The sequence below is a fragment of the Mobula birostris genome, chromosome 23 (assembly GCF_030028105.1).
Source record: "Mobula birostris isolate sMobBir1 chromosome 23, sMobBir1.hap1, whole genome shotgun sequence".
In the NCBI taxonomy this organism is placed as follows: domain Eukaryota; kingdom Metazoa; phylum Chordata; class Chondrichthyes; order Myliobatiformes; family Myliobatidae; genus Mobula; species Mobula birostris.
The window spans coordinates 5,310,886-5,566,316 of NC_092392.1; the positions used below are offsets into that span (position 1 = coordinate 5,310,886).

At 41.5% G+C, this 255,431-nt stretch overlaps 4 protein-coding genes across 10 annotated transcripts; 2 read left to right on the top strand and 2 right to left on the bottom strand.

Moving 5' to 3' along the window:
- Nucleotides 1-81,974: 81,974 nt before the first annotated feature.
- On the bottom strand, nt 81,975-113,192 carry mest (mesoderm specific transcript). 3 transcript variants are annotated; one of them, XM_072241819.1, is made up of 12 exons: nt 113,111-113,192; nt 112,320-112,474; nt 105,314-105,393; nt 104,742-104,819; nt 103,650-103,786; nt 102,388-102,446; nt 102,250-102,290; nt 99,597-99,667; nt 98,546-98,647; nt 89,418-89,494; nt 88,105-88,168; nt 81,975-84,741 (listed from the first exon to the last, which is right to left on the bottom strand). In XM_072241819.1, exons 2-12 carry the CDS (start codon nt 112,471-112,473, stop codon nt 84,624-84,626), a joined length of 981 nt encoding a protein of 326 aa, XP_072097920.1. In that variant the 5' UTR covers nt 112,474; nt 113,111-113,192; the 3' UTR covers nt 81,975-84,623. The 3 variants fall into 3 exon arrangements, with proteins under 3 accessions (XP_072097920.1, XP_072097919.1, XP_072097922.1); XM_072241818.1 differs by lacking the exon at nt 113,111-113,192 and adding an exon at nt 113,038-113,093; XM_072241821.1 differs by lacking the exon at nt 113,111-113,192 and adding an exon at nt 112,970-113,050.
- A 62-nt stretch (nt 113,193-113,254) lies between these two features.
- cep41 (centrosomal protein 41) lies at nt 113,255-182,884 on the top strand. Of its 5 annotated transcripts, none has more exons than XM_072241399.1 (12): nt 113,255-113,510; nt 123,311-123,374; nt 147,667-147,714; nt 152,993-153,054; nt 159,960-160,026; nt 160,761-160,920; nt 163,944-164,110; nt 166,647-166,714; nt 173,910-174,024; nt 176,549-176,764; nt 179,557-179,601; nt 180,034-182,884. In XM_072241399.1, the coding sequence occupies exons 1-12, from the start codon at nt 113,505-113,507 to the stop codon at nt 180,159-180,161; spliced, it is 1,146 nt and encodes a 381-aa protein (XP_072097500.1). In that variant the 5' UTR covers nt 113,255-113,504; the 3' UTR covers nt 180,162-182,884. The 5 variants fall into 5 exon arrangements, with proteins under 5 accessions (XP_072097500.1, XP_072097498.1, XP_072097499.1 ...); XM_072241397.1 differs by lacking the exon at nt 113,255-113,510 and adding an exon at nt 114,679-114,846; XM_072241398.1 differs by lacking the exon at nt 113,255-113,510 and adding an exon at nt 114,679-114,846 and having other exon boundaries at nt 176,549-176,755.
- A 3,022-nt stretch (nt 182,885-185,906) lies between these two features.
- LOC140186975 (carboxypeptidase A1-like) lies at nt 185,907-232,768 on the bottom strand. Its single transcript, XM_072241839.1, has 11 exons — nt 232,704-232,768; nt 217,108-217,189; nt 213,492-213,626; nt 213,269-213,367; nt 203,780-203,881; nt 194,435-194,536; nt 193,262-193,372; nt 192,111-192,201; nt 189,477-189,676; nt 187,163-187,247; nt 185,907-186,159 (listed from the first exon to the last, which is right to left on the bottom strand). Exons 1-11 carry the CDS (start codon nt 232,766-232,768, stop codon nt 185,972-185,974), a joined length of 1,260 nt encoding a protein of 419 aa, XP_072097940.1. The 3' UTR covers nt 185,907-185,971.
- A 21,761-nt stretch (nt 232,769-254,529) lies between these two features.
- Nucleotides 254,530-255,378, top strand: LOC140186786 (galactoside alpha-(1,2)-fucosyltransferase 2-like). Its single transcript, XM_072241358.1, has one exon. The coding sequence runs from the start codon at nt 254,530-254,532 to the stop codon at nt 255,376-255,378; it is 849 nt and encodes a 282-aa protein (XP_072097459.1).
- Nucleotides 255,379-255,431: the final 53 nt, after the last annotated feature.

The window sequence follows — 255,431 nt, forward strand, 5'->3', positions numbered from 1 at the left end:
CCCCAATCTCCTGCCTTCTGCCCTTATCCCTTCATGTTCTGACTGATCAAGAATCTATCAACCTCTGCCTTGAATACACCCAATGACCTGACCTCCATTGCCATCTGTGGCAATGAATCCACGGATTAACCACTCTCTGGCTAAAGAAGTTCCTCCTCATCTCTGTTCTAAATGGACATCCCTCTATTCTGAAGCCGTATCCTCTGGTTTTGGAAATCCCCAACATAGGAAGACCGTGTAAGGAACCTGGAGCAGCAGCTGGATGACCTTCGACTCATAAGGGAGAATGAGGCAGTCATAGATGAGAGCTACAGGGAGGTAGTCACACCTAGGCTGTCGGAAGCAGGTCGTTCGGTGACAGTCGGGGGGAGAAAGCGAAGGTGAGCAGACAGGTAGTCCAGAGCACCCCTGTAGCCATTCCCCTGAATAATAAGTTTACTGTCCTGGATACTGTTGCTGGGGACAACTGACCAGGTGTGAGCCACGGTGGCAGGGCCTCCAGCAATGAGTCTGAACCTGTGGTGCAGAAGGGTGGGACGGAGAAGAGGAGAGCTGTCGTCATTGGAGACTCTATAGTCAGGGGAGCAGACAGGAGATTTTGTGGATGTGAGAAGGACACCCGCATGTTTTGTTGCCTCCCGGGTGCCAGGGTCCGGGATGTCTCTGACCGGGTGCACGACATCCTGGTACGAGAGGGAAAGCAACCAGAAGTCGTGATACATGTTGGGACCAACGACATAGGCAGGAAGAGGGATGAGGTCCTGAAGTGTGAGATTCAGGAACTAGACAGAAGGCTGAAGAACAGGACCTCAAGGGTGGCGTTCTCAGGATTGCTGCCAGTGTTATGTGACAGAGATGGTAAGAATTGGAGGAGATGGCAGTTGAATGCGTGGCTGAGGAGTTGGTGCAGGGAGCAGGGTTTTAGATTTTTAGATCATTGGGATCTCTTCTGGGGAAGGTGGGACCTGTACAGATTGGATGGGTTGCACCTGAACTCGAGGGGGAGCAATATCCTTGCAGGTAGGTTTGCTAGCATGGTTCGGGAGGGTTTAAACTAATTTGCAAGGGGGATGGGACCCAGAGCGATAGAGCAGTGAAAGAAGTGCATGGAGTAAAGCCAGATCTAACATACAGAGAGGCTTTGAGGAAAGAGAAGCAGAATAAACGGTCTAAAGGTAGTAAGGCAGAAGGGCTGAAGTGTGCGTACCTCAATGCAAGAAGCATCAGGAACAAAGGTGATGAACTGAGAACTTGGATACATACATGGAATTATGATGTAGTGGCCATTACAGATATTTGGCTGGCACTAGGGCAGGAATGGATTCTCAATATTCCTGGATTTCAGTGCTTTAAAAGGGATAGAAAGGGCGGAAAAAGGGGAGGAGGGGTGGCATTACTGGTCAGGGATACTATTACAGCTACAGAAAGGGTGGGTAATGTAGCAGGATCCTCTCTTGAGTCAATATGGGTGGAAGTCAGAAACAAGAAGGGAGCAGTTAGTCTATTGGGGGTATTCTATAGGCCCCCTGGTAGCAGCAGAGATACAGAGGAGCAGATTGGGAGGCAGATTTTGGAAAGGTGCAAAAATAACAGGGTTGTTATCATGGGTGACTTTAACTTCCCTAATATTGATTGGCACCTGATTAGTTCCAAGGGTTTAGATGGGGCGGAGTTTGTTAAGTGTGTCCAGGATGGATTCCTGTCACAGTATGTGGACAGGTCGACCAGGGGAAATGCCATACTAGATCTAGTACTAGGTAATGAACTGGGTCAGGTCACAGATCTCTCAGTGGGTGAGCATCTGGGGGACAGTGACCACCGTTCCCTGGCCTTTAGCATTATCATGGAAAAGGATAGAATCAGAGAGGACAGGAAAATTTTTAATTGGGGAAAGGCAAATTATGAGGCTATAAGGCTAGAACTTGCGGGTGTGAATTGGGATGATGTTTTTGCAGAGAAATGTACTATGGACATGTGGTCGATGTTTAGAGATCTCTTGCAAGATGTTAGGGATAAATTTGTCCCGGTGAGGAAGATAAAGAATGGTAGGGTGAAGGAACCATGGGTGACAAGTGAGGTGGAAAATCTAGTCAGGCGGAAGAAGGCAGCATACATGAGGTTTAGGAAGCAAGTATCAGATGGGTCCATTGAGGAATATAGGGAAGCAAGAAAGGAGCTTAAGAAAGGGCTGAGAAGAGCAAGAAGGGGGCATGAGAAGGCCTTGGCGAGTAGGGTAAAGGAAAACCCCAAGGCATTCTTCAATTATGTGAAGAGAAAAAGGATGACAGGAGTGAAGGTAGGACCGATTGGAGATAAAGGTGGGAAGATGTGCCTGGAGGCTGTGGAAGTGAGCGAGGTCCTCAATGAATACTTCTCTTCGGTATTCACCAATGAGAGGGAACTTGATGATGGTGAGGACAATATGAGTGAGGTTGATGTTCTGGAGCATATTGATATTAAGGGAGAGGAGGTGTTGGAGTTGTTAAAATACATTAGGACAGATAAGTCCCCGGGGCCTGACGGAATATTCCCCAGGCTGCTCCTAGAGGCGAGGGAAGAGATTGCTGAGCCTCTGGCTAGGATCTTTATGTCCTCGTTGTCCACGGGAATGGTACCGAAGGATTGGAGGGAGGTGAATGTTGTCCCCTTGTTCAAAAAAGGTAGTAGGGATAGTCCGGGTAATCATAGACCAGTGAGCCTTACGTCTGTGGTGGGAAAGCTGTTGGAAAAGATTCTGAGAGATAGGATCTATAGGCATTTAGAGAATCATGGTCTGATCAGGAACAGTCAGCATGGCTTTATGAAGGGCAGATCGTGTCTAACAAGCCTGATAGAGTTCGTTGAGGAGGTGACCAGGCATATAGATGAGGGTAGTGCAGTGGATGTGATCTATATGGATTTTAGTAAGGCATTTGACAAAATTCCACACGGTAGGCTTATTCAGAAAGTTAGAAGGCATGGGATCCAGGGAAGTTTGGCCAGGTGGATTCAGAATTGGCTTGCCTGCAGAAGGAAGAGGGTGGTGGTGGAGGGAGTACATTCAGATTGGAGGATTGTGACTAGCGGTGTCCCACAAGGATCTGTTCTGGGACCTCTACTTTTCGTGATTTTTATTAATGACCTGGATGTGGGAGTAGAAGGGTGGGTTGGCAAGTTTGCAGATGACACAAAGGTTGGTGGTGTTGTAGATAGTGTAGAGGATTGTCAAAGATTGCAGAGAGACATTGATAGGATGCAGAAGTGGGCTGAGAAGTGGCAGATGGCGTTCAACGTGGAGAAGTGTGAGGTGGTACACTTTGGAAGGACAAACTCCAAGGCAGAGTACAAAGTAAATGGCAGGATACTTGGTAGTGTGGAGGAGCAGAGGGATCTTGGGGTACATGTCCACAGATCCCTGAAAGTTGCCTCACAGGTGGATAGGGTAGTTAAGAAAGCTTATGGGGTGTTAGCTTTCATAAGTCGAGGGATAGAGTTTAAGAGTCGCGATGTAATGATGCAGCTCTATAAAACTCTGGTTAGGCCACACTTGGAGTACTGTGTCCAGTTCTGGTCACCTCACTATAGGAAGGATGTGGAAGCATTGGAAAGGGTACAGAAGAGATTACCAGGATGCTGCCTGGTTTAGAGAGTATGCATTATGATCAGAGATTAAGGGAGCTAGGGCTTTACTCTTTGGAGAGAAGGAGGATGAGAGGAGACATGATAGAGGTGTACAAGATAATAAGAGGAATAGATAGAGTGGATAGCCAGCGCCTCTTCCCCAGGGCACCACTGCTCAATACAAGAGGACATGGCTTTAAGGTAAGGGGTGGGAAGTTCAAGGGGAATATTAGCGGAAGGTTTTTTACTCAGAGAGTGGTTGGTGCGTGGAATACACTGCCTGAGTCAGTGGTGGGGGCAGATACACTAGTGAAGTTTAAGAGACTACTAGACAGGTATATGGAGGAACTTAAGGTGGGGGTTTATATGGGAGGCAGGGTTTGAGGGTCGGCACAACATTGTGGGCCGAAGGGCCTGTACTGTGCTGTACAAAAAAAAGAAAAAAAAGTGTCCTCTCCACATATACTCTACCAAAGCCTTTCAACATTCGAAAGGTTTCAATGAGATCCCCCCCCACATACTTCTCAGTACCAGTGAGTACATGCTCAAAACCAACAAAAGCTACTTGTATGATACAGCTTTTGATCCCAAAATCATTTTTGTGAACCTCCTTTGAACCCTCTCCAATGTCAGCACATTCTTTCTAAGATAAGGAGCCCAAAGCTGCTTACAATACTCTGTGAGATCTCACCAGTGCTTTATAAAGCCTGAACATTACATACTTGCTTTTGTATTCTTGTCCTCTTGGAATGAATGCTAACATTGCATTTGCCTTCCACACCACTGGCTCAACCTGCAAAATAACCTTTAGAATTCTGCATGAGGACCCCCAAGACCCTTTACACCTCAGATTTTTGAATTTTCTGTCCATTTAGAAAATGGTCTGTGCTTTTATTTCTCCTGCTAAAGTGTATTACCATACATTTTCCACACTGTATTCCACCTGCCACTTCTTTGCCATTCTCCTGATCTGTCTAAGTATTTCTGTAGCCTCTCTGCTTCCATAAAACTATGCCCCCTCACCTATCTTAGTATCGTCCACAAACTTGGCCACAAAGCTGACAATTCCGTCATCCAAGTTATTGACATGTAGCATAAAAAGAAGCAGTCCCAACACAGACCCCACAGAACAGCACTAGCCACCAACAGGCAGCAAAAAATGGCTCATTTTATTCCCACTCTTTACCTCTTGCCGATCTATCCATGCTAGTATCTTTCCTGTACAGTAATACCATTTTGTTAAGCAGCCTTGTGTGTGGCACTTTGTTAAAGAGTGTTCTGTAAACTCAAGTACACAACATCCGCCAGTCTCCTTTGTCTATCCTGCTTGTTATTTCTTCAAACAATTCCAACAGATTTCTCTGGCAAGGTTTTCCCTTAAGGAATGAATGCTGACTAAGGCCTCCAAGTAACCTGAAACCACATCCTTAACAGTGACTCCGATATCTTCCCAATCACTGAGGTCAGATTAACTGGCCTATGATTTCCTTTCCTCTGTCTCTCTCCCTTCATGAAGAGTAGAGTGACATTTGCAATTTTCCAGTCCTCTGGAATCATGCCATACTCTAGTGATTCTTGAAAGATCATTACTAATGCCTCCACAATCTCTTCAGCCACTTTCAGAACCCTGTGGTGTATAGACCATCTGGTCCAGGTGACTTACCTACCTTCAAACCGTTCAGTTTCCCAAGCACTTTCTCCCTAGTAAATGGGCCACTACACTCACTTCCGCCCCCGACACATTTGAACTTCTGGCGTACTGCTAGTGTCTTCCACAGTGAAGACCGAGACAAAATACTTATTCAGTTTGACTGCCGTTTCCTTCTCCCCGATTACTACTGCAGATGCAGTAGAAGTGTTCCCACACAATTCTGGCGATGAGCTTTAGAAAACCCTGTCTCCATAAAAGAGGAGTATTGTCTAGCAGAGCAATCTCCATGGAAGTGGTCATCGTTGGAGTGATCTGAGTCAACAGCCTTTGGTGAGAACAGGTGGAGGCAAGGTAAGTAGGTAAGTTCATTCCTTATTTATATTTTTCTTATTTAACTCTTGAGAGAATGGGGGTGTATACACAGGGCCACTGTCTATTCTGGGTACCAGATAAGAGATTTCCGGGAGACTACCAGACTCCCAGATGGCCACATCTACACCAGTTCGATGATCTTCGGCTTGTTAGGGAAAGTGAAGAGGTGATAGACAGGAAATACAGGGAGGTAGTCACCCCAAGGCTGCAGGAGACAGATAAATGGCTGACTGTCAGGAGAGGGAAGGGAGAATATCAGATAGTGGAGAGCACCTCTGTGGCCATCCCCCTCAACAATAAGCACTCCATTTTGAGCACTGTTGGGGGAACAACCTACCTGGGGGGAAAGCAACAGTGGTCATGCCTCTGGCACTGAGCCTGGCCCTGTGGTTCAGAAGGATAGGGAACTGAAGAGAATGGCAGCAGTAATAAGGGACTCTATAGTTATGGGGACATCTTCTGGGGCAGGTGTGACTTGTACAAAAGCGACAGGTTGCACTTGAATCCGAGGGGAAGCAATATCCTTGTGGGCAGGTTTACCAGAGCTGTTGGGAGTGGTTTAAACTAATATGGCAGGGGGATAGGAACCAAGAAGATAGAGCTGAGGATGAGCCAGCAGTTTTACAAGTAGGTAGTGGGTGTAACATAAATGAAAGGAAGGACATGCCAATAATTGGGTACAAACCCAGACAGAGCAAACAGTTAAATTGTACCACAGAGGCAAAATTCAAAAGAGCGAAGAATGCAGGACTGAAGGTTTTGTATTTAAATGCTGAATAAAGTGGACCAACTCATGGTGCAATTAGAGATTGGTTGGAATGATGTGGACATCACTAAGACATGGCTGAAAGAAGGCCATAGTTGGGAGCTTAACATCCATGGATACACTTTGTATCGAAAGGACAGGCAGGAAGGCATAGGCGGTGGTGTGGCTCTGTTGCTATTAGATGGAATTCCATCTTTAGAAAGAGATGGCTGAAGTTTCTGGGTTAGTTCACAAGGTGCAGGATAGGTATGCCCACAGAAGAAGTTGTTCTCAAATGGCAGGGCTAGGTAACCATGGCTGACAAGGGAAGTTAAGGACTGCATAAAAGCAAAGAAAAGGGCATATAAAGTAACAAAACTGAGTGGGAAGTTGGATGATTGGGAAGCTTTTAAAATCCGACAAAAGGCAACTAAAACATCTATAAAGATGGAACAGATGAAATATGAGGGCAAACTAGCTAATAATATAAAGCAGCATACTATTTCAAACAGTTTTTCAGTTATATATAGACTAAATGGGAAGTGAGAGTTGATATTGGACCACTGGAAAGTGATGCTGGTGAGGTAGTAATTGGGGACAAAGAAATGGCAGATGAACTTAATGAGTACTTTGCATCAGTCTTCACTGTGCAAGACACTAGCAGTGTACTAGTTGAATGTGAGTGTCAGGAAGCAGGAGAGAGTGCTATTGCTATTACAAAGGAAAAAGTGCAAGGCAAACTCAAAGGTCTTAAGGTGGATAAGTCACCTGGACCAGATGGACTACATCCCAGAGTCCTAAGAGATGTTGCTGAAGAGCTAGCTAATGGATGCATTCGTCATGATCTTTCAAGAATCACTTGATTCTGTCATGATCCCAGAGGACAGGAAGATAGAAAATGTCGTTCCACTCTTTAAGAAAGGAGGAAAGGAAACAAAAGGAAATTATCGGCCAGTTAGCCTAACTCAGTGGTTGTGAAAGTGTTGGAGTCTATTATCAAGGATGAAGTTTCGGGGTACTTGGAGACTAATGATAAAATAAGCCAAAGCACGTAAAGGGAAACCTTGCCTGATAAATGAGATAGAGTTTTTCAAAGAAGTAATAAGCAGGGTGGACAAAGGAGAGGCAGTGAATGTCATTTACTTGGATTTTCAGAAGGCATTTGATAAGGTGCCTACATGAGGCTGCTTAACAAGATAAAATCCTATGGTGTTACAGGATAGATACTGGTATGGATAGAGGAATGGCTGACAGGCAGGAGGCAGCGAGTGGGAGTAAAGGAGGCCTTTTCTAGTTGGCTGCCAGTGACGAGTGGTGTTCCTCAGGGGTCAGTATTGGGACTGCTTTTCACGTTGTTTATCAATGATTTAAGTAATGAAATTGATGGCTTTGTGGCAAAGTTTGCAGATGATACGAAGGTGGGTGGAGGGCTAGGTGATGCTGAGGAAGCAATGGAATTGCTGCAGGACTTGAACAAATTCGAAAAATGGGCAAAAGAGTGGCAGATGGAATACAGTGTTGGGAAATGTAGATAATGCTTTATGATAAAAGGAACAATCGTGCAGACTATAAACGAAATGGGGAGAAAATTCAAACATCAGGGATGCAGAGGGACTTGGGAGTTCTTGTGCAAAACCCTCGGAAGGTTAATTTACAGATTGAGTTTGTGGTAAAGAAGGCAAATGCAATGTTGGCATCTATTTCAAGGGTAATGGAATATAAAAGCAAGAAGGTAATGCTGAGCCTTTATAAGACACTAGTCAGGCCACTCTTGGAATACTGTCAACAGTTTTGGGCCCAATATCTCAGAAAGGACGTGTTGCCATTGGAGAGCGTCCAGAGCTTGTTCACGAGGATGATTCTAGGAATGAAGGGGTTAACATATTAGGAGTGTTTAGCAGCTAGAAGAATTTAGAAGAATTCGGAGGAGATCTCATTAAAACCTACCAAACGTTGAAAGGACTAGATAAGGTGAATGTGGAAAGGTTGTTTCCTGTGGTGGGGGTATCCAGAACTAGAGGGCACAGCCCCCAAATTGAGGGACGAACTTTTAGAACGTAAGTATTTATTTTAGCCAGAGAGTATTGGAGGCCAAGTGGGTATATTAAAGCAGAAGCTGATAGTTTCCTAATTGGTCAGGGTATCAAAGGATATGGCAAGAAGACAGGTGTATGTGGTTGAGTGGGATCTGGGATCAGCCATGATGGAATGGCGGAGCAGGTTCAATGGGCTGAATGGCCTATTTCTGCTCCTATGTCTTATGGTCTTATTACTACCTCTCCAGCCTCATTTTCCAGCAGTCCAATATCTACTCTCCCCTTTTTCACACTTTATATCTGAAGAAACTTATTGTATCATCTTTACAATTATTAGCTAGCTTACCTTCGTATTCTATCTTCTTTCTTTATGACATTTTAGTTGCCTTCTGCTGGTTTTTAAAAGCAACCCAGCATTCCTGCATTTCACACACAGAACAAAGTACAGCCGCTGGAGCCTACCTCCCTGCATGAACTGTGCCCTAACAGGACAAGGAATGAAAAATAAGGAGAAAGAAACTTACCTCATCCAAGTCTGACCTCACCACAGACTAGTGAGCCAAAGCCACTCCACCACTGGCCTACTCAGACAATGGCTGCTTTGCGTGTCCCTGCCTTTTATTTATTTCCGCTTTCTGCTGCCATGAAGCACTGTCTTTTTTAAACTTCAGCCATGGATCTAAATGAAATCACTGTTCTTTCTCGTGCTCCTGCTCACTGATTGGGCATAATCCAACTCTGGAAAATTCCGTGAAGCAACGACTGGCAGGAGACTACATATTAACATTCTTGTGTACTTTCACAACAAGATCTGCAGCAGTTCAGGAAGACAGGTCATCATCTTCTTAGTAGCTGTTAGGGACTGGAGTTTAAATACTGACCATGCCAGTGATAGCAGCATCCTGAGTGAAAATAGATTCACAAGGCTTTGGGACTTCCCTTGGAGGACAATAGATATGTTAAACGAGTTGTGGTTAGGTAGTTTATCAGCAATGTGGTTAGGTGTCAGCGCAACATTGAGATTGTGTCATATTGATTATGATCTTATTAAGTGCCAGAGCAGACTGAAGGGGCTGGCTGGTGTACTTTTGCTCTTAATTTACAGCATATGTTCATAAAAATATCACTCCTATCTATTTTCCATCCATTGATATCACCTTAACATCTGCTTTGATCATAATTATTAATTATAATACCAGGTCAGGTCAACATTCCAATTTCTACGCATACCTTTGTAGCAAAGACATTGGAAATATCTACTAATCGGTATTCCCTTGCACCTGTCGTCTGCATGTGTTTGCCTACACTATTGCTCTTACAGGGTTTGTTTCAACTGACTACCGAGTGTTTGCTGAGAATATAGGGAGCTAGGAAGGGAGTTGAGAAAAAGGTAGTAATCTCAGGATTACTGCCTGTGCCACGCGACAGTGAGAGTAGGAATGCGATGAGGTGGAGGATAAATGCGTGGCTGAGGGATTGGAGCAGGGGGCAGGGATTCAAGTTTTTGGATCATTGGGACCTCTTTTGGCGCAGGCGTGACCTGTACAAAAAGGACGGGTTACACTTGAATCCTAGGAGGACCAATATCCTGGCAGGGAGATTAGCGAGGGCTACTGAGGTGACTTTAAACTAGAATGGTTAGGGGATGGGAATCAAATTAAAGAGGCTAGGCGAGAGGAGGTTAGTTCACAACAGGGGGATGGGAACAAGTGCAGAGAGACAGAGGGGTGTAAAGTGAGGGTGGAAGCAAAAAGTACTAAGGAGAAAAGTAAAAGTGGCAGGCCAACAAATCCAGGGCAAGCATTAAAAAGGGCCACTTTTCAACATAGTTGTATAAGGGCTAAGAGAGTTGTAAAAGAGCGCCTGAAGGCTTTGTGTGTCAATGCAAGGAGCATTCATAATAAGGTGAATGAATTGAAAGTGCAGATTGTTATTAATGATTATGATATAGTTGGGATCACAGAGACATGGCTCCAGGGTGACCAAGGATGGGAGCTCAACATTCAGGGATATTCAATATTCAGGAGGGATAGACATGAAAGAAAAGGAGGTGGGGTGGCGTTGCTGGTTAAAGATGAGATTAACGCAATAGAAAGGAAGGACATAAGCCGGGAAGATGTGGAATCGATATGGGTAGAGCTGCGTAACACTAAGGGGCAGAAAACGCTGGTGGGAGTTGTGTACAGACCACCTAACAGTAGTAGTGAGGTCGGAGATGGTATTAAACAGGAAATTAGAAATGTGTGCAATAAAGGAACAGCAGTTATAATGGGTGACTTCAATCTACATGTAGATTGGGTGAACCAAATGGGTAAAGGTGCTGAGGAAGAGGATTTCTTGGAACGTATGCGGGATGGTTTTTTGAACCAACATGTCGAGGAACCAACTAGAGAGCAGGCTATTCTGGACTGGGTTTTGAGCAATGAGGAAGAGTTAATTAGCAATCTTGTCATGAGAGGCCCCTTGGGTAAGAGTGACCATAATATGGTGGAATTCTTCATTAAGATGGAGAGTGACATAGTTAATTCAGAAACAGAGGGGTAACTTTGAAGGTATGAGACGTGAATTAGCTAAGATAGACTGGCAAATGACACTTAAAGGATTGACGGTGGATATGCAATGGCAAGCATTTAAAGGTTGCATGGATGAACTACAACAATTGTTCATCCCAGTTTGGCAAAAGAATAAATCAAGGAAGGTAGTGCACCCGTGGCTGACAAGAGAAATTAGGGATAGTATCAATTCCAAAGAAGAAGCATACAAATTAGCCAGAAAAAGTGGCTCACCTGAGGACTGGGAGAAATTCAGAGTTCAGCAGAGGAGGACAAAGGGCTTAATTAGGAAGGGGAAAAAAGATTATGAGAGAAAACTGGCAGGGAACATAAAAACTGACTGTAAAAGCTTTTATAGATATGTAAAAAGGAAAAGACTGGTAAAGACAAATGTAGGTCCCCTACAGACAGAGACAGGTGAATTGATTATGGGGAGCAAGGACATGGCAGACCAATTGAATAATTACTTTGGTTCTGTCTTCACTAAGGAGGACATAAATAATCTTCCAGAAATAGTAGGGGACAGAGGGTCCAGTGAGATGGAGGAACTGAGCGAAATACATGTTAGTAGGGAAGTGGTGTTAGGTAAATTGAAGGGATTGAAGGCAGATAAATCCCCAGGGCCAGATGGTCTGCATCCCAGAGTGCTTAAGGAAGTAGCCCAAGAAATAGTGGATGCATTAGTGATAATTTTTCAAAACTCGTTAGATTCTGGACTAGTTCCTGAGGATTGGAGGGTGGCTAATGTAACCCCACTTTTTAAAAAAGGAGGGAGAGAGAAACTGGGGAATTATAGACCGGTTAGCCTAACGTCGGTGGCGGGGAAACTGCTGGAGTCAGTTATCAAAGATGTGATAACAGCACATTTGGAAAGCGGTGAAATCATCGGACAAAGTCAGCATGGATTTGTGAAAGGAAAATCATGTCTGACGAATCTCATAGAATTTTTTGATGATGTAACTAGTAGAGTGGATAGGGGAGAGCCAGTGGATGTGATATATTTGGATTTTCAAAAGGCCTTTGACAAGGTCCCACACAGGAGATTAGTGTGCAAACTTAAAGCACACGGTATTGGGGGTAAGGTATTGAGGTGGATAGAGAATGGGTTAGCAGACAGGAAGCAAAGAGTGGGAATAAACGGGACCTTTTCAGAATGGCAGGCGGTGACTAGTGGGGTACCGCAAGGCTCAGTGCTGGGACCCCAGTTGTTTACAATATATATTAATGACTTGGATGAGGGGATTAAATGCAGCATCTCCAAGTTTGCGGATGACACGAAGCTGGGTGGCAGTGTTAGCTGTGAGGAGGATGCTAAGAGGATGCAGAGTGACTTGGATAGGTTGGGTGAGTGGGCAAATTCATGGCAGATGCAATTTAATGTGGATAAATGTGAAGTTATCCACTTTGGTGGCAAAAATAGGAAAACAGATTATTATCTGAATGGTGGCCGATTAGGAAAAGGGGAGGTGCAACGAGACCTGGGTGTCATTATACACCAGTCATTGAAAGTGGGCATGCAGGTACAGCAGGCGGTGAAAAAGGCGAATGGTATGCTGGCATTTATAGCGAAAGGATTTGAGTACAGGAGCAGGGAGGTACTACTGCAGTTGTACAAGGCCTTGGTGAGACCACACCTGGAGTATTGTGTGCAGTTTTGGTCCCCTAATCTGAGGAAAGACATCCTTGCCATAGAGAGAGTACAAAGAAGGTTCACCAGATTGATTCCTGGGATGGCAGGACTTTCATACTTTCATATGAAGAAAGACTGGATGAACTGAGCTTGTACTCGTTGGAATTTAGAAGATTGAGGGGGGATCTTATTGAAACGTATAAAATCCTAAAGGGATTGGACAGGCTAGATGCAGGAAGATTGTTCCAGATGTTGGGGAAGTCCAGAATGAGGGGTCACAGTTTGAGGATAAAGGGGAAGCCTTTTAGGACCGAGATTAGGAAAAACTTCTTCACACAGAGAGTGGTGAATCTGTGGAATTCTCTGCCACAGGAAACAGTTGAGGCCAGTTCATTGGCTATATTTAAGAGGGAGTTAGATATGGCCCTTGTGGCTACGGGGATCAGGGGGTATGGGGGGAAGGCTGGGGCAGGGTTCTGAGTTGGATGATCAGCCATGATCATAATAAGTGGCGGTGCAGGCTCGAAGGGCCGAATGGCCTACTCCTGCACCTATTTTCTATGTTTCTATGTTTCAAGTGGAGATGGATATATAGAAATTTGACTCCAAGTATCTTTGCGGGAATTTCATACTAGCTTGCTTGCCATAAGCAGCAGCTAGCAGTCTGGAAGGGCTAGGTGGCAAGAAGGAGTAAGTACATCACTAAATTAGCAGAAATGGGATTGTTAATGTAGTTTTCCTCCTAAGGAGAGGGGAAATTTTGTCCTCTATAATCACTACTGCTCACCTGAGGCAGTGCCTTACAAATCCTAGATTACTGGAGTGCCAGTTTCTGTGAACATACTTAAGAGCATATATTTAGAATGATAATGGCACATTTCTAGGCTTCCACTGCGGAACTCGCGCATTGCTATTATATGTTGCTGCCAAAGTTAAACAAGCTATCAGCTATTTTTGTAATGGTCAAAGTATCTGACAGAGCTGGATTTATATTTCCACACTGAAACGGATGAATCCCAGCCTCCACACAAAGATTTCTACAAAGTTAAATTTGGACCCTGACCCCATATTGTTAGTCATGCAGTCAGGAGGAGCCTAAAGCTACTGAATATTTCTTTGTGCATACCCAGCTTTCTACAGAATGTTTCATTAAAGTTCACATCTGATTTTCCAGGAACAAAATTCATTTGTAAGCTCTCTGGTCTGTCTTATCTGCAGGATATGCTTGCCTAGTGATTCACCTAATGCAAATCATGCATTAACTAAAATGTACAATACTAATCAATATTTGAGATAATGGTAGCAAGTATAAGATAACTGACCAAGATGCCTTTTTATTTAGTGCACGTCACTCAGCCATGTTTTAGATCTCAGTTTACAAGAGAAAGGCAGAAATATAGGGTTTAAAATGAAATAACTAGACAGGGAAAGATGCATGCCTGCACTATCTGCAACTTTTAAACCAACAGATTGTAAAATAAAGAGAATTAGGGTGTGAAAATAATGATTAGGGAGGGCTAAGGACAAAGAAGACTATATTATACACCATCACTTAATAATAATTAATGATGTGGAAAATATAACCAAGTTCTAAGAATAATAAAATATATTAATAGAATACAGAAAAGTAAGCACAGGAACGGGCCCTTCAGCCCACAGTGTTGCACTGAGCCAATTAAATTGGTAATCAAATGGCTAACAAATCTCTTCTGTCTACACGGTGTCCATATCTTTGCTTTTATCTCACATCCATGCGCCTATCTTAATGTCTCTTAATGTTTCTGCCATACCACCAGCCCAGATGGTACATTCCAGTCATGCACCACTCTCTTTTTTTAAACCTTGTCCCTCACATCTCCTTTGAAATTACCCCCTCTCACCTTAAATACCTACCCTCTGGTATTAGACATATCACCCCTTGAAGAAAGATATTGTCTGTCTGCTCTATCTATGCCTCTCATAAGCTTTTAAACCTCAATTAGATCCTCTCTCAGCCTCTGTCACTCCAGAGAAAACAACCCAAGTCTGACAATCCAATAAGAGAAATGTTTAATATAGAAAACCTACAGCATAATACAGGCCCTTCGGCCTACAATGCTGTGCAAAACATGTACTTAACGTAATTTTTTCCTAAATATTCTAAAACCTATTAAAGGTATAACTTCCAAAAGTATTTTTCAGCTTACAAAATTAGTACAGGGTATTTATAATAGTAACATTAAAAACACTTGCCTTTTAACAATTGCTGAAAATATTTTTCAACAAAACAAAGCAGAAAATAATCAATAATTACTTCGAGATGCAAGTTTAAACAATAAATCTACTAATTTTAAACTGCCAGCTTCAGTGGTGCTGTTCTAAAAAACTAAATTCTGAAACATGAAATATCGGAGTAGCAGAAAACTGAAGGGTGGCTAATGTTTTGCTTTTATTTATGAAAAGCTGCAAGAACAAGCTAGAAAACTACAGGCTGGTGAGTCGAACATCAATTGTGAGAAATTTACTGGAGGGGATTCTGACAAACATTATCTTCCCATTTTGAAACACAAGGGATGATTAGGGATAGTTAGCGTGGGAAACTGGGTCTCGTGAATTTGAATTGCGTTTTTGATGAGATGACCAAGAGGATTAATGAGGGATTTGTCCTCACGGACTTTAGCATGGCCTTTGACATGATCTCATAGGGTGGACTGGTCCAGAAGGTTAGGTCATATAGATACAGGGTGAACTAACAAATCTAATACAAAATTGGCTTGATGAAAGTTAGGAGTGATAGTGGAGGGTTGTTTCTCATTTTGGAGACCTGTGAGTAATGGGTCTGGCAAGATTCAGTGCTGAGTCCACTATGAAAGGTGGAAGATTTAAACAAGGCTGTAACATTTTTTTTTCCACAAAGATTGGTGAGTATGTGGAACAAGCTACCAGAAAATGTAATAGATGCAAGTACAATAACAGTGTTTAAAAGACATTTGAACAAGTGAACAGATAGCACAGATTTAGAGGAACGCAGGCAAGTGGGATTCACTCGGTTAAGCAGCTTGATCGGCATGGACAAATTGGGCTAAAGAACCCGTTTCTGTTCGGAACTCTAATGTGCACTATATATTGGTACTGCTGGGGTTTTTTTAAACCTTCATGATCTCCTCCACGACTGAAGCTTTTAAAACACCAGATCTCAGTGGGAACCACTATTTCAAGCAATGGATCCAATCAAAATAATCATTTGAGGTGTTGTGCGATACATGGGAACAGAAACATTTGACAAGAAATTTGGTGTTGTGGAGCGAGGGTTAGCTGCTGGAGTATCTGAGCAGCATCTGTCACCTGGTTCAGACATGGCCCAAGTGTGGAGTGAGAGGCACTGAAGCAGGTCGATATTTCACAGACTTTAATGAGAACAATGTTAAAGGAAAAAAGAAAACAATAAACGTTAGGCCAAACAGGGCTGTTGACTAAAACTGTCAAATGGAAAACGAAGCCTACACTATGGCTGAAAGGAACAACTAAGAATAAAACGAGTACCGCTAGTCTTCAGAGTCAGTTGACTCGACAGTCCAATTTCCTCAGGCAAGACCAAATGCAAACAGACAGTGAAACATTGGCTCTGTCCTGCGTTCAAGTCTGCACAAATACTACGACAGAATGAATATGGAGTTAAATACTATCACAATGAAATAATAATTAGCTGACACGCATAATCACAAGTGCAATTGCCGCATCTACTGCACTGCCAAATCTGTGGTTATAACAGCATCTTCCTGCCCAATCTCATCTGGACCATCAGGGAAAATTCTACGGTCATTTTCTGTGCCAAGCTACCTAAAAGCAGCTCCACTTTAACTTTAACTTGCACTGAAGCACCCTTTCCCCTGCTGTAAGGCCTTGTTTTACAGGAGCACCATTGAGAGTGTCCTGACAAGTTGCATCTCCATCTTGTATGGGAGCAACCGAGCTCTGGACTAGAAGTCCTTACAAAGGGCTGTGAGAATGGCTGAGAGGATCATAGGGGACACTATCCATCGGGGACTTTTATTAGGAGTACTGCATACGTAGGGCCCTTGGTATTGTCAAGGATCCCACCCATCCATGCAGCATCATCTTTAACTTTCTACCATCAGCCAAGAGTCTGATGCATAAAAACTAAAAACTAGAAAAGTCAGGATTGGAAACAATTTCTTCCCTCAAGCCTTTGGGCTTCTGAACTCTATGTCGCATCACATTCAACTGTCACCAATTCTGTATCTGAGAGTATTTAATTTATGCACTTTACATTGTTCATGTGTAACTCAACTGTAGATTTTTATCCTCACTTTCCTAAGTTGTGTGTTATGTGTACTACTGTGCTTTACACCCTGGTCTGGAAAAACATTGTCTCATTTGACAGTATACATGTACTGTATATACAAGTAGTTAAATGTCAATAAACTTGACTTGTTTCTCACATTCATCCCTCACTGTATGTGGGCACACCCAGTTTTGCAACTACAATACAAATGTGTGTTGCTTTCTTACTAATATTACTATAGAGTGCCTTGCAGCTTTGCTTTGCTGTGAAGGTCTTTCAAACCTGATAGAGACTAGAAGCTGAATTGTCCACAATGAACTTTGTGACCATGGAAATGCCAAACTTATTGATTCATTTTTGCACTTCCATTAAGTTGTGCAGCATTTTAAAGAAAATGTGGTAAGCATGATCATGCACACAATAAAACTACCTGATAAATCTACACAGACACATCCCATTCACACAGTGCATCCTGGTTACATGAGCAACATATCAGGAAAACAGTCAACTATACTTCAAAGTTTGTATCTGTGCACTTTCCTGAAGCATTGTTCATTTTGCCATCTCAGTTTATTAATTGATTCCAAGTAAGGCAGTTGCAAACCAGAGCACATAATGTCAACAAAGGTCCTTCTTGGTAGGAGAAGAATTAAGAGCTTGTGACATAACCAATTTTGAAGATGAGGCAAGAGAATGTACTAATAAAATATTATTGAATCATTCATGAAACATAGTGAATTCCAGTTAATTTGCACACATCAGGACCAGTACATTTTTGCTCAATTAGCCAAAGTTTCATGGAAATAGTTTAAAAGGTATAAAAAAAGACAAGCTACCATGTAACTGAGCAACAAATTATGTATTTAAATGAAATGCAGAACAAAATAAAACCCTACCAATACTACTACAGTACTATAAACTGTATTAGTTCCTAATATTTATTAAAACAAAAAAAAACATAGAAAACCTGCAGCACAATACAGGCCCTTCGGCCCACAATGCTGTGTCAAACATGTACCTACTTTAGAAATTACCTAGGGTTACCCATAGCCCTCTTTTTTTTGTAGTAAGTAATGAAACTCAAACTAATTGATGGCATTATTTGATACCTCAAATTTCAACAGCTGTTATATGTGATATCATACATATAGAAACATATTCTCTAACAATATCAGAATCTTATAATAAGGAAATAAATAAATTTCAGACAGGAGACAATCGTCAAAGGTGATTTTGAATGATGTACAGATATACCTACGGAGGATATTGACAGAGGATTTCATCCTACACTATGTTCTTTTGATTGTAAATGAACAAAATCAGCGCAGACACCTAGTGCAGATTATGCACTACCTTCATACAATGCTGTTGACGATTGCATCCTCCAAATCTTCATTTTCACTGTAAGATTCAAGATAATTGTCGATGCCTTCAAATTCTTCATCGTTCCTAACTTGTTGAAGTAGTGAAAATGTTATTTTTACTCCCGGCCATTTCTGGCATCTCCAAACCTGAATACTAGAAACCGCAGAGAGCGAAACAATTCAGAATTGTCTTACTGGTTATTTGCCACTGACTATCAGTGATAAAAATCACTGCTTTTTGAAGATAAACACATATAACTAACAGTATTTTAAAACTTCTCTTGTAGTACAGTGTAGTGTCTAATGGCCACGCAAGTGCACATGACTGACACTAGTTAGAAACTGTTTGTCAACAGTTTCCTGCCCAAATTAAGTGGCATAGTGTCCCAAATAAATGAAGGGAATCCTGGCTATTTCTCAATAGTTTTTGTTCTTTAAGAGTTGTCCCAAATAAGTGCCTGCCCCGATTAACCAATGGTCCAATTAAGTGGAATCCACTGTATTTCAGTTCATTGTTTTGTCACAGCAACTGACTTCTCTGAAGTCAAAATTAAGATTAAAGAAACTAAAATGAAGCATGAGTTTCATATAGCCTGTTTGTTTTCTTTGGTAGATGTACTATATAGCTATATAAATTTGATAAAGCTTTTTAAAATGGAGGTCTCAGCCTGTCTCGAGTGCAAAAGCTGCAAAAGGATCTTTCTTCCATAGGATTAAAAGAAATTAACACCATTAGAACATTCTGAATAATCCTGCATTTACTAGAAAGGCAAAAGATCTGAATGGCTGGCACCAATAGAAATTGGAATCGGCTTGTTGGACTACAAACACTCTGGAATTTTGTGAGGGAAAGATAAGCTGGTTTCAAGGATTTGGATCAATAATGAAGAAAAAATACTTCAAGGTTGTGGCAGGGTATTTTATCAGAGTATAATAAGTGATAAAGAAAACATAAAACACTAAGTTTAAAATAATGCATAATATAATAATAGAATAATTTCTGCACCTTTCTACTAAGTGATGCAAAGAATTAGCAAAAAAATTTTCAAATAAATTACAGAATAACTGATACAGTAGCAAGTTTTACACCCTTCGGATTGTTGGACTCCGATTTATGATGGCTGGCTTGGAGGTCCTGGTACCAATTCCAATTCCATTCCGAGTACAGAATTATGCTCACATTTGCATAATTAAAAAAGCCTGCACTCCATTTCTAATCTACCTGTTAGCTAAAATTCTGAAACTAACTATTTCTTAATTATGGTTGTATAGCGGGTATTTAACATTTCCACTGTACTAGACTTGCTTGCTTCCAAAAATCTTAGTAGTTAAGACTTTACTTTGCCGACCAAACCTGTTTCAATCATCCTTAGAGAAACAAGTTATCGCGTTCCTTAATGGCTTACATCTGTGTACTTAAAGGCCTCATTAAATTCATGAATCAAGATCTTATGTGTTTCACTCATCATTCCAACTAACAGGCTTACTCATTATGAATACTGTGAATGGACAATATCATTCCAAGTAAAAAGATCTGTTTTTAACCCTTTCATTGCAGATATACTCTCAAAAGGCTTACTACTGAGAATTGCAGGTTTCCCACAGCTTAAAGCTCATCACCACCTTCAAAAGGGCAACTAGGGATGGGCAATAAATGCTGTATTAGCTGGTGGTGCCCACAACCTGTAAATGAATAAATTTTTTTAAAATGCAGTGGATTAAGAAACTTCTCAAAAGGCAACAAAAGAAGGTATATGTATATTTTCAGAAATTTCAATTTAGATTCCTTGAGGAAATTAGGGGAAAAGTAGTTGGTCTTTTGGAACACAAGAACTCAGAAAAATTATTGTCCAAACAGTAACCACCACCTCAAGCCATCTTGTAAATAGCCAAATTATATTGTAAATAGTATAATGATTTTCAGAATTTGAATGTGATATATGAAATCACACGTTAAAAGACTGTTGGGAGCATGATTTATCCATTTCTAGAATACCTGTCAAAACTGTTGAGATTTTGTTTACAAAATACGTTTATTTTCTCAGACATTCCTTTCTCACTGTTCCCTTGTTCCTCGTTCTGATACCTGAGACAAATATTGGAAGTGTTTGAATAGAGAACTTTATGTCTGCACCAAAAAGCATTCAAACAGTGCAGTACTCCTGGTAAAATGGAATGCATTTCTGATTGTATTGTTTTATTTTAAGAAAGGGAACCTGCTTATTGATGCACTTAATGATCATTTGTATATACTCTCAGTTTTGAAATATGAAAAAGATGAAAAAATTGGGATTCACCTAGCTGAATTTCTGATAAAAAGTAGAAATGTGTACAGTGCAGGAAGTTATTGTAATCTCCAGACGTCCATCTTAATTGTATCTCCTGCCCTTGTTCAGTTGGTAATCTAAAGTTGCATAGAACTAATTCTCATAAGTACTTTCCTTTTATTATACATATGGGTGACGATTAGCCTGGCATATTCACTTCAAGTACTCATACCTAAGGCTCATCTCCAGTTGGTAAATTATAGAGATTGAAAAATGATGTTCAGAGGAACCTGTGTTCTTACACATGAATTCCTCAGTAAACATGCAGTTACAATAAGCATTTGGAAGGTAACTGTGTATTGGCCATTACAAGAGGACTTTATACAAGAGTAAAAACATTCCTGAAATTGCATAAGGACCTAGTGAGACTACAACAGGAATATTGTATACATGATTAGCTTCAAGCCAAGGAGGTTAGATGTATTTGTGCTAGAGGGAGTGTAAGAAAAGTGCTCCAGAAGGAGGAGAATAGCTTCATACTCCACTGAATTTAGAAAAATGTGAAATGACCTCATTGAAGGGTACAGAATTTCACTGGGCTTGACAATGGACTCTGCTTTTTCTATGCCTTCAGCATGGTGATTCTATGGATGTGTTTTATCTTAGACCTCCAGACAAAATGATCAATACCTTCATAACAATACTGTGAAAATTGAATGAGACTTAGGACCCATGGAGCAACAGCAAATGTATTTTGCAGTTTATCACCCGGTCTCCCACGGTAAAGGCAAGGCAGTATCACAAATCCATCTAGCCTTGGCAAAATTATTCCTTCTGTCTCTTTATTTTAACAAAAAAACTGCCCAAGAACATGACTTGGCCCCTGTTCTGATTCACTTTAGGTCCAAGATCATCTTAAAGTAATTGTAGATGTTCACAAACGTGTAACCTGACTGTTGTCAGAACAAAAGACAAAGACGTAACCCATGTTTCGGTAAACTCTATTTCTACTTGCTGATGTACACATTAATGAAACTCTGTTCATCTTTGTGGCTACTGGAAATCATTTGCATAATGTGTGCTGTAGAGTTTTATCTAGTTTTATTATAGTTCATTCTCTTCACTAAACTTTAATGCCAGTGTGCATAATCATTAGTAGGGCTGATTTGTAAGAAAAAAAGGAATAGGATAGGTTTTCTGGAGGTGATAAATCTTGTATATCATGATCAGTTGTTGATTCCCTGGCCTATCGTTTCACCCTGGGTAATGCTGTCATCACTGTCATGTTCTAGGATTATCTTCAAATACTTCCTTCTCTAATGTTTACAGTGTTTAATAACTCACTGGAATATCATAAGCAATTTTAATGCTGAAACCACTGACCTCTCCCCGTACTAATAATGTAATCCCACACCTTTTGTAGAATGAGGGTAATACCAAAAGAAAATATCCAGGAGATCAGGGCCATACCTATCTATTTACAGGTGAGGCTCAACCGTTCAACTGCGGTGCCTGTCAGATGGAAATACAAAAATTCTCAATTGTACTGAGGGAATTTAGTTAGAAAACTTCTTATATTCATGCTGTTCCTGTACATCCTGAAGTTGTTATATTTCAGGGCAGAAATTTCAGTGCATGAAGCTTGCATAATTTTCTAACATAGATCAGTAGGTTTTCCTATTTTATATTAAAAAAATTCTGCAGCTCTGCAAGATGCGGCAGTTAATACAACAGTTAGGAAGCATACAGAAGTTTGAACTGCCCATTGACACTAAATAAAGACGATCCAATCTATAAATACTTCAAGTTCTTCAACATAGAAAAAAGGTAACTCGTGCAGTTCTGGTCACCACATTATAGAAAGAATGTGGGGACTTCAGAGAGGATGAAGAAGAAATTCACCAGGATGTTGCCTGAATTGGAGAGTGTTACCTATAAAAAGAAGTTGGACAAACTTGGATTCTCTAAAACACTGAAGGCTAAGGGGCAGTCTGATAAAAGTAGATAGATTTATGAGAAGCATATATAGGGTAGATAGTCCTTTTTCCCAGATTGAAAATGTCAAATTCTTGGGGCATAGATTTAAGGTGAGTGGGGTAAGTTTTTAAAGGAGGTTTTTCGAGGCAAATTCCTTTTGTTTTCCACGTGGTATGTAAATACTCAGAGCACTCTGCCAAGGAACTGGGGGAAATGGATCCAATGGCAAAATTCGAGAGACGTTTGGATATAAACATATTAGGCAGGGAATGGAGACAAATCGACCACATGTAAGCAGATCAGATTTATTTAAATTGGCATTTTGGTCAGCGTAGATGGGTATCAGAAGAAGAAGGATCTCTGGATGTGCTATGCTATTCCACATTAAGCTATTTTCCTTTGAGATTTTGCAGTTGGTTTTTATTTGGAGTTCGAGAAAAAAAATTAATGCTTAATGAAGGTTCCATGTTTGAGGAGTTAACCGATGTTAATTTTCTTTTCACAGTATTAACAGCTGATTAATGATCTACCTTCCATCAAATGGTCATTAATGGCGATGTTCCATGATGAAATCTATTCCCCAGCTCCTCAAAACAAAAGTGATTCATGCTTTTCTGCAACAAGATCTAGACAAGATTCAAGCATGAGTTGATAAATGTCGAGTATTGTTGATGGTACTCTCCAACAATAAAGAATCTAATGACCAACACTTGACATTCCTTTGCATTAAAATTGAATACAAATTCTTAGCAGTCACTATTCACCTGAGTCAGCCAAATAAATGGTAACTACAGCAAGGGGTGAGAGGCTTGATATCGTGTAGCCTTTTCACCGTCAACAAAGTACTAGATGTGGGCTTGATGGAATAAGCTCCAGATTGCCTGAATGAGTGGTGCTGCAGAAACACTCATGAAGCTTGGCACGATCCAAAACAAAACATCCCACTTGACTGGCATGCCAACCTCCTGAAACTGCAATCTCCATCACTAAGAAATCCAAGCAGCAGGTCCGTGAGAATACCACTACCTGCAGATTCCCTTCCAAGTCACTTTTCATCCTGACTTTGTTGTTTATCATCATTGGGTCTGAATCCTTGAACTCCTTACCCAACAATCCTACTGAGTATCTTCCACTACAAGGACACATTCTCAATGTTACCTAGAGATGGGTAAGAAATATGACAAGAAAATAAAAGTCTCATAAGAATGGATTGTTTTACTCAATGGAATAATTGAAGAGACTCTCAGATTATTTTTCAAAAATTTATAAAATCATAGGTGGAAGATTAATCTGAATTTGCTCTTGACTACTGCAAATGGAAATTGCATAGAGATTCTCATTTTGATTTCAAATGCACTTTATAAATATCATCTTTAGACAACAAAATAATTTTGGTTTATCTTTGTTTGCTCCCCATCTCTAGTAGCACTCTTCCGATGGTCAGGGGCACTCCCAGTGATCTTGGAAATTACCTAGTTATTTAGAACCCCTCCATGTAGTAATTCTTAATCTGGCCTACATTCCAGGGTTTTCCTTCATTTTTTTTCAGAAACATTGAGAAGGGTTATAAAATCATTGTTCAATTTTTGATAGTTGAAAGAACCTCCGACAGAGATATCAGTGATTCTGACATAGTTGAGTTAAAGTAAATTTTTTGATATCTAGGTGCATGTGAGCAATTGAAGAGATTTTAGAAAAAACAATTTTTCTTTAACAGACTCTCACAAAATAATGCTGTGTATAAGAACAGAGAAGCAGTTTCTTTTATTATTTTTGTGTATGTATGTTTAAAGCTCTGATTGAATTGAATAAACACACTGACCTAATGAAAAAATTGCTCGTCTTTAAAAATGTGCATTTTTAAAAATCAATTTTCAAATACTAAGTTAGCTTTCTTTAATGTAGCCTAAATGTTTCAAATTGTCAATGATAACATCCACCCACACCGTGAAAGTGGAAATATTTTTACGGTATTTAATAAAAGTCCATGATAATATGATTAATGTCCCATGTTCAGGATCCTCCCACCCCAGTTCTCAATCTTCCTTTCAATGTTAGGAAACCCCAAAAATTTCAAAACTACTAACTGGCAGCCTGCCTGCATTTCAGATATCTTCAACCTGGTCTGTGCTGTTTTAAGATAATTATCATACCAGACTGAAAGCAGAAGCAATCTTTTGACATAGATTTGTGGTTTTTATTGAAGGTACTGACATGTTCGAGTAATTTGAACCTGAAAACAATAATACTTAAATAAAATCCATTTTGATAATAGTGAGATATTGTGGTTTTAAAATATAAATATATAGCCTGATAACTTTCAACATCTACAATATTGAATGGCATATCTTGTGAATTAGTGCAGGCAGTACCATGTAACATCCATTAACAAACTTGCATTTAATATGCATATGTTATACATCAGATGATATACTTAAAATGGTAAATACAAATCAGGAATTGTTGATAAGAATAATGATAAAATTATTAGCATATACAGCCGAGACCCTTGACTTATGAAGGATCTTGGCCCAAAATATCAACTGTTCATTTCCCTCCATAGATGCTGCCTGACCTGCTGAGTTCCTCCAGCATTTTGTGTGCGTTGTTAATAACACTGAAAATGGTATTTCAGGTGTATTAAGGGTAAGCAAAAATTTTTATTATGGTAAGCTAAGCCATAATTACTACTTAAACTTACTGGTCCTAAAAACTAAATTGCATATTTGTGATTTGTCATTCCCTCAAATAATTATTTACATAAATATGGAAACAGCAATGTTTTGTGACTTTTGAGAATTTATGCAGCTTTTCAAAATATTTCAGTGATTTTGCTAAAAATTTCCAATAGGAGAATCCAATGGAAATTCACACAAATTGATTTTCATTGCACAAAATAAAACTCCTGCAGCCCAGCACGCTTGAGACTTTAGTAACAGATTGCCAAATTTACTGGACCATTGGATGTCATATCTTTTTATAGACAAACACAATTTATATTGACTTTTTAGATTTTGCACAGTTTAATAACACTGTGTAAATTTAATGGTGTGCAGAAACCAGAGCCCTGGTAAGTGGAAAGCAAGCAAGATAAATATTACAGAGCCATATCCAAACCCATGGTATTTTGTAATCGTCAGATAGCAAATTATCAATTTTACAGTAGTCTTTAGATGAAGAAATGCTATTAAAGGGCAGATGAAGAATTATACCAGAGTGTGCAGACTTTACTCACTTCTCAATTTTATATTCTGTATTTCTATTTATAATTCTGTTATAAATTACAATTGTTTGTTTGGAATGGAAATTTCTTATGTGCATTTGTCACATTGTAATTAAAGCCTTCCACTAGTCATGGCATCTAAGTGCATCAATTGGAAAGAGGGTGCAATTAATGTGTAATACATGTACATAGGTAGTTGCCATTATGGAAATCAAAATAGGAATTTGTATTAAATAGTTGAAATACGATGTAAATGGAAAATGGAAAAATAAGCAAGTGATAGATAGGAGTTAAGGGAGGCAGTCAGTCCGAATTTGCAAGAGGCAGGTAACTGGGTGTCTGTCAGGAGAGAGAAAGGGAATATGCAAGTATACATACTGCTTTGGATATTGTTGGGGGCTGGGGCTGGGGGCGGCGGGGGTGTGGAATGACCTGCCAAGGGGAAGCCGCGGTGACTTGATCTCTGGCTCTGTGGCTCAGAAGGGAAGAGGGAGAAGAGGAGTGCAGTAGTGATAGAGGACTCCACAACTAGTGCAGCAGACAGCAGATTCTGTGAACGTTAAAGAGACACCCGGGTGGTGTGTTGCCTCCCAAGTGCCAGAATCAGGGATGTCTCAGATCAGACCCACAGCATTCTAAAGGGGGAGGGTGAACAGCCGGAAGTCATGGAACATATTTGTACCAACCGCATAGGTAGGAAAATGGAAGAGGTCCTGAAGAGAGAATGTAGGGAGTTGGGTAGGAAACCAAAAAGCAGGACCTCGGAGGTAGTAATCTCTGGTCTGCTGCCTGTGCCATGCACCTACACAGGTAAAAATAGGATGATTTGGCAGATGAATGCGTGGCTGAACAACTTATGCAGTGGGTAGAGTTTCAGATTTCTGGATCATTGGAGGAGGTATGAACAGTACAAAAAAGACAGGTTAGACCTGCAGGCAGGTTTGCTGTCGCTATTGGGGAGGGTGGGAACCAGAGTGATTGGGCAGAGGATGGGGTAGTTGGTATACAACTTGATGTAGTGAGAAAGGACAGGCTGATGACAGGACAAAATTGCAGTCAGTAGGATGAGTTAAAGTGTAACAGGGGCCAAAATCGAAAAGGGTGAGGCTATAGGACTAGAAGTGTTATATTTGAATGCACACAGTATACCAAATAAGGTAGATAATCTTGTAGCGTAGCTAGGAATTGGCAGGGTTAATGTGGTAGCTCAACATCCAAGGATGTACATTGTACTGAGCAGGGAGGCAGAGAGATGAAGTAGCTCTGTTGTTAAAAAAAAATAAAACAAATCCTTAGAAAGAGGTGACCTAGGATCGGAAGATTTGGAATCTTTATGGGTAGAGTTAAGAATCTACAAGGGTAAAAAAGATCCTGATAAGAGTTATATACTGTACAGGACTCTGAATAGTAGCCAGGATGTGGTCTACAAATCACAACAAGAAGTAGAAAAGGCATGTGAAAAGGCAATGGTGCAATAGTCATAGGGGATTTCAATATGCAGATATGTTTGGAAAATCAGGTTGGTGCTGGAACCCAAGAGGTAGAATACCTATATTATGGCTTTTTAGAGCGGCTTGTGATTGAGCCCACTAGGGTAATAACAATTCTGGATTGGGTGTTATGTTATCATCCATATTTTGTTAGGGAGCTTAAGGAACCCTTAGGAGAGGTGATCATAACAGGATATAATTCACCCTGCAGTTTGAGAAGGAGAAGCTAAAATTGAATGTACCCATTTTAGAGTGGAATAAAGGGAATTACAAAGGCATGAGAGAGGAGCTGGCCAAAGTTGATTGGAAGGGAACACTTTGAGGGATGATGGCAGTACAGCAATGGCTGGAGTGTCTGGGAGCAATTTGGAAGGCATCCCAAAGATGAAAAAGTATTCTAAAGGCAGGATGATGCAACTGTGGCTGACAAGGGAAGTCAAAGATAGCATAAAAGCAAAAGAAAGGGAATATCATACAGCAAAAATTAGTGGGATGGTAGAGGACTTTTAAAACCAACAGAAGGTAACTAAAAAGCCATAAAAAGAAAAAAGATGAAATATGAAGGTAAGCTAGTCAACAATATAAAAGAGGATACAAACAGTTTTTTCAAATATATAAAGAGTAAAAGAAAAATGTGAGTGGATATCGAACTGCTGGAAAATGACACTGGAGAAGTAGTAATGAAGGACAAAGAAAAGGCGGACAAGTTAAGTATTTTGCACCAGTCTTCACTGTGAAAGACACCAGCAGAATACCAGAAATGCGAGGATGTCAGGGAGCAGAAATGAGAATCGTTCCTATTTGATGACTCTTCGCCTGTACTTTCTGGAGTTTAGAAGAATAAGGAGGATCTCATTGAAACCTATCCAATATTGAAAAGCTTAGAAAGAGTGGATGTGGAGGGGATGTTTTCTATAGTGGGGGAGTCCAGGACTAGAGAACACAGCCTCTGAATAGAGGAACATCCATTTAGAACAGAGATGAGGGAAGTTTCTTTAGCCAGAGGGTGTTGAATCTGTAAATTTACTGCCACAGACAGCTGTGCAGGCCAAGTCATTGAGTAAATTTAAGGCAGAGGTTGATGGGTTCTTGATTAATCAGGACATCAAAGGTTACAGAGAGAATAAATCAACCATTAAAGAGAGATCAGTTATGGACACTTGCAACAGAATTATAGATTTTGCATTGCCATGAATAATATTCCCTTCATTAAAACAAATCAGTAATTTAGCACTGAAAATCTAAGTGTTCTCGTAAAAATACAGGAGACTATGAGAGGAGGGGAAAATTAACTCTTGAGGCACAGACTCTGCATTATGCACTAGCTGCCTTTGTGACTTGGGCATTTTAACCCTTTGTGTCAGGATTGCACCCGCTTGATTTTAACAGCAACAAATCATCATATTTCACATTATTCTTTCTGTTCATGCAACATTAAAATCTTCAATTTCCTTCACATTTCTACCTTTAGCGATCAAATTACAGGTGCTTTATTGAAAAGCAAATCAATGCAATAGCTGGAGATATAACATAAAACTCTTCGGAAATACTCAAGAAATGGAAAAGACTATAAATATTCTGTAGATCAGGCATCATCAACTTTGAACTGAAATGTGAACCACTTTGTCTGACCTGCTGAGTGTGTCCAATATTGTTCAGTTTTTGTTAAATATTTCCAGCCTCTAGTTTTATTGATTTAAATTTACTGATAATATTCAACAAGTCTGGCAGCATTTGTGGAGAAAAAAACAGTTAACATTTGAAATGGATGATTCTCCAGCAGAATGTGTCAGTTCAATTCAGTTGAGCAGGCAATGGAAATTTGATTTTTAGTTTTTAAATCTTCTTCATAATCATGATACTGAATGTTTGCACTGATTTTGAGTATCAGCTATGATAGTTTGTTCTTTTTAATTGCATCTTAAATAACTAACAAACCGGATTAGCTTGTGCCAGTAAAAGGACATTTGACTCTGACGTTGAAGAAACCAGCTCACTTAATCTAGGAGCTCTTTCACGTCAACTTCTCCATTCGTGTGTGTCTTTTAATCTGGCATTATCTGTACATAGGTTTTGACAGCCAAGATCAGCAAAGTTGTCAAACAAACTAAACAGCCAACCAGATTAAAGAATACTTGCAAACTGCAAAGCAAATCATAAAATGATTAACAAGTTACTTTATAAAAACCAAATCAAAATTTGTATCTTAAAAGAGAAACTAAGTCAGAAGTTGAAACATCATCAACTTAAATCCCTAAATTTTTTAAATAATTATTTTAAAACTTGGTTGGAGAAAACTTATTTATGTTCAGTGGTAATAGGGACTTAGTATGCCATTTTAAAAACTCAGAACTCATCCAGAAAATTTAATATTTTCATTAATTGTACTGTAAAAAGTTTTAAAAGAAGCAACACACACAAAATGTTGGAGGAACTCAGCAGGCCAGGCAATATCTAGGAAAAGAGTACAGTCAACGTTTCTGGCTGAAACCCTTCGGCAGGAACTGGAGAAAATAACTGAGGAGTAGATTTAAAAGATAGAGGGAGGTGGGAGAGAAACACAAGGTGACAGGTGAAACCTGGAAGGGGACGGATGAAGTAAAGAGCTAGGAAGTTGATTGGTGAAAGGGATGGACAGCCATGGAAGAAAGAAAAGGGGGAAGGAACAACAGAGGGAGGCGATGGGCGGGCAAGGAGATAAGGTGAGAGGGAAAAGGGGATGGGGAATGGTGAAGGAGGAGGGGTAGGGGCATTACCAGAAGTTAGAGAAATTGATATTCATGCCATCAGGTTGGAGGCTTCCCAAACTGAATAGAAGGTGTTGTTCCTCCAACCTATATGTGGCCACATCATGACAGTGGAGGAGGCCATGGATCAACATATCGGAATGAGAATGGAAAGTGGAATTAAAACAGGTGGCCACTGGGAGGTCCCGCTCTTTCTGGTGGACAGAGCATAGGTGCTTGGCGAAGCGGTCTCCCAATTTACATCGGGTCTCACCGATATACAGGATGCCAAACCAGGAGCACCGAACAGAGTATATGACCCCAAAAGACCCATGGGTGAAGTGTCACCTCACCTAGAAGAACTGTTTAGGGCTTTGGATGGTAGTGAAGGTGGAGGTGTAGGGACAGGTTTGCACTTGTTCTGCTTGCAAGGATAAGTGCTAGGAGGGAGATCAGTGGGGAGGGATGAATAGACAAAAGAGTTGTGTAGGTAGCAGTCCCTCTGGAAAGTTGGGGGGGGGAGTGAAAGATGTGCTTGGTAGTGGGATCCTTTTGGAGGTGGTGGAAGTTTCAGGGAATTATGTGCTGGATGCCGAGGCTGGTGGGTGGTAGGTGAGGACGAGAGGAACCCTATCCCTGATAGGGTGGCAGGAAGATGGGGTAAGAGCAAATGTGCGTGAAATTGAAAAGATGTGGTTGAGGGCGGTGTCGATGGTGGAGGAAGGGAAGCCCCTTTCTTTGAAAAATTAGGATATCTCATTCATTCTAGAATGAAAAGCCTCATCCTGAGAGCAGATGCAGCGGAGACGGAGGAATTGAGAGAAGGGGATGGCATTTTTTACAAATGACAGGAAGATTGTTTCTGTGAATACTGCAACACCACACCTGAAGAGAATATCATTCAGCAACATCTGGAATACTGCATTAAGTTTTACATGTGCAAACACCAGCAATTTATGCCAACTTCAATGGCCCTTTGTACTTGCTTTGCTATTCAATAGGATTATGGTTGAACTTTTACCTAGTACCACTTTTCTCCGCTAATCTTCTATTCCGTGATTGCTTCATTATCAAAATATTTACAACTCAATCCTGAATTCTTGGTAACTAGGCCACCACAGCCACTTTATGTATTCAGTTGCAAAGATTCACTACCCTCTGGGGAAGAAATTTGTTAACACCACAATCCTGAAGGGCTAGTACAAAGTAAATTCAGAAAACTTCTATTTGCCTCTTCTATTTGCCTCTTCTATATTGAAGTTATTTTCATTGTCCTTACAATCTTTTTCTTACTCTTAACCAGGGTCAACTGTATTAATATATTTTCATATAGACACAGTACATAGAACATAGAACTCTACAGCACATTACAGGCCCTTCGGCCCACAATATTGTGCCGACCATATAACCTACTCTAGAAACTGCTCAGAATTTCCCTACACATAGCCTTCTATTTTCCTAAGCTCCATGTACCTACCTAAGAGTCTCTTAAAAGACCCTATTGTATCCGCCTCTACCACCTTCGCTGGCAGTGCATTCCACACACCCACCACTCTCTGTGTGAAAAAATTACCTCTTACATCTCCCTTGTACCTTCTTTCAAGTACCTTAAATCTATCTTGTATTAGCCATTTCAACCCAGTGAAAAAGCCTCTGGTTATCCACGTGATCAATGCCTCTCATCATCTTATACACCTCTATCAGGTCACCTCTCATCCTCCGTTGCTCCAAGGAGAAAAGGCCAGGTTCACTCAACCTATTCTCATAAGGCATGCTCCCCAATCCAGGCAACATCCTTGTAAATCTCCTCTGCACCCTCTCTATAGTATCCACATCCTTCCAGTAGTGAGGTGACCAGAACTGAACACAGTACTCCAAGTGGGGTCTAACCGAGGTCCTATATAGCTGTAACATTACCTCACAGCTCTTGAACTTAATCCCACAGCTGATGAAGGCCAACACACCATACGCCTTCTTAACAAGACTGTCAACCTGCATAGCAGCTTTGAGTGTCCTATGGACATGGACCCCAAGATCTCGCTGATCCTCCACACTGCCATGAGCCTTACCATTAATATTCTGTCTTCAAATTTGACCTCCCAAAATGAACCACTTCACACTTATCTGGTTGAACTCCATCTGCCACTTCTCAGCCCAGTTCTGCATCTTATCAATGCCACACTGTAACCTCTGACAGCCCTCCAGACTTTCCACAACACCCCCAACTTTTGTGTCATCAGCAAACATACTAACCCACCCTTCTACTTCCTCATCCAGGTCATTTATAAAAGTCACAAAGAGGAGGGTCCCAGAACAGATTCCTGTGGAACACCACTGGTCTCCAGCCTCCATGCAGAATACAAACCATCTACCACCACCCTTTGCCTTCTGTGGGCAAACCAATTCTGGATCCACAAAGCAAGGTCTCCTTGGATCCCATGCCTCATTACTTTCTGAATGAGCCTCGCATGAGGAACTTAACAAATGCCTTACTGAAATCCATATACACTACATCCACAGCTCTACCTTCATCAATGTGTTTTGTTATATCCTCAAAAAATTTAATCAGATTCATAAGGCATGACCTTCCCTTGACAACACAAGCTGATTATTCCTAATTGATTATGTCTCTCCAAATGCTCATAAATCTTGTCTCTCAAGATCTTCTCCAACAACTTGCCCACCACTGAAGTAAGACTCACTGGTCTATAATTTCCTGGGTTATCTGTACTCCCTTTCATGAACAAGGGAACAACATTTGCAACCTTCTAATCCTCTGGTACTTCTCCCGTCCCTATTGATTTTCCATCGTAACCACTGGTATCAAATGCTTTGTCAGAAAAGCCCAACCAGAGCTGTGCATCCTCTTTTGCAGCATGGCAATTTTGTCTGTGACATTAACCTTAGTGAAATATTTACCCTTAATATAGGAATTTGCCTCTTGTCATATCACCATGACTTTTTTAAGGATTTCCACAGCCTAGCATATTTAATTCCTACCCATGCTTCAGTTGTTACTTGAACTTAGTGATGACTGCTGAAATCTATCATTCTTACGTTGATTTTGCTCGTGTAATACATATTTATTTCTCGTTATACGTATACATGTACAGAACAGATTTCAGCAATTGTTTCCAGCCAGCTTAGATATTGTACAAGATCTATTCTTACAGATTTTGACAATGCTCGTTTTATTCCTTCCATCTCAACTTCCTCTCCTATCCCACTCCTACAGCCTAACTATTCTGAAATTATGACCAAGAACATGTTACTGTAGCCACAATCCCAACAATGGGCCATCTCAAGTGTTATCCAAAACATACAATATTAAATATTCCAAAACTATTTTGAGCAGTATTATCATTGACATTTTCACAATGCTTGTCCTGTGGACTGTACAGTACTCTCATGCCCAGTGGTGTGTGGTTCCTCTCGTTATCCACTATTCAGCATTTTTACTCTTCAAAGGATTTCCAGTGGTAAAGCAAGCTTCATGCTTTTAATAAAAGTTTCAAGTGGGCTACGCCTACCAAAAACAGGTAGCAGATAGCTTGCACTTTATCTATAGAGTAAGTGGGAAACTCGTATTTCCAATCAACTTAAGTTATTTACAACTTATTTTTCTAACCGCAAACTAAAATATTTACTGTTGTTCCTGAGTTGCAATTTATCTCAGATTTTTTTTTAACAAAGAAAATGCCAGAAATACTCAGCAGGTTAGGCAGCATTTGTGGAGAGAGAAACAAAAGTAATGTTTCCTGATAACTTTTCATTAGAACTGATCTAAATGACTTGATTTTGTTTTTGAACAGGATAAAATGATGTCTTTCACCAAACTTGTGTTGCTGCTAATTGTATGTTGCACTGCAAGAACAGGCTTTGGCTACGACATGTACAAATTAAACAAAAGCTATTTGTGCAACAACGAGCTGCTTTCTGAAGCAATGAAGGAAGAATCTTCTGAAGACTCCTCAATGAAGGACAGGGACATGATCTACCTACCAAATGACAGGTCTCCGTTGGTTGAAGAAAAAGAGAAAAGGACATTGCCATTTTCTCGATATAAATATCTCACCCGAACACAATTAAAAAGGAAAATGTATCAGAATACGGCAAGGAGCAATCGTCGAACCAAATTCACCTTGTCTCTTGATGTACCGACGAACATTCTCAATATTCTTTTAAACATTGCGAAAGCTAAAAACATGAGGGCAAAGGCAGCAGCTAATGCTCGTCTGATGGCAAAAATTGGTCGAAGAAAGTAGATTTGTACTTATTTAAGTATTAAGATATTTCCTTGTCCGCATGAAACTGCAGCTGCATGCTTATGGCTAAAATCTGTTAGCACTAAAAATAATCTAATTGAAAGATGAGATGAAATTGTGTAAATCAACAGAAAGTGGGAAATCGTCAAGTCATTAAAGAGGTTGAGTGAGGGATGTTGACAATATTTGGACCCAATAAGTCCTTGGTTATGGACATTGTTAGTAATCCTTTGATAAATTGCATTAGAAAATTAGATGATTTCTAAGGAGATTATTGATTTTATAGGGACAAGCATTAATTTTTAAAATTACAATATCTAAAAAGACATTTATTTGGCAGTAATGAGTAGTAAAATGGTGTAGTTCATGACGTTCTAGCATGGTACAACTTTGAGACATACAATGAATTCCTATGCAAAAGAGCAAAGGTCCACCCAGTCATTTGCTACACCTCTTGGAGGCACATGGTTCAAAGATGGGAAGTTTTTAAAATCGTAGTATTCAATCTCAATTAATCTACAACAGACTCAGCGGTAACACGAGGAAAAGACCAGTGGTGGAGGTCATTAGGAAGTAAGATCTCTGAATTAGCATTGTCTTCACAAGCATTTAACATTATACATTCCGGTCAGTCAGCTACATTTCATAAGAATCTGTCTAGGGAGAAAGTGTATGGAAGTAAATCTGCCAGCAGAATATTGGAGTTTCTTGCTAATTGACATCCTAAATTTATTGATTTATCCAGATTGTACGTGCTTGTGGCATGCATTTCATCTGCTATTTAGAAGCATGCAAAATGTAAAAAGGGTTAAATGCAACATTTATTGGTGGCAAATCCTGTGCAATATTCCTATCAAATATTTTAAAGGAAAGCAAAAATATTTAACTATAGTGAGACTGCCATTCCTACATGCATGTCAAACCATTATTCGCCCTTAAGAAGGAAAACGGTATAATGTTATCAAGAATATTTCAGACCTGATTTCTCTTCTCTATCTCAGCTCGATCTTAGTATATTTTACCTCTCCTTTCCATATGTCTCCCAGGAAAACCAGTGGCAAGATCTGTGAAAATAGATTGATGGTTTTTTGATGAGCATTCAGAATAATGAGTCACAATGGTCTCTATAAGTAAAAATACTTAGAATATAATGTCACCAGTGCATTTTTAAACTTTTATTTCTAGATTGAGAATTTGGTAATGGATTTTAGTATATTGCATGCTGCTGCTGCTGTTGTTTAATATTAAGTATTGTTTCATGTGTTTGAAGATGAAGACAAGACAGTTAAGAGATCTGTACCTGCTGATTGTAGACTACATTTCTGAAATCTGTCTGATAGCCATTTCACCTGTTTCTTCTAAGCTGTGAATAAGCGAGTTTATTGTATGTATTCAGCAGACTTTGCCTATGTAAAATGTTGATCATCTGTTTACCTGCAGTAATAGAAAGTGACTTGCTTTTGACATTCCAACTTCTTTATAGATGTCATAATAAAAGAATAGTTGTAGATTTAAAATCAAATAAATGTGGAATTAGGCATAGCAATAACTATGTTGCAAACAAAAATGGTCTAATTTCAAGTTCTTTTTTACACACGGAATGCATTGTTATTCCCTAGTACTGTATGTAATAAAATTCCAGACAATATATGGGATGTTGTATTCATAGCTAAAGAGAATTCATTGGCAAATATTGTAACTAATACATAAAAAATACCCACTTGGATATTCTCCAACAGAACAAGGATGCAATCACTGCCTAAAAGTTGTTTGGAAATAGAGTAAAACGAAGGATAAAGTTGACGGGATTTAGTTTACTTCAACGTATTCAGTGATTTATAAAGTGTTACTAGTTTGTGAAAGCAAATTAGCAAGATCATATGATTTTAAAGGCAAGCCACGCCTCTTAAAATGACAGTGATTTTTGGCAATGGAAATTTTCCAGTTAATAAGGAAAATGCCTTTTTCTTTGGATAACTTTGAAGATACTTATTGAATGCATAACCAAAAAGCAGGAAGGTGCTCCACACAACCAAAGAATGTCTCAATATAAAGCTGAGAGACCTGGAGCAAAAATATTAGAGAAAGAAAAGGAAGAAACTTAGTAACTAACCAGAATTACCAAAGTGGAATTTTTATTCAACTACACTTGTTCCCCTCATCCAGTGACAGTAACACTAATGTAAATATCCCATACTGGGTTGCCCATGGAAAACAGGATCGTGGTCAATGGGACTTATTCAGGCTGGAGGTCTGTGTCTAGTTAGTAGGAATATCAAAATAGTTAGGGATGAATATGTAGCTTGAGAAGTGATGCAGGAAGGAGGGTTTCAGAATCTGGGGACATTGGGACAGGTTCTGGGGGAAACTCGGCAGCCTACGAGTGGGCAGGACTGGGATCAATTTCCTCGGGGAATTGTATGCTGGTGCTGTTGAGGGTTTAAGTTAATGTGGCTGGGAGATGGGAATCCATGCAAAAAGACTGAGGGAAACAATGTTGAAACTAAGGGAAACCTCAGAAGAGAGTGAAAGACAGAAAAGTCAAATGTAAAGGCGACAAAGATTACCAGATTCTAAAATGATGATGTATCTAAAGGTACTTTATGTAAGTGTCCATTAAATCTAAAACAAGGTCAGTGAATTTGTGGCACAAATCGGTACAAAGTGGTATGATTTAGTGACCATTACAGAAATATGGGTTCAGGGTGGTGAAGAATTTTTAAAAATCACTGGAGGGAATTTTCTATAGACCACCAAATAATAATGTTACAGTAACACAGGCAATAAACCAAGAAATAGCTGATGCATGTAAGGATGCAACAACATTTGTCATGTAGGATTTGAACTTGCACATAGATTGGGCTAATCAATTGGTAAAGGAAGTTTTATGCAGCATTTCATAGATGCATTTGTGATAACTTTCCTGAACAGCATGTTACTGAACCTACTAGGGAAAATATTACCTTAGATCTGACCCTGTGTAATAAATCAGGTAAAATAATGATCTTGTAGTTAAGGAAAGAGTAATGACAATATGATTGGAATTCTCATAATAATGGAGGGAGCAATAATTCATTTTAAATTTAATGTATTATGCTGAAACAAGGGAGACTACAATGGGATGAGGGAGGAGTTGACTAGTGTAGACGAGGAATACAGACTATGTGGTGGGACAGGTGAGGAACAATGGAAAACCTTAAAAAAGATTTTTCATAGTGCTCAACAAAAGTATATTCCAGTTAAAAGGAAGGGTGGGGACAGCTAGCCTTGGATAACTAGAGGAAATAAAGGAAGGCATCAAACTAAAAGCTCATGTATATAATGCCTCTGTGACTCAGAAGGGAAGGGGGAAAGAGGCATACTGTGATATAGGAATTCATTAGTTAGGGGAATGGGCAGCAGGTACTGTGGGTGAGAACAAGATTCCCAGATGGTATGTTGCCTCCCGGGTGCCAGGGTCCAGAATATCTCAGATCGAGTCCGTGGTATTCTTAAATGGGAGGGTGAACAGCCAGAAGTCATGGTCCATGTAGGTATCAATGTCATGGGTAGGATAAGTGACAAGGTTCTGCGTAGGGAGTTCAGGGAGTTAGGAGCTAAGATAAAGGGCATGACCTCCAAGGTTGTGATCTCAGGATTGCTACCCATGCCACGTTCTAGTGAGGCCAGAACTCGTAAGATTATACAGTTTAAAAATATGGCTAAGGAGGGAGGGCATAAGATTTTTGGATCATTGGGTTCTTTTTCTGGAAAAGTGGACCTGAACAGAAGGGACGGTTTGCATCTGAACTGGAGGGGGACTAATATCCTAGCAGGAAGATTTGTTAATGCTGCACGGTGGGGTTTAAACTAGAGTTACAAGGGGATGGGAACCAGAGGGCCAGAATAGTTAGTGGAAAGGTTGAGAAGTCAAATGTTGGTGTCCTGAGCTGCATATGTTTCAATGCAAGAAGTAAGGTAGGGAAGATGGATGATAGAGCTGAAGATGAGGTAGCTGATCTACAAATAAAGGCAATGTGTAGTGAGAAGAGGCTGTTGATAGGGCAAAATTGCAGTCAACAGGTTGAGCTGCAATGTAAAAGGTGGACTGAAGATATTGTGGTTGAATGTGTGCAGTATACGGAATAAGGTAGATGAATTTGCAGCACAATTGCAGATTGGCAAGTATGATGTTGTAAGCATTGCTGGATCATGGCTGAAAGTAGGTTATAGCTGGGAGCTTAATGTCCGAGGGTACATATTGTATCAAAAGGTCAGGGGGGTAGTATAGCTCTGTTAGTAAAAAAAATGGAATCATTAGAAAAGGGTGGCATAGGGTCCAATGGTGTTAAATCATTGTGGATAGAGCTAAGGAACTGCAAAAGTGAAAAGACCCTGATAAGAGTTTAAAAGGATTTTAAAAGAGTTTAAAACCTGCTCGTGGATGTCAGAGAATTAGTCATAGTCATAGTCATAGTCATAGTCATAGTCATACTTTATTGATCCCAGGGGGAATTTGGTTTTTGTTACAGTTGCACCATAAACAATAAATAGTAATAGAACCATAAATAGTTAAATAGTTTAAAAAGTTTAAAAGTAAGAAATTACGGAGCAACTGTAACAGGCTGCATGCACAACCGGCGCATGCGCACACATACCAGCGGGAATTAGACCAGCGGGAAGAGTTTAAAAGGAGATCGTTTTTTCTTCAGCGGTTTGATCGAGGCACGACTGCGCAAGCATGCAGACGTCAGTGAGTTACACCAGCAGGAACAGTTTAAAAGAGTCAGCTTTCTAGAGCAGGTGTTGGAGGAGCGGGCATTGGAGTAGCGGTAGACAGAGTAGGAGGGCTTTGGCTCAACGGGGCTTTGGTGGCAACGGTTCGAGGCGAGGTACGTTACTTGTGCAGAATAGATACAGGAAGTATGTCTGTGAGGCCAATGTTCTGTACTGGGTATCGGATGTGGGATGTCCAGGAGACTCTCAGCCTCTCAAACGGCCACATCTGCGACAGATGCATTGAACTGCAGCTCCTTAGGGACCGGGTTAGGGAACTAGTGATGCAGCTCAATGAGATTCATCTGGTCAGGGAGAGTGAGGAGGTGATAGAGAGGAGCTGTAGGCAAGTAGTCACACCAGGGCTTCGGGAGACAGATAAGTGTGTAACAGTCAGGAGAGGGAAGGGCAAGAGTCAGATACTAGAGCGTACCCCTGTGGCTGTTCCCCTTAACAATAAGTACTCCTGTTTGAGTACTGTTGGGGGAGATGGCCTACCTGGAGGAAGCAGGTAGGAAGAGTCTGGCCCTGTGGCTCAGAATGGTAGGGAAAGGAAGAAGGCAACAGTAATAGGGTACTCTACAGTTAGGGGGTCAGACAGGTGATTAGTTTGCCTCCCAGGTGCCAGGGTCCGGGATGTTTCTGATCGCGTCCACGATATCCTGAAGTAGGAGGGTAAACAGCCAGAGGTCGTGGTACATATTGGTACCAACGACATAAGTAGGAAAAGGGAGGAGGTCCTGAAAACAGACTACAGGGAGTTAGGAAGGAAGTTGAGAAGCAGGACCTCAAAGGTAGTAATCTCGGGATCACTGCCTGTGCCATGTGACAGTGAGAGTAGGAATGCAATGAGGTGGAGGATAAATGTGTGGCTGAGGGATTGGAGCAGAGGGCAGGATTCAGATTTTTGGATCATTAGGACCTCTTTTGGGGCAGGCATGATCTGTACAAAAAGGACGGGTTGCACTTGAATCCGAGGGGGACCAATATCCTGGCAGGGAGATTTGCTCAGGCTATTGGGGAAAGTTTAAACTAGAATTGCAGGGGGGGGGGGTGGGAACTGAACTGAAGGGACAGAGGAAGGGGTGGTTGGCTCACAAACAGAGAAAGCTTGGAGACAGTGTGAGAGGGTGGATAGGCAGGTGATAGAGAAGGGATACACCCAGACCGATGGTTTGAGATATGTCTATTTTAATGCAAGAAGCATCATGAACAAAGTGGATGAGCAAAGAGCATGGATCAGTACTTGGAGCTGTGATGTTATGGCCATTACAGAGACTTGGATGGCTCAGGGGCAGGAATGGTTACTTAGACTGCCAGGCTTTAGATGTTTCAGAAAGGACAGGGAGGGAAACAAAAGAGGTGGGGGCGTGGCACTGCTGATCAGAGATAGTATCATGGCTGCAGAAAAGGAGGAAGTCGTGGAGTCTCTGTGGGTGGAAGTTAGAAACAGGAAGGGGTCAATAACTCTACTGAGTGTTTTTTATAGACTACCCAATAGTAACAAGGACATCGAGGAGCCAGGAAAGGTACAATAATAACAGGGCTGTCGTGGTGGGAGATTTGAATTTCCCAAATATTGATTGGCATCTCCCTAGAGCAAGGGGTTTAGATGGGGTGGAGTTTGTTAGATGTATTCAGGAAGGTTTCCTGACACAGTATGCAGATAAGCCTACAAGAGGAGAGGTTATACTTGATCTGGTATTGGGAAATGAACCTGGTCATGTGTCAGGTCTCTCAGTGGGAGAGCATTTTGGAGATAGTGATCACGTCTATCTCCTTTACCATAGCATTGGAGAGGGATAGGAACAGACAAGTTAGGAAAGCATTTAATTGGAGTAAGGGGAAATAGGAAGCTATCAGGCAGGAACTTGGAAGCATAAATTGGGAACAGATGTTCTCAGGGAAATGTAAGGCAGAAATGTGGCAAATGTTTAGGGGATATTTGTGTGGTGTTCTGCATAGGTACGTCCCAATGAGACAGGGAAAAGATGGTAGGGTACTGCAACCATGGTGTACAAAGGCTGTTGAAAATCTAGTCAAGAAGAAAAGCTTACGAAAGGTTCAAAAAACTAGCTAATGATAGAGATCTAGAAAATTATAAGGCTAGCAGGAAAGAACTTAAGAATGAAATTAGGGGAGCCAGAAGGGGCTATGAGAAGGCCTTGGTGAGCAGGATTAAGGAAAACCCCAAGGCATTCTACAAGTATGTGAAGAGCAAGAGGATAAGACGTGAGAGAATAGGACCAATCAAGTGTGACAGTGGAAAAGTGAGTATGGATCTGGAGGAAATAGCAGAGGTACTTAATAAATACTTTGCTTCAGTGTTCACTATGGAAAAGGATCTTGGCGATTGTAGTGATGACTTGCAGCAGACTGAAAAGTTTGAGCATATAGACATTAAAAAAGAGGATGTGTTGGTGCTTTTAGAAAGCATCAAGTTGGATAAGTCTCCAGGACCGGCCTCTGGCAATGATCTTTGCATCATCAATGGGGATGGGAGAGGTCCCAGAGGATTGGAGAGTTGCAGATGAATTTCCCTTATTCAAGAAAGGGAGTAGAGATAGCCCAGGAAACTATAGACCTGTGAGTCTTAGTTCAGTGGTTGGTAAGTTGATGGAAAAGATCCTGAGAGGCAGGAGTTATGAACATTTGGAGAGGCATAATATGATTAGGAATAGTCAGCATGGTTTTGTTAAAGGCAGGTCATGGCTTACGAGCCTGATTGGATTTTTTGAGGATGTGACTAAACACATTGATGAAGGTAGAGCAGTAAGATGTAGCGTATATGGATTTCAGCAAGGCATTTGATAAGGTACCCCATGCAAGGCTTATTGAGAAAGTAAGGAGGCATGGGATCCAAGGGGACATTGCTTTGTGGATCCAGAACTGGCTTGCCCACAGAAGGCAAAGAGTGGTTGTAGATGGGTCATATTCTGCATGGAGATCAGTGACCAGTGATGTGCCTCAGGGATCTGTTCTGGGACCCCTTCTCTTCATGATTTTTATAAATGACCTGGATGAGGAAATGGAGGGATGAGTTAGTAAACTTGTTGATGACACAAAGGTTGGGGTTGTTGTGGATAGTATTTTGCATGGGTCTTCACTGTGGAAGACACTAGCAGTATGGTGGATGTTCCAGGCATCAGGGGTCATTAGCTGCTGTTTTTAAAGCCATATTTAACCTTGATGACTTTTCACCATAATACAGATATTGCCTTTGTTGTCTCCAACCCTCCCTCTCTCTGTAACTTAAAGCACAATTTTCTTACTTTTCCAACGATGACTCTCTTACCCCACAGATTCTACTTATAGATAGAATGTTTCTAACATTTATTATTTTTGTATCCAGTATCTTTTTTTTGCTCCAATACGTAAATAAAACCTTGAAGAGTTTTCCGGTGAAAAGAATATAATGAACAGTGGATAATGGTTTAAAGTAAGCTACTGGATGTGGTTGATTTCCTGAGACAAAAAAAAAGCTGCTGGAACCACTCAGTGGATTGGGCAGCAATCCATTATCTGTAGAGGTAAGAGGGAACGTTTCAGGCTGCGACCCTGCATTGGAGTTGAGAGTGTAAAGGGAAAATTGCTGGAGTATGGCCTGGCTGATTACCTACTGTTTCACCCTCTCTAGTTGTTCTCTGCTGCCCCCTAGTGTACAACTGAATCACTGAGCTCTGCCTTGCTTTTTCCACACCAAGAGATACCCAATTTTGATACGACTGCCCAAGGTAAATCCATGGGAATGGATACCTTCCTTGAATTGGAGAAAAAATATTTAGCAGGACTTGAAATAGTCAAGAGAAAACATGCTGTAAAGTTTGCATAGAACACAGAACAGTACTGCACAGCAACATCCCCTTCGGCCCACAATGTTGTGCCAAACCAGCCCAAAATTAAATCAAAAAAACCCAAAAACTAATCCCTCCTGCCTAGAGTATGTCCATATCCCTCCATCTTCCTCATATTCATGTACCTATCTAAATATCTCTTAAAAGCCACTAATGTATTTGTCTCTGCCACCATGCCAGGCAGTGCATTCCAGGCATCCACTCACTCTGAGTAAAAACTTAGCCCTCATATCCCCCCTCTCCCCTTCAGTGCATGCCCTCTGGTGTCGACATTTCAACCCTGGGAAGAAGATAATCCCTGTCTACACTATCTCTGCTTCTCATGATCTTATAAAGCTATTCCAGATCGCCCCTCAGCACTCTAAGCCAGGCAACATCCTGGTAAACCTCTTCTGCATCTTCTCAAAGCTTCAACATCCTGCCTATAGTGGGGAAACCAGAACTGTGTGTAATACTGCAGATGTGGCTTAACCAGAGTTCTGTAAGATTGCACCATAATCTCTTGACTTTTGAACTCAATGCTTTGACAAATAAAAACAAGCACTCCATAAGCCTTCTTAACCACCCTATCTACCTGTGGTAGCCACTTTCAAGGAGCTGTGTACTTGGACTCCAAGTTCTCTCTGTTCCCTTAACAGTGTACTGTCTCCTTGCAATTGCTCTACCAAGATGTAATACATTTATCTGTGTTGAACTCCATCTACCATTTCTCAATCCATATCTATATTATGCTGTATTCTTTGCCGGTCTTCAACACTATCCACAACTCCACCAATCTTGGTATCATCCACAAACTCACTAAACCACCTATCTACATTTTCATTCAGCAGCAAATTTCAGTAGCGGAGACATGGAGTCTGAGAAAAACAGTACAATACATCCTCTGTTCATGTACAGCTCCGACTCCTAATGATATGAGATGGCCCTTTAAATTTCACTTCGCATAGGTCTCTTGAGTAGTGTTTTCCAACCTTTTTTAGCCTAACACCCCACCTAAAGCACCTTCATACTTGCCAACGTCCCTCTTAGGCACAATATACTTTCCAGAACCCCAATAGTGTAAGAATATGTCCATCATATGCTGACATGAGAAAAATGATTCTGCTTTATATCTTTAAGTATCCTTAAACCTGGCGTACACAGTACCTGTGTGCTGTAGAGCAGCTTTAATATCAATGTGATCCTTGAGCTTAATGGTTTTTAGCAAGAGTTCAGATATCTGAGTCAAGTTGTGACAGCAAAACTCTTAAGTCCTCATGCGTAACAATGTTGAAGAGGTTTCTGTTTTTTTTTTGCGAGCATGTGGTCCACTACAGTGAAGTGCTTTCAACAAGGTAGGAAGCACTTAAATCTTCAACAAGAAGACTGTTGTTGAAGCCTTTCAACAAGGTAGGAGGATGGAAATGCAATCAACAGCAGTTTGGCTCTTCTCCAAAGGCCAGGAAACTTTGTATGACAGAATAGCCACATACCATAAAAGCCAATATTTTTAAAAAGCATTTTTACTTTTCCAGAATTCTGAATGTTGATAATTTCTTCTTGTAAGCTCTCTTCCTGTTCTTCCACCTTGTAAAGAAATGAGTCAATTACCCAGTCCAGAATTTCAAGATTGTTCAAATCCTTGAATTGATTCTGAAAACCCTTCTTCAATGACTGCAGGTGTAAGCAGTACTCTTGTAAATCACTATCTGTGAAAGAGAGTGCCATACTTTTCATGTGGGAAAACCAAGAACATTCTTCGCCAAATGTTTTGCTCTTATATTTCCAATTTTCCAATAAAGGTGAACACTGCATTTTTTGCCTGGATTAAATTGAAACTTTCACCCTGCAGTTTCATATTTAAAATTTTCATTTTGTCATACAGATTGGCTAGATATGCCATATGTCCAAGTAGAAGTGGATCTTGTCGACCTTGAGCAAAAGCTCAACTACAGAGTCGAAAAGATCAAAGAAATGTTTTAAGCAGCAGTCTTTTGACAGCCAATGCACTTCAGTGTGAAGAAGCAAGCATTCAAACTCTTCATCATCATCTTGGCATAACTAGTGAAATATTCTGCTATTTAACAGATCAGCCTTAATTTTGTTGATAATAGATACTCCAAGGGTCATGCTTGAAAAATACTGCTAGCTGAGGTCTTTGGCTGCAAAATGTTGACAATGAATTACACAATGGATTGCAAACAGACTTGGAATTTCTTTTTCCATAAATGCTACTAAACCAGCATGGCAACCTGTCATACATGGTTCTCCATCTGTTGCACAAGGAAGCATGTTCCTAATAGGAATACAGTACTTTTATCCTCAATATACATCTTGAGCTTGTTGTAGATTGAATCCGCATTGGTATTTGTTTTTAACATTTTACAAAAGAGAATTTCTTTATAAACTCTTCCATTTTTGATAAACAGTACATATTCCATAAGCAACACCTTGTTTTCCTGCACTGTTGACTCATCCAGTTGTATCCCAAATTCTGATTTTTGTAGCTGTGTGCATAGTTGATACTCAATGTCTTCACCCATTTTGTCAATATGATGAGCCACAGAATTATTGCTCAGGGGAATTGGTATCCATTTTGAGAACAGTGGTGAGTGCTTCTGATACACCAGGCATTATTAGTCTTTCACCAATTGTAGGAGATTTGCCATACTTTCTATCATTTTGGAAAAGTTATAAGAAGCAATGAGACCACCAGTACAGTACTACAAATAAGACACAGGGGGCATTGCTGATCTGATGGGAACACAATAAAACCATACTCCAGCTGTGTAACGTTGTATTGACGCATGTTCTATAGTTTCTGTTTCTTAGCAGGATTAGGATTCACCACTTTCAGACTCATAGAGATTGTGTTGTATGTATTTATCCTTCATTAACAGGGATGAATTAAAATTTAAAATTAACACAAACTGGGCATGCCTATCGGATGTTGACGACAGCAGCAAGTTGACATAGTGGGTCAGGTCTCGTGCCTCAAGTTAGGGTGCTGGTTACTGTCCCCCCCCCCCCCCCCGCACAAGAATCTTGAATGCCCCATGACAACTTCTATTTGCCCTAACATCCCCTTAGGGACCATGGGGAGCGGTACTGCCCGCATTGGGAATCACTGCTCTAGAGTAACCATTTGCAATCCATTAATGATTTGGTGATCATTCAATAGAGATGAGCCAAAATACTCTCTTTATAAGTTGGAAGAGCAAAACAACAGGCCAGTAAGCATACTGTTCACAATCTGCGGTTATTTGGATCGAAAGTGATATTGTTATCAATTATCTCACATCGTGGCTGTCGAACAGTTGACTTTGGCAAAAATAACAATTCATCTGTCAGCTACGTTTGCTTGAATAATTGCAAAGTATATTATTAGCTCAAATTTATCCAGTAATATTCTGGAATTGGACAACAGGAAGGTGGTAAGGATATTCATATACAAAACCCCTCCCATCCCATGTGAAATAAAATCACACAAACGGCAATAAGAACATCAAGCCCCCTTCCAACACAGAAAGACTGAGAGTCCAGTCCAATCTATAAATCACACAGCTTCAGTAACTTCCTCCGACAGCATCGAGAGAGAGAGAGAGAGAGACCACTTGAACACAGTGGCAGAGCAACAAAGCGATAGGACTAAGCTGAAAGTTTTGTATTCAACTTGAGCCAACCTGATACATTTTCTTCATTCCATTGAACCAAAAGGTTTACATAACAGCATCATATAATCTTCTGGTTTAAGATGGTGTTGGTGAGGCCCAGCGGGTATCTATCAGTGGTAAAAAACAAAACAAAGGAAACTACTAAGTACCTTATTAATAACACTTTATTAATAATGATCAATGGTAATTTAGTTAGGAGTAAATTGGGGGTTTGCTGGGTGGTGCACTTCAATGACCTGGAAGGACCTACTCCGCACTGCATGTCAATAAATAAATAAACAGATAGAGAGATGGATAAATGGAGAAGTGAGCGGTGGCAGTGGTGGAGGCACAAGGAAGGCGGAGGTGGGTTCAAGCATCGTCAAGGCAGAGTCATGGCGTCCCTGTGAGTGAGGGAAATCCCAATGTCTGACTGACTTAAGTGCGGGCCAAATTGGAAAGATGGGTACAGGCCAAATCGTGGCAGCAGGTTTCAGGCCCCAGAACTGTCCGAGATGATAAATGATCTGCTGCTTGGACAATTTCAGTGCCAAGCCAAATTGAAAAGGTCAGGGTGTTGGGACCAGAGGCAAGGGAAGGGCTGGTTCTACCTGGTTCTACTTGTTTCTGGTTTCTGCTCCACAACATTTACTCAGTTCCACACTGAACTGAGGCAGTGGTCTGCTCCAACTGCAGTGATGCCTGGCTTCGTGTCTATGGTCCCGCAATGTTTACTCAGCTCTGTGATGAACTGAGGCAGTGGTCTGCTCCAGCTGCAGTGATGCCTGGCTTCATGTATTTCATAAAACTTCAGATCTGAAGCTATTTGCTACCTTACAGATTTGTTTTACTTCTCTCTCTGCTCAGTGGGTGTTAGACAGCCTTTCTTTAATGGGTTCTTTTGAGGTCTCTTTGTGTTGTGAATGCCTGTAGGGAGGAGAATCACAAGGTTGCATAATGTGTACATACTTTGATAATAAATATACTTTGAACTTTGAATTTTAATCTTTCTTTTCTTCTGTACATGAAGATGCCCATTTGGAACTAAGGTAGCACAGCACAATACAGTAAATAGTGTATTATTGACCTTGAATGGCCTAGTGAGCTACATTCTATGTACTTTTCACTATTCCATCATTTATTCCTCTTCGTTACTTTCTATTAATAATATTTATCTTATCCCAATCGCCAAATGAGGCACCAGGTTTGCACTGCAGTGCGTTAGTGGTAGTGATCACAGATTTAGAAGAAGCTGTCAAATTTCTGACGCAGGACCTGTGTCTGACCTCAGCACATAACATAACCTTCTTATTATAGTTTTATCATACCTCATCATGTAGGGACTCTGGATTCGGCAGTGCACCCTTTTGCTTTGTGGAAACGTAGTTTTATTTATTTCTTTAGAGATACAACACATTTGCCCCAACTACGTTTTTTTTGGTTCTCTTAAACGATACTGTGTCTAAATTTGGAAAAAATCAGAAGTAATCTTTATGATACTTCAGTTAAATTTGAACAAACCTGGAGATCTTTAATTCAATATTTTCATTTAATGTAACAATTTTTTTGTCTCTGATCACATATACACTCCCTTCATGGATTGTATCTGCTATTAGTGGAGGTCGGGTTTGAGGACGTGATTGTTTAAGCTGTTTAAGTCTACTATGTACCTAGTTAGCCCATTGCTTGCTTTGTAGGTTAGTTGCACGGTAGGTTTTTTGGGGGGTTTTTTTCTCCTTTATCAATATATATGGAAAATTAGTATACAACATTCTTACCTTGTTATTTTATAACTAACCTACGTTGTTTGCATTGGTTTTTTTGTATTAATATTACTTGTATATTTATATCGTAACAATGTATTGGTTGCTATATGTTTTACCTTTTATGTACTAATTCAATAAAAAGATTTAAAAAGAAAAGAGATACAACACATTAACAGTCTCTTCCAGCCCAATGGGCCCATACTGCCCTCAAACATCGATATGACCAATTAACCTACTAACCTATACGCCTTTGAAATGTGCCTCAAACCCCATAAGTCTCCTTTTCCATGCTTCCATTTCTTTGAAGATTAATTTACCTTCAACTAGTTATTTCCAATCCACCATTTTGAAATCACTTCTCAAACTATTGAAGGTACCTTACCCCAAAACAGAACACTCATTCTATTTCAAAGATAAAGATTAACTTTATTTGTCAAATGTACATCGAAACATACCGTGAAATGTGCCATTCGTGTCAACAACCAACTCAATCCAAGGACGTGCTGGGGACAGTCCGCAAGTGTTGTCATGATTCTGGCACCAACATAGCATACCCACAACTTACTAACCCTAACCCGATGTCCTTGAAGTGTGGGAGGATACCAGTGCACCAGAGGAAACGTACGGTCACTGAGTACAAGCTGACGACAGACAGAGCGGCAGGAATTGAACCCCGATTGCTGGTTATTGCTGGCATAAAACACCTCACTAACCACCATGTTACGGCAGTACCCAATACAATGCTAAGTTTAGCAGAATCATGGTAAATTAAAAAGTGGTTTCCCACTGATACTTCTTCCAAATCCTCAACTTTGACGTCTAAAACTGAATCAAGATTTGGAACACCATAAACCCCAATCTTACAGGCATGCTACATCTGGCTAAGAATGTTCTTCTTGATACATATTCTTTCTGAATTCTATGCTCCCTATTTCTTTAAACTGATTATATCATTAATATATCAGGGCAATGGAAATACCATAGTGTTTTATGCATTTCAGAAATTTGCCCACATGTCTGCACTTCTTTGTTCTTTCGAAGTTTATTATCCTCTTCCAAATACAATTATCCCTGGTTATGTACTTTACTTCAACCTATACAGACTCTCGATTATCCTTCTAAAACACCTACACTTTCAATGGTAATGATTGTCTCCTACACTCATATTGCCAAACTCGCTTATTTTTACATTGATCTCTGTCTCAGCTGAAAATATTTAGCTGCCATACTGACTGCACTTTAAGTTGTTTTAGTAAATCAAACTTTGGCATGTCTACTGGTGCTTTCAGCCCATCTGCGAAACTCATTGTCTGCCTTGCATTCTGCTATCTGTCACTAACCTCAGCCAGACACGTCTTTTGTTTATTTTACAATTGTTTGCCTTTCAGATTCCCTCAATAATTTTCCTTTTTTTAATTTCTGCTTCTCTCCCTCATACGTTCATCACACCCATTCCCCTACCAAGCTAGTTGAAGCAGCCCTGGAAAAAGGCACAGCAAAATTTGTCAACAATGATATTGGTCACCGTCCTATTATCGTTTACAGCTCCTACCGTTTTCGTACTACTTGGAGCCAAAACGTCACAGCTGAGCGAGCTAAGAGTTGTGTTTGAGCAGCCAAAATAAAATCACTTGTCATTCTGGATATTACACTGATGAAGATTTAAATATAGAGGTCCATTTTCCAAAACAGACAGCTTGAGGCAAGCTTGTCAAGATCTAATTATATTGTAAATGCAAATCTTAACTGAAGCAAAGCACCATAATTCATGACAGGCCATTGGTTGATGTAATCAGTCAGTGAGATAAATCAATAAAAATAAAATGTCTGATACTTATTTAATTTAAAATAATCTGCTGTGACTTTGTATGCAGTAGGAAAGATATCTGCTTAAAGTGGAATTAATTTTCCAGAGCTGACAAAAAATAACATTTACTAGTTTGTTTCCCCTTCTAGAACTGTGCTTCAGTGGGACAATGTTCCTTCCTCAAAGTAGGTTTACTGTATTTATTTTCTATTCAAAATCCAACATACAGAAGGTATGAGGAGAAGGGGGAATCATATATTAAGGGCTTATTCAAAGGCCTTTGCAAAATTCAGGGTAAAAATTCCCCTTTAAGAGCAGTATCTTCATGCTGTGTAATTAATATTTCAGTAGTATTTTAAATATATTGTTTGATTAAGCATTCTTGTTCATTTAAATAATTTATTATGGGTTATGTGTATAAGTACGTCAATTGCATACATCATCACACTGCCATGTGATACTTGGCGCCTCGCTTAAAGTAAACTCGAAATTAGACCCGCACTTTCGGACTCCCATGCCATCCTTTGAATTAGTTTAATGTTCTGAAGTTACAAAACATAACATCTTCTGTGGAATGAAGTATCAAATTTTTCAAAGAGACTGGAAAAAACTGCAGTCTTTGGCAACTCACCCATGTGTTCAGTAGAAAACATGAATCATAAGAATATAAATATGGACAGTAATCAGGCACATTGCTAATCCACCTGCATTAATGCTGTGCCAGTCTGGCTAGAACATCATATGAAGCTTTGGCTAATGTGTTGCTGAGGGGTTGCTTTTATAAAGGAAACATATAAATAAATATAAAGATTATCATAGTTAGATGATTGTGGTTATGTGGGGTTTTTTCTGAACGTGTCCAAATTCGAATACAGGGGCATGCTTATCAATTACAGAAACGATAGTTTTACCTGCTTGGACACTTCCACTTACCCCTGTTATTAAGCCAGTGGGGACGTTGTGCACCTCAGATCTGACAGCTCAGCTGTTCCACTTTTCAATGTGTTGGGCTTTTGAGCAAGTGTGAAAACAAAGTGTTAAGCTATCAGCAGGTCAGGCAATGTCTGGGCGACCAGGTTTCGGCTTCATGCCAGATACTGACATACTAAATAGTTCCAAAGTGTTCTGTTTTATTTTAGAGTCCTAGAATGTGCGTTTTTTAAAAATCACTCATTGAGCAGAAGTGTCTGAGAATGAAGTCCACAAATGTAACTGGTGGTGTTAGGGTAGGTGATGTGTAGCCTTGGGATTGGGAAGTGGAGCTAGAGGTGTCAATCAGAATCAGGTTTATTGTCACTGACACATGCCGTGAAACTTATTCCTTTGTTGCAGCAGTACAATGCAATGCATAAAAATTAATGTAAGTTACAATAAACAGTGCAAAAGAAAAATAGCGAGGTAGTGTTCATGGACTGTCCAGAAATCCGATGGCAGAAGGAAAGAAACTGTTTTGAAAATGATGCGCGTTAATCTTCATGTTTCCATACCCCCATCCCCCTCCTTGGTGGTAGTAATGAGTGCGTGTCCTGGGTGGTGAGGGTCTTCAATCAGACTACCTTTTGAAGATATCCTTGACAGTGAGAAGACATGTCTATAATGAAGTCTACAATGCTCTATAGTCTCTTTCGCTTCTGTGCATTGGAGTTTCCATACCAGTCAGAAAGGTCTCCACAGTCCATCTGTAGAAGTTTGCTGGAGTCCTTGGTGGCATTCCAAATCTCATCAAACTCCTAATGAAGTACCACCACTGACTGACTGCATCAATGTGTTGTCCCAGGACGGATCGTCCGAGATGTTGATGCCCAGCATTTGAAGCAGTTCACCTGTTCCACTGTGGACCTCGCAAAGAGATTTGGTGTGAGCTCTCATGACTTCCCCTCCCTGAAGTCCACAATCAATTCCTTGATCCTGCCGATGCTGAGCGAAAGGCCACTGTTGCGGCACCACTCAATAGCATTTCAGGCAATAGTTTAGGTTCTCAAAGACCTACTCCATTACCCTCCAGTTAAGCACTGGATGAACACATGCCATGCTCACCACAAACCCTGTTTCCTTACCACTGATAGTATGACCCCAGTCACTGTCTGATGCCAAACAATGCTCAGCCTCAGCATCCTATTTAATCCTGCATGATTTTCTGCCCCTACGTCCTCTTCATAACCAAATGTGATCACTTCCATTTCTGTAATATCACCCTTAAAACCATAAGATATGGGAGCAGAAATAGGCCATTTGGCCCATCGAGTCAGCTCCACCATTTCATCATGTCTGATCCTATTCTCTCTCAACACCACTCTCCTGCCTTCTCCCCGTAACCCTTCATGCCCTGACTAATCAAGAAACTGTCAACGTCTACCTTAAATATACATGAAGACTTGGCCTCCACAGCCACCTGTGGCAAAGAATTCCACATGAGAATTCCCAAGTCCCTTTGCACCTCAGATTTTTGAACTTTCTCTTCATTTAAAAAATAGTCTGTGCTTTATTTATTCTACAAAAATGCATGACCATACACTTCCCGTCACCGTATTCCATCTGCCACTTCTTTGCCCATCCTCCTAATCCGTCACCCTTCTGCAGCCTCTCTACTTCCTTAACACTACCTGCTCCTCCACCTATTATCATATCGTCCACAAAGTTACCAATTCCATCATGCAAATCATTGACATATAATGTAAAAAGAAGCTGCCCCAACTCAGACCCCTGTGGAGCACCGCTAGTCTCTGGCAGCCATCCAGAAAAGGCTCCCTTTATTCCCATTTTTTCCCTTCTGCCAATCAGCCACTGCTTTATCCATGCTAGAATCTTTCCTGTAATACCATGGGCTCATAGCCTGTTAAGCAGCCTCATGTGGGGCACTTTGTCAAAGGCTTTCTGAAAATTCAAGTACACAACATCCAACTATTCTCCTTTGTATAGTCTGTTTGTTATTTTGTTAAAGAATTCCGATAGATTTGTTAGGCAAGATTTTCCCTTGGGGTAACAATACTGACTTCAGCATATTTTCAGCCAAGTACCCCAAGACCTTATCCTTAATAATCGAATCCAATGTCTTCCCAGCCACTGAGATCAAACTAACTGGCCAATAGTTTCCTTTCTTCTGCTTCTCTCCCTTCTTGAAAAATGGAGTGACATTTGCAATTTTCCAGTCCTCCAGAAACACGACAGAATCTAATGATTCTTGAAAGATCATTACTAATGACCCAACAATCTTTTTAGCCACCTCTTTCAGAACCCTGGGATGTACACCGTCTGGTCCAGGTGACTTACCTTCAGACTTTTCAGTTTCCCAAACTTCTTCTCCCTAGTAATAGCAACTTCACTCACTTCTACCCCCTGATATTCTAGCCACTGCCTCTCTGCCGTCATTCCTTCTAGTGTCCCCTTCCAATCAACTTTAGCCAGCTCCTCTCTCATGCCTCTGTAATTCCCTTTACTCCACTGTAATATGGATGCATCTGACCTCTCAAATTGCAGGGTGAATTCTATTATAATATGATCACTCCCCTAAGGGTTCCTATACCTTAAGCTCTCTAATCAATTCTGGTTCATTGCACAACACCCAATCTAGGATAGCTGATCTCCTAGTGGGCTCAACCATGAGCTGCTCTAAAAAGCCACCTTGTAGGCATTCTACAAATTCTGAATCTTGGGATCCAGCACCAACCTGATTTTCCCATTCTACCCAGAAATCCCCCATTACTGTTGTAACATTGCCCTTTTTACTTGCATTTTCTATCTCCCATTGTAACTTTTAAGCCATATCTTTGTTACTGTTCGGAGGGCTGTATATAACTCCCATCAAGGTCTTTTTACCCTTGCAGTATCTTACCTCTACCCATAAAGATTATACTCCTTCCAATCCAATGTCACCCCTTTCTAATGATTTGATTTCATTTTTAACCAGCAGACACCTCCCCCACCCCCATCCCCTCTGCTACCTTTCTGTCCTTTTGATACAATGTGTATCCTGGATGTTAAGGTCCCAGCTATAATCTTCTTTCAACCACAATTCAACGATGCAATTCAACATATGGCAATCGGTAACTGTGCTACAAGTTCATCTACCTTATTCTGTATGTTGTGTGCATTCAAATACAACACCTTCAGTCCTGTATTCATCCTTTTTGATTTTGTCCCCTTTTTTCATTGCAGCTCGTCCCATTGACTGCAGTTTTGCCCTGTCATCAGCCTGTCCTCGCTGGCAGTCTCACTACAGCCTCAGTTTGTAAACCAACTACCTCATCCTCTGCCCTATCACTCTGATTCCCATTCCCCTGCCAGATCAGCTTAAACCCTCCCATTTCCATCTTGGTGACATTTTCTCGATTTTTGAGTCTTCATTAAAGCTTTTTTTTATTTGGACATACAAGGTCTAAATATAAGTTTGTGGTCTACAGTAGAAGGAGTCAATTTTAGAAAACCTAGCACATTTATTTTTCAACATAGTCCCCTCCTACATTTACACACTTAGTCCAGTGGTTGTGGAGCATACGGATCTTGGACCTCCAGAAAGCGTCCACAGCAGGGGTGATTGATAAGTTTGTGGCCTAAGGTAAGAGGAGATGAGTTATACAGCTCTCGTTACATGCACATGCAGTTCAACTCTTTGAGAGATTATGCAGAAAGTTTAGAGTTAATAACTCATCAGGGGTGATTGATAAGTTTGTGGCCTAAGGTAGAAGGAGATGAGTTATTAACTTCAAACTTTCTGCATAATCACTCAAAGTGTTGAACTGCATGTCCATATGACGAGAGCTGTATAACTCATCCCATTCTATCTTAGGCCACGAACCTATCAATCACCCATGCTGTGGATGCTTTCTGGAGGTCGAAGATCCGTATGCTCCACAACTGCTGGACTAAGTGTGTAACTGTAGGAGGGGACTATGTTGAAAAATAAATGTGCTAGGTTTTCTAAAATTGAATCCTTCTACCTTAGGCCACGAACTTATCAATCATCCCTCGTACAGCATGGTAACAGGTCCTTCCGGCCCAACCAGTTATACCCATGTGACCAATTAACCTACCAACCATACAGCTTTGGAATGTGAGAGGAAACCCACACAGTCATAGACAGCAATGGGAAAGAATCTGGGCTGTTGGCACGGTAATAGCATTATGCTAACATGCCACCCGCCGCTACCTTGGGACTTGATAACTCCAGTTCTGTAGCGGTTGGGAAGGAGACACTGTTAAGGTTGGAAACAAGTATGACAATGATAACGTGGAGACATTGATGGAGAGTGAACCGGTAGGGATTCCTTACTCTGAACTCTTTCTGAGTGGATATTCACATCACGTTTAATGCTCCTGCATAAAGGGAGGAAATTTCAGAGCATATTGGGATGAATGCTTGCTGAGCTATAATTACATGGCTATCCGCCATGAACTATTTTTTGGCTTGCTTTGACATGATGGTACAAATTTCTGTGCTGTAAATGTGGATAATTGGACGGTATTGAAATCCAACGTACTTAACCAGCAATGATGAGGGAGCGATAACATATGCCATGTCACAACTGGAAGTAAAATGTGGAGATGATAACTGACATCCATTTGTTCCCAATTCATCAAGTCCTCCACTTTATCATTTAGTCTCCATACCTTGACCTCTTCCACTCGTAAAACTTGATGAGATCTCTTCAATGTTTCCAATTCTAGTCTAATTTCTACTGCTTAATTAAACATTGTCTTCGATTAGAGTTCAAAATCTGGAAAATTGCATCCCAAATCCCTTTGTTTCTCTACATCCCTTTTTGCCAGTTTACCCACTCTTAGGCAGGTGTCCTAATATTTTAGCACAAAGACTGGATGCTAAAGGTTGCTATAGCCGGTGCTGGGGGGCAGTAACAGGGACAAGCTCACACTACCTATTAAATGCTCCCAATGGCATGCATGTCAAATAGCCTCTGACAACCTGGCCTTCACCTGTGACTTAGCTACTAAGCCCCGTGGAACCGTTTCTACTGAAAGGAGAAGGGGCAAAGGTGGCTTACTGGTGCCTTAAAACCAGTCGCTTTGGGCAGATAGGGTTCGTCAGCCATAGTTGGCAGCTCATCTAGGAGAAGGAAAACTCTGATCTCAAACCTCTGCTGCCTTGCAGCTATACCCACTCATGGGGAAGGCTTCGGAAGTAAACCCCAAGGAAAGATGCGGACCTTGAGTCCATAAGGCAGGCTTATGTTGAGCTCAACATTGGCTAGCAACTCTTGTGACATCACTGGTGCCAAACTGTATCGGCCTCTGAAGTTCCTTTGGATCTATCAGTTATGTGGCGGGGGGAGCCTGCTACCTACGATCAGCTTTCTCTCCATATCTTATGTAGCTTATCGACAACTGAGACCCAGACCAATGGAGGGCCTCTGAAACCCTATGGTCAGAATGAATCAGCTTTACAAACCTCTGCTTTCTAAGCTTAATTACTTGCTTGTGGGAAAATGTCAATTGGCTGTTTATGCTTGGGTCGAGTTTATCCTGACTCAAACTAACCTGTTTTGCTTGAATTTCCAGCATCTGCAGAATTCCTGTTGTTTCTGTTTTCAGTCTGTTTGTATTTCTAAGAATAAAGAACATTGATCGATGATCAAAAGCTATTTCTGTCCTAAGGCATTTGTATCCTTTAGCCTATTTTGTCAGGCAGCAGTCAAAAACCTAAATCTGCTTATTTTGCTCTCACTAACCAGTCTGGCTGAGATTTGCATGGACTTGGATTAAACCTGAGAATTTGTTGGATGAGGAAGCCAGGTTTGAGTGGGGATCTGCACGGGTTAGTGACCAAGAGAGAGTGCTGGAAGTTTTAAAATAGACTATACTAATCAATTACATTGCTTGTAATTAACTGTCTGATCAGTTTGACTTCTTCTCCGTATGAGGTGACCAGGTTTTAATTCCAGACATGATCTGTAGAGTTTGCACATTGTCCCTGTGACTACGTGGGCTCCCCCGTCTGCTCCGTTATGGCACCATATTTCAGAAGATGTATGGGTTAGAGTTAGCAAGTTATGAGCACGCGGTGTTGGCACCAAGAGCTTGGCAACACTTCTGGTCTGTCCCTAGCACGATTGTCAGGTCCTGCTGCTCATTGATGCAAAGGAGCATTTCACTGTATTCTTCAATGATTCCATGTGCATCTGATAAATAAAGTTAATCTTAAAAGACCTTAATCTTATTTGCTATGTCAGAAGTTTGTAGATTGAAAATATTAGATTCCAATGTTTGCATGTGTGACAAATGAAGTTATTAGCAAAAGGTTAGTAAGTAATTAAATTTTTGGACTTTATAATGTGGAATTTTATCAAATTTACTTGCCATAAGAACATAGAACATAGAAATCTACAGTACATTTCAGGCCCTTCGGCCCACAATGTTGTACCGGCCGTGAAACCTAATCTAGAAACTGCCTCGAATTTCCCTACTGCATAGCCCTCTATTTTTCTAAGCTCCATGTACCTCTCTTAAAAGATCCTGTTATATCTGTCTCTACCACTGCCGCCAGCAGTGCATTCCACGCACCCACCACTCTCTGTGTGAAAAACTTACCTCTGACATCCCCCTCTGTACTTGCTTCCAAGCACCTTAAAACTATGCCCCCTCATGTTAGCCATTTCAGCCCTGGGAAAAAGTTTCTGGTTATCCACACGATCAATGCCTCTCATCATCTTATAAACCTGAAATCTTATACACATTCTTTACGCTGGAAAGAATTTTTTTTTTTCTTCTTCTAGTTTGTACCCCAATCATCTGACATTCCAATTGCCCTCTTACTCTTTATTTTGCAGATAATAAAATGATACTACTCATCATTAACTTTATTCCTCTGAAACATCGACTATTTGTTCTTCTCCATAGATGCTGCCTGACCTGCTGAGTTTCTCCAGCATTTTGTGTGTGTGTCACTCTAGATTTCCAGCATCTGCTGAATCTCATGTGTTTTTAATTCAAAGTAAATTTATTATCAAAGTACATGTATGTCACCATATACTACCCTGAGATTCATTTTCTTGCAGGCATGCTCAATAAAACCATAATAGAATTTTATAATGTTTTTATTTTGTTTAGTTTTCAATGGAGAAAATACTCTGCCTTCAGGCAGTAACGTGAATGCCATTTGGTAAGTAACTTACTGTATATATTGTTATTTTTGATTTGAAGTTGCATCTGTGGGCCAATGAGGCTGGAAGAGGAGATCATTAATTTGGTTTCCATTTTCTGGGATATATCATTTTACCTGGTGTAAATTTAAACAGATTTTGGTACTGCATTTGAGAGATAATATACAATTATTATTTTCATGGAAAGCCATTTGGTTAATGATTTTTTTTAATTCTGTAAGTCTTCGGGCAAATGTTAGATGATTTAATTGCATTGTAAATTTTAATTGTGGCTATTGTTATTCTAAGGCCTTTGTTTTATTAATGCATTCTGTTACTTGACCTGAATGCATCTGTCCACTGAGGTGTGAGACAGGAATAAGTGCAGACCATAAAATTAAATTAAACTTACTGTTCATTCAACGTTTATAATCTATTGCTCAGCATGCTGTTTTCCAATACACTGAGCTGGAAATCATATTAATAAGAGTGTGTTTGTAACAGAATTAATAGGGGGGCGGCTGCAGTTGTAAAGGTAATTTATTTGAGAATTGTATTAGGTAAATTATGTAACGTCAAAAAATTATAATTTTCTTTGTAATTTTCTTTTGACATATCGTAGAATGATTATAGCATAGGTGGACACTCTGTGCAACTTGTTGAAGGTTATGTAAGATCAGAATCAGAGTTAGGTCTAATATCACCACCATATGTCAGGAAATTTGATGACTTGGTGGCAGCAGTACAATGCAATACATTACAGAGAAAAAAACTGTGAACTAACAGCAAGTATATATACATTAAATAGTTAAATTAAATAAGAGGTGCAAAAATAAAAATAAAAAGGTAGAGAGGTAGTGTTCTTGGCTTCAAAGTCCATTCAGAAATTGGATGGCAGAGGGGAAGAAGCTGTTCTTGAATCACTGAGTGTGTGCCTTCAGGCTTCTGTACCTCCTTCCTGATGGTAGAAATAAGAACAAGGCAGATCAGGATGATGGGGGTCCTTAATGATGGATGCCGTCTTTTGAGGCATCGCTCGTTAAGCTTGAAGACGTCCTGAGTACTACGGAGGCCAGTGCTCGGGATGGAGCTAAGTTTACAACTCTCTGCAGTTTATTTCGATCCTGTGCAGTAGCCGCACGCACCCCCCCCCCAATACCAGACGGTGATGCAGCCAGTTAGAATGCTCTCCACAGTACATCTGCAGACATCTTCGACTGTTTCTGTTGACGTACCAAATCCAGCTAATCCCATTCCCACCCTCTCTCCACAACACTGCAAATTCTTTCCTTTGCAACACCCACAAAATGCTGGAGGAACTCAGCAGGCCAGGCAGCATCTGTGGAAAGGATTAAATCGTCGATGTTTCGGGCCAAGACCTTCATCAAGAACAGAAAGCTGTAAATTTAGTCAGCTTCATCATGAGCACTAGCTTCCATAATATCTAGGACTGCTTCAATTATTTCCTCTCACATTTTCCTTTTCATTAAAAGCTTTACATTTTCCTCCACTCTTCCCCCAGCAGTACTTTCCCCCTCTCTAATGTATTCGCTTATCAATATTTATTCTGGGATTCAGAAAATAGGGGTATGGATGAGGTTAATGCAAGCAGGCTTTTTCTACTGATGTTGGGTGAGACTAGAACTAAAGGTCATAGGTTAAGGGTGAAAGGTGAAATATTTAAGGGAAACCTGAGGGGGAGCTATTTCACTCAGATGGCAGTGCGAACTTGAAACAAGCTGGCAGCAGAAGTCATGTATGGGGATTAAAGTGGAACAGCTAAAAGAAATTTGGATAAGTACATCATACCCTGAAGGGCTATGGTCCAGATGCAGACCGATGGGACTAGGTAGAATAACAGTTTGGCATGGACAAGATAGGCATGTCTCTGCGCTGTAGTTCTCTATGACTCTAAGTAGGATATCAGATTAACTCACAGATATTGATTGATGCTTGCAAATCAAAGGGATTTTGGCGTGAAAATTGCAGGGACTTTTCCAGTTCTTTCCCTAAGAAGTGCTGGCTATTTCAGGTATATCTCACTGTGTTCGACAATTTTGTTGTTTTCATTATTAATTCCTCATCCTAGTCCAAAGATATTGCTTCCAACCCTCTCCTGCCCCTCGCCGATTCATTGTGAAAACAGTGGGCAGGAAACCTGCAAATTCTCAGCCAGAACAAGCACTCGCACCAGATCTCAGTACCCTCCGACATTTCACAGCCATTCCAAGTGTAGTCGAGTCTTGTAAACCAAGTCAAGTTTATTGTCACCTGCACAAGTACACGAATTCACAGGAACAATGAAAATCTTACTTGCAGCAGCATCACAGGCACATTCATCATTCACAAGAAAAACATAAATTTGACATAAGTATATCTATTTTTATAAGAAAAGACACAAATAGAACTAGATAAAGAAGTCTGTTTTACTGCAAAGCAATCAGGGTGGTCATAGTGTTGCTAAACCGTAGTGATTAGGGTTGTGCCAGTGGGTTCAAGAACAGAACGGTTGAAGGAAAATACCTGTTCTTGAACTTGGTGGTGTGGAACTTAAATATTTCTGTACCTCTTCCCAGATACAGAGGGCTGCAAACTGCCCAGCTTTCACACAGTAAGTTTTCATAAACAGTGAGATAACTATGTCTTGGTATGTTTAGAGATTTTGACTAAAAGATAAATAATGTCCAACACTGTTAAAAATCTAACTGGTGAGTGGACCGCGATAATTTTCATGAGTTAAGTCATAGGTGTAATTTTCAAAAGGGTCAGCAGATGGCACATTTGTCAGGATATTGACTTGAGAAGGTGACATGTCCCGTCTAATTTTTATTTCTCTCTTGTTTTCGAACAAAAGAAGCCTTGTTGCAATTACTAAGCTCTTTCAGTGCAGTGATGTAAGTGAAATATCTTCCAGATAAGACTGTGCAGAGAACTTTAATTGCCGCAGTGTAATGATTTGGTAATTAAAATTTTACTCAATGGCAACAAGACAGATTAATTGTTTTGAGAAAGCATATTCCTTTTACAAGTTGTATATTTAAATAGTTTACTTTCAGATTCTGTTCTTCTGATAAACAATATTTTTTATCATTTGCTTGAAGAAATGCAGTTTTTAACATCTGCTCCTTCCACTTTTTGCAGTTATGGAGGGTTTTGTGTTGGTAACCACATGCTGTGAGTTTACCAGGTTTGCTCTGCTGCTTTCCAGATTTCTTTTGAAAGAAAATAGTCATTTAGAATTAATGGATAGTGCTTTCAAATATATTCTAAGTAACAAATATAATGAATATATTATATCGAGGATTACACCAATGCCTTAGAGCAGAAAATCCCACAAAAGGTAATACATCACCCAGTACATCACGGGTAAAGCCTACCCAACCATTGAGCAAATCTACATGAAACGCTGTCATAGAAAAGCAACATCCATAATCAGAGATCCTCACCGCCCAGACCATGCTCTTTTCTCACTGCTGCCATCAGGTGGATGGTACAAGAACCTCTGGACTCGCATCACCAGGTTCAAGAACAGTTACTACCCCCCAAACCATCAGGCTCTTAAACAAAAGGGAATAATTCGACTCATCTATTGAGATGTTCCCACAACCAATGATCACACTTTAAAAATTCTTTCTCTTGTTATTCCATGCTCTCATCATTTACTGCTATTTATTTATATTTGCTTTTGCACAATTTGTTGTCTTCTATGCTCTACTTGATCTTTCATTGATCCTGCTTACAGTTACTATTCTATAGATCTGCTAAGTATGCCTGCAGGAAAATGAATCTCAGGGTTGTACGTGGTGACATGTATGTACTCTGATAATAAATTTTACTTTGACTTTAGAACTTTATTTTTCTGTTTGTCTAAGGTTAATTGTGGTAGGTGGGGGATATATTTGAATGGATTGAGGATTGATTAGTGGACCAAGAGTAGAATAAGCTGGAGATTTCAGACTGGCAGAGTGTAACTCCACACTGGGGCTTGGCTATCCCTGACGCATATATTAATCCAGGATAAAGTCTTTGGATTAATATAGGAACTGAATAAGGTTAATCTGCTTCCATCAAATGAAGAAGTTGCAAGTAATTCTGTTGTACCTTAAAGCTAATGGTTTCAAGCAAATGCTAGGTTACCATCTGAAGGGCTCTGCTTTTCTCTTGGGGAGATGATTTTCAGGGAATGGCTGCCAATTCATGACTATAAAAAAGTGGAGATTTAACTTGGGTAATAACAAACTAGGTAGCTTTTGCTCTCTTTTTCAAATGTTGCTTTGTTTTCATGAACCCGCCCTCTCCCTAAAACATTTTTCGAATACTCCCATAGAAAATTTGACTGATTAAAAGAAAAGGTCTGTGGCATCTTCTCATTGCTGCCATTACACAGGAGGTACGAAAGCTTAAATCCCACACCACTAGGTTCAGGAACAGCTACTTCTTAAACTAACCTGAACTGGCCTAATCACTAGCTCAGTAAAACAACACAATTACCAATTTGACCACTTTGCACTTCAATGAACCGTGCTTTATATTTGTTCTACTTGTGTTCTTTCTTGTATAATTTATGTTGTTAAGTTACATTTTTTTCTTATGCATATGGTGCATGTGATGCTTTGTGTCCGTGATGCTGCTATGAGTAAGATTTTTGTTGTACCTGCGCACATAACAGTAAAGTCAACTTGGACTTTTAATATTATACAGTACTGTTCTTATTTTTTAACCCTTGTATTAAAAACATTTAGGATTAATGCACACTGGTTAGAGATTATATCACTCTATTGATATTCCAACGGTGTATTTAAAATATTGGAAAACATGGACATATTAAGACATTATATTAAACCTTTCTACTATTACCTTCCAACCAGATGTCTTTAAAGAGGATATTTTATATAAATAATGTTTTTTTTGCTGGACCAAGGATATAACAGGGAAAGATAATGTATAGTGAGGTCCAGCAGTAAGGGCACTGTGCTGCAGGACGGATGTATGTATGGGCTCTCGGAAAACAATATGTAACTGTGTGAGATGATGTAATGAAGGCAGCATGAATTCCATATTAAAAAAGTACACATTTAGAAATGTTGGTAATTACTTTGGATCAAAACCCAGACATAAAACCTTCAGCCAGGGCTAGTGGAAGTAACCCTGAGCAGAACGCCTGAACTGAATTTAGTTGCTTCTGAGAGTTGCACACTACCTGATCAGGAGGTTCAACAGTAAGTTGTGCCGGTGTAATTAACACAAAGCAGTCTGTTCAAACTTGTATTAGTGAAATAAATTCCTGTAGGTGGTGGAGGCAGATGTTGATAAGTTAACTGTGACTAACCATCTCAGCCACTGCAGTACCATGCTGCTTAATTGCCTTTAGGAGGCTTTGTGGAATTCTTTTGTGACCATTTTTCTATACACGTTTTCTCTTGTGTAGCTTGTAGCAATTGGTCTGTTTAAATTCTGATCTCAGACGTCACAACCTTCTGTGCATGTCACCAACTGCAGCGTCTTCTCTGTCTTTAAGTTGAGATGTCTTCAGCTGCCATGGCCCCAGACTCTTGAATCCATCCCAAAACCTCTTCAAATTTCAATTTCTCTTTATCTTTCTTTATTCCTTTAAGACCCTGTTAAAATCTGCAGCTGATTATGCTTTTGTGATTTACTGTAATATCCTCTGTGGTTATGTGTCAGAATGTGATAATGTTGAGTATAACAATTAGAATATTACGGTGTTAAAAGTGTTATGATATTCAGAATGACTGTCAGGGCATGTATGCTGTATTCCTTTTCATAAGGCAGATTTGGTAGACCAGCTCTTTTTTGTGTATACATCATCATCATCAGGTGCCGTGCCCAGTTTGAGCTTTGACTGCCATGGCCCACACACTCCTGTTTCAGGTCAAGTGGATCAATTCATTGATTTTCATTTCCAGTTCTCTGGCTGCTGTCTCCATTATCATTTGTCTTTGCCTTCCTCTTGCTTTCTTCCCTTCAATCTTTCCCATAATTACCGTGCATTCTAACTCCTCTTTCCTAATCACATGTCCAATTAAGTTGCATTGTCTTTTCATGATCTCACACATTATTTATCTTTTTGTGCTTGCTCTGTTCATGACATCCTCGTTAGATATTCGTTTCGTCCATGATATTCTTTGCATCCTCCTCAAAAACCACATCTCTGCTGCTTCACTTCATTTCCTCATGTTACTAGATATTGTCCAACATTCTGAGCCATATAACATAACTGGATAAACGTAACATTTCAGTACTGTGAGGCAGGTTGTTATGCCTAGTTTAGTGTTGGTCAGTATATTCTCCATTCTCATAAAGGTGTCTGCAGTATTTTGTGCATACAGTATTTTTAAAATAATTTGGTACTTGCTAAGTCAAATCCTCTACCCTAATGCAACATGAGTAGAGGTATCACTGAGTTTCATGGACAAGGATGGACTCTAACATCTTGCTGACCATCCACTGAAGTCAGGCTAACTGGCCTATAATTTCCCATATTTTGCCTCCCTCCCTTCTTAAAGAGCGGAGTGATATTTGCAATTTTCCTGTCCTCCGGAACCATTCCAGAATCTAGTGATTCTTGAAAGATCATTACCAATGCCTCCACAGTCTCTTCAGCCACCTCTTTCTGGTCCAGTTGGCTTATCTATTTTGGACCTTTTGGCTTCCCAAGCACCTTCTCCTTTGTAAAGGCGACTTTGCCCCCTCACACTCTCGAATTTCTGGCATATTGCTAGTGTTTCCAGAGCGAAAACTGATGCAAAATACTTATTCAGTTCATTCACTATTTCTTTGTCCCCCATTACTACCTCTCCAGCATTGTTTTCCAGCAGTCCAGCATCCTTTCTTGCCCCTCTTTTTACTTTTTATATATCTGAGATTCACGTCCCATTCCAGATCAATGCAAGACTAAGTAAGTTTGACTTGGACAGCAGTAGGAAACTGGTTTTCATATCAAAATTAGCTGGAATGTGCACCCAAATGGCAGTGGCTCAGCATTTGTATGACAGGAAGGGAATAATTTGGCCTACTTCCCATTCCTGATGAGTGGAAAAGTGGTTTCATTAATCACTGATATCTTAGCACAACAGAGTGGAATGATATAAAATCAGGAAACCTGAATGTGGAACTGGGCTGAAGGAAGATGAGAATTAAAAGCAAGTAAATGTTCCCGTAGATCACCAACTATAACACCGAACAGCAAATGTTTTCAAAAGTGTTGCTTCCTCAGAATTTTATTTTATTTTTTGATTATGATAGACCACTTGAAGCTGAATATAAATATAATTCCATAATACTTGTATCATGTAGGAATTTGGAGAAATAATAAATTATCTTTTATTGATATAATGCATTTAATTGCATAACAGTGCTGACGCTGTGCAATAGTTCAACTAAGCTAGAAAAGTTTTGTTGATGATTTTCAGTTGTACTCAGTGTCTGAGGCTTCTCGCTTAAGTGTTCAACACTAATCAGCCAGAATTGACGGATTCCAGTTGCCCTGATACCGTTTCTCCATCACCACAATGTCCTGGTGAAACTTTTCACCAAGCTCGTCACTGACAGCGCCAAGATTTTCAGGGAGGAAGTCTGGGAATGCAGAAAATGGATCTTTAGTGATATCTTGTACTTCATGGTTTTGTCTGCTTGAAGCATGTTGTCAACCAGCTGTATGTAGTTTGGTGCTCGGTAGTTGCCAAGAAAAGTTTCAACAACGTCCTTGAATGCCCTCCATGCGATTTTCTCCAATTCCACTAGAAGTTCTTCAAATTACCTGTTATTGATGACCTGTTGAATTGTGTACCAATAAAAATGCCTTTCTTAATTTTTGCATCATTTATTCTGACTTTTTTTAAGATTAGATTATGAGGACACTCAGTCCTCGTTTATTGTCATTTAGAAATGTATGCATTAAAAACTGATACAACGTTCCTCCAGAATGATATCACAGGAAAACACAGGACAAACCAAGACTAAAACTTACAAAACCAAGTAATTATCACATATAGTTACAACAGTGCAAAGCAATGCCATAACTTGATAAAAAGCAGACCATGGGCACGGTAAAAACGAGTCTCAAAGTCCCGATAGCCTCATCATCTCACCCAGGCGGTAGAAGGGAGAAACTCTCCCTGCCATTAACCTCCAAGCGCTGCAATCTTGCCGAGGCAGCACCGTTGGAAGCACCCAACCGCAGCGGATTCTGAGTCCGTCCGAAAACTTCGAGCCTCTGACTAGCCCCTCCGACACAGCCTCTCCGAGCACCATCCTCTGCCGAACGCTTCGACCCCGCCCCGGCTGCCGAGCAACAAGCAAAGCCGAGGACTCGGGGCCTTCCCCTCCGGATGTTCTGGACCACACAGTAGCAGCGGCAGCAAAACAGGCATTTCAGAAGTCTCACCAGATATTCCTCCATTCTCTCATGTCTGCCTCCATCAAATCAGGATTGTGCACAGCACCCTACTTGACACATAACAGACATCGCCACTGGAGTGGCTGCTGTGAGCTGCGGCGCGCTGCCATCTTCCCTTGATTTATGAATAGAAACAAAATATAGATGATTTCAAAAAATGGTGCGTGATAGGGAAATTTCATGGTGATTTCCATGATCAGCAGCCCACAATCCATAAGGTACACCCAAAAGTATTCAGAAAGCAAAATCTTTGTTATCCAGTGTAATGGGAGCTTGTTCAGTTGGAATCAAGTTGGATTTTAATGTCCACACAGACTGGAAAAAATCAGATGAGCGTAGTTCAGATGAGATCATAGAGTGCTTTTGTGATCATTTCTGAGAACATATTCTGAAGCTTTCTCCTGAAGAGGAAGCTACAGTAGACTTGGTTTTGTTCAACACAGTCAAATTAACAAAAGGCCTCAAAGTGAAAGCAACTCGCTGCAGTGGTGATTGGGAGTCACAGTAGCATAGTGGTTAACACAACGCTTTACAGTACCAGTGACCAGGGTTCAATTCCCACCGCTCCCTGTAAGGAGTTTGTACATTCTCCCCGTGACTATGTGAGCTTCCTCTGGGTGCTCTAGTTTCCTCCCAGATTCCCAAGACCTACCAGTTGGTAGGTTAATTGGGCATTGTAAATTGTCCCATGATTAGGCTGGGATTAAATCAGCAGATTGCTAGGTGGTGTGGCTTGAAGGTCCAGGGTTCCCTACTCCACACTGTATCACAATAAAACAAACCCTGATTACTAGAATTGACTCTATTATTTAAAATAAATAATGATTGTATTTTAAGTTCAGTTTGAGGGAGAGATGAATAGGTCCAAAACTAGTATATTAAACTTAGTAATAGCAAAAAGTGAAGGCATGGAAGAGGAGCTAACTCCACTTTCCACATTCCTACCTCTCCAGCGTCATTTTCCAAACACAAAGTTGAGCTAATGAGCTGGCAAACTAAATTAAGGGATTAGTCAGTCAAACTGAACTTGCAGATATTCAGGGGGATCTTCCAAAGTATTCAGAATAATGGGCGGCTATTAGCGTGGCCACCTCACAATTCCAGCAGCCAGGGCTTGCTGACGATAGATATTCAGTGCTGTCTTCAGAGAGTTTGCATGTCTTCTCCATGGATCATGTAGGTTCCTTCGGGGTGGTCTGGGGCAGGTTTGTAGCTGTCCTGAATTTGACAGGGTGGAGTCTGAGGGAGGTTATACAGAATATGGGGAGAATAAGATGGTGTAAGAGCCAGCTTAGTGCTTGCAGGTCAGTCGGCTTGTTCCTATCCTGTAGGACTCTGACTCCGAGCACATTCCACCGCGATTGAAAGGAAGGACGCAGTCATCCTGGGCCAACTGTAGAAATGTCACAATGGTATCAAACCATTGTGGAAAAGGCAATAATTGCTCAAAGGTGAGTGGCGATCAGAAAATTGGTCAGAATATGGAAAACAACAAAGAACGACGAAGATGAACATGGGATGAAAAGAAATAGCTGGCTAGGAATGTGAAACATCATAATACGAGTATCTGTAGAAAATGTTAACAAAGTGAGAATTGATCCTACAGTCGGGAGTCGGGGTGGGAGGGGGATTTAAAACTGCGTAATAAGGTGAAGGCAGATGAGATAAAAGAGATATTTTGCAACAGTGTTTATGATAGATGACATGGGTAACATCACAGCAAACGAGGAAATGGAAAGAGGGAGGATTTCTGAAAAATTCCAATCACCAGGGAAACAGCACTGCATAGATTGTTGGCGCTTTGAGCTGACCACTCACTGTGTGATAGAACAGAGAACAGTACAGCACAGAAACAGGCCATTCGGCCCACAGTGTTGTGCCAAACCAGCTAAAAAGCAAATCAGAATTCCCAAACACTAATTTTTCTTACCTACACCATGTCCGTATCCCTCCATCTTCCTCACACTCCTGTGCCTATCCAAACGTCTCTTAAAAGCCTCTAATGTATTTGTCTCTACCACCAGACCAGGCAGCACATTCCAGGCTTCTACCACTCTCTGAGTGAAAAACTTATCCCTCACATCCCCTTTGAACCTACCCCCTCTCACCTTCAAAGCATGCCCTCTGGTATTACACATTTCAACCCTGGGAAACAGATACTCCCTGTCCACTCTATCTATGCCTCTCATAATCATGTAAACCTCTTTCAGATCTCCCTTCAGCCTCCAGGTCTTCAGAGAAAACACCCAAGTTTATCCAGTCTCTTGTGATATCACATGCCTTTGGTAAACCTCTTCTGCACCCTCTCCAACATCTCAACATCCTTCCTACAGTTGGGCAACTAGAACAGTACACAACACTCCAGATGTGGCCTAGCTAGAGTTCTATAAAGTTGCAATACAACCTCCTGACTTTTGAACTCAATGCCTCGACTAATAAAAACAGGCATTCCATAAGCCTTTTTAACCACCTTATTGACTTGTGTGGCCACTTTCAAGGAAATATGAACTTGGATCCCAAGATCTCTCTGCTCAGCAACACTGTTAAGAATCTTGCCCCTAACAGTGTACTGTCTCCTTGCATTTGCCCCACCCAGTGCAACACCTCACATTTATTTGGGGTAAACTCCATCTGCTATTTCTCTGCCTATATCTGCAGCTCATCTATATTAGATTAGATTAGATTAGATTAGATTATGAGGACACGCAGTCCTCTTTTATTGTCATTTACTAAAGCACCCATTTAGAAATGATACAGTATTCCTCCGGTGTGATATCACAAAACACAGGACAGACCAAGTCTGAAAAAACTAACAAAACCACATAATTACAACAGTGCAACAATACCATAACTTGATGAAGAACAGGCCATGGCACAGTAAAAAAGTTCAAAGTCTCTCAAATGTCCCACATCTCATGCATACAGGAGAAGGAAGAAAACTCTCCCTGCCATGCCCGACCACAGTCTGACTCTGAGTCGTCCGAAAACTTCGAGCCTCCGATCAGCCCTCCGACACCGAGTACCGAGCACCATCTCTATCCGAACGATTCGACCTCAGTCTCGGTCGCCAGCAGCAGGCAAAGCCGGGGATTTTTGGGCCTTCCCTCCAGAAGATTCTCAATTGCCCAGTAACAGCAGCAGTGAACCGGCCTTTCAGGAATTTCTCTGGATGTTCCTCTGTGCTTTCACGTCCATCTCCATCAAATCAGAATTGTCCACTGCCCCTATTTAATGGATACGATATCATTTTCACTGGAGAGCTGCGCACGCACGGGGTGCTGCCATCTTCTCCTCCCTCCTCATATCATGCTGTATTCTTTGCCAGTCTTCTACACTATCCACAGTTCCACCAATCCTGGTTTCATCTGCAAATTTACTAATGCACCCACCTACATTTTCATGCAGGTTATTTATATGCATCACAAACAGCCTTCAATCACTAGCCTACGTGCAAGTCAATTCCAGAATCCAAACAGCCAATTCACCATGGACGTTATGCATCCTAATCTTCTTGATTAGCCTCCCATGAGGGGCTTTGCGGGACTTTGACAAACACCTTACTAAAACCCATGTAGACAACATTCACTGCCCTACCCTCAGCAACCTGTCTTTTCATCCTGTCAAAAAATCAGTCAAGTTTGTAAGGAATGACCTGCCACGCCACACACAAAGCCATGTTGGCTCTCCTTAATTAGGCCTTGTGTTTCCAAATGCTCATATATGCTATCCCTAAGAAATTTCTCGAGAAATTTTCCTACAGCTGACATGACACTCACCAGTCTATAATTCCCAGGATTTTCCTTTGATCCTTGCTTAAATAGAGGTACAATATTAGCCACTCCCTAGTCTTCCAGGACCTCGCCTGTGGCCAGAGAAGACATAAAGATACTGGTCTAGTGCTCAGTATCTCATCTCCTGCCTCCTTCAATAAGCTGGGATAAATCCCATCAAGTCCTGGGGATATATTCACCTGAATACTCATTTGGAGACCCAACACTCTCTCCTCCTTGACCTCTAAATGCCCTATTGTATTTATACACTCAACACTGATCTTCTGGTCTTCCATATCCTTTTCCTTGGTAAATACTGAAACAAGTTTCTCATTAAGTACCTCACTCACATTCCCCGTATCTAGACAAATGTTCCCCTTTATCCTTTAGTGGTCCCACCCTCTCCATAGTCATCCTCTTGCTCTTGATGCATGTAAAAAATGCCTCGGGATTCATCTTAATTCTACTTGCCAAGGACTTTTCATGGGCCCTTCTGGCTTTCCTAATTCCCTTCCTGAGTTCTTTTTTGGCTTGGTTATACTCCTCGTGCGTTTCATTTGATCCTGACTTTGAAGCTTTGCATACTTTTCCTTTTTCTTCTTGACTAAATTCATCTCCTCTCTAGACATCCAAGGTTCTCTTATCTTTCATCCTTATCCTTCCTTCTAACAGGAACACACCTTTCCTGTGCTCGGTGCAACTGATCCTTAAACACTCTCCACCTGTTTGGTGTGGACTTGCCAGAGTAAAGGTGTTCCCAATTAACACTTCTTAGCTCCTGCCTAATGCTCTTGTAATTTGCCGTACTCTAATTTAGGACTCTCCTGCAAGGACCATATCTATCCTTATCTATAGCTATCCTGAAGTTAAGGAGTTATAGTTACTGTTTGCTGACTGAAAGTTCAGTCACCTGGCCAGGCTGATTACCCAACACCAGGTCCAGTACGGCCCCTTCTCCAGTTGCACTGTCCACATATTGATTTGAGAAACCTTCCTAGATACACTTAACAAATTCTGCCCCATCTAAACCCCTTACATTAAGAAGGTCCCAGTTTATATTTGGGCCCTGATGGACATCAGCATTACCTCTGAAAAGTAGCGACTGGTGAGATGATTGATGCATTTCCAAAGATTCAGGTAAGGTCCCGTTAATTGGAAAATAGCAATATAATTTAAAAGGAGAGGGAGAGAGGAAGCAGGAAACTACCAGCTTAACATCTGTTATAGGGAAAATGTTAAATATATTATTAAAGATGTTACAACAGCTCGAAGAAGTGGCCGCGGCTGGAGGCCGACACGGCCTTGGGCTCGAGTTCGGCGGGGGTGGTGCCAAGGCCACCAGCGAGAACAAACTGGAGGAGAGGCTGTACTCGGTGCTGTCGCAGGATCGAAGAAGATGGAGGTGCATAGCCGCCAACCCCGGATTCGGGATGGCACCCACTGACTGACTGACAACAGGGAACTTAGAAAAATTTAAGGTAATGAGGCAGTCAACAGGAGAAATTATCTTTAACCAATTTATTGGCGTTCATTGCAGATATTTGATAAGCTGGTGCTTCAAAGGTAATTGTGTAAAATTAAAGATCGTAGTAAAGGAGGTAATACATTTACAACAATGATCTCAGGAATAGGAGGGTTAATATATGAAGAATGTTTGATGGCTGTACGGCTGCACTCACTAGAGTTTAAAGAATGAGGGGGATCACATTGAAACCTATTGAAAATTGAAAGGCCTGGATAGAGTGGACGTACAGAAGATGTTTGCAATAGTGAGAGAGTCCAGGACCAGAGAGGACAGCCTCAGAATAAGACGTCTCTTTAGGATAGTGATAAGGAGGAATTTCTTTAAATAGGGGGTTGATAGGTTCATAATTAGTCAGGGCATCAAATGTTACAGGGAAAAGGCAGGAGAATGGGGTTGAGACGGATAATAAATCAGCCATCATCGAATGTCAGAGCAGACTCGATGGGCTGAATGGCCTAATTTGGCTCCTCTGTCTTATAGTCATAGAAGAGTCTGGCTAACCAGGAACAGTAGCTACAAATTTTTCTAGTTGGTGTGATGAAGTGAGTGGTGAGCTACAATCAGCTGCGGTCTCAACCTTCTGCAAATTATACACAAACGTACATGAAGAGACTGGTGGAATTGTTGCCACATTTATTGAAGATGTGAAGTTAGGTAGGAATTTGCCAATGACACTACATTGATTGGCCTTATCTCAAACAATAACAAGATGGCCTATAGGGAAGAAGTCATCTCTCTGGCACAGTGGTGTCAAGAAAACAACCTCTCCCTCAATGACGCAAAAACAAAGGAGCTGGTTGTGGGTTACAGGAGGAATGGAGACAGGCTCACCTCTATTGACATCAATGGATCTGGGGTTGAGAGGGTAAATAGCTTTAAGTTCCTTGGCATCCATATCACTGAGGCCTCACGTGGTCTGTACACACCAGCTGTGTGGTGAAAAAGACACAACAGTGCCTCTTTCACCCCAGACAGTTGAGGAAGTTTGGTATGGGCCCCAAAATCCTAAGAACTTTCTACAAGGGCACAATTGAGAGCATCCTGACTGGCTGTATCACTGCCTGGTATGGGAACTGTACCTCTTAAAGAGACTGGTGCAGACAGCCCAACTATAGTTGTGACCTTCCCACGATTCAGGACATGAAAAAAAAGGACAGGTGTGTAAAAAGGGCCCGAAGGATCATTGGGGACACGAGTCACCCCAACCACAATCTATTCCAGCTGCTACCATCTGGGAAACGGTTCCACAGCATAAAAGCCAGGGCCAACAGGCTCCAGAACAGCTTCTTCCACCAGGCCATCAGACTGATGAACTCACGCTGATCTGAGTGTATTCTATGTTACATTGACTGTTCTAATTATTATAAATCACTATGATTGCACATTGCACATTTAGATGGAGACATAACGTAAAGATTTTTACTGCTCATGTATGTGAAGGATGTAAGAAATAAAGTCAATTCATTTCAATATTGACAAGAGGATATTATGAGGCTGTAAAGGGGTATAAATATATATTTATTTGTTATTTTTATTTAAAGTTACAGCACAGTAACAGGTCTTTCCAGCCCATAGGGCCTGTGCTGCCTATTTACACTGATGTGGCCAATTAACCAACTGACCCGTAGGTCTTGGGAATGTGGAAGAAACTGGATCACGCAGAGGAAGCCAGCATGGTCACAGGGAGTACAAACTCCTTAAGCAGCAGCTATACGCTAAGTGAGTGTGGGTAAAGATGTCAAATGGAACATAATATCTGAAACAGCATTATTTTGTTTTGAAAAATGAAGCTTATTATTTAAACAGTGAGAGATGTTAGAACTCTGAAATGCAGAGTAATCTTGGGGTCTAGTGTGTAGCTAAACAAGTAAATAGGGTGGATAACAGAATGGCATTGTTTATTGTGTGGGGTATATTACACAGAAAGGTTGGGAAGTTATTCTCCAGTACATAGTGCAGGATACAGGGGGTCACAGCAGAAGAATTGTGTTCATTATTGGTCACCTTAATTAAGGAAGGATGTAATTGGAATGGACAGTATCTCTTATGAGGAAAGTTTGAACCTGCTGAAGCTCAGAAGTGAGGCTACCTGTATGAAATGCACGGGAACCTGCCAGGTCTTGACTGGGTGGATCATGGTCTTATGTGACAATCTAGAAATATGGGCCAGAAACACAAGAAATTCTGCAGATACTGGAAATCCAAAGTAGCACCCACAAAATGCTGGAGGAATTCAGTAGGCCAGGCAGTGTCTATGGAAAAGAGTCGACTGTTTACTCTTTCCCAGAAATATGGGTCATCTGCTTAAAAATAAGAATTCATCCATTTAAAAGAAAGATAAGGATTTTTTTTCTCTTAGAGGGTTTTGAGTCTTTGGAACCCTCGAAGGACAGTGAAAGTGGCCTTAAGACAAGCTTCTATAGGTTCTTGGGAAGCAAGAGATTAAAGGAATCTGAATCAGATAAAGGCAGGAATGTGAGGTTGAATCAACAGCCTCCAGCCATGTTCTTATTTATTAACGGAGCATGTTTGAGAGGAGAAGTGGCCTATTACCACTTCCAGTTGATGAGTTCATTGCATTAACTTGAAGGTGTTGTGAAAAAACAGTATGGGGGGAGGGGGGAATGTCAGAATTAAGTTTTTTTACACTGTGTATTAGGTGCATGGAACATGCTGCGGGGTAGTGGTAGAGGCAGGTACATTACAGACAGTTAAAAGACCCTTGAATAGGCACATAGATGAAAGAAAAATGGAGGCTTTGTGGGAGGGAAAGGTTAGGTTGATGTTGGAGTAGGTTAAAGAGTCAGTACAACACCAGGGGCCAAAGGGCCCGTATCGTGCTAAACAGCTCTATGTAACATGTTGATTTTATCGAAACAATAAATTCGCGTTTAAAAAATTCAGAACTTAATGGTTTTGGATTTTTTTTCTTCTACTAAATTAAGAAAAGAAATAACATTGCAATCTTTGACAGAACATTATCCATTTAAAAAGGCAAGGTTGTTAGGACTAATACCAGATTCTTGTATCTCTCCTGAGTTTAAGGTAATGATCTGTGTAAGTAAATGAGTTTTGCCCTGCTAGTTCTTACTATTTTGTAAATCTCTAAATACTTTACATTTAAACAGTGCTCCGACTTTCCTGTGGTTCTCCCAAAGCTGCTCTGAGGTAAGCTGCTTGCTGTTAGAACTTTCCACAAAGTAAATCTGTAGTTTGCCGGTATTCTTTCAAAGGATCAATATTGCCACTGTTTAAAAGTGCTTTACACTGTTAGATTAATGCTTATTTAAATAGTTTTGTCTTTTTAGTATGTCTTTAGATGATTCATTTATAATTGACTAGCTGTACTTTTTGATTTTTCATGACCATTGATATGCCTGGAATATACAGTGCTGCTTTTGAGCTTCCAGGAGATCGGTACATGTTCAAGTGTAGCTTTGAAATGGCAATAGATCCTCTCTCCTCATGGGAACACTTAATAAGTTTGAGAGGCTAGGTACATGTTGGAAGTTATATGGGGGTACGTATACCCAGAAAGCTTACAACTTGAATATTGGCAACACACGCAAAATGCTGGAGAAACTCTGCATGCCAGGCAGCATCTTTGGAGGGGAATAAACAGTCGATGCTTTGGGCCGAGACATTTCACCTTGGCCAGATACAGTGATTGTTTGTTCCCCTCCATAGACCCTACCTGACCTGCTGAGATCCTCCAGCATCTTGTGTGTGTAGCCCAAGATTTCCAACATCTACCCAGTTTTGTGACTTTGAATATTCCTGTTATATGACCAGCCATGATCATATTGCTCTGCCGTGACTCAGTCTGCGGGAATATTTGTAAGTAACGATTGAGCACTTGACAAAATTGATTTGAGTTTTGCAACTGAGCTTGAATTTCCCTATTACCTTTCTTGAACCAAGACCTAAGATTTGCCATCCTCCAATTCCCTGTTACCACTCCTGTGGCCAGTGAGGACATAAAGATCATCATTAACACTCCAACAATCTCTTTCCTGGCTTCCTGTAGTTACTTGGGGTACATCCATCCAGCCCCAGGGACTAATGTTTCCCAATATTTTTCAAAAGCTCCAACACTGTCTCTGTCAGAACCTCAGCATCCTCTAGCACATTCATCTGCTCTACACTAACCTCAAGGTCCCTCGCACTGGTAAACACTGAAGCAAAAAGCTCATTAAGGACCCTCTCCTACCTTCTCCATCTCCAGTGAAGTGATCATAGAACATAGAAATCTACAGCACATTGCAGGGCCTTTGGCCCACAATGTTGTGCCAACCATGTAACCTACTCTAGAAACTGCCTAGAATTTCCCTAGCGCATAGCCCTCTATTTTTCTAACCTCTATGTACCTATCTAAGAGGCTCTTAAAAGACCCTATTGTATCTGCTTCCACCACCGCCGCCAGCAGTGCATTCCACACACCCACCACTTTCTGTGACTTACCCCTGACATCCCCTCCGTACCTATTTCCAAGCACCTTAAAACTACGCCCCTGCATGTTAGCCATTTCAGCCCTGGGGAAAAGCCTCTGGCTATCCACACCAATCATCTTATACACCTCTATCAGGTCATCTCTTATTCTCCATCACTCCAAGGAGAAAAGGCCAAATTCACTCAACCTATTCTCATAAGGTACACCCTCCAATCCAGCCAACATCCCTGTAAGTTTCCTCTGCACTCTCTCTATAGTATCCACATCCTTCCTGTAGTGAGGTGACCAGAACTGAACACATTACTCCAAGTGGGGTGTGACCAAGGTCTTATATAGCTGTAACATTATCTCACGGCTCTTGAATTCAATCCCACGGTTGATGAATGCCAACACACCATACGCCTTCTAAACAACACTGTCAACCTGTGCAGCAGCTTCGAGTGTCCTATCGACATGGACCCAAAGATCTCTCAGATCCTTCACACTGCCAAAAGTCTTACCATTGATTAGATTAGATGTCTTATAATTAGTATTATAAGATTATAATTAATATTATATGCCTTCAAATTTGACCTACCAAAATGAACCACTTTGCGCTTATCTGGGTTGAAGTCCATCTGCCATTTCTCAGCCCAGTTCTGCATCCTATCGATGTCCCGCTGTAACCTCTGACAACTCTCCAGACTATCCACAACACCCCCAACCTTTGAGTCATCAGCAAATTTACTAACACATCCTTCTACTTCTTCTTCAGGTCATTTATAAAAATCACAAAGAGGAGGGGTCCCAGAACAGATCCCTGTGGAATACCACTGGTCACTGACCTCCATGTAGAATATGAACCATCTGTAACCACCTTTTGTGTTACTACATTGGACAAATAAAGAACATACTTCCCCTAGCATAGCAGTTGCCTCAATCAACAGCAAAAGCCAGTTGGAACAAAGAAACAACAGAAAAAAAATTGGATAATTAACAAATAATTGTCACCCAAAATCCATGTTTTGATTTTGGAAAGCCATTGAATTAACTTCTACTTCTAATTCAGTCAAGGAAGTAGAATTAACCTGGCAGATATTGAGAAAAATTGTCTTTATACATAGTCATACTTTATTGATCCCGGGGGAAATTGGTTTTTGTTACAGTTGCACCATAAATAATAAATAGTAATAAAACCATAAATAGTTAAATAGTAATATGTAAATTATGCCAGGACCAGCCTATTGGCTCAGGGTGTCTGACCCTCCAAGGGAGGAGTTGTAAAGTTTGATGGCCACAGGCAGGAATGACTTCCTATGACGCTCTGTGTTGCATCTTGGTGGAATGAGTCTCTGGCTGAATGTACTCCTGTGCCTAACCAGTACATTATGTAGTGGATGGGAGACATTGACCAAGATGGCATGCAACTTGGACAGCATCCTCTTTTCAGACACCACCGTCAAAGGGTCCAGTTCCATCCCCACAACATCACTGGCCTTATGAATGAATTTGTTGATCCTGTTGGTGTCTGCTACCCTCAACCTTCTGCCCCAGCACACAACAGCAAACATGATAGCACTGGCCACCACAGACTCGTAGAACATCCTCAGCATCATCCGGCAGATGCTAAAGGACCTCAGTCTCCTCAGGAAATAGAGACTGCTCTGACCATCTCTATACCATTTATTTGGCTCTGACCATCTCTCTACCATGTTAACAAGAGGAATTCTGCAGATGCTGGAAATTCAAGCAACACACATCAAAGTTGTTGGTGAACGCAGCAGGCCAGGCAGCATCTCTAGGAAGAGGTGCAGTCGACTGTACCTCTTCCTAGAGATGCTGCCTGGCTTGCTGCATTCACTAGCAGCTTTGATGTGTGTTGCTTCTATACCATGTTATACCATTTCAAAATTCATTGATCATAGGCTTTTATTGCATAATTCTACTATTCTTTTAATCCTGAAGTTTAACCATATTGTATAATATAGTTTGTTCAGACGGTTGGCTGAATCCGATATGCAAAAGTTTTCCACTGTGTTATTGTCAAGCTACATTTTGTATTTTGCCAAATGAAGCTGAGTGATGGAGTAAATCTTAGTTTGGATCAAAATTGGTCAAGATCATTGAACTGCCGCTTTAGTTTCCTATTGACAAGAGTATTATCTGAATCTCAAACTTTCCACCTCACAGGTGCAATGATGAAATATGATGTTAAACTTCGTGATCAGGCAATAGTCTATGTGAAAGTACTGCAGCAACGGCAGAAAGTTCTTAATGCAACCTGTATTTTAACGGTTAGTAAACTTTAACCATTATGTATGCAACTTTAACTTCAGATGTTTCCGGATGTGATCTATTCTCCACCCCCCTCTTTAACATCAACTAACTTCTGGCCATTGAATGAAATACTATATAAGTGTATAAGATGATGAGAGGCATTGATCGTGTGGATAGTCAGAGGCTTTTTCCCAGGGCTGAAATGGTTGCCACAAGAGGACAAAGGTTTAAGGTGCTGGGGAGTAGGTACAGAGGAGATGTCAGGGGTAAGTTTTTTACTCAGAGAGTGGTGAGTGTGTGGAATGGGCTGCTGGCAACAGTGGTGGAGGCGGATATGATAGGGTCTTTTAAGAGATTTTTGGATAGGGACATGGAGCTTAGAAAAATAGAGAGCTATGGGTAAGCCTAGTAATTTCTAAGGTAGGGGCATGTTCAGCATAACTTTGTGGGCCAAAGGGCCTGTATTGTGCTGTAGGTTTTCTATGTTTCTATAAGTGTAGCTTTAGGTTTACTGTGGAGTTAGATTTCAGAACCCCAAAGTTGCTCATCCAGAGGGAACTTTAGTAATATAGGTTCATCACATAGACTAGTGGGAGGGTTTCATTAGTGAAACTAGTTTACACAGTAATTTTATTATCTAGACATTTATAGATGAAATATAGAATCATTATTAAAACAGGTATAATAAGCTGACTTGGAAACCTCCAAAGTTTAATGTGAAAAAATGCATAGAAACATAAAAGATCTTTAAAGGCATTCTTTGGTTGTAAAAATCCTTGACACATAGAACAATCCTTAATCAGCTTATTCAAGTCTGCCTGTTTGCTTTCTTACTGAAGTGAGGTGGTTTTAGGGTATGCTACCTATTAGGCAACCAGTGATGGGAACCTGGGACTGGAATAGTAGGAAAGAGATGGTGGCATTATGAAATCTCCTACCAGAGTTAGCAAATCGGCGGCATGTTGTGCTGCAGATACCTCCAACGTCCAGCACTGATTCACGTGATCTTCTGGTGCCAGAGGCAAAATGAAAGATTTGTCAATTTTACTGCATTATTATTACAAACATTTATTATGTTTTTGATGCAGGCAATGCTGCTTAATTGAACATAAACTAAAATTACTAATTGGCATTTCAAAATGTTTTGTATCAATCCAGTTTATTTGACATTTAAATTCCAGAGGAGTAATTATGCTTTTTTCTTATTTCCCTGCAGGTTTGTTCATATCTATTCCAGGACTGGAATGAGTTTTACATCAGTATATCCTGAAACCTTCAGATAAGCCATTCAACATGAATTCTCAGCCCCGAGCCACTACTGTTAATGCTGAGCAGAACAGAGTGACTTGCAAATTACTATTATAGTGCAAGTATGGATTTAAGGAATGTGCAAATAGCAAGCTACTTCCATCTTCTTCCTTCCAATATGTTATTTGGCTGGAAGACTGAGATGCATAACATCTATTTCATTCTATTGTTAATCACAGACCCTTTAGTGCCAGGCTGCTTTGGAGTATTTGTACTTAAAATATCATTTTACACAATTATTTTACTTACCACCTCATGGATTAGAAATTCAATCACAAGTCCAAAATAAATAGTATTATGCCATTGAAAATTGGATGTGACCACAGTAGAACTATGTTGAGCATATTTTTGTGCTTCAGAGCCTATTGCGATACATGCAGTCTTTGACTTGGTGAGTCTGGTCTCTCATTCTTAATTTTACCTAGTATACAGTTCCCCCAAATGTAATTAACAGAAGTTAATTGTTACTCTGTTCCACTCAAAAGGCCATCGCTCAAATTACAATCTTTATCCTGAGATCTGTGATCTCCAAACACCTCATATAGCTTACAAATGTACCTGGACTCCTTTACCCATGGAGGTTGGAGTCATTAGTCATCCTCAACATGCTAACATCAGGATACACACATAAAAATTGCTGGTGAACGCAGCAGGCCAGGCAGCATCTCTAGGAAGAGGTACAGTCGACGTTTCGGGCCGAGACCCTTCGTCAGGACAACTGAAAGAGATAGTAAGAGATTTGAAAGTTGGAGGGGGAGGGGGAGATCCAAAATGATAGAAGACAGGAGGGGGAGGGATGGAGCCAAGAGCTGGACAGGTGATTGGCAAAAGGGATATGAGAGGATCATGGGACGGGAGGCCCAGGGAGAAAGAAAAGGGGGTGGGGGGGGGAAAAGCCCAGAGGATGGGCAAGGGGTGTAGTGAGAGGGACAGAGGGAGAAAAGGAGAGAGAGAAAAAATATATTAATAATAAATAAATAATGGATGGGGTATGAAGGGGAGGTGGGGCATTAATGGAAGTTAGAGAAGTCAATGTTCATGCCATCAGGTTGGAGGCTACCCAAACGGAATATAAGGTGTTGTTCCTCCAACCTGAGTGTGGCTTCATCTTGACAGTAGAGGAGGCCGTGGATAGACATATCAGAATGGGAATGGGACATGGAATTAAAATGTGTTGCCACTGGGAGATCCTGCCTTCTTTGGCGGACAGAGTGTAGGTGTTCAGCGAAACGGTCTCCCAGCCTGTGTTGGGTCTCGCCAATATATAGAAGGCCACATCGGGAGCACCGGACACAGCATATCACACCAGCTGACTCACAGGTGAAGTGTCACCTCACCTGGAAGGACTGACTAGGGCCCTGAATGGTAGTAAGGGAGGAAGTGTGAGGGCATGTGTAGAACTTGTTCCGCTTACAAGGATAAGTGCCAGGAGGGAGATCGGTGGGAAGGGATGGAGGGGATGAATGGACAAGGGAGACGCGTAGAGAGCGATCCCTGCGGAAAGTGGGGGGGGGGAGGAGGAGGAAAGATGTGCTTAGTGGTGGGATCCCGTTGGATGTGGCGGAAGTTACGGAGAATTATATGTTAGACCCGGAGGCTGGTGGGGTGGTAGATGAGGACCAGGGGAACCCTATTCCTAGTGGGGTGGCAGGAGGATGGGGTGAGAGCAGATGTGCGTGAAATGGGAGATGCGTTTGAGAGCATCAGGATTTTTTTTTGGCTGTTTTTGCCATAAGTTGCTGTGAGAATAGGAGAGAAGATTTGAGCTACTTTACCTTGGACCAACAGGAGCTGACATGTTGGGTAAGGGCATTTTCTTATATTGGAGGCATTCATTGACTGGCTTTCAGATGACAGGCTGTAACCTTAGAGATCTCTGTACCCCCTTACACAAAGGATATGCCTCCTGTGGATACTGTTCTTCAACCTGGTCAGGTTCTGGCATCTTGAGAGGATGCTTGCACATCCCTCACTATTTTGCAGCATCTGTTCGACAAAGATGGTACTTTAAACCATTGGGTTTAACAACTCCCACTGTTCAACGGGAGGAAGTAACAATGATTTTCACTACTTTGATGAATGTAATCCATAGTCTCAAAGCAATCGAAGTTCAAAGTATATTTTTATTATCAAAGAATGTATAAACTATACAACCTTGAGATCCAAGCAAAGCTTCAGATTTTAATCAAATTGTGAAATATTTGTGAGAAATGGACTGATTTCAGATAGACAGCAACCACAAAAGGTATTTGGGTGGAATCCCATGCAATTCGTGCATAAATGTGGTGGGGGTACAGCAGCATTCTGAGGGAAATACCAGTCCTTTACAACGAGTTACAACAAAGTTACAACGAGATGGGGATTATAAGCAGTGTTATGTTGCTTTATTTGGAAGTTATAATAACTCAACTCACTTCGTAATATTTACAATTTTACAGTTTATGTTAAACATTAAGGATTAAGAAACAAAATCAGCTATATAGTTTAAGGAACATTTTGTGAAACTTTATTCATAGAAATAATTGTAATTTTTCCACTTGTTTATTCGTTATTTGAACAACATTTCTGCAGTCTCAGTTTCATTATACTTTAAATGAATACTGTACTAGTAAAACTCCAATATTCCACTATCAATTAGAAATCTCAATGGTTTGCCATTGAGCTCTCCAGATGCTGATTTCTCTGATCCCATACTCTCTTTAAATTCACTGTGGTCCTGATTCCTAGTAGCCTAGAAAATTTGCTGGTCTGTCACCAAAGTCACAAGTATGCTGGATTAATGGTGATTTAAAGTTACAGATGCATGATGTTCATATTGGACATCTTTGAATTGCAGCTGGTCTAAGGAAGAAATTCATCTAGATAGAATAGCTAAATACAGTATAGTATTGAAAAATCATAGCTGCACAATATCATGGGAAGTGAAATTTCACTAATGTACAACAAAGTTGACTGGGAAAATTAACTAGCAATGAGTAGAACTCAAAATGTATACCATCCTGCCACATGCATACAAAAAGAGCTTTGAAAACAAGAACATGTGCAAATAGACCTTTTACTTCCATACTTTATCAATATTACTCCCATATTCTAAAATTTCAGTGTGAAAGGGTCCTGCATTGACCTCCACTAATCTCTTCCCTTTAACTTATCTGGAAGGTTTTGTTTTTATAAATACCATCATTTAATACACACCTAGTGTCTTCCATCAACTTTAACTTCATGTTGAAAATTGAGTGTCGTGAATTTAACGTCATCAAATTAGGCAGTAGAAACTATAAAGGAGTAAATTGTAAATTGAGCAGTAGATGAAAAACAGAGACTGTTCTCCTGGCATTAAGCTTTTATACACCCACGTACTCCACTGACTGCTATTCTCAAACAGAAAAGCAGTTTGTCCTGAATTATTTTTTTTACTGGTTATTATAAGTGGTTATCTTAATCCTCTACATTTACTGTCAAATTCTTCAGAATTTGAGAAATTACAAGAAATTATCATCACCTGAAAGGCCCCAAAAATCTCTTATTTATACAAGTTCTATTTGCTAGTTTTGGAAATATTTGCCCTGTGGATCATCTGTTTGGGGGGGGGGGGGGCAGTGTGAGTGACTTATAATTGGACAAAAGTGCCCAGCAAATAGACCTTACCAGCAGGAGCTCCCCATGCTGAACTGTCACACCCTCATGCACTGAAATGTTCATCCCTGTATCTCAGGAAGCTAAATCCTGAAGCAGAAGACATGGTGAAAAATTCATCGATGCTCAACAAGCATTTGAAAGACAAATAGTTTCACTTCAAGCAAGAAAGTGCCACCTAAATACTAACTTTATCTGCTGTGTACTTCCAAGCTTTATAGACAAATCCCTTCACTGCTAAATACCAGCATATATAATTCAGCATTGATCCACAATCTTTTCATTTAAATACATCCAACAGAGCTCCCAACTGTTTGCAAGTGGCAACTGCAAAATAACCTTTAAGCAAAGCAGAAAGTAACAGTATCATTGTTAATACTATAGGAGGAGGAGGAGAAGATGGCGGTGCGACACAGCCATGGCCACTCCGGTGAATGATATCTGTAATCTGTCAAGTAGGGTGCCGTGCACAATCCTGATTTGATGGAGAGAGACATGAGAGAATGAAGGAACATCTGGATAAACTTCTGAAATGCCTTTCTCGCTGCCGCTGTTGCTGTGTGATTCTGAATCTCCGGAGGGAAAGGCCCCGCATCCTTGGCCTTGCTTGTTGCTCGGCGGCCGGGATGGGGTCAAAGAGCTCAGCAGAGATGGTGCTCCATGTCGAAGGGCTGGTCGGAGGCTCGAAGTTTTCGGACGGACTCAGAGTCAGCTGTGGTCGGGTGCTTCCAATGCATCGACAGTTGTCGGTGCCTGGAGGTTTACGGCAGAGAGAGTTTCTCCCTTCTGCCGCCTGCTATCGGGGATTATCGGGAGTTGATTGGAACTTTGAGACTTTTTTTTTAACTGTTCCCATGGTCTGCTCTTTATCAAATTATGGTATTGTTTTGCACTGCTGTAACTATATGTCAGTGTCAGTCTTTGGTTTGTGTTGTTTTTTTTGTGATATCACTCTGGAGGAACATTGTATCATTTCTTAATGCATGCATGCATTTCTAAATAACAATAAACAAGGACTGAGTGTCCTCATAATCAAATCTAATTTGTGAATTATATTGATTTAAAATACCTATAATCTCATTGGCCTATTATTTGGGACCACAATTCCCATATTGCAGAAGAAGCTGGTGATCATTCATTGGTCAAGATCCAGAGTTGTAACTAGAAGTTCAGAAGGAATTGATGAAGTTTGTGTAAGCTTGTTTGAAGCCCACAGGGTCTTCAAGCTGAGGGTAATGGCTGATGTGGTCATCGAGGATTGACACTGTTGATTTTGGTACCAACTTCCTGAAAGAAAATAATTATATAGAGTGGGCATTCTTTCTTAGTAGGTTTATCATCCTATTTGCTCCTTCAATTAGCAAACCCAGTGTAAACCTTTCCCATTCACCAACCCACCTGTCCTCAGCCTTTCCTACTGCCATAGTGAGGCCAAATGAACAGTAGAACTTGTTCTCATTGCTCCACTTGGGTAGCTTACAACTCAGTGACATGCTCCATTTCCAGCTACCAGTCAACCCACGTTCTCTCTGCTCCGGTTTACCTTTTCCATCTCCTGCCTTTCAGAGCTAAAACTTGTTTCTCTTCCTCAGCTGGTCCCATCTGCCCCCTCTCCATCTTTTAATCCGGTTCCATCTATCACTTACCAGCCTCTGTCTCACTCTATAGGCCGTGGACAGTTGACATTTTGAGTCAAAACCCCCAGTCAGGATTTTCTCACCACATTCTGTCCTGATGCAGGGTCTCGACTTGAAATGTCAACCTCCAGTTTGAAATGTTTGCCTCCAGTTTGTCACAGTAGTTTATTTTTTTTACCCCAAAGTAACCTGAAGGTGAATGTAACATTAGCACAGTTAAAAGTTGTTCTAATTTGCATGAACTTGCTTAACAGGTGATCCTCAACAAACAGATCTGTGAGGAAGTCAGTATCTGTTTGCCTAATAGGCTTAGGCTTTTGCTATAATATCCAAATCCCTTAAGGGAACTATATATGAAGTGTTTTTCCCCACCCCTCCCCGATGCAAGACATTAAATGTTTCAGAGTACAAGCTGACTCTAGTTCAAGAACAGGCTCTGTTTTTACAAAAGCCCATAAGCCGATTTTGTCCATATGTTGGAAAAAAACACAATCACTTGGTATGTTAACCATAGCCCCAAGAGTATAATAGTGAATGGTGTTGATGAAGCCATTTAACATGTACAATTATTTATTGTCCTCTCCTGCCTTGCTGCAATGGTACAAATCAATATTATCATTAATGTTATGAAATGCACCACATTCAACAGGTGGATTTAATGGGCTTGAGGTACCAGCAGGTGTTACATTGTTTAACAGGTTATCAATGGAAGTGACTGCTTGTCAATTTCCAAAGCAATTCTCTTAAATGGTCTTCAGTAATTACACTGTCAGCCTATGTTCTTCAGAGATAGTGATTCTGATTACTGCAGGGAAGAGGCATGTAAACCAGTATTTTGTTTCAACTCTGGTCCTCATTTGAATTTAATGTTATTTATGGAGTTCGTTCATATGTATGAGATAACTATAAATTGGGTATCTGTAAATCAGGGAGAATCTGTACAATGTATTAAAGACATTTTCAAATTGTGTTAACCTCACTTCATTACTACTTAAGACCACAACATCAGCCACCCCACTTTGCTATTAACATTAATGTAGCAGTTTAGCATCAAAATTCCACGTAAAAAGTTAATTTCCCTATGTGTCTGACTGTGTGTGCGCTCGATCTTCAAAAGTGAAGAAGTTTTTAATCTCAGGCCAGTATAGACTATGAGCTCCGAATCCAAAAAATTATACACTGTCTCTCAGAATCTGCACTGACAATCCTTCAACACAATCATAGCATATTTGTCTAATATCCAATCAGTGACAGACCCTGTTGACAAACACCAATGGAATGATATCACTATTTTTTGCCATTAACTACTGATCCAAGATTACCAGCCACAGTAAGAAAATCTTGTATTGGATAGTGCCTTTCCCAATGCCATTATTTACAGCCAATTTAAAAATTTTAAAGTAGAAATTGCAGAAGCAAGATAGGGAATAGCAAAACCACCGTGATTGATTTAATTGTCAATTTTAGTGACAATGGATGAGCAATAGATAATTTTTTAAAAGAATCATACTTCCTGCATGGGATAGTTTACATTCACAGAGGCAGACAGAACCCAGTTTATGATCTCAGCCAACACTTCACTGAATCAATCTAGGTTAACTACTCAATTTTCTGGTGGAACTTCAATCAGGAAGATTTTTAGTGGGGAGGTGCGAAGGGGGGGTGTTAACCATTATAAACCCATCACCTGAATATCCAGTTACGTAGAGATACACATTGGATTGTCCCTCCTGCAAGTATCTTAGTTATTACATTTGCAGTAGTGAGAAAAGGTAAATTGAAAGCTTGAGTAAACTGAGGGAATCTACAAACACTGCAACAAAAGTACAAACTGCAGCCTTCAGAGTAATTATTGTTTTCTGCTTCTTTTGTCCCTTAAAGTGATAAACAGGAATTTGTTGTTTTAATTCATTCACTTAAATCTGCTACCCACTAACCCCAAACCACACGCTTTCCAATTAAGGGCTTTACTTTCCAAACAAAATCAAAAGTCAGTTTTATACATATTATTGTCCCGAGTTCAGTTAAGCCCTCAGTACTCATTAATGAAAGTTTTCTCTTCCCCTGGTATCTATTCTAAATTTGCTTTTCACTACTTTCCACTTGTAAGTTTTCAATTTTAAGATTCAAAACCTGCCTGAACAGGATATAGGGTGTATGCATTGGACTGGGATATAACTGAGTGACTCAATTGGGACACATTTCTTGGAAAGAATGTGCTCCTACTGTTTTGCAATATCTTGTTATTAAATTTCTGGTTTTAGTTTAGCAATCAAGTTAACTCCTAGTTAGCCAACATATTGATTAACCAACACCAGTCAAATTTACCCTGGATGGAGACAATTGGCTCCGATTTTCTCACTAGGAGACTAGCAGCCAAGTGGCTAGATTATTTTAAAGTAATAATCCAGTCACTTACTTATAGAATTTAATATGTATTTCAGTAAAGGTTCTGTTATCTTTTCCATTTCGTAAAGGCTTACCTCTTGGTTAATAAATTTTCTTTTTATTTAGAGAATTAGACTTTTTGCTTTTCTGTAACCAATATGACACTAGTTCATCTTTAATGAGATGTGAATCTATTGTTCTATGTATTCTATGGAATAGTGCATTTCTAAAGTTTATTTAGAACTTTTTTTATTCCAGGGTTTGTCTTCAATCACCAAAAAAGATCAGTTCAGATAGTAAGAGAGATGTTATGTGTTTTATTGTGTTTTTCACAATATTCCCATCACCAAGTTCTCTCATACATCAGGCCTCGGCAATTACCAATTACCTCATTTCACTGTCTCTGCACACAAAAAAAAATCTACATTTATAACCTTCCTGCTGACTTTCATATTTGATTAGATTTGTTGTATGCCTTCTCAATTTTATAACTTATTTAAAATTATAGAACACAATCACCCCAAGTCAAAAGTCCAGACAATTCCAGAGTGCTTCTATTATTTAAGTCATTTAACTGTTTTTAAATACGGACTAAAGAATACATGAGAAGAAAACCGTGACTTACTGATAAAGATTCAGAAATTCAGGGTGAGGGTTCACAGAATCCATTGGTCCATAGATTAAGTGTACTGTGATAAAAGAACATGAAACACCAGCAAACCTCTGGTTACATTCACAGAATACTCAATTTGTTTAGTTCAGACTACAATTCAGTGAAACTAACCAACTATTGGAATAATGGGAACTCAATAAAATGCATTGATATTTTAAACACAAATTTCTACAATCCATGGCCAAGGACTGGAGGCACCAAGGCCCGGGGGTGGCCTGTACCGGGGTTGAAGGCCTGTCTGTGTGTGAGGAGTTGGTCGGTAAAAGGGCTTGTTTTGCTCATTATCTTAAATTTAGTTCATTGCTACTGCTTGTGTTGTTCTGTTGAATATTGTGGGCAGGCTCTGTTGGTGCTGGAACGTGTGGCGACACTTGTGGGCTGCCCCCAGCACATCCTTGGGAAGTCTAGTTGATAACGCAAATGATACATTTTAATGTACACGTGATAAGTAAATAAATTGCGATCTGAAAAGGCACGCTTTATGGACTCTGCAACTTTCATCCAAAGAGAGGGAGGACATTGAAGAGTAATTTAAAGCAGGAAACTGAATGATTTTCTCATCATTCCTTAACTCAGGATGCTGAAGACAAATACTAACTCAGGTTTGCCAATTTTAAACTGGCAACTGTAGTTTTCTCAAGGAGGTGAACAGCAGAGCACAAACTTCTAAAAGCTAGTTACTGCAGAGCAAGTCCAATGGGTCTACCGATATTAAGGAGAAAACATCTGTGGGAAGGAGCATCGTTTTTATTTGAATTGATTTAAATATTTAATTTTATTTTAAAAGTTTAATATTGAATATTTTTGAGGGCTTCAACATCAGAAGCATTCACTCACTGACAACTCGTAATTCCAGGGACAAATCTTAATTAGCTTGCAAAGCATTTTTGAAAGTAGAGCTGTCAATTTCAGCACAATAATCCCCAACAAAAGCACAATGATAATAACTGGATAATCTATTTTAGTGATACCCAGGAGGTAAAATTTCCTCTTCAAAGTAGCACCAGGAGTTTTATGTCTACCTGAGAGCTTATTTGCATTACAACATTTTAGCTGTAAGGCCACTTCTATCTCATCCAACTGCTCCATCATTGCAAGTCTGTCAGTTAGCCTAGATGTTTAACTTAATTCTCTGGAGTGAGCAGTGAACACCCAACAGAACAGATGAGAGTTAGAGACTAATAGTGCATGATTATTTGTAAACACCTCTCATATGTATTAGAATAGTTTCTCCATTAAGGTAAAGCCGACAGTGTTCAACATACATGGAACAGAGGTAGAAATCAAGGCTCCTACCCATCGATCTCTGTACTTCCATCTTTGATTGATGAACTGCAAAATACTGAAAAAAACATTAAATGATGGAATGTTATGCCCACAGTTTTAAGAGCTAGGACAAGTTGACTTGGAAATATACTATTAAATGAAAATCAAAGTATTCATAGACCATTTCTGCACTTCATCATCATGAGCATATCATGGGAGAAATAGTTGCTGTTTAGAAACCCTACTTGCTTCTTACACATTTTAACATTCCTCACTGACCTACACTGATTCTACATTCATAGGCACTCAGTGACTCCCTTATTAGGTATACCTGTACAGCCGCTCACTAATGCAAATATCTAGCCAGCCAATCAAGTGGCAGCAGCTCAATGCGTAAAAGTATACAGACATTGTCAAGTTCAGTTATTATTCAGACCAAACATCAGAATGGAGAAGAAATGTGACCCAAGTGACTGAGTGGAATGCTTGTTGGTGCCAGACGAATTGTTTGAATATCTCAGAAACTGCCGATCTCCTGTGATTTTCATGCAGAGGTCTCTAGAGTTTACAGAGAATTGTACAAGAAACAAAAAAACATCCAGTGAGCGGCAGTTCTATGGGTAAAAATGTCTTGTTACTGAGAAAGGTCAAAGGAGAATGGCCAGACTTGTTCAAGGTGACAGTAGCTCAGATAACCACTCATTTCAACAGTGGAGTGCAGAACAGCATCTCTGAGCTACAACACGCCAAACCGTGAAGAGGATGGGCTACAATGGCAGAAGACCACAGCGGGTTCCCCTCCTGTACCTAATAAAGTGACCACTGAGTGTATTTCCATCCAGAAGATCCTCCGTATCTTCTGGCCAAGATCTCCAACCACGCTCTACTCCTTCAGTATCAAGTGGACATGGCCACAATCATGAGGAAACGTTGGAGATGGATTGGGCACTTGATGAGAAAAAAGCCAACTCTATCATCAAGACAGCACTTCACTGGGTCCCTGACGGGTGAAGAGAATTTGAGAGACCAAAGACAACTTGGCACCGTACCGTAGAGGCAGAAACGAGGACCATGAACCACACATAAGGCACAATAGAAAAGAGGGCCAAGGACAGAGAGAGATGAAAGGCCTTCATTGCTGTCCTAAACACCAGCACCGTAACAGGCAGTAAGTTAGTAAATACCATAAGTGAGTGTATTTCACCTTACTCCAGCTTATATGATCCCATTATAAAATTCAGCCAACATTAGCTTTAACAGCTGGGCCAGAATGCCATTTTACTTTCCCCATTTGTGGAAAGAATATTGACCAATATTTATACATTCTCCATTTTCAAGACTTGCTGCAATTGACAGAAGTAGGGCAGAGGATTCTTTAATAATAAGTCCAATTTTAAAATAAGCTAACAATAAATCAGTTGACTGTGGAATATTCTTCCCACATTTTTTTCCCTTCAAAGTCCAGGGTGATAAAAGGTCAAATTACTCATCACACCAATTCCTTTCAAATTTTATACTTTCAAATTTATTTAGAGATATGGCGAGGAAGAGGCTCTTCCAGCTCACCATGCCACACCACCTAACAACCAGTCAATTTAACCCTAGCTTATTCCAAGGACAATTTACAATGACCAATTAACCTACTAACCAATACTTTTTTGGACTGTGAGAGGAAAGCGGAGCACCCGGAGTAAACCCATGCGCACATGGGAAGAACTTTCTTACAGAGGACTTTGGGATTGAACTCCAACGTCCCAAGCTGTAACAGCATTCTGATGACTACTATGCTACTGTAGCACCCTTCTGTTAATATTCTTGCTTGACAATCTCTCCTGCTTTAAACTACACTCACCCTCTTATCCTGGGGAAATGGAAGGTTAAACAGTTAACACGTATGAATCTCAATCTCCAATCATCTTCTTAAAGGTTAACAATGGGTATTCATCTCCTCTATGTCTTCAGTCAGATGTACTGGCAAGTTTATTTAGTTAGCCTATTCTTAAACATTTCTTGCGCTTAAAATGAATTTTGCATTACTTTGAGCCAATGTGAACAATAAACCAATCAGAAAGCTTCATGCTGAAATATGATTACTTGAATTAGGCAAATTTAAATAAAAAATACAGTAAAAAATCACTAAAGATAATACAGCTCAGCACGTCAGAGGTAGCATAAAATATGCTTTATTGGGAACTCTACCAACTCAACTAACCCTAATGAAAGGTTTTACACCAACTTGCACTTTCTTTGAAGTTAATTCAATACAGTACAGTTTTGACTAGAGATGTCCCTTAGGATGTTTTCAAGGTCCCATTAACAAGCATGTTTACTGACAGCACTGGATTATCTGTACTTAACCCAATAACCCTTAATCCAATTCCATTCAGATATTCAGCTCTGCAGTTTCAGAGGCATCAATCTACATTACCTGCTGCAACTTCCCAGTTGCACAGTTCTAAGGAAGAAAATTAAAAGCTTTTGGACAAGATACAAGCAAGAAAACCTCATCTAAGTGATCTCATGCTCAGCTCCAATGTCAGATGTAAACCAGCTGGGAGAACATAAATTGCTCTTTATACATAACGTAACAGCACATTCTATTTTAGTTACTCTGGTATTCAGCAATATTTTTTTTGAAGGCTTTCAGCTCTGTTCCATGGATTTGTTTTCTTTCCATTGGATGCAATTTCTGGCCATTTTTATATCTTCCTTGACCAGGAAACAGGGCTTTAGAAGGACCAGAAAGAATGTAATATGCACAAAGAAAACAGGGCCTCAGAAAAGGCAAGGCCTGTATGAAAGCTACCTACGTATGGTACTGCTCCAAAGGAGCTAAACTGAAGTGAAAAGATACAGAAATCCCATTCCTGGATTGAAGGAACATGTTACAAGACTAATAATCTCCTGTATAGGATAAGAGAAAAACTTTCTACTTGATGAGTGATGCTTTCCTCACTTGTTATCTCCCACTTGCTTTTTATCAACACTTCTCGTGGTAGTCCCTCATTGGGATTCTGACTAAACTGCAGAATAACTAATGGATAAACTCCCATGTTGAAACTAAAATTTAACTCATCTCTATTCTAGCTCCTTCTCTGTAATCTTAAAACTGTGGCACTACATGCATTCTACTCATTCATTCAATTTCACTTGAACCCAGTTCAGACTTATAGCATGGAACATCTCTGTTATTCGGAGTTTAGAAAAATGAGATGTGATCTCATGTCAATGTGCAACATTCATAAGGGGCTAACCAAGGCAGCTGCAGAGTTGATGGGGTATATAAAGCCAGGGGACAAACTCTTAAAAAACAGTTGACCATTCAGGACAGGATTGACAAGGTGCTTCTTCATGCAGAGAGATAAATGTTTGAAATTCTCTACCCTATTGGGCCGTGGAGGCTCAGTTGCTGAATGTATTTAGAGATCAATTTTTTTGTTATTATCTTACTGAATGATGGTACAGGCACATGGTGGTCTTTGTCCTCCATTTCAAACACTCACAGGTCCATAGGCCCATTTGTCTCCCCCATACTCTGCCTGTGCTGCATGGTGCTGTGATGGGAACCTGCAGTGAACCCCAGTCCTACACTGGCACTCCCCCAGCAATGAACTGCCCATAGTCCAATGTGGAGAGGCTGTGGGCCAGGGGAAGTGGCACAGTTGTTCACCTGGCATTGGGTGTTCAGCTTGGTCTCTTCATTATAGCTTTAGAGAAGGTGCAAAGGAGATTTACCAGGATGCTGCCTAGATTAGGGAGCATGTCTTATGAGGATAGGGTGAGAAAACTAGGGCTTTTCTCTTTGGAATTAGGAGGATGAGAGGCACTATTCCCTCTAAGTTGTGCAGATATGTGGCCACGCAGTAACTAAAATGCTCCCAAGCACATAGCCTCTGTTGCCACACAGCTGGAATTGGACACAGCTAGAAAAAAATTACAAAACATATAAGATTTTCTTTATTGTACTATATTCCATTATACCCTCCAATTAATAGATAAATATGATTTTTCAATTTTCATTCTAAATATTCATAATATTCATATTACAAAAACATTTAAAGAGCCACACGGTTTTTTTGGGCCATGTAAAAATTTCCTGCTCGAGTCTGTGCAGCTGTAAAAAAAAAATGAGAGGGAACGTTGATGAAAGGTGACTTGATAAAGGTGTCCAAGATAAGAGGCACAGGATGGAATGCCAGTGCCTTTTTCCCAGGCCAGAAATGGCTAATAGGAGTAAGCATCATTTTAACTTTAAGGTGATAAGGTGATTGGAGGAAAGAATGTGTGTGTGTGTGTGTGCGCAGTATGTCAAAGGTAGGTTTTTTTATACAGAGTGGCAGGTGCATGGAATGCACTGTCAGGGGTGGTAGACGCAGATACATTAGGGGCATTTCAGAAACTCTTCTGTAGGCACATGGATGAAAGAAAATGGAAGACTACGTGGGAGGGAAGGGTAGGGTTGGATTGATCCTAGAGTAGGTTAAAGAGTCAGCACAATATTGTGGGCCAAATGGCCTGTACTGTTCTACGTTCAGCATTTAGATGCAAGGCTGTGGGCTGGCTGACACAGTGAGTGAAGGCCATTGCAAGAATTGGCAGCAGCTACTCCTGAATTCTGATGTTGCTATGTGATAGAAACTGCTAGCTCTCCCCTTCAGATGAGTTTCTTATTTCAGGAAAATCTCAGGTAACAGCTTACTTCTCATCTAACAGGATGTAACACGATAGATCATAAGACCCAAGGTCAGTCTATCAACACATCAGAATCAGGTTTAATATCATTGGCATACTCTATATCATGGAATTTGTTATTTTATGGCATGGAGAAGGCTCTGCCTGTACTCTACAATGGCCCATGATACCTGTGCCAGGAACCTGCCACAACCCCCCCATTCCTTGCATCTCAGCGCTGAGAGGGTGAACTGCTATCCCCAGCCCGCCCAATACCATTTCTCACATACAGTCTCTCCACACTGAGCCAAGGCAATTCCAGACATCCTACCCTGCAAAAACTCATTCCAGGGAGGTAGCATCACCACCCCCGCCCCCTGCAACCCCATATTCCCGCCCCCCATTGACCTCCAAGGGTGTATATATACAGGACATTTGATTATGAAAGAACACAACAATTTACTTGATCACATATTGAAACTATTTACACGCACACATATATATTTTCCTTGTTGAGTACTTAATTGGCAGTCTCAATGCTAATAGCTAAATGCTAAAGCAAATAGCTTTTCTATTTCTTTCGCAAATTTTCCTTGTACTGTGATTTGGCTTGCTTGGCAGATTTGAGCATTTTGCTGGAAGTCTCAACCTCATAGCAGTCTGTGTCAATGAATTTGTTAATTTTGCAAGACATCGGATTCACAGCTGACTTCTGAATTCTGTCTTAATGTGACGCACCATGCTGAATGCCCTTTCTACATCACAATTAGAATTTGACAGCACCAAAAGCAGCTTCATCAACTGGCTGAGCTCTTTGAATCTCAACTGCCCTGTGCTCACAGATTTTACTTTGGACAGCTTCCCCCAGAACTCACCAACTGGCAAACTTTTGTAGTTTGGCACCAGTCCTTCAAGGTTAGTTGAGACATAATCCAGGACTTCCAAGTGGAGCTGTACTCTTGCATCTGCCTTGATCACATTTGGAAATCTCTCTGCCAAAGTCAAAATCTGCGCTGGATTCACATCATCTTGACTCTCTGTATTGACCACTGACAGATTTTTCAAGATTTGGTCTCCAAGATTTTTTGAAAGCACCTGACACAGAATGCTCTGGCATCTTTGAAGAACTGCTTTGTCTTGTAAGGGGGGATCTCTTGTGTTTCCTCACTTAGCAACTGCCTCCTTGCCAGGTACCCAGTAAAAAGCTCTTCATCTGGGCAGTGAATTTCAGGGTTGCTCACATCTATCTCCTGAAAGTCACTATTGCAAACAGTGCAGTGAGCAACACTGTCATTATTTTTGATTCCTATTAGGCAGGGGTACACTTTAGTGTAGTCTGGGGTGAAGTGCGTTTTCTTTTTTCTTTTTTTGGAACACTCTGCTATGGCGCTGCAGGACACTAAACTGAACTGATGGACAATGAAAGAGAGAGAGAGAGGTCAACTGTAAAGCCCGCCCACAAAGAAAACTGATTGGTCTCTCATTGTGCTAAGTAGACCTATCAGGATGCTCTATCACTCTCTCACTACAGCTGTCTGTCCCTCCCTCTCTCTTGCTCGCTCTCAAAAAAAAATTGATTTCCGGGATATTGTATATAACTTGCGGGCGTCAGGGAGCCGCTATCAATATGCGGGAGACTCCTGGAGCTTCTGGGGGAGGTGGGATATCTGCAATTTACTGCTAGAAGCAATTATTTGTACCAGGCCACTGACTCATCAGCACTTACCAATAATTCACCTCTCTCCATATAATGGTATAATAAGCCCTTTTAAGCTCAGCATCTATAAGTGTTCTCACTCCTGGCATACTTCGTGCTAAGTTAGCTAATCTGAGGCAATCCAGAACTCCACACTGACTGGAAGTGTTAGGAGACTTACAAATACATACATTAGGAGTAAACTTCATGCCTCCATTCAAGAAGATCCTGGCTGATCAGCTTATAAATTTAACTGTGCACTCAGTCTACTCCGTTAACCTTGTTCATTTAAACCAAATCTACCTCTGCCTTAAATCATTTAAAAATTTCTCATCAGCCATTGTTTGAAGAAGAGAACTCCAAAGACACTCTACCATCGGAAAAAACCTGCCTTATCTGTGTCTGAATCAGCGACCCCTTATTTTTAAGCAGTGACCCTTTGTTCTAGAATCTCAGGGGTTTCCAGCCTTTTCTATGCCATGGACCAACACCATTAAGCAAGCGATCCATGGAACCCAGGTTGGGAACCCCTGTGATTTTCCCACAAGGGGAAACATTCTCTCCAAAGTTAACCTGTCAAGAACCTTTAATATATTTTCACCAAAGTTTCCATTTGACAAAATTTTGCTGACTTTGATTGACCATTTTTTATTTTACCGAAGTGCTGCAAATAATGTATTAAATCATAACTTCTAGCATTTTCCTTATGATAGCCATTAAGCTTAGCCTGAAGTTTCTTGTTTTCTCTCTCTCTCTCTCTCTGTTTCTAAACTAAGGAGATACATTTTCTATTTTCCAATCTAATGGAACCTCTCCCAAATCTAGAGAATTTATGAATAATTAAATCTTAGTATTCAACCCTCTTAGTGGCCACTTTCTTTAAAAAGGCCTCCAGATAAAGTCCACCAGGCTAAAAGGACTGGTCAACTACAGCTCTAACACTGCTCAATTCTACTTCTCTTGTAATAGCAATTTTCAATTCCTTCCATATCCATTTATAGATCCATTTCTGGGTTGGTACATTTATATTCTGCCTGTGCTATTGGTGCAGTGGCATCCACACCCGAACCTCAGAACAAGAGGTCCCAGGTTTGAATCTGGCTGGCTCCTTGCAAGAGTTCCACACGTGTTGGGTTGAACGTCGAGCTAGCAACTCCACCTCATAAAACAGAAAAATACTAAAGAAACAGTAAGGTTGCTGCCCAATGTGCCTAATGTCACGGGGAGGTGCATTTCTATTCTACTGTGAAGCCTAATGCAGGACACCTGCTTAATGCATCTGCCATCTCCAGATTTTCTATTAATTGCCCAGACTCACCTTCTATAGGACCTATGCCTAGTTCCATTTCTAAATGTCCACATTGAAACCCTGTTTTTTACAGCACTATTTTCTCTCTTAGCTAACCACAGACATAGAGGCCTCCCCTTTAAATGTTTCTTTCTCATTAGAACTTATCTATTCTGTGTATTTCGAGAGATCCCTTTAATGTTGCTATTGTATCACCACTACCTGTTCCCTTAAGGTAATATGCCAGTTCGATTTAGTTCATCTTCTAAAGCCCATCACCCCTACTGGGGCTTAGGCCACTGACAGTAGCTTAACAGCGTCCTCTGACCAGAGCCAGTCTTTCAAGTCCCCAGATGTAGCCCATCTTAAGATCCTTCCTCTCAATGATGAGGTTTTTGGAGCTTCTATAGCTCTGGGTTTTTATTAATTGGGGTTGCTGGCCCACTGTTCAACCCTCCTCCTTTTGCAGTTGGGGTTGGGGCCACCCATGGCAAGTTATTCACTTTAGTTAAGTCTGTTTTACGGCCTTATTGTTGCCATTCAGGACTATAACAGTAATTTTAGACTCATTCTTCTCTCCCTCACACTGGAACTTCAGTATTATAATCGCTGCTACCCCAAGGCTCCTTCACTGGGAAGCCATTAATTAATCTTATCTTGTTCCACATTACCATATTTTCCTCTGTGGTTGATTCCAGAACACGGCATACTGTCTTATGAAACTATCCCAAAAAAAAGTTCCATGCAATCCTCAACTAGGTAAAGCTTGAAATCTGATTTTTCCAATCTATATACATAGACTTCAATGAGTATTAATTATTACAAGAGGGAGGGAGGGAGGTACAAAGATAAAGCTGAAGTCAAGGTATAAAGGCAATAAGTTATTTAAGACCATTAGACATACTAGCAGAGAATTAAATCCTTTGGCCTGTCGAGTCTGCTCCGCCATTCCATCATGGCTGATTTATTATCCCTCTAAACCCCATTCTCCTGCCTTCTCCCCATAACCTTTGACACTCTGACTAATCAAGAACCTATCAATCTCTGCTTTCAATATACTCAATGACTTGCCCTCCACAGCTGTCCGTGGCAATGAATTCCACAGATTCACCACCATAAACAAAACACCAATTAACAACCAAAGAATGCTTGACTTATCTTAGGTCACAGCTACATTTGCAAACTTGTTAACAATGAGTGTCAGATGAAACAGATAGGCTCTATAACTGCAGCAGCTATACAGTTTCACACATCCCATAAAAATCTATGCTTACCATGTACTATTTGATTAGCTACCCTGAGGTGCCATGATTTGAGATGGTGTAAGTGCTATTCTGGATGACAGAAAATATGTTTTGACAAAAATCCTTGAATAGTCTATAGCTTTAAAGTCTTCTCATCCAGCACCGGTTTAATACATTGCTGTTGGCTGTAATTATAACAAGTTGAATAGAACTTGGTGTTTGACTCACCTGTCCATTACTAGATTCCCATCATTGATCCGAACAGTAGTCCACATGTCCCAGTACTCTGCAGTTGTTGGCTGTGTGTGAGGTCCAAACACTGCACCGATCCTAAAATGGTTCATAAGAAAAATCCCATCAAGATGTTTCACTAAAGTCCAAAATTTCATGACTGATAAATGTAAAAACAGGTACCAGTAAAGTGACCTTGCAGTAAGTGTTTGCTGTTTTTTTTTCTCAGTGGTCCTTTCTCAGGACTTTTGAAAACTGAATAACGTAATGCTAAACGTGGATCCAGCTGCAGCATGATGACCAGTTCTAAGGACAGAACAACACTAAATACTGCACTCCCTTTATAGTGGACAGCCAGCTTACATTTCATGCCAAAGGCTAGTATGCGTTTTAAAACCAAACTTTCAAACGACAAGGATCGAATTGAGCTAGACTGACAAACAGCAGTATTCCATTTTTATTCACTAATTTTAGTGAAAAATATTTACTATGAATATAATGCAGGCTAATCTGGATTGACCAACAATGATTTTCTTGCTTTAAACTAATAAAACAAAAAAGAACTACCACATGCAGGTTGTGAGAAGTGTTTATTCAGCATTTAGCACACATGTGAAAGCAATTCAGAATGCTCAAGTCAGTATTGTTTAACTTGTGCAGGGAGATGAAACTGGTATGCTGTTGTTCATGGGTTGCGAAAATTGAATAGACATCCACTAAATTGTTGCTCGGAGTGTTGGTGTCTACTGGATATAATTCAGATCTTCCTAGATCCACATGATTACAGACTTCTATCAGATTTCGACAGGAAAGAATCCCACCAGATTCTTTCTTTTCCATCCCTTGACCTTTCCCACCCAACTGACTTCACCTAACGCCTTTCAGCTAGACTCTTTTCCCTCTCTCTATTTTTTTATCCCTGCATCTTCCGCGTTCCTTCTCTGTCCGTCGTCCCCAAACGTCAACTGTTTACTCTTTTCCATAGATGCTGCTTGGCCTGTTGGGTTCCTGTACCATTTTGTGTATGTTGCTCTGGTTACAGACTTACCCTTTTGAGAAAAAATAGTAGTTCATCAGTCTGGTGAAGATTGGTGAAAAGCAACCGCTGTTTTTGAGTAACTGTTACAAAGAAAATTAAGAAAATAATGTAGAAATGCATTGTCAATTTTTAAAAATGCACACAAGTTTCTACGTGCTACCATGCACAACAGACCACATTTAGAATAAGCCATTAACCTCACTTTTTTAAAATCATAACATTACTACAGTTGTGCATCAATATTTACTGTTGTAGATTTCTGACATCATTTTTAAATTTTAATGTCACAAGCAATTTCAGTTACCAGGAACACTGTCCTCACAGCTCTCCATGGGATGGAATCCTAACATTTCATGACTCAGAGAGAAAAATATCCTCATCTCCTGCTAAAACGGGTAATCCATTATTCTGAAATTATACTCTCTTGTTCTAGGTATCCCAACAAAGGGAGATATCCTCTCAACATCTTGTGCACTTCAATAAGATCATCTGACAATTTTCTACACTGCAACCTGTTCACGGCATGGTAGCATAGTGGTTAGCACAAGACGTTACAGTGCCAGCCACCGGGTTCAATTCCCGCAGCTGCCTGTGAGCAGCTTGTACGTGCTCATCATGAGTTTCCTCCGGGTGCTCTGGGTTCCTCCCACAGTCCAAAGATGTACCTGTTGGCAGGTTAACTGGTCATTGTAAATTGTCCTGTGATTAGGCTAGGATTAAATCAGGGATCACTGGCCAGCGTGGCTCAAAGGGCCAGAAGATCCTATTCCATGCTGCATCTCAATAAATAAATAAATTTTCTTTACTTCTGTCCCTTCACCCCACTAATCATCCTGATGAATCTTTTTCTCCACTAGAAATGTAGAAGCCAAACTGTATGAAATGGGTCAGATGCAGTCTCACCAGTATTCTGTAAAAGCACAACAAAACTCCCCTACTTTCATACTCCAAATCTCTTGTAATTAAAGTCAACATTCTATAAGCATTACTAATTATGTATGGTACCTGCCAATCAACCTTTTGTTTATTAAGCACAGAGACCCTCAGTTTCCTCTGGAGCACAAAATTTGTCATCTGTGTGCACTTACATAATAATCTCCACTCCTCTTTCCAAAATGGATAACCTCACATTTTCCCACATTATCCTCCAGATGCCAATTTCTGACCCCACTCACCTAATCTGCTTATAGCCCTTTGCAGGCCCTTGGTGTCCTTTTTACAATCACTAACACTGGATTACCTGCTGTTGTGATAATGTGTCTTATATATGAAGTCTAATACAACATAGTCTCTGCTATCTCCGTTTCCCATCTTTCATTTGCAATAAATTATATTTCCACATTTGCAGCTATTGAGATTATATTAGCTGTCAAACATTCCAACCTATCCCCACGACTTCTCTGCTGGGCTCACTGTGTGGGTTTGCCAGGGCAAGAAGAAAAAAGTGGTGCCCTTTATGCCAACATCCATAGAAAACAGTGATTGACTGAAAATGTGTTACAGGTCCACAATCCCTTATCCGAATTCCTTAGGGCCAGTTGCATTTCGGAATTCAGAATTTTTCAGATTTCAGACCACCTGCCCCCCGATACCAAAAAACATGTATGCTCAAGTCCCTTATTTAACCTGTCTCAGTACGGTGGGCTTTAAGACCCAGCGGCGCACCAAACCTACGCACATCCTCCCATACACTTTAAATCATCTCTAGATTACTTATAATACCTAATACAATGTAAATGCTATGTAAATAATTGTTATACTGTATTGTTTAGGGAATAATGATGTGAAGAAATTTTATTTCCAACAAAAACATTCAATAAAATATAAAAATATACAGCTTCAAACGAACCAAATCAAACACATGGTTAAATGACTTATTGGAATAAATGCAGAATGTCACTGTCACTATAAAACTTCAGTAACTTGTCTTTCTGTTTATTTAAATCATATACAGTGGTAGTTCCGATACTATTTTCTTCAGTAAGACGCCGCACAGACACACCACGATCAAGCTTCTGCAATAACTCCACTTTCTGCGTTATTGATAGAGAAGATTCCTTCTCTTTTTCTCATTGTTACCCATAGGGGTATCTGCAGCTCTTTTTGACATTTTCACAGTGAAATTAAACACAAAGTCAACAGTGAACACAAAATATCAGCGAACAGCAAATGCACGTGTAACCAGTACGAGCGCTGAGCCACAACTGACGTCTGGCGGCCTCTGCAAGTGCATCTGTATCTCATCTCAAGCTATACATTAGCTACTCTTGATTTGACCCATTTAGAATAATACATTACATCAACAATCACCATTTCACAATCTAGATTTAGAGAAGGCGTACATACAAATTGCCAAGCATCTCAAGGCTGATAGGACTTTACACCCTTCTCACTCACTGATGCCCTATTGTAGTTTTACTATCTATTCTTCTGGTGCTGCCTAGAGGACTCTCAACCTAATTGCAATGAATCTATGATGAGAAAGAAGCTATTCAGCACAATACACATATTTATCATCCAACATCTCCCTCTCAGTCTAATTCTTCTTGCCCTTTCAACATATTTCTCTTTCTGCACATGCTTCTGACATTCTGTTTACTTTACACCCTATGGTTCTGTACACTTCTAATGCACTGCATTTTTTTAAAAACATGGATAATACCTTTTGCAGAAATCTTGGGTGATTTGTCTCTGGAAAAATTCCTGTAAAGAATGGGGTAAGCTATCAGCCACAAGAATTGAGATTATTTTTCAAAACCATATAAATCATTAAAATCAATTAAGAAAAATAGTTTAATACCTCCATTTGATAAACACAGGCTGTTAATAATCAGATGCCCAGGACTACCATGTTCAGACCTAACACAAAGGAGATGTAATGCTCAAACACTGTAACTGAGAAACTTCCAACAGGGATTATATCACACACATGATAAGTATTGGCTCCATAGCAGATGCTCACCTCAGACAGGGTGATTTAGCCACTCTAATTGACTAACAGCACAGAAATCCACTTAGATGGAAGGCGTTGCATTCCACTCAATATTTGCTGGTGATTGTGCCCAGCATTACAAATCTCGGATTTCACCAGCTGAATTCAGACAAAGATTGCCCAGAGCAATGGTAGAAATCACACAAGATCATAACTCAAGAAGATTTGCTGATGGATTCAGATTGAGCTGAGAGCACTTGGACAGAATGCCCAATAAAACAATGCACTGTATGGAAAGTTGGGTGCTGACACTCATGAGTGAGGGCCCATTGGTCAGAGTTGACCACAGGTATTGCACCCTAGCTGTCTTATATACATAACCCTGGGTAGTACAATATGGAGAGCAAGCCAGTGCCCATGTAGCAGGGTCCCCCTCTCCATACATCTGATGAATCCAAATAAATGGCATAGACCAATACATGCACTCAGTGGCCACTTTATTAGGTACACCTGTTTGTTAATACTAATATATAATCAGCCCATCATGTGGCAGCAACTCAATGCATAAAAGTATGCAGACATGGTCAAGAGGTTCAATTGCTGTTCAGACCAAACATCAGTATGGGGAAGAAATGTGATCTAAGTGACTTTGACTGTGGAATGTTTGTTGGTGCCAGACAGAGTGGTTTGAGTATCTTAGAAACTGCTGATCCCCTGGGATTTATAATCTTTGGCGCAGGTCTCGAGAATTTACCGAGAATGGAGTGAAAAACAAAAAAAAAGAAATATGCACTGAAAAGCAGTTCTATGGGCGAAAAAGCCTTGTTAATGAGAGAGGTCAAAAGAGAATGGTCAAAGTGGTTCAAGTCGACAGGAAGGAAACAACCATGCGTTATAAAAGTGGTGTGCAGAATGTCTTCTCTGAACACAGGTCAGGATGGACTACAGCAGCAGAAGGCCACAACACTCCTATACCTAATAAAGTGGCCACTGAGTGTATATGAAATGTCATTTAAACAGAAGCACGCAAAATGCAATGTTTCAATGGAATTTTTTAAAAAAAATACAGTATTTTTGCTGAGTTAGGATTATATCTCTGTCCAAACGTCAATGATCTTTTAAATGAGAACCTGTACAGCAGCTCCAATGCAACAGTGTCCCCATAATCGTGAGCCAGGATATTGAGCTTCTGCTGAGCTAGGCCCAGTTCTGCCATTAGCCCCTGGACGATATCTGCCTGCTCAAAGATGGAGTATCTGTGCAGCCTCTGGAGAAGAATAAATGGATCTTGATATCAGTTCACTTTGTCAATACTAAGCATCTCCAACCATTTTCTAAAATACATAATATATGCGATAACCTAAGTACTTTATGTCAAGAACTTAATCACAGGATTCTGCAGAGTGTGGTGCGGACAGCCCAGTGCATCTGCGATTGTGAACTTTCCGTGATTCAGGACATATTCCACCGTGATTCAGGACATATTCCACCGAGATACAACACTGGGTGTCATGGGAGATTGTTCCTGCCTGTGGCCATCGAACTTTGCAGCTCCTCCTGTGGAGGGTCAGACCCCTGAGCCAATAGGCTGGTCCTGGACTTATTTCCATCTGGCATAGTTTGCATATTGTTGTTTGATAGTTTGTGGTTTTTGTATTTCTATATTTATGCTCTATTCTTGGTTGGTGCAGCTGTAACGAAACTCAATTTCCCTCGGGATCAATAAAGTATGTCTATGTCTACAAAGACAGGTGTGTAAAAAGGGCCCAAAGGATCACTGAGGACCCAAGTCACCCCAACCACAATCTATTCCAGTTACTACCATCCGGGAAATGGTACTGCAGGATAAAAGCCAGGACCAACAGGCTCTGGGATAGCTTCTTCCACCAGGCCATCAGACTGATTAACTCACGCTGATTTGAGTGTATTTCTATGTTACACTGACTGTTCTATTTATTATAAATTATTATGATTGCACATTGCACATTTAGACCCAGACGTAATGTAAAGATTTTTACTCATGTATGTGAAGGAGGTAAGAAATAAAATCAATCCAATTCAATATCTCCCAATCAACTATTTTTCTTAACATAAGTGTCACCACGGAGGCAACCATTCTATGCCAGTAGAAAACAAAAATATCAGAGAAAGAATTGCACAACTTCAGCAAAGAAATTGGTTGTTTGATACTAGACATTGCAACTCAGGAACTACATACTCACAGGTTTATCGCTGAATCCAAAGCCAAGAAAATCTACTGCGATAACACGATTAAACCTCAATGTCAAGCCTTCCCAGATCTAAAATAAAAAGAATGTTGTCATAATCTCTTAGTGCTCTCAATTATTCCACAAAATGCTTAGACCATTGAGCAACATAGTTCAGCTACTAAAGGAAAAACTCACTCACTTAAAAGAGGTCCCTTTGAATATATCCTAGCTTACTTCAAATTTAATTTTTAAATAAAAAGTAAATTGGTATACAGTAACAGTCACTGTGAAGAAAGGATCCTGGCCAACTTTAGCACATTTTGGTGGATAATTGTACAATGACCAACTAGGGGGCTGCTACCATTATAATAATCAGTTGCGAGATTCATAAATCAAAACTCAGACTTTAGATAGCAGTTCCCTTCACCTACAGTTGAATTCAACTGAATTCTCTCCCTGAGAGACTGCAATCCCTCATTGACAACATGTCCCCTCCCTTCAATTCCAATTTTTTCTCCCCACAATAAACTCAAAGAGAAAAAAATCCTTATGTAAATTGTATCAGCTTCCTAAGCTGCTCCTACCTTGTGCCAATCATAGCTTGATGTTGGGAAGCCATGCAAAAGTATCACTGTATCAGAACTACCAAAAGCACCTATGGAATCTGAAATATAGCATAAAAATACCACATTAAGACAGTTTCAAAGGGTGTCTGATAGTCCTGCAGTTAAGTTCAATACAGGCAACTCCAAGGCAATGTTCAAGGATTGGTGGTCTGGGCACAGTAACACAGCAGTTAGCCTAATGCTCTACAGCACCCGCGACCCAGATCCAATTCCTACTGCTGTACGTTCTCCTCATGACCACATGGGTTTCTTCCAGATGCTTGAGTTTCCTCCTACATTCTAAAGACATGTGTTAGGGTTACTCAGTTGTGGTTGTGCTCTGTTGATGCCAGAAGAGTGGCAAAACTTGCAGGCTAGAAGGTTAATTGGTCACTACAAGTTGTCTCATGATTAGGCTGGCATAAATCTGGGGTTGTGGGGTTTTTGGTGAGGTGGATCAAAGGGCTGCGAGGGCGTATTCCATGCTGTATCTCAAATAAATAAAAATAAAAATAAATGCATTGGCATAACCCTAAGATGCCATTGAATGTTATTAAAATACAGGTATTTTGGATTAAAACAGCATTTCTCTCCATGCAGATCACCAGCCTTTGCTACTGAGTGAGCAACTGGTGACCCAACTCACCTTTAAGGATAATTCAGCCTTTGAAACTAGGATTGACTGCTAAGCTTTATTAACCCGATTAGATGATGATCCCGCCTTGTCTGATGATCGTAATTATGGCTCTAGAAACTCTTTTGTTAGGACTATATTAATCAGTCTCAGGTTTATCATCATGGACATAGGTCATGAAATTTGTTGTTTTGCAGCAGCAGTAAGTACATTCCAATACGATAAAAAATTACACAAGTCACAATGTTGTTTATCCTTCATATGGCAGAGTTTTTTTCTTCACACTTTTAATGCTTCAAATGCTGAAGTGTGCCCGGGAGGGGCAGATGAAAATCATTTGGGAGCCGAGGTTGGATCAATCTTTGTCTGGTATCTCGTCCACAGTCATTCCAGCATGGGTGGTCCAGAGTTGGCATCGCCTGATGCAGGCAAGCCTCCACACAAAATACTCTGCAGATGCTGGGGTCAAAGCAACACTCACTACAAGCTGGAGGAACTCAGCAAGTCGGGCAGTATCCGTGGAAACGAACAGTCAACGTTTCGGGCCGGAACCCTTCAACGTGTTGATCCAGGTCGTCGAGGATAAGTTACAAAAAGAAATATAAACAAATAAATAAGTAGCGCAAAAAAATGTGAGGTGGTGTTCATGGTCCGTTCAGAAATTTGATGGTGAAGTGGAAGAAGCTGTCTCTAAAATGTTGTGTATTCCTAAAACTCTCACCATCCATGACATACCCTCTTTTCTATTCCCCATATACCAGTCCAATACAAATGAAGAAAAGTAGTAATTCTTATAGCAGTCCCTGATGAATTCCTCTATGCATTTACCTCCAGCCAAAACAATAACTTGTCACAACTTCCATCATGTTAGTTCAACACAATTTGCCAAATCATGGTTGCTTTCCCTCTTCAATCCACAATTCAGCAAATGATAGCTAATTCTGTTTCTAGCACCTTCACCCTCACTGACTAACTGGTATTTATTGACTTTATCCTTAAAAACTCGTTTGACCAAGGGCACAACATATACTATAATGATGTTATAAGAAGAAAGCTGGGTTTTTTTTTCTGGAGCGTCAAAGGCTGAGGAGCAACCTGGTCAAAGTATACAGAGAGATAAATAGCCCTCTGACACTACTGGTCAAAGTGTACAGAGAGATAAACAGCCCTCTGACCCTACTGGTCAAAGTATACAGAGTGATAAACAGCCCTCGGACACTACTGGTCAAAGTATACAGAGTGATAAACAGCCCTCTGACCCTACTGGTCAAAGTATACAGAGTGATAAACAGCCCTCTGACCCTACTGGTCAAAGTATACAGAGTGATAAACAGCCCTCGGACACTACTGGTCAAAGTATACAGAGAGATAAATAGCCCTCTGACACTACTGGTCAAAGTGTACAGAGAGATAAACAGCCCTCTGACCCTACTGGTCAAAGTATACAGAGTGATAAACAGCCCTCGGACACTACTGGTCAAAGTATACAGAGTGATAAACAGCTCTCTGACCCTACTGGTCAAAGTATACAGAGAGATAAATAGCCCTCTGACACTACTGGTCAAAGTGTACAGAGAGATAAACAGCCCTCTGACCCTACTGGTCAAAGTATACAGAGTGATAAACAGCCCTCGGACACTACTGGTCAAAGTATACAGAGTGATAAACAGCTCTCTGACCCTACTGGTCAAAGTACACAGAGTGATAAACAGCCCTCTGACCCTACTGGTCAAAGTATACAGAGTGATAAACAGCCCTCGGACACTACTGGTCAAAGTTTACAGAGTAATAAACAGCCCTCGGACACTACTGATCAACGTCCACCAAGATGTCCATCTAAGCTAGCCCCGTTTGCCCACATTTGACTCACATCCCTCAAAATTATGAGAGAAATAGATAGGGTAGATGGTCATAGTTCACCCCACACCAACTCCACCCCCACCACCACAGGTGTCAATACTAAAAGACATAGCTTTAAAGTGAGAGGAGGAAAGTTTAAATGAGAATGTTTCTTTTACACATTGAATACACTGTCAGGGGAAATGGTGGAAGCAGATACAATGCAATGGAAGAGGCATTTAGAGAGACACGTGATCAGGAAGAGAACATGGGAATATAGACCATGCACGGGCAAACATACCGTTTAAATTGGCATCATGGTTATGTTGGAGCCTGATGCTTTTATGATCCAAAGGTTCTTTGGAAGTCAGGAATGAGGCATAAAACTTGTTGCTTGTGATCAATTTATTAAGCATTACAAGATCAAAGACAACATAGTAAGATGAAGCATGACAAGAGAGAACAAAGAGAAAGGCAAACAAAGGGAAGAACGGGGGAAAATTGCAGAAGAAGCGAGCAAGACAAAGCTGGTGTGATCTTATACAAGGCTACTGATAACAGAAAATGCCATTGAAATTCCAACAGATAACAGTTAACCAATCAAATAGCTTGACTCAAGTAATGTGACACACACCAATGAAACCAAGAAGTTTCCAGAAAAATACAGAGGCAATTGTAAGCACTGAAAAACTCACTGAGCAATTGTGTGTATATAGGTAATTATATAAAAATACAAACCCCATTTCCAGAAAAGTTGGGATATTTTCCAAAATGCAATAACAACAAAAATCTGTGATATGTTAATTCACGTGAACCTTTATTTAACTGACAAAAGTACAAAGAAAAGATTTTCAATAGTTTTACTGACCAACTTAATTGTGTTTTGTAAACATACACAAATTTAGAATTTGATGGCTGCAACACACTCAACAAAAGTTGGAACAGAGTTAAAATAAGATTGAAAAGTGCGCAGAATATTCAAGTAACACTGGTTTGGAAGACTCCACATTAGGCAGGTTAATTGGTAGCAGGTGAGGTATCATGACTGGGTATAAAAGTAGCGTCCATCAAAGGCTCAGTCTTTCCAAGCAAGGATGGGTCGTGGCTCACCCCTTTGTGCCAAAATTCGTGAGAGAATTGTTGGTCAGTTCAAAAGGAATATTTCTCAATGGAAGATTGCAGAGAATTTAGGTCTTTCAACATCTACAGTACATAATATTGTGAAAAGATTCAGAGAATTCAGAGACTTCTCAGTGCATAAAGCGCAAGGTCGGAAACCACTGTTGAATGCGTGTGATCTTCGAGCCCTCAGGTGGCACTGCCTAAGAAACCGTCATGCTACTGTGACAATTATAGCCACATGGGCTTGGGAGTACTTCGGAAAACCATTGTCACTCAACACAGTCCGTCGCTGCATCCAGAAATGCAACTTGAAACTGTATTACGCAAGGAGGAAGCCATACATCAACTCTATGCAGAAATGCCGGCGAGTTCTCTGGGCCCAAGTTAATCTCAGATGGACCAGAAGACTGTGAAACCGTGTGCTGTGGTCAGATGAGTCCATATTTCAGCTAGTTTTCGGAAAAAATGGGCGTCGAGTTCTCCATGCCAAAGATGAAAATGACCATCCAGATTGTTATCAGCGAAAGGTGCAAAAGCCAGCATCTGTGTTGGTATGGGGGTGCATCAGTGCCCACAGCATGGGTGAGTTGCATGTATGTGAAGGTACCACTGACTCTGAGGCATATATTAGGATTTTAGAGAGACGTATGTTGCCATCAAGGCGACGTCTCTTCCCGGGACGTCCATGCTTATTTCAGCAAGACAATGCCAGACCACATTCTGCACGGGCTACAGCAGCTTGGCTTTGTAGACACAGAGTGCGTGTGCTTGACTGGCCTGCTGCCAGTCCAGATCTATCTCCTATTGAAAATGTATGGTGCATCATGAGGAGGAGAATCAGACAACGGAGACCATGGACTGTTGAGCAGCTGAAAACTGGACAAAATTTCCAATTGCAAATCTACTACAATTAGTATCCTCAATTCCAAAACGATTAAAAAGCATTATTAAAAGGAAAGGTGATGCAACACAATGGTAAACATGCCTCTGTCCCAACTTTTGTTGAGTGTGTTGCAGCCATCAAATTCTAAATTTGTGTATGTTTACAAAATACAATTAAGTTGGTCAGTAAAAGTATCGAAAATCTTTTCTTTGTACTTTTGTCAGTTAAATAAAGGTTCACGTGAATTAACATGTCACAGATCTTTGTTTTTATTGCATTTTGGAAAATATCCCAACTTTTCTGGAAATGGAGTTTGTACAAACAAGCATCAATAAAAATAACAAGTCTACAGCCCAATCCAACAGTTGGCAAAGACATCATGTGCTGAAGGGCCTGTTCCTCTCTTCTACTGTTCTATCTTCTTATGCAATCAGACAGTCCTCTAAAAACATGATTGGATCTATAACTGAGGAACTGAACTTGACAAAGCATACAGCAAGGGAAGTAATTTGGGTAACAAAAACAGAGAAGTATATCTAAGCATGTTGTCAAAAACCATCTGTATAAGACAATGCTGCAGCAACAAATTACATAATTTTAAGATGCCATTGTAATCGGAATTCATGTCTCTTATAACCGTCCAAGAATGCAAGGAATTCTATATATTGAGTCTGAAAGTGAGAAAGACGAGGATTCTACCTACTGAGTGGAGTTCAGCCTTGTTGATTTCGCATTTGGAGATGCGGTGAAATCAGTCAATGCAAGGAGGAGGAGGAACACCTGGATGCAAAACCACACTCAACCATTATTTGAACAGTTATTAACCAGAATGGATTTGTCCTGCTTTCTTATGAACAGTGCACACCTGGGCAATTTTCCACACTGTTGGGTAGATACCAGATGTAACTATAATGGAATAGCTTGGCTATAATGTGTTGGGCATGTGGCCAAGTGGTTAAGGCGTTCGTCTAGTGATCTGAAGGTCGCTAGTTCGAGCCTCAGCTGTGGCAGCATGTTTGTGTCCTTGAGCAAAGCACTTAATCACACATTGCTCTAGTGTCTGTGCGAGGTGTGGCACCCCACACAGACTTCCAATCTACGCCTTGTATGGCATGAAAGTACCCGACGCAGGCCTTTCATGGTCTGAGTCAACGCTTCCCCCTCCCTTGGTTATAATTGATATAAGGCTTGTCTTTGTGATACTATCCTTCATCACTGAAACTAAATGCACTTCATGACTGCGCCTTTTTAAAATTGTTAACTGTGACCAGAGGACATTCTTTTTGAGGTGAGTGGAGGAAAGTTTAGTGGAAATGTCAGAGGTATTTTTTTTTTATTACCAGGAGTGGCAGGTGCCTGAAAAACGCTGCTGGGGGCTGCGGGTAGAAGCTGATACATGAGGGACATTTAGGAGGTTTTATAGGCACACAGATGCATGAAAAATGGAGAGTTACGGGTTGTGTAGGAAGAAAGCATTAGATTGATTATGGAGTAGGGCCCGTACTGTGCTGTACTGTCCTACTAAGTAGCTCAAGTTTAATTGTCATTCAACCATACACAGAAACACAGCCAAATGAAACAGTGTTCCACTGGGCCCAAGGTGCAAAACACAGTACCAACAGTTACACACAGCACATACAACCATGATAACAGAAAACAAAATCACAAAAAAAAGATAAAAATATTGTAATAATATAGCCCAGGTCCCTGTACATTGTTAACATATAGTGCACACTTTTACAACTTTAACCACAGCATAAGCCTCTCACTTATTTAGATGGTTGTAATGGTGCTGATGTGACCAAAGTCTTATTTGTGTTTCTCTTAAATGTTATTAACCTCTACAGCTTCAGGTAACTTGATTTCTGTCCAAATCAGTCATGCACCTGTGATATTGGCTCAGCTTGTTTGTATTTTTATTCCTTTTTGGGAGTGGTGAACAATCCCAACTTGATCTGCCAGACATGTCTTTCTGCTCCTCATTTGGCAAATCCTACATTCCTATCTTTTTTTTTAAACTTAAGTTCTCAGTCACTAACTGCTCCCATTCACTAGATAATCTTTTTTACAGCTTATCCCCATGGTCAGCCCAATTTTCCGCTATCAGAGAGCTCATCCACTCCCACCTTCACTACAGCTTAACAGGAGATCTAAGCAACCCGAGATGCTGGAATCCAGGATAAAAATAAATTCCTGGAAGAAATCAACAAATTGAGCAGTGTCTGTGGAAGCAAACAGACGGCAAACACTTCAGGTCAAGACCATGCAAATGCCTTGCCAGCTGCTTGCATCTTTGCTGCAGTTTACTGGTTTCTTGTGCCTCCTTCCCCAGCCTGAAGGGTCTTCAATCTTAAACCCCGACTCTGTTTCTCCTCCCAGTGATGTCTGACCTGCTACATACTTACATCATTTTATTATCTTTTTAATTTTTTTTTTAAATTTTCCCTAAATCAGGAATATTTTTGCCCTGCGACTGAATGACCCAGATTATACAATATCAAACTCACCTCTGTAAAATATGCGGTGGTCTTTGAAGGTGAAGAATGCTCCAGCAGACCGCCATGAATAAAGGGATGGTGAGAGAATAGGGGGAGGAAGGTGAAGGTAGACAGCTATTAGAGGTGCAGCAAGAAGAGCAACCTGGATCCACCACTCTTTCATCCTTAAAAAGAGAACACAAATAGCTACATAAGCATTCTTCAAACGAAACTGTCCTCCACTTCAGGTTTTTTTTAATGGAACTGATCTGCAAACTAGATAAATGTAGGTTGGAGAACACCACAACAATGTGATTAAACTGCAAGCATCTTGGGCAGCTGCATAAATCTCCTGCCCTCTATAGGCAAAGCTTTCCAATGTTATCGACACATTATGACTAAACTTTTAAGTGCTGGTCAAAGGGGGAAAACTTCTAACGTTTGTAAAGTTGAACACAAAAGGAGCCTCAGTTCTTACGCTTCATAATTCGACAGTTTTGCGTCCCTCATGTGTTGTATTCACTTATCTCAATACTTGCTTAATCTGACAGCCTTTGCATTAATAATCTGTGATCATTTTATTCCAACTTCAATCCCCTTGTTGAAAAGTCCGCTGCTTAGTAAAACACAACCTTTAAAATAATCTTTAACAACATTTAAACAAATTTATTCTCCCAAACCTGAATGGATTTAGGTCTCAGCCAGATCTATATAAGTAATTGCGAAGTGTTTTTTTCTATTTTAGAACCTGGAAGTGTTGCGAAGTTTAGTTCCTGGTGGTATAGGTATCGTTCCATCTGCCGGTAGAATACGCTGCTTACCTGCACTCAGGTGAGTCCTCATACTCAAACAACACTACCGCCTCCGGGTCGCGTCGCCGCTGCGCTGACCTCCCGCCTCCCCACGCCAGCACCCCCTGCTGGACGGGAGGGTCGGCTGCGCGACTGAACGCACTCTGCTGACTTGCTTTGGAGTTGTATTTTCTTGTAAAATAACTACAGGAAGCGCACGTTTAACAAAAAAAAGTTTTTTTAAGAACAGCTTCATCTCTCTATGTTTTATTCTTCCTACTTTCTCATCTCCTTTTCCAAATAATTTTACTCGCCTAAACGCAAGAGGAAATTTACAGTGGCTGATTAACCTACCGACCTGCACATATTTGGGACTTTAGAGCAAACCAGACCTCAGCGGGAGAACCTGTAAACTCCACACAGAATGACAGTACGTGAGCTCAGGTTTGAACCTGCATGTACTTGGCTTTACTTTGTAAATCATATTAAAATGATCACTGCAATTTCAGGCCAGGTTGTTTTCTCTAGATGGATACAAGCAATGTACGGTAGGAAATAATAAACGTTTATTCATGACAGAGGTATCTGAGATCTGATGATATGGCTTTAAGGAGAAGACTAAGTGCTTTAATGGAGATCTGAGGCGCTCCACGACGACTTGCTCCGCTGTGTGATTAGCTGAGGTTGAGGTTATGGGCCTGCTCCGGTCTTTAAGTCACCTTCTTCTAAGTGTTGTTCCTTGCTTTTATTGCTTGCACCATTGGTGCTTTTATTTCTCTCTGTGCATTGGGTATTTGCTTGTCTTTCTAATGGGTTTCTTGTTTTGTGGCTGCTTGAAAGGAGACGAAACTCAAGGTTGTATAATTTATACATACTTTGATAATAAATTCACTTTCAGCGTTGAACTTTGAGGAAGAGATTTGTTTCATCCAAATTTTTCAGTTTCGAAGGTTTTGCCTGAGAAATTAGTGGAGCTAAACACTCTTACAACATTTAAGAAACATCTGAACAAGCACTAGCGTCGCTAAGGCACAGTCAGCTGGATCAAGTGCTAGTTAACACATTTGGAATAAATAGGAACAAGAGAAAATCTGCTTGATGCTGGAAATCCGAACAACACACACAAAATGCTGAATAACTCAGCAGGTCAGACAGCATCCATGGAAAAGAGTGTCCTGGCGTCCTGCCGAAAGGTTGCGGCCCGAAACATCGACTGTGCTCTTTTGCATTGATGCTGCCTGGCCTGCTGAGTTCCTCCAGCATTTTGTGTTGGAATAAATAGGATCTGATGGTCGAAATGGAGGTTGACGGACCTGTTTTCTCTGGTTGTATAATCATCTCTGGCTTTTAAAGCACTACACCAAGCTAAATGAAGCCAGTTCTTTCCAAATTTAAGTTAAACAAATACGGAAACAACAGCTCTTTTCATCACGCTGAAAAATAACCACGAAATTAGTACAACGATCCTTAGTCTGGACCAGACTGTCCAGCAGTGACGCCAGCGGCATCCCGACCGTTTCCACGGCAACCGCCGCCTTTGCATCCCTCCCCCAGCAACGGCAATCCGTCTCACCTCGGAATAAGCAGCACTCTCATTGGTCACGTTCAAAGGCATAACCCAATCGCGAAAATGTTTGAATGTCAACGACGGTTGCTTTCAGTGGGTCTAACACTGCTTTGATGTCTTTGTATATCGCTTCAGGGTTCAGCGACGCGAGCGAGGATTTATAAATATGTCACTAAAGAACCCGATTGGAAATCCCGAGGTAAGTGGGAACGACACGCTGATAAGGCGGCTTTATTCTTAGAGCCCTGACTGGAGGTCCCGGGACTCCGGGTATTCTTTCAGCATCCTGACCCGCACCCTCGGTGACGCTGGCTATGGTCAGGTTTGAAGGGGAGATGGCACTTTGACCGGGAACACCACCGCGGTGGGATCCCATCCTGAGTGGCACTGCCCGCTGCCGTGCGTCGCTGCGGAACTGAGACGTCCCCGTCCTCCTGTCACTCCACCTTTCGACCCCAGGGCCACCCTCTATCCCCTCCCCCCATCAACTGCCCCGTCCTCTACCCAGCATTTCGGTCACTGCTGCTTTGTAACTCAACTTACATCGAGTTAGAAGTACCACGAAGAACTTTTTCTTGCAGCATTATCACAGGCTCTTGTATAACTCGATTTAGAGGACACTCCACCATTCAACCCGTTGGCCTGACTCTTGTAATGTCTGCCGTCACACCTCCTGTCCTTTAAACAAGGTTTACTTGAAGATTGATTGCATTAGTTACATTGGACATAATCGTCAGCAGAGATATCATGCTGAAAGACCTCTTTCTGTGTTGTATTGTTCTATGTGGAGTGATGGAGGATGAGAGCTGACCTGACAGAGGTGTATAAGATGATGAGAGGCATTGATCGAGTGGATAGTCAAAGGCTTTTCCCCAGGGCTGGAGTGGCTAGCATGAGAGGGCACAGTTTTAAGGTGCTTGGAAGTAGGTACAGACAAGATGTCAGGGGTAAGTTTTTTACTCAGAGAGTGGTGAGTGTGTGGAATGGGCTGCCGGCGATGGTGGTGGAGGTGGATACAATAGGGTCTTTTAAGAGACTCCTGGATAGGTACATGGTGCTTAGGGCTATGGGTAACCTTAGGTAATTTCTAAGATAAGGACATGTTCGGCACAGTTTTGTGGGCCGAAGGGCCTGTATTGCGCTGTAGGTTTTTTTCTATGTGACACACAGTTCCCGCCCCTTCCAATGCTCCTCTAGTCATGAGCGCCAAGTCTGTGCTGACTAAGATGAGAAAATCTGCAGATGCTGGAAATCCAAGCAACGCACACAAAATGCTGGAGGAACACAGCAGGTCAGGCAGCATCTATAGAGAAGAGTAAACAGTCGAGGTGTTGGGCTGAGACCCTTCAACAGGACTGGAAAAAATGATGAGAAGTTAGAGCAAGAAGGTAGGGGGAAGGGAGGAGGAAGTACAACGAAATGGGTGACAGGTGAAACTGGTGACGGGGAAGGGATTGAAGTAAAGAGCTGGGAAGTTGATTGGCGAAAGAGATAAAAGGGCTGGAGGAGGGGGAATCTGATAGGAGAGGATAGAAGACCGTGGAAGAAAGGGAAGGAGGAGGAACACCAGAGAGAGGTGATGGGCAGGTAAGGAGATGAGGTGAGAGAGGGAAATGGGAATGGTGATGGGTGGGTAATTACTGGAAGTTTGAGAAATTGATGTTCATGCCATCAGTTTGGAGGCTGCCAGACGGAATATAAGGTGTTGCTCCGCCAGCCTGATTGTTGCCTCATTGCAGCAGTAGAAATGAAATGGGTGACCACCAGGAGATCCTGCTTTTTCTGGCAGACGGGGTGTAGATACTCAGTGAAGCAATCTCCCAATCTATGTTGGGCCTCACTGACATATAGGAGGCCATACCTGAAGCACCAGATACAATAGATTACACCAACAGACTCAGGTGAAATGTCACCTCACCTGAAAGGACTGTTTGAGACTTGAATGATAGTGATGGAGGAGGTGCAGGGGCAGAAGTGGCATTAGTTCCGCTTGCAAGGAAAAGTACTAGGAGGGATGAATAGACAAGAGAATCCCGTGGGGAGCGATCCCTGCATCAATTGTCTCAACTTTACCAATTCTAACCTCACTCCTTCCTAACGCACTGCTCTCCACACTCTCTGCACTAATTTCAACCTCACCATCAAATTCACAGATATGGGGGGTGCTGTAGTACTCTGGCAGACTGACCTCTACCTTGCTGAGGCCAGGCGACAACTCTCAGACACCTCATCTTTCTTACCCCTCGAACAGGACCCCACTAAGGAGCACCACGCCACTGTCATCAGCACCATCACTGACATTAATTCTGGGGATCTCCCATTCACCGCCACGAACCTCAGTTCCCTTTCTCTGCACCTCCCATTTCTACCTCCTACCCAAGATCTACAAACCTGCCTGTACAGGTAGACCCATTGTTTCAGCTTATTCCTGCCCCACTGAACTTGTGTCGGCATACCAAGATTCAGTCCCTTCCTATCTACGTCCGTGACACTTCACGTGCTCTGGATCTTTTTCAATGACTTCAAGTTCCCTGGTCCCAATTGTCTCATTTTCACAATGGATGTCCAACCCCTATACACCTCCATCCCCAATCAGGAGGGCCTTAAAACTCTCTGTTTCTTTCTAGATAGCAGACCCAACCTGTTCTCCTCCACCACCACTCTCCTCTGTCTGGCAGAACTTTCAATAATTTCTCCTTCAGCTCCTCCCACTTCCTCCAAACCAAAGGGCACTCGCATGGATCTCTGCTATGCCTACCTTTTTGTCAGCTATGTGGAACAGTCTATGTTCGAAGCCTACTCCCTAACTTTTCCTGTGCTACATCAGTGACTGCATTGAGGCTACTTCCTGCACCCATGCCGAGCTCGTCAACTTCATCAATTTTGCCTCCAACTTCCACCAACCCCTCAAATTTACCTGGTTCATTTCCAGTACTTCTCTCTTTCAATCTCTCTATCGCTATCTCTGGAGATAGTTTATCTACTGATATCTTTTATAAACCCACTGATTCTCACAGCTAACTGGACTATACCTCTTCCCATCCTGTCACTTGTAAAATTGCCATCTCCGTCTCTCTGTTCCTTCGCCTCCATCTGTTCTTAGGATGAGGTTTTTCATTCCAGAACTAATGAGATGTTCTCCTCCTTCAAAGAAAGGGACTTTGCTTTCTCCACCATCAACACTGCCCTCACCTTCTATTTTGCACACATTTGCCCTAACCCCATCCTCCCACCACCCCACCATGGATGGCATTCCTATTGCCCTCCCTGCCTGCCTCCTCGTACAGCAAATAATTCTCCATAACTTCCACCATCTCCAAAGGGATCCCACCACATGGCACATCTTTCCCTCTTTCCCCACCCCCATTTTCCACTCTCAGCAGGGATTGCTCCCTAAGTAACTTACTGCCTAAACCTCCTGCAGTCATATCCAAATCATTAATATGCATTGCAGTAAGCATCATCTACTGGCACTACACTACGTATAGAGCTGGTACCTCATAACTTCAGTGACTTGGGTTTGATCCTGACCTTGGGTGCCGCCTGTGTGCAGTTGCTTGCTTTTCCTGTGACAGTATGACTTTCCTTCGAGTACTCTGGTTTCCTCACTCATGGGTTATTAGGTTAATTGACCACTGTAAATTGTCTCTCGTGTATAGATGAGTGATATAACCTGGGGATAGGCTGATAGGAATACTTAGAAATATTAAATCGAATAAGTCAGACAGGATCTATCCTGGTAAATAAAGCCATGCGGACAATCTTTGATTAATTCCTTCTTTTCCAAGTGTAGATTAATCCTTTTCCTAAAAGTTTTTCCAAAACCTCCCTAAACTAACATTAGACTCACAGACCTATAATTACTAAGCTTAAACATGCTGTCATTCTTAAAGGTGCTACATCTGTTGTCTAATCATGTGTGTTGAGTTGTAATAGATAAGTGTTAACTATTATCTATTAGTTATACATCTGTTTTCCATCTCAAGTCCTGGGAATTTATCTACCATTGGCTCTTAATTCTCACAATTTTATTTTTGAATGACATCCCACTTAAGAGTTCGAAATACATTTATCATCAAATTATGTTATATTATACAACCTTGAGATTCATCTCCTTGTAGGCAGCCACTAAACAAAGAAACCCGATAGAACCCATTTTTAAAAAGACCTTTAAACACTCAAAGTGCAAAGAAAAAATAATCATGCTAACAAATAGTGTTCAGAACTGAAGTCCACAAAAAGAGTCCGTCCTCAGATCCTGAGTTCAGCGCACAGCTGAGTAAACGTCACGGAGCAGCAAGCTGAACTGACCCGTTCCTCGCCTCATGCCTCGACACCCTGACCTTTTCAATCTGGTCCAGCACTTAAATTGTCAAACAGACATTGGGTTCTGTCGCTTCAATGCGCTCTGGGGCCTGGTTTCCGCTGCCTCAAGTCGGCCAGACACTTAATCGAGCTTTTGATCTTTCTCTCTGTCGACAACGCTGCCTTGCCCCGCCTTGGAGGCAATTCGATGCGATAGAACCAAGTTCCAAAAGGAAGCTACCAGCTATTGTTTGCTTACCAGAAAAAGTGATAATTGAATTGACTTTATTTCTTATCCTTCACATACATGAGGAGTAAAAATCTTTACATTACGTCTTTGTCTAAATGTGTAATCATAGTAATTTATAAGAAATAGAACAGTTAATGTAATATAGAGTATACTCCAATCAGTGTGAGTTAATCAGTCTGATGGCCTGGTGGAAGAAGCTGTTCTGGAGCCTGTTAGTCCTGGTTTTTATGCTGTGGTACCGTTTCCTGGATGGTAGCAGCTGGAATAGATTGTGATTGGGGTGACTCGGGTCCCCAATGATCCTTCGGGCCCTTTTCTCACACCTGTCCTTGTAAATGACCTGAATCATGGGAACTACAGATGCGCTGGGCTGTCCGCACCACTCTCTGCAGAGCCCTGTGATTAAGGGAGGTACAGTTCCATACCAGGCAGTGATGCAGCCAGTCAGGATGCTCTCAATTGTGCCCCTATAGAAAGTTCTTAGGATTTTGGGGCCCATACCAAACTTCCTCAACCGTCTGATGTGAAAGAGGCGCTGTTGTGTCTTTTTCACCACACAGCTGGTGTGTAGAGACCACGTGAGGCCTCAGTGATATGGATGCCGAGGAACTTAAAGCTGATTACTCTCTCAACCCCAGATCCATTGATGTCAGTAGGAGTTAGCCTGTCTCCATTCCTCCTGTTCACAACCAGCTCCTTTGTTTTTGCGACATTGAGGGAGAGGTTGTTTTCTTGACACCACTGTGTCAGAGAGATGACTTCTTCCCTGTAGGCCACCTCATTATGGTTTGAGATTAGGCCAATCAATGTAGTCTCGTCAGCAAATTTACTTCACAGATTAGAGCTGTGGGTGGTGACAGAGTCATGGGTATACAAGAAGTAAAGGCGGGGACTTAGTACCCAGCCCTGAGGGGCTCCTGTGTTGAGAATCAAAGAGGTGGAAGTGAGGGAGCCCACTCTTACCACCTGCCGGCGATCTGACAGGAAGTCCAGCTGCACAAGGCCGAGGTTCCTGAGCTTCCTGTCGAGCCTGGATAGAATTCATTACGGTGTTGAATGTTGAACTGTAGTTCAAGAACAGGTTTCTCACATTAACATCCTTCTTCAGACACGTAAGGATGGTTTGTAGAGCAGTGGCTTTTGTGTCACCTGTCGACCAGTTGTGCTGGTAGGCAAATTGTAGGAGGTTCAGTTTGGGTGGTAGCAAGCTGCAGATGTAATCCTTGACCAGCTTCTCAAAGCATTTGCTTATTATTGAGATGACTGCAACAGGATGCCAGTGGTTCAGACATGTTACCTTGGTCTTCTTTGGTACAGGGACAATAGTGGATAATTGGAAACAGAAGAGCACTCTACACTAGAAGAGGGAGAGATTAAAAATATCAGTAAACACACCTGCCAGTTGTGCTGCGCACATCCTGAGTACTTGCCCTGGGATGCCGTACGGTCCTGCGGCCTTGCGATTGTCCACTCATTGGAAACATCTGCGTACCTCAGCCTCAGATGTCCAGGTTGCAGGTTGTAGTGGTGGCTTTCCTCGGAGGCTCAGAGTTAGCGACATCGAACTGAGCGTAAAAGCAATTGATCTCATTTGGGAGGGAGGCTGCAATGTTGGCAGCATCACTACATTTAGCTTTGAAATCTGCGATGGTTTGCAACCCTCGCCACAAGTCACGTGTGCTATTCATTGAGAATCTTGACTCAAACTTGTCCCTGTATTGTTGTTTCGCAGCCTTTTAAAGCTTTGTGCAGATCGTAACTCGTTTCCTTGAGCTCCAGCTGATTGCTTGCAAGGTTAACTCCATGTCGTGCAGTAAGTACGGCTCGCACAGAACTATTGATCCAGGATTTCTGGTTCAGGAAGACTCTGACCAACTTCTGGGGGACAGCATCATCGGTGCACTTCCAGATGAAGCATTTGACTCCATCCATGAACTCATCATGGAAGACATCCAGTTGACGTCATTGAAGCAGTCCTGTACCATTGAGGCCGATTAGATAGACCAACAGTGGACCCTTTTAACTATGGCCACCTCTTGTTTCAGCTTCTGCCTGTATATCAGCAAAAGCAGGATTGAAGAATGATCTGAGTTTCCAAAAGCTGGATGAAGGAGAGCTTTGTAAGCGTTGCAGAAGGGAGTGTAACAGTGGTTAAGTGTCTTATCTCCACGAGTGCACACCTGGATGTGCTGACAAAACTTCAGAGAGACTTTCATCAGCGACGCTTGATTAAAGTCACTGGCAACAATGAAGACCACCTCTGGGTGTGCAGTCTCCAGCGTGTCTCGTACAGTTCTTTGAGAGCAGGTCAGTCTCAGCCTGCGGCGGAATGTACACTGCTGTGATGATAACAGCCATGAACTCCCTCGGCAGCCAGAGAGTCAGCATAGCAGCACCAGGTATTCCAGGTCTGGGGAACAAAATAATTTGAGACCATGCACATTCCGGGGGTCGTACCAAGCATTGTTGACCATGAAGAATACTCTTCCTCCTTTACTCTTCCCCGAGAGGTTTTTATACAAAGTATTAACAAAGTATTTAGTTGTTTTCTTTGTTTTATTAGCCACCTGCAAGAAGTCACTGAGATTCTCTGGCACCATTTAAACCGGAATCCCACTTGCTGGATGTAGACTTTGCTATCAGTCTGTTTTTGCCTGGTCCAGTCTACTTTGCTCAGGTCTTTACTTTGGCCTCAACCACAACCCTTACCATCCTCTTTATCCTTCACCCTTTAACCTGCTTAATCTTTTTCCATTTATTCAGCCTGTTCACCCACTTCCAACTTTGCCTGTTTAGATTCCAGATGTTATCAATTTACCTGCATTTTATCACCTTGTTCCTGTCACAGGTCCTTTATGCCTACTCTTTGCTTCCATTTTTTGCCTGTTTTATTACCTGCCAGGGCCTTTAAGACACTTATTGTTGCACTCTTGTCCTTTCCTTGCTCTTGCATCTTCTCATCCTTTGGCCTTGTGATCCTGTTCACCCTACTTCCCTCGTGTCTTTCAAGTCACTTCCTACCTGGATTTTTTTTTTTGAAAACATTGTCTCTTTTCAAGAGAATGTATGCAATATATGTCCTGAAATTCTTGTTCTTCGCAGACGTTCTACAAAAACACAAGTGCCCCAGAGAATGAATGACAGATAAAATGTTGGAACCCCAAAGCCCTCTACTCCCCCCACCCACACACAAGCAGCAGCAAAGTAATGACCCTCCCTCACTCCTGCCCACTTCTGCAAAAAAGCATCAGCACCCACCAAGCAAGCAATAGCAAAGGCCCAATAAAGACCATGATCTACAGTATAACAAAAACTAATCGTTCCCCTGACAATTCGACCTGCCACAGGCTCTGTCACTAATTTAAAAAAAAGTTGACCCCTTTCACAGCAAGAGGGAAGACATAACAAAACAATTCTGATTTACAGTGTTAAAAGTCTGTCATGCTGCTTTTTTTCCTCTGTCCAGAAAATTGGCAACAATCTCTCAGAGAGAGAGAGACAGACAGACAGAGGGAGAGACAGAGACACTGCATTTCACCGAGTATAAAGTCTCCAGTGCCTGATCCAGTGCTCCAGATGTTCACTTCAATCGGTGACACGGACTTAGAATCAGCATGGCTGAGAAACCATGGAACCCTGAAGGTGCACTCGTCTTCTAGGATGAGTCCTTGGGATATGAAAACCAGCCCCCGGGAGCGGGTCCCACCCCACAAAGAACTGAAATCTGAGTGTAACTCCAGGTCAGGGTCTTAAACAGAACCCCATCCACTGTGAAAGAGAAAAGGAGAGTCATCAAAGGTAGAAATTAAGTTGTTTTCATAGAAGAACTTGAAGAAGTTGCCATTGAGTGCCAACGTAACTCCACCCTGCCTTTCAATGCATTGTTGTAATGAATTGATCTGTATGGATGATGTGCAAGACAAGTTTTTCACTGTACCTCAGTAGTATTAATTTACCAATTTCCTCAGTGCCAGTTTCTTTCTATCTGGTTCTTTATTTGGCCATGTGATTTTATAATGTGTTTCAAAGTCTAGATATTCAGTTGGGTCTTTTTGTAGTTTTATTGCACTTGTATTTATCATTTGCATTTGCTTTGTTCTCTCTGTAGTTTCTAAAGAAAAGAGTCGTACCAAATCCGAAGTACAGTTATGTCCGAGCGCGGATTGATACCGGTAAATTGATGGAATTTTCATAGTGATTTATATTGAGAGAAAGATCAAGAGATCAATTCTGAACATAAATTGTGCAATAGTGTTTTATTTTCATATTTAATGTGATAAAGACATCCTTAAGATGTTTCACAGAAGCTTTACCAAACAAAAACTAAGTTATGTCAATAAAGGGATTTTGGGCCCTATAACCAACAGGTGGGTTGACTTTTTATCTCAAAAGAGGTTAGAGATATTAGAAACACTCATTGAGGGTGTCCCAGTGTAGGGGTTTGGTAACAGAAAGCACAACTGCCAATAGTTTGAAGATTGGTTTTATTTTTACTCCTACTTGTTTTGATGCCTTAATGTTCTGTAGTATGGTAAAGGGCAGATTATCATTGCTATTTGTCTGACATCTCTTTCAATGTCTCTGTCGCCACTTTGCTCTCTGGGTAAGGAAATCGATTTATTTGTATGATGTGATTATTTCCAATGACATACTTATTAGTCTTTTCATTCATTTCCATTAATTTTGTATTGCCATTTACTCACTTTCGGGCCAAACTGTTGAAGTGCCATTCCTTCTATCAGATTCAAGATAGCAAACTAATGACATCATCATAATCCCCTAGGAATATGAGAATCCATCAAATTTCCCTCTTATTATGGTTTCTTTGAAAGCAACAAAATGTAGCCTTATTTCATCTCCAAGATAACGCTGAAACTATTGGGATGTTACGTAGAGGAACTCTCTTTTTGTAAACGTGTGATGTTCAATCATTCCTCAGGCCATTAAGTATAGGAAACAGGTACTGTACTTTCCTGGCAGAAAAAAAAATATGGATATCCAAGCCCAGCTGGTAGATGGAGAAACTGTGACTGAAAGAGGAAATAACCCCGTGCAGGCAGCAGGCAGCAGCAAGCATCAAAGCAACAACCTCCGCCCTCCTCCACCTGTTAAGTGGTGTTGCTTGCTATTTTGTGGGAATATTGTTGGAACAGAGTTGGATGAAGTTTTGTATGCGAGACCCTATACAAGACATGCATTTTCTGAGCCTTCAAGAAAAAAAATTAACACTTAAAGCCTTCTAACCTACTTTTAGGAGGACTTGCTGTACTTTCTTCTATTATGTTAGTGCTGCAAATTATTAAATAATTATATCATAAACAGAGGCCATTTAGCTTGTTGAGTCTGTATTGCCTTTAGCAGTCCAGCAAATACCACATTCCTGCCCTCACCCCATAGCCCTGTAAATTTGTTCCCTTAGGATACTTACTGAGCTACCTTTTGAATCCAGTTGAATCTTGCTAGACCACTCACTCACATGTAACAACAAATTTTCACTTAATTGCTATTGGTTCCTGTGTCCCCATCATCATTCTGTATCCCTAGTTTATATCACATCCAGTACACTCCATACTTTCAAATAACTTAATTGTGTAACCTCCTCTATTTGAAGGAGAATTGTATTCTCTAGTTATATTGATCAGGGGTCTCCAACCTTTTTTGCACCGCGGACCGGCCGACCGGGTGGGGGGGGGGGTGTTCATATAGGGTTAAACTCACCACAACATGTCTTTTACAGTTAGGGTTGCCAATTTTCTCACTCCGAAATAAGGGACAGAAGTAGCAGTCAAATCCTGGGATATTTTACCCCAAGAAAGACTACTATGACCATGAAGCCTTGCGCGGGCACCTGTGTGCGCATGCATGACGTGCGCATCTGATGTGCGCATGCACGTACGTGCCGATTTTTTTTTCCCCACTTGCCTTCATCTTCCTGACTACACTGTACATACATTATTTCTATTTTATATAGGCTGTGTACTTATCATATCATTCCTGCTTTTACTATATGTTCATGTTATTTATTTTCGGTTTTATGTATTATTTGTTAGGTTATTTTTTGGGTCTGGGAACGCTCAAAAAATTTTCCCATATAAATTAATGATAATTGCTTCTTCACTTCATGCCATTTCAGCACAAAAGGTTTCATAGGAACACTCTATCTTAGCGGGGGAAATACGGGACAAGGGCAATCCCATATGGGACAAACAAATTTAGCCCAATATACAGGATGTCCCAGCAAATACGGGACAGTTGGCAACCCTATGTTCAAGTTCAGCAGTGCGTGACAGGGAATGAGGAAAGGAGCAGCTGACTCATATCGTTTCCTCACGGCCCGGTAGCACATGCTTTGCGGCCTGGTGGTTGGGGACCGCAGATATTGACTCTTCCCATTCTTCCTACCAAAATGTAACAATCCCAATTCTCAGCATTAACTTTCCTCTGCCACTTTTCTTCCTATTCCACCAGACTATATCTCTTAAATACTCCCGTAATTTATTGTACTTGCATTGTATTGTGTACACACAAGCTCCTATCAATAATTTGTATTACAAAGGTATTGATTCCAGTAACAATCCCTGACAGTATCCACTGTTCAAGTCTCACTGCTCCACCACCCCTCTAGGTAGGCAGAGAACTCAATTGTTTTAATACTGTTGGCCAACGGTACAAGTATTCATTGGCATATGCTTCCCTAACTGTGCACTGCTTCCACTGTCCAGTACACCCTACCATTCTGACTGCTGTGCACTTCTAACCATTGAGCTTGTTATCATGGAGATTTCTCCGGACTAGAAAGAACTGTGCAGCTAAGTAACTTGCTTCTGTGATACCCAACTGGAAACAACAAAAGGTGGATGATGATGTTGCAATATTACAGATTGTTGGGTATGATGTTGCGGCTGTCACTGAATCATGGCTGAAAGATGGTTGCAGTTGGGAGCTGAATGTCCAAAGTTGCCCCTTGTATCAGAGGGATAGGAAGGTAGGCAGAGGAGGTGGCATGTTTCTCCTGGTAAAGAATGGTATCAAATCAGTAGAAAGATGTGACACGGAATCAGAAGATATTGTAAGAAACTACAAGGGTAAAAAGGACCCTGATGGCAGTAAAATACAAGCCTCCCAAGCTTGGATGTGGACCACAGATTACAATAGGAAATGGAAAAGGCATATCAAAAGGGCAATGTTATAATCATGAGAGATTTCAATATTCAGGTTGATTGGGGAAATCAGATCGGTAATGAGATCGGTAATCTCAAGAGAGTGAATTTGTTGAATGCTTACAAGATGTCTTTTTAGAGCACTTTGCCATTGAGTCTACTAGGGCATCAGCTATAACGGATTGGATGCTATTTAATGAACCAGAGGTGATTTGGGGAGTTTAAGGTAAAAGAACGCTTAGGAGACAGTGGTGGGGTGGGGGGGGGGTCTCATTTAAACAGAGAAATTTAAGAGAAAAAGTTTCTTTAGCCAGAGGGAAGTAAAATTGTGGAATTCATTACTACTGGTAGCTGAGGAGGCCAGGATGTTGGTTGTGTTTAAGGCAGAACTAGATTGGTTCTTGATTGGACATGACATCAAAGGTAATGGGAAAAGGCCAGGGAGTGGGGTTGAGGGAAAAATAAAAGGATCAGCTATGATTAAATAGCAGAGCAGACTCAATGGGCCAAATGGCCTAATTTTTCTCCTGTCTTTTGGTCTTTTCAGCTCTGATTCCATGAGCAACCTTATTCATAGGAATAGATTCTGAATGCTAAGCCCATTTATGACTTTGCTTTGTGACGATATCCTGAGTTATTCATTATGGACTGTGCCTTTTAAAAAGAGAGAGCGGCACCGAGCAGCTCGTAAGTTGCTATGGTGATAGAAGGGAGGAGCTACATGATGGACAGCCGGTGTTCAGCACAGCAGTATTTAAACCAGGGTAGTGGCTTGCTTCACAGAAGAAAAGGACACGCAGATGCACTAAGGTGTAGCGAAATTACCACTATACTTTCAGGTGCCCGCGAGTGTGGGACTGAGGATCAATTAAGAGGAATTGATCTGTGATTATTAGTGTGTGAAAGAGCGACCCTGTGGAGTCTACCAGTGTATCTAACCTTTGCCTGGGTTGGTAGATTATCACTTGAAGATGGAGCTCTTAAGTTAGTCAAGTTTGGCTAACTTGGAAGTTTCGGAGGACAATGGGAAGGATTGACGGCATCAGCTTACGTGAACAACAAACCATCTCTCTCCCCCTCTCCCCCTCTCCCCCTCTCCCCCTCTCCCCCTCTCCCCCTCTCCCCCTCTCCCCCTCTCCCCCTCTCCCCCTCTCCCCCTCTCCCCCTCTCCCCCTCTCCCCCTCTCCCCCTCTCCCCCTCTCCCCCTCTCCCCCTCTCCCCCTCTCCCCCTCTCCCCCTCTCCCCCTCTCCCCCTCTCCCCCTCTCCATAACCTGTACAAAAAGGACGGATTACACCTGAACCCAAAGAGGTCCAATATCCTAGCAGGCAAGTGTAATAGAGTGTTCAGGAGGGCTTAAGCTAATTTGGCAGGGGGATGGGAACCAGAGTGATAGGGCTGAGGAAGGGGAAAACAGAAATAAGTCAGAGGTGGCATGCAACAGAGGTGATAGAAAGGACAAACAGGAGATGAGGCAAAATCACAGCCAGTGGGATGAGTTACAGAGTAATATAGGCGTGGTGCAGTTAAAACAGAAAGCAACGAATGCTGGTCTGAAAGTGTTAGATTTCAATGCACGCAGCAAAAGAAATAAAATGGATGATCTTGAAATTCAGCTGCATATTCACAAGTATGGCGTTGTGGCCAACTCTGAATCTTGGTTAAAGAATGTCTGCTATTGAGAGCTGAACGTCCAAGAATATACGATGTATCAGAAAGATAGGTTAGTAGGCAGAGGGAGTGGTGTCGCCCTGTGTATAAGAAATAGTATTAAATCATTAGAAAGAGATGACATAAGATCGGAAGGTGTAGAGTCTCTATGGGTTGAGTTAAGAAATGGTAAGGGTAAAAGGACCCTAACATTGATGAAGGAAGAGCAGTAGATGTAGTGTATGTGGATTTCAGCAAGGCATTTCATAAGGTGCCCCATGCAAGGCTTATTGAGAAGGTAAGGAGGCATGGGATCCAAAGGGACATTGCTTTGTGGATCCAGAATTGGCTTGCCCACAGAGCGCAAAGAGTGGTTGTAGACGGGTCATATTCTGCATGGAGGTTGGTGACCAGTGATGTACCTCAGGGATCTGTTCTGGGACACCTACTCTTGTGATTTTTATAAATGACCTGGATGAGGAAGTGGAGGGATAGGTTAGTAAGTTTGCTGATGACACAAAGGTTGGAGGTGTTGTGGATAGTGTGGAGGGCTGTCAGAGGTTACAGTGGGACATTGATAGGATGCAAAACTGGGCTGAGAAGTGGCAGATGGAGTTCAGCCCAGATAAGTGTGAAGTGGTTCATTTTGGTAGGTCAAATATGATGGAAGAATATAGTATTAATGGTAAGACTCTTGGCAGTGTGGAGGATCAGAGGGATCTTGGGGTCCGGGTCCATAGGACGCTCAAAGCAGCTGCGCAGGTTGACTCTGTGGTTAAGAAGGTATACGGTATATTGGCCTTCATCAATCGTGGAATTGAATTTAGGAGCTGAGAGGTAATGTTACAGCTATACAGGACCCTGGTCAGACCCCATTTGGAGTACTGTGCTCAGTTCTGGTCGCCTCACTACAGGAAGGATGTGGAAACCATAGGAAGGGTGCAGAGGAGATTTACAAGGATGTTGCCTGGAATGGGGAGCATGCCTTATGAAAACAGGTTGCGTGAACTCGGCCTTTTCTCCTTGGAGCAACGGAGGATGAGAGGTGACCTGATCGATGTGTATAAGAGGATGAGAGGCATTGATCGTGTAGATAGTCAGAGCCTTTTTCCCAGGGCTGAAGTGGCTGCCACAAGAGGATACAGGTTTAAATTGCTGGGGAGTAGGTACAGAGGAGATGTCAGGGGTAAGTTTTTTACGCTGAGAGTGGTGAGTGCATGTAATGGGCTGCCGGCAACGGTGGTGGAGGCGGATACAGTAAGGTCTTTTAAGAGACCTTTGGATAGGTACGTGGAGCTTAAAAAAATAGAGGTTATGGGTAAGCCTAGTAGTTTCTAAGGTAGGGTGTGATTGGCACAACTTTGTGGGCTGAAGGGCCTGTATTGTGCTGTAGGTTTCCTATCTTTCTAATGGCAGTTGTATACAAGCCTCCAAACAGCAGCCAGGATGTGGATTACAAATTACGGCAGGAGATAGAAAAGGGGATGTCAGAAGGGCAATGTCATGATAATTGTTGGGGATTTTAACATGAAATTAGATTGGGAAAACCAAGCCAGTACTGGACCTCAAGAGAGACAATTTGTAGAATGTCTAAGGGATAGCTTTTTAGAACCACTTGTTGTTGAGCCCACTAGGGGATCGGCTGTGCTGGATTGGGTGTTGTGCAATGATCTGGAGGTGATAAGAGAGCTCAAGGTTAAGGAACCCTTAGGAAACACTGATCACAATATGATCAAGTTCTCTTTGAAATCTGGGAAGGACAAACCAAATTCCAATGTCGGTACTAAAGTGGAATAAGGGAAATTACAATGGCATGAGAGGGGAACTGGCCAAGGTTGACTGGAAAGAGACACTATCAGGAAGGACAGCAGAGCAGCAATGGCTGGAGTTGCTGCGAAAAATGAGGGAAGTGCAAGACAGACATATTCCAAATAAGAAATTTTCGAATGGCTGACACTTACCATGGCTGACAAGTGGAGTCAGAGCCAAAGTAAAAGCAAAAGAGAGGGCATACAAGAAAGCCAAAGCTGGTGGCAAGATAAAGGCTTGGGAAGCTTTTAAAATCTTGCAGAAGGAAACAAAGAAAGTCATTAGCAAGGAAAATACGAATTTTATGAAAGGAAGATACTAAATGCTTTAAGTATATAAAGGGTAAAAGTGAGTTGATGATAGATATAGGACCAATAGAAAATGACACTGGAGATATTGTAATGAGAGATGCAGAGATGGCAGAGGAAGTGAATGGGTGTTTTGCATCAGTCTTCACAGTGGAAGACATCTACAGTATACTGGACATTCAAGAGTGTCAGGGAAGTGAAGTATACGCAGTGAAAATTACAACTGCGAAGGTGCTCAGGAAGCTTAATGGTCGATAAATTTCCTGGACCTGATGGAATGCACCCTTGGGTTCTGAAGGAAGTAGCTGGAGAGATTGCAGTGTCACATACCCCGTGACTGGAATAAAGAACCAGCAGAAATAGAAAACACTTTGGAGTCCAGTATTGCTATTAACTAATAATATTAGTTATTAATAATAATATTTCTATTAGTAACTACGCAATACAGTAATATAAATGTAGATAAATCAAACAGGTTAGCAATGATTATATATAAATAAGTATATCAGTAAGTGTGGATATAAATGTGAAAAACCAAGCTTCTTTAAGTCTAGGGGTAAAAAGATACAGTCTTACAACGATGAGTAAAGTTCAGTTCAATTCATGGTATTGAGTTGAGTAGTGATGGAGAGAGAGAGAGGGAGAGATTTGAGTTTTCAGTTGAGCCAACCCCGTCAATCTTCTCGTTGTCCTCCAAAATCCTTCAAAAGTCACTGACTGTAACTTTAACAAAGGGGACCGTTTTTCTGTGATGGAGCTTTCAACCCAGGCAAGGGTTAGACACATGCACAACTCCCCAACGGTCACGGCCTTTTTTCTTCACTACAAGAGCAACTGATCGATCTGCCTGATCGATCCTCCAAAAACCCACTTTTTCTGTGGGCACAACAAAGCTCATTCAGTGGCCAAAACATGTGTCTGAGGTCTATATCATCTGACTTCCTATTTATGTCACCGTACTGGATACCAGCTGTCATTCAAATAACTCCTCTTCTCTGTATAAGAAATGCACAAGCAGGCGAATGTCCTTGAGAAGTATCAACACGCTGCCGAAAAATTCATAACATCAATTGTCCGTTAAATAACGCCGCCTTTGGTCACCATAGCAACTTACGAGCTGCTCGGTGCCATCTCCAGCTCAGCAGAAATCCAAAAGTTAGCCAGTTCTTTCTTGTGCCTTAAAGTGACAGTCCAACAGTTAGTCTTTGTCTCTCTTGCTCTTTCTTGCTTTCTCTCTCTCTCTCTCTCTCTCCTTTCAAAACAACATGTCGGTGTTAAATAACTCTCCCTCTCTTTTCAAAAGCACAGTCCATAGGGGTAATCGAGCACAGTTTATAGGGGTAATTCAGGACCCTGTCACAGTAGAGACATTAACAATGATCTTTCAAGAATTGATAGATTCTGGCATTGTACCGCATGACTGGAAAATTGTAAATGTTACTCTGCTATTTAAGAAGAGTGGGAGGGAGCAGAACGGAAGCTATAGGCCTGTTGGCTTGACATCAGTGGTTGGAAAGTTGTTAGAATCAATAGTTAGGGATGAGATTACAGAGTACCTAGAGGCACATGACAAGATAGGCCAAAGCCAACATGGTTTCCTGAAAGGAAAATCCTGCTTGACTAATCTACTGCAATTTTTTGAGGAAATTACAAGCAGGGTAGACAAAGGAGATTGTCACATACCCCGTGGCAGGAATAAAGAACCAGCAGAGATGGAAAACACTTTGGAGTCCAGTATTGCTATTAACTAATAATATTAGTAACTATGCAATACAGTAATATAAATGTAGATAAATCAAACAGGTTAGCAATGATTATATACACATATATATGTAAGTATATCAGTAAGTGTGGAAATATATGTATGAAAAGCCAAGCTTCCTTAAGTCTAGGGGTAAAAAGATACAATCTTACGATTGTGAGGGGATCCAGGAGTGCCCCTATTAACTGCTTGGAGAGAGACATTCATCATTGATGGTTTGTTTGGAAAGGAGAGAGAGAGACAGAGTTATTTACCACTAATATGTTGCTTTTGAAAAGAGAGAGAGAGAGACGAAGATTAACGGTTGGACTGTCACTTTAAGGCATTGGAAGTAACTTTGGATTTCTACCAAGTTTGGAATTGGAGACAGCACCGAGCAGCTCGTAAGTTGCTATGGTGACCGAAGGCGGTGTTATTTAATGCACACTCGATGTTATGATTTTTAGCAGATGGTTGATATTTCTTCAAGGCCGTGTTGGCTGCTTGTGCACTTCTTTGCAGACGAAGGAGGGAGGGAGGGACTCTTTGACTGATAGGTGATGCTCAGCCTGCTGAGATAAATGGGAGGTCAGATGATACAGACCTCAGACACATGATCTGGACACTGAATGAGCATTGTTGTGCCCGCAGAGGAAGTGGGTTTTGGAGGATCAATCAGGCGGATTGATCCAAATTGCTATTCCAATGTAGGAGGAGGGGTTGACTGGTGGGGAGTTGTCTATGTGTCCACCCTTGCCAGGGTGATAGCTCCACCACAGGAAGACCGGTCCCCCTGGTTAAAGTCACAGTCGGTGACTTGTGAAGGATTTCGGAGGATGACGAGAAGATCGACGGCATCAGCTCACCTGAAGACCTAACTAACTATCTCTCCCTCTCTCCCTCTCTCCCTCTCTCCCTCTCTCCCTCTCTCCCTCTCTCCCTCTCTCCCTCTCTCCCTCTCTCCCTCTCTCCCTCTCTCCCTCTCTCCCTCTCTCCCTCTCTCCCTCTCTCCCTCTCTCCCTCTCTCCCTCTCTCCCTCTCTCCCTCTCTCCCTCTCTCCCTCTCTCCCTCTCTCCCTCTCTCCCTCTCTCCCTCTTCCCCCCCACCCCCCATCGCTATTCAACTATATACCATGAACTGAACTTTACTCAACATCGTAAGACTGTATCTTTTTACCCCTAGACTTAAAGAAGCTTTGTTTTTCATACATATATATTCCACACTTACTTTTATATATAATCATTGCTAACCTGTTTGATTTATCTACATTTATATTACTGTATTGCGTAGTTACTAATAAATATTAGTAGTTTATAGCAATACTGGACTCCAAAGTGTTTTCCATCTCTGCTGGTTCTTTATTCCCGTCACGGGGTATGTAACACGATGATGAGTAAAGTTCAGTTCAATTCGTGCTATTGAGTTGAGTAGTGATGGAGAGAGAGAGAGAGAGAGGGAGAGATTTGAGTCTTCAGGTGAGCTGACACCGTCGATCTTCTCATTGTCCTTCGAAATCCTTTAAAGGTCACTGACTGTGACTTTAACAAAGGTGACTGGTTTTCTGTGGTGGAGCTATCCCCCAGGCGAGGGTGGACACATGGACAACTCCCCACCAGTCAATCAACCCCTTTCCACTGCGAGAGCGATGGATTGATTCACCTGATCAATCCTCCAAAACCCTCTTTTCCTGCGGGCATAACAATGCTCATTCAGTGTCCAAAACATGTGTCTGAGGTCTATCATCTGACCTCCTATTTTATCTTCCCATGCTGAGCATCAACTGTCATTCAAATAACTCCTCCTTCCTCTCTCTGTGTAAGAAAATCACAAGCAGGCAAACTGTCCTTGAGAAGTATCAACATGGTGCCAAAAATCATAACATCGAGTGTCCATCAAATAACACTGCCTTCGGTCACCATAGCAACTTATGAGCTGCTCGGTGCCATCTCTGTTTCCAACTCAGCAGAAATCCAAAAGTTACTTCCAGTGCCTTAAAGTGACAGTCCAACAGTTAGCCTTCGTCTCTCTGTCTCTCTCTTTCAAAAGAATATATAGATGTTAAATAACTCTCTCTCTTTTCAAAAGCACAGTTAATAGGGGTAAATGAGCACAGTTCATAGGGGTAATTCAGGATCCCGTCACGCTCCCCTTCCTCAGGAAAAAAAATTTGACGAAGACGAATTTTTTTTGTCTAAATGTAAATTTCAGAGTTTGAAACAATACAGGTAAAATCATCAGAAGACAGAGCAAAATGTATACAATTTCCAACAATATCTGGGTGACTAATCAGCTATAATATTGTCAATATCTTTCACATGTCTGATTTTTAAGTCTCATTCTTGCAATATCAGACTCCAATTTAACAAGCTTCTATTCTTATCCTTCATTTTAGTTAGAAACACCCACGGATTATGACCCATGTAAACCACAAATGGTCTCTGGATAACGGAAAGATTTCGAGGTTTTTTTTTGAACATTGGCCTCAAAATGTTGTAAGGCCAGAATAAGTGCTAGTAATTTCTTTTCAACAGTTGAATAATTTTCCTGGTGTACATTAAAGTTCTTTAAGAAATAAGCTACTGGTTGTTCAATGTCATTCACTCCTTTCTGTAACAGAACTGCCCCAGCAGCTTCGTCACTAGCGTGTGTTGCCATAGAAAATGGCTTTCAAAAATCAGGTGCTTTGAGCACAGGAGGATAACACAGGATGGTTTTCAGACATTCAAATGCCTCCTGGCAAATTATCACTCCATACAGATCTTTCACTCTTCCCCAGGAGTTTTGTTGGGGGGAGAGCAATGTCAGCAAAGTTCTTACATAACTTATGATGATACCTAACCATTCCTAAAAACCTTCTCAAAGCTTTCTTGCCGGTCAGAACAGGAACTTCAGCAATAGCTTGAACCTTGGCCTGTACAGAAGCCAGGTGGCCCTGGCCTACTACGTAGCCAAGATAAATAACAGTAGCATGACCAAACTTACTTTTAGCGAGGTTCACAGTAAGATTGGCCTTAGAAAGTCTGTCAAACAGTTTTTCTACAGCTGCGATATGCTCTTCCCACGTGTCATTCCAGACCACTAAATCATTGATATAAACCCCTGTGCTTTCTAAACCTCCAATAACAGAATTGATCATTCTTTGAAATGTCCCTGGAGCATTTTTTATTCTGAAGTGTAAAACATTGTACTGATACAGTCTAGACAATGTCACAAATGCTGATAGCTCATTAGCCCTCCCTGTTAAAGGAACACTCCATTATCCTTTTAACAAGTCAATCTTTATAAGGTATTTAGCCTTCCCCACTCTTATCAATACAGTCATCCATTCTCTTTCCCTTTTCTTTCTTGTTTCTAATTCCTTGTTCAACCCTTTTATTTTTTTCAAAGTTCATTCTGTGAAAATGCTGTTTCATGGGCTGGGCTGAATTTATAATGACGTGATGCACTGCACCTGTGCACCATTTCAAAATGTCAATTAGTCCTTTCACTTGTTCTTGTGGTCTAGGGTGCAACTGATGGACCTTATCAGTAATATTTTCCAAAACAGTGGAATTCTGATATCTTGGTGAGACTAGATTCAGTGGGTAAGCATGTTTTTCCACTCCATTATCAGATTCCATGACTCCATTTTGTTCCATAACAATTCGCCCAGCTGCAATTCTAGCAAAGAAGTGTTTTATTTTTATTCGACCATTTTGTAATCTTTCCTTTGCAAGGACACAAATCCTATTAAATCCCTTCCAGAATTCTGAAACATACTTAAACACACTGACACATTTTTCCAAATCAGACCATAGTTCTCTGAATAGGGTCAAAGGTCCTTTTGACCTATAACTGAATACAGGTTCCAACAAACTACTCTCCAATGCCTTCTGAATCGAATCTCCAACAATAAATAAGAGGAGGGGAATCCCTTCGTCCCAATTTTTCCCATTTCTCACACAATGTGCTTTAATCATGGTCTTAAGAGTTGAGTTGAGCCATTCCAAGGCTCCCTTGGACTCTGTGTGATATGTAGATGACACCGTGTGCTTAGCTTCCAATTCTCTAACTATTCCCTGGAATGTTCTCTAAGTAAAGTTACTACCCTGGTCAAATTGAATTTCTTTGAGCAGACCTACCAGTGTGTTAAACTTACTGAATGCTGTTACCACAGTCTTGGCCTCGGTGTTTTCAAAAGACATTGCTTCAGGGGACCAAGACACAGCACACACAATTGTTAACACATATTGATAACCAGCTGCAGTCTTTTGCAATGGGCCTACACAATCCACTATGACCCTAGAAAAAAGTTCACTAAAAGTAGATATTGGTTTAAGTAGTGTTACCTGAATAACCTGATTAGATTTCCCCTCAACTTGACAGATATGGTCAGTTCTGTAAAAATTCACAGCATCCTTTCTTAAACTAGGCCAGTAAAATTCCTTCATAATCCTATTTGCTGTCTTTCTCACTCCATGAGGTCCACCTAAAGGCATACTATAAGCCATGTTTAAAATTTCAGCCCTGTAAACTTTCAGAACCACCACGTAACTTGCAGGCACTGTGGCTGGTCTCCATTTCCTCATCAACACCCCATCTTTATGGTAATATCCCACTGTCTCTTTCTGAATTTCCTCTCCTGTGAGAGCTATCTCCCTGAAAGCCACCATTCCAGAATCTCGCTTCTGTTCCTCTATAAATTCCTTCCTCAATAAGGACAAGCCTTTCCTTTCCTCTTTGCTCTCCTCAGCCTTACTACCCTCTAAGTCCTGCTGAAATCTGGAAGGTAGAAAAGTCTGTGTCACATCATCGTAATTTAAACCTCTGGTTTTGCTATCATAGACCTCAACAGCAGCTTTGCTCATAAATTGAACAGCTATATAAACCTTATCTTGGAGAGATGTCAACATGCCTCCCTTGTTTACTAAACTTAGCGCCATCACCAGGCTTATAAGAACCATGTATACATTATAGAAGAGACCAAACAATCCCTTTATCTGATTATGATCTTCCCTTCAACTTGCTCCCATAACATCACCCTGAATAACAGCATGACCTTGCAGGTGTTCAAATGTCCAAACAAAATTCAATAGAGCAGCACAGCCTTTCTCAGCAGGCCTTTGTCCTGCAGCAGGGTCAAAGGTTGTGCAAACAATCCAACCTTTTTCAACACTTTATCCAAAAGTCCAGGAACAACACTTTTCCCATTCTTTTCAGTAACACTGACCTTACTGATTTCTGCCTCATCACCAACTTTTAAAACGCAGTCTAATACAAGTGACTGAGAATCCTCACATTCCACTGGTACCAAGGTTAACCCCTTATTCACTGAACCAAGATCATTTGACACAAAAAAACTGCATTCCTTTTCAACCAAGTCAGACACTTCAGACTTTAACTGAGCTTCAACATAAGGTTCAGAATCCTGTGAATTCACAGGTACTTCAACAATCTAAACACATTCAATCGGGACAGCTACCTCTTCTGGGCTGTCATCACTTGTCCCAGTTTCACCTTCAAGGTCACCCCGAACCTCCCAGCTATTCTCTGGCAAACTCCTTTCTGGAGTAAACTCAACCTCGTGGGTTAAAACCTCTTTGTCTGCTTTCTTATCAGACTCCTGCAGGGTAGCGGCATCCTCTGCATCTGGGTATACCCATACATCATCAAGAACACAACTTTTAAATTCATCACACAAAGCAAGCCCTTCCGAGCTGTAAAACTCATCCGGGTCCGACTCTAAACCTCTTTGCTGCCACTTCTCTATTTTTTCCAGCTTGAACCGCCTCTGCTTGTCTGCCATGTGATCCTCACATTGCCATCTCTCCCTTTCGAGCTGTCTCTGTCTTTCTGCCTCTGCTCTCTGTTTTGCTGCCTTTCTAGCCTCTCTCTTGAGCTGTTTTAATTTCAATTCATGCTCCAGTCTTAATTTTTCCAACTGAAGCTGAAGCTCATCCTCAGTAGGTTTACCTTCCACGAACATTTTCAACACGTCCTCAGTAAACTGCTTTGTCAAGATATAATATCCAACTATTTTTCTTTGAATTTCTACCTTAGTCATAGCCTTCTTTACCTCAATTCTCAATTCTTTAGCAATGTCCTGCACATCATCCTTTTTAGTTATCTTCAAAGTCAGTGGGTCTGGTGATTTTAGAAAGTCCCTAACAACCATTTCTGCTGCTTTTCCACACAACCAAATCAAAAGTGATTTTCCCCAATCAATTCAAACAAGCCTCCCAATCAATTTGTTCAGATCCCAGACGAGCCCCCAATTTTGTCACGTGCCCCGTGACGGGAATAAAGAACCAGCAGAGATGGAAAACACTTATTTATTAGTAACTATGCAATACAGTAATATAAATGTAGATAAATTAAACAGGTTAGCAAAGATTATATATATAAGTAAGTATATCAGTAAGTGTGGAAATATATGTATGAAAAACCAAGCTTCCTTAAGTCTAGGGGTAAAAAGATACAGTCTTATGATGATGAGTAAAGTTCAGTTCGTGGTATTGAGTTGAGTAGTGATGGAGAGAGAGAGAGGAGAGATTTGAGCCTTCAGGTGAGCTGACGCCGTCGATCTTCTTGTTGTCCTTCGAAATCATTTAAAGGTCACCGACTGTGACTTTAACAAAGGGGACCGGTTTTCTGTGGTGGAGCTATCCCCCAGGCGAAGGTGGACACATGGACAACTCCCCACCAGTCAGCCCCTTTCCTTTCCACTGCAAGAGTGACGGATCGATCCACCTGATCGATCCTCCAAAACCCACTTTTCCTGCAGGCACAACAATGCTTATTCAGTGTCCAAATCATGTGTCTATCATCTGACCTATTTTATCTTCCCGTGCTGAGCATCAACTGTCATTCAAATAACTCCTCCTTCCTCGCTCTGTGTAAGAAAATCACAATCTCTCTCTTTCTCTCTCTCTCTCTCTCTCTCTTTTTCTCTCTCTCTCTCTCTCTCTTTTTCTCTCTCTCTCTCTCTCTCTTTTTCTCTCTCTCTCTCTCTCTTTCTCTCTCTCTCTCTTTCTCTCTCTCTCCCTTTCTCTCTCCCTTTCTCTCTCCCTTTCTCTCTCCCTTTCTCTCTCCCTTTCTCTCTCCCTTTCTCTCTCCCTTTCTCTCTCCCTTTCTCTCTCCCTTTCTCTCTCTCTCTTTCTCTCTCTCTTTCTCTCTCTCTCCCTTTCTCTCTCCCTTTCTCTCTCCCTTTCTCTCTCCCTTTCTCTCTCCCTTTCTCTCTCTCTCTTTCTCTCTCTCTCTTCTCTCTCTCTCTTTTCTTTCTCTCTCTCTCTCTTTCTCTCTCTCTCTCTCTTTCTCTCTCTCTCTAAAAGCACAGTTAATAGGGGTAAATGAGCACAGTTCATAGGGGTAATTCAGCATCCCGTCACAAGATGCAGTAAATGTGGTGTACTTGGATTTTCAGAAGGCCTTTGACAAGGTGCCGCACATGAGGCTGCTAGCAAGATAAGAGCCCATGGAATTACAGGGGAGTTATTAGCATGGGTGGAGCATTGGTTGAACAGCAGAAAGCAGAGAGTGGGAATAAAGGGATCCTATTCTGACTGGCTGCTGGTTACCAGTGGAGTTCACAGGGGTCGGTGTTGGGACTGCTGCTTTTTACAATGTATTTCAATGATTTGGACTATGGGATTGATGGATTTGTGGCTAAATTTGCCGATGATACAAAGATAGGTGGGGGAGTGCGTAGTGTTGAGGAAACAGAGAGCCTGCAGAGAGACTTAGATAGTTTAGGTTAATGAGCAAAGAAGTGGCAAATGAAATATAATGTTGGAAAATGTACGGTCATGCACTTTGGTGGAAGAAATAAACAGGCATTTGGATGGAGAGCGAATTCAAAATGCAGAGGTGCAAAGGAACTTGGGAGTCCTTGTGCAGGATACCCTAAAGGTTAACCTCCAGGTTGAGTCAGTGGTGAAGAAGGCAAATGCAATGTTGGCATTCATTTCTGGAGGTATAGAATATAAGAGCAGGGGTGTAATGTTGAGGCTCTATAAGGCACTCGTGAGACCATACAGAGTACTGTGTGCAGTTTTGTGCTCCTTATTTTAGAAAGTATATTCTGACGTTGCAGAGGGTTCAGAGGAGGTTCATGAGAATGATTCCAGGAATGAAAAGGTTACTGTTTGAGAAGCATCTGGCAGCTCTTGGACTGTATTCCCTGGAGTTCAGGAGAATGAGGGAGTATCTGATAGAAACATTCCAAATGTTAAAAAGCCTGAACGGGTTAAATATGGCAAAGTTACTTCCCATGGTAGGGGATTCTAGGACATTAGGGCACGACTTAAGATTTGAAGGATCTCCCTTTAGAACTGAGATGCGGAGAAATTACTTTAGTCAGAGGGTGGTAAATCTGTGGAATTTGTTGCCACGAGCAGCTGAGGAGGCCAAGTTATTGGATGTATTTAAGGCAGAAATAGATAGGTTCTTGATTAGCCAGGGCATCAAACAGTATGGGGTGAAAGCAGGGGAGTGGGGATGACTGGAAGAATGGATCAGCCCATGATTGAATGGCAGAACAGACTCGATGGGTTGAATGGCCAACTTCTGCTCCTATTTCTTATGATCTTATGGAGATCTTTCTGCCAATCTCTTTCCGGGAGCACCTGAGGGTATACCTGAAGGTTCTTTGTTGTTCCTTTACAAAAGCAACATGCTTATTATGGGTACTATTCTTTATCAACTATTCCAAGTTCCTGAACCCTAGGAGCATTATCCCAACCCCTGCCTAGCACATGTCACATAAGAAGGTAGGAGCAAAAATAAGCCATCCCTCTAATTCCTGAAGCCTACTCCATTGTTAAATCTAACCGCTGACACTTGTCCCATTATTAATAAATAGAGATTTAACTCCTCTCTGCAGTTCCCCACATCTCAATTCCCTGATACAGGTGTCCCCCGCTTTTCGAACGTTCGCCTCATTGTTATGAAAGACCTAAATTAGTTCCCTGTTTTTGCTAATAGAAGGTGTTTTCACTGTTATGAAAAAAGGCAGCGCGCGCCCCGAGCAGCCACTCTCCCCCGGATTCAGAACTGCATTCTAGCCGGCATTGCTTAAATACGTGCCTGTGAGCAGCCGTTTGCAAGATGAGTTCTAAGGTGTCGGAAAAGCCTAAAAGAGCTCGTAAGTGTGTTACACTTAGCGTAAAACTAGACATAATTAAGCCTTTCGATCATGGTGAACGAAGTAAGGACAAAGTGAGTTTGGCTTGTGGATGTTGAAGAGGTTTTGGCATCCCATGACAAAGAGCTGATGCAATTAGAAGAGGAAAGGATAACAATTGAAACCGAATTCAGTAGCGAAAGATTCGTTAAAGATGGCGCTGGTAAGTGGCGACTTTGCGCGAGCTCTTCTGAACAAACTGCCCTCTCCACTATCCTATACCCGAGAAACCCTTCTAAACCTCCAATTTAGCAAGATAAAGATCAACAACACTCTGGTGAAGCTACTGACCGAGCTGGAGACCACCGTGCCAGAACTGCTTCTTAAACTCCGGACCACACCTGGACCCGACCAACGAGGCGCACCACGTTCCCGGAGACCTGGCGACTGCTACCGTGCCGGAGCGCTTGGAGACACGGCCCATTCCGACCAGCATCTTTCCGGAGCAGATGACCACACAGAAGTGACGGCAGAGACCTCATGGTGCCCCAGACGCTTCCCCGGAGCGACCACTGTAAAGCCCCGTTGGTGGCCATCCACAGTTGCCGGAAGTGTGGCCTCCGCCGCCGACCTTGGAAATTGAGCCCGAGGCTCGACTGGAGCGGAGGCCTCCGCAACTGTGACTCAGCTTAAGGACTTGTTTCAGCCAGGAGCCCGGCCATCTGAGATTAAGTCCCGGCTTCAGAGCCCGACCCAATCGACAGCCCGGGTCCCGGGCCCCCGGCAGCTGGAAGTGGCAGCGGAGCCTCCCCCATCACTCGGCCCGACCCGGAGTGCAAGAGGACTCGACCGGCCAATCGATTCCTGCGGGACGCGTCCATCAACATCAAAGAGCTAACAACAACACACTGCATCGATGGAGACCTGGAAAGATGCACTACTTACTGAGGAAGTGTGGGAAAAGAGCTGGGCTGCTGGTCAGGTTGAAGCTGAGGGGCTTCAGGGTCCCTATGCCCACCATCCTACTAGCTAATGTGCAAGCTATAGAGAACAAGGTGGATGATCTTAAAGGGAGACTCAGCTACTGCAGGGAGATGCAGAACTGCTGTGTATTCTGTTTCACCGAGACCTGGCTCTTCCCTGCCAGCCCTGACTGTGCCATCCGACCGGAGGGATTTTCGATCCATCAGATGGACTGCACGGCGTCTTCAGACAAGTAGGCAGTGTCTGCCTACTGATCAACACTGGGTGGTGCTCAGACACAGTGGCACTGACAAGCTCCTGCAGCCCGGACCTGGAACACCTGTCGGTGAAGTGTCGTCCCTACTATCTGCCACGGGAATTCATCTCAGTCATACTGACAGCGGTCTACATTCCCCCCACAGGCGGACGTGGAGTGTGCTCTGAACATACTGTATGTCAACATCAGTGAACTTGAGACCAGGTATCCGTAGGCTTTGCTCATTACAGCCGGGGACTTTAACCAAGCCAACCTCAGAAAGGCACTGCCAAAGTTATACCAACATGTCTCCTGCCCCACTAGAGGCCCGAATATACTTGACCACTGCTACACAGCAGTCAAGGATGCCTACCGTTCCGTCCCATGACCTCACTTCAGAAAATCGGGCCATCAGGCCGTACTCCTCCTCCTGGCTTACAAACAGAAACTGAAGCGGGAGGTCACGGTGTCAAAAGTAGTGTTGCGTTGGACGGAGGAAACGGATGAGGTCCTCCATGACTGCTTTGAATCGGTGGACTGGTTAGTATTCAAGGACTCGGCAGCTAACCTCGATGAGTATACCTCAGCTGTCATGGACTTTATTTGGAAATGCACGGAGAACTGTGTGTCTCGCAAGACGATCCGGGTATTCCCTAACCGGAAACCTTGGATGAATTATGAGGTCAAGTCCCTTTTAAAGGCTAGAGCTGCGGCTTTTAGGTCCAGGGATACCAGTCACTACACGGAATCCAGGCATGAACTCCGGAAAGCCATTAAGGGCGCCAAGAGGCAATATCGAGCCAAGTTGGAAGCCCAGGCTAACCAAAAGGATACCAGTAGACTATGGCAGGGTCTAAATGAGATCACTGAGCGCAAAGAAAAGGCTGAGAATATTAATAACTGTGGCGCTTCTCTTCCTGACGAACTTAACGTATTCTATGCAAGATTCGAACAGAAGAGGAGCGTCCCGCTCCCTCCGGATGAACCGGACCTGGTGGCATCGAGATTCATCGTCACCGAGGAGGACATTAGAAGGGCATTCCTGAAGATAAATCCAAGGAAGGCGACGGGCCCAGATGGTGTCCCAGGACTAGTTCTCCGGTCCTGTGCAAGTGAGCTAGCTGGAGTGTTTGCTGACATCTTCAACTCCTTGCTTCAGTCTAAGATTCCCTCATGTTTTAAGAAGGCAACGATAATCCCATTGCCGAAGAAGAGCAAGGTGGCATGCCTGAATGACTATCGACCTGTGGATCTGACATCAATTGCTATGAAGTGCTTCGAGAGATTGGTTTTGGCACACATCAACCACAGCCTACCGGTCAACCTCGACGCTTTGCAATTCGCCTACCGGAGCAACAGGTCAACGGCAGATGCCATCTCTCTGGCCCTACATTCCTCCTTAGAACACCTGGAGAATAAAGACACATACATAAGGCTCCTTTTCATTGACTACAGCTCTGCCTTTAATACCATCATTCCAAATAAACTGGTTCCTAAGCTCCGGAACCTGGGCCTTAGCATTCAGATCTGCAGCTGGATCTTCAACTTCCTCACAGACAGGACCCAGGCTGTAAAAATAGGGGACAAGCTCTCCTCTACAATCACTCTGAGCACCGGTGCCCCACAAGGCTGTGTACTCAGCCCCCTGCTGTACTCACTGTACACCCATGACTGCGTAGCCAAGTTTCCATCAAACTCAATATATAAGTTTACTGATGACACAACAATTGTAGGCCGTATCTCAGGTAATGATGAGTTTGAGTACAGAGAGGAAATTAAGAACCTGGTGGCATGGTGCAAAGACAATAACCTATCCCTCAACGTCAGCAAGATGAAGGAATTGGTTGTTGACTTCAGAAGGAGTAGCGGACCACACGACTCAATTTACATCGGTGGTACGCAAGTTGAACAGGTCAAAAGCTTTAAGTTCCTCGGGGTCAATATCACAAATGACCTGACTTGGTCCAACCAAGCAGAGTTCAATGCCAAGAAGGCCCACCAGCATCTTTACTTCCTGAGAAAACTAAAGAAATTTGGCGTGTCCCCGAAAACCCTCACTAATTTTTATAGATGCATCGTAGAAAGCATCACAACCTAGTATGGAAGTTGTCCTGTCCAAGACCGAAAGAAGCTGCAGAAGATTGTGAACACGGCGCAGCACATCACACAAACCAATCTTCCATCCTTGGACTTTACACCACACGCTGTCGGAACAGTGCTGCCAGGATAATCAAAGGATACGACCCACCCAGCCAACACACTTTTCGTCCCTCTTCCCTCCGGGAGAAGGTTCAGGAGCTTGAAGACTTGTACAGCCAGATCTGGGAACGGCTTCTTTCCAACTGTGATAAGACTGCTGAATGGATCCTGACCCGGACTGGACCGTACCCTCCAAATATCCGGACCTGCCTCTCGGTTTTTTTGCACTACCTTACTTCCCATTTTTCTATTTTCTATTTATGATTTATAATTTAAATTTTTAATTTTAATAATTTTAACCATTTTTAATATCTTTAATATTTAATATTTGTAATCCAGGGTGCGTGAAGCACAGAATCAAATATCGCTGTGATGATTGTACATTCTAGTACCAATTGTTTGGCGACAATAAAGTATAAAGTATAAAGCGAAATCGTCCAGGAACTGAACGTGAAGCAACTAAGTGAGATTTTCGCTGCAATGATAAAGTATGACTTTAATTTTGAAAGGGTACGTCAGTTTAGGGCATATTTGCAGGATGGTTTGAGTGCTTACAAAGAACTGTATGATCTAAAAATGCGCGAGGCTCAGCAGTCAAGCAAGCCTTCCACATCAGCCACAGCAGACGACGAACCTCGACCTTCGACATCGAGGCGGGCAGTCATAGGAGAAGATGACCTGCCTACCCTACTGAAAACAGAAGACGATGAGATGACACCTCAGTGTCCCACCACCCCAACCCCCAGGCCGCAGACACATACCGATTTGCAGAGAATGCAGCGGTAGCTGGGAGGTACCCAGCACATCTTTAAGAAAAAAACCGAAATAAACATGCTAATTAATTAGGTGCCGCCTGGCATGTAAGTGTCGGCCCAGATCAGAGGTGATTGCCGATTGCGTCGCCTCTGATCTGGGCCGACAATTACGTGCCGGGCGCACCTAATTAATTAGCATGTTTAATTCAGCTTTTTCTTAAAGATGTGCTGTGTGCCTCCTGGCTACCGCTGTACCCCTGCATTCTTCACGGATCGGTATCGGTCGGCAGCCCGGAGGGTGGGGGCCACTGCACCACCCAAACTCCGACGACTCAGCCTAACACACCATCATCAGTGTGCTCGGCAAGCTGTCTTCCCGATTCCAGTAAGTGATACTACACTGTCCATACATTATTTCTACTTTATATAGGCTGTGTATTTTTATGTGTTATTTGGTATGATTTGGCAGCTTCATAGCTTAAAGGTTACTGGAGAGAGTGTTTCTGCCGAGAGCGCTTCCACGAGGTTTTCGCTACAGAGAACAGTGCCAGCAATGATTGTGGAAAAGTATTTCTACTTTATATAGGCTGTGTATTTATCATATCATTCCTGCTTTTACTATATGTTACTGTTATTTTAGGTTTTATGTGTTATTTGGCATGATTTGGTAGGTTATTTTTGGGTCTGCGAACGCTCACAAAATTTTCCCATATAAATAAATGGTAATTGCTTCTTCGCTTTACGACATTCCGGCTTACGAACCGTTTCATAGGAATGCTCTACCTTTGGATGGCGGGGGAAACCTGTATTTCAGAAATGTATCTAACACCCTCTTAAATACCTGCACAACCCTCTGGGGCAGAGATTGCTGCCCATTGCAAGAAGAAATTTAAACAACAGCTCCTTCCTTTGTGAATTTAACCTCTTCAGGACTTCCTCACTGGTGGAAACATCCCAACACCTATTCTGTCATGCCCTACAGGATCTTGTATGCCTCACATTCTTCTAAAGAATGACTACAGGTATAACCTTTTTTTTTAACCCTCATCCTAGGAATTATCCTAGTGGATCTTTTCTGGACTGCCAGCAAATGTGGTTGTGTCTTTTATAAGGTGACCAAAACTGTATATGGTACTCCAGGTAGAGCGTCACCAACATCCTATACAACTATAACAATATTTCACTTTTTAATCTCCGTTCAGCCTGAAATAAAGGCCACTGTTATTTGGCTTCTGAACCTGCTGCCATACTTGGATCTTAACTATTATTTACGCATGATAAGATTTAGATCCTTCTACACCATACTCATTTATTCCTCTTTGATTCCTCTCACTGAAGTGCATGACTTCACACTTTCCCACATTAAACTCCATTTACCAAATTTTAGCTCACCCTATATGAATCTCCTGCAGAGTACAAATGTCCTCTTGGCAGCGTTCCCTCTTACTTTTTTGTATAATTGGCAAACTTGGATAATTTTTACGCTAACTCCTCCAAGTCATTCATATTGATGGTAAATAATTGGGGATTGCAAGTTGATCTTTGAGGTACTTTAGCTAGAAAAACGTTTCTTATAATAGTTCGGCTACAAAAAAGATCACACCTACTGTGTTACATTGTGATAGATGTGAGAACTTGGAATGCATCCATAGGAGATTCCATGCTTAAAAGATAGTGTAATTATCAGGACACAGGGAAATACAACAATCTTCTGAGTACCTCACATAAATGCTACAGACCAATCAGTCTACGCACATAAGGGGTTGTTCTCTTTATCCTTTACACCAAAACTATCTAACACAAAAAGTGCTGGAGGAAATCGACAGGTCATGCAGCATCTATGGAGAGGAATAAACAGTTGATATTTTGGGCCAGGGCCCTGTTCCTGATGAAAAGTCTCTGCCCAAAACATCGACTGTGGATCAAAGTGAGTAACGGGAATGCAAATAAAGTTGCTATTAGGGTTTACAGAATTTGACTGTAAAGTGAGTTCTTCTCAACACAAACAGCAGCCATTTTATGCAAGAAGATTCCCCATTATTTTATTGAATGGTGGAGCAGAATCAGAGTTGTAAGTTCTGTTACGTTAGTAAGCTCAAGTTTCCTCCTTTGGATTGAGTGGGCTACATCTACAACAAATCTGAACCATAAGCCAGGTTTGGTTCCTGAGGTTAGTTGCATTCTTTCTAAGTACATATTTTGATGGTAGTGTTAAATAAGTTATTAACTATCAAGAACTTTCTCTTAAACAACTAATAGGGCTCAACTAGAACTTTGAAAAGAGGCAGAGTTTTACAAAGAAATAAAATATTGCACTTATACCTTTGCTGTGAAACCTTTCATTTTGCACTTTTTTGCTGCCGAGCAATTCACCAGCAAATTGTTATTTGACTTTTACTGTTAAATTCTCAAATGTTGTGATTTGGTATTTATACTTGATCTATGTGAATAATATTTTGATGTGGGTGACTCTAAAGTATAATCATCTCAACATATGATTTATTTAACTTCTCTAATTTTGTAGGACACAGCCTTTCAAAGTACATGGAGAAAATTGAAGAGTTAAGAAGAAGTAAGTGATGGTTTTCACTCCTCCCTCAAAATGCTCTTTGTAGGTATGAAATAGTTAAAGTATAAAATATTAAATGACCAATATGATATAGTGAGAATGTGGAAGTTGTTACCAAAGGGAGTAGTTAAAGTGAAAGATATGGTTGCATTTGGGGTGGAGGGGGAAGGGGGAGCACGGGACTGACCAAGCATGTGAGAAGGAAACATGATAAACCTAGATGTGGAAAATGAAAATGAGGTTGCATTGGAGCAAAAATGGTTTGGACTGAGTGACTTGTTTGGTTGCAATGTGTCCTATTTAATATACGGACACTTGCATTCTTATCCATAGTAAGTTGCTCCTAGTATGCAGGTAAGTGGTAGAATCTGGAGGAGGTTTATAGGAATGTGGAGGATGGAAAAATGGAACTAATCTTAAAATGGCTATTGGGTTATTTTGATGCATGCAGAAACTAGTGTTATGTAGGAAAGTTAAGAAATAAAAACCATCAGAGACATTGCTCCTGTTCTGCAACTTTATCTTGCCCATCCAATTATATCAGAGAATATTTCAAAACCATTCACTTCAAGCTTCTGATATTAATTGTTTTGAACATGTGCTTGACTAGGTTGCCAATAGCCCTGTATTACTTACCATCTGTTTAAAAAGAAATTGGCTGCCTTACAACATCGGATGATGTGTTTCCCTCATAATTCTCATGACCTAATACCTGATTGGCCGGCTGGTGGCGGAGTGGCATCAGCGCCAGACTTCGGAGCGAAGGCTCCCGAGTTCAAATCCAGCCAGCTCCCTTGCACGCTTTCCATCCGTGATGGGTTGAGCGTCGAGCCAGCAACTCAGCCTCATAAAAATAAGAAAGCCTGCTTAAAAAAAAAAACGCCATCACAATGACGTCCCAATGACTCCACTCGGAGTTAAGGGCTTTCTTCTTCTTCAATACCTGATTACAAAGATGCAATCCCAGACTGACTTGAACTGATTCATCCAAGAGACAGTATTTGTGCTAGAGTAAGCCAACTGGTACTCTTAAGTTTCCTTGTGAGCTGCTGGCCTGTTGTTGCCCTGTGAGGTAATATAAATCTCTTTCAGCAGTCTTCCCAACTGGACGTCTGGCACTTCTACCTACAGCAGCTTTGATATTGGGTACAGAGCCAACCCCTAGTTGCTAGATGTGAAGTACTACCATTTAATTATTACAGATGATTTGCAGGAGAGAGGAGAAAAGGAGTGAGGAGGATGCCGGGGAATGAGGAAAGAAATAGGAATGGAAGTGAAATGCAGTGAAGAGAGAGAGGAGGGGAAGAGGGAGGAATGAGCTGGGAGGAGAAATGGTAGCAATAAAAGGTATAACAGCCTGTTTAAAATAAACAAAACTAGAGTTACTAGAAATTGAATGTCCAAATAGAAGACAATGTAAGTAATCAGCACATCAGGAAGCACTGATCGAGAAAAGAAGATTTAATGTTTCAAGTCAACATTCTTTCATCAGAACTAGGAAAAGTGAAAGCAGGCAGAAAATAGATACAAGTTGAAGAAATTCCAAAGGTGCACCAGAAGAACTACCAAGACAGTCAGAAAAAGCGAAGAGGGTTGAAAAAGGTACTGTTCCATGGAGTTCACAATAATAAAGAAGGAGACAGGTGTAACATAGACCTATACAGGATCCCATTTACCAAACTTTTGAATTTTGAGGGGATTTAAGAGTTAATGAGGTCACAGATTGGGCAGGCCTTCGTTCAAGGAGGAAGCCAAGGAGCATTCAAGAAACACTACAAACTAATGAATTAGGTATCTTCCTTATCATGTTAAAATGTACAGTGGCTTTACAAAATATGGACATGAATATAACCACATTAAAATGCAATGGGGAAAAGGAAATTATATGACATTCTAAACATCATTTTTCACTTTGTATGATGTATCAAATGAATTGCTATCTAGGCCCTAGTAATGCTATATTGAGTGAGAGTTACTACCTGTCTATGCTACTGGTGTTTAGGACAGCATGAAAGTCCTCCAACTCTGTCTTTGGTCATCTTCTCTATTGTGCTCCAAGTGTGGTTCAGGATCCCTTCATCGTGCTTTTCACCACCGTCAGTTATGCAAATTTCAGGTGGAGACTCAGAAATAGAATCACACAGAGATGTAGATTCCTCATTATTGTTTCCATAACAATTTTTTTCTGACCAGTTCGTTAGACCTGAGTTGAACCTCCATACCTGGAGGGCTGGTGGACCACTCTTAGTCTGGCCTCTACCCTTTGCCCTGTTGGCATGGGTGACCCTACCAAGGCCAAGCACAAGGCCCTGGCTCCAGCCAACATAGCTCTCTGGGTCATTCAGGCACACAAGCCTCCAAATTGTATGACAAGGTCGTGGCCCTCTTGGAAGATATTGAGTGATAGAGGACACGTATGCATGTGTAGGATGCCTAATGCTGTTACTCATTCATTAACTGTGTAACGTAGCTGTTTACAAATTGAAAATTCCCATTTAAAATTTTCAGAAAGCCATTTCTTTCTGAGTAGGCTTGATACACTGTGGCAGCACCATATCTGTCAAAATGAGTATCAATTCTGATTTCTAGGAGTTTTAAGTAACTTTTTTGTTTAACTTCCCGTGGAATGCCCAGGTGCTTTACAAAAGGTAATTTATTACGAGTTGTAAACTTGTGCAAGTAGTTTCCTTTCATGAAAGGAATTGAAGATGGATTGTGAAAATTTGCAAGATTTTCTCATGGATAAGTGATATAGCCTGCTTTGTTAGTTCAGGTAATTGCATTGGTCAGCACAGTACTTCACTGTGTCGAAGGTAACCGGAGTGTTTCATGAATAGATTTAAATAAATGGCCCTTTAGTTGTACAAGATAAAGGCATTGCATATAAAAGGGTGTGTATAAACTTAGAATGTCATTTTGAGTGGATGAGTACAATTTCAGCAAATGTAGGAAGTCCCAAAACTGATGCTGGTGTAAATAAAACCGTTGAATTTGGTGTTTATTAGCAGAGTAAAGGTAGAAAGTTATTTTTAATATAAGATTGATCTGAAAATAAAAAACAAAATATGTCAGCAAACAGCCAAGAGGGATCACAAAATGACAAGAAGCAAGCCCAAGGTAAGAGAAATCTTAGCTGCTTCAGTTTTCATTAATTTAAGTGGTTAGACAATGCTTAATTTTAAAGGTGTGATAATACACTCAGGTGAACTAAAGTGAAATGTGATCAGTGAAATTTATTTTAATTTGTATGAAGGTGAGATTTGTAAAGACAATTGTTTAGACCGTGAAGCCCTAAATTAAGCAGAATTCAATGTGTAAACCGACACAAGAATTGGATGAAGTTCTACGTGGATCCATTTTTGGGATAGGTTATTTAAAGTATTTCATGGCTTGGTATAAATAAGGCAAGAATAGACTGTGGTATATTCAAAGGAATCTTTTTAGGCATCCATTAGTCTTGTGAGACTATGGATCTGCGCCTGGAAAGTCTTCTCTCTCCAGGGCGCAGGCCTGGGCAAGGTTGTATGGAAGACCAGCAGTTGCTCATGCTGCAAGTCTCCCCTCTCCACGACACCAATGTTGTCCAAGGGAAGGGCATTAGGACCCATACAGCTTGGCACCAGTGTCGTCGCAGGGCAATGTGTGATTAAGTGCCTCGCTGAAGGACACAACACATGTTGCCTCGGCTGGGGCTCGAACTCCCGACCTTCAGGTCGCTAGTCCAATGCCTTAACCACTTGGCCACGTGCCCATGAATCTATTGAAACAAAAAATGAACAAATCAGGGCTGATCCATAGTTACAGGAAGGATGTGGAGGGTGAGGATTTAGAGAAGGTACAGATGAGGTTTACTAGGACAGATTGGAGAGGATTAGCTATAAGGAAAATCTGGACAAACTTGAATTGCCTTCTTTCACGTGATGGGAGCTGACAAGCAACCTGTTAGAAATATATAGAATTATGTGATGAATAGATGTGGTAGATAATCAAAGTCCTTTTCCTAAGGTGAAAATGTCAGATACTAGATGGTATAGGGTTAAGGTGAGAGAGGGAAAGTTTTAAAGGAAGTTCGAGAGACATCTGCTTTTATTTTGTAAATTCTGAGTCTGAGGTGCCTGGAATGCATTGACAGGGGAGGTAGTAGAAGGAGATATAATAGCAATGTTCAAGAGGTATTTAGGTATGGAAGCTGCAAAGCATTGAACTACACACCCTACAGAGTATAGTAAAAGCCACTGAGATTATCTCTGGGGTCGCCCTCCCTTCTATTTGTGACATTTATTGGGAGCGTTGAATGCAAGCAGCCCAAGGTATTGTTGAAGGTCCCCACCATCCATCCCACGATCTCTTCAACGTTCTACCATCAGGAAGGAGGTGTAAGAGCATCAGGACTAGGATTGCTAAATTGGATAACAGCTTCTAACCGCTAGACTCTGAGACTAATGGTACCCTGCCACCACTAAGGTCTCATCACTAGGTTAGTGAGGTTTACTATTTACCTGTGCTGCACACTTCACATGCACTTTGAATTATATTTTGTTAACTTAGTTGTAGTAATATTTTGTGTTATGTTCTGAGTGTGATGTATGTATTTTGGGTGCACTCTGGTTATTTCATTTTGTTGTATATATGTATGTACAGTCCAAAGACAATAAACTTCAACGTGAACTAGCATGGAATCGAGAGAGGTGGATCATGTGCAGATTGATGCAATTAGTTAGATTAGCATCATGGTCAGCACAGACATAATGGGTGAAAGGACCTTTTCCTATGCTGTACAGACTGATGTTTTATGAGTCTCGTCTGTTAAATGGTTCAATATTTTCTAAACCCAATTGTGAGGAAGAATTATGTTTTCTATAAGTATCTTGGAAGTTTTCAGAATTATCTCTTTATTTTACAGCATTTGTTTGCTATGTGTTCCCAAGGTTTGTACTCAATTGAGAGGTTGGCAGTAAATATATTTAAAAGGGTCATTGAGGTTTATGGATCTCAAAGCTGACAGATGATTAGAAGTGGATTGAAAACATTGATATGTCTAATTACTAGAAATGTAATTGATAAAGCATTTTGTCTCAGTTAAAACAAATTTTTAGGAATTGACCAGGATGCTGAGAGATTTGCCAGCAGCATGACATCTGGATTGTAGATGCCATCTGGTACATTTTAAACACTGTGGTGCATACAAAATGACTTTGGAAGTATAATCTGTATACATTTTGTAATGTAATTGTCTTAAATTCTCATACTTGAACTATTTTATTTCCTTTATCTTCAATAGATTATAGATATAAAAGAGATGAATTATTCAAAAGATTGAAAGTCACCACATTTGCCCAGTTGGTAAGTGTTTTTTTTTGTAAGTCATGAGCCAGTAGGCCATTTATATAATCCAATACCTAGAGAATTGGGTCTCAAATTGTTTTTACCAGATGTCCTTAATTGTAATTGAAATATATCATTATTTTTTCTAAAGTCACAACCGTATTTTTGTAAAACGTGTAATTCTGTTAGTTTAAAATCCCAGCCTGAAATTTATTGAAGATGAATAAATGAAGGGGATAGAGTTTCTAAACTGAATGCGGCATTTACTAAAACCCTAAACATGTTTCTTTTAGATAGGATACAGATTTTGTGCTGTTTCCTTAGAAATGGCAGTTGTGATTGAAGGATGAATATTCCTCAGACATTCATCTCAGATCTGAGGTAAACACTACAAAGTGGGGAATACTTTGCAGTTGTAATCTAATCTAATTTTTGCAGTTGTAATCCAAGGAAATCAATGAACAAGTTGAGTTTAATTTTTGATTTATGGTATCTGAATTCCAAATGAAATGTGTGTTATAATGCAAAGTGTGGTGTGAAAACCTGTTTCTTTTTCAATCTTTTTTTATTGAGTTTCAAATTGATGAGTATAACAATGATACAAAGAGATCGGGATTACATTAATAACAGTTAACGTACACAGAAGCAGATTCCGAGTAACATATTTAGTTTAAACCTCCCAATCTCTTAATAACTGAATATGAAAAAGATTCAAAAAAGAAGTTTTTACCCCCTACACTAAAAACAAAACAAAACAAAGACTGGGCTGCCATATTTCATCGGTTAAGATTATTATTTGTCATTAACTCCACTCCTCTATACACAAACAAAAAAGTTATTAAAAAGGATTCGGACAAGCTCAGCTTACATCATATGAAAATGTTGAATAAATGGCCTCCCAAGTTTCTTCAAATTTAACTGAACGATCAGTGGTACCACTCTTAATTTTTTCTAAATTTGAACATGTTATAGTTTGGGAAAACCATTGAAATGTAGTTGGGGATTAGAATCTTTCCATTTAAATAAAATGGATCTTCTGGCTATTAATGTAACAAATGCAATCAAACGACAAGCTGAAGGGGATAAATGACTAAAGTCTATTATTGGTAGTCCAAATATTGCACTAATAGGATGAGGTTGTAAATCAATACGCAAAACTACCGAAATAATATCAAAAATGTCTTTCCAATATTTTTACAAAAGAGGGCAAGACCAGAACATATGTGTCAAGGAAGCTACCTCAGAATTACATCTGTCACAGACAGGATTTATATGACCATAAAAACGAGCTAACTTATCCTTAGAAATACGGGCCCTATGAACCACCTTAAATTGTATCAAAGCGTGTCTAGCACACATTGAAGGAGTGTTAACTAGTTGGAGTATATTCTCCCATTTCTCTATGGGTAAAGATACCTGAAGTTCTCTTTCCCATTCATTCTTAATTTTATCAGACATACCTAAACGTATTTTTGTAATTAAATCATAAACAATTCATATTAAACTCTTCTGATAGGAGTTTAAACCTAAAATATTTTCTGTAATTTCAGTTTCATGTGATATTGGAAAAGTAAGTAAAATAACTTTCGAAAAGTTTCTAATCTGTAAATATCTGAAAAAAATGTGATCTAGGCAAATTATATTTATTAGACAACTGTTCAAAGGACATGAGACAATTATCCATGAATAAATCACAAAAACATATTATTCCCTTCGTTTTCCATATAAGAAAAGCTTGATCAGTTCTGGATGGTTGGAAGAAAAAATTGGATATAATAGGACTTGATAGGATAAATTTATTCAATCCAAAAAATGTACAAAATTGAAACCATATTTGTATTGTATGTTTAATTATTGGATTAATTGTTTGTTTATTCAGTTTAGTAAGTGCAAAGGGAAATGAAGCCCCTAAAATAGAAGCCAATGAGAACCCCTGTACAGACTCAAACTCAAGGTTCACCCATCCTAGACATTGAATTTCATCGAAATCTTGTGTCGAGAACATTAGATATCGAGTATTAATTGCCCAATAATAGATTCTAAAGTTCGGCAATGCCAAACCGCCATCCTTTTTTGATTTCTGTAAATATTTCTTACTTAAACTAGGATTTTTATTCCGCCATATATATGAAGAAATTTTAGAATCAATAATATCAAAAAAGGATTTAGAGATGAAGATTGGTACCGCCTGAAATAGATACAGAAATTTAGGTAAAATAATCACACAAACCAATCTTCTGTCCTTGGACTCACTTTACACCGCACGCTGTTGGAGCAGTGCTGCCAGGATAGTCAAGGACACGACCCACCCAGCCGACACACTTTTCGTCCCTCTTCCCTCCAGGAGAAGGCTCAGGAGCTTGAAGACCCGTATGGCCAGATTTGGGAACAGCTTCTTTCCAACTGTGATAAGACTGCTGAATGGATCCTGACCCGGATCTGGGCCGTACCCTCCAAATATCCGGACCTGCCTCTCGGTTTTTTTTGCACTACCTTACTTTCCCTTTTCTATTTATGATTTATAATTTAAATTTTTAATATTTACTATCAATTTGTACTCTGGGGAGCACGAAGTGCGGAATCAAATATCGCTGTGATGATTGTACACTCTAGTATCAATTGTTTGGCGACAATAAAGTAAAGATCTTAATAGCATTGATTCGACCAATCAATGATAGGGACAATGGGGACCATTTAGTAAACAGGTGTTTAACATGATCAGTTAAGGGTAAAAAGTTAACTTTAAATAGATCCTTATGCTTCTTAGTAATTTTAACATCCAAATAAGTAAAATATTTAGTAACCAGTCTAAATGGTGATTGTCTATAGATTGGAACTTGCATATTTAATGGAAAAAGCTCATTCTTATTAAGATTAAATTTATAACCCGAAAAACTACCAAACTAAGCAAGTAGTAATATTACTGCAGGGATGGATTTCTCTGGATTAGAGATATATAGTAACAGGTCATCTGCGTATAATGATACCTTATGCATCCCATTCCCACAAATAATAGTCATAGTCATACTTTATTGATCCCGAGGGAAATTGGGTTTCGTTACAGTTGCACCAACCAAGAATATAGTATAAATATAGCAATAATTAAATAATAATATGTAATGCCAAATCTATTGGGTGAATCACGAAGAGCGATTGCTAAGGGCTCCAAGGCAATATCCAATAGTAAAAGGCTTAAAGGACAGCCCTGTTTAGTACCTCAAAAAAGCCTAAAAAAGGAAGATCTCTGATTATTAGTAAGTACAGAAGCCAAAGGTGTATGATATATCAATTTAATCCAAGATATGAATTTTGGGCTAAAATTGAATTTCTCAAGGATGTTTAATAAATATTCCCATTCAACTCTATCAAACGCCTCCTCGGCGTCAAGCGAAATAACACTTTCTGGAGTTTTAGATGAAAAAATATATACTATGTTCATCAACCTCCTAAAATTAAAACATGAATAACGATTTTAATAAATCCTGTCTGGTCGTCAGAGACAATTTGTGGCAATACATTTTCCAATCTAATTACTAATATTTTGGAAAAAAATTTGGAGTCCACATTTAACAAGGATATAGGTCTATATGATGCACATTCAGTGGGGTCTTTATCTTTTTTAGGAATTAAAGAAATAGATGTTTCATAAAAAGATAGTGGTAATTTACCTACAAATAAGGCATCCTTAAAAATTCTACATAACCAGGGAGAAAGTAGACTTGAAAAAGATTTTTTAAATTCTACCGTATACCCATCCAGGCCGAGTGCTTTACCAGAATTCATCGACAAAATTGCTTACTTTATTTCTTCTTCCGTAATGGGTGCATCTAATGTTAAACATTCATTAAGTGGTAATTTCAGAATATTCCATTTTCTTAAAAATTCATGCATTATGGTAGAATCATCAGGAAATTCTAATTCGTCTAAAAAGGAATAGAATTCTTGAAAAGATTTATTGTTTTCTTCGTGGTCAACCATCAAAGTACCATCCCGTTTACGAACTTTAATAATCTGACATTTAGCTGAAGCAGCTTTCATTTGGTTGGCCAGTAACTTACCTGATTTATCACCATGTATACAAAATCGACTCTTAGTTTTTAGTAATTGATTTTCAATTGCAGATGTTAATAACAAACTACGTTGCATCTAAAGTTCAACTCTCTTTTTGTAAAGCTTCAAATTAGGAGCAGCAGTATTTTTTTTTATCAATTTCTTTAATCCTATCAACCAATGTACGTATTTCATTATTAATTCGTTTCTTCAATCCAGCAGAATATGAAATAATTTGCCCACGGATATATGCTTTAAAAGTGTCCCATAATATCCCACTGGAAATTTCTTACGTAAAATTAGTTGAGAAGAAAAAAGCAATTTGTTCTTTAATAAAGTTAACAAAATTTAAGTCCTGAAGCAGAGTAGAATTGAACTGCCATTGTCTAGCACTGAAAGTTACATCAGTTAATTTGATTGATAGTTTTGGGGTGCATGATCAGAGATGGCAATTGCATTGTGCTCACAAGCAGTAACAGACGAAACTAATCAAGAGTCAATAAAAAAGTAATCAATTCTAGAGTAATTATGATATACATGAGAAAAGAATAAGAACTCTTTATTATTAGGATGTAAAAACCTCCAAACTTCTAAAATTCCGGAATCAACTAAAAAGGAATTAATAAAAATAGCAGATTTTTTTGGAAGTACCTGACTGGGTGCAGACCTGTCCATCGAGGGATTCCAGCAACAATTAAAATCTCCGCCCATCATCGATGTATATTTATTTAAATTAGGAAGAGATGCAAATAAGTGCTTAAAAGAATTCGGGATCATCAGTATTTGGTGCATAGATATTAACCATAACAACTTTTTGGTTATAAAGTAAACCAGTAATTAACAGAAATCTACCATTCGGGTCTGAAATTGTTTCATAGTGAGCAAATGAAATCGAGGAGTCTATAAAAATAGAGACTCCTTTCATCTTAGCCTGTGAATTGGAATGAATTTTTTTTACCTTTCCAAAACCTAAAAAAAAGCACTGATTATCCTCCTTCCTTACATGAGTTTCCTGGGCAAAGATAATCTGAGCATTCAATCTATGAAAAACTTGAAAAATCTTCTTCCGTTTAATCGGATGATTCAAACCGTTCATGTTCCATGAAATAAAGTTAATAATATTATTCATTGTACTTGTATAGACCATATGGTATGTAAAGGGCTAACCTTACTGCATAGGAAACTCATGAATCAGGAAGAGGGAGAAGGTTTAAAGAGGAACCGGAAGTCACGACAATTCAGACATATGTGTAGTTTCAGATCAGCTCAGATGGAAAAAACTAAACTAAAAATAGCCCCACCCCCACCCACAAAAGCCCAAAACCTGGCCAATAGACAGCCAGAAGGCTATCTAGACACTTCCCTACCCCCATCTTTCTTGAAGGCAAGTCTCCAAAATTGAAAAGAATGCAAAACACCACCCACAGTCAAAACATTGACAGAAAAATGCCATAAAAAACACCAAACAAATGTTAAAAAAACAGCCATTTGCAAAACATTTTGAAAGGCAAAATTTTGGAAAGTGAAACAATACAATCTTATTAATATTTCAAGAAAAAAATCAATCACCAAATCAGATTTTTAAATTATTTTCTAAAACAATTGAAAATAATAAAATAATAAAGGGAGGGGAAAAAAAGGAACTTTAACATAAAAGCATGATAAATATCCATACTCCAAAACAAAGTATGAGTATTATCAAACCAAGGGCAAAAATTCTTCAAACTTTAAGAGTCCAAATCTATGAACTCGTTATTAACTTATAAATCAAATGAATACAGACATGAAGAAACAGTAAGTTTATTTGACAGCTGAGATCGAATGTTGATCCTCAAGGAATTGATGAGCTTCACCACGGATTTAAACCACTTACGTGATTTATCAGGCAGAACAACCCTTAAGTGAGCTGGAAATAGCAGAGCTGGTTGGAACTTTCTTTGATAGAGCTCAGACATCACCGGTTTAAAAAGCGATCTTTCTTGCATAACATCAGGACTGTAATCTTTGACCAAATGAAACTTGAGGTCTCCGTGTTCAATAACCCCTTTCCGACAGGCAATTCGAATTAAATGCTCCTTGCTATGCATATAGTGGAATCAGAGTATAACAGGTTGAGGTTTCAGTTCTTTGGGGGGTTTTGCTCTTAGAGCCTGGTGAGCATGATCAAGTATAGGGGAAGTAGAAAAAACTTCAGAACCAAACACGTCCATTAAAAATTGAGAAAAAAATTTAGTAAGGTCACCATTCTCAACGTCTTCACGGAGTCTTATTATTCGCAAATTCTGTCTACGACTGCAATTTTCCAGGTCGATGATCTTAACTTTATTCTGTTCCAGTGTTTGAGTGGTTGAAGTTAATTTATTTTCCAACAAAATCTAGCTTGTGGTCTCTCTGTCTGCCAGCTTCATCAAGTTCGGAAATTTGCCGCTATTGTTTTTCACTTTCTCGCTTAAATGCTTCTAGTCTCCTTTAACAATTTATCATCCAGGAGCTTCGACATAGCCTCCAAAGTGAGTTGCGACTTAGGCTGTTGAGAGTCACCTTCTTTCCTTCCATTTCCATTACCGGCTTCCTTGCCTTCGGCTAGTGGCTTTTTCCCTCTGGTATTCATTGCCAGCTATTAAAAAAACGAAGTTCAAGCATAGAAAAGTGTTATAAACACTTTAATATAAATAGTAAAAGGATGGTGAAAAGATTGAAATTATGAACGAAGCAAAGCCAAAATGCAGCTTACTCCATCTAGTGCCCCAAGAGAATCCTGAAAATCTGTTTCATCAGCTGTAGTTAGGAAGTTGAGGGGATTCTGTGTCTTTAATACTTATTCTTCAGGTAGTTTAGTACAATATCTTAATTTACTTTTGTAATTAACATAGGTGCTACAAGTGGCTTCTGTGAATGAGCAGGATAATGGGGTGTTTGAAGATCTACAACAGGAGGAAGGTTTGTACCAATCATCAAATGATTATAGAAATATCCACACTTAAAGAATTTGTTAAAGTTTTAGCAATGACCCTGCAGTGTTTATAACTGGAGAGTGCAGGATAATGGATGAGAAATAATTACCAAATAGAAATCTCTTATGAAACGCGAACATTCAAACCTAGATAACAAGAGCATGAGTAGACCATTTAACCTTTTGTCTCCCTAATGCACCCCTCCCACTTTCCAAGCATTCATCATTTGCAAAATAATTTCTTTTTATTTCTGGTACTAAGTTATATTGTACTGCATTTGACACGCGTTTGCTCACTCATCCAACTCGTCTACATGATATGGAGGCATTTTTTCTTCCTCCTCACAGATCAGACTCTTGCCAGCCTTGTTTTATCTGTAGAATGAAATTGCTAAACTTAGTTCACTTTTTGTTATATATAGTGGGGACACAGCACTGATCCCTGTGGAACCTCACCAATCATTGCTTGCCACTTAGAAGAAGACCCTTTTGTTCCTACTGTTTCCAGGATGTCAAATGATTTTTTTTCTGTCTGTTCCAATATATTACCCAGTGGAGTGTGTTTTAAATTTGCATTGTAATCTCTTTATTTTGAGACCTCAATCCGAAGCTTTCTTGTTCAAAATTCAAATACACCACCTCGATTGTTTCTCCACTATTTATTCTACATATTCTAATCTCCACTACTTACTGCTTTTAAATTTAGTGTTATTCCCTTCAGATTTGAATTCTGTTGTCTCTGCGAGTGAGCCTGAGCTGAGTGCAATAAAGAGATATGATGATCAAAGTCCAGTGGAAAATCCACAGAAATCTCCAATAGAATTATTAAGTAATGATGGGTCAGGTGAAAAACCACTAACGGCTCGTTCCACCCTCCAAAGGTAAGAGTTCCTCTACTGACAAACAATCATGATTATATTTCTTTCTTTGTCATGTAGCGTCAGTCACACAACTTTTTTTTTACAAAAGGAACAAACTTAAGCAAGTAAACAATGTTTAATTACTTTAAAATAAAAACAGTATAATGCTGGGTTTAAATACCAGGACTATTCATATCTGAAAGGAGCAAAACCCTTGTCATTTCAGTAAGTGATTGGATTATGGTCAGTCTTACATGAAGCACAACATTGTGATTATAGTTCAGTTGTAACTAACATTATGCATTTCCTTCAAATATTTCACTTAGTTTAAAACTGATGCTAAGTAATTACTCAGAAATACCAAAAATATGTGTAAACGTGCCTTCATTTTATATTTTACAACTTTTTTTTAAATGTGTGCATTAGTTACAACTTGTGACCAAATGAGCAAACAGACAGATTTCATGATATTTTACTCAGATTCTGGGCTTGTTTGGTATAAAATAAAACTGTTTTAACCCTTCATTCAAGTTGAAGGGCAGATATAAAGAAAATGGACATTCAGTTACTTACCAAAATTTAAAAGGCTCACCTCAAAGTTACTGACTTTTACAATGCCAGAGGCCAGGGTACCTACTCTTAGCTCATTCAACTGCTTAGTTTTCATCTGTGAATTTAGGCTAAGAACAACCAAAATCTACTTGACTGTGTACTGAAGCTGATCTTGTCATTTCTCAATAAACACAAAAGTCCTGACCCATTCAGTTCCCCTCCACCACTACCCTCCTCCATCTGGCAGAACTGGTCCTCAAACCCAACAATTTCTCCTTCAACTCTTCTTACTTCCTCAAGACTCAAGGGGTAGCCATGGGCACCCATATGGGCCCCAAATATGCCTGCCTTTTCATTGGTACATCGAACAGTCCATGTTCCAAGCCTTCATGGGTAATGCCTCCCAATTATTCCTCTGCTACATTAACAACTACATTGATGCTACTTCATGCACTTGTGCTGAGTTCGTCAAGTTCATCTACTTTACCTCCAATTTCCACCCAGCCCTTAAATTCACTTGGTCCATTTCTGACATATCTCTCTCCTTTCTCAATCTCTCTGTCTCCATCTCTGGAAACAAAATGTCTACCGACATCATGTGTAAACCTACTGATCCTCGTGGCAATCATGACTATCCTCTTGTCACCCTGTCTCCTGTAAAAATGCTATTTCCTTTTCTCAATTCCTTCGTCTCTGCCGCATCTGTTCCCAGAATGAGGCTTTTCTTTCCAGGACATCAGTGATGTCCCTTCCTCAACCATTGATGTAATCCCTCACCTGCATCTCCATTTTCTGGACATCCATTCTCACCTCACTTTTCCATCGCATTAACAGGGATAGCATTCCTCTTGTCCTCACTTACTACCCCGTGGGCCACATGTCATTCTCTGCAACCTCTGCCATTTTCAATGGGATTCTATCACCAAACATATCTTTACCTCTCCTCCTCCCGCCACTCTCTGCTTTCCACAGGGATCACTCCCTCCGTGATTCCCTTGTCTATTCATCCATCTCCACCAATATGAGGGCTCATATCCCTGCAAGTAAAAAAAATGATACACCTGCCCATTTACCTCTTCCCTTAAGTCCATTCAGGGCCCCAAACAGTCCTTCCAGGTGACGCAACACTTTACCTGCAAATCTGTTGGAGTTGTCCATTGTATCTAGTGCTTCTGAATGCAGACTCCTCTACATTGGTGAAACACGACATAAATTGGGGGACTGCTTTGTTGAGTATCTGTGCCATCCACCAAAAGCAGAATTTCCCAGTGGCCAACCGTTTTAATTTCTATCCCCATTCGCATTCTAACATGTTGGCTTATGGCTTGTTTTCAGTCAAGATAGCTTCCAACCTAATGGAATCGATTGATTTTTTTTTGTTTATCCTTCTCCTTCCCTCTTCTATTCTCCACTCTGACCTCTTACCTCTTCTCACCTTCCCATCACCTCCCCTGGTGCCTGCCCTTCTCTTTCTCCCATAGTCCACTCTCCTCTCCTATAAAGTTACTTCTTCTCTACCCCTTTACCTTTCCCACCCATCCGGCTTCACCTATCACCTTCTAGTTAGTCTTCCATTTCCTCGGCCCACCTTTTTGTTGTGGTGTTTTTTCTCCTTCCTTTCCAGTCCGACTGAAGGGTCTTGGCCCAAAATGTTGACTGTTTATGCCTTTCCATAGATGATGCCTGACCTGCTGAGTTCCTCCAGCATTTTGTATGTGTTGTTCTGGATTTCTAGCATCTGCAGTATCTATTCTGTTTATAAACACAAAAGCAGACTTTTTGAGCAAGAGTCCAATGGGGATCAATAATGTAACATTTTTAGTTTGGTGTTTGTGTTTAGGAATGAAAAATATACCCCATCTCATGTAATTGGACTTTTTTTTTTTGCTCCTAAAGGGTACTATGTAGGCATGGAATCAGTCTGAGACATTAGATCTAACTGCCTGTCTCCTCAACCTCCTACATAAGTCTAGTGAAGCTCAAGATCATTGTCTTATCTCCTGACTTTGAGCTTCAACATCAAGTTCAGTATTTTTGGATTAATAATAATTCCAGAATTCTGATTTCAAATATCTAATATCCATCTGCCAATTCTAAATATTATTCTGTATTTGCAGCTCTTCGAGCTTTTGTTTCCTCTTAACATCCTACTTCATCTGCACTGCCCCATCTATTTGTCACTTCTGTCCCTTGCACCGTCGCAGTCCTGCCCTTGACCCTTTTTATGGCATTCTAAAGCTTTCTTTATTTCTAATTATGGTGAAAACTTGATGATGTCCAATGTTTAATACTCTTTTCACAAATGTTTCCTGATCCGAATATTTGAAGCATTTTGTTTTCTTTAAGTTTCTGCCAACTTGTTAGAATATCCTTTTCCACCTTTAAATTATATTTTAAAAAGTTTGTGCTTGATTCTTAACTATTAGAATTTGCTTTTAACTATTAGAATCTGGTAGTTTATGGTTCCATAATTTTTGTATTTTTCTTATAAGTGTTATAAGTGGTGTTGGGGAAATTGACCTGGAGAAGAAACAGAAAGAGTTCCATTCTAAGCCTTCTGAATGTCCTGAAAAAACAGATGGACCTTATCCGGACTGCCCTTATCTGTTGTTGGATGTGCGAGACCGGGACGCCTATGAGCAATGTCATATTATTGGAGGTAATGCATAAAGATGTTAGTACAGTTGTCATTTGCTGATTATATGGGTGAAATTTTAATCATTATTTTCAGGTCAATAAAGGTCATTGTAGTTAATGCATAAAAACAATGATACGTTAGCCTGTTGTAGTAGGTAAAGTGTGGAGTATAAATCCCTGTTCTCATTAAACAAGTGAGTTTCCCTCCATCCCACTTATGGAATCTGCTTTTTTTTTCATCCGTTCCTTTTTTTGGTCAGAGTAACATGGTCATAATCAAAGAGTGCTAAGCACAGAAATAGGCCCTTTGGCCCTTCATGTCAATCTTATTCTGCCTAGTACCACTGATCTGCACCCGGACCATAGCCCTCCCATTCATGTACTAATGTACTTAATGCTTTAGAATTTTCTCACAACTCCCTATAGCATGAAATAAAGACCGGGACTCAAGCTTGTACTTCCAATACAGAGCTTTGTCTACCTGCAGTATATTTCAGGAATTAGAGTTTGAAGATTTTGCTTTACATTTTGGTTGCATCCTGTAGACTTGATTTAAAATAGTGTGAGTCTTGCCAGCATTTTCACCTAAATTCCCAACACGTAAAGCATCTAATTTACAGAGCCTTGAGAAGGTATTCATCCCCCACAAATATTTTCATATTCTACTATTTTATTTTCTAAATTTATGTTCAAGTAGGATTTTTTGAACTAATCTACAAAATATGTGCATCATGACAAATCAGAAGAAAAATTCCAGAACTATTTATTAAAGCTTAAAAACAAAAACTGTGAGGCTGAAAAAAATATTCCTCCCTTTTGTAACTACTGTGCTAACTTTCCTCAGGTGCAATATTGTATATTAGCTTACCAATTCACTCAATCTGTTGATGTAGAAAATTGGAGGGTCTGTTTTCAATTAATTCATAAGAATAAATACCCCTCTCTCTGTAAGGTCGAACAGTATGGTATATTTTCAACAGACCAAGCCAGAATGACGACAAAAGAGCTTTCAAGGCAAATCAAGGAAATGGTAATAGAGAAGTACAAATCTGGGGAAGGGAACAAGACCATCTCAAAGGCACTGAACATGCCTCAGAATTCAGTGCAGTCCATCATGGAAAAAAATATGAATCCACAGCCGCACTGCCTAGTTCAAGCCGCCACTCTAAACTTAGTCGCAGGAGAAGAATGGCACTTATAAGAGAAGCTATTGTGACACCAACGGTCACTCTGAGCTGCAGAAGTCAGTGGCTGCAACTGGAGATGAAATTCATGACTCCAAAATCTCTTAAGACCTTGCACAAAAAAGTGTTCATAGAAGAGTGGCAATGAAAAATCTTTGGCTAAAATAAAACATACCTTTCCCCATAAAGTCTTTGCAAAGCATCACTTAGAAGATGCTATAAAGATGTAGAAGAAGGTCTCGTGGTTGGATGAGACTAAAGTGCAATTTTTTGGCCTCAACACTGAGCAGTACTTGTAGTGTAAATATAGTACTGTGATCAGCCAGGTAACACCATCCTTACTGTAAAGTATGGTGGAGGTCACTTCGTGCTATGGGGATGCTTTGTTGCAGCAGGGACTGGAAATCTGGTCAGGATTGATGGGAAGATGAATGCTGCTAAATACAGAGGGCTCCTGGATATAAACCCACTAGCTGCTGTCAGAAGGCTAAAACTGGGGAGGAAGTTCATCTTTTAGCAGGACAATGACCCAAAGTACACCGCTAAATCAGCGTCGGAGTAGCTTCAAATGAAGAAAATCGATGTCCTTGCATGGTGCAAAGTCCTGACCTTAACCCAATCGAATATCTCTAACAGGACCTCAGGATTGCTGTCCACAGTTGCTCCCCAACTAACCTGGCACAGCTTGAGCAATTTTGCAAGGAGGAATGAGCAAATCTTGCTCCATCACATTGTGCAAAAAATAGAGACTTATGTAAAAATGAACCACTGGAGGTGGTTCAACTAAATACTGAACAAAGGGAGCAAATACTTCAGAGCTGTTGATATTTCAGCTTTTGAGTTTTTAGTGTTTTATGTTTTACAATTTTCTCTGTGTTTTGGACTGTACTGTGAAAAAAGAAGCATGCGGTTCGCAAATTAAAATTCTCAGTTAAATTCATCAAAATCGCTGGTTGTAATATATTTATGTGAACAAAGGGTTGGGGCTGAATACTTTTACAAGGCACTGTAATTTCATAGCTTTTTTTTACAAACTCCAGAAGCAGCTGACCTGAAGATTTTTGACTGTAACAATTGGGAGGATATGAAATATCTCCATGCTAGGATTCAGTTCTTTGGTACCTGGAGCTTATAGTGAATACTGCGCCACTTCCACGACTAAATTTTTCATGATGTCAATCAACATTGTTAAATAATCTTGAAATTTGTTTTTCATTTGAATTGTGTTTTAACCAATTGAGAAAATGATGCATAGATGTGACATAACATTTTGTTGTATTATGTTAGAATCCAAAGGGTTTGCTACAAGTTGCTGCTACGAAGTAGGATAGTTATTGCTTAGCCCATATAAACTGTTTTTTCCCTTTCGTGCAGCCTACAGTTATCCTATAGCAATGTTATCTCGAACTATGAATCCTTATACAAAGGAGGTTCTGGAATATGTATCCTTTTTAAAAATTTTTGACCTCTTTGCAAAATCAGACTTCCAGTTTTATTATCACTTTGTTTTTGAACATCTAATTTAATTGATTTATAAATTGTTTGATTGCTGTTCTTCTACGTTTAGGGCTTGGTCTTCAACTAATTTAGTAATTTCTTGCAGTTTTAGCTAGCAGGATCCTAAAAGAGACATATTTGCAAATTATTAGTTGATAATTGATTAGTTAATTGGCAGCAGCCAGCAATAAGTTGGGGTCAAGTAGAGCGGTCATTGTTCAAACGCTCAGCGTTACAGCGGTGAGCTGAGGCTTTGGCTCAAGAGACTTCAGTATGCAGAGGCTAAGATGAGGTTTTGGTTAAGTTATCTTCCTTTATTAATGCATAGGTAGAGCAATGGGAACCCAGAGCTCGTCTTGAATGATGTGGGAAGTCGGGGCAGTTTCCACTGTCCCTGATGACGACGCCTGTGAGAAGTGCAACCAGCTGCAGCACCTTACTGTATTAGAGGACTGAAGCTTGAGTGGATGACCTACAGTCATTTGGGAGACTGAGAGGTTGGTAGACATGACTTGCAGGAAGGCAGTCACACCAAGGTGCAGGAGGCAGGTGATTATCAGGAGTGGGAAAGGGAATTGGCAGTCATTGCAGAGTACCCATGTGGCTGTTCCCCTCACTAACAAGTATACCAATTTGGATACTTTGGGGGGCAGGGGAGAAATGACCTACCTGGGGAAAGCCATAGTGGCCAGGCCTCTGACACTGAGTCTGGCTCTGACTTGGAGGGAAAGTGGGGAGAAGAGGAGATCAATGGTGATTGGGGATTCAGTGGTTAGGGGAATATTATGGACTCCTGGACAGTATATTTTGTCACAGGTGTCAAGGTCTGATATCTTGGATCGAAGCCAATACCGTTCTTAAGAATGCCAACAGCATTCTTTAAAGAGTGAGCAGTCAGAAGTCATGGCACACATTGTTTTTCTGAGCTATGTCTTTGATACCAATGAGGCCCTGAAGAGTGGAGGTGTAAAGTTTGGCAGGAAGCCAGAAGGCAGAGTCTCAAGAGTAGTAATCTCTGTATTGTTGCATATTCCATGTGTCATTGAGGGTAAAAATTGGAAGACATGACTGAAGAGTTGGTGCAGGAGGTGGAGTTTCAGATTTGTGGATCATCTGGGTTTCTCCTTTGGAAGGTATGACCTGTACAAAAGGGACGGCTTATACCTGAGCTCAAAAGAGTGCAATGTCTTTTGCTAGGTTTGCTAGAGCTATTGGGTTGGGTTGAAACCAGACTGGCAGAGGAATGGGAACCTGAGTGTTAGATCAGATGATGGGGCATTTAGTGTAGAGGCAATGTGCAGAGAGACTGCTAGGCAGTGGATAGTCAGTTGGATGGGTTGAAATGTTTAATGCGAGAAGTATAAACATAGAAAACCTACAACACAATACAGGCCTTTTGGCCCACACAATGCTGTGCCGAACATGTACTTACTTTAGAGATTAACTAGGGTTACCCATAGCCCTCTGTTTTTCTAAGCTCTGTGTATCTATCCAGGAGCCTCTTAAAAGACCCTATTGTATCTGCCTCTACCATAGTCACTGTCAGCCCATTCCACACACTCACCTCTCTTTGCGTTTTTAAAAAAACAGTAACAACTTACCCCTGACATCCTCTATGTACCTACTTCCAAGCACCTTAAAACACGTGTTTAGCCATTTCAGCCCTGGAAAACGCCCCTGACTATCCACATGATCAATGCCTCTCATCATTTTCTATACCTCTATCAGGTTACCTCTCATTGTCCGTTACTCCAAGGGGAAAAGGCCAAGTTCACTCAACCTATTCTCGTAAGGCATGCTCCCCAATCCAGGCAACATCCTTGTAAATCTCCTCTGCAACCTTTCTACAGTTTCCACATCCTTCTTGCAGTGAGGTGACCAGAACTGAGCACAGTACTCCAAGTGGGATCTGACCAGGATTCTATACAGCTGTAGCATTACCTCTTGGCTCTTGAACTCAATCCCACGGTTGATGAAGGCCAATGCACTGTATGCCTTCTTAACCACAGAGTCAACCTGTGCGGCAGCTTTGAGTGTCCTATGGACATGGACCCCAAGATCCCTCTGATCCTCCACACTGCCAAGAGTCTTACCATTAATACTATATTCTGCTATTGTATTTGACCTATCAAAATGAACAGCCTCACATTTATCTGGGCTGAACTCCATCTGCCACTTCTCAGCCCAGTTTTGCATCCTATTGATGTCCCACTGTAACTTCTAACAGCCCTCTACACTATTCACAACACCTGCAACCTTTGTGTCATCAGCAAATTTACTAACCTATCCCTCCACTTCCTCATCCAGGTCATTTATAGAAATCACGAAGAGAAGGGGTCCCAGAACAGATCCCTGAGGCACACCACTGTTCACCAACCTCCATGCAGAATATGACCTGTCTACAACACTCTTTGCCTTCTGTGGGCAAGTCAATTCTGAACCCACAAAGCAATGTCCCCTTGGATCTCATACCTCCTTACTTTCTCAATAAGCCTTGCATGGGGTACCTTATCAAATGCCTTGTTGAAATCCATATACACTACATCTACTGCTCTACCTTCATCAATGTGTTTAGCCACATCTTCAAAAAGTTCAATCAGGCTCGTAAGGCACAACCTGCCTTTGACAAAGCCATGCTGACTATTCCTAGTCATATTATGCCTCTCCAAATGTTCATAAATCTACCTCTCAGGATCTACTCCGTCAACTTACCAACCATTGAAGTAAGACTCACTGGTCTATAATTTCCTGGGCTATCTCTACTCTGTTTCTTGAAAAAGGGAACAAAATCTGCAAACCTCCAATCCTCCAGAACCTCTCCTATCCCCATTGATGATGCAAAGATCATCACCAGAGGCTCAGCAATTTCCTCCCTTTCCTCCCACAGTAGCCTGGAGTATATCTCGTCCGGTCCCGGTGACTTATCCAACTTGATGTTTTCCAAAAGCTCTAGTACTTCCTCTTTCTTAATGTCTATATGCTCAAGCATTTCGATCCGCTGTAAGTCAACCCTAAGGTAAGGTCCTTTTCCGTAGTGAATACTAAGGCAAAGTATTCGTTAAGTACCTCTGCTATTCCTCCAGTTCCGTACACTCTTTTCCACTGTCACACTTGATTGGTCCTATTCTCTCATGTCTTATCCTCTTGCTCTTCACATACTTGTAGAATGCCTTGGGGTTTTCCTTAATCCTGCTCACCAAGGCCTTCTCATGGCCCTTTCTGGCTCTCCTAATTTCATTCTTAAGCTCTTTCCTAAGGTGATGAACTTTGAGCATGGATCAGTAGAGGGAATTATTAAGTTGTGGCCATTCCAGAAACAGCTGTTGTAAGGGCAAGATTGGCTGCTTGATGCTTTGTGATTTCTATATTTCAAAAGGGATAGGGAGTGAGGTTGAATTTGAGGTGGGGGGGAGGTGTTGACATTGCTAATCAGGGATAGTATCACAGCTGCAGAAAGGGAGGATATTGTAGAGGGTTAGTCTACTGAGTCAGTGTGGGTGGAAGTCAGAAACAGGAAGGGAGTAATTACTCTCTTCAGAGTATTCAATGGTCTTCCCAATAGCAACAGGAACACTAGGGATCAGATAAGTAGGCATATTTTGAAAAGGTGCAAAAATAACTGAGTTGTTGCCACGGGTGACCCTCAATTTCCCTAATATTGATTGAGACTCCCTTTGTGCAAAAGGTTTAAATGGCATAGAATTTGTTTGGTGTGTCCAAGAAGGATTCCTGGCATGGTATGTGGAAAGGCCATTCTAGAACCAGTTCTAGTTAACGAACCTAGTCAGGCAACATCTCTTGATGGGAAAGCATTTCAGAGACACCTTGACCTATAGCATTGGGCAAGGATAGGTGCAGATGGTATGGAAAAGTATTTAATTGGGGGATGACTAATTACTTTGGCATTAGGCAGGAATTTGGGAGCGTAAATTAGGAACAGATGCATGGAGCTGTGGATATGTTTGTCCCATTGAGACAGGAAAAGGTTAGTAGAAATGAAGGAACCATGGTTGACAAGAGAGGTCAAACATTTGATTATGAAGACACGCAGTCCTCTTTTATTGTCATTTAGTAATGCATGCATTAAGGAATGATACATTATTTCCTCCGTTGTGATATCACAAAACACAGGACAAACCAAGATTGAAAAAACTGACAAAACCACATAATTATAACATACAGTTACAACAGTGCACAATACTATAACTTGATGAAGAAGTCTGTGAGCACAGTAAAGTTCAAAGTTTCTCAAATGTCCCACATCTCACACAGACGGGAGAAGGAAGAAAAACTCTCCCTGCCATGCTGACCACAATCCGACTCTGAGTCATCCGAAAACTTCGAGCTCTGATCAGCTCTCCGACGTCGAGTACTGAGTGCCATCTCTGTCCAAACGATTCGACCTCCTTACTCGGTCGCCAAAAGCAGGCAAGGCCGGGGTTTTTGAGGCCTACCCTCTGAAAGATTCACGATCACACAGTAACGACAGCGGCCTCTGAAAGATTCACGACCACACAGTAACGACAGCGGCGAACGGGTGTTTCAGAAATTTCTCCAGATGTTCCTCTGTGCTTTCACGTCCATTCTCCATCAAATCAGAATTGTCCACGGCCCCTATTTAACAGACACGATATCATTTAGACAAGGGAAGAAGCATACTTAAGGTTTAGAAAACAAAACTTGGACAGATCTCTTGAGTTTTGGTAGTGAGTTAAGGAGCTTAAGAAGGGGCTTAGAGCTAGAAAAGACATAAGGTCATGGTAAGTATGGTTTTAAAAAATAAAACCAAGGTGTGTTACAGTAAGTGAAGAACAAGAGGATGACTAGAGTGAAGGTAAAACTGCTCGGGGATAAAGGGGAGTTGGAAGAGGCAAGGGAGGTTCTTAATGAATGCTTTGCCTCATTGTTCACCAGTAAAAAGATCCTTGATAAATGTGAGGTCAGCATAGAGCAGGCTAATGTCCTGGAACATGTCACGGTTAAGAAAAATGATGTATTGGAGCTTTTGGAAAAACATTAGGATAGGTAAGTAAGACATTTGATAATCCTTCCCATGGAAGTTATGGGACATGGGATCCATGGAAACGTAACTGCATGAATTTGGAATTAGCTAACCCACTGAAGGAGAGGATGGTAATATATGGTGTGTATTCTGCCTGGAAGTCAGTGATTAGCAGTGTTATGCAGGGATTTGTTTGGGGACCCTGGTCTTTGTGATTTTTATATAAATGAGTTGGATAAGGAAGTGGAAGGTTGGGTTATTAATTTGCAAATGATTCAAAGATTGGTGTTGTTGGGGCTAGTGTAGAAGTTTGTTGTAGATTATGATGAGGCATAAGTAGGATCCAGAGTTGGACTGAGAAGTAGCGGATGGAGTTTAATCTGGAATAATGCAAAGTGAGACACTTTGGAAGGTCAAATGATGGCAGAGTACAAGGATAATGGCAGGATTCTCGTCAGTGTGAAGGAACAGGGGGAACAAGGACCTTGAGGTCCAAGTCCATGGTGTTTTGGCCTTAATTAGTTGGGGGATGTCAGAGGCAGACTTTTGGTGGTAAGTGACTGGAATGCATCGCCAGGTGTGTCAGTTGATGCTGATACTTTATGGACATTTAAGAGATTCATAGATGGGTGGATGGATGAAAGAAAAATGGAGGGCCATGGTCTATGTAGGAGGGAAAGGTTAGATTGATCGTGGTGTAAGGTAAAGGGTTGGCAGCATCATTGGCTAAAGTTCTTGTATTGCTCTATTTTCTGTATTTTCTTCCTTGATGAAGATTAAGTTGGAAATACTTCAGTGCTGTGTCAAGCCATCTTATTTATGATAAAAGTCTTCACAGTACCACTGATTTAATATGAAGGCACCATCTATGGGTAACTGTGTACTGTTGACAAATGACATTTTGTTTGTTATTTCTAAAGATTAAACAACTCGTGATTCAAAATAGCGAGATTAAACACAGCAGATGTCTTTCTCCTCCATCCCTATTTTAAGAAGATGACCATTTACTGCACCTTTTGCACATTATTCATCTCTTGCAGGTATTGAATGAGATTCCAAATCTGTACTCATAAACCCAGGAACAAAGTCTTGCATTTATATTAATTAGAATAAAATTAAGTTTGCCTAAATAGTTTCATTTAAAATCATTATAGCCAAGCAAAGTTCACTTCATTAAAAGGCACTGAGCTGCCCACCAAGAGGAATGTAAAATGTTCCTTTGTGAAAGGGCAAGGTATATTCTATGTTGTCTAACTTGTTCTTTCTCCTTTCTTTGGCAATCAGTCACCATTAGTATTCTATCTGGACTTTAATTCTGTGCCAGTTCTAACATTTGAGGTATAATGTTCCGTTTCATTATCTAAACCCATCCCATGAATAACAAAAGTATTTAATTCTTGTATCTGTTATCTTACCATTTATTTCTTTGGTACCAAATTCTGATCTTGAATCCCGACCTTAGCAAACAGAAGGAATTTTGCAGTGGTCTTTGTCTGTAAGTAAAACCATTCTGAATATTATTAGCAAGATATGAGCAGTTTCGTACTGCAGGCCAACATCACTTTGATATTTATTCTACTTCAAATTGCAAAATGTTACAATCCTCACCTTGACAAGTGTACTGTAATATATTCTTCACCTCAACAAATTAAGATACGTCAATTCTCTACCAGATGGTTGCAACATTTAGAATTTTAAAAATTCTTTGTGTTTTATCATACAATGCTGTATCATTTTGCTACTGATGTATGTAATTTAATGAAATGTAAATAAGTATTGTCAGTGTTGAGGTAGTTAACAATTTTGGAATTCAAACAGCAATGTTGGGCTAATGATTCCTGCAGGAGAAGAAATTTTTAGCAGAAATCTTGGCAGTATGCCATCTGGTATCATAGAATGCTTGACTAAATCAAATTCAAAAGTCTATGGTTCTTGGGGAGGGGAAGGTGAAGCTAGTGAGATTTGATAGAGCATAATATATGAACAGTACCTTTACTACACATCTTGTTTTCCCCCTTAAGCTTCCACTCTTTCTCCCTGACCACCCTCACATTCACTTTGCAACATAACTAATTCAATCAGTTGTTATGTTTATTTTAATGATGAATCAGTTTCAGAGCCTTAATGACTGCATTTAGAAAAACACACCTGGGAAGATCATTCTACTTTACGACGAAGATGAGCGAATAGCTAGTCAGGCTGCCACAACATTATGTGAGAGAGGCTTTGAGAATCTATTTATGCTGTCAGGAGGTAAGTCTGGAATTTCTAGCACCTTTTCTCCCTCATGATGTAATGGAGCTCTTAAATATTAACAATGCGAGGCATTATTGTATATATTATGTACATAGGCACCAAAGTTAAATGTCACATATATTGCTGCTTAAAATTGACCCATAAAATACAAGTTATTTATTAAATTATATGCATTGGCTAAGTAAGTAATAGGTAAGCTTCTCATTGCACAGTGACTGAAAACTCCTCCAATTCCTCTGGGCTTATCCCATCTGCTTGCACTAAATTCTTTCAGTGAAATGTGACCCTATCGGGAGAGAGTTGCAAACCAAAGTGAATGAATAAAGCTTAACTTTGTGAATTTTTCAGTCATTTGCTTTGAAGAATGGTGATAGGTTTTAGCTCATAAATTTATTTATTGGTATACAGCGTGGAATAGACCCTTCCAGACCTGCAAGTCGCACTGCCTAGCAACCTCCAATTTAACCCTAGACTAATCATGGGACAATTTACAATGACTAATTAATCTGCCAACCAGTACATCTTTGGAATGTGGGAGGAAAGTGGAGCACCTGGAGGAAACTCGCGAGTTCACAAGGAGAACGTACTAACTCCTTACGGACATCGGTGGGAATTGAACCTGGGTCATTGATACTGTAAAGCATTGTGCTAACCACTACACTATTGTGCAGCCTATCACTCATTAAAACAAGATATGTATGTGCATCTTGTACATTATCAAACTATTAGAGTTAGAAACTATTTCATGTGATGTGAGAAACTGAAAAACAGACCAGAAAGACCAACAATAGTAGTGGGTGGGAGTGCTCAAAGATGTAAATTATAACATTTTTCGAAAAATGTTTCTAGAGTAGGTTACATGGTCAGCACAACATTTTGGGCTGAAGGGCCTGTAATGTGCTATAGATTTCTATGTTCTAGCATATACTGTGGATAAAAGGGAATTAGTAGATGCACTATTAGTAGATGAGCTTTTCAAAAAACATTTGATAGCTTCTACATCAAAGGTTGTGGAAAATAAAAGCTCATACTGCAGGAAATAATATTGCTGTGGATAGAAGATTAGCTGGTGACTGAGTAGTTTTAGAAACATATAAAACCTACAGCACAATACAGGCCCTTCTGCCCACAAAGCTGTGCCAAACATGTGCTTACCTTAGAACTATCTAGGCTTACCCATAGCCCTCTAATTTTTTAAGCTCCATGTATCCATCCGGGAGGTTTTTCTCTGTTAGGCAAGATAATAAATGATGTACCACAGGGATTGTTACTGGGGCCTCAAGTTATGACTTGGATGAAGTGACCAGAAGTATGGTTGCTATCTTACTGTCGCAGATCTGGTTCCTGAGCTAGTTATGAAAATAAATTACAAAGTAGACAGGGTTAAGTGAAAAGCAAAGATCTGAAATGTGGGAAAATATGAAATGCAGTGGATTCCAGTTAATCAGGGCAGCTGCTTATGCAGTGGATTCCAGTTAATCAGGGCAGCTGCTTATGCAGTGGATTCCAGTTAATCAGAGCAGCTGCTTCTGCAGTGGATTCCAGTTAATCAGGGCAGCTGCTTATGCAGTGGATTCCAGTTAATCAGGGCAGCTGCTTATGCAGTGGATTCCAGTTAATCAGAGCAGCTGCTTATTCGGTGCAACTCTGCAGATTTTAAAAAAACTAAAACTAATCAAGAAAATATTCATTTATTTGGGAGCAGGAGACTGTTGCCGAACAGTTTCTAACGTTAGTTACATGCACTTGCGTGGCCATTAGACAATGAAAGGTTTTTAAATAGCGTCAGTTCCGTGTATTTGTGTTCAAAAAGCAGTGATTTTTGAAACTGATAGTTGGAGAGAAATAAGCAGAAAGACAATTCAGAACTGTTTTGCTCACTGCAATTTCAAGTAATCAGGCTAGGAGATGCCAGAAATGGCTAGGAGTGAAAATGAAACTATTTCATTACTTCAGGTTAGGAACTGTGAAGAATTTGGAGGATGCAATCATCGAAAGCTTTGTATGAAAATAGTCCATTATCTACATAGGTGTCAGTGCTAATTTTGTTCTTTTACAGTCAATCGAAAGAACAGAGCAGCGTGTACTGGAGGAATTCCTCTGATAACTATTAGGGACTGATACAGTTTTATAGTACTGTAGTAGTATCAATAATGTTCTCAACTGTTTTATATTTCATTTAAATGCATAACTTGTTACTCAGTTAAATGGTAGTTTTCTTTTTTAAACCCTTTTAACTATTTCCATGAAACTTTTGCTAATTAGGGTAACCACCTAATTGGGCCAAAATTTACTTGTTCCAATTAGCCAGAATCCACTGTAGTTGAATTTGGCCAAAAAAAAACCGACACATGTTATCTAAATATTTGAGATCTGAGATGAAAATAAACTTGCGGCTTGATTTGAAAAGCATGGTAGATAGATAGATCAAATAATTAGGAAGAAACTATCGGGATGTTGTTATTGATTTACTTTGTGCATTCTCACTTTTAGTTTAGTCTTAATGTTGATACCTTATTAGGACTGAAAGTCGTTGCCCAGATGTTCCCACAAGGACTAACCACTGGATCCATTCCACCATCGTGTCGACCTCCATTTGTCCCAACACCTCATCAGAGGCGATCAATAGCTCAAGATCCAACACTCCCAGCAGAGGATAAGTTCCGGTTCACTGAAGATGATTTAAACAAGATTCGATATAGCTTGGATGAGATCCTGGTACCGGCCAGTAAGTATAGTAAGTCATAGAAAGTAATGATAAATTAATGAATGTCATGTAGAGTCTTTAGAAGAGGGGGAATTACTTAAGCAAAAGTAGACCTAGGCCTTTTAGAAGTCAAGAACTTTAGAAGTTATGAACAAATGATAAAAGTGCTTCCTTCTGCAAAAGCAGGGGTTCCCGTTCTGGGGTCCACGGACCGTTTGCTCAATAGTAGGGGTCCTTGGCATAAAAAAGGTTGGGAACTTCTTTGCAAAAGGAATATTGATGATTTATCAATTATTAATATTAAATCTGACTTTGATTAATTTTTTCTTAGCCAAAGATATTGTGGGATAGAGCGACAGTTCAGAGAATGGCTATGATCTTATTCAGTGCATAAAGCATTGTATTAGGTATTTTAAGTAATCTAGAGATGATTTAAAGTGTACGGGAGGATCTGTGTAGATTTTGGAGCGCCACTGGGGCCTAAAGTCCACCTCACTGAGACAGGTTAAATAAGGGATGTGAGGATACGTGTTTTTTTTGGTATTAGGGGTGGGGGGGCTATGAAATCCGAAAAATTCTGAGTTCCGAAATGCAACTGGCCCCAAGGATTTTGGATAAGGAATTGTGGACCTGTAGTTGTTACTCCAGATCCGATGCAGCACAAAAAAACACAAGATAAAAAATGCAATAATTTTTTTTTAAAACACACAATAAATATAAATACATAAGATATCTTGTATACATTGTATGCCCATAAGGTGACGCACGTCATAAGGGTGTCTGTACATAAGGTAACAGGTGACTTGTAACTCTGACAGGAAATGATAAGGTAGTGTTGGTGGTGTGTGATAGTGGGTGCAGGTATTGATCAGCCTTACTGCTTGGGGAAAGTAACTGTTTCTGAGTCTGGGCCTGGCGTGGGTGCCGTAGCTTGCTCCCTGATGGGAGTTGGACAAGTGGTCTATGAGCAGGGTGGCGGGGGGGTAATCCTTCATGATATTGCTGGTCTTTCTCCAGCACCTTTCTGTATCTGTGACTTTGATGGCGGGTAGGCTGGTGCCGGCTATGTTGACCACCCGTTGCAGAGCCTTCCTGTCTGCCATAGTGCAGCTTCCATACCATGCAGTGATGTTAGGATGCTCTCTACTGCGCATCTGTCCTGGTGTGCGTGGTCCAGATCTCTTCAACCTCCTCAGAAACCAGAGTTTATTGGGAAGCTTTCTTGAATGTGTACAATATGTTCTGGGACCACAAAAGGTTGTGCAAGTTGTACACTTCCAGGAGTTTGAAACTTCTCGCAATTTCCACTGCCTATGTAAAGAGGGGTTTGAGTGATATGAGTTCTCCTGAGGTTGATAACCCTCTCCTTTGTTTTGTTGATATTGAGGAAGAGTTATTTGCCTGTCACCAGGCCTCAAACTCTTCCAACACCTCTCTGTATTTGTGGGTGATAAGCCTGTCAAGTCGCTGACAAACTTGACAATGTGATTACTCAGGTTTTTGGCCATTAGATAACATTTCATTCAGTTTTTAATTCAAGAGCTTTCCATTTGACTTCCCGTTTCATTCCTCATCAAATAGTCTCCTTTACCCCGGGTTCCTCCTAGTTGTATTCTATGCTGCTGAACTCTTGTCAGCATAGTTCAGAAGCAGAAAAGCCAACCAAGAAGTGGTTTTCTCCTGGTTCCACTACCATCCTCCCCCAACTGATTAAGAAGGTAGATTGCATATCGGCCTTCATTGCAACGGGATTCACACACAGAGATGTCTTTCTACATTTGTACCAGGCCTTGGTAGCACTGCACCTTGAATTTTGGTCTACTATATTGGAGCTAGCTGTAAACTTATTATCAAGCCTCCAAATCATTAATAAAGATGCAAATAATGAAGGACACAGCTGTTAATTTCTTCAGCATACTACTGGTCACAGATGTACAATCTAAAATACAACCCTCTACCACTGTTCTCTAGTCCCTACCACCAAGTCAATTTTGTATCTAATTGGAAAACGCTCCCTAGTTCCCATCTGTTCTAACAGTCAGAACCAGTTTACCATGTGAGGCTGTGCTAAAGTGCATGTGGATAATACCTATTGCTCTTGTAAATTCTCATGCTCATCTCTTCAAAACACATAATCAAATTCATGAGGCATGATTTTCCATTCAGAAAGCCATGCTGACAATTCCTATCAGCCTTATCCTTTTCAGTAACTTTCCCACCACTGATGTAACATTCGTCAACCTGTATTTCTCTGGCTTATTCCTGCTGCACTTCTTAAATAAAGGCACAACATTAGCTATCTAGTCTTTACCCTGCCTGTGACTAATGAAGATACAAAAATCTCTGCCAGGACCTCAGCAATCTTCTCCCTTGCTTCCCATGAATCCTAGAATACACCTGGTTGGGCCTCAGGAATTTATTCACTGTTTGTTTCAAGAGCTCCAACACCATTACCTCCATAATATCAATGTGCACCAGAATATCACTGTTTCCTTTCTTGAATTCACTAGTGTCCCTTTCCAACTCCACAGTACATACAGATGAGTAAATGTAGTCACTATTTTAAAGTATGAAAGGCCTGTTTATGATGTGAATAACAAGCCTCCCATAAGTGAACAGCTGTATATTTTATTAATGATATTTAAAGGATCTCTGAGTATTGATATCTATTACGCCACTTATTAGGATAATAAGGGGCAAGTTTAACGTTTTACCCTAGACAACCTGCTTAACAGCACAACACTCCTTTAACTGCATTGGAATGTCAAATTAGGTTTTGCTCGCCATGTTCTAACATTGTATTTGTGCTCTGTCCTTGTCAGAGGAGACAGCAGCTACCAGTCGTATCAGACACCACAAAAATGCTGGTAAATAGAGCTTGCTTCTAATCTTGCACCTCTGTTTAAGACTTGTTCTGCTTTTTCTGAACTTGTAAGACTTTTTAAAACTTCAGTGAACTTTCAAGTGATGACATGTCTGGCAATAGCTTTGATCACTTGTTTTTGAAGTTTTGTTTTAGAAACCATTAGAAGGGATAAAAAGACACCTATTGTGCACAGATCAAACTAATCCCAGTCTATTCTTTCTCCATAAATTAACTATTTCCTACAGATAATATTGCACCAGAAGTGACTTTCCAGTTATTATTTAACATTCACTCCACTTACTACAACACTGTGGATATGCTATTGTATAAGACTAATATTTGATTGTGTTGTATATTCTGGGCTGTACAATTTCACACTACTTTATAACAAGTGGGAATATTGTAATTCATGCTCGTTTTCTCTTTTTGTTAGGCAACTACAGTCACCTTTCATCATCAAGAACACGGCTGAAGACATCTGCCAGCCATGCGTCCTCTCTTGCTGGCTCCATTAGTGCCCGATCACGGACAAGCAGCATCCAAAGCAAGCCATGGAAATAAGAGAAAGAATATCACTTCTGTTTTAAGCCTGATTTATTTTTTTTTACTGTGCTTTACATGTCAGCTGCTGTTGTGCTGAGGGCCTATGGAAATGTGCATCATTGACATTCAGTTACAAAAATGTAACTGATGCATTATATGTTAATAGACACTGTTGATTGCAATAGCAAACAAGTTGTAGAAAGTAAAAGCTTTGTTATATTTAATATCATCTTAAATTAAAGTGCATATTTTTAACTTTATATCTTTCAACTCCAACCAAAAGGATTGGAGTAGAAGCGCCATTGTAGAATAATTTCTCATCCTGTCTTACAAAGCATCAAGACCTTGAATACACAATAGATTCTCAATTTTGCCGCTTTCTGGTATAAATTTTAATATGGAAGCTATGTACTTTGCACACAACAACCCTTCCCATTACAAGTGCTGTATTTTCCCCACCATGGCTGTAAACGAAGAATGTTCTCCATATTGTTCCTTGTGCTATTTTGAATCATTGGTTCTAAGAGTTATTCACTTCTCCTGCACCCTCCCCCACTGCCACAACTAAATAATGTAAGAATACATGATATGCCACTAAAATTACATATGACCAATCCTAGTGTTGTGCTTTGAAAAACTTTTTATTTTTACGGGGTGTGGGGGAGTCCTTGTGAATCTCATTGCTCAATTATTTTTGCCTCTGAGGAATGTGCATAATATCTCTACCTATGACCCTGTACTTATTTTATTCTGATTCCCTTGCCTATGTCCCTGTCAATGTGGCAATCTACGTTTGTATTTGCGTATAATAAACAGACTAGTTTATTTAACCCACAGGGTTTCTTCACTAATGTTTAAAATTAGTTTGATATTATAAGCACATGGACGCATGTTACATACCTTTTTTAAAACTATTGTTTGGAAACATCTGGATAAAATGCTGATGCAGTTGTGTAATCACTATGAATGTACCATTTGCTGCACTTCTCTGCAGATGTTTCAATGAAATGAAGTTGAGGCAAGTCTGTGATGGGTTATTATTTATCTTGTCTGAATATACACAAGTTGCTGCTTTTAAAAGCAAAATAAATGTAGTTTTAAAATTCAACCTTCAGGTGCCTCAATTTTAGAAGATTTTTAGTAGCACAATATACTGAATAAATTACAGTTGCTGGTATACTCCTACCTGCTATCCCAGCCTCACTTTCTTCTGAGATTTTTTTTTTACTTGAATATACTATATGCTCTACAGTGAAATTATATGCATGTTCTTTCTCTGTGCTACCTGAATTTGGTGCTGGAAGGCTAGCACCGAGAAGGCAGTTTTCCTTCCTGCGTGCTTGTTTTCAGTAGATCAGCCATTATTTAGCAATTCTGGTTAAAGGTGTGGAAAAGGCAGATGTGCACAGGAAATATGCAAGTGTACCAGTACTGGTAGATTTATAGGCCATGAATCAAAGTTGTATTTTTCTAGCTGGCATTGGTCTTTTTTAGTCATGTACTGACTCATTGCCATAACAAAAGTTTAGAAAATGCTAATTTTTTTTTCTATTTCTTAAGTATAATTGCAGTTACTAGTAGTTATGTTCAGTGGAAATGAATAGTCAGAAGACAAAGTCAGGGATGTGATCCCCTCAATGATTGACAAAACTAGCACATGGTATTGAAATGAGAAGAGAATTTCAAAGCAAGAACCCATTCTGTAATGATTATAGGGTCCAAAGGTGTTATCACCAAATCTTGTAGAACCAGGACACTGAAAACTGTTGTCCATATTGAGCACCGATGATGTACGCGCACAAAGTCTTACATCTGTTCTAAGGAATATTGTTTTGCCAGCTGTACTGGCCTTGCCTTACCCACTATAGTGTACAGCAAACACTACAGATCAGCAATCAAATCTAGGAACAATCTTAAACTGAATTTTAATCAATTATGCTTTCTTTTTGTGCTACTACCTTCATCTTTCCAGTAATGCAAATGTTTTTCAAAGGATATAATAGCGTACAATGTTTTTAATCCATTTATGGTATATTGGATATGGAGGCAAGAACAGTGTCTATTACTAATCTCTTCTTGACCAGATGAAGGGACTTTCCGGATTTTGACTTGGTATTGAAGTAATGGTAATATATTTCTAAATCTTGATGCAAGTGTTTTGTTAGGGAATTCTAGTCTTTTCTCTATTTGCCTGCTGCCCAGTTAGATGGCAAAAGTCACAGGTTCAAGAGAAACCATTCTAAAACATTCTTGTGGAACATCTTGTAAATCATCAGTACTGTCATGTTGGTGGTGGATGGAATGTATGTTTAACTTGCTGAGTAATGTATCAAATAAGTGGGCCTCTTTGTCCTGGGCAGTGAGTCTTGATTATTGTTAAAACTGTAATCATACAGGAAAAGGATGAATAACTTCTGATACTTTTACCATTTACACCCACTGAGAGTGTGGATTATACTGTATGTTAAATCTCCCTTTAATCATCAAAAGAAAGTAACATCACGACAGTACTTCAGTATGAGTTTGTCAATTATCTGGGTTGTACTTTGTCAAGAGGCTGTTCCACCCTAATACTCAAAATGTTGTTCAGAATCTGACCATATAGTCATATAATGGATATTTTAAAAAATGCACAGTTTACTTTTAGACGAACATGGTATCTTTTGTATTTTGTTCTAACGTATTCACTCACAGGTTGGGTGAAAGCCAGCTGGGTGATTGAGACTTGTGGCACAATTGATCAAGTGCTGTTAGCTTTAGTTTTAAAGTAAGAATCTGTATATTTTTAAATAAAACATGTGTTTTACATTTTGAACAAAAATGTGCATGGCCAGTGAACAAACTTTTTATCTTTTAAGTTTTTTTTTAAATGTCCTAGCCAACTAACTTCAGAGTTATCGCCTCCATTAGGAGAACCAGATGGTCCATTGCCAAAGGGTGATTTATTCACTTGGCTCAGTAAGGAAATTCAATTTGGTGTGGTATTGAGGCAGCCGATCTCTCCTGTGTGCTGTTATTTGTGCTATACTTGACTTGCATAATCCAAGCCAGAGACCATTTTTTTTAAATGAAAAAAACATCCAGAAAATATGGCTAAGTGTGTACAGTGTTAATGTGGAAGTTTGATCAATGTAGCCACATTGGAATAGAGGTATGGTTTTGTCGCTCCAATATTTATGCTGGTTCTTGTAACTTAGTGAGCATTCAAAATAGTGTTTTTGGTTGTTGAGTTGGCTTATTTTTGTTCTGAAACAGACTGAAAAGTAGATAAGATGAGCAAAGTGTCAAGTGAATAGAAATTTCAGTTAATATAAAACATAGAATGTGCTAATAGTGGAGATTAATGGAATCTCGGATGCCACATGTGCAGTAAATGTTTGCATCTTCAGAAACTTCAGCTCAAAGTCGTTAGCTTGGAATCAGACCTTCAGACATGAAAGGGAGAGTTGCCTGGACAATTTGTTTAAAGAGGCAGTCACAATCCTTAGATTAGGCGATACCCTGGATCGGCACCATGGTGAAGGCTAAAGAGTGGTGCTTGAGTCAGTCACAAGAGTACCTTGGATACATTGATAGGGAGGGTTCAGCCTTTGAAACTTTCGAAAGATAGGATAGAAACACAGAAAACCTACAGCACGGTACAGGCCCTTTGGCCCACAAAACTGTGCCAGAATTGTCCTTACCTTAGAACTACCTAGGCCTACCCATAGCCCTCTATTTTTCTATGCTCCATGTATCTATCCAGGAGTCTCTCAAAAGACCCTATCATTACCTCCGCCGCTGGCAGCCCATTCCACGCACTCACCACTCTCTGCGTTTTTTAAAAAAACACCTGCCCCTGACATCTCCTCTGCACCTACTTCTAAGCACCTTAAAACTGTGCCCTGTTGTGCTAGCCATCTCAGCCCTGGGGAAAAACCCTCTGAGTCTGAGAGTTAAGTGTTCCTTAAAGAGTTTCCTTATCTTTTATAAATATGCACCAAAGCTTATAATTACATGTTTACATTTGTCATACATGAGGTACAATAACAAGATTAATATTAATAAATTTTAAACAGGTTTTCTAAAATGCTTCATTTATATCAATCTGTATCTGTTACTAATTGTAAAACAATGTATATATCTAAATAAGCAACAGGACTCATCCTTTTTACTTAAAGTCCTGAATTATTGTTACTGATCCATTAATTAATAATAACCTCTGCTCAAAATTTCCATGGTACAAGAGAATTTTTTAGAAGATTATTGCCTATTTGTGCACTCGTGCTCAAAAAAGGTTCACCATCTCTGACTGTGATGATTTTCCAAAATTCCTTAAGTCTCGAACAGCCCGAACAGATTGGAAGGGAACAAATGTAATTCTGCATTTAAAGGCAGAGAAAAAAAAATGTGTGAAACCATGAAAGCAGATCAGTTATCCTGACATTGGAAGGTAATAAAATGGCATACTCCATTATTAAGAGCACTTAAATCATATCATGATTAGGCAGAGACAGCAATGAAAAACAAATTTCATTTAACAACTATCTCGAAGATGCAACCAACATGGCAGAAAAACAAAATCCAGTGGTTGTGCCGTACCTGGGTTTTCAGAAGGCATTTGATTAGAAAGTAGCAGCTCGTGGGGTTAGAGGTAATGTATCACTGGATAGAATATTGGTTAAAGATGAGAAGAGTGTGTAACCAGGTTACTGTAGGAAGAGTACAGAGCCTCACCTATTCATAATTACCGTTAACAAGTTATTTGAAATGGTGAAAGGTAACAAAACCAAATTTACTAATGAGAAAATAATATTTATAAGATGGGACAATAAAGTAGTATTTGGAATAGAAGGTTATTCACTTTAGTAGAAAGAATACCTTTTTAAACAGATGAGAGCCTAGCAAATATTGAAATCAAGAGGGAGCAATGTATGCTGGCTTGAGAGATGCATGAAATAACTGCAGATATGACAAGAAATCCAAAAGACCTACAAAGGAATTTGAGTATAGGGAATGGCAGGTTGGCTGAGATTATTCGGGTGTTTGGTGAGGTGACATTTGGAGTAATCAGTATCAAGGTAGCATTTGACCTATACACATTAGAGCTCAGAAGATTGAGATGATGTCACTAATTGATTCAGAGACTGATTGATGCCTGATTTTCTTCAGATGGAAACTAGAATTAAGGGATTGTTTGTTCAATATGAGAAGTGACTTTATAAAAAAAACTAGTATTTTGAAATTCTTTGTCTTGGATTGCTGTGGGAACCCAATTGAGTTTATTCAGATCTGAATTCTCTTGGTGCCCAAAAATATAAGGATTGGATGTGAAAGTGTCACTTCCACAAAGAAGATAAGCAGTGTGAAACTTCTGTTTTCTCATTTATTACAACAGCAGTTTGTGTCAGTGTAAAACAAAACCCCCTCTTAGGAATTTGAGAGGCTATATTGTAATTTTATATGATTCCTCTGATGCCAACTCTGATTAAAAAAACATTGTCTTTCTGGAGGAATGTTGTATCATTTTTAATGCATGCATTTCTATATGACAATAAACGAAAACTGAACTGATTGTGCACAGAGACTAAGATTCCAGAGGCAACATATCACCCTTGACTCTAAATTGTGGCTTTGTAAATAAAGATAACATGGACTAGATGTACATATGGCTTAAAAATGTGAATATTGACTTGTATATAGAATAAAGTTTCAATCAAGATTTTGTGATTGTTTACTGAGTGTGAATCATAGCAAAGAATAGTCATAAAAATAATAATCTGTATTTTTATTCAGTAAGACAAAATCAATTTTGATGCATGAGATCCTTGGTGTTGCAATATTTGTATTTAATAGGGATGTTGACTGGCATATTTGAAAATGTCCATCAATGCCAGATAGGTTTCTTCAGCTGTTGGAAGAATCTGATTGGCTGGTAAAAGGAAACCATGACGACCAGTGTCACGCAACTCAAAGCAGAAAGCGTACTTGATACCATAATCATAGGCCCAGTCAATGGAGGAACCACTGGTTTGATCTAATGGAGAAAAAAAAGTACTTGTATTTAAATATCACATGACTGAAAATTGTTCTAACAGAACTGTTAGTATTGTGACGTATATGCCCGGATGACCAGGATACTGGTTTATATTTTTGATATCTGGTTATCATTGTTAAATGTCTTGGTGTGGAACAGAAGAATTGATAAAATCCAGTATTTTCCTAAAAGTAAATATGGGGAGGAGGTGGGGGCTTCAGATGGAATGCTGGTGGTATGTTGGAATTGGAGGAAAACTTGGGTTGGTCTTGTATGCTTTCTTAAAAATAATGGTTTTAGGATGGTATAATGCGATTAACCTCTCTTAGTAATTGATAACCTTGGATGCTTTTATGGATGCCCTTTTGCAGAAAGCTATCTAAAATAGGAGTCAGGAACTAATCATGACTTATTTTTTTCCAGGAGCACACACAAAATGTAGGTAGTGTACCTCTCCATAGATGCTGCCTGCCTTACTGAGTTCTTCCAGCATTTTGTTTGTGTTCATGATTTGCAGCATCTGTTCTTCATTTATCTCCCCCCCCACCCGTCCCCCGTCTAAGACATGTTAAAAAGAATAGGTTTCCTTTAACACTTGAGAGACGGAGTTGCCGCTTTCCATGTCCTGTGAAATAGAATGGGAATGCATTGTGAATGGTGAGTGCATTTATGTTTTTTAATTATTTCAGTACAATGTGCACAAGAACTAGTTCTATAGTCAATGCCAGTATATATTCATGACTTTGTAAAGGAGCTTCTTCCCCTCCATCACCTGATTTCTGAACGGTCCATCAACCCAGGAACCCAGCCTCGTTACTCATCTTGTGTACTATTTATTGTAACTTACAACAAATTTTACGTTTTGCACTGTACTGCTGCTACCAAGTTGGCACAAATGAAAAAGACTGAAAACCACTATTAAGAAATTTTATGCAAAGACCACAATAGATTCAAACTTCCTAAATTTGATTACATTCGTTCTTGTCTGCCAACATATACTTACAGATTGTTGTGATAGTGGGTCCATATCTGTACTGGGTGCCATACAGTGATGTCAAAGAATTTGTGGATATCTTGCTAAGAGCCATCTGCAGAATCAAATAGAACTTTTGCTATTTAAACAGGACATGCAAGTGAACATGCAACACATGTTGGTACACAAGTACTACTACTCCCAATCTCTCTTTGGATGAAACAAAATTCCAATTAACTACCTCTAACATGTATCCTCAATAACATTAATGAACTACCCTTTGCACAGAAAACAAAGTATTTCTCCAAATGGTAAATTATGATACATTTTTTTGCTTTCATTCATAACTTTTCAGTGGAATTAATTAACTCTTGTAGTTGGCTGATTGGGAAGATTATTCTCTGATCACAAGGCATTAGTGATATCATAAAATTGACTGTTTTTTGGTCATTGTGATGACAATGACCTGGCATATTTGTGGTGTTCAAGGTCATTGTGTGAACTGGAGTATTGCATTATGGTCGCAGCGATACAACAGGTACAGGCCGAATAGAGACAGCAGGGCCCAGGCCTGAAAGCAAAGAACGAGCTGATGTTTGGTCAATTTAAGCGCAGGGCCAGATTGAAAAGGTCAGGGCATCAGGCTGGAGGTAAGGGACAGTCTGGTGTTCAGTTTGCTGCTCCATGAAGTTTACTTGTCTCAAGTGAACTGAGGCTGTGGCCTGCAATTAACAAGTTCTTGGGCCGACTGCAGCAATGATCTGGCTTGGTGACTATGGAGTCATTGTCTGTGAACTTAAGTTCTGAGTGTTACTTGTTTACTTTTTATTGTTTGCATGAATTGTTTTTTTCACACATTGGGTGTGTGTTAGTCTTTTTTTAATAGATTCTATTGGATTACTTTGTTTTGTAGCTGCTTGTAAGAAGACGAATCTCAAGGTTATATATAGTATACATACTTTGGTAATCAATGTACTTTGAACATGTTATACCTAGTGGATCCTGAACTGTCCTAGTGAGTCTATTTTCTAATTAACACCGAGAAAACTTAGCATTGTCAATAATCCCTCCCATCTGTCCAACAATCTCTTTGACCCACTACCATCAGGCATGAGGTACTGTAGCATTAGAACAAGGACTGTTAGGATGAGAAACAGCTTTCTCCCCCAGGCCTTGAAACTACTGAATTCCCTGCACCCACCCAAGCCTCATCACATATGAAGTGCTAGTAGTGTTATGCTATTTACTTTTTAACTTGTGTTGTAAGTGCACCTTATTATATGTGAATTTATTTGTGGTAATATTACTTTGTGTTATGTTTGAGTTTTATGTCGTGTACCCTGTCCAGAGAAATGTTCTTTCATTTGGTGGTATACTTGTATATGTGTGTATATATATATGTTCATACATGTTCATATATGTGGTATACATGTTCAGGTCAGGTCACTCGTCTGAGTGCTACATGTAACCCACTACTACCTGTCGCATGGTTGGGTGGTCGGCTTGCCTTGTGAGGAGGGTGGCTAGACATCCTGCAGGACGAAAAACAAGACCTGTCAAAGGGCGGATGAACCCTCTCGTAGGGTCAACGGCCATCTAGCAAACACATGCCGTGAAGCATGGAAAGGGCATCCCTTGCATCAAAGCTTGCTCTGGCCAATTACTGCAACAGAACTTCCCCCAGCCGTCTTGGACCCCACCATGCTGCTGGATCCGGGAGGGGATGTCAAGAGGGTGGGTCTGGACCTGTGCAATCCCCTGCTCACCTAAAATCCATTCACGCACACGCTGTTCCCTTCAAACTGAAAGGAACAGCGTGCATCATCCTATGGGATGGATAGCCAGAGAGAGAGATGTATATGGCTGAATGACAATAAACTTGAACTTGAACTAACTTTTTGTTACACTTCAAAGTAATTAAATGAGGGAAGCCTATTTGCAAACACATTTACCACATTTCATTATTAGCTTCACAATTATTCCTATCTAATACATCACCATTAAAAAAAATTCTTCCTTTTACAGTGATTTTAAATCATTCAAGCACTTCTTAATGTGTAACAGGGTCTATCGTCATTAATTGTTCATTTGATTATTTGTACATTAAGTTAGTGAATATCAATTGAATGTCACTCAGCTGTGTGGTACAAAGTTTCATTACCATCTATTTTATATGCAATTTAATATTTGTCTGTCCATAAAAAGGCACATCACCCATATAGAACCCATATAGGACTAAATGTCAACATTAATTAACCAAAGGCACATGGAGCACTGTAGATAGCCACCAGTGTCACCTGGGGCCAAGAAGTGTGCTGCTTCTATAGAACAAACCATGACTTACCAGCTCGTCGTAGTCCTTTGGTTTCACTGTGGTGTAACCATAAGGCAATAGTAAAAGCTGGGAATAGCTATGAACATCAATGAAGACTTTGAAATTTCCATGGTTTTTGACAAAGTCAACAATGGCTTTGACTTCCTTTTCAGAATTGACAAATGGCCCATAATACGTGGCTGAGCAAGGAAATCCACTGGCTCCAGATCCTGTTAATTAAAACAAACAGTTATGCTTTTCAAAAAGCAAAAATAAAATGTCAGATATATGAGATTTAACATAAAAACAGAAAATGTTGGAAACACGAAACAAGCATAAAGAAGCAATTAACATTTCAGATTGATTTCCTTTCATCAGAACCATAATATGTTAGGAAGAGGTTGTTTAAAATGTAAAGATGTGCGACGATGGAAGTGTCTGTGATAGTGGAGAAGCAAGAAAAAGGAACTATGAATTATAGTAAGGTAGTGTGGACTGAGGTGGCTAGTAAAACCTTGTTATTGTATAGGATAAGTGAGGAAGTAAAAAAAAAAATAGGTAGTCTTGATATAATGCCTGTCTCCATAAGATTGATTGATTAGGGAACACTATTTGTATTACATGGGCAGAAATAGTTATAATGTCATTTAGTGAACACATCAGTCTGATTTCATTTAATCAGAACCATGATAAGTTACAAAGTGGTTCTTTAAAATGCAAAAAAGTGGCTCCACTATATTAAGACACCAATGTCTCTGAAGAACGTAGGCTGCTTGTTTTACCATGGGAGGCCATTTAACAGAGTTACTTTGGAAACTGACAGGCAATCACTTCTATCACAACCATGCTCTGTACAACAGCCTTTAGAATTTTTAGCTTGCGGTAGCAAAATAAGTTTATAGTCATTAATGTTTTTAATAGCTATGTTGATGTGGTTTCCTGCACTCAGATTGAAATCAAAACGTCATCACCTTTGCTGTCAATTTCTATCAGTTTCACATCACCAATAACTGAGTCTTGCCTTTTTCACTTTCTCTATCTCCAGTCTTGGGTGATAGTTTTAGGACCAATATCATTGCAAGCACAGAGTCTCACAGTTATCAAAGTTCGAAGTAAATTTATTATCAAAATACCACCATTATCAACCACTATTATTGAATATCAAATACTGTTACCATACAACTGTGCTGTTCCAAACAGCACTATATGAGGTCATTCTTACCCTCGGCCATTAGGCTCTATAATGAGTCAGCCTACAGCCGGGGAAGTGATGACCCCTTCCCATTAGACTGTTTGAGGCAACTTATTTTTTATTCTTTCTTATTTCTCTTCTAATATTTGTATATGTGTATATCTGTGCACTTGTAATGCAACTGTGACACTGTAATTTCCTTTGGGATCAATAAAGTATTTATCCATCTAAACCTCTCACCCATCATCCTGTAAGCATTCCATTCCATCAAGTGTGCTTTGATGACAAGTACTTTTCCATAAGCTTGGCTTAACTTCCATCCTGGTCAAGGATGTTTGTCTCATTTCCCACACTTCTGCTTTCACCCTCTCTCCTCCCTCACACCTTGGATTCCCCAGTCCTCAAATTCCACCCCACTAGTCACCAAAGTAAATGGTTCATCCTGCATCCTGTCACTTCCACCTGACACATCCTCCCCTCCCATACCCTTTCAGCATTCTGAATAAACCATTCCATCCATGACTCTCTGGTTTAACTTGAGTTTTTCTTGCTGCTGGCATAATGTAGTTTCATTTGGATGGGTTTGGGTATGTTATGTTATTGAACATGAAAATCATAGACATGCTGTACATATTCTACAACTTCTGCTTTTTAAAATGTGTAATATTTAGGCAGAAGTCCAAGGCAAATAACGTTTAAGACCAAGAGTCACGGATGGCACAGTGCTGGCTTCATCTGTCAGTGGTCTGTGCCAAGGTTACATCTGGAACAATTCTCCAGGGTCACGCATATCCATGAGCTACTGGTGCACATTTTATCCCACCTCATGACCTTTACCAGTTTTGGGACAAGAATCAATAACCATTCCTTCAATAAAAGCTTGGTAGCGACAATGTACCAGACCATGGTAAATGGTTTTGTGTGGTGTGGTGTTGTTTTGGGTTTACATATTGATAATAAGCTACTAGGTCCATTCTGTCCTTAAACCTTTTTGCTCACTTGCTTGTTGCTTATATACCTCCATCATATTCAAGTCTGAGCTGAACACTCTCATTGGATCACAGAATTGAATTTTACTAAAATACAAATAAATCTCCATTAGAATTTGAAAATTATTATTGCAGCCTCTATATCATTTTTTGTTTGACTTGAAACAATGAGCTTTGGCCTGGTCAGGTCTTTGTTAAGGGGTGTAACTGCTATTTCCCTCCATGGAATTCAGGTTGCACAGAACTGGTTTCTTACACTCACAGTCCTTGATCTGCGCACCATGAATTAACTCAAAATGAGGCAGAGTAGGCTGGTTGTTACACATTATACAATTTCCCTGTAATTCTTTCAATTCTGTGATATACTGAACACCTGCAGAAAGAATATAGATGCAATGAAATCTAGCTACTTTATTTTGGATTATCCTGGATTTGCAGTTTCATAATGTAGATTCTACATCAGGATATACCACGTAATCTTACCTCCAAAATTGGCATCAAAATTCCTGTTTGGGTCAACTCCAACACAAGTATTCCCAGAATACCTTGACCTAGTTTTACGCCATAAACGGTTCTGTTAAAAAAAAATTTACATCAATAGAACCTGCCTCTAAAATAGAAATCTTTCCACCATATCTATTAATCCTCAGAAATTCATTAGCATTTTACAGATTTTTCCCCAATCACTTTTCAGGGCCAAGGCTATTGTCTGATTCAATTACTTTCTCCTGATCCATTTTGTCTTACTAGTACCGGTATCCCACTCCATAGACTGTGTATCTCGCCTTAGTTAGTAAAACAACAGCCTTACCCTTAAATTTTGCTGTTTGCCTGGTAACTTATTCCACTAATTTTTGTAATAGTTTTGGTTGACAAAGTTGTGATTTGTTTCCATTTTTACTCTTCTTTTCCCACTCACTTTCCCCCAGCTTTTTTGAGCCTTAGTAGTCCACATCATTGTTGATCTGTTAACAGAAGATGACCCCTAGGAAACACTGGCCCATGCCTACTCAAAATTAGAGGAGGTAGCTTTGGATAGTGTTGAGAACTTCAGGTCCATGCATTGGAAGTCCAACAACAAAGTGGAAAGAGTGCAAGTGCACTACCAACTAACACCACTTCCTTGAGTCCTCATATCCCATCTGCGAAAAAGTCTACAGTTCCTCAGGAGGTCAGAATTACTGGGTCAACCACATTCGGTCCCTAACATTCCATTTATCTGGAAAGGCTGGGAATAGGAGCCTTGGAGTAACTGGATTTGGAGATGCCCAAGGCATGAAGAGGGTTCAGTAACTGAAGGAGAGTCTGAAACAGAGAATATTGAGGAAGTGAACATAGGTGGATTTCATGGGATTGGAAGTTCTGTAATGCATTGCATGCAAGACTAAAACAATCTGGTTCAGCCCGAGATGGCAACCAGGCAGGGAGAAATAGGGTAACAAAAACTAACAAAGCTCTAACATTATTGCTTCCAAAGGGTTTGTATTTCAACACCGGGACTTCTCTGTGTTGTGAGATAAATATTATCTCTATTTCCCTGTGATGGGCATTTACATTATTTTATATATTTTTAAAATTACAAATTTCTAGCATCTGCCATAGTCGTTTTTGTGTTCCTTGTTCATTGTACTTACATTAGTGTGGGTAAAATGGAAACCATCAGGGTTTGTAACAAGCTCCAGGTAGAGGTCCATTGTGTTGAGGAGAGAAGTCAAAGAGGCATCACTGCCATAATCATTGGCAACCTTGATCAATGCAAACAAACAAACAAAAACTCTATTATTGAGTGTTGAGATATTTCCACACTCACGGTTCTCTCTAAATTCACCCCATTCCTCCTGTAATGCACTATTTTTCCTGCAGGTTTTCTTCTTTTGCCATTCCTAATCTTTGTATTAGAGCTTACAGCGTGAGAGAGAGGAGGTTATTCAACTGTGAGGGTAAATCACACCAAATCCTCTTCCTGCGCTCACCTGTGTTAGGGCATCTCCTGGAGTTAGGTTGCAGAGCAAAATATTAACTTCAGCAATCAATCTTTAGACCTGAACATGGATTGTAGATTAAATTTAAAATGCAACCCTGGACAATAGTTCCTTGGCGCTGTAGACACCAGTTAATTGAAAACCAGACAATACTGAATAACTTTCATTTTGTGTGAAAATTGTATGTAATTCAAAGGAAGCATTGTAGATATGTTGTAACTACAGAATTGTCCTGTGATCTTTAGCATATAAAATGCCATCTAATATTGGGTTGAACATGTCTCTTCTGCCAAGAATGTTTAATTTTGTTAAATAAAATGCTTCTTATCCATTAGCTTCAGTGTCTCTGCAGGTGATATGTTCACATTACAACAGCTTGGTTTCCCCACAGGCATTTTCCAGCAATTTGCACAGCCTACCACACCTCCTATTAAGATTACCCTCAAAACTGTCCATTAAGAATGTGAACAGTTTGAGAATGAGCTTAGGCAGGTGCATTATGTTAGTTGGGTTCCCAGTGCAGTTTTGATGGGGATTATGGTGATGTCAAACAAGAATTCATGCTGGTGTGCAGCAGGATATGGATCAAATAGCAGTGAGATGAAAGAGATGCAAATATCTGGCACTGCCATGTCAGGGTGCCTCAGTGATATACACGAGTGATGGCATTTAGAGCCCAGAATCCTGCTTTCTCTATTTTACTTCTATCCCCTACTTGACTCATTTTGTTGGGTATTTACTTTGTACAGAAGTAAAACAACAACACAGTATAATCTTGTGAGAACTGTCAAACAGAGACCTTAGCATTATTCATCTACACCATACCTTATTGGCAAACCAGAGGCCGGTAGCTGGAGAAATCCACTCGCGGGCATGGATTCCACAATTCACCCAAATAGCTGGCCGGTCAGTCCCACCAGTGCTGAACTGTGCAAAGAGAGGTGAGTGACATCGTCACAAAGATTTGGCTAATGGTGGATATCATGTTTAAAATAGATAGAGTCAGTAAATTTTAGTACAGTATATCTGACCATTTGACTAGAGCAAGGCACAACTGAAATAAGTGAATAATCTGCTGGAGATCTCCAGTACCACGGCCTGTAGAAAAAATGTGGAGCAACCAGTTGGTGAAGTGTATGTGGGTTTTCAATTCAGTTTTGATAAGATGCCACACAGATCAGCAGGATTTGAGTACGTGGCATCGGGAGTAAAATGCTGATTGAGAATTGGTTGTCAGACAGAAAGCGAGAGTGGGAATAAACAGATCCTTGTCATGTGGCAAGTTGTGAAGACTTGTGTACTTCAGGGATCAGTGCCTGGGCTTTCGTTATTCATAGAACAATAAGACCATAAGACATACGAACTGAGTTAGGCTATTTGACCCATTGAGTCTGCTCTTCCAATGGATTATGGCTGGTTTAATTTCCTGTTCAACCCCATTCTCCTGCCTTGTCCCCATCACTAAACAAAAAGCTATCAACCTCCACTTTAAATATAAACAAAGACTTGGCCTTCACAGCCATCAGTTGTAACGAAGTCCATAGATTCACCACCCTCTGGCCAAAGAAATTCCTACTTGTCTCTGTTATGAGGCTGTGCCCTCTGATCATAGACTCTCTCACTGTTGGAAACACCCTCTCCACATCCGCCCTATCTAGACCTTTCAATATAGAACAGAGAACAGAACGGTATAACACAGTCTAGGCCTTTCGACCCTTGATACTGAGCCGTCCTCTTAACCTACTCTCAGACCATCTAACCCTGCTTCTTGCATATCCATCCATCTTCTTTCATCAAAGTGCCTATATAAGAGTCACTTAAATCTGCATAATGTATCTGCACCTTCTACCAACCTTGGCAGCAGCTTTCACGCATACACCATTCTCTGTGTAGAAAAGCCCATCTCTGACATGCACTGCCACACTTACCTCCAATCGCATTAGAAGTATGTCCTCTCAGATTAGCCATTGCCAATCTGGGGAAAGGGTGCTGGATGTCCACTCTCACAATGTCTCTTATCATCATATACACTTCGGTCAAGCCTTGACTCATCCTCCTTCAGTCTAAAGAGAAAAGCCCTAGCTTCCTCAACTTTACATATAGGAAATGTTCTCTAATCCAGATAGATCTCCTCTGAGCCTTCCACATCCTTCCTATAATGAGTGACCAGAACCAAACACAATAATCCAAATGTGGTCTAACCAGGGTTTTGTAGAACTGCAACATTACCTCACGGCTCTAGAACTCAATCCCCAACTAACACTCCATATACCTCCTTAACCATCCTACCACCTTATTCATGACCTACGTCAATGACTTGCCTGAGGGGACCAAGTATTGTGTATCCAAATCTGCCGATGATATAAAACAGGATGAGACTGTGAGAAGTGGGCAGAGCACAATGCAAAACTGCTTTGGGGGAGTTGGGCAAGAACACAGAAGATGCAATTCTTGGGAAATGATTCACTTTGCAGCACAGAAAGAAATTCTGAGAATTATTTTAATGACAGGAGATTAGATACTATTGGTGTTGGAAGACATCCAGACATTCTTGTTCACAGGTTACTGAAATTAAGCATGCAAGTGCAGCAAGCAATTAGATAGGCAAGCAGTATTGAACGCAGAAGTAACGATTCTATTGCAAATATACATTGACCTTCGTGAGATTCACTTGGAATATTGTGTATAGTTGCATAATTGTCCTCTCAACTATTTGCCACAGAGGGAGCTCAGTGATGATTTACTAGATTGGTTCCAAGGATGGCATATTCACTCTACTGTGAATGACTAAATAGACTCGGCATCTATTCACTAGAGTTTCAAAAAGCAGAGGGAGGGAGGACGTTTCCGCTTGTGAGGGAGTCCACAAAGGTCCCAATCTCAGAGCAGGAGGGATGCAATTTAAAACCAAGATTAAGATCCATTTCCTCCTGCAGGGAACAGTGAACTTTTGCAATTCTCCGGTCACTGAGTTTGTATAAACCAGAGATTTGTGGCTATTAGAGGAATCAGGGGATGAAGTCAAGTCAGGTCACTTTTTATTGTCATTTCGACCATAACTGCTGGTACAGTACACAGTAAAAATGAGACAACATTTTTCAGGAGCATGGTGCTACATGAAACAATACAAAACTACACTGAACTACGAAAAACAACACAAAAACTACACTAGACTACAGACCTACCCAGGGCTGCATAAAGTGCACAAAACAGTGCAGGCATTACAATAAATAATAAACAAGACAATAGGCACAGTAGAGGGCAGTAGGTTGGTGTCAGTCCAGGTTCTGGGTATTGAGGAGTCTGATGGCTTGGGGGAAAGAAACTATTACATAGTCTGGTCGTGAGAGCCCGAATACTTCGGTGCTTTTTGCCAGATGGCAGGAGGGAGAAGAGTTTATATGAGGGGTGCATGGGGTCCTTCATAATGCTGTTTGCTTTGCGGAAGCAGTGTGTGGTGTAAATGTCTGTAACGGTGGGAAGAGAGACCTTCTCAGCTGACCTCGCTATCCAATGTGCAGGAAAACAGTGTAAAAGCAGATTAGCTATGATTTTCGTGAACGGCAGAACAGTGCCAAAGGACTAAGTGGTCTCTCACTGCACCTATTTCTTGTGTTATTTTGTCACTTTTACAAAAAAGAAATATATAAATAAGAAAAAGCAGGAGTTGCAGGAGATGAGTTTTTGTTTCAGTGTGATATGATCTGAAATGCACTGTCTGAAAACGTCATGGAAAAAAGTTCAAAGGTAACTTTTTCAAGTGAGTTAGATTAACTGTTGAAAAGCGATGTTGTGAAAGGTGTGTGCTATTTATCAAATAGTCCAAGCTGGTGAATGAGCCTGGTATGGAATTGGTATACATTGAAAACAGTGGCGTGTTCAAATGTAGAGTACCAGTTGGAATTTAATGAAGTAATTCACCTTGAGATGAAAAGTAAATTCAGGAAGTTTATGCCAGTAGGTTACCATGGTAACAGTGCACATTAAGTTGTTATATTACGTATTACATTACACATTACACTCTCTGTGTAATGTTTACGAGTACACATCATTTCCAATATCTTTTCAGTTTAAGTTGAAAATGCCTCACTGACATCCCCAGAATAACTACTGCATTATCACTTCTTGCAACATCACAAGCCTGGCTATTTAACATTTTGGTATGGATAAATACGCTTAATATTCCTGAGCTAGTTTTTAGGTCTGGTATCAAGATCTAAAATGAACCCAAATCAGGGACAACGGTCTCTGCAATCTTTGGTCAACCTACCTTTGGAGGTTGTGGTTGTTGAGTGCTGTCGAGTCGCTGTCGACTCACAGCCACCCTATGGGTAGTGTAGTTGTCCATAGGGTTTTTGTGACAGGATACGGAAGGCTGCCAGGCCTTTCTTTTGCACAGATACTGCTGCTGCCCAAGTTGGGACCCAGCTGGGTTTGAACTCAGGACCACTGATCTCAGAGTCCAGTGCTGATTCTACTAAACCACTGGCCGGCAATTCTAGTAACTGTAGAATTTACCAGAACTCAAGCAAAAGAGACCTAGTTCAAATTCCAATAAAGCAGATACTAAGGACATTATGTTTCTAAGGTATTTTTCATGGGATACTGAATAAATTTCTTGATCCAAAATCAGACAAAGTGATTTCAATGTACCTTCAAGTTTGGCAAGGCCTTTTTAGACTTCATTGCATCTGATTTATACCCTTGATAAGGGTCCAATTTAAGGTCCAGTTTCTCCTCTTCAGTCTGTCAGTGGCATCAGACCGCTCAGAAGGGTATATGCCAGTGTTGTTGTTATTCCTGTCCATGCCTTGTGGCATATTGGGTGAAAACCTTGCTTTGAATGCCTATGAGATCGCTTTTTAGAGTAGTTTGTCACTGAGCTTGCTAGGGGCCAGTTATACTGGATTGGGTGTTATGTATTGAACTGGAGGCGATTAGGGAGCTTAAGGTTAAAAAAAAACCTTTAGGAGCCAGTGATCACAATATGATTGAGTTCAACTTGAAATTTGATAGGGAGAAAATAAAGTCTGACGTAGCAGTATTTCAGCGGAGTTAAGAAAATTAGCCAATATAGTCATAGTCATAGTCATACTTTATTGATCCCGGGGGAAATTGGTTTTCATTACAGTTGCACCATAAATAATTAAATAGTAATAAAACCATAAATAATTAAATAGTAATATGTAAATTATGCCAGGAAATAAGTCCAGGACAAGCCTATTGGCTCAGGGTGTCTGACCCTCCAAGGGAGGAGTTGTAAAGTTTGATGGCCACAGGCAGGAATGACTTCCTATGATGCTCTGTGCTGCATCTCGGTGGAATGAGTCTCTGGCTGAATGTACTCCTGTGCCCACCCAGTACATTATGTAGTGGATGGGAGACATTGTCCAAGATGGCTTGCAACTTGGACAGCATCCTCTTTTCAGACACCACCGTCAGAGAGTCCAGTTCCATCCCCACAACATCACTGGCCTTACGAATGAGTTTGTTGATTCTGTTGGTGTCTGCTACCCTCAGCCTGCTGCCCCAGCACACAACAGCAAACATGATCGCACTGGCCACCACAGACTCATAGTCCATCCTCAGCATCGTCTGACAGATGTTAAAGGACCTCAGTCTCCTCAGGAAATAGAGACGGCTCTGACCCTTCAAGCAGACAGCCTCAGTGTTCTTTGACTAATCTAGTTTATTGTCAATTCGTATCCCCAGGTATTTGTAATCCTCCACCATGTTCACACTGACCCCCTGGATGGAAACAGGGGTCACCGGCACCTTAGCTCTCCTCAGGTCTACCACCAGCTCCTTAGTCTTTTTCACATTAAGCTGCAGGTAATTCTGCTCACACCATGTGACAAAGTTTCCTACCGTAGCCCTGTACTCAGCCTCATCTCCCTTGCTGATGCATCCAACTATGGCAGAGTCATCAGAAAGCTTCTGAAGTTAACAAGACTCTGTGCAGTAGTTGAAGTCCAAGGTGTAAATGGTGAAGAGAAAGGGAGACAAGACAGTCCCCTTTGGAGCCCCAGTGCTGCTGATCACTCTGTCGGACACACAGTGTTGCAAGCACACGTACTGTGGTCTGCCAGTCAGGTAATCAAGAATCCATGACACCAGGAAAGTATCCACCTGCATCGCTGTCAGCTTCTCCCCCAGCAGAGCAGGGTCATATATAAGACTATAAGACCATAAATTACAGTGGTATGAGAGAGGAGATGGCCAAAGTAAATTGGAAGGAGCTGCTGGCAGGAATGACAGCAGAGCAGCAATGGCGTGAGTTTCTGGGGAAAATGAGGAAGGTGCAAGATGAATGTATTCCAAAAACAAAGAAATACTCAAATGGCAAAATAGTACAATTGTAGCTGACAAGGGAAGTCAAAGCTGATGTAAAAACAAAACAGAGGGCATGAAACAAAGCAAAAATTGGCAGGAAGATAGACGATTGGGAAGCTTTTAAAAACCTATAGAGAGCAAGTAAGAGAATCATTAGGATGGAAAAGATGAAATATGGAAGCAAGCTAGCAAACAATATCAAAGTGGGCAATGAAAGTTTTTTCAAGTATGTAAAAAATAAAAGAGAAATGAGAGTGGATGTAGGACCGCAAGAAATAATAATGGAGTCAAAGATATGGCAGATGAACTAAATAAGTATTTTGCATCAGTCTTCACTGTGGAAGACACTAGCAGTGTGCCAGATGTTGTAGTTTGTGAAGGAAGAGAAGTGAGTGCAGTTACTATTACAAGGGAGAAGGTGCTCAAAAAGCTGAAAGACCTAAAAGTACATAAGTCACCTGGATCAGATGAACTGCACTCTAGGGTTCTGAAAGAGGTAGCAGTAGAGATTGTGGAAGCATTAATAATGATCTTTCAAAAATCACTGGACTTTGGCATGGTGCCAAAGGACTGGAAAATTGCAAATTGGAAAATTCCATTCTTTAAGAAAGGAGGAAGGTAGCAGAAAGGAAGTTATAGACCAGTTAGCCTGACCTCAATAATTGGGAAGATGTTGGAGTCTGTTGTTAAAGATGAGGTTGTGGAGTACTTGGAAACACAGGACAAGACAGGACAAAGTCAGCATGGTTTCCTTAAGGGAAAATCTTGCCTGACAAAGCTGTTGGAATTCTTTGAGGAGATTGCATGTAGGATAGATAAAGGGGATGCAGTGGATGTTGTGTATTTGGACTTTCAGAAGGTCTTTGACAAGGTGCCATACATGATGCTGCTTACCAAGTTAAGAGCCCATGGTATTACAAGAAAGTTACTGACATTTTAGAGCATTGGTTGATTGGTAGAGGCAGTGAGTGGGAATAAGAGGATCTTTCACTGGTTAGCTGCCAGTGATCAGTGGTGTTCTGCAGGGACTGGTGTTCGGACCACTTTTTTTATGCTGTATACCAATGATTTAGATGATGGAATAGATGGCTTTGCTGCCAAGTTTGCAGGTATTACAAAGATTGGTGGAGGAGCACAAGAACATAAGAATGTAAGAAATAGGAGCAGGAGTCGGCCATCTGGTCCGTTGATCCTGCTCCACCATTTAATAAGATCATGGCTGATCTGACCATGGACTCATATCCACCTACTTTTCTTTTCCCTATAACCTTTAATTCCCCTACTATGCAAAAATCTATCCAACTTTGTCTTCAATATATTTACTGAGGTAGCCTCCACGGCTTCATTGGGCAGAGAATACACAGATGCACCACTCCCTGGGAAAATCAGTTCCTCCTCACCTCCATCCTAAATTTACTCCCCCAAATCTTGAGGCTATGTCCCATAGTTCTAATCTCACCTACCAATGGAAATAGCTTTCCTGCCTCTATCTTATCTATCCCTTTCATAATTTTATTTTTCTATAAGATCTCCTCTCATTCTTCTGAATTCCAGCGAGTACAGTCCCAGGCAACTCAATCTCTCCTCATCATCTAACCCCCTCATCTCTGGAATCAACCTGGTGAACCTCCTCTGCACTGCCTCCAAAGCCAGTATATCCTTCCTCAAGTATGGAGACCAGAACTGCACACAGTACTCCAGGTGCGGCCTCACCAGTACCCTGTACAGTTGCAGCATAACCTCCTTGCTCTTGAATTCAATCCCTCTAGCAATGGAGGCCAACATTCCATTTACCTTTTTGTTAGCTTGCTGTACCTACAAACTAACCTTTTGCGACTCATGCATAAGCACACCCACGTCCTCCTGCACAGCAGCATGTGCAATCTTTTACCATTTAAATAATAATTTACTCAATTTAATGTCATCAGCGAACTTAGTTACATTACACCCGGTCCCCTCTTCCAGATCGTTAATGTGTATCGTGAAGAGTTGTGGGCCCAGCACCGACCCCTGTGGCACACCGCTCGCCACTGATTGCCAACCCCTGTATCTCAACTCTTTGCATTCTATTAGTTAACCAATCCTCCATCCACGCAGGTAGTTTTGAGGAAACAGGAAGGCTACAGAAGGACTTAGGCAGATTAGGAGAATGGGCAAGAGTGGCAAATGAAATACAATGCTGGAAAATGCATGGTCATGCACTCTGGTAGTATAAATAAATGTGCAGACTATTTTCTAAACAGAGAAAATCCAAAAATCTGAGATGCAAAGGGACTTGGGAGTCCTTGTGCAGAACAACCCAAAGGTTAATTTGCAGGTAGAGTCAGTGGTGAGAAAGGCAAATGCCTAACATTCAATTCAAAAGGTCTTGAAGACAAGAGCAGGGATGTGATGGTGAGGCTTTAAAAGACACTGGTGAGGCCTCACCTGAATATTGTGAATAGTTTTGGGCTCCTCATCTAAGAAAAAATATGCTGGTATTGGAGAGGGTTCAGAGGAGGTTCGCAGGGATGATTCTGGGAATGAATTTAGGAGACGATGGCGCCTAATGACGACTTCTTTGCTCACATCCTTGGAAACAGCTCTATTTCTATGATTAATATCTCTGTTTTTCCTTTTCAGGGTTCTTTTGAAGACCTTGACCTGGAGTTATACGCTGATTTTGGTTCTTTGCGGGGATGGGACCCGCTCTCGGGGTCTCACAACTGGCTGCTATTCCATCTACCAAGGATGCGGCCGAGAAGATCAGCTCGCCTTCAGAGTTTCAGGATATTTGGCTCTGGAGGCAGGTGGACTCGAGGTCGGTGCCTCCGCAGAAATCTGGTGTGTCGTGGGAGATGGAAGATCGAAAACAGCAAGCTGGCTGCTGGCTGTGTGCCCAGAGATCCAAGTTCTTCAGGCACAGAGCTCAGAAAAAGCAACACAATAGACCTTTAACATTGTAAATCAGCGAGTTGTTTGTTATGTCTCCCCTCTCGCTGTGAAACGAGGACATCTCTTTTCCCCTAATTAGGTATGTCGGATTACCAGGTGTTTTCATGGATGGTTGTGAAGAATTTTAGGAAGTATATTGTATACATTTCCCTGACATTAAATGTATCTTTGAAACTTTTGAGACCTTTGAAAGATTATCATAAGAGGAATATTTGATCTGGGTCTGTCCTCGCTGGAATTTAGAAGGATGAGGGGGGATCTCATTGAAATCTTTTGAATGTTGAAAGGCCTACACCAAGTAGATGTGGAAAGGATGTTTCCATGGTGGGGCGGTCTAGGATAAGAGGGCACAGCCTTGGGATAGAAGAGTGTCCATTTAAAACAGAGATGTGGAAAAATTTCTTTAGCCAGAGAGTGGTGAATTTATGGAATTTGTTGCCGCAGGTGGCAGTGGAGGCCAGGTCATTGGGTGTATTTAAGGCAGAGATTAATAGGTTCTTGATTGGACATGGCATCAAAGGTTACAGGGAAAAGGTCGGGAAGTGGGGCAGAGGAGGGGGAAAAAGGATCGGTATGATTGAATGACGGAACAGATTCGATGGGCCAAGTGGCCTAATTCTGCTGTTATGTCTTATGGTCTTTTCCAAGTTATTAGCTCAATTCTCAACCCAGCCTGGATGGAAAGCATGCAGGGAGCTGGCCAGATTTAGACCCAGGACCACCCACCTCAAAGTCCGGTGCTGATACCATTACACCACTTACACCACGGTGTCTTTGAACTAATTCCTGCAACAACTTTATGCTGTTTTTAATGATATTTGTCTGTCAGGTGATGTTGCATTGCAGGACTTCTGCTGAAATTTCACAAGATTCAGTATTAAATCAGAACCAGTTTACACCTACCCTGAGGACATAAATCGGCCGGTTTTCAAAGGTGGTACCAATCTGTATTTTGCTGATCAGGCCTGAGTTTGAAGCCACAAGCTTGTCCATCCAATCATAGATCTGGGAAAGAGAAGACAGGCCTAAGTCAATTTGCTTTGTATTTGACCAGTGAGATGATCCTATGTTGTTCCCTGGACTATATGATCACAAAGAATCAGTGTGTCTCTGAAATCAGCCTCAGGAACTTTGGAAGTGGCTCTCCGTGGTGGGTTAGGGCTCAGTTCCAGTCCCCATCTTATGAATTGCGGACTTGACAGCTAGATGGTGTTCAGAGTAAACCTAAAATCTGCCCTCAGACAAAGGCTGCACATTGAATCTTTAGCAGAATTTGCCAAATTAAAATCAAATTTAAGATGTCTGAGTGTGTGGTCAAAGGATAAACTATGCATTGGGAAGAGTATCAAATAACTGACTGACTAATTGAGTGGAGACTGAAGGTTGGTGTCAGTGATGTCCATCACACAGGCAAAACTGCTATCAATGTCGTCGATTTGGGGAATTATGCTCGGGTGGGTGGTATTTCTATCCCAGTCAAGAGTGACAACATAAATGGGAGATTCTGAAGAAGCTGGAAATCCAGAGCAACAAACGCAAAATGCTGGAGCAACTTGGGCAGTATCTATGGAAACCACTGCTACACCACCATCAAGAATGCCTACCATGCTATTCCACGCCCTCACTTCAGGAAGTCTGATCACTTGGCTGTACTTCTACTCCCTGAGTACAGGCAGAGACTGAAGACTGCAGCACCAGCAGTGAGGACCAAGAAGGTTTGGACAAGGGAAGCACAGGAGCACCTACAGGACTGCTTTGACTCGGTGGACTGGCCTGTATTCAGGGATTCATCTTTGAACCTGGATGAGTATGCTGCAGTTGTTATTGACTTCATTAAAACCTGTGTTGATGAGTGTGTGCCTACAAAGACTTACTGTATATTCCCAAACCAAAAGCCATGGAGGTACGTCATCTGCTGAAGGCTAGATCTGTGGGAGTCAAGTCTGGCGGCCCAGGCCTGTACCAGAAAACCAGGTATGACTTGCGGAGGGCTATTTCAAGAGCGAAGAGAGGATTTTAAATGGGGTTGGAGGCAACATCAAATGCATGACAACTCTCGCAGGGTCTGCAAGACATTACTTCCGACAAAGTGAAACCCAATAGCATGAATGGAGTCCGGTGCGTGTTGCTTTGACCCCAGCATCTGCAGAGTATTTTATGAATAAACAGTTGATGTTTCGGCTGGAAACCCTTTATCAGTGTTATGTATTCATGTACAGAGTATTTTAATCCTTACATGTTGCTGTCAAGCTTCCCTGAGTGTTATGTTTAAAGTTCAAAGTTCTTTTATTATCAAAGTATGTATACTTTATACAACTTTGTGATTCATCTCCTTACAGGCAGCCACAAAACAAAGAAACCCAATAGAACCCATTTTGAGACGCCAGAGAGTAGTGGTGGATAACTGTTTGTCAGATTGGAGGATGGTAACTAGTGCTGTGCCTCAGGGATCTGTACTGGGTCCAATGTTATTTGTCATATACATTAATGATCTGGATGATGAGGTGGTAAATTGGATTAGTAAGTATGCAGATGATACTAAGATAGGTGGCATTGTGGATAAGGAAGTAGGTTTTCAAAGCTTGCAGAGAGATTTAGGGCCATTAGAAGAGTGGGCTGAAAGATGGCAGATGGAGTTTAATGCTGAAAAATGTGAAGTGCTACATTTTGGTAGGACTAATCAAAATAGGACATACATGGTAAATGGTAGAGCATTGAAGAACAGAGGGATCTAGGAATAATGGTGCATAGTTCCCTGAAGGTAGAATCTCATGTGGATAGAGTGGTGAAGAAAGCTTTTGGTATGCTGGCCTTTATAAATCAGAGCATTGAATATAGGAGTTGGAATGTAATGTTAAAATTGTACAAGGCATTGGTAAGGCCAAATTTGGAGTATTGTGTACAGTTCTGGTCTGAATGATTATCGTCCCGTTATCACCCCATAGTGATGAAATGTTTTGAACGGCTTGTCAAGCCTCATATCACAGCCAGCCTCCCCTCATTCCTGGATCCTCTACAGTTTGCTTATCGTCCAAATCGCTCTACGGAGGAGGCAATATCCTCCACACTGCACACAGTTCTCTCTCACTTGGGCAACAAAGACACTTATGCCAGAATCCTGTACATTGATTTCAGTTCAGCGTTCAATACCATCATCCCGCAGAGACTAGTGGAGAAACTGTCACTGCTTGGCCTTAGCACTGCCATGTGTCACTGGATTCTGGATTTCTTGACAGAGAGACCACAGTCAGTCCGTGTTGGCAGGAACATCTCTGACTCCATCACACTGAGCACTGGATCTCCACAAGGCTGTGTGCTTAGCCCATTGCTGTTTACACTGCTAACACATGACTGTGTAGCCAGATTCAAGGAGAACCTGATCATTAAATTTGCAGATGATACCACAGTGGTGGGGCTCATCAGCAAAAATGATGAAACAATGTACAGGGAGGAGGTCAAACACCTAGAGAGCTGGTGCAGGGATAACAACTTGATGCTTAATGTCACCAAAACCAAGGAGATGATCGTCGATTTCAGACGGTCTGAGCCTGAGCACACACCCCTCAGCATCAGCGGCTCCACAGTGGAGAGAGTGGAAAACATCAAGGTCCTTGGGGTGCAGATCTCGGACAATCTCACCTGGTCCAGGAACACCACTGGGATTGTGAAACGGGCCCAGCAGAGATTGCACTTTCTGAGGAAGCTTAAACAAGCATCACTCCCCAATAACATCTTAACTACATTCTACAGAGGCGCGGTTGAGAGTGTGCTGACCTTTTGCATCACAACCTGGTACTCCAGCTACAGTGCTGTCGACAAAAAAGCCTTGCAGAGGGTGGTTAGGGGAGCAGAGAAGGTTACTGGGGTCTCCCTACCTTCTGTCCAAGACCTCTTTCAGAGTCCATGCCTCCAGAAGACACGGTACATCATTAAAGACCCCTCACATCCTCTCCATGAACTGTTTGTTCTTCTGCCATCAGGCAAACGTTACAGGAGCATCAAAACTAAAACCACAAGGCTACTAAACAGCTTCCTCCCACAGGCAGTCAGACTGCTAAATAGCTGCTCTACCTGACTCTGCTTTGGACACTTTTAACTTGCACTGGACATTTATAACTTGATTTTAACTGACATGTGGCTGTTGTGTTTTACTATTTATTGTTATGTTTATTATTTAGTGTTGCGTTTGTTATGTTATGATTGCACTGCTCCTGGGAAACGCTGTCTCATTCTACCCTGCAGAGCTGATGTATGGTCAGAATGACAATAAAGTTTTTTGAATCTTTGAATCTTGAATTATAGGAAAGATGTCAACAAAATTGAGAGAGTACAGAGAAGATTTACTAGAATGTTACCTGGGTTTCAGCACCTAAGTTACAGGGAAAGGTTGAACAGGTTGGGTCTTTATTCTTTGGAGCGTAGAAGGTTGAGGGGGGACTTGATAGAGGTATTTAAAATTATGAGGGGGATAGATAGAGTTGACATGGATAGGCTTTTTCCATTGAGAGTAGGGGAGATTCAAACAAGAGGACATGACTTGAGAGTTAGGGGGCAAAAATTTAGGGATAACATGAGGGGGAACTTCTTTACTCAGAGAGTGGTAGCTGTGTGGAATGAGCTTCCAGTAGAATTGGTAGAGGCAGGCTCGATATTGTCATTTAAAGTAAAATTGGATAGCTATATGGACAGGAAAGGAATGGAGGGTTATGGGCTGAGTGCAAGTCGGTGGGACTAGGTGAGAGTAAGAGTTCGGCACGGACTAAAATGGCCGAGATGGCCTGTTTCCATGCTGTAATTGTTATATGGTTATATAGTTATATTATATGTGTGCCTGGCCCCAACACCTGGCCTCTTCGATCTGGCCCAGAGTTTAAATCATCTGAGCCTCGGCTCAGTCTCTACTTTTGGACACAGCCCCCTTGGTTACGTGACTGGCCATTCTGGTTATATGACTTCCAGGCAAAATAAACAGTGGGTTATTTGTTCCTCACCACTCGTGTGTGTTACTCAAAGCCACTCAGCTTCCCGGTGCAGAAGTATAGCTGGGTGTGATGAGGTGACAAGTCCTCATGTGATAATTATCGCTTTGTTCCCTCCAGCAAGAAACGCAATATGTCAATCTGGCAATGCGCTGCTGTGAGCAAAAAGAAGCTGTCACAAGCCACAAGAAGATGGCCACAGCAGGCATTGTGAGTAAAAAAAATCCAAGGAGAGAGAACGAGAATGGGGCAGATACATAAAACAAATAAGAATGTGAGAGAGAGTGAGAGAGAGTGAGAGCGAGTGTGTGTGAGAGAGAGAGAGAGAGAGAGAAAACTAGTTAACTTATCTGGAACATGATTGTGATTGAAAATGGTGACAATGTTTGGAAGTATGGTGCCAAGTGACGAACTGACAGAGTACTGGAGTTCATATACTGAAAGATTTGCAATTTTTGCACAGGCAAACTAAATTTCAGATGATATTCTTGTTCCAACTTTTCTGACTGTGCTGGTTGAAAAACATTTAATTAATTACACAATCTAATGCAACCTACTAACCCTGCCAATAAGCCTTAAGAGATATAGTTAGTCTTAAAGAGCCCATATTCACGTAAACCTTTGATTATTAGAGAGAGATTTAGATTTCAGAAAAGGAATCAAGAGAAAAGTAAGTCTATTTCACAGTTTGTGGCGGTTCTGAAACAATTGTCTGAACACTGTGATTTTGGGCAGTGCCGAATGACAATGCAATAGATTCGTAGGTGGTCTGTGAAGGGAGGCAATTCAGAAACGTATGCTTACAGAAGACAGACTAATATTGCAGAAGGAAATTGAGGTTAGTACATCTATGGAGATGGCAGATAAAGAAGAATGGCTATTAATACATCATGTCAGGTTCATAAAGCTTCTACAGACTTTAACAATAACACATCTATTGGCAGTGTTCCATTGTGACATTCAGCGAAAGAATGCTGGTATGGGGATTTAGACTGCCAAAGCTGTGGCAAAAAGGGACATATTGAATGCACTTGTAAAAGTTAAAGATACTGGCAACCAAAATCACTGTGATAAAGAGAATTTACCTTTGGACAAACAAAAAGAAACGTGAACAAGATGGAGCATCGGACTGAATGATTCTCACTCTGTGGCTGGAGAAGCTTTGCAAGTTTTATCTGTTTCAAGACACAAGGATGGCTGTTGGGTGAGCCCTCAGGTGGATGATGCAGGTGGACATGGGTGCTGCGGTATCACCGGCGACAGAGACCGTTTACATGGAGAAAAAAATGGCAGCATCTCATCCCAGAAGGAACGAGGTTGACTTCAAAGACTTATACTGGTGAGGTTGTTCCAGTGAGGGGCATTGTATATGCTACAGTGGAAATCAACAAACAGAGAAGGAAACTTCCACCGTACATTGTTAAAGGTAATTATCAAGCACTTCTGCTGGTTCTGGCAGCTCAAATTCAACTGGCGTGAAGTGCACATGATTGGTGGGAGGACTGGTGTACAAGAAGTGCACAAGAAGCACAGCAAAGTATTCATCGGAGAACTGGACAGTATGAAAGGAATCACCGTTAAGCCCGACACAACACCCAAATGCCAGAAGGCAGGACCTGTTCCATATGCTCTCAAGCCAAAGGAAGAGGCTGAATTGTAAATTGGTGCCCAGGATATGGTATTGGAACCAGTGTGTGTACGTAAACGGGCAACTCCAGTGGCTCCTGTCCTAAAATGGGATGGGTCTTTAAGGCTTTGTGGAGACTTCAAGGTAATCATTAGTCTGGTTCTTACGGCTGAGAATACCCGCTTCCCTTTATTGACAGCTTTTTGCAGGATTGGTTGATAATTTACACTAAAGGTGGATCATTACTGTTAGGCATCAATTTTTGGTTTACATACTGGCATGCCTTCACTGGCTTCTAATTGACTGTAATGTTGGGCTCTGATGCAATTTGCACATCAATACGATATAAAGTACAAGAGGTCTGACCACCATTTGAACGCTAGTGGACTATCCAGATTTCCCTTAGCTGTTACAGCTCCAGAGCCATCCCTGAAAGAGATCTTTTACTTCAAGGAAGTACCTGCAGCTGTGATAACTGTGACACAAGTCTAGAAGCACACACGTACTGACCCTGTTCTATCTAAAGTATCAGATGTGGCAACTCACGAATGGAAAGAAGGGCCACCCATGGAATTGAAAGCTTACCTGGCTTGATGTCAGGAGCTCACAGTCCTATTAGAAAAGTAGGTGCTTGACGAGCTACATGCAGGACACTGGGGCAAAGTGCACAGGAAAGGAACCACATGCAGTTACTTCTGGTGGTCAGGACTGGACCTGACCATTGAAGAGAAGGCCAGAGCATGCCCACATTGTCAGCAAGTGAGAAATGTTCCTCAATTTGCTCCTTCACATCCATGGAAATGGTAGAGGATTCACATAGATTTTACAGGACCAGAAGACCATGTGCTCCTGGTTGTAGTGGACACACAGAGCAAATGGCCTGTGGTTGCCATCGTGAAGAGCCCTACATCTGAAAAATGCACTGGGGAGCAATGTCCCATCTTTAGCCATTTTGGGCTTTCTCAACAGCCTGTAAGTGGAATGGCCCACAACTCCTGTCTGAAAAGTTCAAGGCATTTATGGAAGCAAGTGGTATTCAGCACAGCAGGTCAGCACATGTCATCCAGCCACGAATGGCCTTGCTGAGTGACTTGTACAAGCAGTGAAACAAGCCCTCAAGACCTCAGTGGGAAGTGGATTCCTCAACCAGCATCTTAGCACCTTCTCGCTGACATGCCGCAACGCACCTCACACCACCACCAAAATGGCTGCAGCCTCTGCACTGACGATGACAACTTTGCACCTGGTTTGACCTGCTGAGACTCCCAAACACAAAATAGAAAATCCAAGCAGAGACGCCTGCCAAGGATGCAGCACAGAACTTTCACAGAGAGAGAGTACTTGCCCAGAACTACATCTCTGGAACAAAGTGGATACCTGTGACGGTTGTGGCACAAACTGGTCCTGAGTCATTCATGTTGGAAACCAGTAGCTACGACATCTGGAGAAAGCATGTTGATCAGCTATTGCCCACTTATGAGGCTACTGAAAACCAATGCAAACTCACCAATCCAGATCCAACTGTAGAAATGAACAGGATTCTGAGAAAATGACTGCAGAACCTCCATTAAAATGAAATGACACAGCCAGTGCTCCCCTATCACGGTCATGGTCCGGTCCGTGAAGGCCGTATTCTGGTTCACAGTCCGGTCCATCCACCCTTGCTCCAGGTTTTCCTGTCTACCCTGTTTCTGTTCTTATTGAGCTAATTGAGTCAGCTGATGCTCATTGGGGCTGGCTGCATAAATACCTTCAGAGAGCAGGGTGTGGCTGCTGGATCGTTCTTGTCCTTACTCCTTGTATCCCTTCCTCTGCCTTCTGTTTCCTTGCCTGAAGCCTTGCCTTGTCTTGCTGGTAACTCTCACCTCGTCTAAAGTTCTCGTCTTGCCTTGCTTTGCCAGAAGCCTTGCCTTGTCTTGCTGGTAACTCTCGCCTTGTCTTGCCTTGTCTCACCTGCAGTCTTGTCCTGGAGCCACCCTGTACCTAGCTCCCTTGTCCCTTGCCTCCGCCCAGGTAAGCCAGGCCGTCTTGCCATTACCTGCGGTTGGTTCTGTCCCTTCCTGTCCCTTGCCTCCGTTGGGTAAGCCAGGCCAAATTGCCGTTACCTACGGTTGGTTCTGTCCCTTCCTAACCCTTGCCTCCATCGGGTAAGCCAGGCTGTCTTGCTATTACCTGTGGTTGGTTCTGTCCCTTCCTGTCCCTTGCCTCTGTCGGGTCGTGATCCGCGCCCTGCCCAGGAGGAGCCTCCGGCCTCCAGCCAAGCCTCTAGCCTCCTGCCTCCTGCCAAGCCTCAAGCCTGAAGACTCGAGCCTCCTGCCTCCTGCCAAGCCTCGCCTCTGGTCTCTAGCCTCAAGACTGAAGACTCCAGCCTCCTGTCTCCTGCCAAGCCTCGCCTCTGGTCTCTAGCCTCAAGAGTGAAGACTCCAGCCTCCTGCCAAGCCTCAAGACTGAAGACTCCAGCCTTCTGTCTCCTGCCAAGCCTCCTCAAGCCTGAAGACTCCAGCCTCCTGCCTCCTGCCTCCTGCCAAGCCTCACCTCAAGACTCTAGCCTCTAGCCTGAAGACTCTAGCCTTGTCTGGCCTGTCTGCCAAGCCTCGTCCTTGCCTAGTTCTGGGGTCTGAGCCAGAGGCAAGACGCAGGTACTGGGTCCTTATCCAGTCTCTGGCCCGGAGTCCAAGCCTGGGCTCCTAGCTCTTTTGTCCGGTCCTGTTCCGGGTTCCCGGTTTTTGTGTCCATGTCCTTGCCCTCAGCCTGTATCCTAGTCCTGTCTCTAGTACTTCAGTGTCTGTGTCTTGCAATTGGGTCCGTTCCCAGCCACCTCCCTATGACAATCACCTGTGCTTTCTGAGGTGCCCTCTGGTGACAATGCAGTACCAAGTCAAGATCTATACATACACCACCAAGAGATAAAATGATTTTGGCATCATACCCTCACAGGAACAAGTGGCCTCCAGACAAATTGGATCTCTAGTTTAGAGACTAACCCTCAGCACTTGGAGTAGGATAATCCCAAGGGTTACACCTGGGAATAGAGGCAGTCTACCCTTTTCACTAGTTTAGATAAATTAATGTGTTTTGCTGTTGGTTGAATCTGATGATTACTCTATTGAATGTTAATAATTCAGCAGCTGGTCTGTATATGGGAAGGAGAAACCTTTAAAATGCAGGGGAGGAATATGTTATGTATTCATGTATATTTTGTTCCTTATGGGTTGCTGTCAAACTTCCCCTTGTGTTACATACTCAATATAATGTGAGAAGGCATTCTGGGTGGATGGCAAAATAAGCACGTCATGTTTGTCCTCTCCATCTCTCACGGCCATCTGGCTTCCCAGTACCACAAACAGAATAATCAGAACTGGAAAGGAAGGGGGAAGAAGCCAGATTAAGAAGGTGGGGAGAAGTGCAGGAGTACAAGCTGGTGGGTGACAGGTGAGGCCAGGTAAGGGGGAAGGTGGGTGGGTAGGGGGAGGGGATGAAGTGTGAGTCTGCAAGGTGATAAGCAGAAGAGGTAAAGGGTGAAGAAAAAGGTATCTGATTGGAGGGACAGGAGGCTTTGTGAGAAAGGGAAGGAGGAGGGACACCAAAGTGAAGTGATGGGCAGGTGAGGAGAAGAGAAGGGTAAGAGGAGAGCCAGAATAGAGAATGCAAAAAGAGAGAAGGGGGAGGAAGGAGAAATTACTGGAAGTTAGAGAAATTGAAGTTGGAGGACACCCGGATGTTTTTTTTAATTGTCATTACTTTTGACTGAAATATTTTGTTTTCACGGTCGTTGTTGGACTTTACCTCCTCCAATGTGTGATAGGCAGCATAGTTGAAAGAGCTGATGTTGCGCTCCTTGTTCCGGGACAACAACATTTCTTTCTGCTCCTCGTCCACCAGTGCCTGAAAGATCAGCAGTAGATCATAAACAACTTCTTCTAATATTAACTGGCGAAGAAAGAGCCAGTACCAGTCCAGAGCAGTAATAAGGAGACACAACTCTTCAGGAACAGTTGGAAGATCATACCTGAAGATCCTCTGTCAAGATCAAGTACTGTATGCCATTGAATTCCAGGAACGCTTTCACAGATTGGGTGTGTTCACTTGGTACATGGATGTCAATCGGCACCAAAGGGTTATTCGATTCTTTCCATATTTCAACCTAATAATGAGAAATTTGCAGTTACTGGCTGGGCTGATGACTCTGATTATATTAGATCAGTTTATTAACCTTCTCTGAGCTGCCTAGTTTATCTGACCTATGTGACTTAAACTGCTCGATAAATGAAATGTTTGATTCTTTCAACAATAATGTGACAAATATATTAAACACAGTGGCCCCATTTTATATTAAATCCTATTATTTTATAATCCTGCTCCAGCTCTCATGTCTTCCTCTTCCGCTCTTTTAAATTTAAACAACCTTCCTCAAACAATAATTGTCAGGTCACGGCCATAATCTGTGGAATTCAATGCCTGAACCTATAAGGGATGCAGACTCAGTAACTGACACTCTTAAATCACAAACAAGAGAAAATCTGCAGATGCTGGAAATCCAAGCATCACACACAAAATGCTGGAGGAACTCAGCAGACCAGGCAGCATCTATGGAAAAGAGTACAGTCGACATTTTGGGCCGAAACCCTTCGGCAGGTCACCAAGACACTCTTTTCCATAGATACTGCCTGGCCTGCTGAGATCCTCCAGCATTTTGTGTGTGAGACTTTTAAATGCCAGCTCAAACCTATTTATTTAACCTTGCTTTTAACTAACATCTGAGTACAAACATTTCACCACATATAACTCTGAGATTCTTTTTCTGTGGGCATACTTAGCAAATCTATAGAACAGTAACTGTAGACAGGATCAATAAACTATAAACATCAGGAACTGCAAGCAAGCTGTGCAAATGTAGATAATAATTATTACAATTTACTGTACACCAGGGTGAGATTGAATTCCATGGTCACTTGAAGCTCACACAGTATATATGGTAATAACAAAAAAAACAATAAATACAATGTCAGGTACAAAACAACAGAATGGTGCAAAGATTAAATACAAGGAATTGTACTGATGCTAGGAATGCAGAGCAACACGTACACAATATGTTGGAGGAATTCAGCAGGTCAGGCAGCATCTATGGAGAGGAAGGGTTGAGATGAGGGATCTCGGTCCAGAGTATCGACTCTCCATGGATGCTGCCTGACCTGCTGAATTCCTCCAGCATTTTATATGTGCCAGTGCACAGAATTTAGTGCAGTCTGAAGGAATACTAAAGTGACAATAGCAGAATAACTGAAAGGGAAGAATTAAGAGTCGAAGAACATGATAATACCACAGGACGAGGATGTGAAAGATCTTTATGGGCCCAACATATTGATGCAATTCTGTAGAACGCTAGGCAACAGCTACATTAGGAGTTTGAGGAGATTTGGTATGAAACCAAAGACTCCAGCAAAGTTCTACAAATGGACTGTGGAGAGCATTTTGACTGGTTGCATCATCGTCTGGTATTGGGGGGTGGTGTCACTGAACAGGATCGGAAAAAGCTACAGAAAGTTGTAAACTCAGCCAGCCTTATCATGGGTATTAGCCTCTCAACTAGTGAGGACATCATCAAAAGGTGATGTCTCAAGAAGACAGCATCCATCATTAAGGACCCTCAACACACAGGAATGTCCCTTTCTCATTACTACCATCAACAAGGAGGGACAGGACCTGAGGACACACACTCAATATTTCAGAAACAGCCTTTTCTCCTCCATCGTCAGGTTTCTGAATGGTCCATGAATCCATAAACACTACCTTGTTATTTTGTTCTCTTTTTGCACTACTAATTTATTACTTTTTTATATTTCTTATTGTAACTTTTTATGTTTTGCACTGTACTGCCGCCACCAGACCGCAAAATTTCTGACACATGTCAGTGATGATAAACCTGATTCAGATTCTGAGCTGATTGGTTCGAAAGTCTAAAAGCAGTGAGGAAGAAGCTGTCCTTAAATCTTGACTTTTAAATTTTTTAAGCTCCAGACATTAAGAGAAAGAAGGGGAAATGGCCAGGGTGGCAGGCATCCTTGAAAATCTTACTAGCCTTCCTGAAGTGATGGACTGTGAAGATAGACTGAATGGAAGGAAGGAAGGAAGTGACGAGCCTGTGATAGACTGGACTGTGTTTACCACTCTCTACAGGTTAGTTGGTCAAGAGCAGAGCGGTTGCCATAGTAGGCTGAGATCCAACCCATCAGAATACATTACATTGTAGAGCAAACCACTGAAGTTCACAAGAATCTGAATGGGCATCTCACACGTCACATCTCAATGCATCAGTGTGAGGGGCCAGGTGTGATACAGATGCCAAGGAAATTGAAACTGTTGACCATCTCTTCAGGGTAGTATTCACCCTCACTTCTTCCTTGGGTCAACAACCAACTCTTTCACCATGCAATGCTAGTTTTTATATTCCGAGAACTGAATATACAGATACGATAAAACGCTGAACTTGTATAAGGTGTTTGGTGCAGGCTGGCAGACCCTCTCTGATACCAGTTCATTGCTGGAAGTATTCTTTGATTAGAAAATTAAATTGAAGCCATGTCTCCCTCCAAGGCGGACACAGAAGATTCATGGCAAATATTTAAGCCTTAATGAACATTGATAAAATGGATTACTTATGTATTATTATTATTACTTGTTTCTTTTTGTATTTGCACAATTTGTCACTCCTAGTTCATGTGTAGCTTCTCATTGATTCTACTGTGCTTCTTTGTTCCACTGTAAGTGCCTGCAAGAAAATAATTTTCAGGGTGGTATGTGGTGACATACATGTACTCCGATAATAAATTTACTTTGAACTTTGCACCTTGTGGTCATTGCCAGACAACTGTTCACGGGATTCTGCTGTGGCAAGGCTGAGAGATCAAAGTTATGAAGGGAGACTTGAAAGGCAAAGTTTTATTTTGATTGGACTGGTAGAATTGGCAGTGTAAGTAGATAAATGTTTCCAAGGTTATGAGGAACTGAATAAAGTAGATTGCTTCCAGTGGCTGGAGTGGCAATAACAGAAGGTGGCAAAGATTAGATAATTGCAGAAAGCTTTGTAAGTGAGATGAAGGAATGAATGAGATTAAACCTCTGGCTATATTGGTCTTGTATTGTTTGTAGAAGGCAGAAAACATACCTAAATATCTGAAAGTTTGCATTATCTTTCATCCCAACAGTTCTACTGATTCATCATTCGTCGAGGGTTTAATGTTGGAGTGGGGAAGGGGCAGGATCAGAGAGAGGCTTTGCAGGCCCAGCTTATTTACTATAGATATCTACTGTAACGCAAGATTTCCCAGCCAGCAAAGTGTTTTTTACTTCAGTCAGAAACCTGTATAAAGCATCAAAGACCACACAGGTCTTCACTGAGGTGGAAAGAAAATGGAGACAAGTTAATGAAAGTCAACAACCTGCAGGTATGGAAATCTGACATAAAAAGAAAGTTCTGGAATTATTCAGCAGATCAAGCAACATCCTGTGGAGAAGGAAACAAATTCAGAATTGGACAAGTTAGAGCTCCTGATGTAAGTGGGAAAAGGATTTTACCTTTGATTTTACATTCATCGGTAATAACTCATTCATGTATAGTAACTTACATTCAAGTGTACCTCGTCCTGAAGGGACCTCACCAGGTGGAGCTGTGCCTCGTTGGTGAAGGTGATTCGTAAGACCTGGTCACTGTGAAAGATTAGAAATGGAAAAACGTGGAATGAAATCTGTCATACAGCTCATTGTACTATCTCACTGACGGTCGGCACTGGTGCACCTCAAGTTTGTGTGCTTAACTCAGCGCTCTGCTCTGTCTACACCTACGACTGTGAGCCTAGGCACAGCTCAAACGCTGTTTATAAATTCACTGATCACACCACAGTTGTTGGTAGGACCTCAGAAGGTGATGGGGAGGTGTACAGGACTGAGATAGATTCGTTGGTTGAGTGGACTTCAGGAAGGGGAAGTCAGGAGAACGCACAGCCGTCCTTAGAAACATAGAAAATAGCTGCAGGAGTAGGCCATTTGGCCCTTCGAGCCTGCACCGCCATTCAGTATGATCATGGCTGATCATCCAACTCAGAACCCCGCCCCAGCCTTCCCTCCATACCCCCTGATCCCTTTAGCCACAAGGGCCATATCTAACTCTCTCTTAAATATAGCCAATGAACTGGCCTCAACTGTTTCCTGTGGCAGAGAATTCCACAGATTCACCACTCTCTGTGTGAAGAAGTTTTTCCTCATCTCGGTCCTAAAAGGCTCCCCTTTTATCCTTAAACTGTGACCCCTCGTTCTGGACTTCCCCAACATCGGGAACAATCTTCCTGCATCTAGCCTGTCCAACCCCTTTAGGATTTTATACGTTTCAATAAGATCCCCCCTCAATCTTCTAAATTCCAGAGAGTACAAGCCTAGTCGATCCAGTCTGTCATCATATGAAAGTCCTGCCATCCCAGGAATCAATCTGGTGAACCTTCTTTGTACTCCCTCTATGGCAAGAATGTCTTTCCTCAGATTAGGGGACCAAAACTGCACACAATACTCCAGGTGTGGTCTCACCAAGGCCTTGTACAACTGCAGTAGTACCTCCCTGCTCCTGTACTTGAATCCTCTTGCTATGAATGCCAACATACCATTCGCCTTTTTCACCGCCTGCTGTACCTGCATGCCCACTTTCAATGACTGGTGTATAATGACACCCAGGTCTCGTTGCACCTCCCCTTTTCCTAATTGGCCACCATTCAGATAATAATCTGTTTTCCTGTTTTTGCCACCAAAGTGGATAACCTCACATTTATCCACATTAAATTGCTTCTGCCATGAATTTGCCCACTCACCTAACCTATACAAGTCACCCTGCATCCTCTTAGCATGCTCCTCGCAGCTAACACTGCCGTCTAGCTTTGTGTCATCTGCAAACTTGGAGATGCTGCATTTAATTCCCTCATCTAAGTCATTAATATATATTGTAAACAACTGGGGTCCCAGCACTGTGTCTTGCGGTACCCCACTAGTCACTGCCTGCCATTCTGAAAATGTCCCGTTTATTCCCACTCTTTGTTTCCTGTCTGCCAACCAATTCTCCACCCACATCAATACCATACCCCCAATATCGTGTGCTTTAAGTTTGCACACTAATCTCCTGTGTGGGACCTTGTCAAAAGCCTTTTGGAAATCCAAATATACCATATCCACTGGTTCTCCCCTATCCACTCTACTAGTTACATCCTCAAAAAATTCAATGAGATTCGTCAGACATGATTTTCCTTTCACAAGCGATGCTGACTTGGTCCGATGATTTCACCACTTTCCAAATGTGCTGTTATCACATCTTTGATAACTGACTCTAGCATTTTTCCCACCACCGATGTTAGGCTAACCGGTCTATAATTCCCCGGTTTCTCTCTCCCTCCTTTTTTAAAAAGCGGGGTTACATTAGCCACCCTCCAATCCTCAGGAACTAGTCCAGAATCTAAAGAGTTTTGAAAAAATATCACTAATGAATCCACTATTTCTTGGGCTACTTCCTTAAGCACTCTGGGATGCAGACCATCTGGCCCTGGGGATTTATCTGCCTTTAATCCCTTCAATTTACCAAACACCACTTCCCTACTAACATGTATTTCTCTCAGTTCCTCCATCTCACTAGACCCTCTGTCCCCTACTATTTCCGGAAGATTAATTATGTCCTCCTTAGTGAAGACGGAACCAAAGTAGTTATTCAATTGGTCTGCCATGTCCTTATTCCCCATGATCAATTCACCTGTTTCTGACTGTAAGGGACCTACATCTGTCTTAACCAAACTCTTTCTTTTCACATATCTATAAAAGCTTTTACAGTCAGTTTTTATGTTCCCTGCCAGTTTTCTCTCATAATCTTTTTTCCCTTTCCTAATTAAGCCATTTGTCCTCCTCTGTTGGACTCTGAATTTCCCCCAGTCCTCAGGTGAGCCACTTTTTCTGGCTAATTTGTATGTTTCTTCTTTGGAATTGATACTATCCCTAATTTCCCTTGTCAGCCATGGGTGCTCTACCTTCCCTGGTTTATTCTTTTGCCAAACTGGGGTGAACAATTGTTGTAGTTCATCCATGCAATCTTTAAATGCTTACCATTGCATATCCACCGTCAACCCTTTAAGTATCATTTGCCAGTCTATCTTAGCTAATTCACGTCTCATACCTTCAAAGTTACCCTTCTTTAAGTTCAGAACCTTTGTTTCTGAATTAACTATGTCACTCTCCATCTTAATGAAGAATTCCACCATATTATGGTCACTCTTACCCAAGGGGCCTCTCACGACAAGATTGCAAATTAACCCTTCCTCATTGCTCAAAACCCAGTCTAGAATAGCCTGCTCTCTAGTTGGTTCCTCGACTTGTTGGTTCAGAAAACCATCCCGCATACATTCCAAGAAATCCTCTTCCTCAGCACCCTTACCAATTTGGTTCACCCAATCTATATGTAGATTGAAGTCACCCATTATAACTGCTGTTCCTTTATTGCACGCTTTCTAATTTCCTGTTTAATACCATCCCCAACCTCACTACTACTGTTAGGTGGCCTGTACACAACTCCCACCAGCGTTTTCTGCCCCTTAGTGTTATGCAGCTCAACCTATATCGATTCCACATCCTCCCGGCTAATGTCCTTCCTTTCAAGACAAGACAAGACAAAGGAGCAGAAGTCGGCCATTCGGCCCATCGAGTCTGCTCCACCATTTTATCATGAGCTGATCCATTCTCACATTTAGTCCCACTCCCCTGCCTTCTCACCATAACCTTTGATGCCCTGGCTACTCAGATACCTATCAATCTCTGCCTTAAATACACCCAATGACTTGGCCTCCACTGCTGCCCGTGGCAACAAATTCCATAGATTCACCACCCTCTGACTAAAAAAATTTCTTCGCATCTCTATTCTGAATGGGTGCCCTTCAATCCTTAAGTCATGCCCTCTCGTACTAGACTCCTCCATCATGGGAAACAACTTTGCCACATCCACTCTGTCCATGCCTTTCAACATTCAAAATGTTTCTATGAGGTCTCCCCTAATTCTTCTAAACTCCAAGGAATACAGTCCAAGAGTGGACAAACGTTCCTGATATGTTAACCCTCTCATTCCTGGAATCATTCTAGTGAATCTTCTCTGTACCCTCTCCAACGTCAGCACATCCTTTCTTAAATAAGGAGACCAAAACTGCCCACAGTACTCCAAGTGAGGTCTCACCAGCGCCTTATAAAGCCTCAACATCACATACCTGCTCCTATACTCTATTCCTCTAGAAATGAATGCCAACATTGCATTCGCCTTCTTCACCACCGACTCAACCTGGGGGTTAACCTTAATGGTATCCTGTACGAGGACTCCCAAGTCCCGTTGCATCTCAGAACTTTGAATTCTCTCCCTATTTAAATAATAGTCTGCCCATTTATTTCCTCTGCCAAAGTGCATAACCATACACTTTCCAACATTGTATTTCATTTGCCACTTCTCTGCCCATTCTTCCAATCTATCCAAGTCTCTCTGCAGACTCTCAGTTTCCTCAGCACTACCGGCCCCTCCACCTATCTTTGTATCGTCAGCAAACTTAGCCACAAAGCCATCTATTCCATAATCCAAATCGTTGATGTACAATGCAAAAAGAAGCGGCCCCAACACGGACCCCTGTGGGACACCACTGGTAACCGACAGCCAACCAGAATAGGATCCCTTTATTCTCACTCTCTGTTTCCTGCCAATCAGCCAATGCCCTATCCACGTATGTAAATTTCCCGTAGTTCCATGGTCTCTTCCCTTGTTAAGTCGCCTCATGTGTGGCACGTTGTCAAAGGCCTTCTGAAAGTCCAAATATACGACATCCACTGCATCTCCCTTGTCTAGCCTGCTTGTAATTTCCTCAAAAAATTGTAATAGGTTTGTCTGGCAGGATTTTCCTTTAAGGAATCCATGCTGAGTTCTGTCTATCTTGTCATATGCCTCCAGGTACTCTGTAACCTCATCCTTGACAATCGACTCCAACAACTTCCCAACCACCAATATCCTGTCAGGGAGGTTTGTTAGTGCTATTGGGGAGGCTTTAAGCTAGATTTGCAGGGGGATGGGAACCAGAGTGCCAGAGCTGACAGTGTGGCTGGGGTGAAAATAAATGATATTGAAAGTTCAAGCAAATCCGCTAATAGAAAGGTTGTGAGTGGTGGTAAAAATCTTCTGAGGTGTATATATTTCAATGCTAGGAGTATTGCGGGGAAGGCAGACGAGTTGAGGGCGTGGATTGACACGTGGAATTATGATGTTGTAGCAATTAGTGAAACTTGGCTACAGGAGGGGCAGGACTGGCAGCTTAATATTCCAGGGTTCCGATATTTCAGATGTGATAGAGGCAGAGGAATGAAAGGTGGGGGGGTAGCATTGCTTGTCAGGGAAAATGTTACAGCAGTGCTCAGGCAGGATAGATTAGAGGGCTTGTCTACTGAGTCCTTATGGGTGGAGCTGAGAACCAGGAAAGGTATGGCCACATTAGTGGGGTTGTATTATAGACCACCCAATAGTCAACGAGAATTGGAAGAGCAAATCTGCAGAGAGATAGCAGGCAACTTCAGGAAACATAAAGTTGTGGTGGTAGGGGATTTTCATTTTCCATATATTGATTGGGATTCCCATACTGTTAGGGGTCTAGCTGGTTTAGAGTTTGTAAAATGTGTTCAAGAAAGTTTTCTAAATCAATATATAGAGGGATCAACTAGAGGGGATGCAATATTGGATCTCCTGTTAGGAAATGAGTTAGGACAAGTGATGGAAGTGTGTGTAGGGGAGCACTTTGGTTCCAGTGATCATAACACCATTAGTTTCAACTTGATCATGGATAAAGATAGATCTGATCCTAGGGTTGAGGTTCTAAACTGGAAGAAGGCCAAATTTGAAGAAATGAGAAAGGATCTAAAAAGCATGGATTGGGACTGGTTGTTCTCTGGCAAGGATATGATCGGTAAGTGGGAAGCCTTCAAAGGAGAAATTTTGAGAGTGCAGAGCTTGTATGTTCCTGTCAGGATTAAAGGCAAAGTGAATAGGAATAAGGAAACTTGGTTCTCAAGGGATATTGCAACTCTGATAAAGAAGAAGAGAGAGTTGCATGACATGTATAGGAAACAGGGAGTAAATAAGGTGCTTGAGGAGTATAAAAAGTGCAAGAAAATACTTAAGAAGGAAATCAGGAGGGCTAAAAGAAGACATGAGGTTGCCTTGGCAGTCAAAGTGAAGGATAACCTAAGGAGCTTTTTCAGGTATATTAAGAGTAAAAGGATTGTAAGGGATAAAATTGGTCCTCTTGAAGATCAGAGTGGTCAGCTATGTGCGGAACCAAAAGAAATGGGGGAGCTCTTAAATGGGTTTTTTGCATCTGTATTTACTAAGGAAACTGGCATGAAGTCTATGGAATTAAGGGAAACAAGTAGTGAGATCATGGAAACTGTATAGATTGAAAAGGAGGAGGTGCTTGTTATCTTGAGGAAAATTAAAGTGGATAAATCCCCGGGACCTGACAGGGTGTTCCCTCGGACCTTGAAGGAGACTAGTGTTGAAATTGCAGGGGCCCTGGCAGAAATATTTAAAATGTCGGTGTCTATGGGTGAAGTGCCAGAGGATTGGAGAGTGGCTCATGTTGTTCCGTTGTTTAAAAAGGGATCTAAAAGTAATCCAGGAAATTATAGGCCGGTAAGTTTGACGTCGGTAGTGGGTAAGTTATTGGAGGGAGTTCTAAGAGACAGAATCTACAAGCATTTGGATAGACAGGGACTTATTAGGGAGAGTCAACATGGCTTTGTGCATGGTAGGTCATGTTTGACCAATCTATTGGAGTTTTTCGAGGAGGTTACCAGGAAAGTGGATGAAGGGAAGGCAGTGGATGTTGTCTACATGGACTTCAGTAAGGCCTTTGACAAGGTCCCGCATGGGAGGTTAGTTAGGAAGATTCAGTCACTAGGTATACATGGAGAGGTGGTAAATTGGATTAGACATTGGCTCAATGGAAGAAGCCAAAGAGTGGTAGCAGAGAATTGCTTCTCAGAGTGGAGGCCTGGGTCTAGTGGTGTGCCACAGGGATCAGTGCTGGGTCCATTGTTATTTGTCATCTATATCAATGATCTGGATGATAATGTGGTAAATTGGATCAGCAAATTTGCTGATGATACAAAGATTGGAGGTGTAGTAGACAGTGAGGAAGGTTTTCAGAGCCTGCAGAGGGACTTGGACCAGCTGGAAAAATGGGCTGAAAAATGGCAGATGGAGTTTAATGCAGACAAGTGTAAGGTATTGCACGTTGGAAGGACAAACCAAGGTAGAACATACAGGGTTAATGGTAAGGCACTGAGGAGTTCAGTAGAACAGACGGATCTGGGAATACAGATACAAAATTCCCTAAAAGTGGTGTCACAGGTAGATAGGGTCGTAAAGAGAGCTTTTGGTACATTGGCCTTTATTAATCAAAGTATTGAGTATAAGAGCTGGAATGTTATGATGGGGTTGTATAAGGCATTGGTGAGGCCGAATCTGGAGTATTGTGTTCAGTTTTGGTCACCAAATTACAGGAAGGATATAAATAAGGTTGAAAGAGTGCAGAGAAGGTTTACAAGGATGTTGCCAGGACTTGAGAAACTCAGTTACAGGGAAAGGTTGAATAGGTTAGGACTTTATTTCCTGGAGCATAGAAGAATGAGGGGAGATTTGACAGAGGTATATAAAATTATGATGGGTATAGATAGAGTGCATGCAAGCAGGCTTTTTCCACTGAGGCAAGGGGAGAAAAAAAACAGAGGACATGGGTTAAGGGTGAGGGAGGAAAAGTTTAAAGGAAACATTGGTGGGGGGGCTTCTTTACACAGAGAGTGGTGGGAGTATGGAATGAGCTGCCAGACAGGGTGGTAAATGCGGGTTCTTTTTTAACATTTAAGAATAAATTGGACAGATACATGGATGGGAGTTGTATAGAGGGATATGGTCCGTGTGCAGGTCAGTGGGACCAGGCAGAAAATGGTTCGGCACAGCCAAGAAGAGCCAAAAGGCCTGTTTCTGTGCTGTAGTTTTTCTATGGTTTCTATGGATTCACCGATGTCAAGCTAACAGGTCTATAATTTCCTTTTTGCTTCCTTGCCCCCCTCTTAAATAGCGGAGTGACATTTGCAATCTTCCAGTCCTCCGGAACCGTGCCAGAATCTATCGACTTTTGAAAGATCATCGCTAATGCCTCCGCAATCTCCACAGCTACCTCCTTCAGAACACGAGGGTGCATTCCATCTGGTCCAGGAGATTTACCTACCTTTAGACTATTCAGCTTCCTGAGTACTTTCTCTGTCATAATTGTGACTGTGCACACTTCTCTTCCCTACCACCCTTGAGTGTCCGGTATACGGCTGGTGTCTTCCTCAGTGAAGACAGCAAAATACTCGTCTCAGTTCCTCTGCCATCTCCTTATCTCCCATTACAATTTCTCCAGCATCATTTTCTATCGGTCCTATATCTACTCTCACCTGTCTTTTACTCTTTATATACTTGAAAAAGCTTTTAGTATCCTCTTTGATATTATTTGCCAGCTTTCTTTCATAGTTCATCTTTTCCCTCTTAATGACCTTCTTAGTTTCCTTTTGTAAGCTTTTAAAAACTTCCCAATCCTCTGTCTTCCCACTAATTTTTGCTTCCTTGTATGCCCTCTCTTTTGCTTTAATTTTGGCTTTGACTTCTCTCGTCAACCACGGTTGCATCCTTTTTCCATTCGAAAATTTCTTCTTTTTGGGAATATACCTGTCTTGCACCTTCCTCACTTCTCGCATAAACTCCAGCCACTGCTGCTCTGCCGTCTTTCCCGCCAGTGTCCCTTTCCAGTCAACTTTGGCCAGTTCCTCTCTCATGCCACTGTAATTTCCTTTACTCCACTGAAATACCGACACATCAGATTTCTGCTTCTCTTTTTCAAATTTCACAGTGAACTCAATCATGTTATGATCACTGCCTCCTAAGGGTTCCTTCACCTCAATCTCTCTAATCACCTCCGGTTCATTACACAATACCCAATCCAGTACAGCCGATCCCCTAGTGGGCTCAACAACAAGCTGTTCTAAAAAGCCATCTTGCAGACATTCTACAAATTCTTTCTCTTGAGATCCAGTGCTGACCTGATTTTCCCAATCCACTCGCATGTTAAGATCCCCACAATTATCATAACACTGCCCTTCTGACAAGCCTTTTCTACTTCCTGTTGTAATTTGTAGTCCACATTACTGCAGCTGTTTGGAGGCCTATAAATAACTGCCATCAGGGTCCTTTTACCCCTGCGATTTCTTAGCTCAACCCACAAAGATTCTGCACCTTCCAATCCTCTATCACCTCTTTCTAATGATTTAATATTTCTTACCAACAAAGCCATGCCTCCCCCTCTGCCTACTTTCCTATCCTTCCGATACACCGTGTATCCTTGGACGTTCAGCTCCCAGAGACATGCATCCTTTAGCCAGGTCTCAGTGATGGCCACAATATCATACCTGCCAATCTGTAGCTATACGACAAGATCATCCACCTTATTCCTTATGCTGCGTGCATTTAAGTATAACACCTTAAGACCAGTATTTGGTACTTTTCACTTTGATTTCACTGCAACTCATCCCAATGGCTACAAATTTGCCCCATCAACTGCCTGTCCTTCCTGACATCTTTACTGCTCACTATCTTAGATTTATTTCTGTTTTCCCCTTCCTCCGCTCTATTATTCCGGTTCCCATCCCCCTGCCAAATTAGATTAAACCCTCCCTAACAGCTCTATTAAACTTTCCCGCCAGGATATTGGTCCCCTTCGGGTTCAGGTGTAACCCGTCCTTTTTGAACAGGTCATACTTTCCCCTGAAGAAATCCCAATTATCTGAATCCCAAGAATCTGAAGCCCTGCCCCCTGCACCCTGCACCAGTCTCTCAGCCACGTATTCATCTGCCTGATCCTACTATTTTTGCCCTCGCTAGCACGTGGCACAGGTAGCAATCCCGAGATTACTACCCTGGAGATCCTGCTTCTCAGCTTCCTTCCTAACTCCCAGAAATCTCTCTTCAGGACCTCCTCCTTTGTCCTATCTATGTCGTTTGTAGCAGCATGTACCAAGACAACTGGCTGCTCACCCTCCCCCTTCAGAATACTTTGGACCCGATCCGAGACATCCTGTACCCTGGCACCAGGGAGGCAACACACCATGCGGGTATCTCTATCAGGCTCACAGAATCTCCTGTCTGTTCCCCTGACTATGGAATCCCCTATGACTACCAGATTTCTCTTCTCCCTCCTTCTCTCCTGCACAACAGCGCCAGGCTCAGTGCCAGAGACCCAATCACTATGGACATCCCCCATCAGGTCATCCCCCTCAACAGCATCCAGAACAAGATATTTGCTGCTGAGGGGGACAGCCACAGGTGTGCTCTCCACTATCCGGGCATTTCCCTTCCGTCTCCTGACAGTGACCCAGTTTTCTGACCCCTGTAGCCTAGGGATGACTGCCTCCCTATAGCTCCTGTCTATCACCTCTTCACTTTCGCTGATAAGCAGTAGGTCATCAAGCTGCAGCTCCAGATCCCTAACACGGTCTCTGAGGAGCTGCATCTCGGTGCACCTGGTGCAGATGTGGCCATCAGGGAGGCTGGAGGTCTCCCAGGATTCCCACATCTGACACCCCGAACAAAGCACTAAACCTGCAGGAATGCTATCTAATTCTACAGGAATGAAACAGGAAAAATAAGTCTACTCACCCACTTACCTCACCAAACTGATGAACTTTTTAAACCGTTAGCTCGTACCGTTAGCTGTGAGAGCCCTGCTGTCCCTGTCTGTCTGGGCTGATTCGCGAAAGGGGGGTGGGGGGGGAGAAAAAAAGTTGGTGCTTCGCTTTCGCTCTTTCCCATTTACCACCAAAGCCCGTTGACACCAAAGCCCTACACTCTGCTACCGCTCACTCTGCTGCCTGCTCCGACAGCTTCCCACCGTATAGGGTGGTCTCCTTTTTAAATTCTCCGCGCTGTCCTGTTATGTCACGTGCCTGCACAGTCTTGTCGTTCTGGCACTCAAAGAAGTTTTTTTAAAAAACTGCCTTCCTTCAGAATTCAGCTCCCATGCCGCTCTGTAGTCCCGATCCAAAAGTGTTAATCTCCTCTCTAACTAGCAATGCTACCCCACCTCCTTTTCTTTCATGTCTATCCCTCCTGAATATTGAATATCCCTGAATGTTGAGCTCCCATCCTTGGTCACCCTGGAGCCATGTCTCTGTGATCCCAACTATATCATATTTATTAATAACTATCTGCACTTTCAATTCATCCACCTTGTTACGAATGCTCCTTGCATTGACACACAAAGCCTTCAGGCTTGCTTTTACAACACTCTTAGCCCTTATACAGTTAAGTTGAAAAGTGGCCCTTTTTGATTTTTGCCCTGGATTTGCCGGCCTGTCACTTTTACTTTTCACCTTACTACTTTTTGCTTCCACTTTCATTTTGCACCCCTCTGTCTCTCTGCACTTGTTCCCATCCCCCTGCCACATTAGTTTAAATCCTCCTGAACAACAGTAGCAAATGCTCCCCTGAGGACATTGGTTCCAGTCCAGCCCAGGTGCAGACCGTCCTGTTTGTACCGGTCCCACTTCCTGCAGAACTGGTTCCAATGCCCCAGAAATTTGAATCCCTCCCCCTTGCACCATTTTTCAAGCCACGTATTCATCTGATTCTCCTATTTCTACTCTGACTAGCATGTGGCACTGGTAGTAATCCAGAGATTATTACCTTTGTGGTCCTACTTTTTAGTTTATCTCCTAACTCCCTAAATTCCCCTTGTAGAACCTCATCCCATTTTTTTCCTATATCGTTGGTACCTATGTGCACCACGACCACTGGCTGTTCACCCTCCCACTCCAGAATGCCCTGCAGCCGCTCAGAGACATCCTTGACCCTTGCACCAGGGAGGCAACATACCCTCCTGGAGTCTCATTTGCGACCGCAGAAACGCCTATCTATTCCCCTTACAATCAAATCCCCTATCACTATAGCTCTTCCACTCCTTTCCCTTCCATCCTGTGCCGCAGAGCCACCCATGGTGCCATGAACTCGGCTGCTGCTGCCTTCCCCTGATGAGACATTTCCCCCAACAGTATCTAAAACAGTTTATCTGTTTAGCATGGAGGTGACCTCGGGGACTCCTGTACTACCTGCCTACTGCTACGCTGTTTAGTGGCCACTCATTCCCTGTCTGCCTGTGTAGCCTTTACCTGCGGTGTAGCCAACTCACTGACTGTGCTATTCACGACTTTCTCAGCATCGCGGATTTTCCAGTATGAATCCAATCGCAGCTCCAGCTGCTCAATGCGGTCTGTCAGAAGCTGCAGCTGGACACATTTCCTGCACACATATCCTTGATGTGGGATTAGCAGTGGAAGAGGTGAGCAGCTTCACCTCCTGAACGTAGCATTGCAGAGCATCTGTACTGGGCCCAGCACTTTGATACCATCATGAAGAAAGCGTGCCAGCACCTCTTCTTTATTGAGAGCTTGAGATCTGATATATTACTAAAGACTCATGCAAATTTCTACAGAAGTACCATGGAGAGAATTCTGACTGGTCGCATCACCATCTGCACGGGATTGAAAGAGGCTGCAGAGGGTTGTTTGTTCAGCCAGCTCCATCATAGGTATAACCCTCCCCATCATCAAGGGCATCCTCAAGAAGGTGACATCTTCATTAAGAACCCTCACTACGCAGGAAATGAGGAAATGACCTCTTCTCATCACCACCACCAAGGAGGAGATACCAGAGCCTGAAGACAACCAATGTTTTAGGTACAGTTTCTCCCCCTCCACCATCACATTCCTGAATGGTCCACAAACTCATGAGGACCTCTCGTTATTCCTCTTCTTCACTATCTATCAATTTATGTCCCGCTGTTCTCTCAGCTTGGCAATTAGCTTGCAGATGTTTCATCGCCAGTCGAGATGACATCCTCAGTGCGCAGTTGTTGGTGTTTCTCTCTGCGGGTGCACACATTTACATCGGTCCCAGTGCACTTGCCTCAGTTCTGATTGGCTACCCCTTCAGTTGACCTTTGAATTCTATTAGCTCGCATTTCTTTCACCACCGTTCAAAGCTATCTATCTATCCATCCCTTATTTATTTATTTTTCTCTCTGTCTAGTTATTTGTCATTATTTATTTATTTTTCACTTAGAGTATGTAAGGGGTTTCTTCTTTTATGTTACTGCTAAGGCTAATAAAATGGCTTCTTTGTTATGTTATAATAAAATGGCTTCTCTGTGATGTTAACTGCTGAGACAGTGGTTCTATATAGCAGCTCGTTTGGATTATAATTACTGATAATGAGAATTGTATTCATTTGCTAACCAATTGGGATAGATGTTAACAACAGGAATTCTGCAGATGCTGGAAATTCAAGCAGCACACATCAAAGTTGCTGGTGAACGCAGCCGGCCAGGCAGCATCTCTAGGAAGAGGTGCAGTCAACGTTTCAGGCCGAGACCCTTCGTCAGGACAGATGTTATTCCGGATAGATGTTATTTTTTCTTGTGTGTCTGTAAGCTATTGTGTTTCGCGGGCTTTGGGGACAAGGCGCGATGAGGACAGAGAGAGGAGACGCAATGCTGTAAGCTGGGCGAGGATCGGACCCATGAGGGAGTCCGAGACCCAGGGCTTTTCAGGAGGAGAACCAAAGAGGAAGGACGTGCTGGATGCGCTCTGGTCGTCCACCGTGGTTGGTCCCAGGCAGCGAGTCGAGAAGGTTAGAGGGGATGGAATGGTGGAAAGAAGACTCTGTTAATTAAGCTCCAACGGTTGTGCACGAAGTGGTTGAACCTTGATAAGTCTGGCACCTTTTACTTTCCTTTAATATTGTATCTCTACTCATTACCTAGTTCCAGTAAGATCTATAAAGTGTAATGACTTAATCGCATATAGTTTATTGTCTGTTATTTGGCAGGGTGAGGGACATCACTCAGCATCTCCACAAACTTGATTACCCATTTTATATCTTGCACTGTACTGCTGCCAAAAAGAAATTTTATGACATAGTCTATGACAATAAACCTGATTTTGATTCTGCCCTACTTAACAGACCAATTTTTTCAAATGGCTTAAAATGCAATATTTCTTGTGCTGAATATTGGCAGACTCAAAGGACTGAGCTCCTTCGGTGAGACAAAGATGACCAGAGACAATCTGTGTTGTTCACACACAGTGAACAAGACCTCTTTTTCTTATGCATTGTGCTTTCCAACCAGGAACTTTAATTTGGCAGGTAAACAATCAATTCTTCTATTTAATTTCTACAGAGTGCTGGAGGAACTCAGCAGGTCAGGAAACATCTATGGAAAAAAGTACAGTTGACATTTTGGGCTGACACCTTTCATCAGGACTGAAAAAAAAGATTAGGAGGCAGAGTAAGAAGATGGGGGGAGGAGAGGAAGAAGTACAAGGTAGTCGGTGGTAAGTAAAGCCATGTGAGGGAGAGGGGTGAAGTCAAGAGCTGGGAAGTTGATTGGTGAAAGAGATAAAGGGCTGGAGAAGGGGGAATCTGACAGGAGAGGATAGAACATGGAAGAAAGGGAAGGGGAGGAGCACCAGAGGAATGGGAATGGTGAGGGGGGGCAATTACTGGAAATTTGAGAGATGAATATTCATGCCATCAGATTGGAGGCTACCCAGAGAAAATATAAGGTGTTTCTTCTCCAACCTTAGTGTGGCCTCATTGCAGCAGTAGACAAGGCCATGGACTGACATGTTGGAATGGGAATGGGAAGTGGAATTGAACTGGCTGGTCACTGGGAGATCCCGCTTTTTCTGGTAGATGGAGTGTAGGTGCTCTGTGAAGCGGTCTCCCAATCCACATCGGGTCTCACCGATGTATAGGAGCCACACCAGGAGCACCCCAAAAGACTCACAGGTGAAATGTCGCCTCATCTGGAAGGACTGTTTGAGGCCCTGAATGGTAGTGAGGGAGGAGGTGTAGGGGCAAGTGTGGCACTCGTTCCACTTGTGAGGATAAGTGCCAGGAGGGAGATCAGTGGGGAGGGTAGATTAGACAAGGAAGTCACGTAGGGAGTGATCCCTGTGGAAAGCGGAAAGTCGGGGGAGGGAAAGATGTACTTGGTGGTGGGATCCCGTTGGAGATGGCAGAAATTACTGAGAATTATGTGCTGGGCAAGAGGCTGATGGGATGGTGGGTGAGGACAAGAGGAACACTGGGTGGATGGGTTGAGGGCAGACATGTGTGAAATGGGAGAGATGTGGGTGAGGGTAGATTGATGATGGAGAAAGGAAAGCCCCTTTCTTTGAAGAAGGAGGACATCTCATTAGTTCTGGAATGAAAAGTCTCATCCTGAGAGCAGATGCGGTAGAGACTGAAGAATTAAGAGAAGGAGATAGCATTTTTACAAGTGACAGGGTGAGAAGAGGTACAGTATAATCCAGTTAGCTATGAGAATCAGTGGGATTATAAAGGATATCAGTGGATAAACTGTCTCCAGGGATAGAGACAGAGAGGGGAGGGATGTATCAGAAATGGACCAGTTAAATTTGAGGGCAGGGCGGAAGTTGGAGGCAAAGTTGATGAGTAAGAAGTTGGGTTGAGGGGCCTCTGACTGTGACCTCATCTTTTTTCCCAGTCCTGAAGAAGTGTTTCAGCCCGAAAAGTTGACTGTTTACTCTTTTCCATAGATGTTGCCTGGCCTGCTGAGTTCCTCCAGCATTTTGTGTGTGTTGTTTGGACTTACAGCATCAGCAGATTTTCTCGTGTCCATGGTAGATGTGGTTGAATTGTACTGTAGATTTGAGTATTACCCCAACTATTAGTAAAGAGTTAAAACCACAGTAAATGCATGACTAATCATTCAACATGATGCAACATGGTCCCATGTTCCTTGGTGCTAATTTAGAGGGAGGACAGGATAGCTTCACCATTTGACTGGATACTCATATAATCATATAACCATATAACATATAATATTTACAGCACGGAAACAGGCCATTTCGGCCCTTCTAGTCCATGCCAAACTCTTACTCTCACCTAGTCCCACCGACCTGCACTCAGCCCATAACCCTCCATTCCTTTCCTGTCCATATATCTATCCAATTTAACTTTAAACGACAACATCGAACCTGCTCCACAAAATACGTTACTCACCCAACGAACGTCTCCTTGCCATAGACCACCAGGAGAAAGGCACTGAGGACCACTAGGGCTCTCATTTTCAAAAGAACCATCAGAAACTGAAAGCACCTCCTTTCATTGACCAGCTTATAAGTGATTTCTTATCTGCTGTAATCTGAGTGGCATTATTACTTAAGGTCAATTGTGTAATTTTGACTGTCTGCTGTGTCGTTCCCAGAGCATAATGAGCTATACCCACCGCACCAGTTGAAAAAACATCATCTGGTTAAACAGGCCATTATCCCACACGTGTTTTCTTCTCTACATCTGCTTATCTTCATTCCATAGAATGTACAGGGCTCCTGGCTGATAAAATGTTCTACAAGGTTACATTGGAATATTTCTATTTTTTAATACAAAACTTATTTGTTAGATAGCCCAAGCCATGACTGAGGCTGCCTCTGTCTCCATAATGTTTCTACCTACAATATGCACAAAACAGAAGGCAATTCAAGGCTTTTCAGTTGCTAATTCTCTCATCTCTGTCACTCACTCATTTTCCATTCCCGGTATTCTCTCTATTTCTCCTTCACTTAGGATCACTGAGCCATGGAACCCTACAGTACAGAAATGGGCCCTTTGGCTCCATGCTGAACTGTTATTCTGCCTAGTCCCTTTGAACAGCACCTGGACCATATCCCTCCCATCTAAATTTCTCTTAAATGTTGAAATCCACCACCTTTTTGACAACTCATTCCACACTCTGATCTACCCTCTGAGTGAAGAAGATCCCCCTCAAGTTCCTCTTAAATATTTCACCTTTCACCTTTAACCTATGACATCTATCCCTCATTGTTTCATTTTTATCTTTGACCATTATTCCTTTCCGTATTTTCTCTCACTTCCTTGTTTTTGATGCTGGATTTATTTCACACAAGCTTTCATCTCTACTCAGTCTCCATCTCCTTCACTTACTTGTATCACTACCCCTGTATCTACATCTTTCACAATTTCTCTCATCATTGCCTCCTGCTTTTTACCCCACCACAAAAATTATCTCTAATGATTTCACCACTACCATCTTAAAATCACAGTCCACCTAGTTCTTACCTTGCACCTGATTGTCTGCCTGCACTGCACTCACTCTGCAACTGGAACACTTTATTCTGCATGTTATTAACATTTTTATTGTTGTAGCTTGAGAAATATTTCAGACTAGGATGAAAGGTCTGGGGACTGATAGAGAGGAGAAAAAGAGCAAGAAACATAGTCTGCAGCTAATGCTGAGAGAAAGAGTGATTTTAAATTGGAAATTTGGTTTATTATTGTCGTGCGTACTGAGGTAGAGTGAAAAGCAGAAGGCAAGCAGATATTCAGCACCATCTGCCTGCATTTGACCAGTCTCTCTCCCTCCCTCTCACTCACCGCTGCCAGAGTCCTGGGTCTTGGACAAGGTTTATCCAAGGCGGTGTGTGGACAGGATTCTGCAGTTCATGTTATATGTGTTTCGGGTTTCTGGTTACTCCTTTTCCATTGCTGTTTTGATCGGGGCAGACTGGCTGCACGGTCTGCACTCAATAAGTGACACAAGGCTAAGCTGAACTGAACTGAACATTCCTAGTCTGTTTCCAGGACTCTGTGCTTTAATGTTTTATACTCCCTGGTTTTTTTCTTGGATTTTGCTGTCTGCATAATTCATTTCTTTTTTTTTTGCGTGTTGAGTATTTAATATTTTCCTTGAACGGGTTCCTTGTTGTTTCTTTGTTTCATGGCTGTCTGTGGGAAGACAAATCTCAGGGTTGTAAACTGTATACATAATTTGATAATAAACATACTTTGAATCTCAGTGAATTGATCTGTATGAATGATAGTCTAATCTATTTCTCTCTCTCTCATTTCTGCTGACATCCTCTCTCCATCTTTCCTTCATCCCTACATCTCAGTCTCTAACCGTTCAGTGAAAATTGCAACCAATACTAAACAAATTCCTATGAGTCCAGTTTATCTACTGTTTCTAACCAAATACCTATTAGTCCCTGTTTGTCTATGGTTTATAATGGTACATTAGCATTTCAAATTTATAAAATAAATTCTGAAATGGACGTGCCATCAGAAACATTCTGAAATGGACATGGCATCAGAGAGCAACAAAGAGAACTCACTGAACATTGGCCATTATCTAAGTGCTACAGTATAAAAACAATAACCACATTTCAGATGCAACTTTTACATCTTTATTGGAACACAGATGAACCAGGCACTTCGACCATGCAAGGGGCCAATGAAAGCACCTTTTGCTGTTCAATCCAATAGCCTTGCTGCCCTAAACGCCAACAGCACAACAGGCAACACCACCACCAGATAGTAGCATCACGGTTCCTACAGCCTTGGTTCAATTCCTTCCCCTGGTGCTGGTGAAAGCACAGAGGAACATCTGGAAAAATTTCTGAAACGCTTGTTCACTGCTGTCGTTACTGAACGGTCGGGAATCTTTCGGAGGGTAGGCCTCAAAATCCCTGGCTTTGCCTGCTGTTGGCGACCGAGATGGAGGTCGAATCGCTCGAACAGAGATGGTGCTCAGTACTCGGTGTCGGAGAGCTGATCAGAGCTCAAAGTTTTCGGATGACTCAGAGTCAGACCGTGCTCGGGTATGGCAGAGAGAATTTTTCTTCCTTCTCCCGTCTGCATGAGATGTGGGACATTTGAGAGACTTTGAACTTTTACTGTGCTCATGGACTTCTTCATCAAGTTATGGTATTGTTGCATTGTTGTAACTATATGTCATAATTATGTGGTTTTGTTAGTTTTTTTCAGTTTTGGTCTGTCCTGTGTTTTGTGATATCACATGGGAGGAAATATTGTATCATTTCTTAATGCATGCATTACTAAATGACAATAAAAGAGGACTGTGTGTCTTCATAATCATAATCTCATTTTCCCTGAGACAAAATGAGTTGAGTTGGTGGGTTAATTGACCACTGATATGTTGACAAATGATGACATGTGACATGGTGCAGCGAGGAGCAGATGATGGAATGGGAATGTGGATAGAATGAATGGGTTAAGGTGGGATTAGTGTACAAGTGGGTGCTAGATGAATGGTGCAGACAGTGCCCTGAAGGACTTGAATCTGCATTGTCCTGCTCTGTGATTCACTGTGACTCAAGCAGTGAGGTCCATTGTCATGCATTTGCCTCTACGGATTTGCTTCCATAGATATCATCCAGCTGTACATTAGCTGCTTACTTTCTGCAACTGAGTCTACAAAACACACAGAAACTTATTATTTAAAAAGGTGTGCGTTCAAACTTGGACTTTGCTCCGTTAGCTGATGGTGATCAAAGTAGCAGTGTGGGTACCCAGTGCTGATCACGATGAATGTGTTTGGTGGAAATTATGCATTGTGCGTCTGCTTCACAGCCGCTAAAAAAAATAGCAAGTCTGTTCAATTCCTTTATGAGTAGGGGAATGGGGTGGCAAGAGCTCGCAACTCAAATTCATGGTCTCTTGCTTTTGACACTGTTCCCACGGGTAAAATGTGTACCTGCTCTATCAATGCCTGTCATGATCAAATAGTTCTAACAGATCAGAAAGCTTTCCACATCCCATTCCCATTCTGACATGTCTATCCACGGCCTCCTCTACTGTAAAGATGAAGCCACACTCAGGTTGGAGGAACAACACCTTATATTCGGTCTGGGTAGCCTCCAACCTGATGGCATGAACATTGACTTCTCTAACTTCCGTTAATGCCCCACCTCCCCCTCGTACCCCATCCGTTATTTATTTATGTATGTGTGTATATATATATATATATATATATATATATATATATATACACACACACGTGTGTGTGTGTGTGTGTGTGTGTGTGTGTGTGTGTGTTTAATTATTTATTTACCATTTTTTCCCTTTCTTTTTTCTCCCTCTGTCCCTCTCACCTTGCCCATCCTCTGGGCTTCGCCTCTCACTTTCTTTCTCCTGTGACGGGGTCCTGAATTACCCCTATGAACTGTGCTAGATGACCCCTATTAACTGTGCTTTTGAAAAGAGAAAGAGAGTTATTAACACCGACAACTTGTTTATAAATAAGAGAGAGAAAGAGACGAAGACTAACTGTTGGGCTGTCACTTCAAGGCACTGGAAGTAACTTCTGGATTTCTGCCGAGTTGGAGTTGGAGACAGCACCGAGCAGCTCGTAGGATGCTATAGTGACCGAGGGCATTACTAAATGGACAATTGATGTTATGATTTTCGGAACGTTGTTGATACTTCTTCAAGGACTTTTGCCTGCATTTCTTTCACAGAGAGAGGAAGGAGGAGTTATTTGAATGATATTTGATGCTCAGCGCGAGAAGATAAAATAGGAGGTCAGATGAGAGACCTCTGACACACGTTTGGACTCTGAATGAGCATTGTTGTGCTCGCAGAACAAGTGGGTTTTGGAGGATTGATCAGGCCCATCGATTCTCACTCTCGCAGTGGAAAGGGGTTGATTGACTGGTGGGGAGTTGTCCATGTGTCCACCCTCGCCTGGGGGATAGCTCCACCACAGAAAACCAGTCACCTTTGTTAAAGTCACAGTCAGTGACTTTCAAAGGATTTCGAAGGACAACGAGAAGATCGACGGCATCAGCTCACCTGAAGACTCAAGTCTCTCCCTCTCTCTCTCTCCCCCCATCACTGCTCAACTCAATACCACGAACTGAACTGAACTGAACTTTACTCATCATCGTAAGACCGTATCTTTTTACCCCTAGACTTAAAGAAGCTTGGTTTTTCATACATATATTTCCACACTTACTGATATACTGTACTTATATATATAATCATTGCTAACCTGTTTGATTTATCTACATTTATATTACTGTATTGCGTAGTTACTAATAAATATTATTAGTTTATAGCAATACTGGAATCCAAAGTGTTTTCCATCTCTGCTGGTTCTTTATTCCCGTCACGGGGTTCGTGACACTCCCTAAGCTTCCCGTCCCATGATCCTCTCGTTTCCCTTTTGCCAATCACCTGTCCAGCTCTTGGCTCCATCCCTCTCCCTCCTGTCTTCTTTTATCATTTTGGATCTCCACCTCCCCCTCCCACTTTCAAATCCCTTACTCACTCTTCCTTCAGTTAGTCCTGACGAAGGGTCCCGGCCTGAAACGTCGACTGTACCTTTTCTTTTAGATGCTGCCTGGCCTGCTGCGTTCACCAGCATTCTTTGTGTGTGCTGCTAGAAAGCTTTTTGTGTATTTTGAATTAATTATTAATGCTTGAAGAGTTGCTGCCTCAATACCTCTGTGCTCACTGGGCCCCACTGTGCATACAATAAACATTTGTTTGAGGAAACAGGCTACTGTGTTCAGTGTTGTTACATTTCTTTCAAGATCTCCCTCAGCCGAATGTACCTGCACTTAAGAGTTCTCAGATGGTTCTTCACTGAGGCAAGAACTCTTTTTTAATTTTCCATTTAAGCCAGTTGTGGGTTTTCTTAATTTGGTGTTCAAGAGGAAATCTACAGCAAACATGCATAGTAGGCCATGTATATCTAGATTCAGAGCTGATCACTTTGAGAGCGACCTGTCTTTGCAAAAGGGAGCTGACTAGCCTGTGATAAACCAATTGAATGGGGCAGCATTTTATGCTTTTTGGTTGCCAGCGCTGTTCTAAGGAGCTGGTGGTAGACCTGAGGAGAGCTAAGGTACCGGTGACCCCTGTTTCCATCCAGGGGGTCAGTCTGGACATGGTGGAGGATTACAATACGAATTGACAATAAACTGGACCGGTCAAAGAACACTGAGGCTGTCTACAAGAAGGGTCAGAGCCGTCTCTATTTCCTGAGGAGACTGAGGTCCTTTAACATCTGCCGGATGATGCTGAGGATGTTCTACGAGTCTGTGGTGGCCAGTGCTATCATGTTTGTTGTTGTGGGCTGCGGCAGCAGGCTGAGGGTAGTAGACACCAACAGAATCAACAAACTCATTCGTAAGGCCAGTGATGTTGTGGAGTTGGAACTGGACTCTCTCACGGTGGTGTCTGAAAAGAGGATGCTGTCTAAGTTGCATGCCATCTTGGACAATGTCTCCCATCCACTACATAATGTACTGGGTGGGCACAGGAGTACATTCAGCCAGAGACTCATTCCACCGAGATGCAACACAGACCGTCATAGGAAGTCATTCCTGCCTGTGGCCATCAAAGTTTACAACTCCTCCCTTGGAGGGTCAGACACCCTGAGCCAATAGGCTGGTCCTGGACTTATTTCATAATTTACTGGCATAATTTGCATACTACTATTGAACTATTTATGGTTTTATTACTATTTATTATTTATGGTGCAACTGTAACAAAAACCAATTTTCCCCGGGATCAATAACGTAGGACTATGACTATTGAATAGATCTGGGTCCTGCACCTGACTTGCATTGGGGTGTACAGTATATATGAGCATACTCATGTGGTTAGTAAATGGTTTAATAATGTACATATACTGAAAAACAGTGAAAAACTTTCGTTTGCATCCTGTCCAGATAATTCCCTACATAAGTGCAGCACAAAAAGGGGGTAAAAACCAGGATGTTACAGAGTTTTACAGTTACAGAGAAAGTGCATTGCAAGTTGACAAATAATGAGGAAGGACCATGGTGAAATATATTAAGAGTTTATTGTATAAGAGGTCCATTAGAGAGTATTAAAACAGTCGGTCAGAAGCTGTCCTTGAGCTTGGTGGTACAGATTTGCAGGATATCATATATTCTGCTTCAGAGATGGGAAAAGAGAGAATGTCCAAGGTGGGAGATACCCTTGGATATGTTGGCTGCCCTCCTATGGCATTGGTCAGAATCAGTGGTGAAGAGTCTGGTTTCTGTCATAGACTGGCTGCATTCACAACTCTCTGAAATCACCTGTGGTCTTGGACAATGCAGCTGCCATACCAAGCTCTGATACATCCAGATACAATGTTTTCTATGGGGTATTTGTAAAAATTGGTGAGCTTCAATGCGGCATGATGAATTATTTTTATTCTTTTGTGGGCTGTGGGCGTTGCCAGCTAGACCAGCATTTATTGCCCATCCCTTCTTGAACCGCTGCAGTCCCTGAGGTGTAGGCACACCCACAGTGCTGTTAGGGAAGGAATTACATGACTTTGATCCAACAACAATGAAGGAATAGGGATATGTTTCCATGTCAGGATGGTGAGTGACTTGCAGGGTAATTTCCAAGTGGTGATGTCCCGAGGTATCTGCTGTTCTCATCCTTCTGGTTAGTAGTGGTTTTGGGTCTAGAAGGTGCTGCCTTAGGAATTTTGCTTCGCCTTTCTTGGCCAAGTGTTCACATGGCTGGACCAGGACAATTTGCTGGTGGAAGTCGAAGATCTCAACAGACTCAACCCCAGCCCCACTGGTACAAGGGCGGGCGGGTGGGGGGCGTCATCCTGCTTCCTGAAGTCAATGACTAGCTCTTTTCTTGACATTAAGAAAGTTTTTGTCTTGATACTTTCTGCTCTTGAAAGTTTCTGCTCTTTACCTTCTGTCTGTAGTCCCATTATTATTTGAGATCCCACCGATGATTGTGGTGTCATCTAATAACTTGTAAACGGAGCTAGAGCAGAATCTGGTCACACAGTCACGACTGCACAAGGAACAAAGAGAGGGGCTTAGGGTGTAGCCTTGTGGGGCACTGGTGTTCAAGGTAAGTGAAGGAGTGAGTGCGGGGATTGAGGAGGTAAGCTCTTGGGAGTCTTTTTCTGTTGTTTTCAGGAGCGGTTGATTAAAAATCCAGTCAGGACCAGCCTGCAACACATACCTTCAAGATCGGCAGATGTGTGGCATGAAAGGAATTAATTAATTTATCAGCAATATAATCAAAGTTCACTCTAGGGGAGCGGCCTTGTTGAAGGGAGTGCCTTGTGAGAAAAGCACGAGTCCTTGGCTCGAGAGTCTTCGGCAAGGAGGCTGAAGGAGGAGACTACGCCACAGTTGCAGAGGGTGAGAAGTGGTGAAGAGCTGACAGGTAAACTGATTCAGTGCGGTGCTTACTTGATGTGGGAGGTCAGGGACACCGATGGTGCCACTGGCTGCTACAACTGTGTGTAAGGGGTTTCTTCTTCTATGTTACTGCTAAGGCTAATGAAGTGGCTTCTTTGTAATGTTCTAATAAAATGGCTTCTCTGTAATACGAGCTGAGCGAGCCTGAGGCTTACCAGGAGGCTACATTGTGAGGGCCATCGTCCGGGTTTGGATCTTGTGGAAGCTGTGTGATCGCCCTCTTTAAATTATGCATGCTGCGGGGGCGGAAAGCTGGTGTGCCTCTGAGGGATTGCTGGTTATTACTGCATGCGTGTTGGGTGGGGTGGCTGTTGGTACCCCAGAGGTCCTTGTTCGAGTGCAGACTAGCGCTGACGAGTTGGTGGTGGGACTGCCTGTGTCTATTGGTGCCCCAGGTGAGGCGGGACCATGGGCTGTCCATACTGTTAGGAGAGAGAGGGAAAAGTGGGCTGATTCGGAGGTAGTGTCTGCGAATAAATGTTCCTGCTATGGCAGGCTCTGCCTGGTTTTTGGGATAATATCCACCCCTAAAGGGGCGGTGGCGTACGAGACATGGGCAGAGCGGATCTCTCAGTTGTTAGATGAGTGGCAGTGCTCAGTCGAGGGAGAGCGACAGGGATTGGTTGGAAGTTTGGATAGACGGGCTGTTGACATTGTCAAAACCATCAGGTTCAATTACTCTGTAGCGACAGCGGCCAGTTATCTGAAAGCGGGGGAAAATGCTTTTGGTTTGACTGGAAGTAAAATGCAGCACCTGGGGGGCTTTCCATACAGAAGGTAAGGAGATTGATGGAAAGTTTTCAGAGTATCTACTCTGGCTAGGGGGGCAGATAAATTGCTTGCAGTGCCAGAGGGATCATTTAAGGGAATCAGCCCCTCCCTCAATTGTTCAGCTGATCGGAGAGGCGTCGGGAAACTTAGTGGAGGCCCAGTGGGGGAACGGCTTGGGATCTCTGGGGGAGCACATTCCCAGCAATGTACCAATGAACTCCTGAAAGGAACAGACCCTATTCCTGAAGACTTAGAGGGACCACACCCCCGTGTGTCATTACGGATAGATGGAAGCTATGCTAAAGCCATCCTCAACACCGGGACGCAGGCCAAGTTATTATACAGTTTGTTTGACAACTGGTATGTGAAGCATTTACCCTTGACAACATTAAGGGCACTGGAGATTTGAGGTACCAGTGCCAGTGATTATCCAGACGACGGTTACTGGTCAGTGAAACTGGAGTTCTCGGAGGCCAAGGTGGGGGTGTCTGAGGTTCATGAATCGTTAGTGCTGATGTGTCCGGACACTGTTGAGACAGGCAGCGTTTCGATTCTGGAGGGGACCTCCTCTGGTGAGGAGGTGCACGGGGGCCTGCCAGGAGGAGGCGGATGAGAGCTGTTCAGGGGCATTGTCTGTGCACCCAGAGTTTCGGGCTGCTTGTGAGGACGTGTGTAGCAGCATGGGGCCAGTACCGAATTTAAATGAGAGCCGGCGGTGGTATAGCCTGGGGGAAGTATCTGAGGGTGAGACCCTCTTAGTGGACGCTCCGAAATACCATGAGGGAGGGGAGTTGACCGCTGAAGACACCTCGGTGAGAGAGAGGAAGCGGCGACTGGCCCCTGCAGCCGTGGAAGAGGAAGGCAGCGTGTGTGTGGATTATAGGACTCTGAACAGGCATACTGTCATTGACCAGTATACGGTCCTGAGAGCTGAAGACGCGATGGTCTGTCTGAGTGGTGCGACATGGTTTAATGTGCTGGATCTGAGGACTAGACGTTGCTAGATCCTGATGAGTGAGGCCGACAAAGAGAAGATGGCCGTTATAGGTCCCCAGGGATTCTTCCGGTCTGAAAAGATGCCACAGGGCATATCCGGAGCCCTTGCAACCTTCCCGTGGGGCATGGGGAAGACCATGGGGGATGTGGACTTGTTTGGAGTTTTGACGTATGTGGATGATCACCTAGGGTTTGGATTCGCCTTGGGGGAATATGACACGAGGCGAGTGCCGGACCCCAGGTGACAAAAAGTTAAAGAATTAATACTTGTTTTGAACAAGTGCCAGGTCTGGAGAAGGATGCAGTTTGTGCGTGCTCTGTGTTCAGCTGTGGAATTCTATGATAATTCTTGGATATTAGATTAGATTAGATTCAACTTTATTGTCATTGTGCCAAGTACAGATACAAAGCCAATGAAATGCAGTTGGCATCTAAGCAGAAATGCAAAGGATAGTGTTAGTTACAAAATAACTGCGAATAAAAAGTAAGTGCTACAGCACGCAAATATAAAAGTACTGAGACAGTACAATATGGGTGCAATACTGCTTAGTGCTGTGATGGGAGGTTCAGCAGGGTCACAGCCTCAGGGAAGAAGCTTTTCCTGTGCCTGCTGGTGCGGGAGCGGAGGCTCCTGTAGCGCCTACCGGATGGGAGGAGAGTAAAAAGTCCATGGTTAGGGTGAGATGCATCCTTGATAATGCTTTTCGCTCTGCCCAGGCAGCGTTTATGGTAGATTCACCAGGGACTATGGCAAAGTGAGGCACCCTTAGAATCTGCTGCGTGTGGCTACCCTCCCTTGCAGAAGGGAGGGAGGGGGGAAAGCAACAGAGGGGAAGTGTAAAATGTGGAGTAGTTTTTGGCAGTCGGAGTTTGGTGCAATCTGAGAGAAATGACCCGACATACCGGTTGAACTTCCTGGTGTTGGAACAGACAGTGGTGGACTTGGGGCTGGAAACCCAGGTTGTCAATCGGAATGAGACACTGTGGAGAGAGGGGATTTGCACCGCTGAACTGAGCGCTCAGAAATGCAGGCCGGGGACTGAGTGCTGCACTTTTTAGGACAAACCTTGAAGACTTAGATTCCATGCTCGTTAACATGACGATGGAGAACAGAGGCCCAGGGCTTTTCGGGAGGAGAACCGAAGAGGAAGGACGTGCTGGACGCGCTCTGGTCGACCACCGGGGTTGGTCCCAGGCGGCGGGTCAAGGGGGTCGGAGGATATCGACGGGTGAACAGAAGACCCTGTTAATTGAGCTCCAACGGTTGTGCATGAAGTGGTTGAACTTTGATAAGTTTGGCGCCTTTTACTTTATATTGTATCTCTATTAATTACATAGTTCCAGTAAGATCTTTAAAGTGTAATCTGTAAGTCTTCCATGGTGTGCTGTCTGTTAATTGGCGGGGTGGGTACATCACACGGCATCCACACAAACTTGATTACCCAGTTTGGTGGGGCGGAAGGTGCTCCTCCTAGACGAAAGCGAGCTGAGCCAACCTGAGGCTTACCAGGAGGCTACATGTAGAAAATGTGTCCAGGTTCAGCTCCTGAAGGACCGTGTTGAGGCACTGGAGAAGCAACTGGTTGACCTCAGGTTCATCCGGGAAAACTAGAGTTCTCTGGACAGGACCTATAGCGAGATTGTTACACCGAAGATACCGGAAGAGAGAAGGGGGGGGTGACGATGAGGAAGGGATGGACATTTGGAGTACAGGAGACCCCGGGGGATGTACCTTTTGAAAACAGGTTCACCCTCTTGGAAGCTGTCAGGACAGAAGACACTGCCAGTCTGAGAGGAGGACAGGTCTACAAGTCAAAAATTGGCACTGAAGCAAAGCCGAGGAGACAGACGTCAGGCAGAGCCATGGTAGTAGGGGTCTCCATAGTGAGAGGTACGGAAAGGGGTTTCTGCGGCAACAGGCGGGATTTAAGGATGGCGTGTTGCCTTTGTGTTGAGCACGTGGCCAAGTGGCTAAGGCGTTCGTCTAGTGATCTGAAGGTCGCTAGTTCGAGCCTCAGCTGTGGCAGCGTGTTTGTGTCCTTGAGCAAGGCACTTAACCACTCATTGCTCTAGTGTCTGTGCGAGGAGTAGCGCCCCACAGACTTCCAACTTGCGCCTTGTAAGGCATGAAAATGCCCGACACAGGCCTCTCATGGTCTGAGTCGACGTTCCCTTCCCGTTGCCTCCCTAGTGCCAGGATCCAGGACGTCACAGACCGATTGCAGGGCATCCTCAAGGGTAAAGGTGATCAGCCGGAAGTGGTGGTGTATGTCAGTACAAATGACGTTGGGAAGAAGAGGAAAGAAATTCTGCAGCGTGACCTCAGGGAACTCGGAAGAAGGCAGAAAAGCAGGACCTCCAGGGTGGTTATCTCTGGTTTGTTTCCAGTTCCTTGTGCTAATGAGGGCAGGAACAGGGAGATAGGGGATCTGAATGTGTGGCTGAGGAGCTGGTGCGGGAAGCGGGGATTTAGATTCTTAGACCACTGGGATCTGTTTTGGGATAAGGATGAATTGTACAAAAGGGATGGGTTGCACCTTAACAGACGGGGGATCAGCGTTCTGGCAGGCAGGTTTGCCACTGCTACACGGGTGTGTTTAAACTAAAATAGTGGGGGGGAGGAGAGGAAATATAAGGATGGAGTTAAAGGGAATGAGAGGATAAGGAAAGTTAAGAAAGACAACAGAATTAACGGGGCAGAAAACTCAGGAAGGGATCGGAGAGTATGGCCAAGTGCAATAGGAATCAATGTGAAAGGTGAGGGGAGTAATGGATTAAAAGTATTATATACGAATGCACGGAGTATAAGAAATAAAGTGGATGAGCTTGAGGCTCAGTTGGAAATTGGCAAGTATGATGTTGTGGGAATAACAGAGACATGGCTGCAAGAGGACCAGGACTGGGAAATAAATATGCAAGAGTGTACATCCTATCAAAAGGACAGACAGGTGGGCAGAGGGGGTGGGGTGGCTCTGTTGGTAAGGAATGAAATTCAGTCACTTGCGAGGGGGGACATAGAATCAGGAGATGCAGAGTCAGTATGGATAGAACTGAGAAATTGTAAGGGCAAAAAGACCCTAATGGGAGTTATCTACAGGCCCCCAAACAGTAGCCTAGATATAGGGTGCAAGTTAAATCAAGAGTTAAAATTGGCATGTCGCAAAGGTAATGCTACAGTTGTTATGGGGGATTTCAACATGCAGGTAGACTGGGAAAATCAGGTTGGTACTGGACTCCAAGAAAGGGAGTTTGTGGAGTCCCTCCGAGATGGATTCTGAGAGCAGCTTGTACTGGAGCCTACCAGGGAGAAGACAATTCTGGATTTAGTGTTGTGTAATGAGCCAGATTTGATAAGGGAACTCGAGGTAAAGGAGCCATTAGGAGGTAGTGACCATAATATGATGTTTTAATCTACAATTTGAGAGGGAGAAGGGAAAATCGGAAGCGTCAGTATTAAAGTTGAACAAAGGGGACTATGGAGCCATGAGGGAGCAGCTGGCAAAAGTTGACTGGAAAGATATCCTAGCAGGGATGACAGTGGAACAACAATGGCAGGTATTTCTGGGAATAATACAGAAGATGCAGGATCAGTTCATTCCAAAGAGGAAGAAAGATTCTAAGGGGAGTAAGGGGCAACCGTGGCTGACAAGGGAAGTCAAGGACAGTATAAAAATAAAAGAGAAGAAGTATAACATAGCAAAGATGAGCAGGAAGCCAGAGGATTGGGAAACTTTTAAAGAGCAACAGAAGATAACTAAAAAGGCAATACAAGGAGAAAAGATGAGATACAAAAGTAAGCTAGCTAAGAATATAAAGGAGGATAGTAAAAGCTTCTTTCAGTATGTGAAGAGGAAAAAATTAGTTAAGACCAAAGTTGGGTCCTTGAAGACAAAAATGGGTGAATTTATTACGGGGAACAAGGAAATGGCAGACGAGTTGAGCAGGTACTTTGGATCTGCCTTCACTAGGGAAGACACAAACAATCTCCCAGATGTAATAGTGGCCAGAGGACCTAGAGGAAATTCACATTAGGCAGAAAATGGTGTTGGATAGACTGATGGAACCGAAGGCTGATAAATCCCCGGGGCCTGATGGTCTGCATCCCAGGGTACTTAAGGAGGTGGCTTTAGAAATCGTGGACACATTGGTAACCATTTTCCAATGTTCTATAGATTCAGGATCAGTTCCTGAGGATTGGAGGGTAGCTAATGCTATCCCATTTTTTAAGAAAGGAGGGAGAGAGAAAACAGGGAATTATAGACCAGTTAGCCTGACATCAGTGGTGGGGAAGATGCTGGAGTCAATTATAGAAGATGAAATAGCGGCACATTTGGATAGCAGTAACAGGATCGGTCCGAGTCAGCATGGATTTACCAAGGGAAAATCATACTTGACTAATCTCCTGGAATTTTTTGAGGATGTAACTATGAAAATGGACATGGGAAAGCCAGTGGATGTAGTGTACCTGGACTTTCAGAAAGCCTTTGATAAGATCCCACATAGGAGATTAGTGGGCAAAATTGGAGCACATGGTATTGGGGGTAGGGTACTGACATGGATAGAAAATTGGTTGGCAGACAGGAAACAAAGAGTAGGGATTAACGGGTCCCTTTCAGAATTGCAGGCGGTGACCAGTGGGGTACTGCAGGGTTCAGTACTGGGACCGCAGCTATTTACAATATACATTAATGATTTAGATGAAGGGATGAAAAGTAACATTAGCAAATTTGCAGATGACACAAAGCTGGGTGGCAGTGTGAAATGTGAGGAGGATGTTATGAGAATGCAGGGTGACTTGGACAGGTTAGGTGAGTGGGCAGATGCATGGCAGATTCAGTTTAAAGTGGATAAATGTGAGGTTATCCACTTTGGTGGCAAGAACAGGAAGGCAGATTACTATCTGAATGGTGTCAAGTTAGGAAAAGGAGAAGTACAACAAGATATAGGTGTCCTTGTTCATCAGTCATTAAGGTACAGCAGGCAGTGAAGAAAGCTAATGGCATGTTGGCCTTCATAACAAGGGGAATTGAGTATAGGAGCAAAAAGGTCCTTCTGCAGCTGTACAGGGCCCTGGTGAGCAATGTTCCCTCTAATTTTTAGTAGTCAGTGTGCGCAAAAATCTAATGTTGTGCAAATTTTTTTCCTGTGACAAAAGTATGTGCGTACTGAATGCACACACGGCACAGTTTATGTAGGTTTGCAAAATATTTGACATAAAACTGCTCAGAATAACAACAAAATAACATTCATATTTAATTCACTAGTTATATTTTCTCTCTCCTGCCTTTGGCATTTACCCATTCTTTGTAAACTCTATCTAGACTAATAGAATTTCCATCCAATTGATAGCTTTTGATTCTCATTAACATATCCAAATGACATTCACCTAAACGGTTTCTCAGCTTGTTTTTGAGTTGATTCATTAGGCTAAAACCTCACTCACAGTCCGCACTATACGTAAAAAAGGTTCCCGCAATGTCCATCAGCTGTGCAAGGTCACAAAACTCAAACAACAGGAATTCTGCAGATGCTGGAAATTCAAGCAACACACATCAAAGTTGCTGGTGAACGCAGCAGGCCAGGCAGCATCTCTAGGAAGAGGTGCAGTCGACGTTTCAGGCCGAGACCCTTCGTCAGGACTGCAGAAGTGCAGCAGCAACTTTGATGTGTGTTGCTTGAATTTCCAGCATCTGCAGAATTCCTGTTGTCTGCAGCTGGAATACCAGGTTGTGATGCAGAAAGTCAGCACACTCTCAACCACGCCTCTGTAGAATGTACTTAAGATGTTAGTGGGGAGTGATGCTTGTTTAAGCTTCCTCAGAAAGTGCAATCTCTGCTGGGCCCGTTTCACAATCCCAGTGGTGTTCCTGGACCAGGTGAGATTGTCCGAGATCTGCACCCCAAGGAACTTGATTTTTTCCACTCTCTCCATTGTGGAGCCGCTGATGCTGAAGGGTGTGTGCTCAGGCTGAGACCGTCTGAAATCGACGATCATCTCCTTGGTTTTGGTGACATCAAGCATCAAGTTGTTATCCCTGCACCAGCTCTCTAGGTGTTTGACCTCCTCCCTGTACATTGTTTCATCATTTTTGCTGATGAGCCCCACCACTGTGGTATCATCTGCAAATTTAATGATCAGGTTCTCCTTGAATCTGGCTGCACAGTCATGTGTTAGCAGTGTAAACAGCAACGGGCTAAGCACACAGCCTTGTGGAGATCCAGTGCTCAGTGTGATGGAGTCAGAGATGTTCCTGCCAACACGGATTGACTGTGGTCTCTCTGTCAAGAAATCCAGAATCCAGTGACACATGGCAGTGCTAAGGCCAAGCAGTGACAGTTTCTCCACTAGTCTCTGCGGGATGATGGTATTGAACGCTGAACTGAAATCAATGTACAGGATTCTGGCATAAGTGTCTTTGTTGTCCAAGTGAGAGAGAACTGTGTGCAGTGTGGTGGATATTGCCTCTTCCGTAGAGCGATTTAGACGATAAGCAAACTGTAGGGGATTCAGCGACGAGGGGAGGCTGGCTGTGATATGAGGCTTGACAAGCCATTCAAAACATTTCATCACTATGGGGGTCAGGGCAACGGGACGGTAATCATTCAGACAGGCTACAACTGATTTTTTTGCTACAGGGATGATTGTGGAGGTTTTGAAGCATCTGGGGACAACGGTTTTACTAAGGGAGATGTTGAAAATGTCTGTCAGGACATCTGCTAATACATCAGCACATTCCTTGAGCACACGTCCAGGGATGTTGGCGGGACCTACCGCTTTTCGTGGGTTGACCCTGGCAAGGGTCCTCCGTGTTTGCTCTGGATCAATGATTGGAGCCGGCTGGTCAGATGGTAAAACGGGACTGGCTCTCCCCCTTGCTGTAGTGTTTGATGCTTCGAAGCAGGCAAAGAAATTGTTAAGCCTGTCAGTTCTTTTGCGCTTCACGCCCTTCACTTCTTTTGAATTCGACATAGTGTATCAATATTTTTTTCAATAAAAATTTACTAGGCTATCTACAGGATTTGAAAGAGATCTTTGTAAACTTTACGATCTGAACACTGTCCGCCAAACATGGCTGCTGCCGTGATGCAGCTGTACAAACCAGAACAGGAAGGGTAAAGTGACATAAATTAGTGACGTGCATTGTGGTATTTGAAAAACAGACTAACAGAAACAGTTAGCTAAAAATATTATTTTCAATAAGTATAATTTTTTTGGCATGTGCGTGCGTGTGCATCTGTGCGTGTGCATCTGCGCGTGTGCGATGTTGGCTGGACGATGATGATGTCTTTTTCATGCCTTTACAAGGCGCAGAGCGAGAGGGAGAGAGACTGTGTGGCGCACCATTCCTCTCACAGACATTTTGCAGTATTTTTCTTTTTTTATTTTAGGTAACTAACCTTTTGTGCGCACATTAATTTCCTTTATGTGCTGGTTGAAAAACGTGTGTACGCGCACAGGCGCACAGCTTAGAGGGAACATAGCATTAGACGGATCATTCTCAAAGTGAGGATCCTCCAATTGGAGCTAATCCTGCTTCTGCTTCAAGAATAAAACTCACACAGGATCTGAATTTATCAAAATAAACTTAAACAGAAAGCACCAGGAAACCGCATTACAGAGAGCAAGTCACTCGAGAAAAACACAAGAAACTCTTAAACTATTAATAACTGTTAAACAACAATTAACTAATTCAGGTGCTCTAAGAACCTTGGAGCCCAATGCCCTGATGCCCTGCACAGGCCTGAAGAAGTCACCACAGAATCCCCCTCCCTATAGCTGGCACTCAACGGCCCTGAAAACCTGAAAACTCGAGATCCAGGGAAGACTCGAGAGATCTGGGGAACTGGAGAGGAAGGCATGGGGAACTCAAGAGGCAGGGGGACCTGGGAACCCCAACAGACTGAGATCAAGAAACCTCGGGCGGGGCCGAGAGGGGGGCTTGGGAGTCCCCAAGACGGGGAGGACATTGAAAAACCCTAAACACATTGAATAAGCCTTGGAAACGATCGGAAAAAGAAAACCCTGGGGACATAGAGAAAAGTCCTAGGGAAACCTTGAAACCTGAAACCTAGAAAAGGAAACTTTTCAAATTTTGCTCAGTGATTTATCTTTCACAATTTTTCCAGAGGAAATTAAATTTTACCAATCAAGACAGCATAGACAGGTTTCTTTCATCGCTAAGCTAGCTGGTTCTCTGTAGATCTGTTTAATTTGCTACATGAAAGTTCAATTTTCCCAGTCTGTACCATGACTTTCATCAAGGGGTTAAAAATACTCTTGATAGGGCCTACTTTACTTGTGCATTTGCACACTCCAGCCAGGGATCAGCTTTTGGAGTAGGGCTCTTCCAGAATTTACACGTGACTTGAGTGTTGAATCAATTGAGAAGCCTGCTTGAAGCGCTCATTTGTTGTGCAGATCTGAGTCATAGGACCACAATGCTGGGAACCTGCGTACTTGTGACTTGAAAAGCCTGGAATGGATACCGGAGAAACTCAACATAGACTAGAGAAGCTCGGTATGTGCTCAGGACTCCCGAAATGTGGAGTCAGGATATGCACTGAGAATAGAAGGCACCCTCTCCTCAAGCCACCAATGTCAAAACATCACTGTTCAAACTTTGCTGAGTCCATTACTTGGCTAGATCCTTCCGTCACGCTGGAGGGTTCATGCATAGGAATTCCAACGGAACACATTGCCTCGACGATTCATCCTGACCAATGAATCTCATGGCCAAGGTCAGCTGCTGTCTCTGTGCTGGGTCCATCTTTACGCTGGTCGAGACTTGCTGTCACCAAGGTTCAGACTTGGCCCAAGTGTGGAGTGACAGACTCTGAAGCAGGTCGATATTTCACAGACTCTAATATGAATATTGTTAAAGGGAAAAAGAAAACCAATAAATGCTAGGTCAAACAGGGCCATTGGCTAAAACACTCAAATGGAAAAGAAGAACTAAGAATAAAATAAATATCGCTAGTCTTCAGAGTCAGCTGACTCCACAGTCCAATTTCTTAGGCAAGGCAGAATGCAGATAACGAAGGGTAGCTATGTCCATGTCCAAGTCTCGACAAAAACTACGACAGAATGAATGGAGTTAAATTCTATTATTGTTAATTTGTGCAGACTCCATGGTGCAACGAGCTTAGGCTTGTTGAACTTAAGGTCTCCATTATCTTGCATAAACAGGTTCAAAGGTTAATTTATTATCAAAGTATGCATCCATATAGAACTCTATCAAGCAAGAACAGCAGGCAGTGAAGAAAGCTAATGGCATGCTGGCCTTCATAACAAGGGGAATTGAGTATAAGAGCAAAGAAGTCCTTCTGCAGCTGTACAGGGCCCTGGTGAGACCACACCTGGAGTACTCTGTGCAGTTTTGGTCTCCAAATTTGAGGAAGGACATTCTTGCTATTGAGGGAGTGCAGCGTAGGTTCACAAGGTTAATTCCCAGGAGGGCGGAACTGTCATACGTCGAAAGATTGGAGCGACTGGGCTTGTATAATCTGAAAATAGCTTGTAGCAACCCTGCTTTTGAACTGTGATCTCCCTCCAATGTGGACAGTTAGGAAGCCAAATTCCTTACTCCGCAGCAACAGTAGGATGTCAATGATCTAACCCACGGTCCCTGTACAAGGGTCAGCTCTGTAACTGAGCTCTCCAATTGCTCTCATAACCCACCCTTTCCCAATTGCCCACAAATCATTTTTCTCCATCAGTATTTATCCAATTCCCTATCGGAAGTGCCTTCAGTCATCTATTCAAGTTGTGCACTCCGTCCAGGTCCTAACAACCTGATGCATAAAAGCTAATATGCTTTCCACAGAAATATCAGCAAAGTCCACTTCCTGCCTTGAGAGCAAGAACTGAGCTCACTTTAGAATGTATTTGGTAAGTGTTCTTGTTTCTTCAATTATGTGAAGAAAAAAAGGATGACAGGAGTGAAGGTAGGACCGATTAGAGATAAAGGTGGGAAGATGTGCCTGGAGGCTGTGGAAGTGAGCGAGGTCCTCAATGAATATTTCTCTTCTGTATTCACCAATGAGAGGGAACATGATGATGGTGAGGACAATATGAGTGAGGTTGATGTTCTGGAGCATGTTGATATTAAGGGAGAGGAGGTGTTGGAGTTGTTAAAATACATTAGGACAGATAAGTCCCCGGGGCCTGACGGAATATTCCCCAGGCTGCTCCACGAGGCGAGAGGAGAGATTGCTGAGCCTCTGGCTAGGATCTTTAAGTCCTCGTTGTCCACAGGAATGGTACCGGAGGATTGGAGGGAGGCAAATGTTGTCCCCTTGTTCAAAAAAGGTAGTAGGGATAGTCCGGGTAATTACAGACCAGTGAACCTTATGTCTGTGGTGGGAAAGCTATTGGAAAAGATTCTTAGAAATAGGGCATTTAGAGAATCATGGTCTGATCAGGGACAGTCAGCATGGCTTTGTGAGGGGCAGATCGTGTCTAACAAGCCTGATAGAGTTCTTTGAGGAGGTGACCAGGCATATAGATGAGGGTAGTGCAGTGGATGTGATCTATATGGATTTTAGTAAGGCATTTGACAAGGTTCCACAGGGTAGACTTATTCAGAAAGTCAGAAGGCATGGGATCCAGGGAAGTTTGGCCAGGTGGATTCAGAATTGGCTTGCCTGCAGAAGGCAGAGGGTGGTGCTGGAGGGAGTACATTCGGATTGGAGGATTGTGACTAGTGGTGTCCCACAAGGATCTGTTGTGGGACCTCTACTTTTCGTGATTTTTATTAACCACCTGGATGTGGGGGTAGAAGGGTGGGTTGGCAAGTTTGCAGATGACACAAGGGTTGGTGGTGTTGTAGATAGTGTAGAGGATTGTCAAAGACTGCAGAGAGACATTGATAGGATGCAGAAGTGGGCTGAGAAGTGGCAGATGGAGTTCAAACCGGAGAAGTGTGAGGTAGTACACTTTGGAAGGACAAACTCCAAGGCAGAGTACAAAGTAAATGGTAGGATACTTGGTAGTCTGGAGGAGCAGAGGAATCTGGGGGTACATGTCCACAGATCCCTGAAAGTTGCCTCACAGGTGGATAGGGTAGTTAAGAAAACTTATGGGGTGTTAGCTTTCATAAGTCTAGGGATTGGGTTTAAGAGTCGCGATGTAATGATGCAGCTCTATAAAACTCTGTTTAGGCCACACTTGGAGTACTGTGTCCAGTTCTGGTCGCCTCACTATAGGAAGGATGTGGAAGCATTGGAAAGGGTACAGAGGAGATGTACCAGGATGCTGCCTGGTTTAGAGAGTATGGGGTATGATCAGAGATTAAGGGACCTAGGGCTTTACTCTTTGGAGAGAAGGAGGATGAGAGGAGACATGATAGAGGTGTACAAGATAATAAGAGGAATAGATAGAGTGGAAAGCCAGCGCCTCTTCCCCAGGGCTCCACTGCTCAATACAAGAGGACATGGCTTTAAGGTAAAGGGTGGGAAGTTCAAAGGGGATATTAGAGGAAGGTTTTTTACTCAGAGAGTGGTTGGTGCGTGGAATGCACTGCCTGAGTCAGTGGTGGAGGCAGATATACTAGTGAAGTTTAAGAGATTACAAGACAGGTATATGGAGGGATTTAAGGTGGGGGCTTATATGGGAGGCAGGGTTTGAGGGTCGGCACAACGTTGTGGGCCGAAGGGCCTGTACTGTGCTGTACTATTCTATGTTCTATGTTCTGTGTTCTTATCGATTTTGATTTTCTTTCTTGTTCCTTTTTAGGACTTTGATGGAAGTGTGATTGAGCTGAGAGAATAGCAGAAGGTCAACGGCAGAGTGTGAAAGGATGGCCAACTTAGCAACTACTTGCATAAATCAATACAATGACAAGCCACACTGCTTTCGAATATTGCTTCTGCTTTCAGTTCTCAGTGTATCCCTATTCTCAGTCTATTACAAAGCAAATAATATGTCAATATTATTTGGGAAGAATGACTTCAAGCCGCTGGAAAACATGACCATTGTGATGAGCACCATTAAAATTCCAAAGTGTGATGAGAATGAATCACTCAAAGCCATCAGATCATCCAAAGGCATGTGGACAATACACCCGATAGGGAGGCTTGGTAATCAGATGGGACAATATGCAACATTATTTGCTTTGGCCAGATTAAACAAAAAGCAAGCCTACATTTCCCCAGAAATGGCCAAATTCCTGTCTCAGAATTTCAAGATTACACTTCCCACTCTCCAGAAAGAGGTTAAGCAGAAGATTAAATGGAAAAACTACCACCTGTCTGACTGGATGGAAGACAAGTATAAAAATATCGCAGGAGATTATATTAATTTTGTGGGATATCCATGTTCTTGGACATTCTACCACCATATCCGGAATGAAATCCTTCAGGAATTTTCTTTTCATGAGTTCGTCACAGAAGAAGTCAACTTGTATTTACGGAAAATAACAGCATCACGTCAAAATGTTACATACATTGGTGTTCACGTTCGAAGAGGAGATTACGTGCGTGTTATGCGCAAGGTGTGGAAAGGTGTGATTGGAGATAAAAAATATTTGGAACAAGCCATGTCCTACTTCAGGAATAAATACAAGGATGCTGTCTTCATAGTGGTAAGCAATGGAATTGATTGGTGTCGGAAGAATATAGATGTCTCCAAAGGCGATGTCTATTTCTCAGGAGATGGAAATGAATCAAATCCACACAAGGACTTTGCCATTCTTGCCCACTGTAATCACACCATAATGACCATTGGCACATTTGGCTTCTGGGGTGCTTACCTTGCTGGTGGGGATACTGTCTACCTTACAAACTTCACTTTGCCCAATTCACCCTTCCTAAGAGTGTTTAAGTATGAGGCAGCCTTCCGGCCAGAGTGGATGGGAATTAATGCTGATCTTTCACCTCTTCTGGTCAAGGCGCCTTAATGTTTAAACAACAGCATTTCAGGCGGAGTTTCATCCGAAAACAAGACAAGTTT

Excerpts from the sequence above, each read along its gene's own strand:
- LOC140186975 (XM_072241839.1), bottom strand. The coding sequence starts at position 232,768 with ATGAGAGCCCTAGTGGTCCTCAGTGCCTTTCTCCTGGTGGTCTATGGC. Across the intron at positions 203,882-213,268 it reads CCTATCACACATTGGAGGAG|ATCTATGATTGGATGGACAA; the intron begins GTAAAGTCCAAC and ends TCTCTTTCCCAG. Across the intron at positions 192,202-193,261 it reads TCCATTTTACCCACACTAAT|AACCGTTTATGGCGTAAAAC; the intron begins GTAAGTACAATG and ends TTTTTTTAACAG.
- cep41 (XM_072241397.1), top strand. The coding sequence starts at position 114,814 with ATGTCACTAAAGAACCCGATTGGAAATCCCGAG. Across the intron at positions 114,847-123,310 it reads ACCCGATTGGAAATCCCGAG|TTTCTAAAGAAAAGAGTCGT; the intron begins GTAAGTGGGAAC and ends TTCTCTCTGTAG. Across the intron at positions 166,715-173,909 it reads CAAAGGAGGTTCTGGAATAT|AAAAACACACCTGGGAAGAT; the intron begins GTATCCTTTTTA and ends GACTGCATTTAG.
- LOC140186786 (XM_072241358.1), top strand. The coding sequence starts at position 254,530 with ATGTGGACAATACACCCGATAGGGAGGCTTGGTAATCAGATGGGACAA.
- mest (XM_072241819.1), bottom strand. The coding sequence starts at position 112,473 with ATGAAAGAGTGGTGGATCCAGGTTGCTCTTCTTGCTGCACCTCTAATA. Across the intron at positions 104,820-105,313 it reads CAAGCTATGATTGGCACAAG|ATCTGGGAAGGCTTGACATT; the intron begins GTAGGAGCAGCT and ends TTTTTATTTTAG. Across the intron at positions 102,291-102,387 it reads CCTGTGTTTATCAAATGGAG|GAATTTTTCCAGAGACAAAT; the intron begins GTATTAAACTAT and ends CATTCTTTACAG.